The 288358-nt window shown below is 31.9% G+C and overlaps 14 protein-coding genes, 2 long non-coding RNA genes, 4 other non-coding genes and 3 pseudogenes across 34 annotated transcripts; 11 read left to right on the forward strand and 12 right to left on the reverse strand.

Moving 5' to 3' along the window:
• The first annotated feature begins 13816 nt into the window (after nucleotides 1–13816).
• Nucleotides 13817–15796, forward strand: LOC149497471 (peroxidase 3-like). The gene is made up of 4 exons (XM_089719760.1): nucleotides 13817–14177; nucleotides 14322–14513; nucleotides 14614–14776; nucleotides 15126–15796. Exons 1-4 carry the CDS (start codon nucleotides 13977–13979, stop codon nucleotides 15539–15541), a joined length of 972 nt encoding a protein of 323 aa, XP_089575886.1. The 5' UTR covers nucleotides 13817–13976; the 3' UTR covers nucleotides 15542–15796.
• A 3759-nt stretch (nucleotides 15797–19555) lies between these two features.
• On the reverse strand, nucleotides 19556–22713 carry LOC105645386 (uncharacterized). The gene is made up of 4 exons (XM_012230978.4): nucleotides 22262–22713; nucleotides 22105–22165; nucleotides 21750–21894; nucleotides 19556–20017 (listed from the first exon to the last, which is right to left on the reverse strand). The coding sequence occupies exons 1-4, from the start codon at nucleotides 22683–22685 to the stop codon at nucleotides 19766–19768; spliced, it is 882 nt and encodes a 293-aa protein (XP_012086368.1). The 5' UTR covers nucleotides 22686–22713; the 3' UTR covers nucleotides 19556–19765.
• Nucleotides 22714–38103: 15390 nt separating this feature from the next.
• On the reverse strand, nucleotides 38104–39645 carry LOC149497472 (uncharacterized; annotated as a pseudogene).
• A 2830-nt stretch (nucleotides 39646–42475) lies between these two features.
• Nucleotides 42476–50363, forward strand: LOC149497473 (UDP-Glycosyltransferase superfamily protein). Of its 5 annotated transcripts, none has more exons than XM_089719483.1 (18): nucleotides 42476–42795; nucleotides 42914–43034; nucleotides 43183–43216; nucleotides 45132–45187; nucleotides 45288–45428; nucleotides 46539–46687; nucleotides 46780–46869; nucleotides 46977–47043; nucleotides 47115–47178; nucleotides 47268–47373; nucleotides 47936–48102; nucleotides 48211–48321; nucleotides 48404–48465; nucleotides 48561–48613; nucleotides 48718–48793; nucleotides 49288–49413; nucleotides 49735–49799; nucleotides 50043–50363. In XM_089719483.1, exons 2-17 carry the CDS (start codon nucleotides 42948–42950, stop codon nucleotides 49756–49758), a joined length of 1413 nt encoding a protein of 470 aa, XP_089575609.1. In that variant the 5' UTR covers nucleotides 42476–42795; nucleotides 42914–42947; the 3' UTR covers nucleotides 49759–49799; nucleotides 50043–50363. The 5 variants fall into 5 exon arrangements, with proteins under 5 accessions (XP_089575609.1, XP_089575608.1, XP_089575611.1 ...); XM_089719482.1 differs by having other exon boundaries at nucleotides 42477–42795; nucleotides 50017–50363; XM_089719484.1 differs by lacking the exon at nucleotides 42476–42795 and having other exon boundaries at nucleotides 43017–43034; nucleotides 43183–43232; nucleotides 50017–50363.
• A 2880-nt stretch (nucleotides 50364–53243) lies between these two features.
• Nucleotides 53244–55663, forward strand: LOC105645388 (peroxidase 3). Its single transcript, XM_012230983.4, has 4 exons — nucleotides 53244–53593; nucleotides 54009–54206; nucleotides 54288–54450; nucleotides 55079–55663. The coding sequence occupies exons 1-4, from the start codon at nucleotides 53378–53380 to the stop codon at nucleotides 55492–55494; spliced, it is 993 nt and encodes a 330-aa protein (XP_012086373.1). The 5' UTR covers nucleotides 53244–53377; the 3' UTR covers nucleotides 55495–55663.
• A 10418-nt stretch (nucleotides 55664–66081) lies between these two features.
• Nucleotides 66082–82718, reverse strand: LOC105645389 (DNA polymerase delta subunit 1). Of its 3 annotated transcripts, none has more exons than XM_012230984.4 (31): nucleotides 82320–82718; nucleotides 82111–82221; nucleotides 81618–81724; nucleotides 81342–81501; nucleotides 81010–81205; nucleotides 80778–80913; nucleotides 80539–80676; nucleotides 79404–79481; nucleotides 79133–79224; nucleotides 77425–77491; nucleotides 77259–77330; nucleotides 76687–76773; nucleotides 76370–76489; nucleotides 76182–76280; nucleotides 74656–74763; nucleotides 74429–74524; nucleotides 74271–74336; nucleotides 74055–74111; nucleotides 73856–73943; nucleotides 73671–73750; nucleotides 70974–71087; nucleotides 70250–70364; nucleotides 70002–70174; nucleotides 69806–69877; nucleotides 68725–68799; nucleotides 68533–68622; nucleotides 68277–68437; nucleotides 66906–66979; nucleotides 66730–66817; nucleotides 66400–66499; nucleotides 66082–66322 (listed from the first exon to the last, which is right to left on the reverse strand). In XM_012230984.4, the coding sequence occupies exons 1-30, from the start codon at nucleotides 82588–82590 to the stop codon at nucleotides 66412–66414; spliced, it is 3279 nt and encodes a 1092-aa protein (XP_012086374.1). In that variant the 5' UTR covers nucleotides 82591–82718; the 3' UTR covers nucleotides 66082–66322; nucleotides 66400–66411. The 3 variants fall into 3 exon arrangements, with proteins under 3 accessions (XP_012086374.1, XP_012086375.1, XP_089575310.1); XM_012230985.4 differs by having other exon boundaries at nucleotides 66082–66300; nucleotides 82320–82717; XM_089719184.1 differs by lacking the exon at nucleotides 66082–66322 and having other exon boundaries at nucleotides 66396–66499.
• A 15525-nt stretch (nucleotides 82719–98243) lies between these two features.
• On the forward strand, nucleotides 98244–100112 carry LOC110010685 (uncharacterized). The gene is made up of 2 exons (XR_002285673.3): nucleotides 98244–98382; nucleotides 99393–100112. It is a non-coding gene; the product is annotated as an uncharacterized LOC110010685 (long non-coding RNA).
• Nucleotides 98431–98534, forward strand: LOC119370151 (small nucleolar RNA Z157/R69/R10). The gene has a single exon (XR_005177727.1). It is a non-coding gene; the product is annotated as a small nucleolar RNA Z157/R69/R10 (small nucleolar RNA).
• Nucleotides 98598–98688, forward strand: LOC119370152 (small nucleolar RNA R11/Z151). Its single transcript, XR_005177728.1, has one exon. It is a non-coding gene; the product is annotated as a small nucleolar RNA R11/Z151 (small nucleolar RNA).
• Nucleotides 98753–98863, forward strand: LOC119370154 (small nucleolar RNA Z152/R70/R12). The gene has a single exon (XR_005177731.1). It is a non-coding gene; the product is annotated as a small nucleolar RNA Z152/R70/R12 (small nucleolar RNA).
• LOC119370156 (small nucleolar RNA snoR80) lies at nucleotides 98897–99022 on the forward strand. Its single transcript, XR_005177732.1, has one exon. It is a non-coding gene; the product is annotated as a small nucleolar RNA snoR80 (small nucleolar RNA).
• A 6821-nt stretch (nucleotides 100113–106933) lies between the features above and the next one.
• LOC149497474 (uncharacterized) lies at nucleotides 106934–110474 on the forward strand. Its single transcript, XM_089719188.1, has 8 exons — nucleotides 106934–107249; nucleotides 107305–107463; nucleotides 107621–107854; nucleotides 107942–108773; nucleotides 108869–109257; nucleotides 109384–110078; nucleotides 110166–110318; nucleotides 110385–110474. Exons 1-8 carry the CDS (start codon nucleotides 106934–106936, stop codon nucleotides 110472–110474), a joined length of 2868 nt encoding a protein of 955 aa, XP_089575314.1.
• A 20244-nt stretch (nucleotides 110475–130718) lies between these two features.
• Nucleotides 130719–139260, reverse strand: LOC105645390 (TraB family protein). Its single transcript, XM_012230987.3, has 9 exons — nucleotides 138690–139260; nucleotides 138070–138117; nucleotides 137872–137931; nucleotides 137217–137300; nucleotides 136962–137066; nucleotides 135985–136098; nucleotides 135748–135848; nucleotides 131205–131316; nucleotides 130719–131055 (listed from the first exon to the last, which is right to left on the reverse strand). The coding sequence occupies exons 1-9, from the start codon at nucleotides 139185–139187 to the stop codon at nucleotides 130927–130929; spliced, it is 1251 nt and encodes a 416-aa protein (XP_012086377.1). The 5' UTR covers nucleotides 139188–139260; the 3' UTR covers nucleotides 130719–130926.
• On the reverse strand, nucleotides 133197–133789 carry LOC149497475 (putative protein phosphatase 2C 23; annotated as a pseudogene).
• Nucleotides 133788–135354, reverse strand: LOC149497476 (uncharacterized; annotated as a pseudogene).
• A 13287-nt stretch (nucleotides 139261–152547) lies between the features above and the next one.
• LOC105645391 (Zinc finger C-x8-C-x5-C-x3-H type family protein) lies at nucleotides 152548–162804 on the forward strand. The gene is made up of 12 exons (XM_012230988.4): nucleotides 152548–152773; nucleotides 152908–153147; nucleotides 154532–154642; nucleotides 154894–154927; nucleotides 155922–156063; nucleotides 156143–156199; nucleotides 157404–157501; nucleotides 157625–157696; nucleotides 157849–158063; nucleotides 160071–160273; nucleotides 160854–161072; nucleotides 162467–162804. The coding sequence occupies exons 2-12, from the start codon at nucleotides 153021–153023 to the stop codon at nucleotides 162536–162538; spliced, it is 1350 nt and encodes a 449-aa protein (XP_012086378.1). The 5' UTR covers nucleotides 152548–152773; nucleotides 152908–153020; the 3' UTR covers nucleotides 162539–162804.
• Nucleotides 162805–165022: 2218 nt separating this feature from the next.
• ATXR2 (histone-lysine N-methyltransferase ATXR2) lies at nucleotides 165023–172717 on the reverse strand. 3 transcript variants are annotated; one of them, XM_089719639.1, is made up of 16 exons: nucleotides 172512–172530; nucleotides 172328–172403; nucleotides 171838–172133; nucleotides 171444–171529; nucleotides 170961–171319; nucleotides 170125–170237; nucleotides 169972–170003; nucleotides 168434–168585; nucleotides 168093–168180; nucleotides 167156–167204; nucleotides 166999–167053; nucleotides 166697–166766; nucleotides 166531–166600; nucleotides 165916–165992; nucleotides 165529–165585; nucleotides 165023–165451 (listed from the first exon to the last, which is right to left on the reverse strand). In XM_089719639.1, exons 4-16 carry the CDS (start codon nucleotides 171474–171476, stop codon nucleotides 165329–165331), a joined length of 1278 nt encoding a protein of 425 aa, XP_089575765.1. In that variant the 5' UTR covers nucleotides 171477–171529; nucleotides 171838–172133; nucleotides 172328–172403; nucleotides 172512–172530; the 3' UTR covers nucleotides 165023–165328. The 3 variants fall into 3 exon arrangements, with proteins under 3 accessions (XP_089575765.1, XP_012086379.1, XP_012086380.1); XM_012230989.3 differs by lacking the exon at nucleotides 171838–172133 and having other exon boundaries at nucleotides 172512–172715; XM_012230990.4 differs by lacking the exons at nucleotides 165529–165585; nucleotides 171838–172133 and having other exon boundaries at nucleotides 172512–172717.
• Nucleotides 172718–173716: 999 nt separating this feature from the next.
• PEX22 (peroxin 22) lies at nucleotides 173717–181698 on the reverse strand. Its single transcript, XM_012230991.4, has 8 exons — nucleotides 181342–181698; nucleotides 178518–178754; nucleotides 178380–178427; nucleotides 177363–177419; nucleotides 177181–177282; nucleotides 176023–176088; nucleotides 174283–174384; nucleotides 173717–174168 (listed from the first exon to the last, which is right to left on the reverse strand). Exons 1-8 carry the CDS (start codon nucleotides 181444–181446, stop codon nucleotides 174064–174066), a joined length of 822 nt encoding a protein of 273 aa, XP_012086381.1. The 5' UTR covers nucleotides 181447–181698; the 3' UTR covers nucleotides 173717–174063.
• Nucleotides 181699–189923: 8225 nt separating this feature from the next.
• CYCP2;1 (cyclin p2;1) lies at nucleotides 189924–191430 on the reverse strand. 2 transcript variants are annotated; one of them, XM_012230993.4, is made up of 3 exons: nucleotides 191151–191430; nucleotides 190998–191045; nucleotides 189924–190370 (listed from the first exon to the last, which is right to left on the reverse strand). In XM_012230993.4, exons 1-3 carry the CDS (start codon nucleotides 191381–191383, stop codon nucleotides 190097–190099), a joined length of 555 nt encoding a protein of 184 aa, XP_012086383.1. In that variant the 5' UTR covers nucleotides 191384–191430; the 3' UTR covers nucleotides 189924–190096. The 2 variants fall into 2 exon arrangements, with proteins under 2 accessions (XP_012086383.1, XP_012086382.1); XM_012230992.4 differs by having other exon boundaries at nucleotides 190998–191428.
• A 1155-nt stretch (nucleotides 191431–192585) lies between these two features.
• Nucleotides 192586–200949, reverse strand: LOC105645395 (uncharacterized). Of its 5 annotated transcripts, XM_020683795.3 has the most exons (15): nucleotides 200649–200949; nucleotides 200239–200368; nucleotides 199971–200101; nucleotides 199450–199488; nucleotides 199212–199304; nucleotides 198990–199106; nucleotides 197970–198065; nucleotides 196921–197034; nucleotides 196195–196248; nucleotides 195352–195399; nucleotides 194947–194963; nucleotides 194813–194871; nucleotides 193591–193756; nucleotides 193300–193369; nucleotides 192586–192976 (listed from the first exon to the last, which is right to left on the reverse strand). In XM_020683795.3, the coding sequence occupies exons 2-15, from the start codon at nucleotides 200318–200320 to the stop codon at nucleotides 192731–192733; spliced, it is 1332 nt and encodes a 443-aa protein (XP_020539454.1). In that variant the 5' UTR covers nucleotides 200321–200368; nucleotides 200649–200949; the 3' UTR covers nucleotides 192586–192730. The 5 variants fall into 5 exon arrangements, with proteins under 5 accessions (XP_020539454.1, XP_020539453.1, XP_012086384.1 ...); XM_020683794.3 differs by having other exon boundaries at nucleotides 194813–194963; nucleotides 200266–200368; nucleotides 200649–200948; XM_012230994.4 differs by having other exon boundaries at nucleotides 194813–194963; nucleotides 200649–200947.
• Nucleotides 200950–201694: 745 nt separating this feature from the next.
• On the reverse strand, nucleotides 201695–202348 carry LOC110010681 (uncharacterized). The gene is made up of 2 exons (XR_002285672.3): nucleotides 202081–202348; nucleotides 201695–201974 (listed from the first exon to the last, which is right to left on the reverse strand). It is a non-coding gene; the product is annotated as an uncharacterized LOC110010681 (long non-coding RNA).
• A 9575-nt stretch (nucleotides 202349–211923) lies between these two features.
• LOC105645410 (endochitinase) lies at nucleotides 211924–216556 on the reverse strand. The gene is made up of 3 exons (XM_012231011.4): nucleotides 215914–216556; nucleotides 215584–215737; nucleotides 211924–213347 (listed from the first exon to the last, which is right to left on the reverse strand). Exons 1-3 carry the CDS (start codon nucleotides 216341–216343, stop codon nucleotides 212915–212917), a joined length of 1017 nt encoding a protein of 338 aa, XP_012086401.1. The 5' UTR covers nucleotides 216344–216556; the 3' UTR covers nucleotides 211924–212914.
• An 18826-nt stretch (nucleotides 216557–235382) lies between these two features.
• LOC105645396 (zinc finger protein CONSTANS-LIKE 12) lies at nucleotides 235383–238536 on the forward strand. Of its 2 annotated transcripts, XM_012230995.4 has the most exons (6): nucleotides 235383–235569; nucleotides 235695–236401; nucleotides 236564–236779; nucleotides 236905–237248; nucleotides 237561–237744; nucleotides 238214–238536. In XM_012230995.4, exons 2-5 carry the CDS (start codon nucleotides 235811–235813, stop codon nucleotides 237685–237687), a joined length of 1278 nt encoding a protein of 425 aa, XP_012086385.1. In that variant the 5' UTR covers nucleotides 235383–235569; nucleotides 235695–235810; the 3' UTR covers nucleotides 237688–237744; nucleotides 238214–238536. The 2 variants fall into 2 exon arrangements, with proteins under 2 accessions (XP_012086385.1, XP_037492465.1); XM_037636537.2 differs by having other exon boundaries at nucleotides 235383–236401.
• The last annotated feature ends 49822 nt before the right edge of the window (nucleotides 238537–288358 follow it).

The raw sequence follows: 288358 nt of genomic DNA on the forward strand, positions 1-288358 counted from the left end.
GTGCGAGTCACAAATTTCTGGGTAAAAGTCGATTTTCCGGCCACCGTGGACGGCGGATACGGCGGCGGTCCGGCGACCGGCCGGCGAGCCTCCGGTGAGGCACCAAGGGACAGAATGTTCCTCTCTTCGCGAGGATCGTGGAATTGTCGCCCAAATTTCAATCGGTACGCCCTAAAACTCAATTCTCAATTTTCGTATAAATTCTGAATTAGTTAATTACTAAATTTAATTGAGTAATTAAGTAAATTAAATTGAATAATAAGAAATTAGGTTATTGGAATAGCCTAAATATATATAGAACATTTTTAGTCCTTTGTCATTAAATTAAATTGATTAGTATGCGGATTTTGCGATAGCGGAATATATTTAGTTAATTGGTTTAGGATTTTAGAATAATGTAATTGCAAATGAGTTTAGAACTTTGTCAAATAAATTACATGAACTATAATTATATTTAGGAGGTTTGATATTGAAAAAAAAAAAAAAAAAAAAAAAAAAAAAAATTTTAATTCTTAGCTAATATTTATGTAAGCTAATTTAGGAACTTTAATGAATATCGTCTGGAGGTTAATAGTTAATATAAATTGTTAATTAATTGATTTGGAATTCTTAGTTATTAATATGTGAATTGATTATTTGTTGATACAAGAGCTTAACAGATGTTGAGTTACGAATGTGGCGGATGTGAAATGTTGTTGTGAGTTGCCCGACGGATGGGCTGTGTGTATTGATTGATATATATATGATATTATTGTGATATTTAAACAGGTAGATAGTCCTACTTTTAGGGGAGGTGCTGCCGAAATTTCAATAGAAATTAGATTAGTTGTAAGTAATAACATAATTAATAAATTTATTTAGATTAATTCTATAACTCAATACATAATAAATATAGTGCTCTAATCATTTTATGATTATCATTATTATTTATTTAATTATTCAATTATTTATTTATTTTGATTATCATTGTTTATTATTATTATTATTATTATTATTATTTATTTTATCTTTGTTGTTGTTAATATCATTTATTTAATTATTTAATTGTATTTAAGAATGAATGCCTAATTGTGCATTGCATTATGATGCTCAACTGATCAATATGTCTGCATTTGATTGCATTGTTTGATTACCTGTGCTGTGAATATGTTATGCCTTGTTTGTGTGGAATTGGGATGAAGTGGACCACCATGGGTTTGTGAGGACGGTCTGTGATATGGATCCGATTATGATTTGACATTTGACCGTCGGCCGGGAAAATGGGAGATCGGCGCCCCCTTGTGCACCTGATGATATAGATTATATGGGAATTCACAGGATGGCTTCTTGTTGTTGCGCACCTGACAATCTAGATTTGATTGTAGCCCGCAGGGTGGCCTCCTGTTGTGAGCACTTGATGATCTAGATTGGATGGAGACCACCGGGTTGCCTCCTGTTGGTATGGAAAAGAAACGAGAGAATGGAAAAATAATGAGAGGACTGGTCAGTGAGGATTAGACCAGTTGGCCGTATGGGGGATCGGCTCCCTGGTGCACATGTATGAGAGGGCGAGCCATGTGTGAGGACGGCTCGTTGGGGTTTCAGGTGGCGCCACTGACTAATTTCCACGTGATGTGATTACATGAAGATGTTTATGATTGTGAGTGCTGATGATATGCCATTTGTGTGACTGGCTGCGTGAGCATATAACTAGTCGGATGACTAGATTGATATATTTATTCATTTGTGTGAATGAGTGTGTTGTGCTATAGGTATTACTTCTTAGAAGGCTCACATATCTTGTTTAACTTTTTAGGAAGTAAATTTCTCTTTAATTCGGTTAAGTTATGTTCCTTTGCCGCAGGACTAGAAGAAAATTTTCCCAGTTTTATAATTATTTTACAATGTAATTATATGTATAAAAAGAAAAGCTATGTATACTAAATAGTTAGTGACTCCGCAGTTGTAGAATTTACATACGATTAGTCGTGTATTAATATAGACGAAATAATTTTGTGAATCCATATTAGAAATGTGATGTATTGTTAATTGGGCCCGAACTATGAAATGTTGTAGATGATGAATTTGGGCCGAGATTTAATAAAATCTTGAGGTTTATTTTTCTAGTAGTATGGGCTAAATGTTTGAAATTTATATTGAGAAAGGAGAATTTTATTGATTCAGGCTTACTACGGGCCTCGGGGGCCTTAAGCTTACCTGGGCCCTAGTGCCGGTCCGGCCCATGGTTTCGGGTCGTGACAAAGTTGGTATCAGAGCTTAGGTTAGAATTCTAGGACACAACTGCGGAATATAGGGAATTTCTTTATGTTGGGATCGGCCGTAACCAACATAAAGAAAGAAACTTTGTGATTTTCCTCCCTAGGGATGGTGGACGCACTAGACCCTATGAGGTGGGAAAATCCACACCTATGGCGTAGATCAAGGATTATAGAGAAAGTAGTTAGAGATTTGAAGTGAAAGTAGTAAACAATAAGATAAGTCTATTACAATACTTATAGGGGCCAGAGCTAGTATCAATTTTTAGGCTAGGGAATAGAGTAATACCTGGATGGTAGTGGATTGGCCTGATCACCCAGTACACTACTTTTCATGTGAGCTCTGTTCCTATCAGTGAATAGGATAGTGTAGAGAATAAATAGGTTTTTCATTTGTATGGCGGATTGATGAACTTTTGGTGATTAGGAATCGGTATTTTAGTATTCAGCTCGGCTACTGAATTTCTTTAGAATTTATTCAAAAGATAATCTTTTTATTGTTTTATTTACTTGATATTTGATATTTAAATTTAAGACCCCATTTTAATTTTGAATTTAAATTGTGTTATGATAAATAATTTGAAATTGATTATTTATATAGAAAATTATTTTTGAAAGTTGTCTATTTATATCACGGGGCCAATTGGATTAGATCATAAAATGAAACGATTACAAGGATAGTAAAATTTGAAAGAAGATTGGAAAAAGAAGAATAAGACTGGGGGTGATAATAATAAGTAAGTAGACAATTAGTAGTCAAGTTGAGAACATGAACGCTGGAAATGTCGGGTAGCCGATTTTGGTATAGAAGTTAAGTGACGATTAGATTTAGAGTATAGGATTGTTTAACGTAATAAATGGAAGAAATAACATTAAGAATGAAGTTGGATAGTTTAAGGTATAAGGAATAATCTATGACGAGTTGTAATAAATATAAGAGGATTAACTAGTAGATAAAATATTAGAAGAATTCATGAATATCTTACTAGACTTAGATAAGGAAATTTTATTGGAAAACTTTTGTGTTGATAGGTGTTAGATAAAGGTGAATATTTAAGGTAGGTAACGATGATTAGGAGACGAAATAATTAATGAGAGTATTTAATATCTTTAGGATGAACTAATAAGCAACATTGGTGCAATGAAAGGTTATTAAAAAGATAAGAACTAAGAGAGTGTGCTCGAATTGCCTTGTGATACTATAGACAACTAAAGTTATGAGAATGATTTTCTTGAAAATCTTGGATTAAAGTAATAGTTTTCAAAATTTTGATTGAGAAGAGTTTTAGTAAAAGTATTACTGAAAGTATATGTGAATTGATGAGTTAATTCTTATCATTATAAATAAATTAAATTTTGATTGTTTTATTCTTTTGGTGAGTTATATGTTGGTTTTTATGGAGAAATGCCTAATAAAAAATTTGGATTTTCAAGTGGAACTATATAATCTTGAGAAAAATATATACACGTTATGCATTTTATTATTAAACCCGATTTTCTTGTAAGATTTTATTCAAAGAAAGATTTTCTAAAGATTTCAGTAGCTTTCTGCAGATAGTAATTCGAGATTTAGGTAATGATTTTAAGTTCCTTGTAAGCTTTAGCTAGGTGGTACTAAATAGTTAAACGGAATTTTGTTTTTTAAAATATGATGGTTGGTGATAGAAGTACAATTAGAATACCCGATCCTCTTTCCTTCCTCGATTTATATTAGCTACTCTTGAGCTGTCTCCTTCATATTGGAAGTAACTTCGTATGACTTTGAAATTCCCTATGTATCCATTCTTATACTTTCCACTAGATTTCAATTCGAGGACGAATTGTCTTAAGGGGGGGAGATTGAAACACCCCGTAATTTTATTTTCAAAAATTTAGAATTTTTATTAAATCAAAAATCCGAATGTTGACGGTATGGGCTGTAAATACCAAACAATTTTAATTTGAGCCCAAATTTGCCAATTGGGCCCAAGCCCAAACATATTCTATTGGAAATTCCGATTCGAGAACCTTTAAATTTCCCGAGAAATAATATAAAACTCTATCAATATGATTAATATTAATTAAATGGAGGAAATGTTATGGAACCTAACTAAAATAATCAAAATAAATCGAACCGGACCCGAAAATCAAATTGATTTTTCGAAAACCACGCGAATAACTTGAAAACCAGTGGAAAAACTCGAGAATCAAGCAAAATCGAGCCAAATTGTTGAATCAGATCAAACCAGTTCGAATCGAACCGGAATGATCTAGAAACCGACTTGGTTTCTTCTTTTCTTCCTCTCTCCTTCTTCTTCTGGGCGTGCGACAGCAGCCTCCTCCTCCCTTTCCTTCTCGTTTCCGGCCACCGCTCAACGAAAGCGAGGTGGCGGTCGGCTCGTCTGGTACTGGTGGTCGTGTTTCCAGCCTCCTCTCGCGCGGAAAGAGCTTCAATGGGAGCGAGACGGAGCTGTTCTCCTGGACAGTTCGTGTTCAGCGAGACGGAGCTGTTCTCCTGGACAGTTCGTGTTCACCAATTTCCGGCGATCCACGCCGATTCCGGCAGCTTGAGGTCGACGGACACGCTTCGGTCGACTCCCCTCTTCTCGGAGATCTTTTTTCCCCCAACAATTCCGGCGATGAAGCTCGGATGACGGAGCTGCCATTAATGGCAGTGGCGAAGCCACTGTCGGGGCCATTTCCGGCTAAAGCAGGCACACCCAGTTCAAATGGAACATGCGATTGGAGTCCCCATAAGATTTCGAGCATTTTGGTGTGCGAGTCACAAATTTCTGGGTAAAAGTCGATTTTCCGGCCACCGTGGACGGCGGATACGGCGGCGGTCCGGCGACCGGCCGGCGAGCCTCCGGTGAGGCACCAAGGGACAGAATGTTCCTCTCTTCGCGAGGATCGTGGAATTGTCGCCCAAATTTCAATCGGTACGCCCTAAAACTCAATTCTCAATTTTCGTATAAATTCTGAATTAGTTAATTACTAAATTTAATTGAGTAATTAAGTAAATTAAATTGAATAATAAGAAATTAGGTTATTGGAATAGCCTAAATATATATAGAACATTTTTAGTCCTTTGTCATTAAATTAAATTGATTAGTATGCGGATTTTGCGATAGCGGAATATATTTAGTTAATTGGTTTAGGATTTTAGAATAATGTAATTGCAAATGAGTTTAGAACTTTGTCAAATAAATTACATGAACTATAATTATATTTAGGAGGTTTGATATTGAAAAAAAAAAAAAAAAAAAAAAAAAAAAAAAATTTTAATTCTTAGCTAATATTTATGTAAGCTAATTTAGGAACTTTAATGAATATCGTCTGGAGGTTAATAGTTAATATAAATTGTTAATTAATTGATTTGGAATTCTTAGTTATTAATATGTGAATTGATTATTTGTTGATACAAGAGCTTAACAGATGTTGAGTTACGAATGTGGCGGATGTGAAATGTTGTTGTGAGTTGCCCGACGGATGGGCTGTGTGTATTGATTGATATATATATGATATTATTGTGATATTTAAACAGGTAGATAGTCCTACTTTTAGGGGAGGTGCTGCCGAAATTTCAATAGAAATTAGATTAGTTGTAAGTAATAACATAATTAATAAATTTATTTAGATTAATTCTATAACTCAATACATAATAAATATAGTGCTCTAATCATTTTATGATTATCATTATTATTTATTTAATTATTCAATTATTTATTTATTTTGATTATCATTGTTTATTATTATTATTATTATTATTATTATTTATTTTATCTTTGTTGTTGTTAATATCATTTATTTAATTATTTAATTGTATTTAAGAATGAATGCCTAATTGTGCATTGCATTATGATGCTCAACTGATCAATATGTCTGCATTTGATTGCATTGTTTGATTACCTGTGCTGTGAATATGTTATGCCTTGTTTGTGTGGAATTGGGATGAAGTGGACCACCATGGGTTTGTGAGGACGGTCTGTGATATGGATCCGATTATGATTTGACATTTGACCGTCGGCCGGGAAAATGGGAGATCGGCGCCCCCTTGTGCACCTGATGATATAGATTATATGGGAATTCACAGGATGGCTTCTTGTTGTTGCGCACCTGACAATCTAGATTTGATTGTAGCCCGCAGGGTGGCCTCCTGTTGTGAGCACTTGATGATCTAGATTGGATGGAGACCACCGGGTTGCCTCCTGTTGGTATGGAAAAGAAACGAGAGAATGGAAAAATAATGAGAGGACTGGTCAGTGAGGATTAGACCAGTTGGCCGTATGGGGGATCGGCTCCCTGGTGCACATGTATGAGAGGGCGAGCCATGTGTGAGGACGGCTCGTTGGGGTTTCAGGTGGCGCCACTGACTAATTTCCACGTGATGTGATTACATGAAGATGTTTATGATTGTGAGTGCTGATGATATGCCATTTGTGTGACTGGCTGCGTGAGCATATAACTAGTCGGATGACTAGATTGATATATTTATTCATTTGTGTGAATGAGTGTGTTGTGCTATAGGTATTACTTCTTAGAAGGCTCACATATCTTGTTTAACTTTTTAGGAAGTAAATTTCTCTTTAATTCGGTTAAGTTATGTTCCTTTGCCGCAGGACTAGAAGAAAATTTTCCCAGTTTTATAATTATTTTACAATGTAATTATATGTATAAAAAGAAAAGCTATGTATACTAAATAGTTAGTGACTCCGCAGTTGTAGAATTTACATACGATTAGTCGTGTATTAATATAGACGAAATAATTTTGTGAATCCATATTAGAAATGTGATGTATTGTTAATTGGGCCCGAACTATGAAATGTTGTAGATGATGAATTTGGGCCGAGATTTAATAAAATCTTGAGGTTTATTTTTCTAGTAGTATGGGCTAAATGTTTGAAATTTATATTGAGAAAGGAGAATTTTATTGATTCAGGCTTACTACGGGCCTCGGGGGCCTTAAGCTTACCTGGGCCCTAGTGCCGGTCCGGCCCATGGTTTCGGGTCGTGACAGTTAGTTAGTATTCTAAATTGCGCCACATAAGCGAATACACTTGAATTTTGATATATTTATTAGTGGTCTATCCGTGAGTTGCATTATAAAATATTTTTCAAACTAATAAATATTATTAACTGTTTGTAATAAAAGCATATACTCTTAAAATGAGATAATTTAATAGTTGAAATTATAATAATTTATTTTATGATTAAAAATGATACAAATATTAAACTTTAAAATTTTATTATAATATTTTTTTTGAGTACTATAGTTATTATAATATCTTATTTGGTTGTTTGAAATTTATAAATATATTTGGTTGTTTGAATTTAAAACAGCAAGTAAAACAAAATTGAATGGATCCAACCAATAAACAAGAAAGTCATACTTAATTAGTATTCTTAAGTAGGAATACCTTACTTGGATTACAGATTTGCTATGCCTAATTAGGTGTGCATGGTTCCGAAAGAATCGAATTGAAATGTAGAACTTAACTGACCCGAACAAAAACCGAAAAAAGAACCGTGTTATAAGAATCGAAATCAAAATCAGAAAGATTTAGAACTGCACTGGAACTGTACTGGATTTGTACCGAATTACCAGAACCAAACCGAATAATCAATTAATAATACATATTTTTCATTTTTAGGTATATTATTTAATTTAAAATTTTAAAGCAATTATATATTTTATTATTTAAAAATTGAACATTATGGTCCAATTTACTTACAAAAATTAAAATGAATTGAGATTATTTAATTTAAAACCTTAAAACAATTGAAATTACAATATAATTATCATAAATCATGATTAAGAATTATCAGTAATACTTTCTTTTGTTGAAATTTTAGTCGTAGTAGTAATACTTTTCAATTATTAATCATGACTTAGTATTACTTTTCAACTAACTTTTTCTTTTAAAAATTATCCCACAAAATTTTAAAATTTTTTGTTTTTACTTTTTAAAATTGAAATTTTTTTCAATTTCATCCCTCTTAATTCTTGAAATTCCTTTAGCTCCATCAGTGAACTCAGGTTAGTGCCAAGTCCCTTCAGGTCTTTTTAAACTTCACGTGGAAATTGCTGTCAAAGAAGGAAGGAAGGGCATGTAAATTTGGATTTGTTGTCAGATACTGTTCTTATCTTTATTGAATGGAAGCTTCATGTGAAAGAATATGTCCTAAATCAAGTACATAAAGATTAAAGAGAGTCACCTAATTGCATATTAAATATAATTTTTATAAATTAATAGCTTTTGGACCATATAAATAAGTTAATAGTTTATTAATTTTATGAAGTGTATTACAATTCAATCAACATAGATTTTGAAGTGACAATAGTCATATTGCACTAAATTATTATTGACAACTATGGCGTGATACATGAGACCACGGAATTATGCAAGGGTTTCAAAACATGTTATATTATTTATTGACAAAAATTATTCATTTAGCCTATGATTTCAAGTCGGGAGAATAAAAAATCAGAACATAATAGAAGTTATTAATTTACTGAATGTCAATTTATAGAGTTATTATATATAAAGTAGTCACGTAACTAAGTGATGCGCGATTCATGTAAATTTATATATTTGTATTGTCTTATAAGAAAATTTATTTCAAAAAATTCTTGAGAAGTGTTTACGTAGTCACTTCTTATAAATAACAAATCCAAAAACATGTAATATATATAAATTATGAATGTGTTAGAATAATAAAATATTTATAATATTAAAATTCTTCTATTGAGAATCACATAGTGAATAAATCAATATTCAAATATGAGCTGCGTTATAAAAGAAGTGAAAAATATGCATAAATAGTCAGAGGATCGTTCGAAATTGTGAACGCTCATATTATAATAATTAAATATTAAAAATGATCAAAATGTTCAACAAACTATCTACAAAACGACGAAACAAGTGAGGGAAAATCAAATATCGTATTATTAATTTATAGTAAATTTACTTTAAGTGTAACAATGATGGTATATCGTAAAAGAGCCTTTTCATCAACATTATCATCTTTTTGAATTTTTTTTTTTTTTTGAAAGTATCAACATCAAATACCTTTTAAATTGATATCAACTTTAAAGTTCGAAACCTTTTATATTCTTAAATTATAAACCGAAAATTTTATTATCCTAATTACATGTGACATTCATAGCTTTAATGGTAAAGTTTAGTACCTTCGAAATTCTAAAATTATAAAATATCATAATAAATTATCATAATTAATGGAGTATTGAAATATTTAATTATAAAGTCTCCACTTACCTATTAACATAACATTTATAAAATTCAATTTACGTGAACTCAGCATATTAAAATTCTAAGAGAATGCCAAATCAGATTTCAGAATTCTATTTTTATATATTTATATAGATAGATAGATTGTGGTGTTTTATATTTTGTTAATAAAAAGATGAGGATAAATTACACCAAAAGTGACTTAACTTTACATTTAATTTCATAAGATCGCATAACTTTAATTTATCATTTTTCAATCATTAAATTTTGATGATTGTTTCAGTGAGAGGTCACTCATCGGAATACCATCATCAAAAATACAAACATGGTAATAAAACAAAAAAAATTTTATTTTAAAAAATTCGTATTTTTCCTAATGCATTAATTTGGAATCTACCTATTAATTTATTTAACAAATAATGGCATTTACATGAGACACTATCATTTACATTGTGTAGTATTATTTTCTTTTTTTTTTTTCAGTATTCCTTTGTAATCATGATTTTATTTTTGTGATATATGTAATTTTTAATCTCATATTACTGGTCCAATTACTGGATTTCGATAAGTGACCTCCCTTTGAAATAAAAACTAAAGTTAAGTAACTAAAGAATGACAAATTAAAAATTATGTGACCTAAATAAAACTAAGTGATTGGATGATTTACCCAATAGAATTAGTAGTTTATGAGTAAGAATTAGTTTAATTGGCAAAGATAAAAAAAAATATATATTTTTTCCTATCAATCATTAAGGTTGGATTTATTAAAGATCACTCTAAAAATATTAAAAATGATATATTTTATACTTAGAGGACCCCGCCCTTAAAATCTTCAAGGAACTTAATTTCAATATAAATATATATTTACACATCAGAATCTCTTAATCCTTTGATTAAATCGACTAAACTCATCCAAATAATTTTTGTTTTAGTTCAATTTAATTTTTAACATATCCAACTAGGTCTCAATTTTGATAGAAAATTTAAAATTTTTTCGATTTGATTCGGTATTCATGAAATCTTAAAAACACGACTAACATCATCAGAATATATTTAAAAATTAATCGAATCTAATCAATTTAATTCGATTTAATTTTCTTTCAAATTTCTATATATTAGTCAAATCAGTTTGATTTTTTTTTCAAATCTTAATTTATTTAATTTGAATCTAATTGACCACTCATCTTTAATCATATGTTAAGAAAGAGACGTTCTTCCTCAAATGGTAGATTCATTCTATAAAAAGAGAAATCAATTGACCTCTCTATTATTTGAATTTATTTTTAATATATAATCCATTAAATTAAATTATTTATATTTTTATCATTCATTTTTCAAAAAATAATATAATGATTTAAAAAAATATATATTTCAAAATTCGCTATTTTCTATATTGTGGATGGAGGAGAATATAAATATGATATATTATGTTTGTGTGATATCCACTTTTAAGATTTTTTTTTTTTTTTTTTTTTTTGAAAACAATCCACTTTTAAGATTAAAATAAATGATTGAGATTATTTAATATCAGCGCATAACTACTCACTTTTAATTTTGCTTTTAAAAGACCGAGTCATATGTTTACTTTTAAATTTTTTAATCGAATAAATTACTGTGGTACCATATTTTATTACCACGCGGTAAAACTAAAAGCAGGAGAACAAATTAAATAATTGCAAGAATCTTTTCCATTTCTTAGCCAACCAGCAACCAAATGGGAGAAATCAATGCCCAATTACTTGGCAATCAAGGGTTTCTCCTCTAAAATAAATTATTCCTTTATTCAATAAAAAATCAATATGGCTTAAAATAACTTCTATATACCTTAACATAGCGTTTATAATAATTTTTAAAAATTAAGATAGTATTTTATAAAAAGTTAATCCATGTAACGTTTAACGTTTAACTTTTCATGAAAATTTATTCAAATAACTAACAGCTATTAAAATAATTAATTTTGTCAAACATACATCAAATATTACGCTGATTAATTCACGGAGATTGCATCTACAAATGGGTGTTCATGGTTTGAAACAGTCTTTATAAATATGATATTATTGGAATATCTTATTTTAAATGGCTAGATCTTAACTTCTGTTTAATTTATCTTCTTATGTACAAAAAAATTAATATTTTTTTGACCTTTTTGATAGTATAATTAAATTAGACTAAGCAGTCAAGCTATATGCGAATAAAAATTAAGACGACCGACAGTTTAAACACAAAGACCGACAGGTTAATGATTGTAATAGCTGTCTGCTAAAACAATATCCTATTACTATTAGTACTTGCTTTCGGCCTATTATTCCTAACATGTTCCTCAAAGAAACACGTTCTACTAAAGAAAAGTAAAAAATAAAAAATAAAAAAGGCGAATATATAATTTAATCTTTAAATTTTGATAAAAAAAATCACGTGGCAGTTAAATTTCACTTTTTATAATAATTTCATACTTTTTATATTAAAAGCAATAATTTTAAATTTTTTTTTACTTTTGTATGAAAATATTAATTTAATATATGGTTAATATAATTTTTTAGAATGATAACTGTTACATTTCAACTATTCAAGTTTAATCGATCTAATTTTAAAAATTGAAATATTCAATGGAACAAATAAAATATTTAATATATCTTATTTTATAAGTTAAAATATTTAAACGGTCAAAAAAAGTTTTTCTATTTTTTTGAAAAAAAAAGAAACATATCTATCATTTAACCCTTGTCCTTAGACGAAAATAATATTGTGACATCTTCGACTTCACTTTTTCTGACAATTTCACACTTATTTACACTAAAAACAGTAAATTTTAAAGTTTTTTAAATATTTTTTTTATATGCAAAATATTGGTTCAATATACGGTTAATATAATTTTTAAAACAATAATTTTTATATTTTTAATTTTTTAAGAAATATTTAATAAATCAAATTTTATAGACTGAAATATTTAATGTATAAAATAAAATTTTTAATAAATAAAATTTTTATAAATTAAAATATTCGATGAATTAAAATTTATCAGTGAATTTCCGCAATGAACCAAAATGGAATTGCCTGCATTTGACGACAAGCTCTCCATGGCATGTACCATATCTGCCTCCGATGTCTACATAATAGATTAGTGGCAGAGCAGGTACATGGCAATGTAGCCAATTGTTTGATAACAGAAATGAGGTGTATAGTATTGGATCAGCTAATGGCAGAGCAGGTGAACCAAATTGCTTTCACTCTTTAATTTTAATACCTGCTTTCTTCTATCTGCTTGCTCTTATTAGTTGAAGGATTTGCTACCGTAAGAAAAATTAAAATTCACCAAATCCATCAACTTAACATGTCTCTTAAATCGCCACCTCTATATGTAGTCGTCACTAATTTAGTTTTATTTCCATCACTCAACAACTACAGTTCACATGAAATTTTTTTTTAATTTCTTATTTATTATAAGTTTTTTAAAATTAGTTTACTTGGTAAGATGATTTTACTTTAATTTTAAACTTAAATGATATAATTATTTGAAGGTGATCTCGTTAATTTAATCTGATTAATTATTAAATTTCCATGTCAATCAGGCTGGTCTGGTTAATGCTCTATGACTGAGAAGTCTCGAGTTCGAGTGTTTTCAATCATTGTGCATCTTGCAATGTTATTTCAACCTATCGGACCTCTATAAATCAAAAAAAATTATAAAATTATGACATCCATGTGTATTCTTCACAGCTAAACTACTATTTTTCAGAAAAATAAAATTGAAAAAGTCATATCATTGAATGGATTTTCTCCGTATATATTGATTAATATCTGAATCCTAAAATAAGATAGAAAAAGTTATTTCTAATTTTCTTTTAATTTAGACATCCATTATTTATTTTTTATACGAGCAAAGAGAGAAGTAATTATGTATGAGGTCTTTTATTTCTTATTTCATTTAAGAGGTCTTATCAAGTTTTTTACCTAATATATTCTGATTAGATTTGAGTTTAAGAAGTGACTTATCCGCGAGGATTAGTGTTTTGATATATTAAGATTTTCCTAGACAATATATATAAATAAAATAACATTATATTTGCTGATAAAAAAAAAAAAAAGAAAGTATTGACTCGATATACAAGACGAGTATAGGGTAGGACCCCCTACAGATGTTTACCCGTTAACAAATAAAAGTACTATACTGCATTCTAAAACAGTGGCTGTACAAGGCACGAAGGAACAACTTTAACTAATTAATATTTTATTAACCTAATATGTGTTAAATTATATAAATATAATAAAAAAAACCATTATTCATTTAGCATATGCTTGTTAGCTAAGTGGGCAATTTTTATTTCTTTGGTCCCTTTCTTGTTGCTCAAATTAATTTGTATAAAGGTGTATAAATCTTATCTTATGTTGGCTATCCCAACAACATTACTTAGCAGCTTCCTCAAAAAGAAAGCTAATACTTAGTTTTTGGATATCATCTTCCAAACTTGAAGCTCCATCAATCCAACAAAACATGGGTGGGTTTGGGTTAATTGTGTTTGCTTTATTGGTATATATGAGTTCATCTCAAGCTCAGCTTCAACTAGGTTTTTATTCTCAAAGCTGCCCAAATGCTGAGCAAATTGTGCAAAATTTTGTTAACCAGCACATCCATAATGCTCCATCACTTGCAGCTCCCTTGCTTAGAATGCACTTCCATGATTGTTTTGTCCGGGTAACCATCATCTTCTTCCCTGTTCTCATTTATTTTTTCGAGTACTGAAAATTCTAAAACTTTCTCATTTTTCTTTTTTGTTTTCCCTTTGATAATTTTTGGAGATGATAGCAAATTGAATTAATTATATTTTGCGGTGTTCAGGGCTGTGATGGTTCTGTACTTATAAACTCAACATCAAACAATCAATCAGAAAAGGCTGCAACTCCAAATTTAACATTGAGAGGGTTTGGTTTTATTGAGAGTGTTAAGAGCTTACTTGAAGCAGCATGCCCTGGTGTTGTCTCTTGTGCAGATATTATTGCTTTGGTAGCAAGAGACGCGATTGTAGCAACTGTACGTAATAACCCAAACTAGCTCCAATTTTTCAGTTGATAAAAAGATTCTTAAGATTTGAATTCCTGACCTTCTTGTTATTTGTTTGTGGCTTGAACAGGGTGGTCCATCTTGGAGTGTTCCGACCGGTCGGCGAGATGGAACAATCTCAAATGTCACAGAGGCTCAAAACGACATCCCTCCTCCAACTAGCAACTTCACCAATCTCCAAAGACTTTTTGCTAATGTGGGACTAGACCTAAAAGACTTGGTCTTGCTATCTGGTAATATTAAACTCACGAGATATAAGAAACAAAAATCTTTCTTTGTTTTTTCAATTTGTTATTTCTTTTTTAAGAGAGCACACGAGACAAGACAGGACATGTTTTTTTATCGCATGTTGTCAAAACCAGCTTATGGAGTTTTCCTGTGCAGGCGTGACATGAGGGTTGATATGCTTTGTCAAAATTACTATAATAATAAATATTATTGTCCATAAACATTATAACCCCTTAGGTGAATTATCTAAAAAAATTGCATAGTGAACTGTTGTGCGTAGTGTTATTCTTCACTGTTGTAATATGCTGCACAAAAGAGTAGCTCTCCGCTTAACTCACTAAATATACTGTTTAGGTGCACATACAATCGGAGTAGCTCATTGCCCATCATTTTCAAATCGGCTGTACAATTTCACCGGAGTAGGCGATCAAGACCCGGCTCTCGACAGCGAATATGCAGCAAATCTAAAATCAAGAAAATGCACAACTCCTAATGACAACACCACCATTGTTGAAATGGACCCTGGAAGTAGAAAAACATTCGACCTTAGCTACTATTCTAATCTTCTCAAAAGAAGAGGCCTTTTCCAATCTGATTCTGCCTTGACTACAAATTCTGCTACTTTGGCTACAATTAATCAGTTGCTTAGCGGTTCCCTTCAAAACTTCTACGCTGAATTTGCTACTTCTATGGAGAAAATGGGACGAATCAATGTTAAAACTGGATCGACCGGCGAGATTAGGAAGATTTGTGCAGTGGTTAATAGTTGATTGAAGAACGGTTTATAATTATTTGGTGTGGATTTATTTATGTTGGTTTTGAATATTGTTTATTTGAGCTTTTGTTATTGTGAGCTAGTTTCTAACAATAAAACTATCATGTTTGTTTGAATTTTTTTAATGTAATTGCTGTAATTTAGTTTCTGTATAAGTATATTGAATCATTGGATGTCATACTCGCAATTAATACTCCTGTTGAGCAAACTGCTTGTTAAATGGAACTGTTGATTTTGGCTTTTAGAATAATTTCAGTTTTCTTAATAAAGTGTTACATTGTCTTTTTTTTTTTTTTTTTTTTTTTCTCTAAACCACTTGTATCTGGACTTTTATTACAAACTCGTCTTTGCACGTTGACTATGTTCGTTTTATACTCATTGTTTATCTATATAATATTAAAACATAAGTTTTATTTAAATTAAAATAAATAAATGTGATTAATTTGTATTACACTTTGTTGTACAGACAACTTGCAATGCTACTTTTTATGTATTTAATTCTATTTTTATATAATCAAATAGTCTCAGAATAAAGTTCAACCAAATCCGTAGACTTAATCCTTTAGTCTCTAATTTATAAATGCAAATTTTTTAAAATCTTAATAGATGTCCAAAAAGAAAATCAATTTCACCACTTAATCTCTACTCTCTGTCCTTAACTCCAAATTAATATCTATATGCAAATATAATGAAAAATAATAATAAATTATTTTTTACTGCTAGGTAAAAGAAAAAAATAAGAGGATGATTTAAATTAATAATAGAAATTACTTTGGCTACGGTAACAATATTATTTACCCAATATATCAGAGAAAAAAATATATGTACATACACACAAATATATTATTCCCTCTTATACCCACTTTTATATACAGTATAGAAGAATATAAATTTTGCTTAATTAGGAGGAGTCTTACCACTGTTGGTAGTAGTCCAATTTATGTTTTTATTATAAACATATATAATATATTATATTAAGATTTTATTAAAAACTTCAAATCAATATAAATAATATAAGTAGAATATGCACATCAAGACATAATCTAGTGGTAAATACATATATGGTCTAATAATATAGTTAGGTTCGAATCCTCCTCTCAATTGTGTGCTGAATAGAGGAAAAGTAAGGAAATTTTAATGAAGAAAGGGCACTTTCCACTTATTATAAATATATTTAGATATTTATTTATTTATTTATTTTTCATATTTTTACATTCGCATTCTATAATAATAATCTACATCACGTGGAAATGAAAAATATAAATACGTTGAAAATGCAGAAATAATACAGAAAAATGACATTTTAAATATAATTTCAAATGAAAAAATAACATACGGAAGCATTTCGAAAATGCAGAAGACTTTTGTGCCTTAGATATTATATTCAGTAGTATAAAAAAATTCGGTGGAGAGCATAATATTGTTGAATTGGAATATTTTTTTTTTTAACAAAGTGGTCCACAATTCTAATCTTAGCCATTAAGGTTAAGAGGTTTTAGTTCTCCATCAAGTAAAAGCAACGTAGAAAAGGAAGCCTAAACTGCCAGTTGTAAAAGAAAAGACGTGAAAGACAAAAAAGCTCCCAAAACCATAGCGTAAAAGGTTCAAATGGACGTGATAAATTTTCTAAGGTCGGGGCCCATTAGTGTTGAAATGAATATTTTTAAAAATGTGGGTCCTACTTATAGGTTTGAAGTTTGACCCTTTCTCAAAATCGAATCATTTGGGCAACAATTCGTTAGCAAGACTGGGTGATCGATATTAGGAGCCATTCCCCGAAAGCCACTTTTATCACTTGTATTTTCTCGGAATTAAATTCACAGAGCCCACTTAAAATATATAATTTACAAACAAAAATAACATAATCGAACGTACCAAAAAAGTTATTCAATCTAAGATTGGATCTGGGCTCGTTGGTCTGCATTTATCAGAACGTCTTTTGACATGTATCGGATAGGTTAGCTTAACGGGCTGTGCGTAGGAGGGGGAAAATTAGGTGAGAGGAAGAAGAAATTAGAGGATAGAAAAAGAAAGAGGAGAGAGAAGAGAGAGAAAGGAGGAAAGAGATAGAGTAAATGCTAGTACAATATCCTGTTTTTATATTTTCAATTTCATGCTATTTACAAAAATGTCACCCAATATTTACCGGAGTTTACGGGTGCACTAAAAAAAAAAGTGAATATTTTAATATATTTACCGTTAAAAAGTGAATATTTTAGTATATTTACCGTTATATATCAGCTATACAATTTCTGTAGTATTTACAATTTGTACAATATTTACATGCGTGGCTTTTAGGTCCAAGTGGCCTTTTTGGCATGGCATTCCTTATCTTCGCCGTCTGACATTATTTGTTTAATTTTTCAAAAGGGCCGGCATCAACACCTATATAACAAATTTATAATTTTATATTTGCAAAATTTTTAAATTTATGTATTTAAATAATTATTTTTTCCATAATAATCTTTATAATTATTTGTTAAATGAAAATATTTTATTAATATCTTAATAAATTAAGAGTAAAAAATGACAATAATTTTTATTTACTAAATTCTTAATATGCGTATTTTGTCAAACCATATAAATAAAATAAAAACAAAACAGAACAAGATTATATTGTTTTATCCTATTGAAAGGTTGCTAGTAGGGATATGAGTTCATGATTCTACTTTGCACGATCTATTTATTCAAACTCTTGACTAGCGTTGTTAATACCGATAGAGTTTTATTTTTTAACTATTAAATGACCAAAAAAAAAAATACTGATATTTTCAACGCTGGACAAAAATCTTTTATTTCAAAAATTATTTATTTTCCCTATATAAGGCTGTCTATCAGTAAATTTACTGGCAGACAGTAAAATAGTTGCTAATTCACCGACGGAACATTTTAATTTTAACTATTAAAAATTATAATTATATTACAACTATTAATTAAAATAATAAACAATAACTATTAAATATTATTATAAAAAAATTTAAATAATCTTTTTTAATTATATAACAAACTAAAATGAAAATTAGTATACACATTAAAAATAAAAGTAAATATATACATATATAATGCATGATAAAATACAATAATAAATAATTGTCAGCAGGTATCAGCTATCGAAACAACTAAACTAAACAGATCCTAAATTTCAATCTCTCTTTCTCTTGCAATGGTTCTACTTTCAATCTTAAAATAAAAATCAATCTCAAAAATCTTATTTATTTACTAAGCTTTATGATTTGTTTCATTAATACATTCAATTGTTAAATGTCTATATGATTATTGGTTAGGGATAGTAAATGTGATAAGTTCATAATTCTCCAATCTTTAATAGTTCGTATCCTAAAATATGATTATTTTTTGTTTAACATATGAATGATCTTAGTTGGGAAATTTCTCTTTGTCAAAAGGTTTAGATGTATACGAGTTTAAGGAAGAATGCATTTAAAAAGGTTTAGATGCATACGAGTTTAAGGAAGAATGCATTTAAAAAGGTTTAGATGAGTTTAAGGAAGAATGCATTTAAGACATCTTTGTTTCACCGTTACGGTGAAAGAAGCAGAACAATTTTCATAGGGCTAATCTAAACAAATAAAGATTGATACATAAATTTACTGATGAACTTTGATTAAAGAACTTTGTTTAAAGAACTTTGTTGCTTTAACTTTGTGACACCCTCAGCTTTTACTTTAGTCCATTAAACACTTCAACTTATAAAATTACACATATTAAACACTTTAAGTTATATAATTATTTTATTAAACACTTCAACTTGAAAAATTAGATCAATTAAATACCTAATAAATAATTGAAAAATGTGAAAAATATTATTCTAAAAGTGTTGCTAACTACGTATCAAATCTATATTTTGCATATAACAACCAAAAAATCTTTCTATGGCTATTAATGCGAAAAGGTATACAATGTTATCAAAATTTGCAAGTTCAAATGCACGATATTTCATTTTCAAAGTTCAGAATGCCACAAGGTTAAAGTTTCAAAGTTCGGAGGTGAATTTATGTTCGCCAACCAACAAATGAAGGAAAATAGATTAATATGCAAGTTTTGCCCATAAGTTTAACATCAGAATCACGAGTATCAAATTGAAGGAAGACCAGTCCTCTACATTCACCTTTGTCCCTTTTTGAAAACAATAACAAAAAAAAACAAAAAAGGCATAGGATAGCAGTAACAAGTTATTGCAAGAAATTCTAAAACTAGTATATTATTCACTGCCCATAGCCATCAAAAACTCACCCTCACAAACTACATCACCTCCAACATAAGCCTTTCCTTCCATCTTTGCTATTCCAAAGCGTTTCTGTAGCTTTATAAGTGTCATCCTCATAACCAAGGTATCTCCAGCAATTACTGGTTTCCTAAATCTCACCTTATCAATTCCAGCAAAGAAGAAATTGTCACGAGAGCCTCCAACTTCTGGTTGCAGCATGACCAAGCCACCAACTTGTGCCATTGCCTGGATTTATCAAAGACCGATAAATATCAATGGAAATAAATCATGAATGATTTGTATGCAAATGGTGTTTAACTTCACTATATGGTGCCAGGTAATATTGCATGTTTTCCAACCCAATAATACTGAACAAAAACCATGAGTTTAAAAAGAGATTAAAACCCATTTTCCATATGCTGATACCATGATAACACATGAGTAGAAATGCAAAATAGAAAATGAGTTCAATAAAAATAGCATTCAAGATAGTGTATGGTTAAACACTAGGAAGCTTAAAGAAAGAACATGAAGATGTTACATATCCCAACCACCTTTTACTAAGAGTAACATGATCCAAAAACCATGAGTTTACAAAGAGATTAAAACCCATTTTCCATATGCTGATACCATAATAACACATGAGTAGAAATGCAAAATAGAAAATGAGTTCAATAAAAATAGCATTCAAGATAGTGTATGGTTAAACACTAGGAAGCTTAAAGAAAGAACACGAAGATGGTACATATCCCAACCAGAAGCTACTTTTTACTAAGAGCAACATGATCCTTTTATAAGACATGATTTAACTGCTTTGGTACTTCATGATTAGGAAAATCAAATTGCATGCACATGCACTTATTGCACAAGAATTTGTACAAAGATTAAATATGAAGAAAATGAATGCATCAAGGAGCATTATAGTTTCTTTCGTCCGAGTACAGAGCAGTTTTCATGGTAAATAAAATATATAAAATGAAAAAAAAAAAACATGAAATAATTAAAAATGAAGGTATCATGCAGTAGGCCAGTTTCTATTGTCTATACAGCAGTTGCATGCTAAATAAAACATAAACTAATACCAAAATGAAACAAAAACAAGAAATAATTAAAAAACATTAGCTTTTCCACAAGAATTATCTACCTGACATTTCACTGCCTGCTTTTCTATGATTTTAAAAGTAGATTCATTCCACAAACAAACTATCAACATTGGAACAGACTGTAGAACTTCAACTATATGTAACTTTAGCAAAAGTGTCATTCAAAATATGATAGAATTAGACAACTGGCCGACATTGATAAAACTCAATATGTTATACCAATAGGACTATTTTTGGCCACAGAAACTACAGAAAAGATGACTTGACCATGAATGCAATTAAGCTAAAGCAAGTTAACTTATGTCAGCTTGTTGATATCAAGTCAGTTCAAGTTTAACTCATCTCTTAGTCACTGAAATCTAGATCCAAACAAAGAACTAACTTAGTAGGAAGAGAAGTTAGAATCTCATCATAGATAGGGGTCTGCAAACTGTCTGACCAAACCAGTCAAAAAAAAAGGAGGTAGCATTTCTCTAGCAAGCTGTATAAGATATTGTATGCAGTAAGCAGGCAGATTTGAAACCAAAATGCCTAGAAATTACTCAAATTCTAAAGAATGAAACAAACACTAGAATTAAACAACTTTTAAAAGTTCAAAAGACCATAATATGAAACCTATAAATTAAGCCGGGTACTCATGCTCAATGGTCATAATATACTTATACTAACCAGGAGTCAGTGATTCACAATTAGAGAAAAAACATAATCAATTCCAAAAGCAACGGGTTATCAGATACAGTAAAAGGAGTTTCTTAAATTCACAATGGAACAATCAAACAAAGAGTGCAATCAATTACATAAATCAATACTCAAATACCAAACTTTAATAATAAGAAAAGGAGTGCAGCAGGATAAAAAATGAACAATAAACATACCTCAACCATGAGAACACCAGGCATGATTGGTCTCTCGGGAAAGTGACCAGGAAAGAAATTGTCATTTATAGTGACATTCTTAATAGCAACAGCTGAAACTCCTGGAGTGTACTCAATCACTCTATCGACAAGGAGAAAGGGAAACCTAAACAACAGCAAAAAAGAAAACCCATCGGAAACCACATCACAACTGGACTGCTTATGAATTATGACCCCAAGAATTAGTAAAAGAGTAAAAGGCAGTATATAAAATCGCATCTAAAACGTAAAAAACAATCTAAAACCCCAGGTCTGGGAAGTGCTTTTCTTTCTCATATTCTTGAAAAAAAAAAAAAAACAAAAAAATTGGACTCACCGGTGAGGCAAAATCTCACGAATCTGGTTAATGTCCATGACAGTAGGATAAGCTGGATATTCTGCAAATGCAAATAGAAGGTGAAAAAAATTGGTAACACATATTCAAATGTCTGAGTACTGGGAAGGGAGCAATAGAGAAGCCAAATGCTACATACTTAGCTCAATAGGAATTTCTTCTTCTTTCGGATCTTTTGCAGCAGCAGCATCAAGAGAGGAATAGGTAGTGACATAGCTCAAATTCTTCTTGTCCTTCAACTGGGTATAAACGAAATGAGATCTAGAATTGGGAAATGAAATTCGAGATGGAGCAAAGGCATTACCAGTTGGTCGAGAACTATGAGCAGCAGCAGAAGAAGAAGAAGAAGAAGAAGAAGAAAGAATTAATGAATTAGCAAGAGTTGAGCATGCCATTGTTGAAGAAGAGACAGGGTGAAACGAGTTTTGGAAATACAAGATCAGAAGAATATAAAACCAGCATACAAAATTAGGGGCGAGAATAACGAGATACAAAGAGGTAAGAAGCAGAGACCAAGCGGAGAGTTCGAAGTAGTGCGTTGTGTTGTTGGTTGGGCTCTTCATTACCAAAACAAACAAATTTCTTAATCCTCAGTAAAATGTTAAAACCCTAAGCTACCTTTGTCAACTCAATTTTAAGTCTAAAAAGAAAGAAACTTGAATTATATTTATCAAATTACATATAAATTTTAGGCATGTATATCATGAAATACTTTTTATAAATTGTTATTAGTTACTATTTATGTTAAATTGTTTTTGCTAGATTTAAAAAAGCTTTGTTTTTTCGGCTATCAAATATTTTTTTAAAAAAAATTTAATTACTTTAAATGTTTGAATAATTTTTGAAATTCAAAATAAATTTTTTTAAAAACCATTTAATTTAAATTTCTCTTCATATAAAATATAATAATATTAATTTTATAATTTTATCTGTCATATTTTATAATTTTATCTGTGTATGACTTGTTTCATGCTTTTAAAATTTATCGATTATGGTTTAAAAATAATTTAAAATATAATTTTTATGAGCAAATGATTTGTAAATTTTTAATATTTTTAGCTATTTTAATTTGTAAATCTCTAACTACTTAAATTGTAATTGATAATCACCGATCACGTGGGTTTTAGTTTGATTCATTTTTTTATATTCTATAAGAGATATAAGAAGTGAAAATTCTCGAATTGAAGTTATTTCCACCACAAGAGCTATTACAAACTTTGTAATGTCATTTAACATATTAATGTATTAGGTTTTCTATGTATTAAAAAAATTATAGTCAATAATTTAGAATTTGTAAATATTATTTTTGCTAATTTTTATTTATAAATTGTAGTAAATTTAATAGAGTTGTGCACACTAGTCCGGTTTAGTCCTAAGAAAAATTTGCTGAAATTATATTGAAATTTTGAAAATCAAAACTAAATTATTTTAAAAATTCAATCCAATTCGATTCACTTTTTGTTCAATCCAATTTAATTTGATTCATTTTAAAAAGGGTAATTAATATGCAGTCTCTAGATTTTGCTCAAATACACCGGTAAGAATTTCAGTTCAAGGTTATACTATTTAGCCTTTGCATTATAATTTTGTTACACTATATGGTTCAACATTTAGTTTTTCCACTAAATGCTCGTGAAATGTAAAAAGTAACTCTAAAGATAATTACTATGTAATCCTTATGGTTAGTGAAATATATTAATAAGGATTTCAATTTTCATAATGTTACACTGTAGCCCTTATACAGTAATTATCCTTAAGGGTGTTTTTAATATTTCACAACCACTAACTAAAAATAGATTTGACAGTAAAAAATTGAAAATTTCAAAACGACTAAATTTTGCTTCAAAACTAATATGAAGTGCAAATGAAAATATCGCGCAATTTTTATACATTTGGAGCCAAATTTTTTATTTTTAGAAGAATAAAACTATTCAAATTTCACAAACTAGCCTCATGTAAATGGATAATAGCTCACAACTAAAATGAATTCATCCAAAAATTCAATATGAACCTATCAAATCAACTTCATCTTGACTTAGTCCCAGCAAACTTGCTTGCAATTGAAGAAATTCAGAAATTTGTCCATGGATCTTAACTCTATTTCCACCAAGGAAAAACATGATTTTGCAAACAATCCAATTGTATAACCATTGAAAAATGTTCTACAAACGACAAGAAGAGGAAATAGACGAAAAAACATTTCTTACGAAGTAAAAATTGCGTCTATAAAACATTACTTATTGACATGAAAACGGGTGTGAAAATGCACGCAGTATTCAATAAGTTGCTGACACATTTCTATTTCTATGAAATTAATCTATAGAATTTGGCGCAACACTAAGAATGAGTTAGAAGATACTATTGGAGTGAAACGTCCTTGAAACTGAGGCAAGAAACAAGTTGAAATCTCTCTTGAAAGGATAAAATAAATCCCTTTGAGAAGAAGAATCACCAGTTGTTCTCAATCTCATGAACTAGGCCATTCACTATTATATATGCACATATACAAAAAAAGATAATATCAAAGCACATTCTAGTACAATCAAGCCTAAACTTCATTGTCTATTTGCATATAGTGTTTTATCCTAATATCAAAATATCTTTTTCTAAGTCAAAGTCAATACTTTTAAGTTCAATAAGTTCAATCTTATACTCAATCAATATTTTCTCATGCATTATAACTTAATCACAATAATCTTTCTTAGTTGGGTATCAAAAATCACCTCCTTCGATGTAATGCTCATTGCTCTCCTTATTCTCCGTTTCAGACATAAAGTGTGTTTCATCATCTTTTCTTGATTTGACTTCTTCAATAATTTATTTTCACTTCTTATGTGGTGGATTTTTTGGAGGCGACACAGATTTGTGTTTGTACCCAATTTTCTTCTTCATAATAGTCTCCGGTGTTTCTTGTGGGTCGATTTTAGCATGTAACGATTCTCCTTCATACTCAACGCGTTGTTTCTTCAATTGTGGGTTTTTTTTATGGGGTTTGAATTTCACAATGTCTTTCCCAATTTCTTCTTCCTAGTGTTGGTTCTTTTTTTAGAAAAGAGCAACAATCTATTGACTGACAGCTTGATTTGTGAATTAATTATTAGATTATTTTAATAATCTATGTGGCCCATGTAATTAAAGAGCTGGTTCTAATTAAAGTGGCCCAAAATGATGGTTATTGAGCTTAATGGAATGAGGACCAGTTATGATTTTAATACCCTTCCTCTGCCTTATAAAATAGATCAAGAAAATCAACAGCATAGGTTAAGAGAGTGTGACGGCTACCTCAAACACATAGCGGTGATAGGTTGTTTGAGAGAACGTGAAAAGAAAACTCCCATTGCTATTGATAATTCTCTGACCATTAAGAGAGAACTTACGGATAAAAAACCAAAGTGAAGAAACATAGATCTACTGTTACAGTGAGAATCAAATAGCCGCAATGATGTAATCAATATTCGCTTGTTGCGTATTCTTATTAAACAAATTCTACGAACAATAAGATCTACCCTATATTAAAGTTTATTTAACATTGTGGTATCAGAGCCTGTTCCTGTTCTAGATTTGTTTGACAGTCTTTTATTTGGCTTAATTAATGAAAATTAATTTTGAATTGTGAAGTTGATTAATCTGGTATGAACGAAGTCAAAACTATATAAATTGAAAACTGGTTGTTTTCTTTATGCTTTATAAATTATTCTGCTGTGTTATTTATAAAGAAAGGTTATGACATCTTATTGTATAATGTCATTAAAGTTTTGAGATCTTAATTCAATCTCATAAAATTTTGCATAAATCAATGTTTAATAAATGGAAAATTTGTTAGTCACCAAAGTGACCTTGTTTGGATTAGTCTAGACACTTACTTATAATCAATGGCATTAAAGAGACTTATCATTGTACGTAGTAAATATGAATGTATAGCCAAAGATAACATGCATATTGTATGGAGCATTATTGAATAATTAAGGAGTAAAAAAAAAAGATGTAACTAGATTCCAAAAAGGAGCACGGGCGCGCTGTGGTCTCCAGAGAGCAGCATGGGTCGTATTGTAATGAACATAGGCATTTCTTGAGCTTCAGAGAGTAGCACGGGCGTGCCCTGAGTTCCAGAGAGAAGCACGAGTGTGCTGTAGTGAAGCATGGGCATATCACTGCTATTGACTTGCATAAAGATTCGCAAGTTGTTCCGCATCAATGAAAGTCTATTAAAGCATTTTCTTCTTGGCATCATTATTAGTTAAAGCTATGTATTTAAGTATTACCCAAAGGTGAATTTAATTGCATAATTTAAGATTGTTATTTGTTTGAATCCATATATGTTTTCTCAAAGTATTAACGTATGAGTATATGTATAATGTTGCAGTTTCTTCTAACATGTTTGCTATAGGCACTGGGCTGATTAAGTTCAATGGATTGAACTATGCTGATTGGTCCGAACAAATCCATTATCAGTTATGAGTTTTGGACTTGGATTTGGCATTAATCTCTGAAAAGCCAGCAACCATTACAGAGACCAGTACTGTAGCTGACAAGTCCCGTTATGAGGCTTGGAGTAGTCTAATAGGTTAAGCTTGAACTTAATGAGGATGACAATGGCTGAAAATGTTAAGCCATCAATGCCCAAAATAGACAATGCTAGAGAGTACATGTTGAAAATTAAGGAATACTCCCAATCGGACATAGCCGACAAGTCCATCATAGGATCCTTAATGAGTGAGCTAACGACCAAGAAGTTTGATTGGTCACAATACATATATGATGATGTGACTGGCATGCAGAATTTGGCAACCAAATTGAAGTTGATGGGAATGGATGTGAATGAATCCTTTTTAGTTCAATTTATTATTAACTCACTCCTCTTGAGTTTGGTCAGTTCCAGGTGAATTACAACACCTTTAAGGAAAAATGGAACATTCAGGAAATCAAGGCCATGTTGATTCAAGAGGAAGGGAGATTAAAGAAATTGGAGGAACACTTTGTCAATCTCACATTTCATAATGGAGCTAGTAGCAGCAACAACAAATCAGGGAAGAAGGACAAGAAAAGGGACAAAGCCCCATTGAAGGTCAATAAGGGCCAACTCTGTAAAGAGTTGAAGTGCTACTTCTGTAGAAAGAATGGTCACTTGAAAAAGGATTGTCCTAAAAGAAAGATTTGGTTCGAAAAGAAATGTATACCTTATGTTTCAATATGTTTTGAATCAAATCTTATTGAAGTGCCTAATAATACGTGGTGGTTAGATTCTGGTGCAACTACTCATGTGTCTCATGTTATACAGGGATTCCTTTCGATCCAACCCATAAGCGAAACTGAAAAGTTCCTATATATGGGAAATAGAATGAAGGCACGAATAGAGGGAATTGGGACTTATAGATTGATTCTTGACACTGATTATTATCTGGATCTTAAAAAGTGTCTCTATGTTCCTGAATGTGCCAAATATTTGGTTTCTGTAGGGAGGTTGGACAATATTGGTTTCAATTTCAAGATTTGTAATGGTGCTTTTTCATTGTACAAACACAAGTATTATTATGGTTCTGGTACTTTGATTGATAGTTTGTATCGTTTTAATCTTGATGTTGAATTTGTTGAATCCCTGTTTAAAGTTTAACACAATATAGGTAATAAACATAGTGCACATAATGAATGTTCTAATTTCTTGTGGCATCAAAGGCCAGGTCACATATCCAAAGAAAGGATTTTGAGGTTAGTGAAAAGTGAAATCTTACCTAAATTGGATTTTACTAACTGGGACGCGTGTATAGATTGCATGCATCCATAAAAAGTGTGTTAAGTAACAATACTGTACCTTTTTTTATTATGGATGCATGCATTAAAGACTTCTTCATATTTACTTAATAGGGTTCCTAGTGAGGCAATTCCTAAGACCCCTTATGAACTATGGACAGGAAGGAAACATAGTTTAAGGCATCTTCATGTTTGGGATTGCCCAGCAGAAGTTAGAATATATAATCCATATGAAATGAAGCTTGAAGCCAGAACGGTTAGTGGATTTTTCATACGATATCCTAAAAAATCAAAAGGGTACAAATTTTATCGTCCTAACCATAGTACGAGAATTATTGAGTCTGGTGATGCTCGATTTATTGAAAATGGCCAATTTGGTGGGAATGTTGAATCATGTAAAGTGGATGTGCAAGAGATTCAGATTAGAGATCCAACTCAGGTGGATTCTCTTAATGTCTCTTCTTTAGTTACTATTTCTCTTGCTGTATCACGGTTTATCAACATAGTCGAACAATAAAACAACATTCCAAACCCACAAAATGACCATATAAATGATGAACTAGTAAATAATGAACAAGTCAAGAATGAGCAAGTGGTTTCATAAGAAATAGCATTACAGAGGTCACAAAGGCAAAGAAGGCCTGCTATTTCTAGTGATTATGTGGTTTACTCACTTGAGCATGAATGTGAATTGAGCATTGATAAGGATCCAGTCTCTTTCCAGAAAGCCATGGAATGTGATAATTCTGAAAAGTCATTTAATGCCATGAAAGAGGAGATGCAATCAATAAGTGATAATCAAGTCTGGGACTTAGTCGAGTTACCTAAGGATTCAAAACAAGTTGGTTATAAATGGGTTTTCAAGACCAGACAGGACTCTAAGGGCAATTTTGAAAGATATAAGGCCAGACTTGTTACTAAAGGTTACACTCAGAAGGATGGCATTGATTATAAAGAGACATTTTCTCTAGTTTTCAAAAAGGACTCTGTAAGAATTATTTTGATTTTGGTGGCTCATAATGATCTAGAGCTTCACTAAATGGATGTAAAGACAGCCTTTCTTAATGGTGACTTATAGGAGGAAGTATATATGGACCAACCAGAGGGATTTATGGTCACAGGAAAGGAAAATTTGGTGTGTAAGTTAAAGAAGTCAAATTATGGACTGAAGTAAGCTTCCCTTCAATGGTATCTTAAGTTCAACAATACCATCACTTCATATGGATTTATAGAAAACACTGTTGAGTATAAAGGTCAGTGGGATTAAGTTCATCATTTTAGTCCTATATGTTGATGACATTCTTCTTGCTGCAAATAATGTTGGGTTGTTACATGGTATAAAGGATTTTCTCTCTAAGAACTTTGAAATGAAAGATATGTATGAGGCATCCTATATGATAGGAATAGAAATATTCCGTAATAGATCATAAGGATTGTTAGGATTATCTCAAAGAGCTTACGTTAACAAGGTATTAGAGAGATTTAGAATGGAAAAATGCTCCGCAGGAATAGTTCCAATTCAGAAAGGAGATAGGTTTAGCGAAATGCAATGTCCTAAGAATGATTTGGAATGTAAAGAGATGGAGTCTATTCCTTATGCGTCAATAGTTGGGAGCTTAATGTACGTTCAAATATGTACTCGACTGGATATTAGTTTCGCCGTAGGAATGTTAGGGCGATATCAAAGTAATCCCGGGATAGACTATTGGAAAGCTACAAAGAAAGTACTTAGGTATTTATAAGGCACTAAGGATCATATACTCATCTATAGAAAGTCCAGCCATCTAGAAGTGGTGAGATACTTAGATTCAGACTATGCCGGTTGTGTAGATTCGAGAAAATCTACATTAGGCTACTTATTTCTTATAGCTGGAGGAGTAGTTTCATGGAAAAGTGGAAAGCAGTCTGTCATTGCTACTTCCACAATGGAGGCCGAATTTGTGGTATGCTTTGAGGCCACTGTTCATGCATTGTGGTTGTGGAACTTTGTCTCAAGTCTAGGTATTGTTGACAGTATGGCTAGACCGTTGAGTTTACTGTGATAATACTGCAGTCGTTTTCTTCTCTAAGAACGATAGGTATTCTAAGGGTGCAAAGCACTTGGATTTAAAGTACCTATTTGTGAAAGAAGAAGTGCAAAATCACAAGGTGTTAATTGAGCATATCGATACTGATCTGATGATAGCGGATCCATTAATTAAAGGCTTACCGACCAGAATCTTCACTGGCCATGTTGATAGGATGGGCATTATAGATAAGTCCTTGTTAGCATGATGTTCAAACTTGTATATATATACACATATAGTTATTTGGCTCATGTTATTGTGACACTTGGAAATTCAATTAAAGATGTGTTTTTGCTTATTTATGTGTTATCCGCATTATAGATGTATACAGTAATAGTTTGAATGAGATAATAATAATGTTGATTGCAACAATGTATTATTTGTTGAATCATTTCTCGATTAAAGTTCTTATGAATTGAAATGATCTATGATATATGGAAGGAATCATGTCAATTAATAACTTATGACTGCCATAATCTGATCACTGTAATTCTAATTAAATTAACATGATAGATTCAAGAAACGCACATAGGCCAAGTGGGAGAATGTTAGATTATTTTAATAATCTATATGGCCCATGTAATTAAAGGGTTGGTTCTAATTAAGGTAGCCCAAAATGATGGTTATTGGGCTTAATGGAATGAGGACCAGTTAGGGTTTTAATACCCTTCCTTTGTCTTATAAAATAGATCAAGAAAATCAATAGAGTAGGTTAAGAGAGTGTGATGGCTACCTCAAACACATAGCAGTGAAAGGTTATTTGAGAGAACATGAAAAGAAAACTCTCATTGCTGTTGATAATTCTCTGACCATTAAGAGAGAACTTACGGACAAAAGGCCAGAGTGAAGAAACATAGATCTACTGTTACGGTGAGAATCGAATTGCCGCAACGAGGTAATCAATAGCTATGGATCAAGGTATGCTTCCGCTTATTGTGTATTCTTATTAAACAAATTATATGAACAATGAGATCTAGGCTATATTCAAGTTTATTTAACATTAATTTCAGGCGTGTCAGGTGTGTGAAGTACACTAACTGAGGAATTAAAGTGCACTCGATCTGACTTCTAGGGTGTGGGTTTGGTTTCACAGTAAACGCTTCACTAGTTGTGCGATTAAAATAAAATTGGCAGAGAAAATTATAAAAGAGAGTTTGATTTCTTGAAAAGTAAATTGAATTTGATTGCTTGTATTGAAAAAAAAAAAGCTTATAATTACAATAAACGTAAATAGACAGTGCTTAGGAAAATAAAAACAAGGCTTTGAAGATAAAATTGCTTGACTCATTGGAGAGTTGATTTGATTTGTTGAATTCATCGGAGAATTTGGTTGTCCTTTTTTGTTAGGTTCCCTTGCTCCTTTTATAAGCTTCACAGGTGGTTACCGAAAGGATCCATTGACACTCATTCTCATTAGTTCCTTTGGTGTTCCACCTTCCTGTACGTTAACAACTGCTTGAGGAGTGCTTGCTCAACTGCAGATCACGTCTTTTTTATCTTTTTCTTTTAATTAATTAATTAATTAATTAATAGAAATTAATTAATCAATCGATTATATAAAATAATATCAATTGGGTCTCAATTAACTAAACATTTAAGCCCCAACCCAAAATACAAAGTTCAAATTTAAAACTCACAAAACGTTTTCAACAATTGCTCCCATATTAAGTTGGCCTGATAGGCCATGCTTAATATGTTAGCCATTTTGTAAATCCAAATCATTTAGAAATTAAAAAATTCAAAAATAACAAATAAACAAGAAAACCTAACGCCGTTGGATTCACCTTTTTTTTTCTTTTTCGTTTGCACGACTGCTTTCTTTTCTTTCTTTCTTATGTTGCTGCCGCGGATATACCATCTTGAAAACTATTTTCATAGCCATTTTCTAACTTTCTTAGATAGCCAAATATATTAAAGCTTTGGCCTTAGAATTGATGAAAGTCATGGCCATTTATTGCTTTCAATGCAATTTTTGATTTGCTTTTGTTTGGCTGCTACAAAATTATTTTCGAATCCTTCTCTTTTTTTTTTTGAAAAAAAAAATTATAATAACTAATATATATATATATATATATATATATATATAATAAAAAAGTGGAACTTTTTAAGGGCAATGAATTTGTGCAATGGGACTTGATGGTCTGATTCATGTGTTTTGCCTCTAATGAATTTTTGAAGAATCATAGGCATGGAATCAATAAAAAAAAAAAACAACTATTTCAGAGGCACCAAATTTTTTATACTAATTCCAGTGGCAACCATTTTTCCAGATTATGGCACCAGTGGAAATATATTTCTACTATGACCAAGGGAAAAACTAATTCCTCTGACATAAATATAAATTGTGTTGCGAATTATGTACCTTTTATTTTCTGCTAATAGGTTCCACTGCATCATTTGCTAACTCCTTGGCCGGTACCCTTGCTAATGCACTAGCTCCTCAAGTAAGTTCCTTTGCATCACAATCTAAAACCATTGGCCGAACTGGCACTAGGGTCCAAGTAAGCATAAGGCCCCCGAGCCGTAGTAAGCCTGAACCACTAAAATTTAACCATATCAATATGAATTTCAAACAATCAGTCATATTGCCATACATGATATCTCACAGTTATATTATTCATTGGCCTAAATCTAGCATCTTAAACATTTTATAGCTCGAGCCTAATGATAATACGAAACATTCATAATATGGGTTAACTGGTTCATGCTTTCACAAAAATAAATAACTAAACATCCACTTAAGTTTATCGGATACAATCCTACAACTGTAGAGTTCATTGTTAGTTAAATATAAATAAATTCTCGTACATATAGCTAAATAGCAAAATAACTATTGAAATTTGGAAATTTCTTTTCTAACTCTGTAACGAAGAAAACAACTTTAGCCGTGACAAAAAGGAATCTACTTCTTGAAAAAGTTAAACAAAGGAAATGTGAGTTTAATAATGAATAGTAGTTATTGCATAACACAAGTATTCGCACGAAATGCTTCGTAAAGTACTAAAATGAAGACACACCTTATCGAGAATATGGGACAACATCAGCATCCACAAGTAATTACACCTTCAGATAATCAAATAAGTGGAAATTGGTCAATGGCATCACTGAAACCCTCGATGAGCCATCCTCACACATGGCCATCCTCTCATGATGTGTGCACCAGGGAGCCGATCCCCATACATGGTCGACAGCTCTAATCCTCACTTGACCAGCCTTCTCATTTTTTTTCACTCTCTTTTCTTTCCATACCAATAGGAGGCCACCCTGTGGTTTTCCATATAATCCATATCATTAGATGCACACGGGGGTGCCGATCTCCCAATACATGGCCGAACAGTATCGAAAACCGCCCTCACAAACCCATGGTGACCCACATCATCCCAATTCCATGTGAACAAGGCAAATAAGTGTCACAACACAAACAATCAAACAACGCAATTAATGCAAGCATATTAAATAATTAAACATTATCATGCAAGATCGCAAATAGACATTCATATACCAAATTCAAAGAAATATAATAATATTATATAATAATTGGTACTTGAAAATAAATAAATAATATAAATAAACAAATAAATGAATAATAATAAATAATTAAAGACAAAGCTCTGTATAAAAATGATTTTATGTATGATGCAAATGGTAAATACTATTTATTATTACTCACATTGCTAAACAGGAAAAACACTTTAATTTCGGGTCCTAACTTATTGAAGCAGTGAACAATTGGAGTGATTTAAGCAAAATGGCATTCGAAGGAGAGGAGAGAATTGAATCGAATACAAGACTCTATTTTAAATATATCGAGTTAAAGAATTATTCTAAATAAGTTTATTAACTTAATCATTAATATAACTAACCGTAGATTCTATCGAAATTTCGGTAGAATCTCCCCTAAAAATAAGACTTTCTACCTGCTAAGATAATGTCAAATACTCTCTCTATATATTCATTCAATCCACACAGCCCATCCATTGGGCAATCAATCAAATCAAATACCCATCCTCCTTTACACGACAATACCAATAATTAACAATTATTAATTATTACTCTTATTCAACAAATCCATTTTCAAACCTTAAACTCAATATTAAAAGCCATAGTTCAAGAGATTAATAAAGTGCATTTAGCTATTACAAAATAATTCTCACTTTATTCCATCTTAATCATTAAAACTTCTAATATTAACAACAATTATGAAAAACTTATTCCTACCTCCGATATAGACTTAGTTCATATCATCTTAAAGAAAAGTAAAACACACTCACACTTAGTCTTTATTAGTCCAAATTTATAAGAATCAATCTCGTAGTAGCTGCCATGTCTTAGAAATCCTAAATTCTAGCTTAAACTTATAGCCCACAGTCTAGCAAATTCATTAATCAATAAAGAATTCAGAAAATATATTGAGATTGGTTGGAAATTAATTACCTAGCTACATGACGCGTCGAAAATTAAATAATTTGTTCGTAATAATTATTCTAAATGACTTGTATTCTAAATTTTCAGAATTAAGTGTATTTATCTATTGATGTTTCCTAACAAGAATCATATTTGATTAACTATTTAATCACAGTTGACTTATAGTTTTAAATTTGGAGTTTATACCAAAAAATAAGGAACTAGATCTTAGAGCATACCAATCAAAAATCGTATGACGATTCCATAATCTATGCGAGAAGAAGATGATTCTGCCTCTTAGGGCCTCGCCGTCCGGTTGCCGGACCACCACCGTTGCTGCCGTCTATGGTGACCGAAAAATCATGGCTGCTTGAAATCGAGCGCTCTTCACACCATCTAACTCGAATTTCACTCCAGGCTCGACTTGCCTGTTGCACCAACTGAAATGAACAAAGCGAGAAGGAGGCTACGCCATCGATAAGGGAGATGCTAAAGCCGTTCGGCTGTGTTGAGGTCGCCGAAGACGGTGGAGGCACTGCTGCGTCGATCGCCAGAGCGAGATCATAGCAGCTTACCGATTTGCTGCGCTCGCCGAAAATGAAAACAGAGAGAGAAAGAAGCTACAGGGCGATGGTGGCATGATGTTGCCGAGAAGATGGGATCGATCAGCTCAGATGACCGAAAATAAGAGAGAGGGAGAGAGAGGTAAGCGGCGCTGGAGGAGAAAGAAAGAAGAAGAAGAGAAAAGAAAAAAAAATCTAGGGTTTCTAAACTATTTCTGTTCCATTCGACCTGGTTTGGTCCAACTTAATGGTCTAGTTTGGTTCTTGCTTGATTTACGAATTTTTTACTTAGTTTCAGAAAACTCAAACTGGTTTACAAGTCTGGTTTAGCAATAATAAAATTTTTTTTGCTAAATTTCATAGGTTAAAATTTTCAATTAAATTTTTTTGAAAAAAATTTTCCGGGTTGTTTCACTTTGCTAAACTTCGCACCATTTTTTTTTGTCTGTCAGGTTCTCTCCAGGGACATTCGTGACTAGTTCATCATCTTTTCTATTAGCTATTTCTAGATATATTTTCTGAATTGAGACGACTCCCCTGACTCATATGTCTTCTTCTCGATAGTCTCCTTTTCTCACTGTTTAAGATTCAGATGTTCCAGTTATCTCTTCTCCATAGGCATGCTCTCTATCACACCTACTCTTTGTCACACTTGTAGATGGCTCCTCTTCTAATTTTATTTGTTGTTATTATTGAGATTAAGGATCCATTACCTGAGATTTACTATTTTTTTCCTGAGTGATCTACATTCTTCTTCCTAGGTAAAAGTGTAACACCCTCCGCCCAGTCCCATGAGACTCGATGACGGATGCCACATTCGGTGCCGGAGACACTATCTTAACTTAACATACAAATCACAAAATAAGATTATGAATTAGAAGTAATTGAGTATTCACAAGTTTAGTGAGTAATATGTTTTTTTTTATTAGATAATCATTTGATTTTGTTTTCATCTCTTTTTTTTTAAAAAAAAAATAAATTGAAAAAAATCCTACAGAAATACTGTAAGAATGTCCCTTTAAAAACTGAGCTCGCTAAACATATGAATACAAAACACTCCCAATTAAACTCCAAACTCCCAACATCTCCAAATAATCATCATAACACAACAACACTTCTATATTTTCATAACTTTATAAATCCTCAATAGCATTTTAATATTCAGCAATATACTTAGGTGCCATCACAATATTCGAAAAACATTCTCTTTTCAAGGAATATATAGTCATTCTACACCAAAACTATAATAAGATGTTATTTCCTGAAATAATAATGACTCTTAATAAATTATACACTTAGTATATACAACCTCCATAACACAATATTTTATATACATGCCAAAAATCACCATTTACAAAATATCCTACCCAAAATGGTATATCTACTCTGATGCTACTCCTCTGGTCTTGACAACATCCTCTGTTCCTAACCTGCGCGTGATAAAAATCAATGCGCTGAGTAGAAGACTCAGTGGTGCTAAATAACCAACAATTAAAATAACAAGAATAGCCAAGGCAAGTCTCGCAAGTGCTTTAAATTACTCAATTATATAAATATCAAAATCACATTAATTTAATTCAAACACTTTGAAAGCAATAAGAAGATTATAAATACACATATGTCTTCATTCTTTTATAGCAAAAATAATATTTCATTCTTTGTTAAGGCTCGTACTAATACAGAATGAACAAAAGCAGATTTGATCGTGGCCTATGTTAGCGCCACCCCCATCACACAAATAAGCGCGTCCGCCTATTTATAAAGGCTGATAACCCTAGCATATGATCATAGCTTCATATAACCAAATCAATCTCATCATACCACATTTCAATCATGCATAGTAGAGCCCAAATCAAAATCATTCTTAATTCATAATACTTCTCAGAAAACTTGTCTTATTCTTTAGTCTTCTTAAATTCATAATGTAAGCTTACTTTAGAACATAAGTAACTCATAAAAATTTCTTACTTAAACATAAGTACTTAACATAGAAAATTTCTTATCATATGAAATCATACATGTAAGCTTACTTTTGAACTTAAGTGACTCATGAAAACTTCATACTTAAACATAGTTACTTAATATAGGAAATTTCTCATAAATTCCTTTTCTTTTAAAACTTTCTTAAAGTCATAATGAAATTTATCATAAGAAACTTCTTATCATATAACCCTCTCTGTAGCACCATTTATGACCCGATAAAATAATATCATTTTAAGATTCGAAAATTTTGAGGCGTTACAAAAAGCTTGGATAGAAAGCTATGAGACACTCCTTTACTATTTCATAGCACCAGTGGACCTGGCACCAGTTCAAATATATGAACCTTGATTGACCTTTTTTTTTTATTAATTTGTATGAATATATTTAAAGCCATGAATCGGCCTTTACACATTTATGAAAGAAATGGCTGGTAGGCCTATTTACTTTATTCATGATTGTCATGGGATCAGCTATGTCACCCGCTTATAATTGTTGTGTTGTATGCTACATGGGACCTTTCTTAATGGGGTCGTGGGATCAGCCCCACTACCATTACTAATGACCCCTCATTTTCCACCTGGTGGGATGGTACTCCTTGAGGTAACGACTATTGACATTTCTCTTGTGCAGCTCTCCTATATTACTTGATAGCCAATAAGTGTTTCCTCTAGGCCCTTATGACCATAAAAATATATGATCTTCTGTTTCAGCTCAAGTTTCAACAGGTTGCTAATATATGAAATTCTTGAATTCCTAGGGGTACTGAGGTTGACTTCCTCCAAAGGATCTTGGACTCTTGTAAGAATGTCATCCAGCTTTGGTGGTGCAAGTCTAAGCTCATGCGATTGGACTTCTTCCCTAAAATCATCTAACAGTTCTTCCTTAAATATCATCTCAACCCCATCAACTTCCTGCGACTCTTCCATAGTTAACATGTCAAACAGTTGCTGCAAATAAGCTCTAGAGATGGTAGCTGCAACTGCTACCATCTCCTCATTAGTGTATGACTTAATAGTCATGGAGCTCTAAGACATTAGTCTCCTACCTCGGCCTTTTTAAGGCACAATGGCTAATGATGGTGTTGAACCAACTCTAGAGGTCTTTACAGCTAATGAGCTATCAGAAGATGTGCTAAGATCCTCTGAATCTTCACAAATTAAATACTCTAGTTGTTTTGTGTGTCCAGCTCCCTCTAAAAATTTCTGCTGCCAATATTGTTACGACTCTTTAGGTGTCTTCAAGGTCTTCAAATGAACCTGTAGCTTCTTCAATTGATCAATGAAACTCCTCAAATCTGCTTTAACAACGTTGATAGATGCCATAGGTGGGAAAGGATCCTCATCAATAAACATTTTACTCTTTGTAAGGGAACCTCAACCCTCCTCTATTAATGTGATCTTGCAGAGCATTCCTGAAAGTCCAACAGTTATAAGTATTATGATTCCAAGAATCATGCTACTTATAGTATTGCTTACCCTTTATCTCTTCTTTTGTCAGCAGCTTATGACTAGATGGAAGAGATATAAATGTTTCCTTCGGTAAGAAATCAAATATCTCCTATGTCTTAGAAACATCAAATGTGAATTAAGTCTCTAAACTGAATTTCTTCTTCCAAGGAGCTGTCTTTATTAGAGCTCCAGGGTTTGGACACACAAAGGAACCTGAATTCACTAAGTCAGCCACAATTATTTCCTGATGAAGCTCCTGATAGTAAGTTCCTGGTGAGCTTCTTTTCATCTGTGATTCTTCTTTCAGCAGCTCTTCATATTCTGCTACCTTAGCCGCCAGCTCATAGAAATCTCTAAACTCCATCCCTTGAAATTTCTTCCTCAGCTTGAAGTCTAAGCCTCTTTGAGCCATCTCGACAAACTCGTGTCAAGTAAGAATGCCTTACACATGTTCCTTAGCTTCTTAAACCTTGTAATAAATGGGTTAGTCATCTCTCCACTTCTTTATGTCAGCCTGGATAAGTGGGCCACACAAACCTCTGGCTCAACTCTAAAGAACTGGGTATGGAAGAGATGCTCCATCTCATACCATGAGTTAATTGAGTTCCTCGGAAGTGTCGAATACCAGGTGAAAGTTGTACCTATCCAGGAGGTAGGAAACAATCGCAACTTATAATTAGTAAAATTCTCTAGATTGGCAAGTTTACCACATTGGATAGTGAATCTGGCTATATGCTCCATTGTCCATCTTCTCCAGAGAATAATGTGAAGTCTGGAATTTTGTACCCCTGGAATAAGGGTTCTCTCTGTCGATTGTTTCTGAATACGACTTCATAAACTATGGGTGGTCAACCTGTCTAAGGCCAAGCCCATATAGCTCCTGCACATCGTCCCTCAGAACATCCATGGTGACTTGGGGAATTTGAGGAACAAGATTACCTGCAGTTTGAGGAACTGTAGTTATCCCTGTGTATGTATTATGAGGAGCTGCGTTGAAGGAAACCCCTCTAGTTTCTTAGCTTTCTCTTGTGCCTGTCAACGATTGAGGAGCATGAGAAGTCTCAGCCTCATAGACAGCTGGGTTAGTTATAGGACTAGTGGTCCCAAAAATAATGGTAAGCGTCACTGTAAGCATATCAGTGGGGCGGCCAGTTTAGAGTGGTGCCTTTAATGGGTGGTGCACTAGCTCCTCTCTCCGATGTGGTGGTTGATACCTTTATTCAACAAGAGCACGACTAGTGTCAGTGCCTCCCTAGGGACTTCGAGGTCGTTGGCCCCCGAGTTCTTTGGCACACTTGGATGAAGATTCATTCCCCTCCTTAGCAGAAGACTTACTAATAGGAGTTTGATTGATGGGTGAGTTCACAGCATCAATCTTCTTTCTAGTGACTTCTCCATGAAGACATTCATGGTTTGCAGCAATTGAGCTATCATCTGACTATTGTTCCTCTGTTCTTCCAGCATCGCCTTCACTTTAGAAGAACTAAAGTAATGACATCATCAGAAACAGAAGTCATTTTCCTGAGTGTTTATTAAGGTTGTCAGAGGTAAGCGCAACTTCTAGGGATTTTGAGAAGGAGAGTTGATTTCTCCTTCCTCATGAGGAGATGCTCCTCTTTCAGGGCTTCCAAGGCCTACTCCCATAGGTCCTCCATTCGAATCCAGAGACTAGGCAGCAGTTTCTTTTTCAACAACAAAATGAGTTTTTTGAGTCATTTTGTTCTCTCAAAACTCAAGTAAAAGATGAAATGCACAAAGATGGTCCCACCAAGTGTGCCAGAGAAGATTGTTGGTTCTTTTTTTAGAAAAGAGTAACGATCCGCTGGCTGATGGCTTCATTTGTGAATTAATTGCGGGCGTGCCAGGTGTGTGAAGTACACCAATTGAGGAATTAAAGTGCACTCGATCTGACTTCTAAGCTGTAGGTTTGGTTCCATGGTAAACGCTTCAACAGTTGTATGATCGATTGCGTTATTCACTCTAGGTGGCTTTTTAAAGACACAAATCAGTATGACAAAAGAAAATAGTGAGGAACATCGCAACAGTTATTAAGAGGCGAGGATGCGTGATTGTGCTTGTTTTGGTTAACTGCTCTTACTGAGTGACAATACTACTGAGTGATAAAAGGGTTACTCTAGCAAATTCACAGGTTATATGTTGTCATTTCGAGGGAAAATATTGAAATGGGCTAATACCTATGCACATATTAGACTCAACTATATTCAAATATACATCATACTGAATTCAAAATTTCAATACAAATTATAAACACAACTGGGGTAAACTTTCTTACAATCTATATGGTGGAGCATATAAAGTGTATACGAGTTACAAAATATGTTATCGTATAAAAAACCTTATCCCTCTTAAATTAGTTCACATCTTAAAAGGTTGTGCACGTTTTAATAATGTGGCAGATTTTGTATTTCAAATAGGTTTTCTTTGATACTTTAAATGCATTAAAGGAGTTTATAATTTTTTGTCTGCCACTATTTAAAAATTCTCCCATACTTATACTTTGAATGTAAACAACACAATGGTAATTTGGACCATTTACTTTAGCTAGCTTTCCACAGTTATTAAATTAGGTAAAATTCTCTATCTAAATAGACCACACACCAAAAAAAAAAAAAAAAGAAAAAAAAATTCTTTATATAAATAGAATGGAGGGAATATATAATTTAATTTCTGATTTTATCTAATAGAATTTAAATTTAAATAGAAAATTAATATCACCAACCAAAACTAAATTACCTTTATTTTTTGAACCAATCAAATTAAAATCTTTAATGATATTTTTGTCAATACATGAACTTAGTTATGATGTTTCGGAAATTAAAATATTATCGTCCATTCTCACTTATATACATTATAGATAGATAAATAAAAATTAATACAAAATTATATATGAATTAAAATAAATTTAGTTGCAACGTATAAAAATCCAAAAAATAGTACACATAAATGAGTAACAGGAGAAAATAAGATCATCTAAATCCTAAAAACACAACTTATTATTATCTCAAAAGTCTATTATATTTTTAGCGGCCATCAAATTTTTACATTCTATGTAAATATGAGAATACGAGCAATAATGAGATTTTCAATAGCGTTTTAATGAAATTTAAATATCATAAAATACCTTTAGTAATGATCAATTAAAAAATTATATTTTATTAATTGATTGGATATAAGTCATTAGATTTAAATAAATAGATATAGATAATTAAACATTTTTAAAATTTTAAGTTTCATATTTTTAGAATTTATTTTTTAATTAATATATATAATAATATGACATTTGAAAATTTTTATATTTTATTTTCAAATTCTTTTGCAAATATTTTATTATGTTTTTATTATAATTTAAAATATTTTATTTAGGAGAGAGATAAGAAAAGAAAAAAAGTATAATTTGATTGAATAGATATATATTTTTTCAAAAAAATTTTATATAGAATATACATAATTTAGCTTTTTATAATTTTTAAAATTTTCTTTTTATAATTTATTTTAAATAAAATAAAAATATGTGTGTGTTAAGATGACAAGCTATTGAAAATTTTAATTTAAAAATATATATAATATTTTATTATTATATATCTATATATATTGAAACATATTTATTAGGTGATATTATATAATTTATACATTTACTGTTATTAGGTGATATTGTAGAATTTTAGATGAATGACGATATAAATTGAATCAGTATATAAATTAAACTGAAGTGGTATTTTATTCATTAATTGTTATATTTACATTAATCTCATATGCAATTTTATTTTAACATTATAAAATCTAAATAATATAAATCAAAATTATAATTCATTTTAATATTAAAAAATAAAATAACAACTACAGTGAGCAATAACATAAAAAATTTGAAAATTGAAATAGTACGAATGACGAGTGTATTAACGTGCAATGTACGTCATAAAAAAAACTAGTAATAATTAAATAATTTATAATATTATAAGCTTAAAATTTTAATTTTAATTAGAATTATAATTAAAAAATCTTTATAATTTAATTAAAAATTATATTTCTTAATTAATTTACTAATTTTGATTTTCGATATTGTAATCGGACAATAAATGAAAATATTTTCCAGAGTAATTTCCGGATTCCACGTTTATAACCGATAGAAGTCCTCTTCTCATCTCCGCTTCTGCCCCTATTCAGCTCTTCTTCTGTTTTCACTCTCTACTCAACACTTTTTCCTTGTGTTTTCCTAAACCCAAATCCCCAATTTTTGTTCCATTTCATCATTGTCGATGAAATAAAAATCCCCTCTCTGTCAACTGGGTAATTCAAGATAACATTAAAAATTGTTAGTTTTAGAAGAGAAAAACATGAAATTGGGAATATTTAGAATGAAAAGAGCTGAAAAGAGTTAGCAGGTAACGAAAGTCTTTAGAGGAGAGAAGGAAGCAATTACTTTTGATTGGACGAATTCAGGTTCATTATTGTACCCCTTCCTGTTTAATGTTTTGTTTTGCTTATCTTTTCGTTCATTCTTTTGTTTTACATTGAACAATTCTTCGTGTTTAGTTAATGATCATAATATGATTTTCAGTTAAAGGCAAAAGGAAGAAGAGAAGAAGCATAAGATGAGAAGAAGGGCATGCGTCGTCGTTTTGGGTGATATAGGACGCAGCCCTCGAATGCAATATCATGCCCTTTCCCTTGCCCGACAGGTACTTACCTCTCTCCCGTAAGTTTCTGATTTTTCCATTTCTTACCCAGCAATTTTTTTGACCCATATATGTTATTTAAATATCAAAGTCTCTTTTTTTTTCTCCTGTTTCATTAGTTGTATGAGGTTTTTGCTGGTCTTGTTTGTAGGTATCTCTAGAAGTAGACATTGTTGCATATGGAGGTATGTTTTCGCATTGGTGGGTTTTTTGTTCCATTAAATATATGTTCTTGAATAATTTTGAGGTGAAGAGAAAAGCTATATGAGCTTTAGGATGAACTTTTCCCAATTTTCTACTACTTTGCTATATGAGAAACATGAGTCTCAATTGAATGTTTGTTCACCTCCCAGTTCGAAATTGTTAAGAGGAAGAGAAGGACAGAGAACAAAATCAAGAGTGTGAAAGGAATAGCTGTTCAGATTATGGAACGACTGTGTTGCATTGCATCACTCTTCTCTTAGCTTATACATTCATTAAATGTTACTATACAAGTGCTAGCTAAGCTATTTCTGTTACAAGTGGTTAACCTATATCTCATCTTTATAAGTGTTGTGTGTGTGTGTGTGTGTGTGTCTGTGGCATTTTCAAATCTATGATTTATCTCATAGATTAGTTTTTGAGCTAAGTTAGTGTGTTCATTATGAACAATTCTTTTAATTTAACTTTTGCATTGGTTTTAAACTGAGGGTGGGTCTCAAGTTTAAATCAAGTTTTAGAATTGTTTTTCATAACTCACTAGTTGCTTGCAAACTATGACATTTGGAAGTGGAAAATTCATATATATATTTTTTACTTCGGTATGGAAATAGAAAAAGATAGAGAATAAAAAGATGGAAGAAGAAAAACTGGCAATCAAGTTTAATATTAGTCTTTCGCAGCAAATAACTTGCTAAACATTGACCTTATAAAACCTAAAAAAATTCATATATTTTTTGAGGTGTCCTTGACTAGGGGTACAAATGAGCTAAATTGGCTTATGAGCTCAGCTCGGAAAAATTTCAAAAAGGCTTGGGTTGAGTGGAGCACGAGTTCGGGCTTATATATATATTGAGCCTTATTGGCTTGAAATAAGTAGGTTTGGGTTAAACTAAACTCAAGCCGAGCTTTTAGCCTAGCAAGCTTGAGCTTTGTCGGCTCATTTACACCCCTATCCTTGACATCTCTATGGCCATTTTCCTGACAAACTTTCTTCTTGAATAACATTTCTCTGACTTAAGCTTGGTTGATGAATAGTGTGGATCCAATCTCCTAGCCTTTTTTTTTTTTGTTTTCTCCTGATGCATCAATATTTTTGGTCCTATATGATCTGCAGCTTAATATCTTTGCCAATGCTTGAATACTCTGCATATGTTTTTTGTTACCTGCATGCCATAAAAGGGATAGAGGATAATGTCCCATGTTTAACAATGATTTCAATTTGAAAATTGAGGGCTCATAGTAACTTACAGTTGATGCTAGTGAATTAACTATTTTCATAGAATCATTTACATTTTAGTTCTTGATATAATTAGAATATGTTGTAGCAAGAGGGCTGGCCAAACTGCCGAAGTCTAGATCTTCTCATATTTTCCCTCTGATATACCATATTGCTGGTTTACATGCTTCCTTTCATGTGAATACTTTTTCTGGATTTTATCCTGTTCTGCTCATTCATGTAACATTTCTAAACATAAAAACTACAGAACTTTATTCCATTTTTGTTTCCAATTTTCTTATATAAACACATGCATATAGACTACAACCGTATCATATACAAATCTAGATCTACCAATGGAAGCTTTCTTGTTTCTATCAATTTATAAATTATATATTTATTACTTGCTTTTTTGTTCCCAGTTTTATGCACAAATGTCTCTTTTGGATTCTGTGTGCTTGCATGCTTGCATGCATTAGTAGGGCATGTACAAGTACAAGTCTTTAGCAATCACATTTTAGGTGCATGCAATACATTCTTTCGGGCTTCTACTTTTGTTAGTTAAAATTAATCAATTTGCTTGTGTGATAAATTAATAACCTTGTCTTGAATTTCATGACTATCAAAATCACTGGATGTATCGTCTAACAAAATTTTTTTATTATTTATTTTTTCTTTGAAAGGATCTGATCCCCATATTGCAGTACTGGAGAATAAGTCTATTCATATCCATAAAATGGTATATATATCATTTAGAATGCTTATCTCATACCATCAGAAGGGGCTTGATGTTTATCATTTGTTACGTTTTTTTTTTTTTTTAATTCCTAAAATTACAGAAACAGTGGCCAATACCTCCTCAGAGCCTTCCCAAGATGTTCAAACCCTTTATTCTCTTGCTTAAGCCATTGTTTCAGTTTTGTATGCTGCTTTGGTATCTCTGCATCAAAGTTACAGCTCCTGATGTTTTCATTGTGCAGGTGAGAATGAATTTCACATTGGAGAAGCCAAAATTTCTTTTTTGAACTTTTAACTCTTTCTTTTAAAATATGATTTCTTTTTTTAATTAATTCATGTAACTGTATGATTGAAGTTAGTTTAGTGATTTACTACTTCTGTAGATAGACTGGTGTAAAATTGGTAAATCTCTTTTACCATTTGAGAATTTTTGGTATAGCTTGAACTCGTTGCGCGTTCAACCATTGAGACTAGGATGCGCGTTCAACCATTGAGACTAGGATGATGTGAATAATTGTAGCAACTCTTCATAAATGTTTCTTTTGCCATAAAAATAACATATATTGCATAGTTAAATGTTTTGACAGATTTTTTTGTTTATTTTTTAAAGCACTTTACATATGAAAGTCTTTGAAATAATGTACTCTATTGTGTTATTGGCATATATTTGTTACTGTATGTACATGTTTGGTGTGCGAGTTATTTGACTTGTTCGTAAGCTAAACACAATCAATTTGCTAGTCTTTTGATGGGTGGAGAGGAGGCTACAAGCTAGAATTTATTAGTACTTAGTACAAGCTTTTGGTTCTCAGATTTTAGATCCTTTGATGTTTTTTTCTTAAGGATTTCGAAGCTTGTATCCAATGCGACTAGGGATCCTCTGCTTTAGCTCTTTTTTCCCCCCTATTTTGGATGCCTCATCCTCCTCCTTGCTGTCAGTTTAGAGATGTCTTATGCACTAGGCATCTTGGTAGGGTGACAAGATTGCTCCATTACTACTTGGAGTGATAGGCTTAAATGATATAAAAAGTCTCCTTACAGGGGAAGACTTAAATACATTGAATTCTCTGAAAAAATAGTGCCCTTCCAAAATTTTCTTTTGTATAATTGGCTATTTAGACATCGGTTACTATTCTGTTCATGGGTTTATATGGACCATAGATTTTCCTGGACTACTTTAGAGTTTAGACCTAAAACTTGTTGATTATTATCGAAAACTTAAAAGTTAAAAAATAGAAATATTTTGGTGCTGGTTATATGAACATATGCACACGTGTTGCTCATACATCTCTTTGTATATATGAGTCATTGTAATTTGACAAGGCCCTTTTTCTTTTAACTTGCTTCCATAGAATCCACCATCTGTTCCAACTTTGATGGTTGTAAAATGGGCAAGCTGGCTGAGGAACTCCGCTTTTATTGTTGACTGGCATAACTTTGGATATACTTTACTGGCATTGTCCCTTGGAAGAAACAGTCGTTTTGTAGCAGTATATCGTTGGTATTATTTGAATGCTCCAAACACTTGCTCTTTTTATCACTAGAAACTATAGTGGTTTTTCTCCAGGGGCCTAAGTTTGTCTATGTCCTTAGGTTTGAGAGGCATTATGGAAGGATGGCTGATGGCTCTCTGTGTGTAACAAGTGTGATGCAACATGAATTGGCTCAAAACTGGGGAATTAAGTAAGTTTGTCTGTTTAATATTGATAATTTTCATCTTGGTGGAAAGGAACTTTGTTTCGATTTTAATATTGATCAATTGATCATCGTTTGCGCGTTAAACTTGTTAGAGCTGCAGTCCTATATGATCAACCTCCTGAGTTTTTTCATCCTGCTTTGCTTGAGGAAAAGCATGAGGTGAGAAGTTGTTTTCTTTTTGTACCAAACTTATTTGAAAAATCAGAAATTTAGCAACAGATCATTTTCAGTTGTTCTGCAGATTAGATAAATATATAACTCAGCCTCACGGTATTCGCGATTGCGCCAGCCATGGTAATATAACTTTGTGGTTTTTGTCTATGTTGAGACTCTGTTAAATGAGGATATTTTTGTAAATTATTCCTTTCTTGCTGAATCCATAGGAATGGGGAACCACAATTTAAATGAGACTCTGTTTACAACCTTGGTTGATGGTACTATTTCCTTAAAGCCAAACAGGCCAGCACTTATTGTTAGCAGTACAAGCTGGTGAGTTCTCTCTGTCCCTCTTAAAGAAAAAGAGGTTGGATGGGAGTAGATTTTCAAGTTAATGATGAAAAGCTATATTATGCTCTTACTGTTGATGTTACGATAGAATCTGGGTTTGGAATTTGGGGTTGATGTGCTAAATGGTGCTTCTGGTTGTATGATTGTTCCAATTTTACATTGTTTCTTTTATCTCCCATAATTTCATTAGTTAGATTGTGGAGACTTTGATGAGATACTCTCTTGTTAGTTTGAATTTCGGAGAAAAATTTACTTTGATGAATAATTTCCTAACCGGTTTGATGTCCTTGGGAATGTTCATAGTCCCTTTGAAGTTTCAGTTTACAGAACCTGCATTTGTTGTATGCTGTCTTTACAAGTATTTCACCCTACCATTTCTCTACATCATTACATAACCTCAATTCTTCTGTTGATTGTTAAATGGCAACTTGCTGTGATAAATTTCAAGCCTCTATTATATATAATAATATCCTGTAATAGAAGATTTCCATTTGAAACTATTGACTTATCAAAGGAGTTTTATTTGAGAGAATGATGTTTTCAGGACACCGGATGAAGATTTTAGCATTCTACTGGAAGCTGCAGTTATGTATGATAGACGTGTTGCTGCAATCTTAAATGAAAATGACTCTGATCTTGAGGAGGGCGTTTGGAAAGAAATAACTGATGAAAGAAAATGCTTGTATCCTAGGTTATTATTTGTCATTACAGGTATTGTCCATTTTATTTGAAGAGAGAAAACATTATTCCTTCCAAATGAATAGATTTAAGTGCTCAGTATGCTATAACCTTTTAACCAGTCTTAGACCATTTTCAAAGGCAAAGGGCCTGAAAAAGAAAAATATGAAGAAAAAATAAGGCGGCTACACCTCAAGCGTGTTGCATTTCGTACCATGTGGTTGTCAGCTGAGGATTACCCATTGCTTCTAGGTAGAAAAACTGTTTCAAATTCATCTTTTACTTTTCTCCCCTTGTACATATGCAGTTTCTATTTATTGTTTTATATTTACAGGGTCAGCAGATCTTGGTGTGTGCTTGCATACTTCGTCATCTGGGTTGGACCTTCCAATGAAGGTATAAACTAAATCTGATATTTTGAATCAAAAAAATCTTTACAAGTACATAAATATAAATTGTCTGTTTATGCTCTGTAATATTTCTTGCATTAGGTTGTTGACATGTTTGGTTGTGGGCTGCCTGTTTGTGCTGTTGCCTACTCTTGGTACAGTGTTATTGGCCATTTATTTTGACATCTAATTATGCTTGAGTTATGTTCTTTTTCCGAATATCATTTATTGTCAATATTAATGTCTTCTTCGTTTGAAGCATCAAGGAGCTAGTGAAAGTTGAAGAAAACGGACTCCTCTTTTCATCATCTTCAGAGCTAGCAGATGAACTTTTGGTAAATAAATTCTCTTGTTTAATTTCATAACAAACTGAATATGATAACATTTTAAGTTTATATATGCTCAGTAACATCATAGAGCTAGCTGAAGTAGCAAGGATGAGGTACAAATTAAGTACCACATTCTAATCTTAACAATTAATTGAATGAAAAGGGAAGCATCATAATTTGACGAGGATATTCAGTAACAATGCCATCACATTCCCCAAAATACACGTGTGAACCCTTACATTATGGTAAAACATAATTGTATGTTCTTCGTCTCTTGAAGCCAGAAAATCATCAGACTCGTCTATCTTTTTTTTTTTTTCCCCCCAATGTATTTTGGATGGATCTTCTTTATCTATTTGATTCAGAAGGGAAGAACATTATCGTCCATTTCAATTCATGCATGGGTGGATTCACGACGCTCTATGTTTTTACAAATATTTACCTGCCAAAAAGGAGTTACTTCATAAAATGACAGAAGTGACACTATTGAACCTGCACAGATGCTGTTTAAGGGTTTTCCAGACGAATGTAATGTGTTGAAGTCACTAAGAAATGGTGCACTACAAATGGGTTCTTCAAGGTGGGCTACAGAATGGGAAGAGCACGCAAAGCCATTAATATCAGAGGTAAGATTATTTCTCTTGATACGGATCTCTGTCTGTAACAGTTATAGTTATATATATATATATATATATATATATATATATATATATATATATATATATATGTATTGTTCTATTTGTTTTCCTCAAATTTTACCATCTCTGGTAATTGTAGCATTTTGCAGTCACTTCCAAATTCTACTGGCCTAATCACATAGACATTGCTGCTTAATTGTACACTAGGAATACATTGGTGTACTTTTATCCACTGCCTCCTAGTGCAGCACACATTTTCTTTTTATGCATTTTTATCAAGATGGAATTAATGCATTTCTAAATTTTCAGGTTATTTCCCACAGCTTAAAGTAATTGGCAACTGAAGTGGAAAAATTTTCAAGTAATTTAAATGGGTAAGTCAGAAGTTTTCTTATTCATTTCCTTTGCAGTTGATTTAAATTGGAAAATCTGCAATTTTTTTACTGCCAATTACAAGTGATGGTATCAGCTTTAACAAAAGTATCCTGAGCCTTGTTATGAAAACATGCTGGAAATTGTCCAAATTCAACTGGTTTGTATTATTGAAAAGCAACACGTCTTGAAATTCATTTTGCATTTCATGGTCATCAGGATTAGCTCTTGTCAGTTTATTGCAGTCATGGAAGGCTGCACAAAGCATAAACCTGAATGCCATGCACTTCAGCAGCGGAGCTTAGGTGCCACATTCTATGCATTGCTCCTGCTATGTGACTTTAGGGCTGGCTGTTAAATGTTTGGGGAAATGTTGCTTGCAGACAGAATTTTGATAACACCATGAATTCATTTTATAAGTTTTGGGAAGGAAAAGAATGGGAAGGTCCTCAAGGAAGACCTTATTTTATTTTATTTTTATTTTTTGAGATGAGGAAAATTTATTATTATTGAGTTGTGTATTTGGATGGAAAGAAGTTCAATACTGTCATATACAGATTCATATAGGAGCGCTATTATCTAATTTTTGCACGAGGCGACATTTTACTCGCAGCGAGGTCTCCATGCTAAATAATAGGAACCAATGTTTTGAAAACTGGATGAGGATCAGTCAGGTTGAACTGGTAAACTTGTAAACAGGTAACTGGTCGGGTTTGAATTAACTTTAAAACCCAGCAATTAAAAAATCGAGTTGGACAGTGTTGTCTTTGACGGTGTCGTTTGAGATCCAACAAACACTAATAATTTCAAAAAAAAGTAGAAAGGGATGAACTCAGGAAAGAGATTTAGAAGTAGAAACAAGAAAGTGTCCATAGAAATTGGTTTGTTTTTCATTTCTCAAAAGCGTTTATTAATTTTTGATTTTTTGTTTTTCAAAACTTATTTTTTTACGTCTATTTTGTAAATTCAGAATCAAACACAAATAAATTAAATACATCTTTTTTTTTTAAATAAAAATAAACAAAAAACCCGAAACTGAAAAGCAATAACCAACGGCATCTTATATGATCTCATTATTTGCAATTGTTAATTGATTTGATTAATTTTAAAGAATATTTAATCAAAATTAAATTTCAGAACGTCAAATGTTATCGTGGTGGACCCAAATTAGTAGTCCCAAAATTTTAAATAGATTTGTATTAGAAATAAAAAATTTTGTCGAACCAAGTTTGTTAAGTCTAATCAAGGCCCAATTATCAATTTTTATTTTCCTTTTTAGATATCAAGTCAGTTCGACCTCTACCGTGGTTTTTAAAACATTGGGAGTAATTCCGATTAAGATTCTAGCACAAGATTTTATTTGTTTTCGGAAGATAATTTTAATTTTATAAAATATTTTTTAAGAAAAATATTTGTAAAACATTGATTTTTTTCTATAATTTTTTTAAATTTTAACTTATTGAAATATATGGTTAAATATGGGAAAAAAAATACATGAAAATAGTAAATAATAATGATAATCGGTGATAGATAGTATAGTATCATTATGGATGGACAGTGTGTTTATCTATCATTATGGTAAATTTATTGGAATTTTACCCGCTTGAAAAGAGGAAAATGTTTTTCTTAAGAATAGTATTGTTTTTCCTTCAAGGAAAATACAAAAATTTACTTTCTAGTTTCACTTTTTTTACCGAAAAGGATTTCTATTTTTTTTTAGACGTTTGAGCTATGTTTAGTGTGCCACAAATACTTCTATCAAATGTATTAATTCTATTAATGATTAATGATTTTACATAAGATATCAATAAAAAATTAAAAAATGTATTTTTAATGATAATTTTTTATATATGTACAATAATTTTTCAAAATATTTTTATTTTAATAAATTAATGAAAATATTATTTTTAACTGAATAATGAGCGCTGTAGTATTGTGGAATTTCAAACTGGTAAAAAAAACATCAAAATTTAACTAATATCTTATATGGTGTTATTTAATAATATTTTAGTTGTTTCATTTTATTCAACAAATATATATATATATATATATAGAGAGAGAGAGAGCACATGTATTATACTTGTGTCATATTTTTTTTACATATAATTGATATTATTCTTATTGAAATACTATATTTAATTGATATTAAATTGTTAGTCTATTGATTAGACGTTCGCTTCTAATATATATATATATATATATATATATATATATATAAGAACGAGCAACATGAGCAGCCACCCTCTCTTATACATGCCAATTTGATATTTAAAAAAAAAAATAGTTAAAAGGAAATTCAAGAATTATTATTTAAGAGTGTTGCCAGCTACATTAGAAATAGAAAACAAATAGTGAGACAATATCATAACATGGAGGCTTTAGAGCAGCTCAACTAATATTCGATTTATTAATTATTAATTATTAATTATACTTCTCTTGTTGTTTACACTGTCTGATTTTTGTTTATGCCAACGTAAAAGCAATATTCCTCACCATATCATTCACGTATCCATTATGCCTCATCAACTTCTTGTTTACTTAGCAGACCAGCGATTAATTAATTACTAATTAAGCTACTAGTTTAATGACTAAATGAAAATATTGGGTTTGACCAATTCACAATTAGATCAATGGCGCATTGAACTACATCCTCAAATAAAATTTACATGCAATATCATGATTCGAAATTTGGAGTCATTGTCAAGAGGACACTTATATGCATAAAATAAAGCTAGCCAGCAAAATGCACCGTCCCTCTAAAATTTCAATATTTTACTTATAGATTCTTACATTTGGTTTTCCAAAATATGTACTGGATCTGGATCCATGACTTGGCTATGAATCAAATCAATACAAATATTTGATTTTTTTAAGAATTATTCCTATTTCATTATTTTTTTCTTAGTGTACGGTCAAAAATACTATTATTTCAATAAAAATTTATATTTTCATTCATTTGATCCATGGGTAGGGTCATGGAGCCGATCTAACCAAGTTAATCTCCTCTTCCACACATACATATATAGGAAATTTCTTGCTTACACTCTACACATATACCAAGCCAATTAAAAAGATGTTTTGTCATTTCTTTCCCAATATATAATCATAAATATCATCATTTGAACTAAAATATTGTTTGTAATTGGTCTGGTGTATAGATGGGTTCATACATCGGGTGTAGATAAGTCTTTCTTTTATATATATATATAGATATATAAACAACTCAATTATTACTAAAAATAATCAATATCTAAAATGAAATGCCCCTGTGTTTGTATAGATCTAGTTACTTCATTTATTGAGGGAGAGACAAGACTAACTAACTACATAATAAATTGCTTAACTTTAGATTAAAATATGTGAAATTCCTACAAGAGGGCACATGTTCCTTAGCTAGATTGTACTGTTTTTTATCATCTTGCTTCTTATCTTTTCGCTCAAATCTACGACTATAAGTTCCCCCTCATTTTTCAGTCCCTGCAAGTGCAAACTACTAGCTAGGCAGCTTCCACTGGCTAATTAATAGCAATCCTTCCTGTACATAATCAAGGGAAGAGAAATCTCTTCTAACCAATCAAAAATGGGAGGAATTAGCTATTTTGGTTTAATAATATTAATGTTTGGTTTTTCAGCACTTATGGGCTCAACTGATGCTCAATTACAGTGGGGTTTCTATGATAAGAGCTGCCCTAAAGCTGAGAAGATTGTGCGTGACTTTGTCAACAGCCACATTCACAATGCTCCATCTTTAGCAGCTTCTTTCATTAGAATGCACTTCCATGATTGTTTTGTCAGGGTTTGTCTGCTCATTCTTACATTTTATTTATTTATTTTTATCTTCATGCTTTGGAGATTTTGAAAAGAAATACTATCAGAATCTGAATTCTTAACTTTATTTTCGTTTCCTTCGATTCTGGAAAATTCTTCACATTAGTGTTTGAAAGAAAAAATTTGAAATGCAAGATTTTAATTCGAACTGTGAAAATAAACCTTTTGAGTATTAAATTTCAAATGTTGATACTATAAAAATATCTCATTTAAAAGAATTCCCAACAATATTCATAAACCTAATAATTAGTGGTACTTTAATTTTAACTAAATAAAATTTTAATATGAAGGAAATGTCTGTTATAGGATTTAAAATATTCTTGACATTCTATTTTACTGGATAGAAACTTAACCATTGAACTATTTACGATCTTGTATATCAGGGTTGTGATGCATCTCTGCTTTTGAACACATCATCGACTTCCGGCGAACAACCGGAAAAAGCTGCTACTCCAAATCTATCACTGAGAGGTTTTGACTTCATTGATAGAGTGAAGAGTCTACTTGAAGCTGAATGTCCAGGCATAGTGTCATGCGCAGATGTTCTTGCTTTAGTTACAAGGGACTCCATAGTAGCCACAGTATGTCGGAATTCATTAATTATTATCATTAATTATAATTATCTCTTAACTTTAACAAAAATTATGATTATTATTATATAGGGAGGTCCATTCTGGAGAGTTCCCACCGGCAGAAGAGATGGAGTGATATCAAGGCAATCAGAGGCTGCCGCAAACATTCCATCTCCCCTAGCCAACTTCACTAGTCTTCAAACACTTTTTGCCAACCAAGGACTTGATCTGAAAGATCTCGTTTTGCTCTCTGGTAAGCTACCTAATACACGTATTTTATATCTTTCATGCAGTTTAAAAATGGTTACTTAAATTAGGTTAATTATAAATTTTTTTCTTACTTTTCCAGATAATATCCTGATCTTAAATATGGTATATTAATAATTTCTTAAAATTTTTAAAATAAGATAAATAGTTAGTAGATAAGAGTTGAAAATTAATTATCTTAATATTTTTTTTCTACAATTCACTGCAATAGTAAATTTTTTCAATTTTGTTTCTTTTAACTCTTGAATTTTTTTTTCCTCTAACTTTAATTTCTGGCTTTATACTGCCCATGCACCGAGCCAATTAAAAAAGTGTTTTTTGAAAAATTATTACTATTTTATCTTTTTTTTCCCTTAGTCAAAATCATTTGAACCAAAACACATTTATAATTGATTTAGTATACGAGTGAGTCTATATATCGAGTGTAGGTAAGTCTTTTCCATTCAACTAATATATAAAATTATTTACATGATATTACGAGAAAGTTAAAAAAATAAAATCTCAAAATGTCCAGAATTATTATTTTGATACACTCAAAAAGAAAGTCGAGACTATAATTTTGGAACAGAAGGAGTATTTGTTTTCACTGTCTAACAATAGCTCAATTATTTCAGGTGCACATACAATTGGTATTGCTCATTGTACAGCATTTACAAACCGATTATACAATTTTAATGGAACTGGTAAGCCAGACCCAAGTCTAGACGAAGAATATGCCGCAAATCTAAGAGCAAACAAGTGCAAAAGCCCTAATGATAATACTACTAAAGTAGAAATGGATCCTGGCAGTCGCAAAACATTTGATCTTAGTTACTACTCTCTCTTGCTTAAAAGAAGAGGTCTCTTTAATTCAGATGCTGCCCTAACCACAAACTCTGTTACCTTGTCTAAAATCAATCAGCTGTTGAAGGGATCTCTTGAAGATTTTTTTGCTGAATTTGCTTCTTCCATAGAGAAAATGGGAAGAATCAATGTTAAAACTGGGTCTGATGGTGAAATTAGGAAGCGCTGTGCTGTGGTGAATAGCTAAATTTTATTTTATTTTTTGAGGGAATTCTTTTTTATTTATTTGTTTTTATTTCTATTTGGGTACGTAGAAAATAAGATATTTGAAGGGTTAATTTGTGATAATTGTTAATTTGGGAATTGCATGGTGTGATTTTGTGATATAAATTAAGATGTATTTTTGAGAATTTGAATCTTATTTGTTATTTTTCTTAATTTTTGAGGTGATTATTTTCTTTAGCACCATAACGTAATCCAGCACAATATTTCTTGATTTATGTAAGAATGATAATAAAAAAATTACAAAACAAATTTATTAATATTGAAATAATTAATGAGTTTTGGCTTAATAGTATTGTAGTGATTTTTAAATTAAAAGTTGCGAATTAAATATAATAGAAGCATTAATCAAAATGAAGTTTAAATTATTGCCATATGAAAATTTTCAACTAGGTTTCTGGGGACATGAATCGAATGAATAAAACATAACGAGCTGAATTAAAATTTAAATTTTGATTTCTAATACTATTTCAAAAAAAAAATAATAATAATAATCAAAATTTCGGTTCCGATTTTTGATTACTCTTAGGAAACCGGCACAAGCATTGACGGAGGGAAACAGGTCAACTAATTTCAAATGGTAAAAACAAAACATGATGTTGCTTGGTCTAACGGCAATAATGCTATGGCAAGCCAACTAAATTAGCCTTTGTTTGATTCTCGAAACTGTATAGTGTGAATTTTTTATTTAGTTTTTATTAATTTAGTTTTCTTTCTTCTGCTTTTTTTTTTCCTTTTTAATTTTATAGTTTTTCTTTATCCTTTTTATTTATATAAATTATTTTAATAGTTTTTCCTTTTGACAGATTAAAAAATCATTCTATGCAGCATTAGTTTTTAAAGTTTTCGTTTTCTTAACCATTTTTATAGTTTTTTTCTTTATTTTTATAATTTTTTTTTATTTTAACAGTCTTTCTTTTTCTTTTTCTTTTTCATAGATTAAACAACCACTCTACACGCAATTAATTTTTATAATATTTCTTTTTTCTTCTTGAGTAGATTAAGCGAAATCCTACTCTAAAGTTAAAATCTAATTGATTTAATAGCATGTATACATTATATTATAGACTGTACATTATTATAACATTAAAAATGATTCTTTCATATTTTCATGAAGAATATTTTTTATTGATAAAAAATATTACTCATATTTCATGAACTTGATAAATTATTTAATATTATTTTTATAATATATTTTTAATGCATGCTTTTACTTAATAATTTCTTTGTAAAATTGTTTTTATATTATTTACTTTCTTTTCTATTGTTAATTAAATATTTAAATATATTTTTATGAAATATTAACTAAAAAAATAGTAAGGATTAATAATTTTAAATACATTTAATTTGCTAAAGAGGGATAAAAGTGAAATAAATATCTATTACTTAAATATATGGCTTACTTGAATATTACGCAAGATGGTCTGGAGTGAGTTATAGATGCTCTCGGATTGGAAAGGGTGTAGCTCCATATGGGAAGGGCTTTTGCTTTTTTTCTTTAACTTTCTTGCTGCTGATTCCAATAAAAGAGGAAAAAAAAGAAAAAAAAAAAAAAAGAAAACAATAATAAGAGGAATAGCAAAAAAGGAAGAATTCAGTAGTATTAAAAAAAAAGAATAATTCAGTGAAATTTTTTATTGAGATAGTGAAAAAGGTTAAAAATACGTTATTTTATTCAATAATGAGTCAGAAATTGTCTTTAGAGGAACAAAATAAAATATTGAAATTTGTCGTTTATGAAATGTTATGTTAAAATACATAGTAGATAATTTGTCATTTAACAAAATTACCAAATTATTAAACTGTGCAACAAAATTGTTCCTCCCTCTCTGAATTTAGCTTATTAATTCCTGATTGTGAGGTCTTAATTAATATTTCTCTATTTTGGTTACGAAGGCAAACTAACATGGCAGTCCATAGTCTAGCTAGAGCTTCATGTTCCTTTTTTTTTTTTGGCTTTTTGTTTCGCTTTGTTATTGAGATTCTATTCCTATATGTGTAGAAGCTCCTTTGTTGATTGATTTCATTAATGGGATAATGTTAATTTTAGTCCCTGTACTTGTTATTTTTTTCTATTTTGGTGTCTAAACGGAAAATTGTAATAATTAAGTATCTAAAACTTGCAATTTTTGTTTCATTTTGGTGTCTCCTGATGACATGGACCACCAAAAAATCTAATGGAACTGATTGGAATCTACAAATGCCTACGTGTCTACTGATTTGGACTGACTAATTTGACACATAGGACGCAACATGACAAAAGGGATAAAGTATCCCTTTTACCCCTCTTTAATATCGCCCCAAACACGATTTTTCCCAAAATTTAACTTAAATTAGGATTGAATGAAAGAAAGAGCAACGCCTCCGCCCCTTTCAGAGACTTCTTCTCTTCTCAAATTCTTCTCAAATCTTTAGCATGATCTGAGAAAAAACTCGATCAAATTGCTGAGAAAGGAAAAATAATATCGCGTCTTTAGATTTAACACTGAGATTGCACGGGATTGGAGTGCTTCTCATCATCATTCCCGACAATGGGGACAAGGTATTTCCCTAAATCTTTAACTTGCAGCTTCTATGTGTGTTTTAAACTTATATTCGATCACATTCTCTTGCATTATTTGTGTTATTTGAAAAGGAAAACATCCTTTACATGCTTTTTATGTCAAAGGAACAATCAATAACTTTTGACTTGAAATTTCTATGAATAAATGATGTATTGCTTTTCCTTTTGTTTTATTTTCAATGTGTAGTGAATATGCTTGAGGTAAATTATGGTGGCATTTTTCCTTAATAATGTGGCTAAGATAGTGGTAAGGTATATGTGGTTGGTGATGTAATGGACATTGGGGTAGATATATATAACTTTTCAGTGGAAGGCTTTAGAGATTGATTACAAGAGGATAAAAGAAGAGAAGGGAATAAGCTTGAACCCTCATTCATGACAGAAAAGGAACCATATTTTCACAAGATGGAAAATCATTACATTACAAGAGAATATTTACATGTATATATTTTTATTACTCAGACTTAATGTTCAACCTATTAGTTGAAATGTTATGTGAGTTTGAGGATAAGTTGTGTCACACCTTAACCCATTGTAAGATGTGGCATGCACTTGTAATATATTTATCAAGCACTTAGTTTATATAAGAACTCAATAAATGATAAATGATAATTCACCATTAGATATTTAAGGTATTTAAGTGTGAAAACAATTTTCAACATTACCTCTTTCAAGATCAATATTTATCATTTGCTTACTAAAAACAAATCAGTTAGATAAAAATAACAAGTAGTCATATCAACTAAATCATATCCATTTGCCTACCAAAGATAATCAATTTAATGGAGATATTATAACATATTAATAAATCATTAATCAGTAGTTTTGTCTCTACAACTTATGCAAACCCAATCCGAAGGGTCATCAGTGTCTTATGAGCTCATTAAGACAAAGCTATCTCAACCTCAATCCATGATATAAATGTCAATAAAAGAGGGACAATCTCAACCTCATTTAAGAGGGAACAATATCATTTGCAATATCATTCATTGCATATCCATATCAATCCCAATATCAATTTCAACAAATGAAGTGATATCAGCAGGGTAATAACCATATCATAATATCAACTTCAACAAATGAAGTGATATCAGGTAATAACCATGTCATACATTTAGCTATGAGACTTTTAAAATATCTCCATTAAAAATCAACCATTAGCCATAATGAGCAGTATTTCATTTTGCTCAAACATTTCTATATCCCTTCTTTTAAGATCATCCTCCATTTTCCATTCAAATGAGTAATTTGAAATTCATTTCCAACTATCATAAAACATTTAACATTAGCTCTTTATTATTTTATATAAAACACATTTAACTATAACTTTAGCATTTGCTTTCTTTACAATCAATTCACAAATGCAATAATGATCACATTTAAATTCAATTTCATTTGATATAAACATTTGATAAATAAATCAACTTTTTCTCTTGTAAAAGCTCATAAAATAGTAAGCTTAGCATATTGCTTTTACCTTGTATCTTTTCATAAAATATTTCTTTAAAACTATTTTACTTATCACTTAAACAACATAAGTTATAGATATAGTGCACTAACCTGAATTGGAAGGCTCTCCTAACCTTATTCCTCTACTTATTGACTTATCATCTAATCCTTTTCTCTCAGATATTGTAGCATAAAATTAATATTTATATTAACTCCATACTACTCAATAAACACACACATACTATCATAGGAATGTAAATTAAGTATTGAAATGTAGTATTCATGTTTTTTCTTCAATTTCACTATGCTTAACCAACTACCATATGACCTTAATTTAGGCATGCATTACTTCATTTCCCACACTTAATCACATTCTAGAAATATTAAAATAACAACTAAAATAATGGGACTTAATAACATATGAAAAGTATGCTAAACTCTTTACAAAGTAGTGGAATACAAGGTTTCCATCATATGAGTAGTCTGCCTTCCATTGGCTATATCTCTAGTTCTTTAAATTCATTTGTCCTAAAATTTTAACATCATCTTCCTCACATCTCAAGATACTCCCATATAAAATTCCATGAATTTTGGAGCTCATTTTCATAGTTAAATAACCTAAATACAATACCTAATTTTCAGTCAGCCTTTCCACTGAGCAGCCTGCATTCATTTAACTATAACTCCATTTTCCTTCACCCATTGCACTATCCCTTTTACACAACCTTTCCAAATTCCTAAAATAGTTCGCTATAAAATTTCATAATTTTTGGAGCTCATTTACCTATTTAACCAAGTCCATCTTAGTGACTGAATTTCAGGATGCTTAATTGTGATAGACTTAAGTAATACTTTACCTCCTTAAGCAACCTTAACTTAATTCCACCACTAATTCATACATAATAACTCTTCTAATACTTAAATAACATAATTACCTTTCATATATCAGAATACCTAATCCATAGATTATCAATCATATTACTAAAATTATCCAAGTTGGTCAATTATGAAAACTTGACATCAAATTCATGCTTAACCATCCTTAATCACCTTAAATCACCTTAAAAGCACTTATAATCACATCATCTCCACAAGTCAGTAACAATAAGTAATTACCTCATATCATAGTTCATGAAAATCAAAAATAAAACCATGCAAAAGAAAGAGGAAGAGAAGATAACCAATCTTTCCTTAAGCATCACTTGAAAATTTCTAAGTTTTCATGTACTTTTAACTTGCCTTAAGAGTTTTTTCTCTCTTTTCATAGAGCTTTGACCATTCTTAGCAAAAAAAATGAGTAAGAAGTTCCTTATGACTCATCATAAATAGGTAGCAATCAAAGCCTTTCATGGTAATTCTCTCCATGTCCTTTAATTGTTTTTTTTGCACCTTAATCCTTCCTTTGATTCTCTTTTCTTGCAATTGCACCTAAATCTTTTTGATTACTTTAATTTAGTCCCAATTAGATCTAAACCAAGTTTATTTAACAATTCCAGCCATGTTTAAGCAACATCATACTAAAATTATCAATTTTTGGGACTTCCGGGTAAAATTATGCTTTACCAGGAAATCATTCTTCTTTAACTCATTTTCAATTCCCTTTAATCTTTCAAATTAATTCATAAATACTTTAATTTTTATTTAATTAATATTAATACCCTCTAACTATAGTGTTTCTCATCATTCCCAATTTCTAGATTACTCAGATAATCGAAATTACTGAACAAGCTAGAATACCAAGAACTACCAAATTGAGGATATATACATACACAATTAAACCTTAATCAAATATCTTTGGCGATTTAACATTAATCCATTAAATGCTAAATCATGGTGCTAGTTTAAGGAGCTTCTCGTGCTAGTTTATCATCATCAAAGCTTAAACTCATTTAACATTCTTCTAATTTGATTTCATAACAAAATTAGTTTCCATTAAACATCATATCTTATAAGTAATAGTTCCTCATTAACAAATTAAATAATTTCAATTATTCTATCCTTCCGAATAGCAATTACCATAGTAATCAGAATATTCGAGACTGTCAAATTGAGGGTATTACAAGTTGTGCATATTTGACATTTATAGGCTACAAGAAATGAGAAGGAAAAAAAATATAAAGTAGAACTGCAAGAAGTGCAGGCTCACTAAGAACAACACTACCAATAGAGAGAAGCTCGATGATGTAATGCAGACCCAAGAATCAGTGAAAAGAAATTAGATTGTAATAGGATGTTTTCTTTCTATTTGTATTGGCTTGAGCAATATTAATAGCCACAAGTCTACATTTTAGTAATTTTGTCATTCAAGATTTTAGACATTACATTTGATGTTAATAGTCATTCAATTTGAGAATGTTGTTTGTTCAATTGAAATTCAAGTTTTTACTGTTAGTTTGAATGCTTTTAAAGGTTTTGAGGCTTATATTTGACATGTTCAAGTTCCTTTACTGTTAGTTTCAAAACAAAAAATGTAGGAAGAACCGGAGGTGTTGTATACTAGTGAATATTGTAGGTCCATTTTTTGTGTGCATAATGTATATTCTGCAGAATTTTCTTGCATTTTTTGGGTGCACATTTCCATGATTTTATAGAAGAGTTTGCTTCTTTGGTTCATGTCCATTTCACATCCATTCTCCATGATTTTACCAATACCCAAACTGTACACCAGTAATACTAATTCACAAATTTAAACAAACAGATTAGAGGAAACATTTATGCAACACAAAATTGATTTTATTTGGTAAAAGATTCATTATTATAAACAGGTATAGTTGCATTCAATCTTAGACTAGGATATTGCATTTTAGCTTCATCCTAACTAAACTAAAATTCATCCTAATACTAACTAGTCTGAATTTGAAATAAAAAAATAAACTACACAGCAGATTACTTCAATCACCATTTCAATACAATTATAATGATGGACAAAACAACCCAAACCCATAAAAACTTCTCTTGTTTTCAGCTTCTTCGCAACTCAACTTTCATCTCATTCTTATTCTTAAACAATTCAGGAATAATCATCTTTGCTCTGTTGCACATAACAGGATCAAGCCATTCAAAGAAATTGCAACCATTATTCTGCTCAATCTTTAAATTACAAAAAGTAATTTCGAGAAATAACGAAAAGAAGTAAAAACCCTAAAATCAAATAAAAGGGGAAAGTAGAAATACACACTCACCAATTGAATCTCACAAGCAACAAATCTCCTTCCAAGACTCAACTCCGTCCATGATGTTCGAACTGGGCACGTGATTCCGCACTTGCAAAATGAAAAACACCATCTTTGAGAAGGACGAAGGAAGAGTGAGGGAGAAAGGAAGAAGGGGAGGTGCTAAGAGATGGAATCTTGATTTAGGTCAGTCAAAGGGGGTGTCAGATTGTTGTTTGGGGCGATTCTAAAGAGGGACAAAAGGGACATTTTATCCCTTTTGCCACACTGGCGTCCTATGTGTCAAATCAGTTAGTCCAAGCCAATGGACACGAAAGCGTTTGTGGGTCACAATCAATCTCATTATATTTTTCAGTGGTCCATGTCATTATGAAACACCAAAATGAAAAAAAATTATAAGTTCGAATACTCAATTGTCACAATTTTTTGTTCATGCACCAAAATAAAACCAAATACAGGCATTAAAATTAACATTATCCCTTGATTAATTAATAAATCTTTTCTTTCTTCTTATGAAAAACTAAAATTACAAAATTATCCTTACACATGCCTTTTATCAATTTTTACTTTTGAGGTTTGTAAATGAAAAGGCAATAAAATTTTTACATAAGTACCAATCATTTTGTTTTTATAATTAAAAGTCGAGTAATTGAAACTTTTGTCAATTTTGACTTTTGAGTTTTGTAAATGAAAAAAGCAATATAATTTTTACATTTAATAAACACAAATCATTTTATTTTTATAATTAAAAGTCGAGTAATTGAATTAAGTGAAATTGTTGTCTCAAATTCTAAATTACAAATTAATGACGAATGAAAAGTTGGTTTAATATATAATTCGTATGAACAGAAAAAAAAAAACTAAGATAACTCAAAATTAATAAGAATTTTAGACTATTTGTTTATAATGTTCGAATTTACATTTTGTTAATTTATAGAGATTTAGACTATTTATTTATAATGTTTGAACTTATATTTTATTTATTATTAATTTTAAATATTAAATAAATAAAAATAAGTGATAATAAGCCAATTTATATTCTTCGAATAAAAACAAATTTTAAGTATTAATTTTATTAACTTAATACTTCAAAATCTAGTCTTAATATTTGCATAAACAATTATATATGTTATTTTTTAAAAAAAACAAAATTATGTATATTATTTGATTCGACATTATTATATATTATTTCTATGTTATTTAATTAAGTTTAATTATTTATTAATTGTTATAATATTTTTAAAATTAAAATATAACTAGCTCGAAGTCCACGCATTGCATGACTTGCTTTATTACTTCGTTATTGTACATTGTCAGAGGTTACTTTTTTGTTATATATAAGGAAGCAATTTAAGTCAAAGCTTCAACTAGTTTTTATTCTTAAACTATATTTATTTTATTTCAATTTATTATCATGTTATTTGGAACTTACAAGTTTTCTTGAGTTTAATTCTTTTATGATGATGATCTAAATTTTTATACTGGGAATTTGATGTAGCTTAATTCGATTTTAATTAATAAAGTTAGATTTGATTTTTTTTTTGTTCATGATAAAATTTATTATTGTGTTTAATGCTTCTAGGTAGAGTTTATCCCTTAAAAGCTTCTGACAAGCTTCTAAGATGTCGAGGCTAGCCAGGGTAGTGGAATGCAAGACAAAGGAATAAATCGAATCATATATTGAAACAGAGAAACTAATCATTAAAGGCGCATTTTGGTGGAATGACCTAGAGAGTTGGAAGAACTTCAGAGTTAAACATTTTAACTTAAGAAAAATTTTAAAATGGGTGACGAAAGTGCGTGATAAATTTTAGTTATTTTACTTGTTTTGTTTAATTTTTCGAATAAACTCTTTAATCATTGTTTAGATAATAATAGGTTAAAACAACTTTGATACTTAATAAACAATTCTCATAGAAACGATACTCTATTCACTACTTTATTAATTGTTGCATTTTCATGGATTTTCGAAATTCATCATGTTTTATTATGACAAAAAGGGGACAACAAAATAGTTACATTGCCTATTGTTTCTTTTGTTTAGGCTAATATAATATGTCATCATGTGTTCTGACTTGTCTTATATTTTGTTCTACGTTGCTTAGATCATATTGCTCTGATTATTCTAATCATTTTATATCTGAAGTTGCTTGTATTGAAAAGTAGATTAGGTAGTATTGCTTTTAGCTTCGATTCTTTATTATAATATTGTTTCTGCTGAATACTGTTTATTTTACATACGCTCTTTTCATTACTTTTATTGTCCCTATATTCTTTAATGCATATATTCAGGGAGATCTCTGTCTTAATTTATTTTTGCTCTAAACCTTCAGCATCAGAAAATCTTTTATAGCTTTCTAAGTTTATAACTGCAAGTGTATTTTCTTTATCTGCTCAATTTATTAATTTTTTCATCATCAGAAAGGAAGAGATTGTTATCTCAATATTATTATCCTTAAGGTTTTGATGTGTAACAAAACAACTAAATTGAAATTTATTATTATGTTAAAGTTCACATTGCAGATTATTCATGCACAAAGATATGAGAATTAAATCCTATCTATCCATGATTGAAGATTTGTTGAAGGTATCTTAAAGATTGTTGGTTAGAATCTTAGTTGGTAGAGAGATTAAAATGTAGTTATAAGCACAAAGGAAAATATTTTTTTTAAGAAAATTTTTCTTTATTCAGTAAATATTTTTAAGTTTAACTTAAATATAATAATATTTGCCCTATGAAATATTAGAGGGAAAAGTAGTTTACTAAAAGTGAGTTGTGATTTTCGAAACGTCAAATTTTTAGTGCAAAAGTCAAAACTCAAAACTGATTTGAGCCAATTTTTAACTTAACCTAATTTTCCATTTTTAGTAAAACAGTCCATTAGCCCGTTTCTTTTTTTTTTCCTCCTCTTTGCTCCTTTCGTGCCGCCAATATCACCCTCTCTTATCCGGTGAAACTTCAATTTCTCCTGCTTCTTTGTATGGGAAAAATCATATGTGAAGTAGGAATGCTGCTATATATTTCATTCACATATGTGACTTAAATAAACTATCAGGCATACAGCGTATGTCTAAACCAAAGAAAGTTTGAACTTGAAAATTCTGTTAATAATAACTCTCTCAATGTATTGCTTTCACTACTGATCACCCTAGCAAAGACTTGCTCTCTTGATTAACTTTGAAAAAGATAATTACAAGACCTCACAGACCCTACCATTTCTACACATCAAAACTATCATGAGGGCATAAAAATCAGAACAAAGAAGAAGCGAATAAACAGCACCAGGACGGGTTGCAATCATCATACGCTTATCCGCAAGTTGGATTTCCCAACTATCAAAAGCAAACGCAGAAATCTCATCAGACATTTTCCTCCCTTATCTAGCCAATTTGAAATTTACGCTGCAAAATCCTGCTTCTTGGTGGCGAAAAGGAAGGCCAATCATATGAAATTGTCTTTTTATGCTTCATGTCTCAATAGAATTTCTGCCTTAAACATCTCGTGATAGCAAACCAATCTGTCAGTTCATTTGGACCATGAACCATTGAAAGTTGCTTTGACGTGCGGATGTTGATTTTTTTTAACCTGGTGAGAAGAGAAACATCACCTGTTTGCATATTACAAATATGCCAACATTTCAATTTCTCAGGTGAATAAAAAGGGGTGCTGAATATAGGTCCTAACCTTGTTATTGCATTAAAAATTCCACCTATCCAACTGCCTCTTGGCTTCTGCCATGTCTTTCTGTGCCTTTTTTCTTCGATAAAATATTGGGCAATCCCGACTATGAACAAAAAGCAAGTACTACTTAAAACCAAAACAATATGGAATAAAAAAATTAGTGATTAGAAACTATGAGAAGTAATGCTCTTCAATGGAACATTTGATCTTTGATTCTTATCATTATTATTTACTTAATGAAATAGGAGCCATCTGATGAGCGAGTAGAAAATTCTTGCAAAAGATTAAAATACTCTTGTTTAATGGTTTTAAAAGAACGAGAAGAGTATAAACCTTGTGCAAAGAACATCCTGATGAAGTGAGCCTTGGCACTCTTGGCACTGAGTCCACAGCCTCCCAAAAAGCAACTCTAGCTCAGACACTGCAATCAATTTATATATTCCCTCAGACGAAATTGTAATGTACAGAATTTATCAATTGAGAAACAAATTCAGAAGAGATGTGCTTACCTTGAGAAACTGTTTTGCAGTATAGCTCTGCTTCTCTTCCTTTGCAGTGCGAGCAGAGAGTTCGATCCGAATTGCTGTCCAAACAAAATTACTAGTGTTAGTCTCCTCATACAAGCACGGTGCCTGTATTTTTTGTTGCAGGTGAAGAGATAAATTCAATATCCAAGAGAAAGAATTATTAGCAAGGAAATTTAAGGAACATTACTTACTAAATGCATAAAGATAACTGGAATTATGATTTGTTAAAGCACATTACATCTAAAGATAAGGTGCAGTTCAAAAGAAAAGTGAATGCATTATTTTACTCTGAAAAAGTGATTTGTATTACAAAGTGAGAATTCAGATTGTCATCTTTGCATTCTTTGTCTCAGATAACGAATAGAAATAGTCGTTCCTGAGCAGAACAAGAGAAAGGAGACAAATGCCATTGAACTTCCAAAATCATATAGAATGCTGACAAATATGCATTCTCCACCGAAAGCTTAAAAAAGGAGAAAAATTACTTGAACAATAACAATTACAGAATGGAAGGTTTAAAAGAAATCTTTCCAGTGCCTGACCCATACTTGACATGAAAGTTGATTCCACAAGTGCATCTTAACATTTAAAGGTACAAGAAGTGGGAACCTGGCATTCAACCATTCATATAAAACTCAGAACATAGAAAAAGGATACACAACTGACCATGAAACTCTATTATACACAGGTAAGGATTCTTTAAGGTCTCGGACAAGATTGCCAACACCATTGTACTTAGGCATTGGTGATTCTAGGAAATGGATATTCATTGACCTTGCCTAAGCAACTCAACATAACACGACCCCCCCCCCCCCCCAACCCAACCTCAAGATACTAGCAGATTCTCTAATCTATAATAGAACCTGAAAACTTCTATTCAAGTTTATATGAGATCATAATTCATATATACTCTAGACGGGAGAATTTTTTTGTGATGAAGCTATAACATCAAATATCTTTTTATTATGATGGTCTCCACTTCCTTCCACTTAACATAGAAAAAGGATTCCTGCATTGAGGAGCAGTTTGGCGGAATACTTTCTGGCCCAACAGTTCACCATTATACATTAGGTAAAAAAAATTAAAAAAATCAACAGAAAAGAAAACTAAAGCAATACATGTAAGCACTTCTTAAGCAATGGGAAAAAAGAAAGTTGGTAAGATTAGAATAATGTGATCGTTCAAATTAACAGAATCCATCCAAACAAAAAATCTTAAGCATCTTGTTGACAAAGAGAATTGGAGATAACTAACAACCAAAAGTAATCGGGTATCAGTGGAGGAAAGAAATTTGTCTTTTATGGGTGGAAAGAGCTGTAACTGAAAAATAAGCAGAATACAAATATAAGATACCTTATTAGGGCTTTGCAGCCAATGCAACTGAGTTGTTTCTTAGCAAACTTCATAATGCCACCAGTTGAAGGAGTGGAGATGGAAATAGATCTTGTATGACTGCCATGAAGTAGTTCCTTGCTGGCATTCTTCAAAATAGGCTCGAAAATTCTTAAAAGAGGCTGCAATATCAATATCTCTCATTAGAAGTATTAGAGGGAGGGGCGGGGAGGGAATTTTCATTATTTCACTGCATCTAGCTATATACCACACTGACCTTGCTAATTTGGTTTTCAAGATAATATTGAGGATCTATTGGTATGTTATTTTCCAGAACATAGATCGGATCCTCTGATCTCTCGTAAGCCTGATTATCAGCAGCAAATCAAATTTAATAAACCAGAATACAACACAATCTAATCCATGAGATAAGAAAATGAAAACAAATCAAATTCCCTAGAACAATTACCTTAGCACCTTTTGCAGCTTTTATAATGACATAGGGTACTCGATCCCCAACATTTGGAGCAGTGGCAGCATCTCTCTGTCCATCACAAAAGTAACAAGATTTTCTTATGCCTGAAATTACATCAGGCAACTTGCAAATGAAAATATTCTTTAGGAGTTGTGCCTGCTTTCTGCATTCCAGTTATGGAATATTCTTTGGGAGAGAACCACCAGTGTTTTTAAGAGACAGGTACTTAAAGTGCTTCTAGAAAAGTGTTGTTGAATATTAATCAACATGATTGGACGACATCAATTGCTTTGTTCTTCTCTTTGTTTCATTTTTTTTTTTTTTTTTCACCTCAGAATACCATCATGTCCTAACTAATCCCTAGCTAGGAGGATACATCATCCCACACTTGTAATCTCATTTTGTTCTTCCAAAACAAGACATTTTCAAATTCCAAAAAGCAAGGGAAAAAGAAAATCTAAAAATCTAGCTTCTTTGTAATCTATAATTTTAGTATATGTATATATATACATATAAAAGATTACACTACGCACAAATATCAACTCAGAATTTTGAATACAACAATAAGCCAGTAATAATTCTCAACATTATTACAGCCCTTTGAAACACAGAAAGAGAGCTAATCTTACCTTTTATTTCAAAGGACTGGAAAAAATGACCAAATAGCAGTAGTAGAAGAAAATAAGGGGAAAAAAGGAAAAACAAATTACTATGGTACACAGGTTTTGGTGAAGACAAACAATTTATCAGAAAAGAGAATTTGTTAAAACTTTTTAGATAAAGAAAAGCACACACTTATATTTGTGCTTTATTTCCAATTTTCTTCTCTATCATCCACAGAATTAAGACTTTCGACTTTCATACAAGAATATGAATATCTTAGCCTGTCTGATTTTAGAAATTTTATGGAATTCTAAGAGTCATATTACTTATCTAAAGAACAAAAGTAGTTTTTTAAAGGTCTGCAGATTTCAATTCCACTTTTAAACTCCTAGTAAGACAACAATACTTGGAAAAAAGGCAAAACATGCATTAAAAAAATCTATGGAGTGGATAATGAAATTCAATAATGAACCTTGCGCATTCGTTCAGCAAGTTCTACATGAGCTGCCTTAACTTCGTAATCATCTCCAGTCTTTGTTAGACCCTGTTAATCCAATTAAATAGAGCAGGAAAACAATTCTCATTGATGACACAAGAATTTAGGAACTCTTTAAGGACCATAAGTAAAGATCCATAACTGGCAACATTTCATCAATTCATTTTCTCACCTTAGTAATAACCAGAAGTGACAAATCCATACGGTTCATGAGAAGATCAGAAATAGTGTTCTTGACATATTGAACTGCACCAGGGACATCTCTGTCAATTAATATCTTGTGAAGGCACTCATTCACGAGGTTCTTGACCAATAAACAGTTATCTCTTCTAACTGTTTCAATGCCTGTAGATATGATTAAATCAGTAGACAACTCGTATAATAAATAAGAAGCTCAAATGGATGAGAAGCTCTATTCACCTTTGGTGTCCATTTTGTCAAATTTGTTTGGATTTGTCCAGTATAGACCAGCATATCTCTTCTTGCTAATCAACAGATATGGAAAATAAACCTTTTCAAATTCTAGCTTGATGGGCTTCAAAATCAAACACCCCATGAATAAAAATAAAATGGATTAGTTACAAAGATAACAATTCATTGAAGAAGTTTAACAAAGAAAAGAAGAGATGAAGAGTTGATTCAGAAAGCTAAATCAACAAACGAACACTCAAAAACTTAACATCAAAGTTGTCAGATGAACAATAAAAAAATTAAAAACCATCCACTTGCATGCATGCATGCATGCAAGCGAAGATAGAGGGATTATTGTAAGAAAGAAATATGTTTGACAAGTTTGTGTTCCTGAAATAATATAAATCTATCTGTGAAATTAAGCTAATTACAGGTGAACAGTCTTTGAGTGAATTGCTAATTCACTTAATTGGCAGTTCAATATGACAAACTATTTTAACCATTCAATGTTATCAACTACTAGCAGTTCAGCAATTAGCATAATCTATTCTCACCACCTGAGAGGCTGGTGAATTGTAAGAAAAATGAGATTTTTATTATCAATTTTATCAATTATTTGATATTTATTAATCCTAGTCTTAGAATTCCTTGCTTGAACTAAAAAAGAATTTCAAGGAATTTCTCAAACAATTAATTCTAAAACTGAAGATTATGAAAATATTAAAAAACTTACTTTTATGAAAGTTCCACTTATGTATTCAGCAGCTTCTCTTCCCAACTTCATTGCTTCTTCGACAGTAGGCACCCCAAATTGTACCATAACCGAATCTGTGTCCCCATATATAACCTGAAATTATCAAACCTACAGGCTTAACATATTGCACCAGCAAAAGCAAGGTTTTTTATCCATATTAACCACAAAAATGACAAAATTTAGTGAAGAAAAAAAAAGATATTAGAATGGTAAAATGGAGAGGATTAATCCATTTATTCAGTGAAAATTCATAACATCAAATTCATATTCCAACTTCACATTTCCAAAAGGAGAGAAAATGCAAACTATACACATGATTTAAATTAACTATAGATAAAAAAAACCAGACTAATGTTCACATAATGAATTTTAACACAGGTAAAACTTTCAGAAAGAGGTTACTACAATGAAACACCAACAGATACACAGATGGAGCACAGAGAAGTGCCCAAATGTAAAAGAAAGGGATGAATTCAAACTCCTAAACCTAAAACATAAATCATACCCATTAAATTTCCTAAGGCAAATAGGACTTGGCAAGTAAGGACGGCAGTGATCCGAAAACGAATGTGCCAGGACAGGTACAGTAATAAGGTATATGCTTCAAGCATTTGTAACCAGCTTACTGGCCCTATTTGGAGATAATTAAAGGTCATTTTCATTCCTGGATCAAGAAATTGCTAAATTATCTTTTCCTAAAAGATTTTGATGAACCAAATGGAGCTTCCTTTTCTCTTTTGGGGTAACACCACTCATACACAGTGGTAATGGAAGGGGGTTATCGTGGCAGTATCAGATGAGATCCATGCGATTGTGGTGGTAAAAATGGTGGTTAGAGGAGTACATGGATTGGGTTGGCAGGCTGGTTAAAAGTGAACCTGCTGGACCCAAACTGGTAATATTGTTGTGGTACTTGCTCACATTGAATCAGTCGATGCAGTGTAAAAACTAGTAGTACAATTTTTTTCCAGAATGACAATTTTGCGCTGTTCAATTCACCAGTATATTTCAGATCATATAAATATCACAAACCATCACAGAGATTCTGGAAAAGAAAGAGGAAACACCATGCTCAAAAAATATTTAAAATACAAATGCCAAGAAATTATAAACCATTATAAACAAAATAAAACAAAAGACTCAGAAATAGGTGAGAAATGAAAGCTCTATTGTGATTGTCATCATTTTGTCGACTAGTTTTGCTCGTGGTGTTCATGGTTGCTGAAAATAGCCTTTAGACAATGTGTGCAACAAACGAGCGAACCCTTCATTTTTGGTATTCTAAAGTACATAAGAAATACTATACCAGAGAAACTGCAAATGGAGAAAACATTTTTCATAATGCATCAGCATTTGAAACTAAAGATCGAAAGGGGACAAAATGCACCTTGGTGCATGAAAAAGAAAATCCCTTAGGAAACAGGAATTTGAAATAAATAATCCTAATTTTTTTCTATGTTGTAGAGAGAACAGAAACCTCCAATGCACAAAAAAGAAATCCCAAAAGTCACAGATCACTTACGATTTTTAGCTCCCACATATCCACAAAGAGAACTACAAGCAATTAGCAATAGAATGATGAATGCCTCTTTATCATGCTCACGTAATGGAAAACAAATTCGAGTATGCATCCTCAGGTGGCTACTTGCAGCTCTACTATAATTATGCCCATGTCTAGGAGTTTCCATGCATCATAGATGAACACAAATATTATTGTTACCCCAACATGCAAACATTCCATATCTATCCGCCAAGGAAGTTGCTTCCTCTATAAAAGTCTCCGCAACCACCTTGTAGCATTCTTCAGGTTTGCAAGGGATGATGTATCATTTATTTACCAATCAAGCCAGCGTCTCCAATTACATGGCCTAATGCATAAAATTACTCCTGAACTTTAGGGTTTTATCCTCGTGGCACACAAAGTTTTCGAGAGACAAATCAAATGCCCTGAAGTTGTAATTTTTAGTAACAACCTTGCACCTTGGCATTGATGGTGCAATTTTTAGTAATAAATTTAAAGACCCATCATGCCTCTGAAAATGCTTAGTTATAGCAAAAATTGCAACTTCAGAGCACATGATAGCTCGCTCGAAAAGTTTAGGATGTCACAAGGATAAAATCATTAAGTTCAAGGGCAATTTTATGCATTAGGCCCCAATTACATTAATAATGATCATAGAAAATAAAGGAATTGCTTACTAATGTAAAATTCAGCTGCTGCTACATTGATTTTTAGGAAGCACGACTATGGTCCCCTCACTCCTCACACTACTAGAAAGAGAGATAACCTTAGGAGTTCAGATGAATCCACTATATTTTCAGCATTTCCTGTTATTAGACTCATTACCATCTTAGGAATATTTCAACTAGTCTCTCAGAGCTTCAAAGACTTCCACTGATTCCCAGAATATATTCATTATTATGCCAGATAATTAGACTGCCAACAAAGATCTAAATCATGGTTCTGTTTATACATCCAGGTTTGAACAGGTACTATGGTTACTTCTTTTTTTTTTTTTTTTTCAATTTCCTATTCTTGTCTAGCACTAAAGCAACAGAAATTTTAAAGACCACTGAGATAACTATTATTATGAAACAAAAATTTCAAACCATCACATATCAGATATGAGCCTAAAATACTGCATAAATTTACTCAGTTAAGTCCTGATGGCATACCTCAGCATTGTGTTCGTAGCCCCCTATTATGGTAAATTTGTCTTCCACGAGTTTTTTGGTGTGTTCAATCATTTGTCGACCTTTACAATGCAATACCATGTATCAAACAGGAATAGAAAATATATATATATATTGTTTAAGAAAACAAAATTTTTAGAATTTTTGAGTATGTAGTATGAGAATACCATAGCTTGTAACACTCGAGGATATCTCTAAACATGGTAATTGGCCAATTGTAGCTCCTGTAAATCCATATACTGAATTTGCACTTACCTGCAGTGACTCAAGACATCAAAGATCTCAAACCAATTGGAAATTGTGAGTATCCCAAACAATGTGAAACCACAGATGAGTATCCTGCAACCTATGAGATAATAGTTTTACCTTCAGGGCCAGTTGTCGACCGTCTAGAACAGCCTTCTCAAGTGGATCCTTGGCTTCCTAAAAGATAAAACCATAATAAGGCATAAAGGCCTAGCAGCCTAGTTGTAAAACATAGATAACATAGAGTGAACACTTGGCAATTGCAGCAAGGCAGAATAAAGATAAAGATTTAATAAAAAGTAGCCAAGCAAAAACTCTGCTCAAAGTAAAAAATACCTTCAAATCTGCTTTTGCTCTTCTTCGAGCAGCTAATAGTTCTTCAAGAATTTCAGGAAGAATTCCCTGAAAGCATAATTTTATTTAATTTAATGACGGTCAAGATGATGATGATAATAATGACAACAAATGAACTTATGTCAAGAAAATGATTTCACCTTTTGCAAATTTGATTTGACAAATGTCTCACCAGATGGAGTTTTGTTGACACATTCAGGTGGGAGGTTGAGTTTGCGGAAGTCATCAGGAGTAACCTTCACAAATAACACTTAGGATAAAAAATTTTGTACAAAAGTTTCTCATTTCGAATATATATGCCATGCCTAAATTACATCATATATTTTTATGACGCCAACAAAAATATAATCAGTGTCAAAATGATTACCAGAGTGCAATAACATAGATTATATGCCATCATTATTGAAGGATACAGAGAGGCAAAATCTAGTGTAGCAATTGGCTTTTCATAGAATCCAGCTCTTGCCTCCAAAACCTGAAATTAGGAAGATTCAAAATGTTGGCAAAGATGATTCAACTCTAAATGGGTAGAAGCACGATTTCCAAGTCACAATTTTAACGAGACAATTTTCATTTTATAAAATTCTTTATATCTTTCAAAATGTACTAATATTTTCACAAATATTGATTTTAGCCTCCATATATTTATTCACAAAATTAGATCCATCACTATACATGATAACTTCTATCACCCACTGCATTGGCAAGTTGATGTACACCAATTGCAGAGAGGTCACCAAGATTACATCAAATTATGAAAATATTAGAAAAGGAAGAAAGGTAAGGAACCAATAAAGAAAATTTTTAAAAAAGGAGAAGTAATTGTGAATCTGCACTCACAAAGATGCATACTAAATTCCCTTATGAACTGGAGAGTTTCAAGAAAGAGCTAGCCTTTTTTACTTCAGGTTGGTACTGTCAGCAAGTATAGTACTACCTAAACAACACATTCAACTAGTCTTTTAACTCCCCTCAACAAAAAGAAGAGAGAAAAAAGGGGGAGGAATCATGCTGGTGCAATCTACATGCCCGCACAAACACACAGACACACACACACACGAACACACACAAAAAGAAGAAGAAAAAGAAGAATATAACTAAATCGATTGACTCATGGCCACCATAAGTAGACTCAGAATTGGTCTATGTACAAGAATCCAGCGTCCATGCACTGAAAAGTTGCAAGAAATGCCATCTCCATCGCAAGCAAGTGTGGGATTTGACTGGACCACCACTCCTTGAGTTGCCCACTGCTGTAATTCCATTTCCGGCATCCATACACCTTGGGTCCCTATCCTCCTGCCTTGATTTCGGTTTTCTTTATGCCTGTCTCTGGTTGCTCTAATTCTTATTTGTTTCTTCTTCTTTTTTCCCCACTATACCTGCTTTTATTTAAACAATAATATTCAGCTACATTTTTTATCTTTTTATTTCTCTTTCTTTTTGTCCCTGCTCTCACCATAAACAACCTTTTTTAATTGTATTAACTTTATCACTTTGTTGTTTTTATGGATATCAAATACCACATTTTTATGCAGAAACAAATTATCAATCATAAATATCTCTTTTTTAACCTTAAAGTACATATTTCTTGCCTCTTGTTTCTCAGGCGCATGCCTGTGCCTACCTTGCACCTAGCATCCAAGAGCTTTTGTCCCTTAGTGCGCCCTGCACCTTTATAACTATTGCTATGTGCAAATCCTTAATGAAAATCAATCACCAATGACTGATTTATATGGTTGAGAGTACATTATGTTAAATTCTAGAATGATAAGCTTATGGAAGTGAAAAAAAACCCTAGATAAATATATGAACAAAATCAGCTCAAAATTACCTTAGTGCTTAAAACAGTAAACAAATGAGAAGCATCGACAAGTGGATGTATTCACTCACAGTGGCGCCTTCATATGTTCCCTGTTCAGATCCTGCCTGTTTGACATTTGGAATAACAAGGTTTTTTTGTTTGGCCTTCCTCAAGAGTTGAGAGAGTACCTGAAAAACAGAGGTCACATCCTAAACTTGATTAGGCTGATCATCTAATAATATCAATCAACAGTTCATGAGCAATGAAATCTTGTAACCTTAATACTTTGTCCCCTTGAAAGAAGGAAAGATATTGGGACGCCTGTAACACGAGCCATTTCCACATAGTTATAAATGTACATCAGCTTGTCTAAGAGCCGTTGTGGGAGATAAGCATCCTGCAAACCCCAAAGGAGAATGTATTATACACGATTTGCAATTAATAGTAATTAGGACTAAACATCAATGAATAAGCGGCAGGGATTCTCAGTTTCATTATATCAAGTTTGAAAATATCTAATATTAAGGTAGAAGCCTAGTCAGGGCGAATAGAGGAAGAAGGCAATGGAAGGTGTACTCAAACTAAACCACGCACCTTCAAACAATATACTGCAAGCCGCCTCCTAGTTTCTGCATTCCCATTCTGAAGATCAGATATTATCGAATGGTGGACATCCTCTTTCTGCACGACATGAATGGTGCATCATCACCAACTATAGAAGTTCCATAATAAGAAAGAAGAAAAACTCTGAATAAAAAATAGAAGGAGGGAAACAACCATATGCAAGTTCAGACCCAAAATGACCCAAAAATAGTTTAGGTGCAATTGGAAACTCAGAGCCAATAACGTTTTTGTTGTTTACAATTGCAATTGATGCCTTCATTGCCAATCTTATTATCTTATAGGATAGGCAACAAATGCAAATTTACAGAGGCGACAGAATAGTAATCAACAATAGCAAATGGAAAAGGTTGTACTTTGCTCGTAGGAAGGAAAAGTTATAAATATTTTACTCTGCCAAAATTAATCCCACATGGTTTAGTATTAACAAATTTAGACATAACAAACAGAGCGGGCCCACTTATAGGTGTTGAACCTAAAAGGAAAAATTCACTTGAGTTATCTCAAAAAAAAAAAAAAAAAAAAAAAAAAAACCCAAATTTTACCTGCTCAGAAAGAAAGTGTGCTGAGACAGAATTTAAGGAGTAAGAACTTAATTTATAATCCCGTTGCATTGCCTGCAACCAAAGGAAAACAATATAACTAACTGAATTTTTATTTCATCAAAACCAAGTATGTAACCAAGGAAAGCAAACACAATTTGCACAAGACCTGAAGCAAATCAAACTGAACTCTCCCTTCCAATGTAACTTCTTTACTTTCCCTTGTTCCATACTGTCTGCAACAGCAAAAAAATTACTAATGTACAATCTTTCAACTATAAAACCACTAAGACCCAGAAAGTGAGCCTAAAGGAAAGTCATGGATCAAATTATACTCAATTGATATTAATAATATCATCTATCATGCATCAAACAGTATGATAGAAGCACAGGTTTTAGTATTTTATGAGATATAAAATGTTAAACACTAAATCTAAGGGGGAAAAAAAATCCTATTAAGCAAACTTCCAAGTTGAGGGTGACCCAGTTAGTTGAATCCAAGTCATAATCTAATGTTCCCATTAATACCACAGTTTCACAATAAAAGGGTTTTTCAACAAATTAAGTAAAAGAAAACGGAAATAATAGCTTATTGGGTTTACATAAGAAAGAAAAAATTAAGCCAAGATAGGAATCACAACTATAATATGCACCTAAATATGTGAAACACAAATAACAGCTTCAACATAACAATGAACGGTTGCAGGTAATGAGGTTAGTAAACAAGAGTATGACATGTTTAGGAACATAGAATATGAGAAAGTTACCAGGATATTTGATCGAAACAGCAGGCAAGATGGTGAGAATATAAACTGAGGAGCTAAAAAACGGATGAAAGGGAACAGCAGTGACATGGGGAACACATGCTATAAACTTCAATAGACAGGAATGATACGGACAAAAATAAAGTGGAGAATATCATTGACAAGAGTTTGAGAGATGAAGTAATTTGGTTGAAGAGAAGGGAAGACAAGATATCATGATCTAGCTGTTTTTCAGAGAATAAACCATTAAAGTCTCCAACACTTGGCAAAACAATCAAGAAAACAAACGTGCACTCATTCAAGAGGTAACTAAAAGCCTACATTAAAATGAGAAGCAAATCAACATATTTCACATCTGAAATGAAAAAGGAAGGATAGTGTTCTTAAAATTCTAGGACTATGAATAAGAAAGGAAAACTATTTCCAAATTTTCTTTGAGCCTTTGACTTGTGATCAAGTCACAACAAACATCTACTTTATCAAGAAGAGATCTCATTTGCTTACTTTAGTTGTGCAAAATAGTTGTCCAATAAAGCATTCTAGCATGATGCCAAAACTTGTTCTAAACCCCAATCTCTGCTTGCATATTGCTTCAGCATGTGCACTTGGGCCCCTTGCCACATTTTCACCAAATGTTTGCTTCTCTTATGATATGCTCGGAGCAACACGTTAGTGGCACCTAATGCTAATACAATTATGTAAAGCGCTAGTAGGCTAGCACACATCATGGGAGTGCTAGAGTTGAAGATCCCACAAAGAATAAACATAAGAGTCGTTAACTTAATATTTTTAGCATTATTGCTTAATATCTTATACTTTTGGGTTAGGATAGATAGTTCTAATTAAAGTCTAAATAAGAATTGCTAGATTTCTACTGGAGGAAATGCTCATCCCCAACATAGGTCAGCGCTTCCTAAGTCCTAAGACAATCATTGAGAGATGGAAAGAAATAATGAGACTAGAGCAAGAACCCTCAAACAAATTTATTAAAATCTTAACAGAAAACAGTGGAATAGGGATTTTATAAATTGCAATAAACAAGGCAAAGGTGAAACCTTGAAGTTTAGTTCTGAGTGTGTCTGTGCGTGTTTTTTCCTGTAAAAATAAAAGTACCTTGATGAAAAAGTTGTATCCTTGACCCGAACTCTGCTATTCCTTATACGACCCAGTATAGGAAATTCTGATATTCCCAAAGTTTCAGCTCTCTATAAACCAAGCAAAAAAATAACATGTCAGATTTATTCAACTGTAACTGGAAAAAAATGAAAACTTAAGAAAATTTTGCCCATAAAAACAAAATACACCTCAAGAAAAAGCTAGAAAACAAAATTGAAGACTTTCCACTATGAAAATGCACGTGGAGAATAAAGGAAACTTCTAATACCTCAATGAGATATGGCAAGTCAAACTTGCAGATATTATATCCAATTATGATATCTGGGTCCACTTCGCGGATAAGATCCTGCAAATAAAACCAGCTAATTATACCATAAAATGTACCAAGTATCCTCTAGTTAGATAAACCAGCAGGCCTGATTGTAAAATTAGTACAGGGATTAATCAACTGATATTAAAGTTAAGATATTATTAGGCCAGAAATCTATATTATAATTTTTTGTCATTCAGTTTAAATTGCATGTACCCAGAAGGAGTATTTTAAGGCACTCATATTGAAGTGTTTGATAAGTGAAGCCACCATTGTAGAATTTAAAATAAAATAAAATAAAATAAAATAAAGTTATTTTACCAAAACCATTGTGCATGTCCAACCAAACTACCAGTTTGGTTAGTTTGATTTCTGTAGTCAAAGATGGTCAAAATTTTGTTTGAGAAATTCATAAATAGTTTTTATTTCTGCTATAGAGCTTGCCCAAAATCCTCTCAAACTGAAAGACCAGATTGTACACCTATTGGTTTTTTTTTTATTTTTTTTAGCATGACATCAATCAGCAAAACAGATTGTGAACTTCAACTTAGTATCTGTTAAAGGAGAAAGGAAGAGGGAAAGACAGGGGAGCAATTTCAGATGGTTGTCTGATGCACTTAAGGTTCCAATCACACTATGAATGAAGCAATTTGTTACCAACAGCCTTTATAGCTATCATAAAAAGTAAATAACAGTGGAAATCATCAATATCAGAAACAAGCAAATAACACTAATATTTCAAAAAATAATTCCTTCCCAATGATCAAATGCAAATAGCTCCAAGTTTCACTAAGAATGAGAACTGAGTTATGTTCACATAAAACACACACATAGTCCCGTATTATAAAAATTTTTCCAATATTTTTGCTATAGAACAAGTTAATGTTTAAAATTTCTCATATTTTTGTTACCTTATGGGTATTTTATTGAAAAAGTAATCCTCCAAATCTACCATTCTACAACAATTGTAGGTAAGGAATATTAAACATATAGAACATCAACCGTACTCATATTGAAAATTTAGTCAAATGATAAACATGCTTCAAAGTCTACCAGCCTTTTAGAGAGCAAAGAGAAATTTAATCAAAAATACCCTCCAAGCCAGCAGAACATCTCTCTCCGTATCAAATGACATCACATCCGCACCAACTATTGGAGAGCATGAGTTTAAGGTCATTACATTACGAATAAACGGTTGGTCCTCACCCTGCAAAGTGACTAGATTGGCAACCTAGAATGAAATGAACAATTTGAATTCAGCGGCAGTGAAGATATATAGCCAACCAACTAGATTGCTTGATTGAAGAAAGACAATTGAAACCAAGAACATACTTGAATAACAGGATCATGGGTAGGCTCAGGAAAATGACCTTTACGGCCAGCACACTCAATATCAAAACTCAAAATCCGAAAAGGAGCCATTTTTGAGAATTCCCCTTCAGGGGCATGGCTGATTAATTCTGAATACCTGTGAGCATTAATTAAGGAATGAATTTATCTAATTGGCAAGAGGAATTGAAACATTCTCTTGAAGGAAATCATAATATTCCATTCACAAGGATACAAGCAATCAAACTCTAATTGGCAATAGGACAGGTTCTTTGACGTCTTCTTATATTTTCCAGCAGGTACTTCAATCCAATTTCCACCAACAACGTTGGAATCAATCATGAAGCGGAGAGCAAAAAGAACATTGCTTTCATATGTAATGAAGCTCTTCATACCAAGGCCATCAATGTGTATGCCTTTGTCAAGAATGCCTGCAAATGATTGGGACATGTCCAAAGATAGAATTTACCACAATTATCAAAATGCAAGCAACTTTATGTATCATACTACACAAATTACTGTAAATTAGAAAGCGTAAATGTCTATTCAAAAAAATAAGATGTTTACCGCGACAACTCGTCACCATTGTTGGTAATGCGACTACAATCTTCAGAAATGGATATGAAGGCTGTTGCTGGTAATACATAATGCTCCTCTTTTGCACCATTTCTATTCGGCTGACAAATTTGGGAACTCTACTGTTCCGGTTTGCCTCTCTCATCCTCCCCTTAAAAATCAAGAGCAAAGATGCTAAATTGAGACGATGAATGTGGTTCGGTATATATATTAAAAAAAAAAGACATTAAACATGTATTAGGACGAGCAAGTGGTACAACTAATTACCTCAAGAACTTGTTGAAAGCGGGAGATGTCATCAGGACCCATTCCAGGAGGGCAAGTAATGTAAAAATATGGCTCAAACCCATGTACATTGCAGCAAACACTATGTCCTAAAAAAAGAAAAAGGAATATATCCATTTAACATATTCATGTTGGGTAACTTATGCAACATTCTAACAATCCGTCTATCATTGCTTCACAGAAAGATTCCCAGGCACCAAGTGAGAAGCTGTACCTAACGCCATAAGTTTAAATTGGTGCACTTGGTTACCAATAAATTCAGGGAGTAGTTGTAGTTAAAGTTTGCCAAATAAAATTTCAAAACCTACATTATTATATAGTTAGTAACAGTTTGAAAATGCTTTCACGCACATACAAACACCCCAAATTTAGTAAATTGAGGAAAAAAGAATCAGAAACTCACTTGAGATTGTTATTTTTTAGAAAAAGTTAATTTATAAAGAAAGACCGACATAATTTATGAACTTAACCTAACCTTCCCTTGTGACACCAAAAATTCTGATAATAGCTGCTAACCCTGACCTATCAGGCAGCAGTTCCTTGTGACTGTCTCCAATTACATAATCAATCTCCAATTGCTGAAATACTGAACAGTGAAATCAATCCATCAAATTTCACGGAAAAAAGAAAAAGCAATAATGGAGAAAATTAGCCTCATTATTGGGAAGCGCTGAAGTTACTCACTGATGCTCTGAGATTGCGCCAAGTAGCCGTGAGACAGGGCCGGGCGGGCCCACTTGGAGAGACGAGAAGTCAGGGCCTGGCGCTGCTTGAGGTCCTGGAGGATGAGGTTCTCCTCGTCTTCGGCAATGAGGGCTTCATCAAGGAAGACATCCTCGTCCACGAAGTCTTCATCCACGGTAGGTGTAGTTACTTGCTGCTTCGCTGCTGGCGGCTGTTGGGGCGGTTGTGATGTCGGCGGTGGCCGCTTTCTGGTGTTGGCGTTTCTGTTCATGGCTGTCGTTTTGGCAGGTTGCAGAGAAAGCGAGGGAAAATAGAAACAGGAAAAGCGAGGGAAGTGGAGCGTATTTTCAACTCAGGGAAGTCTTGGGGGAGAACCAAGAGGAGTTATGGATTTGAGTTTGAGGCCAAAATGGATTGGGTTTAGTAGTAGGGTTAAAAGTCTTTCTGGCCCATCTGTTCGCCAATAAATAGCTTTGGCTGTTTTCTTTCCCATAGTCAGGGGTGATCATTCAATTGGACCAATTTGATATACAAATTCGCAATTTGATTCGGTGAATAAATATTCGGCTAAAAATTCAGTAAAAAAAAATTAAATTTTCTGTAATATATTAAAAGCTAATTTAACTGAATTAATCAAATTAATATATTCTCAGAACTACGTCGTTTTGATTAAGTGGATGATAAAATTAAAAATTAAAAATACTTCAGTTTTTATTTTGATTTTTTTGAAGTATTCAGTTTTATTTTAATTACGTAGTGATTATAACTTTGATTAATTTTTATTTCAATTAAAGCCGGTTAATTATAAATTTTAGTTCATTAAATTTTCATTTTCTTTAACATTGGTTCGATTGATGATCAAAATTAATTTGGCTAAGTAGATTCAGTTAAAAAACTAAGTTTTCATTTTCTTTAACATTGGTTCGATTGATGATCAAAATTAATTTAACTAAGTAGATTTGATTAAAAAACTAATTTGATTAAATTCATTTAAATAAAAAAATACAGTTAAAATATTACTCAAACGAACAAATACTTACCTCTACCCACAACACAAACAATCTCACAACCACTGAGAAGAATTTTTTTTTATTTTCTTTTTATTAATAGGATATGCATTTTTACTCAAAAAAAAAAAAAGATTAATGCATTTTTTCTCGAGTGAATTATATTAATGGTGTATCAACCATTTTCGATTTTGATTATCATGTTTAAAAATAATTTACAGTGAGTTAATTATTTGTATTGATGGAAGCTGGGTGGTATCTTTATGATATTTAATTTGTTTCAATCTATTTAAAGCAAATTTAAATATTAATCAGACAGAGTTAGAATGAGTATAAATATTAAATTTGATATCTAATACGTAATTCTAAGTAGATTTAAGATTTTGGATACTTGCTATTCAAAATCTACCAATGGTGTCATGATGAATTTTTAATTCATATATTAATTTTGTTGAGATGGATTTTTTTTTTTTAGTGCTTCTCAATTTTCCAAGGATTTTATTATTAAGAATTTGAAATTTACTCCTAATTTGCAATAAATGAATTCCACAAAATTTTATGGAATTTATTTATAAATTCAATTTTTGTGTTTAGCATAAAAAAAATGAAGAATTCAATTATATGAATTCAATTATATGAATTCAATTCTATGAATTTGAATATAATTAAGAGAAAATAATTATTTAATCCTTCAATTTTTATAAATTAATTATCTCGTTCTCTTATTTTTGTATATTAGTTATTTAAATCTAAGCCTTTTGTTTTGTTTCAATAACAGGTCCTTCCATCCAAAATCAATCCATTTTTTCATTAAAAGAGGATAAAAAATAGGGGAAAAATGTTTTAAAGCGACAATATCTACCCTCCATTTATGGAGGCACAGTACCCTTCATATCACAGCCTCTTGCAATGCCTGTTTGGCACTTTCAAGCCCAGCCATGTCATTCCATTTCATATTTGGCTTTTTACCTAATGATATTGTCAAACTCTGGATCTTCGTCTTTTCCTTCTCCATCTTTTGGCTTTGCCTTAGGCTTTGTGGCAACTCCATTTGAAGTGGGAACACTCTCCCCATTATCAAGAATTGCCCCAATTTCCTCTACTCTCCTTAAGTATCCCCTATATTTTTCCTTAATTGTTTTCACAATTTGTGGATTCTTCTCATACTTAAGGTGGGTATGGAAGTACTCTAATGCATTTTTGTAAAAGCTTAAATACTTTAGCATAGTCTTCAACATCATTCTCAGAGCCATAGATATATGTACTCCGACACTTCTTTCTCTATTCATGCTACTATCATTCATCATTGACTAAAGATTTATACATTTTGACTCTGAGGGATTGAGAGAATTAACATATTAGCAATGAGTTAACTCGCTCAAGTACCTTCTTTTGGAGCAATGGCACTTACCAATGGTGGATCCGGATAATTTTCCGAAAAGATCGTCGAATAATTGTATGGACTCGATGATATAAATGGGATCCTGCTAGAGACAATCGACGCCAAGAAGACGAGGATCCTTGCTTCCAATTTGAAACACTTCCTTCTCAAGTTATAACTGAAGACATAAACGACGAGCTCAAGCTAAAGCTCTCTTTTGTTGAACTCTAGCTTAATGTTTTTACTGTTCAAGCTAAATAAGTCAGGTTTTGTGAAATCAAGAGTCAAACTGTATGGTTGTGACTGAAGTCATTGAACAAAGCTCGTTGGAGCCGCGATTGGAGCCTAAGGAGTAGTCACGGGTTGGGAGACAGGTGTATGCATAGTAGCCGGAGCTGCTACGAGAGTGGGAGATATGGTTCAAGTTTGGGAGCAAGAGGCAAAACCAAATGGCAGTGTTAACAAGCAAGGGGAGGGAGGAGGAACTTGAGTGTATTTTCGACTTTTTACCCTTTCTTAATGAAAAAATGGGTTGATTTTGGACGAAAGTATCTATTATTGAGTGGGAATCAAATATTGAGGACTAAATAACTAATATATAAAGATATGAGGACAAGATAATTAATTTTGTAAAACTTTGGGACTAAATAATTATTTTCCCTATAATTAAACCAAATTCTATATATATATAAAAAAAAAAGTGGAATTTCGAAATCAATTCCACAAACTTAAACTACTTAAAGCTAATATATTCTATTACGATGCTAAACGACTAATATTTGTATTTTATTAAGAATTATATAGATAAAATAAAAATATATATATAAAAAATTCAATTATAAGTATATATAACGAGTACGAACAATGTGCAACGCACCTTACGAAAAAAGTAATTAATTCAAACAAATAATTGAACTATTCAAATAAATTTCTTTAATAAATATAATTATTGATTATGCTTATAAAAATCACATATTATATAAAGTAGTCAAAGCCTATAATTTTCTATTATGCTTTCTTTAAGAATCAAAGTATATATAATATAACTACTGATTATGCTTTCTTTAACAAGTAGCATAGGTAATATAGTTTAATTCAATGAAGGCCCGCGCTTTGTGCGGGTTACTTTGCCAGTTTATAATTTATAATTTATAAATAATATGTATTTCTAATATGAATCATATTTAGTATATATTATAAGATTCATTTCCCCTTTATTAAATTTTCATGTTATATAGAAATTATAATGTCGTTAATTTATTTAAAATAATTATAAATTTCAATTAGTCTAGCAAAGTTTTAGTTAGAGCTTATTATTCAAACACTATTTTTTTTATCCTAGATAATTCTATATAAAACATAAAGCTCTATAATTCAAATAATTCAATATGGATAATATACAACAAAATAATAGATAGATAGGAAAAAATTTTAAATAATTTAATGTGGATAATTATACGTGAAATTAAAAATATTAAAAGCATAAATAAATAATACAAAATCCCGAAAGATAAAGTTACTAACAAATACAAATAATACATAAACAAAATTAACTATTCACTAAATCAAGGAGGATAAAAAATCAGTTAAACTAAATCTAAACTCACGATGATTTTTTGTTCTATTGTTCATATGTCTATCCTTCGTGCGTAGCCTTGCCATATTTTGAAGCATTTTTCCTCAAATTGCAATTAGATAGGTTGAAAAAATCTGAGATTTCTTGTTGAGGCTGTCCTAGTAAAAGCTACGAATGGAGAGTAATCACTATTTTGTATCCCAATAACTCGATCCTAATAAAAATTTTGTAGAAACCAATCAATAAACAGAGTGTGTTAGAGTAATTGTGATACATCAGCAAAAGAAGAAATTGATTTAAGAGGATGAATATCTTTATAGTCCATATAAAATTAAAAAAAAATGAACAATAAAAATATGAAAATAATATAAAAGAGCAATACAAAAACGATACTTGATCAGATTTAAACTTCGTGTTTTTTCTAGTATTTTTTCAACCGTTCTTCATTTAACAATGCTATCAATGAAAAATCGCAGAAAAAAAATGAACCTATAAAATTAGAAAGAGAGAATTATAAAAGAAGAAATGGAAAAGAAAGAAAAGAATTATATAGTAAAAAAAAAGAGAGAAAATGTTACTTTTGACGAAGAAAAAAATTGTTCTATAGTTCATAATCTGAAAAACAAAAATAGCAAAATTTAAAATGAATATAAAGAAATATAAATATATCAAGATAAAAAGATAAACAAAGAAACTAAAAACTAGAAAACAGTCATGGAATTAAACTGATTGGTTTGAGATTTGAAAAATAGAGAACAGTAGAGTCATATAAATAGTTAGCTACAGCTAATAAATTTGTAAAAAATAGACAGTATTTTAGATTTTGTAGATGATTTTTAGAAGATATGGATTGGATTAATCAAATAGATTGTTAAAGAGATTTAGAATTTGATTTTTTTTCAAAATTATTAATGATAATAATGTAACTTATATTATTTTTAATTGACAAATAATTATAGTTTTTTTTGTTAAAAATGAATTTAAAGTATAGAAAATTTGTAGAAAAAGAAAAAGAGGAATTCTGAACCAAGAGATGCCAAGTTAGCATTTAAAAAAATTTTTACTTCAAGATTATATATATATAATAGTTGTAGAGTGAACATATTATTATATATTTTACTTTATAGTTTATAATTGACATATAAATCATAAGATGACAAAATTATTAATCTCCTTAATTTGAAAAAGGAATTTGAGCTCATAATTTAGGTTATAATGTCCACAATAATTTTTTTTTAATTATTGCAATAGATATTTTTTTTAAGCTATCTTTTCTTGTCCATTTCTCAAAAATTTTTTTAAAAAATAATGAATGCAAATTTGTATTTCATAAATCTTGATAATATTATTATGAATAATAAATTATTATGCATTTAAAATCCAACTAAAACTCATTCTAAAGCATAATGCGTTTTTATATTTAATTTAAAACCCATTGAACCATTAGAAAAATAAAAACTAAATTAAGCATAATAATTTCAGTCCATAAGAGATATGCCAATAGTATAACAACAATAACATTCTTCTTCTGGAAATAAAAATAATAATAACATTTTATTTTCATAAAATACACCAAAAGCGAAAAACATAAATTAAATGAAAATTACATATAAAAAAAAACTAAAAAATTGGCAACTGGAAAATATTAAAAGCGCGTCAACATAGAAAAAGATGTTCTTTTCCACATTAGTGTATTTGACATGATAGTGAAACTCTGATGCCTCAACTCCAAATGATGCTATAATCTTAAAGTTGGTTTGATCTCCCTCTACAAACACCCAGTCAACCCAAGCATAATAGATTGAGGTATAATAAATACATAGAATGTATTAAAGAAACAAATGGATAAGCAATGTATTGGATGTCATATACCTTGAAATAGTGGGCCAATTTTAAATTTTCTTCAAGAATACTTTTTATGCCAATCAATTCATTCACAGCAACATAACAGCTTCATTTTTCTTCTCATCAATTTTTGTCACCAAAATAATATCATTTCATGATCTAAGCTAGTTTAGAATGTACATATATACGAGGATAATAAAAAAAAAATTCTTTGCTTCAAAAAAAAAAAAAGAAAAAAAAAATCCATAATATAAAAACTACTTCTCTTAAATGGAGAAAAGAAAGAACATGAGTTTTAGCATTTTAAGAAAGAGATAAGAAAATCTCTTAAATTTAAAATTTAACATGGTTTTGTAAAATCTCTTAAATCTTAATTTAAAATTTAATATAATTATTGTTATGGATAACATATATGGATAAAAAATTATACAAGAAAAAAGAAATGCTAAGAAAGGAGATTAAAAAAATCAAAAAATTTGTAAAACAGAAAAATAGAAATACTTAAATAGGAGAATGCTAAGTCAGAAGCTTACACTTGGCTTCCATATAATGCAAACTGCGTTGCTTATATATAAGCAACGCAGTTTGCATTATATGGAAGCCAAGTGTAAGCTTCTGAAATTGCCAAGTATGAGGAGGACATAATTATTTAGCACGGTTGTAAGAAGATAAGTTGTTTTATATTTTTAAATAACATTTTTATCATGATAATATCTATTAGTTACATCCCATTAAGATAATGCATTAAATTAAATTAAAATTTAACTAAAATACAAATAACTCAAGCCATAAAATAAGAAATACTTAATTTATATCAGGAGCTAGGTTGCACGGACATAGAAATTTGACTTTGAAAAAGAAGGTGCTTGTTGCCGCTTTATTAGTAAGTAAGTTTGGACACGAAATACGGAACGTACGAGATATATTTCAAATAAATAAATAAAAAATAAAAAATAAAAAATTACTTATTTCAAACACAAAAGCAAATTAAAAAAAAAAACACTTTATTTTTATCGGTAATAAAAAAATCTTAGTTGATTAGCTTGGTGTATGAAGTAGTCTCATGTACCAGAAGCTAAGTTGCACAAACACAGGACACGAGATACAAGAATGTACGAGATACGAGAATGTACGAGATACGATAAATTTTAAAAAGGTAGGAGATTCACACGCTTAAGACACGGTACACTAAATAAGTAATATATTAATATTTCAAATAAATAAACAATCATTTATAATAAATTATAAACACAAAATAAAAAAAAATTTCTTATTTTAATGACACAAAAATAAATTAAAAAAACACTTTATTTTTTATTAGAATTAAAAAAATATTGGTTGATTATCTTGGTGTATAAAGTAGTCTCATATACCAGGAGCTATGTTGCATCGAGATATGAAAATTTTTAAAGAAGGTAGGTGGAATGACCTGAAAATTCAATTTCGTAGAATTTTCATTTAAAAACTAAATTTTTAGTCCAACCAATGAAATTCAACGAGAAATATTTTATTATTACTAAACCAGATATGTAAACCAGTTTGGATTTCCCGAAAAGCAAGCAAAAATCGAGTCAAATCACTAAATTGGACCAAATAGATTCGAATCGAATTGAAATAGTCTAGAAACCATCCTTTTCTTTTTTTTTTTTCCTTTCTCTTCTTCTTTCCTCGGATCCAGCGCACGCCATTCCTCCCTTCCCACTTCCGGCCACCGCTTGACGAGGCGAGGTGGCGATTGACTCCCCTAGAGCCGTTGGTCCCTTTTCCAGCTTTCTTCCATGCAAGCAAAGCCTCTAGTGGTGCAAATCGAGACTGTCTCCATCGATAGTTCTCGTTCTTCGATCTCTAGCGATACCAGGCGACTCCGGCAACGTGAAGCTTCAAAGCGAGTCTCGATCGACTCAGCTCCTCCATGCGAACATTTTCTATCTAAGAATCGACAGATTCGGTGGAGGGAACGGAAACTACCATGAGCGGCGGCGTGGAGATGGCTGTGGTGGTTGATCCGGCCAAACGAGCCACTACCTCCTCAAAACGACACCATATTGGGCTTCTACAAATGATTTTGAGCATTTTGTCGTGCGAGTTGCTTGATTCTAGGTCGTTTGGGATTTTTCAACCACCGTAGACGGCGACACCAGCGATGCTTTGGTGACCGGCCGGTGAGGCCCCAATGGACAGAATCCTCAGCTCTTCATATAGATTGCGATCTTATATGCCAATCATCATTCAGTAACCAATGGAACCCTTATTCGAAGTTAATTGCAATTTTATAGTTTTTTTCTCTTTAGGATTTGAACTTGATATTTGACTATTGAAATTTTAATAATGTAGCTAGTAAGTCGATCTTAAATTTAATTTGGCAATATAAATTCAGGTTTGAATTAGTAGATAATGTGAGTAAGTTTCTAATTGTTATTCGAGGTTTAAGTCTCTTACAATATATAGCAAATTGTAAATTGTTAACTTATCATTGAGCTTAGTTGATTTGTTATTATGGTTGAAAAGATTATTGAGCCTTATAATTAAGGAATGTAAAGCTACGGCTAGATATAAACCCTACAAATGATTTAGCAAAAAGGCCTACGGACAATTTAGTCATTGTATAATTTTGATATTTGAGAATTACAAATGCACTTAATCTTTAGATTATACGTGTGGAAAATTAGAAATGTGAGCTTAATGGTTTAGTTGGAATGAGTTAAGAAAATTCGATTTGGGCGATGGATTTTACTGTCAATGGTGTGATTAAAAATGGATTTAATGTTTTTTAAGCAAGGGAATTGGCATAAATTGGAATATGTGAAGAAGTACATTTAATTCTTGCTAGGAAATAGTTAGTTGATATTATTTTTAACAGGTGGATAGTACAAATTTTAAATAAGGTGTTGCCGAAATTTCGGTAGAATTTAGATTAACTATGGCTAATATACCGATAAGATTATTAGGAAATAAAATCTTTTAATTCTCTATTTAAATAAAGTCTTCTGTCTAATCCAAACTAGAGCTTTCTTTTCTCTCTATTATTGTGGTAATAATAAATAGTGCATACTATCATTTGCATGCATATATTATTTACTTTATAAAGGAATAATTAAATGATAACTTAGCATTTATTTTATTATATTACTATGTTATTATTAATATATGATTATGTTTATATACATTTTCTTACATCTTAATTATATTCTTTTATATTGCATATTAATTATTGATTTGGTGCATTGCATTGAATGAATTGCTTGACTACTTGTGCAGTGAATTTCCTATGCTTTGTTTGTGTGGAATTGGGATGAAGTGGGCCACCACGGATTTGTGAGGAGGGTCTTGGATACCGTCGGCCGTGTATGGGGAGTTTAGCGCCCCCGTATGCACCTAATGTTATGTGATATGGAAAAAACACGAGGTAGCTGCCTGTTGATATGAAAAAGAAAAGAAAGTACGTAAAAAATAAATATAGGAGAGGGCTGGTGTCACGACCCATTTCCATGGGCCGGACCGGCACTAGGGTCCAGGTAAGCTTAAAGCCCCCGAGGCCCGTAGTAAGCCTGAAACACTACAAATTTGCTATCTCAATATAATTTTAAACATTTACAAATTTCACTGCTTACAATACACTATATTTAATAAAATAGGCTCATAGAATTATTCCATCTATAATCATACACAACTTAAAAGTATACAAATTCTATAACTGCGGAGTTCATTGACGGATGTATACATATAAGTCTTCGGACATTTATCTATTTAATTGATCAATACGAAAATTAGCGAATTTCTTTTTTTATAGTGAAGAGCAGAGTTATAGCTGGGATTTAGAAAATGCTACTTCCTGAAAGATTTAAACAAAAGAGATGTGAGTTTATTAATGAATAATAATTATTGCACAACACAAGCATTCACACCATTGTATAAATATATCAACCTAGTCATCCGACTAGGTATATGCTCACACAGCCAGTCACACAAATGGCATATCACCAGCACTCACAATTATTAACATCTTCATGTAATCACATCACGTGGAAATTAGTCAGTGGAGTCACCGAACCCCCGATGAGCCGTCCTTCCACATGGCTCATCCTCTCACATGTGCACCAGGGAGCCGATCCCCCATACTGGCCGACCGGTCTAATCCTCACTTGACCAGCCCTCTCATTTTTCTTTCCATTCTCTCTTCTCTTTTCCATACCAACAGGAGGCAACCCGGTCGTCTCCATCAAATCTAGATCATCAAGCGCTCACAACAGGAGGCCACCCTGCGGGCTGCGATCAAATCTAGATTATCCGGTGCGCCCAATAAAGAAGCCAACCTGTGGTTAACAGTAACGGTAACAGTAGGTGCACACGGGGGCGCCGATCTCCCATTTACCCGGCTAACAGAAACAGAATCAGGATCCATATAACAGAAATCAGAATCAGGATCCGTATAACAGAAACAGTCTCACAAACCCATGGTGACCCACTTCATCCCAACTCCACACAAACAAAGCATAGCATAAACACAACACAATTAATCAAACATTGCAATTAAGTGCAGACATATTGATCAGTTGGACAACGTAATGCAATGCACAACTAGACAACCATTCTCAAGTGCAATTAAATAAATAAATAAATAAATAATATTAAGAATAAACAAACAATTAAATAAATTATAATAATGGAAATAAATAAATAATTGAATAATTCGATGAATAATAATGAAAACAATTAAATAAATAATGATGATAGTAAAATAATTAGAGCACGCTATTTATTCTGTGTTAAGTTATAGAATTATTCTAAATAAACTTATTATGTTATTAATTAAAACTAGACTAAGTTTTAGCGAAATTTCGGCAGAACCTCCCCTAAAAATATGACTATCTACCTGTTAAGATAATATCAATATATTCATTCAATCCACAAGCCCATCCATCGGGCAATCAATCAAATCAAATGCCCATCCTCCTTTACATAGCAATACCAATAATTAATGATTATCATTTGTTACTCTTTGCTCAACAAACTCACTTTCAAAAAACTTAAACTCATTATTTGCCAAATCTATACCTTAGAAAAGTTTAAGCTCATAATTTAATATATTATTAAAAATCTTTAGCTAGACATCATATCTTTGTTCCCATCAAATTAAACATCAACTTACAATCTTAAACAGTCTCTAATCATATTACAATTTACAGAGCTGAATAATTCGGTAACCATTTAGACGATTCTAGAATTCTACTATTTATTACAGAAAAGTTAGCTAACTATTAATTGAGACAAACTATCTAATCTTGGCCTACTTAAACTCAAATAGTAACAATTTTGCCACACAGCTGCTGCCACCATGAGAACTCTTCAAGTTTTCCACTTACACTTATGATTTATACACTACTTAACTCCATTCCTTATTATAGAATTAATATACAACTTTATTTTCATCAAATCGTTACAAAAATTTATAGGAACACTCAATATTGGGCTATCCTAAACAAAATCAGGTTCTTACTCAACCCTTCAATTTCTATAAACTAATTCCTTCATTTATATATTCGTCAAGAAACTTGCGTATTAACCAATATCCAACTTTATTGCTGCAAGAAATAACATTCAATTAAATTTATTGTCATCCCAAATTATAGTTCACATTTCTTTGTCAATCACATCCTTAACCTTAGCAACAACAATGTCGAATACGAATCATAAATAGATATAGCATTAATATAAACTCATTTAGCAAAAGTCATAAAATTTTACCAACTAGCCACTGCCAAGCTAAAGAAATCAGATTTCTGAATATAGCCTGTACATTACGGCCAACGAACTCCTTTCTCAACAAGAGTTTAATTGATAATATCCTATATCTGATATTAAGGCAATAACTTAAACAAATGGTTAGATTAGCTACTGTCATATCAAATTTGTTTTAACACCTCAATGAAAAATTGTAATAACCAAACATACTTACCAATTTCATATCAATTTCAGCTTGTACTTAAGATTTACAATTAAATCTGAGGTTTCCTCAAATTTCATATATATATATATATATATATATATATATATATATATATATATAAAATACCTTGGATTGAAGCTTACTGCTGTCATTCTCATGCCATACCGAATTCCAAATTATAAATCACCTTATTCATGCTAATATATTCAGTAGATTGTTCTATAACTTAAATTAGATTGAAGAATTAAATTCTCCTTAGTAAAATTGCATGAACAGTAGTAACTAGGGATTTAGTTCCAAGGCTAACTTAATTCATAAATCAAATCCTTCATCATTCAGCAAGAACTCATAAATTCTACTGAAGAAGGTCAAAAATTGGCTTACCTTGTCAGCAATAGTCGCCGGAATCGCTCGGAGAGAAGGATGAAGACGCTATCTCGATCGGGTTGAAGTCCCAGCCTCGCCGTGATTCTTGCGCTCACCAGAAGCGGAAACGGAGAGAAGGGAAAGGAAGGCCGGGTTGCTGCGGCAAGGAGTCGACGGCGAGGAGTCGACGGCGAGGAGGCGCTGGTCTTAGGCAGTCGGAAAAACGAGAGGAGGAGAGGAGAGGGGTGAGGTCGACCCTGCTGGAAGAAGAAGAAAAGAAAAGAAGAAAAGAAAAAAAAAAAGAAAAGAAAAGAAAGGAAAATTATAAAGCTTCTAGACCATTCCGGTTCGATTCGAACCGGTTTGGTCTAATTCTATGATTTGGCTCAATTTGCAGATTTTCTAGTCCGATTTGATTTATTTTGACTCTTTTAGTTAGGTTCTAGAATAATTCCTCAATTTACTAAATAGTCATAATAATAATAATAATAATATTAGATGTTTAGAATAATTAATTTATATAGTAATCACACACATATACATATACATTTTTAATAATTTAATAATTAGCGCTCCATATTTACTCTTAAAAATTTCTAAAGATTCTCCACTCGGCAAATATTTAACAATATGTTTTGGGCTTGAGCCCAACTCCGTAAACTTGGGCTCATATTAGAATTAAACAGTATTTACAGTCCGGACAGTCGAAAATTCAGATTTTTGATTTAATAATAATTCAAAAGTTTCGAAAATAAAAATTAAGGGTGTTTCAGCTGGTCAAGTGAGGATTAGATCGGTCAGCCAGGTATGGGGAATCAGCTCCCAAGTAAACACGTTTGAGGGCGGGCCATGTGAGAGGATGGCTCGTTGGGGTTTTCAGTGGCGCCACTAACTAATTTCCACTTGTTTGATTACTTAAAAGTGTAATCATTTGTGGATGCTGATGTTGTGCCATATGCCTGACCGGTTGAGTATTCATTTTAGTACTTTAGGAAGCCTTTCGTGTGAATGCTTGTATTATACAATAATTATTATTTGTTTTTAAACTCATATTTCTTTTGTGTAACATTTTCAGGAAGTAGATTCCTCTTTGTCCCGGCTGATGCTCTATTTTCTTCACCGCAGAGCGAGAAAAGAAATTTCCTAAAATTTCAATAATCAATTTATTATATAGTTATATGTATGAGAACTTGTTTATATTTATCTATTAGTGAACTTCGCAGTTGTAGGATAGTATCCGATAAACATAGATAGATGTCTAGTTATTTATTTATGAGAATACATAAACCAGTTAGCCATATTATGAATGATTCGTATTATAATTGGGCTCGAGCTATAAAATGTTTAAGTTGCTAGATTTGGACCAAAGTATAATAAAATTATGAGATTTATCATGTATAGCAATATGGGCTGATAATTTGAAATTCATCAATTGAATTTTGTAGTTTAGGCTTACTACAGGCCTTGGTGGCCTTAAGCTTAATTGGACCCTAGTGCCGGTCCGGCTCATGAAAACGGGTCATGACAGTAGGACATCCACACGCCTAAACATAGTACACTAAATAAGTAATCTATTAATATTTCAAATAAATAAACAATCATTTATAATAAATTATAAAACATAAAATAAAAAATACTTAATTTCTTATTTCAACGACACAAAAGCAAATTAAAAAAATAATTTATTTTTATTGGTAATAAAAAAAATCTTGGTTGATTAACTTGGTGTAAGGAGTAATCTCATATATCGGGAGTTAAGTTGCACGGACACGGGACACAAGATACAAGAATGTACAGATACGACAATTTTTAAAGATGGTAGGACATCCACACGCTTAGGACATAGTACACTAAATAAGTTACATATTAATATTTCAAATAAATAAACAATCATTTATAATAAATTATAAACATAAAATAAAAAAATACTTAATTTCTTATTTTAATGACACAAAAGCAAATTAAAAAAAAACACTTTATTTTTATTAGTAATAAAAAAAACCTTGATTGATTAGCTTGGTGTAAGGAGTAGTCTCACATACCAAAAGCTAGGTTGCACGGACACGGGACACGAGATACGGGAACGTACGGACACAATAATATTTAAAAAGTAGGATATCCATATGCTTAAGACACACTATATTAAATAAGTAATACATTAATATTTCAAATAAATAAACAATCATTTATAATAAATCATAAATATAAAATTAAAAATACTTGAATTTCTTTTTTCAATAGTAAAATTCTCAAAATTATTATCACTATTGAAAAATGTATTAATAGTGTGTATGCATTTTTTTTATGTAGGTTATACCATACATGACTTTTGCTATTGCATATCTTATGAAAAGCTTCGCGTGATACTTAAGAAGACATATCTTAGCATCGTAACTTTTAAGCATATCTCAATAAGATACAAGTTATCATTTTATTATATAATTTTACTATTTTTGAATGATGTTATAAAATACTATTTCATATTTTAATATTACCTTGTGCATCGTACGGATTATAAGGAAAAAAAAAAACAATTTTATTTCAGATAATATCATATAGGAGGAAAAAAAAAAACTAAACTAATATTAATAAGCAAAAACTATTTTATTTGGAAATAAGAAAGAAATATAAGGGAAAAGAATTGTGATAATTTTCTCTTCAAATTAGAAGGAAAATAAAAAACTATAAAAATAAACTTGTAGAGAAAAATTAATTTTGTTTTTCTTTTATGTCCAAAAAAAAAAGTAACAAAAGTTTTTTCGAAAAAAAATTTAGTCCTTTCTTATTTTTTGATTATTCATTAATAAAAAAGATATAAAAATAAATTAAAAAAACACCTCATTACGCGATACAGGAACATACATGATTCGACAATTTTTAAAAAAGTAGGAAATCCACATGCTTAGAACACACTACACTAAATAAGTATAATATATTAATATTTTAAATAAATAAACAATCATTTATAATAAATCACAAACATAAAATAAAAAAATACTTAATTTCTTATTTCAATATAATTAGTTAAATTCTCAAAATTATTATCACTATTGAAAATACATTAATAGTGTGTGTGCATTTTTTGATGCAGGGTGCCAAAATGGGTCACAATATGTGAATACGATTCGCCTAACATGCAAAATAAATGGATTAGAGTTGATGTTAAACGAGTTCGTATCATAAACAAATCACTCATTTATGACATGAATATAAATACGTTGTGTTGTGGGTTGACACGTGGATTAGGCGAGTGACCCGTTTATTTAAGAATAAAGAGATAATTTTAGTGTTAGATATAAATACTCCAACTAAATCTATTTAAATTTTATTACTATATTACTTTTTTATTTTAATTATAAATCTTGAAGAATTTATGCATTTTACATGTGGAAATTTATTTTTAAATATGATTAGAGTTAAATAGGTTAAAAGTTAAAATACTATAAGCAGGTTAAGTGAGTCGTACATAGATCAACACATCCACTTAACATATTTATAATATTAAGTGGGTTACATGAATTATATATAGGTTAACACAATCCAACTAATCTGTTTATGATATTAAACAGGTTAAACGTGTCGTATTTGTGTCAACTATTTAATTTTTATGTTGCGTTTATGTCAAATTTATAAAAAATTATTTCATTCTTAAATATTATTTTGTGCGTCACGTGGGTTGTAATAGTAGTTCTATTTGAACAAACGGGTAGCATAGTGTCACTAATATGGCCAAATTACAGGCCTTTGTAATGGGCTTTCATTAATGGGCTCAAGCCATAAACCCCGAAATCCAAATCCAACGGCAGAAACTCAACTCAACTCAAATTCTTCTCTTTAAAGCGAAACCCTAATTTCTAACGCGGCCTCTCACTTTTCTGTATATATATGCAGACCAAAGCCTCTGTTACTCTCGTCCTGATCTCTCTGCCTGCGTCGATCAGGTAACTCACTTTTCTCTCTCGATAGCTCTTAAAATTAAATTTAACGAAGCAATTGCAGTGATGAATCCATTGTGGTGGACTAGAGTTTCTGATTGGGACTCTTCTTTCCCATTAGTTTGAAGACTAACCCTTGGCTGTCTGAGCAAGCTTGCTTCTTCTTCTTTTCGTCAATATCGTTTTCAAAACTTAAATCTTGTCTTCAATCTTGATTAGATAGGCTTATGATGATAACATAAATTATCTTAGCGGATTTCAGTGAGATAAATTTATTTATCAATGATCTGATTGTTACACACACTGAAGCCTTCAATTTTTATTTATTTATTTATTTTTTAAGAATTAGGGATTTGGATGCCAAATTAGGGATTTGGATGCTGTGATGAGGTTAAGCACTAAATGTGTTTAAAGAGCAGTGGACGGGTTCCGTTTGGGACTCGCCGTGAGCTTTGTTAATTAACGACTTCTCCTTCCACTGAGCTCTAATCCCAAATCTTAATTCACAATTGCACCCATTACCAATTCTGGGGGATAATTAATTCCTCTTGGTATAATGGCTAGGGTGCGATAACCTAATTTTGTGGCTTATCCTGATTAATGGCTTCTTCTGTGTCATCTAATCCTGGAAACACCACATACATTTTTCATTCTGTGATCCATTGTTTTGAATTTGTTTTAAAAATTGTTGATTTTTCATCGAATGAAATTTGTAATAATACCAAGCAAATGAAATTCAAAGCTCAAATTAGATTTTCCATCCATTATTATTTGATAGTTTATACTTGAGCTAAATGTAACTGGATAAATATTAATTGATGCTAATTATCTAATCAAATTATATTTCTAATTTATTTGCTTTTTAATTAAAAGTTGAATTTACTCAAAAATGAAATTCGAGTTTTATTTATCTATTTAAATAAAAAATTTTCATTAGAAATTTATTCAAATTTTAATTTTTATCAAAATTCAAATTAATTTATGATACCTTTCAACTGATATTTTTGATTTTATAGGGAAATTGAAAGAAAAGCTTTTGAAGAGAGATTGGATGATGTTAGACACCGTTTGAATGACCAAACATAGATCTCTGGAAAATGAATGACGAAGAATGCACTAATAAAGGGTCTAAACAAATTGTATGCTAATAGTACCAAGTACGACTGGAATGGCAATGTCAAGCGATCTAAAACTAGATTTGTTATCAAAAATTAAATTGGAAAAGGGGTATTGATCATAAAGAAAAACCTCTACTTGTCTCATGGAATTCTTACGATTTGGAGATACACCAAAAGAATGTGATAACAACCTTTCTTAATAAGTAACTGAAGCTATCATAATTGAAAAGAAAAGTTAAATGAGCTTCTGTTAAGGACATAGCGAGTTCAATGATTTCATAATTGATGTAAAGCAAACAATGTCGATTTGCTACAAAATGATTTGAGTATTCTGCATGACATGAAAGGTTTTCACAGAATTTCGAAAGAAGGCATGGGAGAGGCATCTGATGTGATGTGAATTGTCGCGAAAGTTTTTAATATTCTCTTGTAAAAGCTTTATCAAAAGAGTTTTACGGTTCTTAATATGCATAAACATTCAGCAGTAGATGTTCCTATACAGAAATGAGACGAATTCAGCAGGAAAACGAGTTTGAAACTTATAAAAGTATGCAATTGTTGCTTTCTAGGCAATGGCTGAAATTTATAAAAAGTCAATAAAAATCGGCCCAATTTTAATTTGTTGTTTCGCCGTTCACTTGCAGGGGTACACTAATCTCATATTTTGAATACAAAGTTTTTCTTTTTGAATATAGTATCTAACAAAACTATATGAAACCACATATTTAGTTTTTACCAAAATGCTGAGTAATAAAATTAAATAAATGATTTAATGGGCTACAAGGCAAAAAGTCCAACAATTTCTCGCAAAGATGCCTGTTATAAAAATTGGGTTCAGTAAGTGCATAATTATTTTTCCAGTTTGCATGTCAACACCTAAATTGCATTATTTTATAAGTTTTAGATACTCAATTGTGCTTAGACACCAAAATAGAAAAAAAGAGTGAAAGTTTAGACACTAATATATAATTATGCCCTTCTTTTTTTAACATTTTGATGTTTGTCCAATGTCCAAACCTGCACAAGGTTCAACATTAGCTTCACGGTTGGGATGCTAGGTAGGTATCTAAATGCTCCTAAAATTTATCCCTAAAAGGCTTTAAAGAAAATTTTATAGGAGATCCAATAATTTTTGAAGTGATTGGATACTAACATTTAGAATTTGTTATTACTAAAGTATTTTGAATTAAGGTTGAGGACAATTCATCTCTCAAAAGACCGATTTGATAGAATTTTTTTCTGTTTATATCGATAGAGAATATCTCTCAATAAATGCAAAGATTTAACTTAGAAAAATAAGGTTCAAATTTTGTTATTACCGGAGCCATACCACACTAGATCTAATGATAATTATAAACAAAAGAAAATAATATGTTGGATGGTAGATGGTCGAAGGACATAGTAGCGGCAGACCCGTTGTAATACTCTCTATGGCCCTGGGGCCGGTACGTAGGACCAATCCTTAAGTGAGTTAGGTTGAGGAGTTGGTGTCTCCATAGGAAAAGAGCTCTATGGACACCATAGGGCCAAATGCCTTTAGTGCGCATCTCTCCATATGTGAAGGTTTCGGTAGAGACAGTATGAGCATCTAAAACAAATATTTAAGTATATTCTAAATTAAGGTCGAGGATAACCTATCTCTCAAAAAGCCGACTTGATAGGATTTCCTTCATATTGACAAAGAATATCTTATACGCAAAAATTTGACTTAGAACAAATATTTATGATTCAGAATTTATTATTACTAGTCTAAAACAAATATCTAAGTATATTTTGAATTGAGGTTGAGGACAACCCATCTCTCAAAAGGCCGACTTGATAGTTTTTTCTTTTGTTTACATCGATAGAGAATATCTCTCAGTAAATGCAAAGATTTGACTTAGAACAAATATTTAAGATTCAGAATTTGCTATTATTGTGGAGCCATACCATGATAGGCCTAAGGAGTATTCTAAGGCCATAGGAGATGAGAATAGTATGCTGGATGGTAGATGGTCGAAGGACATGCTAAGGAAGACTCGGTGTAATACTCTCCACCTCCCCGACGCTAGTATGCAGGACTGAGCCTTATGTGAGCTAGGTTGCGAGCAACAGACTCCAATAAGAAAAGTTGATGTCTCTATAAGGACAGAACTCTATGGACACTATAGGGCCGAAGCTAATAGTGCGCATCTCTCTGTAGGTGAAGGTTTCAGTATATGTAGTTCGGATATCTAAAATATGTATCTAAGTATATTCTGAATTAAGATTGAGGACAACCCATCTCTTAAAAGACCAACTTGATAGGATTTCATTTTGTGTATATCGATAGAGAATATCTTAAATGCAAAGATTTGACTTAGAACAAATATCTTAAGTCTAGAATTTATTATTCCTAGAGTCTAAAACAAATATCTAAGTATATTCTAAATTAAAATTGAGGACAACCCATCTCTCAAAAGGCCGACTTGATAGGATTTCCTTCTGTTTCTATTGATAAAGAACAGCACTTAGTAAATGCAAAGATTTTTACTTAAAAGACTTCAATTTCCTTGATTTGACAAAAAAGTTTAAATGCTTAACTTACCTCTTCAAGAAAAGTCAGGCTTTATCAAACAAATTTTGACAACAATAATAGTAATAGATAGAAAAGTAAATATTTTTTTCCATATCACAACTCTAATAAACTGCATTCCGACAAGATACTTCTAACTTTGAATACTATAATTAATGACAATCAATTCTTTTAACACCACTCCTACTACCAAATAAAGGTACATTACTTTATATAACTCATTTTTGTTTGTTAAATGACCCATAGAAGCCCTACATACATACATACATATGAAAACCCAAAAATAGAAACGTATTTGGGTTTTGAATTATGGATTGTAAGAAAACCTTAAAATTAGAAATATGCATATCGGTATTGTGAAATCCATAATTCAATAAATATATACGCATAGCCGATTTTTAAGGTAGGAAGTAAATTTACTATTAAATGTTAACTGCATGTATATACACATACATAGAGAGACACACACACACACATAATACAATGCATATATACATATACATATATTGAAACATATTTGTTATGTGATATTGTAGAATTATGCATATGTGGCTACAATGAATTTTAGATAAATGGCAATATAAATGGAAGTTTTGCATGGTTTGAAATCAATCTTTTCGATGATTTTGCTCCGAGTGACCACTATTCGGATGAATATACTTGTAAAGTTGGTTGCAAATATATACACATAGCCCGTTTTTAAGGTAGGAAGTAAATTTACTATTGAATGTTAATTGCATGTATATACATACATACATAAACACACACACACACACATACATACATACAATACAATACATACATACATTGCAACGTATTTGTTAAGTGATGTAGAATTGTGCATATGTAGCTACAATAAATTTTAGATAGATGGCAATATAAATGAAAGTTTTGCATGGTTTGAAACTAATCTTTTTGATGATTTTGCTCTGAGTGACCACTATCAGGATGAATATACTTGTAAAGTTGGTTGCAAATGACATGATGAATATGAGAATTCTTATGGCTTGTCGATGGATTTTATCCACAACTATAATGATTCCCGTGGCTCTCATTTTTGAAAGGAATAGGCCACTGACTGGTTGGTATTCTGCCAAACTTTTTTTTTATGGACTATTTATATATATATATAGGGAAACAACATCCCTAAATTTTTATGGAGAAAGCTTGTCATTGATATCTTCTATTTTTGTTACAAACATGTTTAATATTGCTCCAGCCATTGCACTAATATTGTTAATCGTTTTTAGGTAAAAATTTTACTTATGTATAAAATTAATTTATTACAATTATTTCTAATGGTTTAAAATTGTTTTTCAAAATTATTTCTAATGGTTTAAAATTTTATTTTAGTTTGGAAAGATTAGGAATAACAATAACAACAAGAAATGCTAAGTTGTTAGTAGTTTTAGTAGGAATAGGAGGAGCGATGCTGTTGTTCTCTATAAAATTTGAAAGTGAAACTATGATATACAAATATCCAGATTTTAAAACATAATCATGTTGATCATAATAGTCAGAAATATATTTTTGGATTTTTTTTGTTATTGGGTGATCGTGTATGTTCTTTTGTTTGGTTGATTATTCAGGTGATGACTACCTTTTGTTCCATAAATAAACCATCTCATTGTTATTAAATGTAACTAATTTTTTATTTTTGACTTGTTTTTTATAGACTAGAATGAGCTAGGGATTTCCATATCCTTACTCAAGCACAATAATGATGTCCTTGATGGTAGCACTTCGGTGTCTTATTTTTTTCCTTAAGCATGGACAAAACTGGAGCAATTGGAAGCTAAAATGGAACGTGAGGCTCATTGTTAGTGCTTAAATTGTAGACATTTCTTTTTTTTTTTCCTTTAAAATTATAGATTATTTTAATGATAATAGGTTTATTGTTTGGATTTCGAATTAAATTTTTGGGCTTGCTTATTTTCTTCAGGATGTTCTACTAAAATTTAATGGCGGCTGAAACTGACAATTTATAAAAATAAGTTTCAAAACTTACATTTCGTACAACATCCCAAAGAAAATAAGCAAGCCCATAAATTTTCTTATTCTGTGTTTTTTTGATTCACAAGGTTTGTTGATTTTATTTTTTGATCATGTTTTTCAACTGTCGTTTCTTGTTGCAAATAATTATTTTCATTTTTTTATTCTGTCGTTTCTTTTCTGTGATTTCATTTTTGTATAAGTGTATTAGCGGTTTAATGCTCATCGAAAAACTGTCACAACCATGGATGTTGTTTATACTTTAAAAAGAAAGTAGGACTCTCACCATGGATATTATTTATACTCAACCGGAGGATTCAACCGAGTTTAGTACGGTTTAACCGGATTTTTTATATATAATATTTATAAATATATTATTTAATACAATAAATATATAGGCTTTATAAATACTAATAATGTTTTACAAAAAGAATAAAAAAAGAATAAATTTAATATTTAAAAAGTTAATTCATTACCATAAAAAATAGTACTGTTCACCGCTAATTCACAATTCAAATTCATTTTAGCGGAATTACTTATTTGGTTAATATGAAAAAAGATGTATTAATTGTAAATAGCATGTAATGGAAAAAATAAAATTATTTTATTTAGAAAAGAATAATATATGAAGAGAGGGAATAGTAAAATAACCTACAAAAATTTTGTCATTTGATGAAAAATTTGAGGCCCAATAATACACCATAATTGTTAAAATAAAATAAAAGAAAAATCTACAAGCAATAATAATATCTTTAACCACATTAAGTCTCCATCCAATCTAATCCAACTTCCATATTCAAAACCAAAGTACCAAGTTCTCCTCTCTCCTTCGTTTCTTTTTACCATTCAAACAAAGATACCGATTTGCAAACCCAGTTTCTCAACAAAAAAAATCCATTTGCAGTACCGTTTTGCTCTAGTGGAATTCAAGCCTGTGCTTTCTATTCTAGATCTATTTTTGAAGGGGTTCAGTGAAATATTTCAGCTGATTATGATGGGGCAGTAGAGAAGAAGGAAGTTCAATAACGTTTTTGTGCAGGTTTGAAGTCGAACCGTATTCAATGGCCGGTCCGGTTTGTCGATTTTGTCTGATTTTAACGGTTCTCACCGGTTCATATCCCATGTTTTATCTTTTGCTTTAGACAATCAACTTGGACTAGACCAACCGATTTTTGATTAAACCAGTTAGACCGACCGTCCGGCCCGGTCCGGTTTGGTTCGGTTCAATTATCAGAACCATGGTATTTAACGATTTAATTGTGCTTTTGTACAACATACTAGGAAGAATGACTATAGTGTGGATTGTACATCTTGCTTTGGGCTCAAAACAAAAAGAGAAATGAGAGAGAAGTTCAGTCTCAGCCACCACAAACAAATAATCCACCCACTACGAAAATAATTGAGGTCTCTTCTAATAGATATGAGATAATGAAGAGCACATAACATTTTAAGCAGTAGCATAATGTGTTTACATTATGCTATAGGTTTAAGCTTAGGAAACTAAAAAAAGGGAGAAAAACTTGAAAGTTATGAACTTATAATTTTTGTAATTTATTCTAAGTCTTTTTGCAGTTTCCAATTATATTATTTGCTTTCTTTTGCTTCAATTTATCCTTAAAACTTGAAAATTTTATTACCAATCGTACCCATGATTATAATGACAAATATTTTAATGTTAATTGAAAATGTTACATTGGCCTTTTAGTTTTATAATTTACTTTGTTAATTTAGTCTTTGGATTTAATTAGAGTTATTAGACTATATTACTTTACAAATTTAGTAAATTTTTGCTAATCAAATTAATAACTCAATTAATTTTTTAAAATGAAAAACTATAATTTATAGTAGTTGAATTCCAAGAATTAAGATGCTTAATATGTGAAGATTCCAATTTGATTTTTGACCTTTTAATTAAAAAAAGGAAAAGGAAAAGAAAGGAAAAAGATCCCTCCTAGTGAATCTTGTACTTACAGATGAGACCGATAAAGCTTCCTACATATGAGTGTCCTGCATTTGAAGATGAAGAAGAAGATAAAATCATAAAAGAGAAGCCAAAATTTATCAGAGAAGGTATAAACCAAACCAAAAAAAAAAAAAAAATAGTAAACACAAAGAAATAAGGGATAATTTCCCTAGAAGGTCCGAACTATGTGGTTACACACTTTATAAAGTATGTACTTCAATTTGTAAATTAAAAATATCAAAACAATTTGTATACCATTAAAATATCTTTGGCGTATGCCATATAAAGATTTGAAGACTTTTTTTCCCTTCGTGGTCCCTTGTGGTTTCCTCTGTCCTTTTTCACTTCTTATCACTATCTTCCTCTTTTCTTATCTTTGTCTTCTTCCTTTCTTTGATCTCGATGCTCACTAGTCTCTGATTATTGGCTGGATGTTATGGAACAACAAATCGCACATCTGCCTTTAGATGATGAGGAAGATATCCCCACTATTCTCCCTACTGATGTGGCTAGGGCCACTCCTTGATCGCCTTTTGAATATTGTATGGTTGGAATTTTTCTTACCTATAACCCCATAAATATACAACTGATGAGATCTCTCTTGGCAGATCTGTGGCACCCACTTGGTGGTGTCTCTATTGAACAATTGGAAGCAAAAAGATTTTTATTTCGTTTCTTCAATCAGGTTGACTTTGATCGGGTTAGATCTGGAGGTCCTTGGTTGTTTAATAGATTTTATTGGTTTGGAAGGAGATACAGTAAGATGAAGACCCTCTTCATATTCCTTTGTTGAAGGTTGATTTTTGGGTGCAAGTTAAAGATCTCCCTCCTGGACATTTTCCAGAAGATTTGGCAAAGTTGTTAGGCAACTTTATTGGTAGTTTTGTTGAATATGATGCGAAGAGTATTTCTCCTTTGTCCTAAAACCCTATGCGGATTAGAGTTACCTTGGATCTTCATCAACCTTTACGTAGACGGAAAAAGCTTGTTAATGCAGAAGGCACTGTGTTTACGGTAAGTTTCCAATATGAAAAGCTTGCCATTTTTTGTTATCTTTGTGGTAAGCTTGGCCATGTGGACGCTTTTTGTGAACAAAGACTGTACTTGAAGTTGGAAGATATTAAGTTCGGTTGGGAGGCTAGTCTTCAAGCACCGGCTTGCCGGAATACCAGAGCACCGAGCATGTGGTTACGTGAGGTTGAAAGCATGGTTGTTCCTTTGTTTGGGGCTAATTCAGGGGGATTAGGTGGGAGTTTAGGAGACAATTTGGTTGTACAAAATTTCAAATCTTCCCTGTTTAGAGCTAGTCCAAGTAATAAAGACAGATGCTCATTCAGATGGGGGTCATATGGAAATGGATGAGGGCCAGGGAAGTGCTGATGGGCTGGAGGAGGATGAAGTTATACTTACTATGGAGGATGGTAAAAAAAGACCTAGAAAAACAACACAAACTGTTAGAGGTGGGTTTCCTTGAACCAAAAGGATGCTGCTAACAACACACCTGCGTTTCATACTACGTCAGGAAATTTTGAAGCAGCTCATCCCGGTAAGCGGGATAACTGAGAGCAATGATACTTCTTAGTTTGAACTGCCGGGGTCTCGGTAATCCCTGAGCAGTAAATGCGCTAAATGAGATGGTTTTGAATTACAAACCAGATGTGATGTTGTTAATGAAGACTAGAGTGCATGGTAGTAGAATGGAGGACATTAGAAGATGGATCCAATTTGCTGGTTGCTTTTCGATTGACAGAATTGGCTTAGGGGGAGGGTTGTCGTTGTTATGGAAGAATTCTGGTATGGTTACAATAAAGGGTTATTTTAATAATTTCATTGACTATCTTGTTGTAGAAGGTAGGGTCCAATGGCGATATTCTGATTTCTATGGTTTTCCGGAGTAATGTCATCACAGAAGCTCTTGGAACTTGTTGAGGGCTTTAGCTAGAAGAGATAATAGACCTTGGCTTTGTTCGGGGGATTTCAATGACATTGTTTCTTCGGAAGAAAAAAAAGGGAGGGATGCCACAACCGAGTATTTGATTGATGGTTTTAGGGAAGCCTTGCCAGAGTGCAGCTTAAGTCAGATTCCTACTGTGTGTCCGTTTTTTACCTGGGATAATGGTCGTGATGGAGACGATAGAATCAGGGTGAGGCTTAACAGAGCCGTTTCAACGTGGGAGTGGGTACAAAATTTTAGTTCAGCAGTCTGTAATGTGGTTTCTGCTCCAGTCTCGGATCACTGTCCATTGATAATTAATACTGCGCCAAAGGATGATAATGATTGGTTATGCGCAGATTTCACTAATGAGGAGTTTAGAGAGGCCTTATTCCAGATGCACCTGGATAAGGCTCCTGGACCGGATGGTCTAAACCCAACATTTTACCAAAAATTTTGGCACTTGATCAGTGATGATATTTCTGATGACTGTCGGAGGTGGTTACAGGCAGGTACTTTTCCAACTAAGCTTACTGAAACTTTAATTGTTCTTATTCCAAAAATTGAGAACCCTGAACTTATCAAAGATTATCGGCCCATAGCATTATGCAATGTATTATATAAAATTGTGTCTAAGGCGATAACGAACAAATTCAAAAAAATTTTGCCTGCTATTATTTTTGAGAACCAATCTGCATTTGTTCCTAGGCGACTTATTACTGATAATGTGATGGTTGCATTTGAGTTGGTTCATAATTTGAGGAAAAATAAAGGGAGACGTAATGGTTCTTGTGCTTTGAAAATTGATATTAGTAAGGCTTATGATAGGGTGCATGGGTTTTTCTGAAGGCTTTATTGCCTAGATTTGGTTTTGCAGATAAGTGGGTTAACTGGTTGTCTATGTGCTTCATGGGGGTGTCCTATTTTATTAGCTTAAATAGGGAAGCTATTGGTCCTGTTAATCCTTGGCGTGGATTGAGACAAAGGGACCCTCTTTCCCCGTACTTGTATTTGGTGTGTGCGGAAGGTCTCTCGTTGCTTCCTAGAGAGGCAGAAGTACGTGGGAGCATTCATGGTTGTAAAGCGGGGGTGAGATGCCCTAGAGTGTCTCATCTTTTATTTGCAGATGACTCGTTCTTGTTCTTTAAGGCTAGTGTGGAGGAGGCAGTGATGGTGAAGAATATTTTAGCTACTTACGAAGCTGCTTCGGGTCAGGCAGTTAACTTTAAGAAGTCAGGTATCATGTTTACTCCCAATGTGCAGAATAGTGTTGAGTCTTCTATTTGTAATATACTTGATGTGCATTTACCCTTGGGGCATGGTTCTTATTTAGGGTTACCTTCTCTTATTGATAAAAACAAGAGGCAGATTTTCAATTTTTTTAAAAGAAAGGATGTGGAAACGCATTAATGGGTGGAATAACAAATTTTTGTCTTGAGCTGGTAAGGAGATGTTAATAAGTCAGTGTGCCAGGCTATTCCATCATATTGTATGAGTGTGTTTTTGTTACTTGTGACTTTGCTAAATGAGCTTCATAAGATAATGAATAGATATTGGTTGGGAGGTAAGCAAGAGGAGAGGAAGGGTATTAATTGGCTAGCGTGGAAAAGGATGTGTGGGAGTAAAAAAGAGGGAGGAATGGGTTTTTGTGATTTTAGAAGTTTTAATATGGCATTATTGGGGAAACAGGCATGGAGATTTTTGTCCAATACCGACACTCTTTGTTATAGAGTTTTCAAAGCCAAATATTTCCCGGAGGGGGATTTTTTGAATGCCGCTGAGGGTCATTACCCAAGCTTGATTTGGAAGAGTGTGGTTTCCTCTACTGCTATTCTTAAGAAGGGTGTGCATTGGAGGGTTGGTGATGGGAAGAAGATTAGGGCAGCTAGTGACCGATGGATTCTGAAAGATAATTCTTTCCTTGTCGATGATGGGGTGGAGTTCATTGATCCGGATGTTAGAGTTTGTGACCTTTTTAATGGGAGCCGAAAGAAGTGGGATATTGCAAAGCTCTTAGATTTATTTTCAATGAGAGATATTAGAGCAATTGTGGGTATCCCGATTAGTCGTTTTGATCGAGAGGATGTGCTTATATGGAACTTTGATAAGAAGGGAGTATATATGGTCAAGTCGGGTTACTATGTGAGTTTGGGAGTTTTAGGGAGAGAGCCATCTAAATAAAATGGTGAAATTTGGCAAAAATTATGGAAGTTGAATGTACCCCCAAAGGTGAAGGATTTTTGTTGGAGAGCAAGTAGGAACTTATTGCCTACTCGTGATAATCTTAGCCGTAGGGGGGTTGAGGTTGAGGCTAGATGCTTATGGTGTAGTGGTGATGAGAGTAGGGACCATGTGCTTCTTCATTGTCCTAAGGCGAAGGAGGTATGGAGGAATGTGGGGTTGGATGGCCTGCAGTCTAACATTATTTTTTCTGAATTTTTACTGCAGGTTTTGTCCTTAAAAGGAGTTGGAAAAGCATCGGAATGTGCAATTGTTGCATGGAAAATATGGGCTGCTCGTAATAATGAGCTATGGTAGCACCTTAGTTTATGTCCGCCTCAAATACATGTTAAAGCAGTTAAGTGGTGTGAAGATTGGAAATGTGCTCATGTTGAAGAGATCCCAACTGCTAGTTCGATATGCTCTCGTCAACATCCATGTGGTATGATTTCAGGTCTGTAGGGACGTCGTCTACAACTTGTGGCTAATGTTATGGGTTCGTTCGATTGGTTGTGCCAAGTGGATGGTGCGATTTTCTCTGCCCAAGACTATGTGGGATTTGGTTTTGTTATTGAAAATGCTGAAGGTATATTTCAAAGAGCGGTATCTGGATTCTCGAAAGGTAATGGTTCGCCGGCGATTATTGAGGCCCTTGCCTTGCGTCAATGTCATTTGTTTGTAGCTGAGTTTCTACCTCCTAACGTATGCGTTATTTTAGACTGTTAACAAGTTGTCCAGGCTCTACTTAAACAACTCTTGATAATTCTGAGTTAGGAGTTTTGCTTTCTGATTGTAGACATATTTTGGATTCTTGTGTTGATATTTCTGTGCATTGGGTTCGTAGGCAAGCAACTTTGGCCGCTCATACTCTAGCTAGAGCTTCCATTGCTCATTCTTGCTTTCAAGTTTGGGATGATATTCCCGTATATTTGTTGGACTATTATTAAGTTAATGAAGCTTTTGGTTTCTTCAAAAAAAAAAAAAAAATCTTTGGCCAATTTAATTTATTTTTCTATCACCGAATAACCATGTAGATACTATACGTATATATTTTTTTCATATATATATTTTTCATTTAAATCAATTTCACACAATAAATATTCCACTTTCTCTCTCCAGCGTGATCAAGTCTCTCCTACCTTTTTCTTCCTCTTTCTCTTTCCTTTCTCTTATTTTTTTGTCTTCATTATCTGTCTCATATCATATTCATGATTTCATGATTCAAAAACAAAGCACACATTCTATGGATCATCTACTTCTTTGGGATATTTGGTCTTGAGTCTCTGCTATGATCAGGAGGAACTCGAAGCTTTTTAAAGGAAAGGAGCTGAAATATTTAAGGATCTATCTGCAATCAGATGATTTGCTTTCATTATTTTGGATCTGATGATTCATCAGTTTTTTTTAGCAAAGTGTTAAGGCATGCGATTAGTGATGGAATTGAGCATATTTGAAACTGGAAATTGAGATTTTTCTTTGTACTTTAGATAATCAGAAATGTTATAAGAAAATCAGTTTTATCAAGCTAAGAAAGCTTCGAATGATTTATCTCTTTCAATGCTTGATGAGAGAGAATTTATTGACGCCTTGGCTCATCGAAAGTGTTCTTTTGGCCGATAAGATTTGGCATCATCTAAAGATTACCATCACAGGAATGTTGGGTCTTTCAGATCATTATCACGAGTGTTTTAGCCATTCTTTATGGATTATGGAGATTTAGAATTTGAAATTCAGAATTGGGTGAGGTTTAATTTGTTTGGAATTGTGTTTTATGTTTGTTGTTTGTTTTTGGTTCAGATTAATATTTTTTTTGTTATTTATGAATTAGGTAGAGTTCATTTTGGTTTAGATTTTGATTTTTAAGAGATAGATCATGAGAGAATGTAGATGAGCTTGTTTTTTGCAAAAAAAATAAAGAGAGATCATTTTCATTTTTTACAAAAAAAGATCATTTTTGTTTTTTAAATAATAAATAGGCTTTAACTTAAATTCATATAATTTTTATTTTTTAAAAATATAAAGCTCAATCTATCTATAATTTTTTGGCAGATTTAAACACTAAAACTATTTTTGGAATTGAAGATTTTAATTTCTGAGATTATATTGGGATATGAAAAAGTAACAGAGGAAGAAATAACAACTAATTAAGAAAACTCTAAAAGATAAATGTTACTAAATGGTCTTCCCCTAATGCATGAGATAGAGTCTTGCCGAGGTATTTTTTTCTATTATGGAGTCTAATGAGCGACGATGCGGGAGATGGATGTTCCTATAAAGTCTTTATCCCTTTTCAATGACGAGATGGACGAGATGCAGCTGCAAACTTGAGTGGAGACTGAACAGGCTTCGAAGCCAGATCACAACATGTGTCTTGTGGGTAAATTTCTGATGGATAAAAAGGTTATTATGAAGCCATGAAGGGATCCTTTGCAAACCTTTGGCAACCAAGGAGGGGGATGTGCATCAGTGAAGTGGAGCCAAAACTCTTTCTTTTCCAATTTTTTCATATAGTGGATCTGAATAGGGTATGGAATGGAGGTCCTTGGTCATTTAATTAACAACCATCTTTTGGTTATGGCTAAGATCAAACTGAATGAAGACCCTAGAAAGTTCCCTCTTACTCATGCTGCATTTTGGATACAAATATATGATCTGCCACTAGGAGGAATATTTGAACCTGTTGCTCGTCAATTTTCAGTAATTTCATTGGCACTTTTCTGGACTATGATGCAAAGAACAACACAGGGTTATGGCGCTCATTTACGTATGAGGGTGGATGTGGACATCCGGAAGTCATTGAAGCACTGGAGGAAAGTGAGAGGGCCCCGATGGAAATGCTAAGTTTTTCGATATGAAAGGCTTCCTGTCTTTTGTTTTATCTGTGGCTGCCTCGGGCACAATGAACTCTTCTATGAAAAGCTTTTTGGACTACCAAAGGGGGAGGTGGAGAAGGGGTGGGCACAGTGGCTACGGGTGATAACATGGCAGAATCTGGCGAGTAGAGACGACCACAGATGGTTTCATGACTCACAAGGAAACCATCCCCACAAGGAAATTGGACCGCGGGCAGATAGGAGAGTTGATTTTGGGCCTAAGACATCGGGATTTAGTGTACCAAATTCTCGCTTTTCAAATTTGGTCAACCAGCAAAAAAAGGTAAGGGATAGTTCTACTGCACCTAGGCCTCAAATGGGCTTTGCTCCTACTACTAATACTTCTAGTAATACTAATTGTGGGCCTGATGCATTTGAGGAGGAGGATATCGCTATTAACTTGGATGAGGGTAAGAAGTGAGCTAGGAAGGAAATAAGTGACAGGCTTATTGGAAATATAAAAAATAATCTTCTCGACATGGGATCAAAATTGTTTGAAGAGCATATGGGAGGCTTTTAAATTCTAAATAGACAGGCACTCTCAGTAGGCCAACCAAGAGCTATGAATTGCATAGGTTGGAACTACCATGGACTTGGCAACCCATGCGCAGTTTTGGCTTTTAAAGAGGTTGTTCGTTCTTGTAACCCGAGTTTTATTTTTTTTGTCTAAAATGCTTGTTAGTTTAAATAAGTGGGAAGAAATAAGAATTTCTACTAGTTATGATTCTTGTTATGTGGTTGATGCTTCTAGTCATTTGGGTGGCTAGCTTTGTTATGGAAAAATCATATTGATGTTCATATTGTAGGGTATTCATAAATGCTCATGTTTATGTTGATGGTACTGCTAGTGGGAGGTTTACAGTTTTTACAGCTACTCTCAACGTTCTAGAAGTGGATACTCTTGGCAATTATTAAGGTCCCTTGCTACTAAGTTTGACTTACCGTGGCTGTGCGCAAATGACTTTAATGACCTACTGCTTGCGTCTGACAAACGTGGTGGGTTACCACATCCGAATTCATTGTTAAGGGGTTTCTAGAACACTATTGAAGCGTGTAATCTCTATGATCTTCCTCTTTTTGGTTACAATTTTACATGGGCTCATGGTCAAGGCAGTGATCGTATAGAAAAAAGGCTTGTTTATGCCTTCATCTCGAATTCTTTTTAGAGTTTGTTTTCAAGCTGTTGGTTATAAAATGGCATTTCTTCTCATTTGAACTATAGTCCGATTATTCTTTGACTTTCAGAAGGTCTTTAGCAGCATCATTCCTATTCATTCCACTTCGAGAATGCATGGCCCAAAGAAGCGGATGTTTGTTAAGTTGTTCTTGCAGGATGGCATACTGAGGGCGATTGTACGGTGTTGGAGAAAATTTTCTCTTATGGGAATCAGTTGGCAACGGGGAATAAAATCTAAGCTTGCAGTTCCTTCGAGATATCAATAGGTTAAAGCTTGAGGTTGAAAACTGTAGGCGTCGAACGGATGAGTTTTCAGTCTCCAGGTGTGCTCAGTTGAAGCAGGAATTGAATTAGAGTTTGGAGCGGGAGGAAATCTTTTGGAAGCAACGTTCCAAGCTTTACTAGTTGCAGCAGGGAGATGCCAATACTAGGTATTTCCGTGCTTTTGCTACTCAGTGTTTGCAATCTAATTCTGTTGCAGGTTTGTTTAATAATAGTGGGGTTAGTGTGATGATCCGGTGGCTATAGAAAATATTGTGATGAGTTATTTGATGACTTATTTACAAATGTTCATACTGATTATGGTCCAGTAGTTTGGTTTATTACTTCTTCTATTTTGGATACGGATAATGAGTTGTTCCTAACTCCATTTGAGGTCGATGAGATTTGGAAAGCTTTGTTCCAAATGCATCCAGATAAATCTCCGGGGCCTAATGGAATGAACCCGTATTTTTTTCCAGAAGTTATAGACTATTGTGGGAAGTGATGTCATGAGTTGTTGCCTTAGTTGGTTGAATAGAGTACTTTTCCAACTTCTCTTAATGTTACAAATATTATTTTGATCCCGAAAATTGAGAAGCCCTAGTATGTGAAGGATTTTCGGCCTATCTCCCTTTGCAATGTTATTTACAGAGTTATGACAAAGGTTTTGGCTAATAGGTTCAAAATTGTTTTGGATAAGATAATTTCACCCTCTCAGTCTATATTTGTTCCTAGGTGGCTAATCACAAATAATATATCAGTCATGTTTGAACTCATTCATTTTATAAAGAGGAAAACCACGGGTAAGAAGGGTATTGCAGCTTTAGAAGTTGATATCGGTAAATTATATGACCATGTTGATTGGGGTTTTTCGACAGCAATATGAAGAAAATGGGTTCGTTGATCAGTGGATAGAGCTTATTATGGTGTGTATTTCCTCGGTCCGGTATAACGTTTGTCTGAATTGTAGGATAGTAGGACAGATGACACCAGCACAGGGTTTAAGACGGGGAAATCCACTGTCGCATATTTATTTTTGATTTGTGTAGAGGGGCTTTCTACTTTATTTATACGAGCAAAACTAAATGGTGATATATATGGGTGTAAACTTAATAGTGGAGATAGTGTTTCACATTTACTATTTGCGGATGACAGTTATTTTTTCTTCAAAGTCCCAAAACGCGAAGGCAGTGTTGTTAAGCGGATTTTAAAAATCTATGAGTTAGCGTCAGGCCATGTAGTAAATTTCTAGAAGTCAAGTATATTCTTTAAACCCAATGTGCTTGATTCTTTGAAATTTTCTATTTCTAATATTTTAGAAGTTCATGCTCCTTTGGATCACGGTCGCTATCTTGGTCTACCTTCTTTAATTGGAAGAAGTAAGAAAAGAGTTTTTGCTTTTCTTCGGGATCGGTTATGGTAGAAGTTGCAGGGATGGAAGCATTATTTTTTTTTTATCAAAAGTGGGTAAAGAAGTTTTGCTTAAGTCAGTGGTGCAAACTATTCCATCATACTGTATGACTGTTTTTCTTGTACTAGTTTCTTTATGTGTGGAGTTAGAAAGAATGATGAATAGTTTCTGGTTAGGGGGAGGGGTTAAAAAGGATGACAAGAGATCTATCGACGGGCTTTCATGGGAACGGATGTGTTCAAGCAAGCAAAATGGAGGTCTGGATTTCTGATATCTTGATAGTTTCAGTTTACCATTATTGGGTAATTAGGTTGGCGGTTATCTACCAACCACAGTACTCTTTTGTCTGATTCTCGAAGCTAGATATTATCCGAAGGGGGATTTTTGGGATGCCAGTTTAGGGAATAACCCAAGTTTTACATAGAAGAGTCTTCTGCAATCTCAACAGGTGTTAAGTGATAGGGTGAGATGGCGAGTAGGGAATGGGGCTTCTATTAAAGTTTTTTATGATCCATGGCTCTATCGGGATGACGACTTCTATGTGTAATCTACTGTTGTAGCAGGATTTGAAGAGTTGCAAGTCTTTGATCTCATTGATCATGAGCGCCGAAAATGGAATGAGGAACTATAAATGGTTTGTTTGATCTGGAGGAGGCTGCTATCATCTTAAATATTCCATTAAGCTTGCGACCTGTTTCGGATCAATTAATGTGGCATTGGACAAGAAATGGATTGTATTCGATCAAAACTGCATATTTCTTACCTTTTAAAAGGTTTTCGAATCATGTTTTATCTCTAAAATCGATTTGGAAAACTTTGTGGCATTTGCAGGTTCCACCGAAAGTTAAGCAGTTTGCTTGCAGAGCCGGTAGGGACACTCTTCTGACTTGCTAACTCGATAAAAAAATATGTGCCTCTAGTTAATGCATGCTTTTGTTGTGGGGAGGAGGACACTTTGCATCAATGACGGAGCCAGAAATTTTTCTTGGAGGCGCAAAAATATATTTATCATTTCATATGAGCAAATAAATAAGCAAATATATATTATATATGATCAAAATTTTTTAATGAAAATAGTATAAATAATCACAAAATAATAAAAATATTTGATATAAATAATAAATTTCTATAGGAAAAAAAATATTTTTAAAATTTTAAATATGTTATTGTAATTATAAAGTTTGATTTTCATTAAATTAAGTTTTTTTCTGAGAAGAGGTAGAGCTATTTAATGTCTTTTATTTTTATTGCATTTCATGTATTTATAATTTGTATTTATAAATAAATAGTTCAATATTGAAAACAAGTATCTGATTTGATATTAATGTATTATTATAGAAAATATATAGTTTGTTAGAAAACTACAAAAGTGATAATTTAATATAGATTTTTTAAAATAATTTTAATTATATAGCAGAATTTGTTTGATAATTTTATTTAAATTATAATTAAAGGAACTAGTCAATTAGTTTTTAAAATCTAAAAAGGCTTTTTCTAAATATTTTATAAAATAAATGAAATTATGAAAGTATATCGTAGACTATCATTTACAGTAAAACTTAAAAAAAAAAAAACCAACTTTGAATAGATTTAAAATTTAATCAATTTAATTTCATACTATTTTTTAAAAATATTAAATTAGAATAATGAGTTATAATATTAAATCTATATCTTTGATTAATGGCTTGTTGGTCTCTTTTACAGGTATCTGCTGATGGTTTAGAGGCTACGGATTGGTTGGATTGGTGTGGTGCTATTTTACACTGGAATGGTAAGGAGAAGCTAGATATATGTGTCGTCGTTGCATGGTTCCTTTAGTTTCATAGAAACCTTGCAATTTGGAAATCGGAAAGCTATGATCCTACACTATGCATAATTTCATTGGCATTGGTGTGGGGTCCCTCCAACACGTGGAACCCACATATATTTAAAAAGAAAAAAAAATGAGTGGTGTTTTGGGTCCTTCCGATATGTGGGACCCACACAAAGTTTGAACAAAGAAAAAAAAAAGGGCACGTTTTTGTTGTTCAAATGAGGCAGCAAAAATAAAAATGAGTACGCATTCTTTTTTTTCAACAAAAGTTGGTGGATGCATTGATTAAAACGCATCCCCTTCTCCTATTTACAGGAGAAGGTTTCTTCAATGAAAATGTACAAAAACATAAAACGAAAGGATCTAGTTAAGTGTAGAAAATTTTAGGAAATGGTTCCTAAAATTGGGAAAGAGAGAAAATAGTGGGATTGAAATTTTGGGATGTTTTTTTTAAACACTTAGAGTACCACTATTTTTGTAATCTCTTTTTGTACCTACTATTTTTAGTAAAAAAATTATTCGGAGTTTTTGTCCCGTGGACGTAGCCCATACAATTGAAGGGTGAACCACGTAAATCTCGGTGTTCTTATTTTTCATTTGGCATTTACGGTAATTATTTAATTTTTACTGTGGTTGTTATTTCTGGTGGATTCGATCGTCAATATCCAATACGAAATTATTGGAGGTATATGTGATAATAGTAATTTTATTTTACTTTTACCACGAGTATTTTTTCGCGGGCCCCACTCGGGATCAGTTATAATCCCAACAACTGGTATCAGAGCCTTTGGTTGGTAAATTCTGTCAAAGTTACTATTCACGTGATAGTGAATTTTGTGAATAGTGAATTTCGTGAATAGTGAATTTTTGTCAGATTCAGAATTCGACATGGCTAACGAGGGGGCAATGATCAAATTGACGGATTCGAATTATTCAATGTGGAAATCCAGCATGGAGGACTACCTCAATTGTAAAGATCTGTACGATCCAATTGAAGGTGATAGTGCAAAGCCAGAAGAAATAAAAGAAAGGCACTGGGAGAAATTAAAAAAGCAGACATTGGGTACAATACGCCAATGGATAGATGCTAGCCTCTACAATCACGTGAGAAATGAAAAAGATCCCCAAGTTCACTGGAAGAAATTAGAGAATATGTACGAGGCTACAAATGCTCAAGGAAAAGTCTTCATGATGCGTAAAGTCATGAACTTGAAGCTGTCAGAGGGACAAATAATTACTCAACACCTGAACAATTTTGAAGGACTCGTAATTGAGTTAGCAGCTAGCAGTATGTCCTTAGAAGACGAGATGCAAGCATGCCTACTGTTGGGATCTCTACCGGATAGCTGGGATACTCTTGTAGTATCATTGAGTAACTCAGCTCCAAATGGTGTGGTAACGATGTCTATGGTGAAGAATAGACTACTTAATGAAGAACTACGAAGAAGAGATGTTGCAAGTACCAGTTCACAAGCCCTTGTCACAAAGAATAGGGGCCGGAGCAAGAGTGGAGGTCGAGGGCATGTAAAGTCAGGTGGTAGATCTAAGTCCAGAGAGATGAGAAAATGTTACCATTGCGGTAAGGAGGGTCATCTCAAAAGAAATTGTTGTTTACTCAAATAGGATAATACAGACCGAAGACAGGAGAATGACAGAAATACATTTGCTACAGTCTCAGGAAAAGATGGTGAGGTGACTTTTGTCACTCATGATGCAAATTGTTGTTATGTTGGAGATGCAGATACCGAGTGGATAGTAGACTCTGGTGCTTCATACCACTGTGTTCTAAAAAGGGAATACTTTTCCACTTATAAAGCAAGAGACTTTGGCACTATTAAAATGGGAAATAATAGTGTCTCGCAAGTGGTGGGAATCAGTGATATCTGCATAAAAACAAGTGTTGGGTGCACATTAACACTTAAAAATGTGAGACATATTCTCGATCTTCGGTTGAACCTATTGTCTGTGAGTGTACTGGACAAGGAAGGCTATCACCATCATACAAGTGACGGCAAATTGGAAACTCACCAAAGGGTCTTTGGTGGTGGCAAGAGGAAAATTGTGTTGCTCGCTATACAAGACGCACGCAATAATATGTGCGGGTCAACTGAATACAGTTGCAGATGATGCTTCACCAAATTTGTGGCATAGACGGCTGGCGCACGTTAGTGAGAAAGGGTTGAATATGTTGGCTAAGAAGTCCCTCATACCATTAGCCAAAGGTAAAATAAACCCTTGTGATTATTGTTTATTTGGGAAGCAACATCGTTTCTCATTTTTGAAAAGCTCTAGATGGAGAGACAACAAGTTGGAGTTGGTACACTCTGACGTATGTGGTCCCATGGAGGTAGAATCACTGGTAGGAAGTAGGTATTTTCTTACCTTCATTGATGATTTCTCACGGAAAACATGGATATATTGTTGCGCACAAAAGACCAAGTATTCAAGCACTTTCAGCAATTCCATGCTATGGTGGAAAGGGAGACTGGAGTGGCATTGAAGTGTTTGCGCACGGATAATGGTGATGAGTATATCTATAAGGAGTTTAGAGATTACTGTAGTCAGCACGGTATCAGGCATGAAAAGACAGTTCCTGGTACGCCTCAACACAACGGCGTTGCTGAACGGCTGAATCGCACCATTGTTGAAAGAGTAAGATCCATGCTCAAAATGGCCAACTTACCTAAGCCATTTTGGGGAGAAGCTGTCAATACTGCTGTCTACCTAATCAACCGACTACCTTTAGCACCATTGGATTTTGATAGCCCAGAGAAGGTCTGGACAGGTAGAAATATTTCATACTCTCACCTGAGAGTATTTGGCTGCAAGGCATTTATGCATGTTCCAAAGGAGCAGAGATCAAAGCTTGATGACAAGTCAGTTCCTTGCACTTTTGTTGGTTATGGAGACGAAGAGTTTGGCTATAGGTTGTGGGACCCAGTGAAAAAGAAAGTTGTTAGGAGCCGAGACGTAGTATTCCACGAGAATGAGATCATGGCAGATACAACTTATGAAGAATCCACAAGTGATGGTGTTATTGATATTACACTAGAAAGCATTCCTACAGATGATGCCACAGGAGAAGGAATTCCAGAATCAGAACGAGAAGAAGAAGAGCCAGTCGCAGGGGATCAAGAGATGATTGTAGATGATAACAGTGATGCAGAGGGTGTTAAGAAGGGGGGGCCAGAGAACCCCATTCCACCAGAAGGAGTTGAACCTCAGTTAAGAAGGTCAACTAGAGAACGCCAACCATCTACAAGGTACCCTAGTTCTGATTACATTTTGATTACTGATGAGGGGGAGCCAGAGAGCTTCCAAGATGTGAAATCTTGCAAAGACAGAGATTGCTGGACAAAGGCCATGCAAGAGGAGATGAATTCTTTAAAAAAGAATGACACGTATGAGCTGGTGAAACTTCCAAAAGGGAAGAGAACACTCAAGAACAAATGGGTGTACAAACTGAAGAAAGATGATGGTAACCTAGTGAGATACAAAGCTCGATTGGTCATTAAAGGCTTTACTCAAAAGAAAGGTATTGACTTTGATGAGATTTTTTCACCAGTTGTGAAAATGAGTTCTATTTGAGTTGTGCTAGGTCTAGTAGCCAGTTTGAATCTTGAGTTGGAGCAACTTGATGTAAAGACCGCATTCTTGCATGGGGATCTAGAGGAAGAAACTATATGGAACAACCAGAAGGATTCAAGGTAAAGGGAAAAGAGGACATGGTTTGTCGCTTGAAGAAGAGCTTGTACGGGTTGAAACAAGCACCGCGACAATGGTATAAAAAGTTTGATTCTTTCATGGTGAATCAAGGCTACAAAAGGACAGATGCAGATCCTTGTGTATATGTCCAAAAATTCTCTGATGGTAAATTTATCATCCTTCTCTTATATGTTGATAATATGCTAATCGTTGGACTAGATGCACACATGATTAGCAGGTTAAAGAGTGATTTGTCAAAAGCATTTGACATGAAGGATTTGAGATCGGCAAGGCGAATTCTCGGAATGGAGATTATCTGAGACAGAAAGTCCTGCAGGTTATGGTTTTCGCAGGAAAAATATATTGAACGAGTTCTAGAGAGGTTCAATATGAAGAAGGCCAAACCAGTTAGCACTCCACTTGCCGCTCACTTCAAGTTGAGTAAGAAATCCTACCCATCAACAGAGAAAGAAAAAGGAGATATGTCAAATGTTTCATATTCCTCAGCGGTTGGAAGTTTGATGTACGCAATGGTGTGTACGAGACTAGACATCGCTCATGCAATTGGCGTTATGAGCCGATTTCTATCAAATCCCCAGAAGACATATTAGGAAGCAGTGAAGTGGATCTTCAGATACCTGAGAGGAACTTCAAAGTTATGTTTAACTTTTGGAGGTGAAAAGACTGCACTTGTTGGCTACACAGATGCAGATATGGCCGATGATCTTAATGAAAGAAAATCTACATCAGGATACTTATTTACATTCTCAGGGGGAGCTATTTCATGGCAGTCAAGATTACAAAAATGTGTTTCGTTATCAACGACTGAAGCAGAGTACGTTGCAGCAACGAAAGCAGGAAAGGAAATGCTTTGGTTAAAACGATTCTTTCAAGAATTGGGTGTGCGGCAGGAAGAATATATAGTTTATTGTGATAGTCAAAGTGCGTTAGACTTAAGCAAAAATACTATGTATCATGCATGACTGAAACACATTGATGTAAGATATCATTGGCTTAGACTTGTCATTGAAGAGAAGCAGTTCCAGTTACGAAAAATCCACACAGACAGAAATGCTGCAGATATATTGACAAAGGTCGTTCCGAAGGAGAAGTTCGAACTATGTGTCAAAGCGGCAGGAATGGAGAGTCCCACCATGTAGTCGGGAGGGGGAGAATTGTTGTGGGGTCCCTCCAACATGTGGGACCCACATACATTTGAAAAGAAAGAAAAAAAAGGAGAAAATGAGTGGCGTTGTGGGTCCCTCCGACATGTGGGACCCACACAAAGTTTGAACAAAGAAAAAAAAAAGGGGTACGTTTTTGTTGTTCAAAGGAGGCAGCAAAAATAAAAATGAGCATGCATTCTTTCTTTTCAACAAATGTTGGTGGATGCATTGATTAAAACGCATCCCCTTCTCCTATAAATAGGAGAAGGTTTCTTCAATGAAAATGTACAAAAACATAAAACAAAAGGATCCAGTTAAGTGTAGAAAATTTTAGGAAAGGGTTCCTAAAATTGGGAAAGAGAGAAAATAGTGAGGATTGAAATTTTGGGGTGTTTTTCTTAAACACTTAGAGTACCACTATTTTTATAATTTCTTTTTGTACCTACTATTTTTAGTAGAAGAATTATTCGGAGTTTTTTTCTTGTGGACGTGGCCCATACAGTTGAAGGGTGAACCACGTAAATCTCGGTGTTCTTATTTTTCATCTGGCATTTACGGTAATTATTTAATTTTTATCGTGGTTATTATTTCTAGTGGATTCAATCGTCAATATTCAATACGAAATTATTGGAGGTATATGTGATAATAGTAATTTTATTTTACTTTTACCACCGATATTTTTCTGCGGGCTCCACTCGGGATTAGTTATAATCCCAACAGTTGGCTCATCTTCACGAATGGCGAGCAGCTTAGGTCTGTAATGAATCTCAGGCTGAGGATAATACAACTGCTAACAGGGTATTGGCGTTTTGGAGGGCTCTGCCTGAGTTGCATCAAGTGCAACGTGAATGCAGCTATTTTTCGATAATGGAAGGACGAGTTATAGTGTGGTTTTTCCAGATAGTAATGGCCACTTTATTCATGGCTTGTCTAGTTTCTTTACTGGTGTTCATTCAGGTTGTCAAGTTGAAGCTTTAAGTCTTCATGAGGTCTTGTCGTGGTTGAAGGGGAAGAACATGTCTAATGTTATTGTTGAAATCGACACCCATGAGTGCTGGAAAGAGTTGCTTCATCCTTCTCTAGGTAATTTGTAATGAGACCTTATTCTTGTAGATTGTCGTCATTTAATTGCAAACAACAACAATGTCTTGTTTTGCTAGGTTCGGAGATAAGCCAATTCAGTTGCTCATGCTTTGGCAAGGGCATCTTATTTTTATGCTAACATCCAACTTTGGTTTGAGCTTCCTCTAGTAATAGAAGCTCTTAATGTAAAAGATAGTTTATCTTGCTAATAAAGTATTCTCTTCTTCCAAAAAAAAAAAAAGAAGAAGAAAATGAAAAGGTGAGAGAAAAAACTATGAGAGAGAGAAGAGAGAGAGAGAGATATTTGAGTAAAAAATTAATAGAAAAACTCCATGTGTTGCTTATGTGTCATTTCGGCATATGAAAATAGATAAAATCATTCATAGCTATTTTAATGATACAAAAATTGAAGTTTTATTATTTTTAAGTTACAAATTAAAGTTTATACCCCATAAAGTGCATACACATATAGTTCAAGTCCTTCTAGTGAAATTAACCTAAAAATAAAGTGGGTACCCATATAGTTCATGCTCTTCTAATGAAATTAATCCAGAAAGGAGAAAAATAGAGTCTATAAAGTAGTTATGTGTCAATATGTATAGTTACGTGTCAAGGAAAGAAAATAAAAAATTAGAAAACCAATCAAACTCAAACATGCACCATTTCATTGAAAACAAAACATGCTCACCACTGTGATAAGGCATATAACATGGCAAATTTCTTCAAGCAGTAATATATGAAGTACTCTACAAGACGAGGCGTTGTTGATTCCTCTCTCAGCTTCTTTAGATAATTGAAGTAGACTTCTTTGATTTTCTTCAACCACCTCAGGATGGTTGCTTTACTCATGACCAAGGGAGTGAAGTTCTCTCTCATCATTGAACTGCCGCCAATCACTGGCGCCTGTGGAGCTCGCTGCTTTTCATTTTGTTAGGAGTAGGTGCTTGCCCTTGCGGCGCCCTTCGTTTCACCAATAAAGTAGTTATCCTTGACGATTTCCCATTCCTTCCCTGCCGAGCCGCCTCTTTTCGCCATTCGAAGTACTACCTTTGTAACATCCCTTCCCGGTCCACCCGTTAACCCGAATGAACTAGCCGAGACGCTACAATCTGGTTGACTCTATGTCCTGTCATGCTGATATCATAATGTATAATGACTATTATATCATGCTGATGTTGTTTACATTAATACTGTACTTAATATTTACAACACATGATATTAGTTTTCAAAATGAAATGGGCCCAACTGTGTGCCCTGTACATGCCATGATAAGGATAGACAAAATCAAAATATCAAAATGAGTAGCTACCCTAAAGACTGGGTCTTCCAACGATGAACTGCAACAGTTGTAAGCTGACTCTCTACGGTCCAGTCCCAAAACCTACGAGTTAAACAGGTAACTCGCTGAGCAAATAAAGCTCAGTGAATATCTCAACTTATAAAGAAACATAGAAGCACATACATATGTAGAAATAAACATGTAAACATATATGGATAAGTAACCATGTAAGCACACATATCATGATACTTTCATTATACCTTGATTATCGTTCTTACTGTTTGTTATTCTGTATGACTTATGCAATGTTTAGTCAATATAACTGTATGGCTCCATAAGGTTATAGTGAAACCAAAGTGATAAGAAGAACTGTATGAAACTGGATGAATACTTTATGACTGGGGTGCTATGGCCATTATATAATCATATTCACTCAACGGCCTGTAGCCGGAGTACCAAACTGTATGGGGCGCAGATCTGCTATCCTATGTCGCGACATAGCCTTATCTACGTGGTTTCTACCTAACCTCAATGGAGCATAATATCGGTATGTCAAGAGTATAAAACAAAAGCATATTAACGTCTTCATAACTTTATAAACCATATTGTTTACCTTGTTTCACATTAATTGCATGCTTGCATGTTGTTTTGATACATGTTCTCATGTTGACTTTTTGTTTTAAAATGATTGTAGGCATACAAGTTGAGCAAAGGAATACAATTGCATAGAAAAAGAGGTCCAAAAGAGCATCAAAACACAAGTCGCAAGTGCGCCATGAAAAGTCGCGAGAGCGAGAAGCACACATGAGGGTCAATGAGTTTACAGGCAAGATTCGCGAGCGCGCAATGAAATTTGCGAGTGCGAGAAGCGCAAAATGAGAGTCAGAGAGTTTTCAGGCACAATTCACGAGCTCGACATGAAATTCGCGAGCGCGCGTCGCATTTTTCAGCCTGCGTAGTCTATACTCTTTTGATCATATCTCTCAATCTATAACTCCGATTTGGGTGATTCAAAAACCCATGGAAAGCTAACACATAGAGGAACAAATAACTCTTCTAGACCACTTCCTAATTCTATCGTTAATTAGGATCAAAATCAAGGTGAAGTTACTGGTAAATTTTCCAGCAAAACCTGTTTCAGTAAAAACTCAATATTTACTTCATTTATTCATTTCATCCCATGCTTTCTCATCATTTCCAGTCCTCTCACTCAACATTAAGCTACATATTTTCTCATTATTAACACACCACAAAAGTTCTCATGCAAGGAAAGTGGTAAATTAAAAGAGATATCAAACCTTCACTCCAAAAAGCTTGAGCTCTTCTTAGCTTCCTTTTTCTGCTACCTTTGAGCTCACTTCTCCTATACATAAGAATTCTTATGAATCATCTACAATATAACTAAATTAAAGGTTGAATAACATAGAGCTTCAAGAAATTCTACTTACTTGGAGAAAATAGAGGTTGACTTAATGCTTAACTACCATTAAAATAAATGGAGAAAGGAAGGGAAAGTAAGGTAAAGGAAGGAGATGAAGAAGATGAAGATAAACATGAAAATGGGAAAGTGATATGGAAATCACGGGTAGGCTCCCAAAATATCATTGCTTGTGTGAAAAATTACCAAATGGTACCTCAATTGTCACTAGGTTACAACTTAATACCCAAGCTTTATATTTTAGTGCAAGCAAGTCCTAATCCTTATACTTTGATCTTTTTGTTTCATGCAAATAAATCCACTTCTTATCATGATTATAGTAAATCTCATACTACCCCACTCTGGACTCTAATGGCTCGAACCGGGATTTGATTCAGCCCGACTCAACTTGACTCTATGCAATGACTCGACTCAGTAGGATGTCACAACCTCTGCCTTCCCTTTCTATAACATACCCAGGCGCCCTCCTTTCCAATCACTAAGAAAAAATCAATGCCAATCAAATCAAAGCCCTATCTAAGTAAAGCTTCGTCTGTTATTTTTCCGGCCCCAGGGGAGTTTACTCGACCCATTCCCCAGTCTCCCACACTGCTCAAGTAAGTGTGCGACTCCGTATGAGGACCTCCTTCCCTTCTGCCCACTCTCCGTTCACACGGTTCTCAAAGCAGAGGAGGAAGGGTGGGCAGAAGGTACCACGAGCCCTCTGTCCTACACATCTATCCAGAAGCAAGTGTAGTTCACCGGTTCCACCGAATGCTCCTATCTCTCGGCAAAGATCGTGTGAGTGTGCAGTTATGCTTCGGATGCTTCGCCATAGAATAGATCGACCCAGTTCCCGTTCTTTTCCGGTGCACTCGCTTTATATCTCCGACACACAAGGAATAGTTCTCACACGAGGAATAGTTCTAGAATAGGGAGTTCTCAAGGAATAGTTCGGCCTAGATTGACTCGGCCCATTCACTCTAATGGGAGATCTTTTCCTATATCTATCAGCTTGCCTCCTAATTTTCATATCCTTAGACTGTGCTTATTGAGCTTTTCAGACTTCATCTAGTCTCGTAAAGTTATTGGCTCGAACAATCAATTCTACAAAAATATAAGATCGATTAATATTCAGCGAGTCAAAGAGTTTATTATACTTATAGTTCTTATCATAACACTTATGGTCACTTCTATATTAAGATCTTCCATTTACATAGCTAGCTTTTGGACTTTTGTAATGTAATCTCAGAGTGACTCATCTTCTATCCTCTTCAAGTCTATCAAATTAGATGATATCTTCTTGCTTGGTATATATGTAATAAACCGAGCCTAGAAGAAGGCTACTAGTTATGCTAAACGATTGATAGATTCGGTCTTTAGCATCTAGAACAATTCTTGTATGGGTCCTTTTAGGTTAATGGGGAACGCTAGGCACAATAGTGCGTCCACTATAGTTTGAATAAGCATACCTATTCAAAAATTGGCTAGATGACTCCGAGGATCAATTGTTCTGTCATAAGCCTCGAATACCGACATTTTGAATTTATGAGGGAAGTTAACCATTACGATTTCAAGCATAGAGGGGAATCATTCCTCAATCCAAAATCGATGTTATTCCCTACTTCTCAGACTTCTTTCAGTACTTGAAGGGACTTTGTTGGGAAATCCTCCTCAGCATTGTTGCAGAAATTCCCCAAAAGAGGGGTGGAATGCATGTGAGTGTTTATTTGGTCTTGGGTGTCTATGCGCCAAGACATTTCAGTTAATGATAAAAGAAAAAGGTTCAAAACAACCTAAAAATAATTCAACTACGGCCATATACAATTGGAATGTTAAGTACAATACGATGTTAATAAAAAAAAAAAAAAAAAAAGATTCATTCAAACATTATATAATCCAGTTCGTAATGTTATTCTTATTCTATTACATGTCGATTACATCTCTCTAAGTATAGTCTAAACATAAGGAAATTATCTATTGATCAGCCGGTAATAACAAAGCAAGAGTGAGTTAATTTCCTTATATATGCAATATAATTAAATTATCAAATACATTTTATATCATGATATTTTGTAACTTTCTTGCTAATTTTGACTGACTTCCCCTGTCCTTTCCTCTTCCGTTGGACAGAATGGTGGTAATGTTATTTGTTAGGATTTGGCAATTCTTTTAATTATTGTTAAAATATAGGGATCAGAATGTAATATGTTATTAGCAAATTATTTTAATGACCGATTTTGAAGTCAAAAAACCTATGGTACTAGAACTTGGACAACTTATATGGAGGTGTCTGATTGGTTAGTCAAGTCATAGGTCATTTTTTTTGTCCGTCATATCCATGTCCTCTTCTTGTTTAATTGGCTTTCTCAGTAAAGTACTAATGTTTACCTTTTAGATTCTCAATTTAAAAAAAAAAAAAAAAAAAAAAAAAAAAAAAAAAACATTTTTTTTTTTTTTTTTTTATAAAACTGAGTGTAAGGTTGGTTAATCACTTAGGTGATAGTTATTTCTAATAATCATTTGGGTTTATGGAATATAAAATCCATGGACTGTGAAATTCATAAAATCTCACATTCCGAAAATAAAATCTATACATTTTTTAAATGAAATTAAATAAATAAAAAATGATAGAATTGGAAATTCTCACTTTTGATGTGAGATTTCTCTTTTAAAATTATGGAATTGAGTATATGATAAAAGTTATTACTTACGTGATTTGTTACCTATTTTTTTCAACCACATAAAAGAAATTTGACAAATTCATAAAATATTTAAAATCCATCAAAAGCAAGTAATGACTGTGGGTATAATTATTAGTTGAAATTCTTGCATTTGAACTTTTGAATCATTTTGAGAGAGGAGAGGGGTTCTGAATATATATAGGCTTAACATATATTAGGAAAAATGATAATTTTGGTGTCTCAATTTTATGTTTTTTTTTTTTTTTTTTTTTAGTGTTGCGTGGAAAACATTTGTAATTGGATGTATTTATTTTTGAAAATATTCAATTAAATGGTTGTGGTCAGTTTTAAACACCGGAAAGATGATTTAGCAATAGCCGGGCCACTTTTAATAGGTGGCAAGCCATGTGAAATGAAGTTAGCATAAGCATATGCAAGGCATGTGAATGAAATGATAAATCCTCTCCATTTTGCCTTCCGTTTATTAGATCGGGAAGCAATTCCCTATAGTTCCTTCAATTAATAGTTGAAGCATATTTTTAAAATAAGTTATTTATTTATTTTGTTAAATAGACATATCCAATGTACATACATATATATAACTTGGTCCTTTTAAAATATATATATATATATATATATATATAAAACTTGGTCCTTTTATATGTACATAATATATATTAGGTTCTTCAAACAAATAACACATATCCAATGTAGATCAAAATAGTAAATACTCCCTCTGTAATATAAGTCGTTTAAGATTTTTACACAAGGATTAAGGAAGCAAATAACTCTCCTAAATTATAACAAAATCAAGGGTACTTTAATATAATTATCTTTTATCTCAAAATCAATAGTTATTTGTGAAAGTTTTTATTGTATCTAATGTAAATAACGGTAATATTGAAAAGATATCCTTTATTATTCTTTAAAATATTCAAAAAACGATTTATATTTTGAGACAAAATAATCACCCAAAAAAGATTTATATTTTGAGACAGAGAGAGTAATCAATTAAAAGCATTATGCTTGCTACTAATATAAAAATAAATAAATAAAGTTCAACCTTCTAAAAGTTTCCAAATTTTATAGAAGAAAAAAAAAAATTCAATTGAAAGCGTATGACATTTTAAACTAATATTGTAAAATAATTTAAAATAAAGTGAGAATCTACTTTTTAATTGAAAAATTGAATTATATTTCTTCTCTACTTTTTAATTGAACATTTTCAAAAATAAATACATCCAATTTCAAATGTTTCTCAGCGAAACACAAATAAAATAAAAAAAAATTGTAAAAGTTGAGACACCAAATATAGTACTGTTTATATATTACTAAGGACAAATTTATTATAACGAAGCTTATTACTTCATTCAGAATTTGTTTAACGTGTTTGGTTTGACCTCATCTTCGAAAAGCTAAAATTTTATGCAAAATTAAATTTAACAAAATGCTATTATGTCAAGACTCATGCAAATGACAATTTATAAATTATATCCTAATCTCCTAAGATTATAATATTTATCAATTGTTTTTAAATAAATAGAAATAATTAAATCCGTTATTAATTTATTCAATTCAATTCTTTTAATTGAACAGAATAAAATTGAACCCTCACCTGAATTTTTCCTAACAGAACCCAAGGGCATTCAGAAGAACCGCACCACAATTTCAAAACAGCCAAAAAGAATGATAATGGTTCTCATGAATATAAACTTTGGCTTTTACTCCAATGAAGACTTTCAAATATACAGGGACCCAATAAGGAAATTTTCTTATTCGTTCTATGGTTAACAACCAAATTTTGAAAGTCATAAATGTTGCAAAACCGCAACAGGTGAGAAACAACCATTTTGGTGCTGCTGTATGTTACTGTGAATCGTAAATCTAGAAACACTTGTAGACTATTTTTTCCATGCAAGATAAAGGCCTGAAATAATAGCCACACCAGCAACTGCAACACCAAGGGATGTAAGAACCTTGACAGCAGAAACCGCTGGTTTCTGCGAAGGCATTTCCATAAGTTCCTCCATCTGCGGTACAGGAAGAAAGCACTTGTGAAACAAAAATCGAGTTTGCCGGGCTTCCTTTTGAATGAAAGTTACAGCTTGAATTGAATTGTTCATCAATGGAATATAAAGTTTAAAATCGATTACTTAACAAAGAGAAACTATTCACCGACCTGAACCGGCTGCTTCCAATGCTTCTTAATTCCCTGCAAATGTCCCTTTCCAACAACTGCAACTACTGAAGTATGTTCACTAGCGACTCTCAGTAATTTGGAAGACATGTACCTACAAGTTCAATAAAGACACTGCAAATTGTCAACATCCTACAAGTATGATGAAGATAGAATATGAACAGAGTTCTCTTTGGAGTCCTTGGACTCCAAAACTATTACAATTTAGACAGAAAAATACCAAGATCAATCAACATTTGCTTGTAGGGGGGGTATAAGATGAGCACTTTCCTTTTGAGCAAATGTATAATTTCAAATATTAAACTCATGTGGAGGCTATCCAGATGTACTGGATTTATGAATCTCTAAGAAAGATCTCAAAAGTTTTAAAAATACAAAAAGAGCCAGTACAAATTATGATCCTACTACTGAAGAAGAGTTTGGGAGGGAGGAGTTGAACATGTCCCATCATAGAACATCATTGCATAAATTAGGCTTTTACAACTCAAGCCTACAAATCTTATATTATGGGTGGCCAAAAGTTTAATAATAGGGTATAGGGGACAATGGAATGGAACTACCCTCTTCTCTTGTTTGGCACTTTGGCTTCCCATTTTTTGGGAAGTATAAAAAACGTTAATCTCCCTCCTATAAGTTGAAATTCTAAAAATCTATGCTTCAATTTTGGGGTGTACAATTTCCGCCATACTGAGAATTAAAGGATCATTTTTCGGAACCTTTTTGTTTTGTTTTGCTTTTATTACCTTTATTTTTACTAGACAATCTAAAACTAAGTTAAAGAATAAGAATGTATCTGTTCTCTTTACAATTAAAATTCCACTCCCTTCCTATCCAAACAAAAAAGCGTCCCTTCTCTTCTCATTTTATTTTAATTTCCAAACAAAACAAGATAAAGATTTTCTCCTATCCAAATAGGCATGCATAGTGCTAGGCAGTACATCTAGGATGATGCAAACTTCTACCAAGTTCACAAAACATTGAAACAGAGGGAAAAAAAATACTTCAACATCTTTGCCAAAGGAATAGTTAATATTAAAAAGAATAAATAAATGAAATAAAATGCAAAAAAGAAAGAAAGGGTGGTCAGCAAAAAAATCATATGAAAGTGTGTCAAAAAATGTGGCAAAGACAACAAATACAGGACAGGCAAATTATGAGCATACTGTCACTGAAAATAATTTTATCCAGGCAGATCATAACATTACTGAATATGAATTCAAAACAATCATACAAATGAAAATAATGGATTAGTTAACCATTCAGCATTATTTTGGACATGAAGGAACCATTAAGCATCAAACTGAAGCATTTAACATATTTTTGCACTCAGTGATCCAAATGTTGTTTCCAAAGGGGTAAAAAGAATAGAAACACCAGGAAAAGGAAAAGTTCTAGAAGAAGCATAGAATTGCAAAAGAGGAAGGGGATAGTTAGAAAGAAAATTTTCAAACATATTTAGAGGGGTAGGCGCCTTCAACTCCTAGGCACCCAAGGCGTAGCAAGGCAAGACAAGGTTGGGCAAGCGCCTCAAAATCTTTTTGCTATTTCCCTATACAGATTTCTAGATATTAAGTTAACAATTAAAAGAAGTATACATATATGGGAAAAAAGAAAAGAAAGCAGCTGGAAAACAGAAAGTTTGATAGCTATTTAATAATTAGGTCATAATTTAACAAATAAATATGGAAAAAAAGTGGCTGGAAATTGGAAACTTTGACAGCCATTATATACTTAGATCAAAACCTAATCTTACCATTAAAAACAAGTAGGGATAATAATAAATTCAGTGTCTGAATTTTTTAAAATTTTCTATTTTAGTATCTAAATGGAAAACCTTATCAATTGAGTTTCTAAACTTTTTAAAAAAATCAATTAAGTGTCTAACGCCAATGTGTCTCTTTGGAATTATAATTATTACATATATGGGACTAGTTTACGCTGATGTAGTAGTCCATGGATTAAAATAGCTCCAGATCAGCTAGCCACATGTGGATGTAGCTGACATCCCATCTTGGAATCCACATGGCTACGCATACTTTCTTCACTGATTATCTCCAAATCTTGATCTTCTTTTCCCATGCCAAGATCAGTTTCACCTTTCTAGCCAAAACAACTCATTATCAACATTCATTAAATAAACATCTTCCCCTTTCATCAACATAACTACAACACCAAAACCCATTAGAGCCTATCAGTAATTTGAAAAAAGTCTCCTCTGTTTTTCTCAATGTTTGTAAAAGTGCTTTAATACATCAAACTGATTAACCGCATTAGAATTAGAGACACTCTTTCAATTTCCTATCAAGTTCCATTCTTTCTCTATCCCATTACCATCTCCATCTTCTATACCTTAAAGAATTTGTTCCTTGTTTTCTTTTCAAATCAGAATTTGAATTGCAATCAAATGAATTTGAACTTGAAGAATTCTCCTCTATTTCTTCTGTTTCCTCTATTTTTGAATTGGATTCAGATTTGTCATTCCATATAAGTCCTTTAAGCTCTTCATTAACATTATTGTAAAGATTAGAAAGCAAATAATCAGGAGCATCAGCTTTCCATTTTCCTCTTCATTCACATCCTTTCTCTAATCAGGAGCATTATCAATTCCAACAAATACCCATCCATTTTCCTCCAATTTTGACTTTCCAAAGAAAATAAACTATCTTCAACGACATCATTGCTTGTACTCGATTACGTAAATTAGCACTGCTGCCACTCACAACCTCACCATTTATAACTGAAATCAATTATTTAACACTTTTAATTGGTATCATTATCGTTTTTCCCCCAAAAGATAGTTTTAGATATTACTCCCATTAAATTCTTAACTAAACTTAGTTTCTTGACTTTACCTTCTTTAACTTTTTCAATCCCAAAGCCTTTATGAGAGAAACTTCTCTGCAACTTAATACTTTCCTTCTCTTTCTATTTCTCCACTAAACTGGAATATAACTCGTGCTTGATTGGTGCCAAAACAAAAGCACAACCTATGGGTCCCGAAAGAAATCTACACTGGATAGGACCTGATAAAAACCCACACTAAATCAAGCTAGAACCAGGTAAAGGCATACCAGAACCATGCCAGAGCTAGCTGACCATGAAAGAAACAGTTTCAAAAGTGGAGGAAACATCTAAACTAGAGTAGAGAAAAGCATTGGTTGGGATTTCAGCTACAAGTCCATAAGGGGTCCACGTGGCTAGCTGATGTGGAGCTGTTTTAATCCAAGTCGACTGCCACATCAGCATAAACGGGCCTCACATATGCTCAATCATTATTCTGGTGAGATATATCAGCATCGACCACTTATTTGATTTTTTTTTTTTTTAGTTTAGACACTCAATTGATAAGATTTTCTATTTAGGCACCAAAATAGAAATTTTTGAAAAGTCCAAGCACTAAATTTATCATTATCCCAAACAAGGACAACAAATGTGGGAAGAAAAGAATTAGGGTAGGGTAAATTAAATATAATAATTAAAAAGCAGTACGTATGTGAAAAGGCACAGCAGGTAACAACAAGCAATATCAAGCGCAAATACAAAAGCATTAAGGTCAAGACTATTAAAAAATATTGAAGAGACCGATTCAAAGAAAAATGAAGAGATTGAGTACTATAATAAATCTGATGAAGAGAAAGAAGCGATGATGATGATGATAATGATTTAATAGATGTGGAAGAAGACAACAACTGGAGATGAAAAACCTTAGAATCAAGATTTTTAAGTTTACATGACAGTTTGATTAGTTCATCTAGAATTCTAAATTATCTAATATGCTTTTTGGAGCTAACCTTTGGATGCATAATTATAAATGGATGACATAGTTTTGATTATATCTAGATTTCTAAATTATCTAATGCTTTTTGAAACCAATATAGAATTCTAAATTTGAGGTATCTAGAGTTCCTCAATCCTCACTTCACTCGGGCGAGCGAGGGCCTTGTTGCCTCAAGGCCACCCAGCGCTTTTGACAACACTGACAATGATTAATAATTAGTAATTGGGCTATCTAAAATATTGCTCAAAAAGCTACAGACAGCAAAAATCTAGCTCTTAAATTAGAGCCTGGATAGCCCTTCAGACTAATCATGAGATAAATCCCCAAGTTTCCTCTTCCATCAACGAGTGCCATGTATAAAGAAGCATCTAATCTCTTTTATATTTAATTCACACTGCATGTACATTCAAAATTAAAAAACCAATAAACGACAATCAAAACTTAAAAGTACTTCATAAGCATCCTGTAGAACATGTAAGCATAACAAATAAAATACCAAACATAAAGTACTGATCATGCAAGTCATCAGAGGTTTGCAAATAAAAATTCTGTGCACAAAAAAAAAAGGTTTGATATTTCTAGCGACTGTAGTTGATCAGGCTTCTATACAAGCAATGCAGTTAGAATAGAATGAAACAGAAAAAGCAAGCCCAGTACGAAAGTAAGTTTGCAAAAAATATAGTAAGGAATATATTTGAAACACTAAACAGAAATTGCAAAGGAGAGTGTTGGCAAAGGAATACTCACTGGTCTCTCTCATGCACAAGGGTTTCCATTAGAGTTGGGAACTCCTTACTCATCTCTTGGATCACAAGAGTCAGCATGTCCACATCATCCATTTCCTTCAGCTGAAAATTAGCAAAATGAAATTACTATCAACTAAAACTTAGCAACACAGAATTTCTACCTTACCATGAATTTCATGTCCACTCACTGCAAGCAAACATAAATGGAATTCTTAGCATTAATAAGAGAGAGCCTTACCATTTTGTTAAGGTCGTCTGGGCTTGGTAAAAAGAATGCTTGAAACAGTAGGGAATATAGTAGCTTTGTCTTATGCCAAAGAGGCATTTTTCCCCATGTCCTTCTTAATGTAATCTGTTTCATATAGTACCATCAAATCTGTAATTAACTTCATAACTGTGACAATAAGACTTAAATATGCAAAACACATTCAACCCACTAGAGTTTTTGTGATCCAAAAAGCTGGTGTAACAATGGATGGATGAGAAGAGTACATGCTTTGATACAGGATTGAGGGCCCTAGATTGTGACTGGGAAATGCTAAGCAAATTCAATAGGCAGCCAGTGCTAAGCAAAGGTACAGAATGGTATGCAATGATGCTTCCTATGGAATTAAATCTCACAATCAGCTATCATGGTAGTTTACCACTCAATTTCTTGCATACAAGGGAATTGAAAATGATTTCAATAAACCTCAAAATGCTTTTGAATCCATATGGGACTAGGAAATCCTAACCAAACATGAATAGCAACCAGTAAAAGCAACCATCCATCCACCATGTGTTCCACGGAATTAAATCTCATGATCAACATTCAAAGACAACATCATATACATAACCCCATTTCCTAATGCCATCTCATTATCACCATTCAAGAGGATTGCCACACTCAATTACTCTCTTACTGTGTAAATGAGACATGGGTGGCAATCTAATGGACATTTTGCTTAGGAGTGTAGCAAACCTAGTCCAAGTCAGATATTAAGATGTTTAGACTTGGTTTCCTTAGTTTTAAGCATATTCAAGCTTAAACACATCTCAAGGAGCTTAGAGTTATGTGGGCAAAAGTTACTCAGCTAGGAGCCAAGCTTGATACTCAAGTTGAGCCTCAACCTAAACAAATTTAATGCATTGATCCATGGGATTGCTAGTCTATCTGATGCATTGATCTAAAAAGAAGCAAAGCAGTTCTGGCAAAAAATCAGCAAAGGCTCTTACTTGTACAGGCCGATCACCAAGTATCACCTTGCCACCATATTTTCTGGCTTCTTCAAAAGCCACACGAAATTCAGAACCAGGAAAAACCTCTAGCTTATTGGCAACCTACAAAAATCAATTAATTGGTCTGATGCATCAAACTTTAAAATTATACCAAATGTATTATATTCTGATTTTGGTCAGAAGTATAAGCACTGAAGATAGAAAGAGAGAAAAAAAAAAAAAAAGAACAGAAACAACGATTGTCATACATGCCTTGGCAAGAAACCAGCTATAAAGTATCCCAAACAGATTATTGTTTTTCTTCCACATCTCTATCATTTCTCTCATGGTTGGTATCTGGTCAAAGAAAATTGAATAATTAGAAAATGGAAAACTGAAAGCGTAAAATGTTTAAAAAAAGGGGTTATTTTTTATTATTCAAGCAGACCTAACAGGCAAGTTGATGCAGATCCACTATCACCAACCACCTATGGAGCTCAAGGGAACAAGGAGAACAACATGAAATAAAATCAGTAAAATGTATTATTGGTGTTCTTGCTTCTTTAAGCTTTGGGTGCCATAGAGGGAAGTTTATTTAGATCTTTTATCTCTTCCAAAACTTGTCATAGAGTTCATGGAATAAATTTCCATAGGGTTCCGCGTCACAAGTCACTGGCACCGCCTAATGATTTAATCCATCCAAACTATTATGCCATCAAGGCAAGATAATCAAACATGAAGCCAGCATCACCTTCTAAGTATGACATAGCAGTACCTAAATTAACAGCTTTGAAGTCAACTAATTGCAGAGTGGAGTGAGGGCCCTAGTTTCAGAAAGAGATAGAGAGAGGGAAGGGCAAAGGTTCTTCGAAATCTATGCATATACAAAAGCAGGGGGAGAAAAAAGCAAGAAACATTTGGGACAAACCTTTAAATTCTGAGGGGTTAGCACGGCCACTCGACTAGCACACAACTCCAAAAAGACAACCTGCAGTCAAAAAACAGTAGCTTTATTGAAATCCATGAGATAAGAAAAGAAGCAAAACAACTAAGAAGCAGGCAGCTAACCTGCTGCTAAATGATCCATCCAGTAATCAAAATTAGTGATTTTCAAAAGGGAAAGAACCTGCGGTTTCAAGCAACTTATTACAGCTTGAACTTCTTTGCATGATTCCTGAAATACACAACAAAAATAAAAGCAAGTTTAGCATAGCAATTGAATATTATGAAAAGCATTCAAATCAAAATTCCGTAAGATTCATAATTTACATTCTTCAATTGATATCCAAATTCTATTCTCACTAATAAATTGATGTAGAAAAACAACAAGTTGCAGCAATCAATTATTTTACATAATAGTTGTCCCCACATTAAGGTAATGTTACATTTTGAAATCACCCTTGCACAGCCCTTCTCGGCTAGCCTAATGAGTTTGAAGCTCAACTCTAGGTAATTCCTTTTCACGACGGAACAATTGAAATCTCCAACAGAAAAGGACTAGAATTCAACTTCAAATGGTCCATTCATTTTCTGAATCCTTTGATTGAATGATTTGATTTTGCAAATATGAAAACAAAACACAAGATAATTAAAGATATTACTTTAATTGAAGCAAAGAATTTTCATTTCCTCCACTGTCGATAAACGTATGAAGCGTCAAATCTAATATATATCATCATCCCTCAGATATTCTCAACAACCAAACAGAAAATTAAACTAATATTTGATAAAAATAAATAAATTCACCTGCGAAACATGAGCCGTACCAACCAAGTATACATGGCACGACCCACCCTCAGCCGTCGACTCACAGGTAAGAACCACCACGTTTCTGGAAAGCTCCTCCGGAACCTCTCTCCTTTCCGGCTCATCACAACCAAACCCTGAATCGGCGCCAGTTTCTTCTCTCAACTCATCAGCAACATCAACAATGCTCTCGCTCAACGCCTCGATATTCGGATTAGGGTTTTCAATGTGAACAAAGTCCTCGGCTGCAGTAGGTGGGTCCAATGATTCCGGCGAGTAGGGGTCCATTACGGGAGTTTTGGGCTCGGGTATAAGCGGATTACCTGTTTTGGTTGCAAATGAAGTAATTTTTGGAAATTTTTGGGGTGAGAGGAAAATGCGAGGAGTAAATTTTACGTTGTTTTGAAGATTTAGGGGACGAAATCTGTAGGTGCCGGTGAAGAAGCGCTGTAACTCGGGCGAGTTCAGTCGAGTGATAAGGCGAGTCGAGCGATTCATAAATCGGGCATCACTTCAGGCTTGTACATGCAAACTGAATAAGAGGGAGCTGAGATTGAGAAACCCCTGTCTGTTTATTGTGAAATGACGTGGTATTATGTATTAAATACCCATTGCGTGGTTCCAGCGGGCCCTGTTGCCACGTGGCGTGCAGTGCTCGGATGCAGATTACAGCGAAAGCAAGCATGTGTACGTGGGAAAAAGAATGAATTCATCCCTAAGTTATGTTATACTCTAATTAACCATTGGATATATCAATTCACTCCGCAAGATTATTACTTTGAGTTTGTCGCGCCTTTAATTTTTATTTTTATCTATTAAACACTTTAATTTATAAAATTATATTTTTTAAATATTTTAATTTTTAAAATTATTTTATTAAATACTTTAATTTGTAAAATTTGATTAATTAAACACTTATGACATAATTGAAAAATATAAAAATTATTATTCAAAAAATTATGCCACTAACTACACATCAAATTAATATTTTACATTTAAAAGCTAAAAATTTTAAAAATTATTGTTAATGGTATAGGAATCTGTGCAACATTATTAAAATTTGTAAATTCAAGTATATGATAAATCATTCACAAAGTTCAGGATGTTACGATGTTAAAATTATAAAGTTGAGGAGTAAATTGTGTATTTGGTCTCTAATTAACATATGAGCATTCTTTTTTACTTTCATAAACTTAGTAATTCTTTTTTATTTTATAAACTTAGTCCCAACTTTTGATTCCATCAATAGTTTCTTTCTTCCGTCCGACAAAACATCGTACTATTGACAAACTCAAAAAATTTAGATCTTATTAATAGGTTTTGGAAATAGAGATTCTCGTGTACTAATTAGGATATAATTTGGGATAATATTATATTTAGTGTTTTAATTATTGATTTTTCTATTTTGGTATATAAATGAAAAATACTATCAATCAGGTGTTTTAAAGTTTTAAAGTTTGTAATCAAGTGTCTTTATCTAACCTAAATTGCCAAAATCACAACTAAGCATTTGTGAGTCCCATTTTTAATGAGTTGGCACTGACATGGTCTATTTTTTTCACATTATCAATACACATGGATTCCTGTGTACTCTCACGTGAGTTTTTCCTTCTAACACTTATTTAATACATTAAAAATTTCTCTCTTCACCTTTCCTTCTTTGGACTCTAAATCTTCTCTCTCGATTTAACTTTTTTTGTCCCTTTCTACGTTTCTCTCCAACACAAATTAATAATGAACTACACAGCCTTAGATCTGCTACTTATCATAATTAAGTGGACTACATACTTATTAACATAATCAATAATCTCATGTCCTTGTCCACCAAAATCTTCGCAGGCATAGTATATTATGTGCATGCAGAATTAAATTGATATTGGGCGACTTTGATAGAGCTAATGACGTAAGATTTTTGGCTAAGATGATGTAAAGGCCTAATTATTGCTAGAGTTAGAGAAACATTAAGTAACAGTGTGATTAGTTTACATGAGCACTAAAAAATCCTAAGAAAATTTTAGAACTATGAAAAATAGAGTTTAATTATATATCTGTGTGTGGATTCATTGTAAATAATGGAAAATATATTGTTTAGGGGCTAGTATGTGCATGTGCAAAATTAAATTAATATTGAGCGACGTCAATGGAGCGAGTTAATGGAAGATTTTTGGCTAAATGATGTAAAAGCTTAATTATTACTAAAGTTAGAGAAACATTAAGTAATAATGATTTAAGCAACGAATGTGAAATTGAAGCTAAATAAAGGTTTTTGGTGCAATGTAATTGGGGGTTTGTATATTAAAGTGAGAACAACTAATTTATGCTTTAAGTATTTGATCATGTTGTTACATTAATGATAAATAGTTGAAAGGCTCTACCTTATATGATTAAGTTGATCGATAAACGAAATTATAATAATCGATTAAGGATACGCGAGGTTATAAATTTCATATCTAAATATATGAAGGTACTTATGGCTGATTTTTGAATATGATACACTCTAGAATGTCTAGTTTATAATAAAAATTATCGAAGGCCTTAACGTACATGAATTATTGGACACATATGGTGGTTTTGCAAAATATCCTGCTATAGGACCTATGCAGGCATAACAACATTGTGTAAGCGATTTTGGGGACCAAATGAATTTACTTGGACTTTACCTTTAATTAACATTTAATGATATATGTTATATATCATATAGAATTTTAGTAATTAATTTATTCTACATTATGGAGAATTTTCGTTAATAGGAGTTTTTCCTAGGTTGTTAATGTTCGAGCACTGTTAGGACAACTCTGTTGTGAATTATATTTTGGATAGACAAAAGGTAATGAAATTTAGTGATCCATGATATGTTAAAATCGTGGAGAAATCTAGTTTGTTATGGTAAATTATGAGAAAGATGTATTATATGGATTAATCAAGAGATTAAAAATGGTAAGGGCTATCAGTTTTAATTAAGTAAAGGAGAGAGAAGAGTTAAATTTTAAGTCAAGAATTATTTTGTCTTTGCATAATCCACATTTATAATTAATGTTATTAGAAGTAAAAACTTATAATTGATTGAGATTATACATGTTAAAGTGTGTGAGGTCCCGACTCGAGCGCCTTATCCAATCCACTAAAAATAGAATCGAAACACTCATTTTGAGTTGGGTTCATGATGTGAAAGCCTATTTAATCTAATTTCTTTCTTTGAAAAGGAGTTTGATGATAAAGAAAAAGAAAGTTAATCTATGAAAGTTAGGACAGAATCAAAAGAAAGGCTGACTAAAAGAAGTTGGAATAAGAGTACGGGATGGTAGATAAAAAGGAATTTAGCCCAGGACTTGCAAGTTATATTTTCTATTTTGAGAGAAAAATCTAAGAAAAATCCTAATTTGACTTCGAACATTACTCCAAATTCATTAACATGCACTAATCATCAAAACCGAGAAGGTTAATGATAGAACCGAAGTTATCACTTATCAAAAGTTAATCAAGATTAAAATGAATAAAAATATCATTATTATTTCAGTTGTTCTTCAACTACAAAGAGAAAATAGAAGATTATTTTCTAACTGATAAAAATTGGCCTTAAACTAATTACAAAGTAATCGCCCTTATTATGCCAATGGGCTGCCAACTGGGCTAATAACTAGGACCACCAAAAAACTAAAACAATAATATAAAATAATGTGACTTCACACCCCCTAAGATGGAGTTGGTGAGAAATCAACCAAACCCAACTTGGATAGTAAGTGTTGAAATTGAGGATACTTAAATTCTTGGTGAAAATATCTGCAAGCTGCTGTTTTGATTATAGATGATTAATAGAGAGAAAATCTTATTGGAGGAGATTTCAGACAACATGACAATCAATATCTATGTGTTTAGTACGTTCATGAAAGATCGGATTAGCAGCAATGTGTAAAGCTGCCTGATTATCACAAAACAAATGAATAAGTAGCAGTAAAGGCAATTGTAAATCTCTTAAAATGTAAGAAAGCCATTTTAATTCACAAATAGTGACTGCCATGGCCCTATATTCAGCTTCAGTAGTGCTTCTGCTCACAATATTCTGCTTTTTAGATTTCTATGATATAAGGGACTGCCCAAGAAAAATGCAATAAACTGTGAGAGATTTTCTTGTGGTAGAACAAGAAGCCCAATCAGCATCACAAAAAGCCTTTAATTGAAAGGTGTTGGTAGCAAGAAAGAAAAGACTAGTTGAAGGATAAGTCTTGAGATGGGTGAGAACATGTATGGCAGCCTTAAGATGCAAAGTAGTTGGAGACTGTATAAATTGACGTAATTATTGACAGAAGATGTTACATCCGGTCTAGTAAGACTAAGATACAACAATCTGCGTACCAAACTTATGTACTATTCTAGTTCTGAAAGAAGAGAACCTGTTTCAGATGTGAGCTTGAGACCTTGAATCATAGGAGTATGAGCAGATTTAGCATTTGAAATGTCAACTTCTTGTACTAAATTAAGAATATATTTCTTCTGTGTAAGACACATACCAAAATCTGACCTCGCATTTTTTCAGCCTAGGAAATATTTAGTATATCCTAGATCTTTAATGGTGAAAGCAAAATCAAGGTAAGATTTGACATCAAGTATCAATTGCTCATCAGAACCAGTAAGTAAAATGTCATCCACATAAACTAATAAGGCTAGAAACTGAGAACCTGAACCTTTTGTGAACATGCAATGATCATGAGATGATTGAAGAAAATCATAAGCCTCCAAATATTTTGTGAATTTCCTATTCCACTGTCTACCAACCTGTTTTAAAGCATAGGGGGATTTGATCAAATTACAAACTTGTCCAGGTTAACTTTTTTAATACCCTTGTGGAGGTAACATGTTAATGTCCTCATCAAGATTTCCATGCAAGTAGGCATTGTTGATATCAAGCTGATGCAAAGCCATTGTTTGGTTACTGTTGTTGCTAATAAAAGTCTAACAGTAACAAGTTTGGCAATAGGAGAAATTATTTAAGTATAGTCTAAGCCCCATAACTATGTATAGCCTTTTACAACCAACCTAGCTTTATATCTATCAACACTACCGTCTTTGTTGTCTTTCACTCTATAAATCCATTTTGAATAAATGGGTTTCTTATCAGGAGGCAAATCTGTGATGGCCCAAGTTTTGTTAAGTTCAAGTGCTTCTAGTTCCTTTTCCATTGCTTTTACCCAATGCAAATCATATTTAGCATGATGATAAGACATTGGTTCAGGAATTTTAGATACATTGGAAATGAAATTGACATATGCAGAGTGGAAGGTTAAAGATGTAGTGTTAGTGAGAGAAGAAAGAGAAATACTTGTTTCTATTTGTAAAGCATCCTCAGATATACCATTGGTTTGTACCGAACATACAAAATCATCAAACCACAAAGGTTTCTATTTAACTCTAGTGCTTTTGCTAATGGGTGGATTAACAGGGAGAGGAACATGTGGAGGTACGGGTATAAATATATTTGGTACATTAGGCACAAAACCTAGTGTCTCTCTAGAAGAAGAAGAAGAAGAAGAAGAAGATGAATGTAGGGTGGAGGAGGGAATGTGTGATGGGAATGTGTGAGAAGAATCAGTGGGAGAAGAGATGTTTGTATTAAAATCAAAAGTTTGAGGTAAAATAGGTAAATTAGCAGATTGTCTGATGTCATAATGAAAAGGAAAAATATATTCATAAAACAACACATCTCTGGAGTGAAAAATAGTTTTAGTTTGTAAGTCAAGTAACCTATAAGCCTTTTGGTTAAGTGCATAACCAAGGAGAGCAGATGGATATGCTCGAGGAGCAAGTTTTTCCTTATGTGGAAGATTATTTGTGGCGTATGTCAAATAACCAATAGTTCTAAAATATGATATGTCAGGTTTCTTGGTTGTTAACAACTCACAAGGTGATTTCCATTCCAAAACTACTGTAGAAAGTCTGTTTACAACATGTGTAGCAGTTAAAAGACATTCTAACTAATAAGATTTGGGAAAATATCCTTGAAACATGAATGAACGAGCTATTTGAAGTAAACTTCTATGCTCCTATTGTATAACACCGTTTTATTGTGGTGTATAAGTACATGATTTTTGGTGGATAATTCCCTCATTTTGGAATAAGGTTAGACATTGAGAGTTTAAAAATTCTATCTTATTGTCAGTTTGAATGGTTTTAACAATTATTCCATATTCATTTTTGACTAATTGGACAAAGTTATGTGCAACTGAATAAACCTGATATTTATTATTTATCATGTAAGTCCTTGTATATCTAGATTTATTCTTTGCAATTGTAATCATATAACGAGCCCCAGTAATAGATTTGACATTATATGGTCCCCAAAGATCAATATGCACAAGCTGAAAAAGAAAAGAAGATTTGCTTGTACAAAGAGGAAAAGATAACCTGGTCTATTTTGAAAGAGGACAAATATGACATACAAAATCTGCTTTTATTTCAACATTATTTAAGACATTAGAATACTTCATTCTTTGATTAGAGACATGTCCTAATCAAGAATGCCATAATCTAAACAATTTCAAACCAGGATCAACACAAGTACTAGAAACATTGCAACTACTACTACTGACATCAAAAGAGTGTTTATTCAGTACATACAATCCATTCTGCACTTGACCAATGGCTATCTATTGATTCCTTTACAAATCATGTAAAATAGAACAATTTGGCAAAGACACAACAACTATGTTACGTGTCTTGGTTAAAGAAGTACCAGATCTGAGGTTGCATTTGAAAGAAGGTATGTACAAAGTATTGTAAAGCTTCATTCTATTGGTAAGTTTTACTATTCCTGTGTAATGTACAAGCTTGGTAGATCCATTTAGTAATTTAACAAGTTTATGTTTAGGTAATCTAAGTAAAGATTCAAAGAAAGGGAGTTGGTAAGTCATATGATCAGTACATCTAGAATCTATAATCCAATCACCAATATTCTTAACATCATCAGTAATCATATTTGCAGAAAGTAAAATACCTGAGAAGAAGCAATTATTTGCAAGAGCAGTGTCATCCACTGAGCTTTCTAAATTCTTGCCTTTTATAGCTTTCATCTATTCCATCTGAACAATTCGAATGATGTTGCTATTCAAATCAGCAAATGACACTTAATAGAATCAGAAGTAGAATTAAAAGGTGCATTTGCCACCTCGTTGACTATATTGAGCTTGCCCTAGAGGTCGTCTTTGCTTCATATCATACCACCACTCTAGATAGCCATTTAACTTGAAACAAGAATTTCGAGTGTGGCCTTTAGATTTGCAGTGATTACAATATTGATTCTCCTTATCTGTAGAATCTCTTCTTCTATAAGTACTGTTAGAATCCGAAGGTTTGGCTTCCAAAACTTAAAACCTCCTTGTGCAAGCATTACAACAGTAGATTCAGTAGATTCAAAAGATACATGATTCACTTCTCTCAGTTTCTCAACATGAAGTGCCATAGAATAGGCCTTGTTAACTGAAGGAAAAGGATCCATCAAGAGGATTTGATTTCATACATTATCATATCCATCATTTAATCCCATTAAGAACTGAATCAATTTCATTTCATTATCAAGATCGTTATAAGTCGTAGTCACACTGCAATTACACACAGGTAATTTTTGCATGTAGCCATTTCATCCCGTTTCATCTTCAATTTAGTGAAATATACGGGGATAGGGTTATTACCCTATGAATAAGAAGATATATCTCATGCGATTTGATAAATCAAAGGTCTGTTACTGTCACCATACCTTTGCCGAAAATCATCATATAAATCTTTCGCAGTATCGACAAAGAGAAAAACCTATACCAGATCCTTCGAGATTGAGTTTAACAACCACGAAAAAACCATACTATCTGTTTGTCTCCACCATTCATAGTTGGGAGAATTTGGATCTAGTTTTTCAGAATGGTCATTGATGAAATCCAGTTTTTTTTTGCTCTCAAAGCAATGGTCACAGATCGACGCTAAGAGTGATAGTTCTATCCAATAAGAGTCATGTTAACCAGATTGAGACTAGGATGGTCTGAAAGTAAGAGGATCACGATTCATTCTTTCGATTAGAGTAACTGGAGTGTCATTAATAATATCATCACCGTCAACTATGGAAGGACCAATACCAGAAGGAAGAAAACAAGGAAAAGAGAGAGAGAGAGAGGATCGATTATGGTTTGATACCATAATGATGGAACCGACGTTATCAGTTATCAAAAGTTAATCAGGATCAAAATAAATAAAAATATCATTATTATTTCAAATGTTCTTCAACTACAGAGAGAAAATAGAAGATTATTTTCTAACTGATGAGAATTGGCCTTAAACTAATATATACCAATCCTTTCTAATTAAAAAGTAAACACCCTTATTATGCCAGTGGGCTACCAACTAGTCTAATAACTAGGACCACCAAAAAACTAAAAAAATAATATAAAATAATGTGACTTCAAAGGATTTGGGGACTAGTTTTTGTTTTTGAAAGAATCAAGGAATTACCTAAAGTTTTATGCTTTGTCGAGTAAAAATAATTTTAAAATGAATAAATGCATGGCAATTATAGGAAAACAATAAAGAAAGCAATTCAAGAACAAAAGGGAGTGTCATTTTAGGCTCGTTTCGAGGATTCTAGAATGACCACACATCGCCCAGTTAAGCAATAAAATATTGAATAAAGCATTTAAATGGATGGAACCAATAAAGAAATGAATGTCATCTCTAGCCCCTTAAAAGGATTCTAGGATGATCACATGTTTTCACAAATTTAAAGCCAAGAAAACATTCACAAAAAGCAATAAGGAAAGCATGAAAAAACCATAAAGAATTCAAAAAAGGGAGTATCATTTCTCGTCCCTTATGAGATTCTAAGACAATCACACGTCTCCCATCCATGCACATAAAGCAAAAAAGCAAGTTAAGAAGAAAAGGAGAAAGAGGAAAATGAGGGGTTTGTGGATTTGGTTCATAACTTGAGTTAAGTAGTCAAGTATGCCTGCTTATCCCATTAAATAGGAATAAGAATCAAGTAGTTCTTCCCATTGTTAAATTAGGGTTAATTGTGAAAAATGTGTTTTTATCAAATGTTGGCTTTAGTCACTATTTTGCCAGAAACAATATCATTTTGATTGAAAAAGTAGCTTTGATCACCAATTTGATTGAAAAGTTGATTTAATCCCCAATTTGATTGAAAAAGTGGCTTTAGTCAGCAATTTGATTGAACAATTGGCTTTAGTCACCATGTTTTTAGAAAAGCAGCTTTGGTTGTCATGTTTGTGGAAAATGTGGCTTTAATTGCCAAGTTTAAATGGAAAATCATTTGGTTTTAGTCATCAAAATGAGACGAAAAGTGTTTTTGACTTTAATCGCCATGTTTTAAAAAGCATTTGGTTTTACTTGGTAAAAGTTTAAAAAATAGGCTTCAGTTGTCATTGATTGAAAGTAGGTCATTTAACTTTAGTCGCTAAAGGTTTGAAAAGAAAAAAAAGAAGAAGAGAGACGAAGTAATGTGTAAATAAGGCAAAGCAACATGCAATTCTCCACAACACACAAGGCCAACAAGCAATCCTCAACATTCAATTATTTCAAGCATAGAAGTTATGTTTATGTCATTAAAAAGTTCAGAGTCTCATACTGAAGCCAATTGTAGTAAAGATGAAGAAATGCAAAATTATGAACTTGTAGGATCATGCTCTAAATAATAAGGCACAAGAGTTGTACCTAAGGCATTTTCTAAGTGTAGAAAAGAGACATATAGGATCTAAGAATATGATTCAAAGTCTCTAACCTAAGGTAAGTGATTCAAAGACTAAGTATTCATTCTAAGTATTTAAGCATTTACTTAGAACTAAGATATGCATACAATCTAGTTTCATTTAATTCTAAGAAGTCTAATTAGTCATGTTATTATTTATTTCTAAGTTAAATAAGTATTTAACTAATCCTAATCTGATTGAATATGCAACTTAATTAAATTTAAGTTAATTTTGCAATTGATTAAATCTTAAATTAATTGTGCTTTAATTTATTCCTAATCATGCATCTAATTAATCGTATGTAATTAGTTGAACCTAAATGATCATGCATTCAACTAAATAATTCTAGGCCAATGACTAATTACTTCTAATTGATCATGCAATTATTTAATTAATTCTAATACTAGCAAATGAAGCAAGTAGAAAAACTCAAAGAGAAACACCCCCTAAAAGAAGCAATCAATCAAGAATTCAAGTTTGGGGAATTAAATCAAGGAAAAAATTCTAAAAGTACTATGAAAAAGCCTTGCCAAAGTATCTCTAAATTTTGAGCTAGTGAAGAAACTTCAAGATTAATCTCCCTTTACAAATAAAAAAAATTTTTGATATAAATGAAAATCTTGATATTATGCATTCTCTATGCTTTTTGTCTATTTTTTTATCCTTTTTCTTTGTTTAGCTAAAAATATACCTCTAAAACGCCATTACAACCTGAATAAAAGACCTTCTGATCTTTTTAATTGTATACATTTCAATTGTGGAGAAGGGATGACTAATTTTTCCTATAGGAATGTTGAATTTATATTGTTAAACATCTTATTTAAAGGTTAAATAATTTTTGTGAAAATTCATATTCTATTTTGTCATAAGTTGAATGATTATTGGTGTTAAAAATCTTATTAACTTATGTTTAAATTAAGGAATGTGTTTTAGTGAAAAGTGAATTTTTACTGAAATATAATTAGCATAAGCAACACTTAATTTATTTTCATGTTAATGATTTTGATACTTTTGAAATTGTAAATAATTATCCCCAACTATATTAAAACTAGCTTTGTTAGTTTGTTTAGCTTGTATTTTAGTTTTTAGTTTTGTTTTGTTACTTGAGGACAAGCAACGGTTTAAGTTTGGGGAATTTTGATAAGTGTTATTTTTATAGTATTTTTAATATAATTTTATTTGTATTTTTAGTAATTTTAATTATTTTAGTTAGTTTTATTTAGTTTTATTTATATTTTTCATCAAAGCTTCCTTGAAAAATAATTTGCTTGATCTTATGGAAATTTGTAGGACTTTGGCACAGAAAAAAGTAAAATAAAGCAGAACACTCAGGTTCTAATATGCCCAGACCATGCAACTCAGCGCACCCGTGCTGGAATTAAGGAAAATCAGCATGGAGACTCAGGTCTTAGCACACCCAAGCCATGCTATATGGCACACCCGTGTCGCAAGAGGACATCAATCCAAAGGCGTGCTCACCTGAGCACGTTCCGTACTGCATCCCATCATGAAGACTCAGAGCCTAGCATGCCCTAGCCATGCTATGTGGCACGCCCATTCTACAGATTCTTCTCTAGACGTGCCCCTAAGCACGACCCGTGTTGAACATCCTTAGAACCCAGGCTTCTGCAAGCCCTGATTGTGCCAAATAGCACACCCGTGCTAAAGACCATATTTCGTATTTGGCCGAGAATGTCAGTTCCAGCCCATATAGCTTGTATGGACCCACATGAGATGCTTTTCTAATGTGCCAATCAAGTTTAAATCCTATTTAGACACTAGGAGAGTCCTAATTGGGAAGAAATACAAAGCCTAATAGTTTCCTATTTCCAAAAGATTTCTTACTCAATAAAGATTCACTTTCCTAAACGAACACGAAGATATTCTAGAAAGTCTATATAAATAAAGAGACTAGCCATAGTTGGTGGAATCCATTCATTGTATATTCCATTCATTGTATATTCCATCTGTAGTTCTATAATTTTTTGTTCTATTATTTTTTTTTTCTCTTTAAGACTTCAAGTGATCAAGCCTTGTGTCAAGATTCAAGGAAGCCGTCCACATTATTTGACTAGTTTTTATATCTAAACACTAAATCTTGTTTCTACTTTTCATTATTCACATTGATTATAGAATTATTATCAAGTTTAATTGAGTTTTATTTAATTATTATGTCGAACTAAACTCTCATATTAGGGATTTATGTAGCTTAATTTCTTTTCCAATTTATAGTATTAGATTTGTTTTACTTTGTTCAAAGTATAATTTATTATTGAACTTAATGCTTTCAGGCAGAGTTTCTCCCCTGGATTGATTTATTTCATTAATCACTATCGGGAGAAGGGTTTTTGATATGAAAAAGGTAATAAATTACAAAATAATAACTTGATGCAGAAGCTATATGGTTTGACTCATGGGGGTTTTCATAAGTTAACAACCTTAAGCTATCAATTCATAAACAAACCATAAAATTAATGATTTAATTCATGTTTGATTGCACTATTGGAATATAGGTAATTAGACCGAGTTAAAATAGCTAAAAATACATCGGGAGAGCTTGTTAGTGATTTTAGAGTTGTTTCCCCTACTTGAACAATTAAAATTGATTAACAAACTAATAAGATAAATTAGATAGAATTATGTGAAGTCAAAATCCCTAATAGTTTTTAATCCCTGATTTCTTTTAATCAAAAATTGCTTGCTTGATTTCTTTTTATTATCTTTATTTGTCGAATTTAGTTTCTTAAAATAATTTCTCTAAATCGCCGTTTAAATAATAGCAGGTTAACACAATTTTGGTACTTGGTATACAATCCCTGTGGAAATGATACTCTTCTTATTCTATATTACTTGTTGTGATTTCGCACACTTGCGAAAATCACTATCAAATATCTTCATACTTTATCAATATTTGCTTATCCAAGACACAAATGAAACATATATATGCAATACTACCATTAAGCCAAAGACTTTGCATTTCGTGTCACATAAAACCGCACGAAAAAAAAAAATCAAGAATACAATTTATAATGGGTTTCAGAACATTCCTCTTTCATTTCCCCCTTAATTACAATTCAAAACAACTGCATTACCAATTGCATTTTACTGTAACTTCCATACATTCATCACATTACATGTTATAGTTGTAAAAGCCAAAGGGATTTGAGTTTCATACCTTCAAATGTTTTGCAGCAGCTTCTCTTTCTCCTTTTGGCTTTAATCTCCCAAATTATCTAACTCAAACTTTCTACCCATTCAGGCCATTAATATGCAATTCGAACATCATTGCCCCTCAATAATCATAGAAAACTATCCATTAATTTATCATTGTCAGTCGATGCCTTCTCGGCCTTTAATTCCGCATTTCTTCTTCACTGCACTTTTATCCTAAATGATTTTCTTTGTTCTTAACTTTGCAACACCATCATCTCTTCAATTATGCTATGAAATTCCATCTTTACCCTTTCATTAATGAGTTTAATTTTCTAATACAACCCTCTAAAATGATTCAATCTTACTTAATACGCATTTGACTTTTATAGCCCACCATCCTCTTAATTTATTATCTGCATATCACCCTGAGTCGGGCTATATATATTTACCGTATATTAAATGATTTGAATGCACAGGCGTAGAGGTGGCCACGATTTTGGTTCTAAATAATGTGAAATTGGAATCGAACTAGAAACTGACTGTTTCGATTCCGATTTGAAACCGGCTGGTTATGGTTCTTCCTCAAGGGTTCTAAAACTAACGATTTCAGATAGTTATCGATCGATTTTTCGATTGTTTACATAATTTTTAAAATAAATATCCTTCAAACTAGACGTAACTTGCACAAATATCCTTAAAACTAGATATTATATAATCGTTTATAGTCGTTAAGACTTGGGAAGTAAGTGAAGATCTTAACAAAAACTTTTGAAAAAAAAAAAAATGTGTTAGAACCGACTGAAACCGTTGGTTCGAATCGGTTGTCAAAATGTTCAGTTTTGGCCGGTTCTCAAAACTACTGGTTTACGGTTCAAAAAAATTTAGAATTATAACTGAACCTCGACCCCAGGTTACGGTTATGGTTCTAGCGGGCTCTGGTTCTGCATGGTTTCGGTTCCAGTTCGGCGATTTCGATTCCAAAAACCTGATTTTGGCGACCCCTGCACCAGCGAGCCGAACTGTCTATATGCGCTCTTTAGATTATAGCAAATCCACCCATCTCGCATTGCCCGCGCTGTATCGACCTCAGTCTCAGTTTCAGTTTCAACGATCCAGAATTGAAGACTCTGTCTTTTCAGTGCTAGGGTTAACAGTATCTCCAGGGATTTCTTTCTTTCCTTTCTCTAGGTGCCGCTTGTCGTTAATTGTTCTATTCACATCTCCATTATTCTAATTAGATACGTTCACTTGCTCGGTTCTGAAAATTTCTGCCTTTTTCACTTTCTGTTAACTAAAAATCCATAATTACCTTTAACGTGCAGGAATATTTCCTATTTGTGCTTGAATCGGAATGGGAATTGGTTTCTTCTCATATTATTTATATTCAGACCCTCTTTGAAGATTTATTTTATTTTATATATTCGGTTTGAGAAAAATGGTGGAAAGGAAGCCCTTCAAGACTAAGTTATGTGTATTGTATCAGAAGGGTCACTGTCCGCGTCAGAATTGCTCCTTTGCGCATGGAAATGCTGAGCTTCGGCAATTTTCTGGTTCTTATAATGGTAAATTAGCTCCTTCTCGTGTCCCTCGGTTTCTGCCAATTGTAGTTTTATGCGTAAAGTCTCAGCATTTTTTGTTGTTATTTAGTTTTGTTTCGATTATTAAATCTTTATGCCTCAGTTGTATTTTTGTTTGATATATTTTCCAGTGATAGTTTTGAATGTGAGAATTGATTGCCGCTATCAACGTGGTTTTGATTCTTTTGAACATGTATTAGTCTTTCTGATTTTTCCTGGCTTTCAATGTTATTTTTTTAAAGACACTTCATCATTTTGTAGGTTTGGATGGAGGTTAGTTCTTTTTTAATTTTTGCTCCAGACTTGTCCACTGGATCTTGCTGCTTCCTTTCTTGGTTTATTCATGTTCTTCATTGCCAGAGCATTATGAAACAAGCTTTTTATGTCGCTCTCTCTCAATTTTTTTTAATTAATTTATTAATTTTTCTTTTGGTTTTTTAACTAAGCCATATTATGTTAATTTTCTTTATCTAAAATTTGTGTTGGGATGAAGGATTTGCATTTTTCAAATTATTTTGCCTGAGTCAGTGAAATGTCCAGATACATTGACCTATGAAATGCGTACAAGGAGATCATGGATTTATTGTTGTAGTGATTGGAGATGCAATCAAAACGCCTTCTGGAGATATGGGTTGCATCATATCAGCAGTGTGGCTTCCTAACTTATGAATGGAGATATCTGTTGACAGGGTTGATACTTTTGATAATGATGGTTTTGGCATTTATCCTGGTTATCTTTATCATCGTTTATCTAACTGTATCTGCCAACTGCAACTATTTGATGAAGGATTGGTATTAGGTTTCTTGAAGTTCATGTTCTAATGGTGATATGAGATCACAGGCAAATGTTATATCTGATTCAACAAATATATACAGGTGGAGGTCATGTGTCCACTCTATTTATCACTTCTCCTTGAATGACATTGTGGAGGGATATCTTAAACGAAGAAATTATGCAGTTTATGCAAGTTATTTCCTGAAGAAACCAATTCTTTTTTGTATATTATTTCTCAGTATGGCATAGTGGAGAACTCTTTATTGTTCGATTGTATTGCCTGTCTTATTGGTCAAGGAGAAGATGGAATATATCAACTATTCCTTATGCCATCCTACTTTGATATTCAAAAAGTTCTCCTATTATATGGTGAAGTTTCTGTTTCTATTCTTTACATGAGGTGCTAGTTTCATGGCCTCTTTTGGAATTGGGAAGCAGGCACTATTACTGTTCATTATTATGTTACTCTTTTTGTTCCATGTGATGGTAAGCTTAGTCTCATTACAATTTGGGGGTTCTCTGCTTGCTGTTATGGGATGATATAAGTATGATGACATATGTACTGTAATGAAAATTCTTTTTATTCCAATGCAGGTAAGCGGGACCAACGAGGGGGTGACTTGAGGGATAAGCTTGACAAGAGGTTTTCTCCACTGCATAGGTATTCTCCAGGAAGAGATACAAGAGATCGGCGCACATTTCGTGGTCAGAAATTGTGTCCTTATAGCATGGCTGCATTTTAAATCAATATAATATTTTTCTCATTTTCATTTCTTGGCTATAGATTAACTGAGTTGTTCACTTGAACTTCTTGATTATATGTACTTCTTCTCTCTTTAGATTTTGGATGCAACCGGTAATGTTTGTGGAAATAAAATATAAGTTTCTGCTTGTTTTATTGTGAAATTTTAATCATTCCTTACTTGTACCCCTCTTGTCTTCTATGTGTATTTCAGGATCTAGCCCTTCCAGGTCACTTGAGGAGAACGGGTAAGTTAAAAGGAATTCATCTTTTACTTCTACCAATTTATGTGAGGTTCTTTGAGTACTTCCTTTACTGAGGCATCTGTATTGTGGCTATATTAGCTTTCATTGCTTTGGTTTTATCCTTTTTATTTTTCATTCCTCACAATGTATAATACTATCCTTTAATCATTTTGAACCATTAGAGAGGGTTTGCTGGATCTCCAGTCAAGTCTTTATGAGAGTAGTTGCATCCTATGCAACAGAATTTCAAATTATTCAATGAAATTTTATTACTTTGCCTATCTAATAGTTGAGAAGGCACAAGGGGCAATCCTAGTGCTTCAATCATTCAGAATTGGACAACTTTAAATCTCAGGCATTGCATGAGGGCTGTGTTATGCACGTCTTGCCAATGTTTCACAGGATTTTGAAGAGGAATGAGTACTTTTTCTTCTTTCTCACACCCTTTGAGCCTTAAAAGCACGCTTGCCTCTAGGCTCCAAGACCCCTTTGATCCTTATGGGCATTTCACCTTAATAACTATGGGCATCTTTCCAATTTTATGAGAAGCTAACAAGTTCAATCCATTCAAAAGATATCTTTAACATTTCAAAAATCCAAAGAGCCCTTGGTAAGTTTGGGGAAAAGGCCAAATTCCTTATGAACAATCTTACGGGGTACATGGCCTGGCTGGTGGACATTCTCCATCACAAAGGCTTGTATTTGTCAATTAATGCTTCTGCTTGATCATATTGGATCATTAGGTAGTTGAATTTTTCCTCAATTTGAGTTCTCCATTTCAAAAAATGCTAGAATTGTGAGGTCATTGGTAAGCACGGCAAGTTGACTGTGTTTTTTGATTAGGTCTGAAAATAAAAAATTTGAGGTATCTTTTGAAGAAAATCTGGATGATTTAAATAAGCATTCTCTGCATGTTATATCATAGACTTTTGATTTTTTTGTTTTTTTTTGGGTTTCTATGTACATATATTTGGGTTCTGTAATGACTTCTTTATAGTGAGAGAAAACGCAGGAAAAAACAGCATGTCGATGGCCACAATGATTTTTCTGGAAGTCCAAAAAGCTCAGATGTGGCAGAAGATTGGGCTAAAAGAAGAAAAAGCAAACCAACTGATTCTAGAATTGTTCTTAAGGAGCAGGTTAGAAGACTTCAGTGAGTTTGTTTGTGCATCTCTAATAGTTTCGTTCTTATTTTTTTTCCTTTTTGGAAACCTTCAGCTAATAGAGTTGCATTCAGAGATCGACATGCTTGATCAACGAAAATCCCAATTAAGGGTCAGTTGAGTTGGTATTATTTTTTTTTTTACAACTCTTATATGTTGTGCTTTTGCCCGAGATTCCTTTTGTTGTTTTATGTGTTGTAACTCCCTATTTGGAAAAATTGAATTCATTTTGGATTCCGTATTTTCATGTTTGGAATATTAAGAAAGAATTTCATTACAGTACTAAAAGTTCAAGTCTTTGGAATTGAATATACCTAAATCAAATTTTATTAAAATAGTTGAATTTCCAAATGAATTTCACAAAACTAACAAAACAACTTTTAAGGACATAAATGTCCATATTATCTCATTATTTTTCTCTCTTTAACTTCTATTCTTTCTCTGTCATCTTCCTCCTCTTTCTTCATCTCTCTCTCTCTCTCTCTCTCTCTCTCTCTCTCTCGAATGTTTCTATCTTCTTTATGTTTCTCTTTCCTCTATTAATTAAAATTTTTTTATATATTCTAAAAATTAAAGATTGATTATAAATATAAGCTATATTTGTTTTTCCACCTGTGTTACTTTTACCATCAAATTGTAATATTAAGGACATTTTAAGTTGTGTCATTTTGAACATGGGAATTCATTAACTATATTTCTAATTCATTATTCCAAATGAGTCCTAAGACTAACCTGCCAATTTGTTGTTTATAGAAAATACTAGGTTATAAGATTCTATATTTTCTTTCATTTTTTTTTTTCATGCCATCACATCAAATGGTTTCGAGGTGTATCTTTAATGATTTTATATTTCTCTTTTTTAATTGGTATTAGGCAATGTTGGATTAAGGGTTTGAAACCCATGGAATTTGTAAAAATTCATGAAATAAAAACATGGGTTTTTAATTACATGGATTTATACAATTTCTCTTGTGTGGCATATATATTAATAATTAATTTAAGGGTATTTTCATAAGTAGAAAACACTTTTTAAAATAATTATTTGTTAAAGTGATGAATTTGACAAAACCCCAATTTACATGTGAGTTTGCAAAAACTCTCAAAAGTAATGATTGCAATGAATGAGGATTTTGAATAATTCATGGAATTTACCCCATTTTTTTTTTTAATTTTTTTGTGCCAAAGGAGGGATTTGTGCCAAATCTATAGATTGTTCAAAATTCCTCATACCAAAGATAGCCAATAATGCCTATATTTCAATATGTTATGAAACTGAGGCATTGATTTTGTTTGTTTGTTGAATATACTTTATGAAGACAATAGTGGATGAGAGAGTTGAAGAAGCAGATATTCTTACTTCCAGAATTCAGGAGCTTGATTCTCAATTGGCCAAAGAGAAAGAGGAATATAAGAGGTGGTTATGAATTGGATTGCATAAATTATCCTTTTTGTCTGTCAATGAGAAATGTGTTATCTGCTGATGGAGTCTTCTTTTTTCTTCTTTAATCACTTCACTCTTTGTGATTGACTTTTCCAGAACCATTTCAAAAATTAAGAAGTTTGTCAAAGCACACAAGCGCTATGTGCGGGTTCAGGAGGAACTAAAAAGGTAAGTTTTTGTTTGACATTTCACAGGTCCCTCTTGTACATTTCGTGTTTGAATTTATTTGACACATCTGGTCTTTTTGAAGTTCTCTAGTTTAAGGATATGTTTTTGGAATTGGCTATTGTTCAATTAAGTTTATCCATGGAAATGCATAGGTCACAAGTTCGACTTCAGAAGTTGGGGGATCAGCTTGGCTCTGGCTCTGCGACAGCTGGTGGTAATGAAGATGATTCAAGCATCAATATTGTTAGTGATGGAGAGGCTCCTGGTTATCATGCTACCAGCCTGCAGAACGAGGTGCAGAATAATTCTTCTCCTGGCAAGAAAGGCCTGCGTGTTAAACATGATACTGCAGAGGAAGTGGCAAAAGGTGATGATTTCTCGGCCATGCTTTCTGAAAGTTGTAGGATGGTCAGCATTTCTTCAGTCCCTAGATTATGTTTTTTCTTTAATACAGTAAATGGAGGCTGAAATGCTTACAGTATGTTAAACAGTCATGTCAAGAAATCATAGGAAAACCTGCGTCACATCTGCATCTTTGTCAATATATTGGTGCTCCTTTATAGTATAGAGCTGAAAGCTATCTATGTGCCACGCTAGAAGAATAGGTTGTAAAACAGCTCTTTTCAATCTATGAGGCAATGCCTTCCATACCATGCTAAACATTTGCATCGTTGACTAACTACTGACCAGTTTGGAAGTTTGAATGCGCTAAAGTTGTGGAAGACAAGGAAGCAAGAGGAATTACTAGGATGATGGTGGATAAGCGAGAAAGGATTTAATTTAATGACCAAGCACTCTGAAGACGTAGCCCTAAACTGAAAGGAATGGAGGAAACAAATCTAGGTAGCTGAACCCAATTAGTTTGGGAGTATGGCCCAGTTGAGTTGAGTGAGCAATTTGTGGATATACAAGCTTTTGTTGGACTTATTTGACTTTTGTCTTGTAAGCAATTTTGCTATTGCATGGATGTTGGCATTGCCTTGTGCCCATTAATGTCATATCTCTTTGATTCATCAAAAAATTGTTTATTATGACGGCCTAGAACTGATATGAGGTGTATTTGGTCATAGTTGGTCTAGATTATTAATCATTGTCTGGGCATATGTGTAGAGTTTGATTAGTTAGTGGCGTTTTGTCTGTTATTGCTTTACTTTTATTCTTGCTTTCAAGGTCCTATAAGTAGGGGGGCAGTATTGGATATAACAAGATAACACAACATGAACCCAACATGAAATTAACAGGTTTGGGCTTATCATTATTCTGTAGACTCAAATTTGTGACATGAAAGGAATTGTGCTGTGTCTTGGGAAAATTGGCTAATCTATTAATGAAACGAATAAAGCTGAAGTGAGTCAAATCTAAGATTAGTTTTGACTGAAGGAGAGGGATGTTATCTCCTCTATAACAAGAGAAGACTATCCTCTCTTTTTGATTAATGAACATAAAAAGAAAAAAATGAAAAAGATGTCGTGAAAGGATATAATTTTCCTTAAAACATGATTTTTGGACTTATCTGTTAATAGGTCTCAATTAATCTTATAATTTTTTTCACATGATGTGAATATTTTTTTTTTGAAAATGTGAAATTATTAACGTTGTGTTTTATTACTCATTTAATAATTGGGTCATGTTCTTGTTTTAATTTTTGACCTGATAAGCTAATCTATCTTGTGTTCAGTTTGGCCCAAGTTATATTGGTGTCTTGATACGACACAAACATGACCCATGAACATGAATTCTCTCCCTTTACATAGTAGTTGCAAAATCAAAGACGGACTAAGAATTTTCAACTCTGCCTTTTCCTGAATCAAGAAATAATGAGCTTTCTATCTTTCCTGACACCACTCAGTTGTGAACAAATTTCCTTGTTTCAATGCATAAAACTATCATTAGATCCTGGGTATTTGTAGAAAAATTTATCTTTGCAAAGCATCTTTATGTACTCAGTTGTCCAAATTCAAATACCTCTCCCATTGTGAGAAATACCTCTCTCATTGCTTGTCAACTGGCTCTCTAACACTCCTTATCTCAGTTAGGCTTTGGATTCCCAGTAGTAGCTTAAAACCGTTTGTTGTTTTGACATAGAAATGCCAAAGACACTCCCATTAAGGGGTTATAAAGAGCATGAATTGAAAAAGACCGGCTGGTAACAACCATTAATAGCATTGAGACTAATAATGCATGTTACCTGATGTGAGACTCATGAATTACTAGCAAAGACTTTAATGGATCTTGCTTAAAGATAATTTGTCTTAAATTATCCCATGATTTGCGGTTCGGTCATTACAAAGTCACTTCAATTGGTCATCACCAGTAATTTCTGCTTAAAACTAGACAATATCATTCAATGGCTGATACCTTTCTTGAATTTTAGCAAATTTGAATGGTGGAGGATATCACACTGCGACTAACGGAGTGGGAAAGCTTTCTCAATTGAGCGCGCACCATGGACAGTTGAATGTTAACAAAGACTTTGGAAAGGTCGACAATGGGAGTAATTCTCATCAGCCTATCGGACATGAAAGCAAACAAAAGAAAGGAAAGAGTTTTTCTGCAAGCATCTCCTCTGCAGAGAAGGTTCTCTCTCTCTCTCTTTCTCTCTGTTGCTTTTCCTGGATGCCTTTTTAGTATGTGGGAGTTTTATTTTTCTGTAGTGGTTCAGTTTTTCATCAGTTTATGATATAGATACCATTCATTAGGTTTTTTGCATAAATACTTCATTATGATGTAAGGCCCTTTTTCAGTTGAAAATTTATGAGACAACCTTGCTAATCTGAAGTATTTGTTAAAATAAGTAATAAGTGAGAAGTGTTTCCAGGAAGATGGGAAGGGAAGGGATATGTCTATGTTTGGAAATGCACTGTGGCATCAGCAGATATAGAGTTGGCTGCATTGAAACCGAGTAGAAAACTATCACAGCAACATCTAGGGGATCTATAGATCCTTACTTGTCTTCCACTGTTTTTCCTCCTAACAGATACTATATATGTTGCTTGCTCGGACCTTTTAATGAATAAAACAATTGAGGAACTTCAAAATTTTGAAATTAGGAAGAAAGTGAGAGACGGAGGGTTGCCTTCTATTATTTGTCATTTTCATGGAGTTGTCAAAATCCAATTTACGAAAATATTCAGCAGTTTGTGTCTTGATTGTTCAGCAAAAGGGTTCAGGGTTGGGGCCTCTGGCACCATCAACGAGCATGGCTGCTCATGCAATTGATGAATTAGTTGAGATTGAAGTGGAGGAGAATATTGAGGTGGTCGAAACTATTTCAACAGAAATTGATAAAGGAGCCACTACATATGGGGTCAGAAGGTTGCCAGTTCTGCTTCCTCCTCCTCCTCCTCCTCCAGTCCCTCGAAATGCTTATTTACAGGTTTGTTCAGTTTCTTGATTATAGTTTCCGATAGATTATTGCTTGGACAACCTGGTACACACTTGCACTTGAGATGATATGGTTATGTGAATTGTGGAGATGTTGAAGCTATGTATATTATGTATAGAAGAATGAATGGTTGTGGACATTTGAATGAACAGTGAAGTACATGGTTTAATGTAAATATTTACAAAAAATGACTAACCTAATCTTAAATATAGTCCTACTTATAAATGAAATCCAAATACTCTTAGCCCTAGAATATTAAGAAAAATGAAATCCAAGCATGAATTTAGAGTATAAGAATGAAGAGCTAATAGAAGATGTTTATATGAGTTAACTATTGATTGGTGATGGAAACAAGGACATGTTTGATAGTCTGATTCTGGAAAGATTAGCTATTGATGTGAGAATGCAAGTTAATTACTTGATGATATATTAAGCAAGCGATTATTATATTTTTCTTTGGCTGGTAATGAACTCGATCAATGTAGGCATGCCATTCAATAGTATCTTTTTTTTTTTATTGGAAAAACTAACATTTCATTTTGAAAGAAATGTCACTTTAATCAAGTGGTGACATCTGTAACTCTAATTCAAAAAATTGCTTTCTTTTTTAATTGAAAAACTATGCTCTAAATAAGATGTGTGTAAATATGGAGGCTTTTTAGATGCTGAGTGTGTACAAAATATTACATTTGAAATATATTGCCTGTTCACTGGTTATGAATATTGATTCTATTGAATTCGACTTGATTTCTTAAAAGTTCTTTGGATTATAGAATAATGCTCTATGCTTATGTATTGCCATTTGGTTTAGGATTAAGGCTTGGTTGTGTTCTTGCTGATCTTTTTTTCTTCTTTTGTTTTCCTGTTATTTTTCTATTAGAACTTGTGAGCAAATTTCAAATCTAAGAAAAATTATTGGACAAAAAATGAGATCATATTATAAATATTTTTAAGAGTTAAATTTAGAATTTCCTAAAGAAAAGTAAATTTAGATTCAGTATTCAATTCAATAATTATTATACCAATAATATCTATATTACTGACTGTTTGTAGGTTATGTATATATAAAATTTGAAGTAAATACAACTGTATTTTGAGTGAATATTAGTAGTAAGTTAGGGTTCACTTATTGGTTTAAGGGTTGAATTAATGGTCTTTGGATACATTAGATAGATCTATGGCGTAAAATTTTAGAAGCTTATGTAAAAAATAGAGACAACTGACGAGGCGCAAAGTCATTGTCTGGGAAATTGTATTCTTCTACTAAGGTTATCTTTACGATTTGCACCCTACTATGTATTGGTTCTTTTTCTATAGCAACTGTTGTTGAGCTTTTTTTTTTTTTTTTTTTTTTTTTTTTTTTTCTTTTTTATCTTGATTATCAGTACAAGGGCAAAGACAAGGATGTGGATGTGGGAGGGCTGGAGGAGGAGATGGTGGATGTTGACATTGTTTAATATCACAAAATGGTAAATGATTATAGTGTTTTTATATATCTTTTGGTACACTGGAATCAGGGATTGTTAAGCTTCATGTGCATAGTTCTGGGTTATGATGAGGGACAAGAATTCTGTGATGGTCTGTGTGTGTGTTCTCTTTTTTCCCTACAAGGACTGGATTCTTTATATGCACATTACTAACTTAGGACGTCTCTAATTAGTTTGTCTAAACTATTTTTGTATTTTAATTATAAGTAAACAAGTCAATCTTATTTTCTTAATAATGCTTTTGAAGTAATTAACATTGATTATTGTGCTTTTTTTTTTTTTTTTTTTTTTTTTTTTTTTTTTTATAAAAGATAAATTGGCGAGTAAATAAAAATCAATATTCAAAAAATTTTTTCTTATCCACAGAAGGGTTAACGGAAAAATTGAATCGAATAGATTTACTTTAGTTTTTCAATTCTGTCGGTTTGATTTGAATTTATAATTTTGGGAACTTTGGTTATGGGACCTATTAAAATAAAACTGAATTTATTTAACTTATCCAAATTGAATTTATTTGACTTGTTCCTGAATATATTTCGATGTATAAAAAAGGTTATTTCAATTTTAATTGTATATTGTGGGAGCGATTTGTGTCAGAAAATATATAAATATTGTACTCCCTCTGTCCCAAAAAAAATAGTCTATCTTTTCTTTTTGGTTTGTCTTAAAATATAGTTCACTTTTTTTTTTTTGCATTATAGTTAATCTTTAAATTGTCTATTATATTTTTGTTAAATTTTATCTTATCTTCAATAATCCTCATTAATTCTTACTTATTATTTCAATATAATAATTGCTCATGTGTTGTTTAAGATGAACATAATAGGAAAGTTATATGAATAAAATTGTCTTTTAACCATAATAATTACTACTTTCTTCATGTATGTGAAAATAGAAAGTGGATTTTCTTTTTGGGACGGATGAAGTATTTGGTTAAAATTAGATTTTTATTAAAATATAATCTTATTTGTTTTATAGTGTAAATATACCATATTAGAAGTGAATTCTAAACTGTTTTTTTTTTTTTTTTTTTTTATCAGTCTAACTTTTAGTTTTTGGCGATTGGCAGTTAACTGTCAATAATTGCTAAATAGTTATAAAGGATGGTAGTGAAAAAAAATTTTATATATACTTTTCTATTGTCAATAATTAGAGTTTCGACCTAAAAATTGTAGCTTAGTTGGCAATGCAGGTTAAGCACGTGGGAAGAGCTTTCGAGTTCGATCCCATTAAATGTACCTATAAAAAGAGGTCAAGAGCCTTAACTGTAACTAAAGTCCGAGCCTTAACTGTTAGGCTCTGTATGTTTCTCACTAAATTTGTTCATTTCAAATCTATTTTATCTTAAAAGCAGACTTGAATGGCATCTGAAATTTTCAATAAAATATTTTTTCCGAAACAAAATGCACCTTTACTTTCTCCTTCTATGATGATTGCTTAGATCTTTCTCAAAAATCAACGCTCAGCTTTCATAATTTCCATCTCAAAAAATAAATTCAATCGATTACTCCTATTTAGAATGTTTAATTTTGGAAGAAAATTCAATTTTAATAATTTTATCGTAATAATTATGAAAAATAAGATAATTTTTTAAGAAAAAATTTTGAAGTATTAAAAATTGTTGTAACATTATAATTCAAATTAGCTTAGCTCCATGGTCAAGTTATACAAATATTATTATAATTTATGTGCTAGTTGTAACATTATTAATTATTACCTTAAAAATATTATTAATTGTTTTTTAATGAAAAAATAATTTAAAAAAATAAAATACATTGAGTTCAGTCTTTATTTGTTGGTGTTTGAAATAATTTTTTTGAGTTTTTCAAATTTAAGATATAATGATATAAAAATTTGGAACCCAAAATTATATGTTCAACAATGTACCTTCCACTTTCGAGAATAAAGATATTAGAATTTCAATATTGCAAATTCAAACAAATACAAATACAATCTACCTTCCACTTCTATTGTTTTTATTTCATGGGTAAGTATGATATATTAAAATCATTAGCATATATTTAGTGATTAAATACACTGTAATCTCCCCTCAAAACATACATATATATATATAAAGACCAAAAGTGATAAAAGGGAATTCCAAAAGGGTAGTCTTCCTAAAAAATAATCTTTTCTTTTCTTTTTATTGTTAATTTTCTCCAAAAAGGCATTAATATTAAAAACATTCATGAAATAAATGTTGAAAAATGTCAAAATTTTTATTAAATACTCCCTCCGTCCTATTTTATTTGGTTGTTATTCCTTTTTGGATGTCCCAAAATATTTACAAGGTTTCTAAATTTAAATATATAAACAATTATTTTTCTCATAATAACCTTTATGATTGTTCATTAAATGGACTTCAATTAATATCTTAATGAATTACGGGTAAAATAGAGACAAAATAACTATAAATTCTTAATATGCATATTTTGTCGAACTACGCAAACAAAATGAGACGGAAGAAATATTTAATATTAAAAACTATAACTAAATGGGAACTTACACTGATTATAAACTTTGGGGTAACCATCTAATGGGATGCTAAAGTAGCGAGACACAGACATATCCTGCTTTCCGAATTCCACAATTTGATATAAGGATCTAAAATAAACAGGATCTGTATGAATTGGTGAAGGTTAAACAAAACTGTGATTTCTGTTCCTTTTTCATTTTTCACCTTCTTCCCTTCTTCTCTATTATATGTATTCTTTCACTTCAAAGTCAGAGCCTCTTTAATGGCTTCCTTTTTGTATACTCTCAATTAGAGATAAGTTTCTCTTCTTCTAAGCACTTGGCACACCTGCATCTGAAGCCGTAATCTGCGAGTAATGCCTGCCTCTCCTCAACCGGAAGGTCCTCTTCTATATATGAAATGGTAATCTGAAAATGACACAAAAATTTTCAATCAACATCGATTATTAGGTCAAGTAAAGTTCCTCAACCAGAATGAGGACCACCTCTTCTCCCTTGCAAATGGGTCTGAGGGCAATGATTGTTGCTTGGCCATCCCTGTCCTACAGTTGATGAATAATACAAATAAGAAGACAAATAAAAACAAAAGAACCCAAATGACCTATTTCGATGTGCAGTGTTAATGCTCAACATTAACCCATGCATTTCGAGAGAGAATTTAGTGCACCCTTCCTCACATTTACTTAAGATTTATTTCCATAATTCCAGGTGAACTCCACATAAATGTGAGTGCATGGTGTACTATACTCCATAGTTGTTATCCATTTCCACTGAATGAGGAATGCGAGAATGGTGTCTTCAAACGAAAAAATTATAGAAGACAGAATAGGAGAACTGCCTTAAAAACAACCAAAACAAAATAGAACACGTACTTCCTCTCTTTTGAATGCTCTTGCGTTCGGGCAACAGGAGTGGTTCATACAGCTCTGTAAAGGATAGAACGCAGTACCTAATGCAAAAGTTGAAAAATCAACTAAATAACCAGATCATCATCATGGGTAGGAGTAATAAGTAAATTGACCAGTGTACCTTTCAGCTGCACTCTACATGTACTAACAAAAATGTGGAATCATTAAGATACGATAGAAAAGGCAGCGAGAAGAAAATATAGAACAATTGTAATTCAAAAACTGTGAAAATATAAATATATTCCATGTAGTAATAGCTTCAATCCAGTCATCCATCCATCTTTGCTAATGCGTACATTTCATTTTACCGCCAGAATAAAGCATCAAGTGATGTGGGTATCATGTTTTCAAACTATCCAATAGATTTGAGCCCTCCGTGTAAATATTAAAATAATAAAAAAAACACTATTACCTGATATTTAACATGAGAAATTAATACTCGAAAAATAAAAAGGAAAAAAAAAAGCCCTTAGCTTGCAAACTTCCCTTAAAACAATGTTATAGAAAGAAAAGAAGAAGAACCCAAAGACATCTGTCAGAACTCTCTGGCAAAGCAGTTGTAGTCAATCTATACCATACCTTGACAGCAAACCGAATAGCCATCACCAAGAGCATCTAGGAATGGCTGCGTAATTTCCTCGGCTTTACTCTGTGATAAATGAAATTAGGAATAGCACAAGTACTCATTCTATTCAATTTTTTTTTAAAAAAATAATCTAGAATTTTTGAAGGAAAGCACACTAACCTTTTCAGGATATGGAAGATCATCAATGTACAAAAAATAATCCTCCACTGGAGACGCTACAACCAAATCACTGTCAGAAACAGGACTTGAAATTATTATCTAAAAACTCAAGCAAATCATGCATATGATATATGGGCAAATCCTGATCAAACAAAAAAATATATAAACACAATCCGCTTTGAGAAGCATTTGTTTCTTGCTTCAATGCTAAACTAGGTCCATGGTTATTATCATTATTCATGTGCAAAATATTAACAATGTCGTGTAGTAACAATGGAGCCTTAAAGAAATGGGATGCTTACAGATTATTCAGCTCAAACATGCCAATAATATTTCCATAGATTTCAAGGGAGAATACTTTGTTGTGTCAAGGACTCCAACATTAAAAGACAATGATAGCAACCAAAACAAATTTTTTTAAACTAGGAAAAATTTGAATCAGCACTTGGAATAGGATACAGGGTTCACATTCCAGGTCAAAGATAGCAGCCTTAAGGAGCTGCAATGACTGCAAAAATTCAAACAGAACCATTAAGACCAGCCATATGAAAAGGCAGAAAAAATAATAGCAATATAAAATGGGTTCATAAAACAGCTAGTTTCATGTAAAACCAAAGTGGTTTCATGGAGACAAAGATATCAATTTTGAGAAGTGTTGTTAGTCACTTAGTTAAGTTTCACAAACCATTCTAAAATCAGATCAAGCTAAGAATATTGCCTCCATAAAGAGCAGAAGTAGCTGCAACTTAGTGCACTGTGCATGGAAGAGGTTCAAGTAAAGAATGAAGACAAATAAAAAATACATTGATATTTAGTTGGAACATTTACATGCTCCACAAACTTTGCAGCAGGATGATAATTCCAAAACTTAGGGCAGTTGTTAAACACTTGAAAATTCAAAGAAGCTAGCATTATTTCTTTAATAATGTCTCTATAAGAAAAGGTATAATGTTTTGTACCCATGTTCAGGTGACTGGGGGAGAACAAAAGAGAAGTTCAAGGGCGAAAGAAAAGTAAGGTCACAGATTAAAGCTATGCAAAAGTCATAGCATATCCCATAAACAATTTTTTTCCTCTATATTTCATATTTAAGCAGTAGATAAACAGTTGCATGTCTTTGTTGTAAGTCCACTAACAGTTAAATATATAAGCGTATCTTGCTAGACTCACTCTGTGAAATTATAATGCTAAGGAGTATATGGGAGTAACTGAAAGAAGATGTTTAATAGAAACATGAATCATTGCATAGAACTATTGGTTCTGCATGGCATAATCCATAGATGAACAAACAAGAGCAATTGTTGTTGGAGCATATTTTTTAACATGCATCAGGACTACGAGTGGCTGAAAGACTGCATAATCTGGCTTTAGCATATATTATCTACTGAAATCTTACCGTGTATGCAAGGTCCCTGATTTCCATCCTAAATGTAGTTTCATCAGAATGATCAACATCATCTGGCAATGAAATACATTCCCACCACCTAACAAAGAAAATGGCAAATGAAGTTTGAGCCTTTATTTGCTTGAAACACTAACTCCTTATTTGACCATATATTATGAACCATCATATCAAAATATAGTTGCCAAAATCTCTCTTTTAAGGGTAATAAAATTTCATACTATGTTATCTAAAACCTTCTTCACAGACACATCTACATGAGAAAACACCCATAAAATTGGCTAACGTTTTTTAAAAGATGTAAAAAGGAAAGGTAGCATAAAATAATTATCTACCTTCTCTTGTATCCAATTGATACAGGTTTCCATGCCTCCAAAAGTAAAGTAAGCGCAGGGCATTCTGAATCAACAGGATGAATGCACTTGTATTGTCCTTTTAGGCGAGCAGCTTTTAGCTCTCTATACCTTAAAATGGTGAAAGAAATTGTCTGTAAAGAGAATACAAAAAATTTAGTTACTCACAAGTAGTATCATGTTTGCTTTTTCCTTCTGCGTATACTAATTGAGTGGTTGCAATCCACTTTAAGATACAGCATTTTTCAATCAAAATCTTGCCAAAATAATAGCATAAATACTTAGGTTAAGTGAGGTTGGATAGGCTGAAAGCATTAATCAGCCTGCACTAGATATATTATATATCGCAGTTGTTTTGGCACAGAAATTCTATCAAATACTCAGTTTTACTCTTCATTGCTAAAAATAATACATTGCAATAAAAGAGGAATTTGAAGGCTATTTACCTCATTAATTTTGAAATGTTTGCAAAATTTCAATTTTTTTTATCAATTTTATGCCGCATTTTAGAATTGGTGGTAGCAATTGTGACTTGGTGTAGGTATCATGCAATGAGACGTGTTGATATTGCTCCAAATTGGCAAGTTAACATAGCTATGCAAGCTACACGGTATTTCATGTACTAAGTAGGTTCTCAATTTGAAACTCTTTAACCACTTTGGTTTCCTTCTTCCTCTCACTCGAGACTTGCAGAAATACATATCAGGTGTAGATAACTTCAGGTGCACTCTACTCAAATAGTTTATATCCTGCTCATCCTTCTCAACAGCATGCCAATTAAATGCAAGTCAGTGTAAAAGCATGCATAATAGCATATCTCTTATAAAGTTTTACCATTTATTAAGGTAAAATGGAAACATAAAATCTAGAAAATGCATAAAATTGAAAATTCAGATCATAAGGCTATTATCCTAGCTAATGTAATTAAAAAACAAGGTTTGACATTCCACTTGCATAATGCTCTATGCAACCCAGTCTCCATCACTGCAGAAGTGAAGGGAAAAAGCACCAATAAAACATGAACATTTTCACTTGATAGCATGAAGAAAATGGACAAAATTGAAAATTCACATAAAATTCAGATCATAAGACTATAATCCTAGCTAATGTGATTAAAAAAAAGTTTGATAACCAACTTGCATATTCTTTATGCAACCCACTCTCCATCACTGCAGAATTGCAGGGAAAGAGCACCAATTAGAGCACGGACAGTATTCACTTGATAGCATGAAGAAAAATATATAAGGTGCCGCTTTTCCATTAGGTAGGCCAACAATGCACTAATTTCCTTTTGATTATCCAAGTACGTTAATCACTTTTAAGAAATCTCATAGTGCTAGTCAGGGAAGTGAAATCTCAGGCGAACCCAGTTCAACATGAATGAAACCATAGACACAAACACTTGCAGGACCCAAATGTGGATCCACCTCATCTCTACACTTCATGATGAACCAATCCCACCCAAAAGTTTTTCCTTTAATTGAGGAAATACAAAACCATAAATTCAAAATAGCAGATACCTTTGCTGCAAGGAGAAAGATGTCATTTGTTTCTGTGAAAATCAAAGAACATAAATAGAATGAGAAGGCTGGTAATAAAATGAAAAGGGAAGAAAACAGATACTTGGAACAAATAGTCAAAAAAGTAAAAAAAGCCTCTGTGTTAAAACTTACCATCTGCATGTTGCATAAATTTCAGAAGTGCATCTCTAGATAGTGATTCTGATCTCTCCCCAGTGCAAAGTAATGAATGAGAGGATTCCCAATCTGCTTCTGCACATGTTTTGCTACAACAATATGGGCAACACAGTCAAAAAGAGAATATTTCGTGCTAGATACCTAACAAAGAAAATTGGAAAGAACAGATTTTTCAAGAAATTTCAGTGGCAAAGAAAAACCACAATTAAAAGTTTTCCAAAAATCAGATCAGTAGGCTCTGTTGGCCTTTATTCCAGCTGCAAAATAACAGAACTCTCATTTAAACCCTTGAAATTTTGCCATTGCCTGAAGCCTGGTTCAGCATCCCCTCTTAAGGGAATGACCATTAAGGTTACTTCTCTTTTTTCACATAGAAGTAACTAAGCCACCAAAAAGGAGTGAGATCAACATTAAAACAAGAGCTTTGGGTTATTTAGAGTCAGTTATATTTGTTCTCTGGTGCCATGGTTCAGGTATACAGAACCATTTGGAAGGATAGTCATCAATTTACATGATTGCATCATAGAAGTAGGAAATACAGAAATATTTTATTTTACTTATATTTTAGTTTGTTTAGTTTATCTATTTATTTTACAGGTGGAAAACAGCAAAATAGCGGTCAAGTTAAAGAGGAACATCTTTTGGAAACTCCTAAAGTGTTCTTCCAGAGCACGTATATTTCCATTTGCTGCTGTTTACAAGGCAACATGATTCACAGCATAGAAAGACATAAATATGGAGGAGAAGAGATTCAAATGAAAAATCAGATTAACAAGATATTCACCATTTAACAATATTATACAATGACTTACCTACAGTAGTAAGCTTCCGTGCATCCCCCGGGACAAGAAATTGCTGAAGGCAAAGGAAATTTGTTGGAGTGAGGCAATACCAGTTCACCATTCATTAATGATTCCACAACAGCTTCAGGCAAAGTAACTTTGCCATTGGAACTGCTGGAAGCACCTTCTCCCAATGTCTTATAATCCTTCATGCAACAATCATCTTCTTCATCAGATAAATTGATGCCACAAGAATCTTTTGAAATCTCGTCATGATCACATGCATTACTTGCTGATAAACCAAGATTTTGCAAATATAGCTTCCTTCCAATCTGTTGTTCTATTGAGCCAATAAATTGGAAACAAAAGCTGCAGACCAGACAGTCAATCTGCAAAATTAAAAAGTTAATGGAAAATAGAAATTTGTAATCCTTTAGATAAGATATTTACAAGAAAATAGCTATGTTAAAAAAAAAAAAAAGAAAAAAAAATCAATATTCATATCTCCAAGACCTTGTTTGAAGGATGCTGAATACCCACGAGCATAGGGTCCTTCAAAATGAGTTCCTGTTCTTTAAAGTGTGAGTCAGCATAGACACCTGAAATATGCATCATAAATTTTAAAAGCTATATAAAAATGAAAGAACAGTTGTGGAGCTATCAGAGTTAGCGTTATTATCGGTTATCAGCAATACATATATAAATAGATAAACAAGACAAACATTCTCATTTTTTCCAAAAGAATTTGTAGTTAACAGTTAAAACTGTTCTCGAAACTCAATATTACTCAAGTTAAACCCACTCCCAAAATAGGTAATCAGCTAGACCAATACTTTTCCTCAATCTTTACATGAAATTATGATAAATTTAAATATAATAGAAACAAAAAAATATCATGAAAAACTACCTTTCACATATTTTGAGCCACTGTAAAGGCTGCTTAATCAGAAGAAACTTGTTTGTTCATTTGGAATTGGAAGGGGCAAACCAGGAAAACTTTTGGGGAACATTCTTCATTGATTACCATAACAAAGAGAATATTTTTAACATACATCTTTCCAACTTGGGCTTAAAAATTTTTTTCCCCCTCTCTCCTCCAACCCGCCACCTCTTTTCTTAAATTTCGTCATAAATTAGGAGCTGGCTGTTTCTCGCCCGATGTACACATCCTCCAAAATCTCAACTATCATAAGTTATCAATTACTGAAATAAATAAATAAATACTTCATCACCATCAACTATAAATCCACGATCAACAATATTTTGTCAATTACAAGAAAATTTCCACTTTGAGAAAATTCAATAGGATATATCTAAGTCTGCTATTACCAATGAATAAGCAAGTAAAATGGGTACGAGAAAAACAAAAATTTTATACAACTCAGCAATATATGCACCTTTTCCAAACTTTCCATTCTGCTTCACTTTGATGCCATGGCATTGCCTGCTCAATATAAGCTCCTCAAAATACTCCTAAAACATTAGAGAATTGTAATCTTAATCCAACTAGACCAAGAAAATTACAGAAAAATCAGCTTAACTTGACATTTGCATGTGTAGAAAAAGAGAGAGGGAGAGTGCCTGGACTTGGAGAGGAGGAGGACGACGGAGAAGAGCAGAGATTTGAGAAGCACACTTGGTATCGAGTGGGCAAACTGTGTCCATTACAACGCGGAAAAATGCTAAGCCTTTTTGTGTCGACTGTTAAGTATTTGATACAAAAGACGAGCTTCAAGCAAAAATGAGTAAGACGGCGCTATAAAATCAGGTGATCACTGTGCTACACTATGGTCTCTCGTCCAATGTCTAAATTGCAAACTTGTAATTTGGTGTAATTATTGTGAATTGTTTTTAATTTTTTTTCGAATTATATATTTGAATATTTTTATAATTTATATTTTAAAAAAAACTTTCAAAAAGTAAATTATGTTAAATTAATTTTTTATTCAGATTTTACTATAATTATTCTAAATTTGAAATATTATTCAAAACATAAACATAAATTTGAAATTTGAAACTTTCTTTTTTTTTTTTTGTTTTCTAGAAAGTCTAATTTGAAACTTTTAGGTAATGATATATTAAAAAGCTCATGTTATGGCTCTTTAATCGTAGAATCTTATTATTTCATGGGCTAATTTTCGGATTTTAGTTTGAGTTTGTACAACTCAAAACATAAGTAATATATAGAAATGATACTCAAAACCCCTTTGATTTAGCTGTTTATATCAATAGATAGCTGCTATTAGGTAATGCTGATAGCTAGAAACTAGCATATATATGTTTTATTTTTAAAGTGAGTATATTATTTTTTATTCTAATTTATTATATAAATAAAAAATATTATTTGAATTTTTGAAATAATATTTAATACAAAATTATTATTTTTAAAATAATAATACATACAAGGACGATAACAATATTAATTTGAAGATTTTATTAGTAATATTTTTCTGAGGTTAATAAAGTCCAAATAAAATAATATTCACATCAACGTATCTCGTAGAATGAGCAAGCAATTGTTGAAAACAGCCACTGTTTAAAACTTTTATCTATTGATTAAAAAGCTTATTAAACACCTACAAACTTCTTAATTGCATTAAATTTGTAATTTCCACAGATTTTTTTACCCTACCTAATGCCCCAATCTCAAGTTCAATCTGCCATCCATTTTCATTAGATTTGTAATTTTCACAGGCTTCTTTGCCCTAGCTAATGGCAAAAAATAATAAAAAGGAAAAACACATCAACACAATATGTAATGGTGTCAGTAGACATTGGTCTCAAAAGCAAGGAAAAGCCCACAAGTCATGGGACACAATAGTATTTCACTTGAAAATTGGAACACCAAAATTATTGTCATTGCTTACATATCCTGTAACTGATACAGATTACATACAACCAATCCATTTAATGAAATCTCCAGTCCAAAAAAAAAAAAAAAAGGGTTCAGATGTGACCAATCTAATGCACAAATTTCAAACAAAATTAGAAGGAATTTGTGGTCACTTCTCACCGAAAATTAACAACTGGCGAAGAGTTTCTAAAGAACATTGCGCTGTAATCAGTTTTTCTTTTTTAACACAAAGAACAATCTATTTTAGGTTTATACTCCAGATGTTTTAGTGGTGAAGCATCAAACACATCCAAAGAACTGTTCCAAGGATGGAGCACTAAACACATTTGCAGCAGTTCGTTCGGGTCTAATAGGAGAAATGTGAAGCTGATATTTGATAAACCTCTGTAACAGAGAAAAGTGAAATGCAGAGTAATTAGTAGACAAATTAAAATCAGTATACAGTGAAAGTGAATGTAGAGAAGTTACAAAAAAATGGCAAGTTATATTGATATATACAGCTAACTGAGAAACAATTTCGGGATTTGTGTCAATATGCCAATCTGGTTCTAGCTGCCGGACAAAAGATGATCGTCCATTTTCCATGCTACAAAAGAGAACCTGCAGGTGCATTTTCCATAAATTAGAGAGATCAATCGAATTTGAAATCCTAATCTTTTAAAGGAGAAAAAGATAGAAAAAACAAAAAAAAGGATATCCATTGCCACAATTTATAGTTAAAGCACAGTGGTACTCTTTAAGCTTCTATCATCCAAGGAACAGCTTGCATTAGAATTTACGTCATATCTTAAAATAACAACAGCAGAGGTACCATGAAATCAACAACTCAATCCATCAGACTACCTCTAATTTCAATGGCTGCATTATTAAATTATGAAAACCAATGTTTCTCCTTTAATTCTTTATTTTTTTAACCTTTCCAAATGCCAACAACACTCCATAGTCCATACGCATTAGGATTTCATTCCAACAACATTAGAGTGCATGACAATTTATTATTTTGTACATTGCAATAATACTGAAATTTGTTCAGGAAATGATAACATTGTAAATTGATATCATTTTTTGCTGGAAACTCTCCGTAATTGCTATGTTTGCCCCCTTTCAGACATAACATTTAGCATCACAATTTCTCATTGCCTTGTATTCTTTAGTGCCAGTTGCTTCAATAAGGATTCCAACGCATCAATTACCAGCACTACATTCCACTTAGTCTTTGATATTTTGCGAACAAATTCCTTCTACCCATATATGTCCACATCCTTACACAATTGCCTTTGTGAACAATATGGTAGCCAAAAATCAAAATATTAATATAATTCAGCAAAAATATGTACTAAAGATTCTCATGCCATGCACATCAAGCACTAGTGACCCGTGCCATATACCTTGATTCATATTTCATAACATATCAAGAGATAAACCTAAGACATATCCACAAGGAACAATGGACTGAAACAGAATAGAAAACATAATGAAGCAAACCATGAAAGGAAGTATAATGAACATGAACAATTGTATCATCTGGTAGCAAGACAAAAATGTTTATGATTTACTAAATTGACATTTCACTTCCCATTGCAAGAATAATTGTGAGAAATGCGATCACGAAATTCTGCGAAACTGTTTTTTCACTCGGTTGTTTATAACTTGGTCATTACAATATTGTAGGCATTATGTTTGGAATCATCCACTGTATTTTTTTTTACATATTGAATAAATAATACACCGTATTATAATTATCTCAAAAAAAGATTGCATTATCTTTATATCTAAAGAATACCAACAAACACATCTAAGAATATGCAAAAACATTAAAATCAACTGTTACATAATGCTTTGATATTGAATAAATATCTTTAACCTTCTTTCTTAGGACATAAAAAGGGTCGAGGCCATTAGTATCTCAATATTTTTCAAGGTTCACAAAACTGAATACTCTCTACTGGAGCTCAGATAAATTATCTTCATAATTTTGCTGTTGTTGATTCCATAAAAAGAAAATTAACTCAATTTTCAACCAGAGTTATCAATGAGCACAAAATGAACCACAAAAGGATGCCATGCAACTCACACTATGACACTATAGAATACCATCATGAATCATTTCTATGAAGAAGTATCAACTCAGGAAAAATAACTTACGGTAGATTGATTCATATATAGAAGTTCCAAGATGAGGAATTTTAATTGTTATATAATAAGGAAACAATATATTCAAAAAGCACTTCTACTTACCTTGTCTTTGACTAAACCACCAGATGTGAAAACCCCTGCATTTTCTAATGCTGCAAGAACCTTTTGCTGCAGAAAAATTATTCATGGCATGAGAAATGTAGCAAAAGTGATTGGCTGGTATGAAAGGAAAACTAGAAAGACAGCTCCAAAAGAAATTTAAACAAGGGACAGTTACTACAGGATCCACAAAATACTTTTAACTCAAGTACAAACAGTAAAAGCAAACACTTGATTGGTCAACTATCAGTTAAATAGTAAGAGAATATCCACAAAATTTCCTTTATGCAAAAATCCTCAACTTCACAACAGTATATGCAGATGAGAAGATTTCATTAAGTGAATCAAATAGAACCATTAACATGTCCAGTAAGAGCAGAAGAAGACAATCCTAGCAATATAGATCAAGCATGAAGCACCTCTTGAAATTGAGAAAAATTCTAATACGTTAGTCATATCGTCAATGAATACCTCAATGAATAGCAGATCGTTCTTTTAGCTAATAGCTCTCACCTCAAACATGCACATACACTTAATGTACACCAGCAATTTCAAGTATTGGTATATTATAGATCGAATAATAAACACTCTTAAAACATTCTCAGAAAACAAATCCTCGAAAGAGAAAAAATAGATACCAAGTTAACACCACCTATAACCTCAGGTTTCCAAAATTAGCAAGATGGTATCTTAAATATGTCGGTGGGAAACATAGAAATCCTTATAACATATAGACCAAAATCCTACAACTATGAAGATCTCCAAGCATAGTAAGCTCGGAATAGGCACTAGAGCGCTTTTCTTCTCTTTCCAGCTCTGTAGCGCACTTAGCAGCTTGAATGCCTAATGCCACCTTGTCAGTTTATGTTTGAAAATTCCCGCTCATAGGTTGGACAGTACAGAATTTGAACATCTAGCTTATTTTAGAATATACAACTATCCATCCAAAAATATTAAATTTGAAAGGTCAGTTTATGCATGGGTAGACTTTAGAAAGAACAAAATAACAATGATGACATGGAAACATAGGAGACAAGTACAACATCTTATGCACATAAAAAAAAATGGATACTAAAATCATGAACTCTAATCATATAAAATGCAACACTGGGCAAAATTGATAACATCCAGTTATTTGATAAAACAATGTTGTAGACGTACTTCACTCTCATCATCAAGTACTCTTTCCATAAGATAAAGATCACAAAATTTTGCTATCTCCAACAGCACTTCCAGAACAGAAGACCTCACAGTAGCTTGTTTCTGCCATAAGAAAACAACTCAAGTTATCTTCTAGGCTGCTGTTGAAAGCATAAATTTTACTGCAAAAAAAATTTCGCTACCTGAAGCTCCTCTGGAGTAGTTTCCTCAAGGATAACTCCAAGCAAACGACACGTGACCTGCACATTGTAAGTGGTCAGTTCTGAAATTACCTAAGGAGAATGGCTTTCTAAATACTGGAAGAACCCCAACAGTTAATAAATCTGATGAGAACAAAATAATTAAGATCCAAACTCAATTAATTGTGATATCACATACTATTGCAATATTTTAATGCCAGATAACAAGCTCTGAAAATTTAGCCAAATGACCTGCCAATGACTAGAAACTACAATATCTACTACAAAATAAAAGTTGGTAAAATCATAGCAGGCTAAATTCAAAGACCCATAAAAAAAGTTGGTTACCCAAGATGCACACGTTTGGACCCTAGTTGATGTAGGAAGAAAGAAACCACCGGTAGTCATCTGACAAATGAGAATTAAAATTTTGCAACTGCATGCAAGACTAAGTTTTACATATATTCCAAAGAGCAGTCTGATACTAACACAACTAAATCTATTGTTATGCAGATTCCATGCATATACAAATAGGCACACCATTTCAAGTAATTATTTCATTTTGCCAATAACACAATTCCAGCTCCTGCTCCTGTTTCTAATATATGATTTCAAGAATAAGGCTCTCCTGCACAGGAAATTTACATGGCAGCAACTCCTCTCACTCTTGAATAAGCATAAGCATGCACTTTGAAAAGGAATTACAACATTTCCCCATAGATTATTTCTGGATTTCATAATTATCTCTGTTCTTAATCAGCAATCACTTCAAATTTGATCAGAGAGACACTTCGTGTGCCTATTCAACTAACAAAAGTATGCAAATAGCAACATTTTCATCACAGATACAAAGAATTGGCAAATAAACTAAAGATTCCCAAGAAATCTAACTTCGAACCATATATGGTCTTGTCAAATAAAAAAAGGATGACACATAGCCCACTTCATATAAATAGCAAACACAAATTAAGCAAATGAAGCATCATACTCGGCACATTTGAGAGGCAAGAATGCATTTACCTTTCTTCCTTCACTCAATTTCTGTCTAACTATCTGCCCCAAAGTTGGCTGAAAAATAGGGAGAATGTCCACTAAGAATAAGCAAACATGCACAAATGAAATACAGTTCAACGTTGGGAAAAAGGTTGATGCTTATACCTTTACTGGCTGGAAGAATTCGTCAACGACATTTTGTGCTCTCAGATCATCAGAAGATGAACAAACTCCAGGAGGAGTCAATGTTGAATTCGATTGAGCACTAACAACTGAACTACTAGTTGGAGGAGCTTGGCGTTTTGGCTGTCTTTGTTGACTTCCACTGGGTGACCTAAACAGCCTCCAAGTAAAAACTATAGCAACAGCGAGCCCTGCAATAGCCCCCACAGATCGAGTATCCTGATACCAATTTTAAGGTAATGAGAACTCCCAAATATTCTAAATAAAAAAACAAATTTCACTTTTTTGATAAGCCATAAGCAGACATGCAGTCAAGGAAAACTAGATTTAGGGATTATTTTGATTCAAATTTAAATTAATGTAATTTATAATTTTTCTTGTAAATTTATATTTAGAAACGTTAGCTTCTCAAACTATTTAGGGATATTTAACAAAAATTGTTTGTTTCATATCCAATTCAGTATCAGTTCAGATTTTTACTGGTTTGAGATCATAATCATAGTAGCCTACAATTAGAATCTTCTTAGTTTGGGTTTCAAATAATAGAACTAGGATTAATTTTCAAGCTCTATAAATACAAGTAACAGGCTGTTTTTCTTAGGTTTATTAGTAATGGAATATTGTGAGTACTTGGTTTGAAATGCTTGGTGCTTATTCTCCTCTTCCCTTTATCTCTCCTTTTCCTATGCTGCTGTTCTTGCTGCCTTTTTTTTGCTACAGGACCTTGACTACTTTTCACAGCTCTGATCTCTTATTCTTCTCTCCCCTAATTCTTCTCTTGTCGAACTTCTTGCAACAATCTCCTATTTTTCTGCTCTAATTTCCTATAATTCAACCCTTTCTCCTCCTTTTGTTTGATGTGCCAACTCTATCCCACATCACACCACTTTGAAACCTAAGACCAAAAATTTTCAGAAAGATGAATAGGGTGTCTTTGCAGCTTAAACTATGAATCTGTAATTTTAATCAAGAAAAAATTAACACATTCCTCCAGAAGGAAAGTAAAAAGATTGATCAAGAAATCCTTTAAGCTGGAAAGTTAAAGACTCCAGGAATACTGGGGGAATTGTTGCTAGTTGTGATGGCAAAGATCCCATTGATTTCCATAAAAGGGAGTTAAAGTGCATGGGAAGAAATAAAGGCAACACATTATGCTCCGACATAGGTTCTATACCCTCCTAAGTCCAAGATGATGATATTTCTTGGGAGCTGGAAGGGTACAACTCCATCTTATTAAGTTTCCTTTCTATTGTTATTCTATTTTTTAGTCTTACATTAAAAGAGAAAAGGTGTCAGCTTTCAGCCATGACAAGATTATTGACTCTTCTTCCTTCATTTTCTTTTTCTTTATTTTCAAGAGATCAGTTATAGCCTTGATCACAGGTTCATCAATATAGAAGTCGACACATAAAGACATTCATATATTGTCCAAAACATTCAAACACAAGATATCTCCATTATCAAAACTTGCTTATTAATTTCCCCCTGGACTGCATATCCCTTTGCTTTGTCTCCAGTTTGTAGGCAAAGAAAATGCTACTTCTATTGAGCAAAGACAGGTGTTTTGTAGGCCTGGGTATTTTGTATCCATTGAGCGAAGATGGGTTGTATATCTTGATGTGTCCCAAAAGTGCTCATAGTATTATTATGAACACATAAAGCCTAGAAAATACATAACCAATTAAGATGTTATATGATTGCATCAGTACCCCTAAGAACACAATCTAATATATCGTTGTATCGAGTAGTTGGATCATAGTCTCTTACCATAAAAATGGCTGCACGTGCAGCAGCACCAACTATAAGAAACCCATCAATCCACATGTGATGTGTGAAATGATAGATGTATGCCACAATCATTAGCTAGATATTGATAAGGGGGCATGGGCATACATGTGGCGATACTATAAGCTACAGTTAAACAGTCTACTCTTTTCTATTCTTAAGGCTGCAGTCGGCAGAGCCACAAATGAATAAGAAGTTTTAGCTTTTAGCTAAGAACGACTAACCATAGTTATTTACATTGAAATTTTTAAAATATTAGTACATTTCAAAAATTGGTTCATTAAAAACTAAGAGAATTTATTATTACTCATCAAATCTATATCAACTTAACAAGTAACCATAAGAATTTCTAATACTGGTTGATAAATGGATGGATCTTATATGATCAAGTTCAATAATGTAGAGGAAATAATATAAATCACAAATATTTTCTCCTAAATTGTCCAATTCCTGCGAGCCACCCTAAAATTACTAGTATAGCTATACCAATGCAAAAAACCATAGTCAAATGAAGGTCAGCCACTTCTGCCAGAGCCTTGAGGCTAGTAAATGGATTTGACCGTGACAAGCAATCATGTATCTGGTAGCTCAACCTCACCCATGAATATTCATTTGAAAGGTAATTCAATAAAGGAAAGGGAACTTTTTCCCAAGTTGACTCTCCAGGGCGCTTAATACATGGCAGTCCAAACTCATCCAAATGAATATCTCACTCTCGTTGTTTCTTACGCATAAAACGTCAAACCCCACAAACCACTGATGGTTACATACTTCTTCACGAATTTCTTAGTCTATAGATATAAAATATATCGAATTGGGCTATTATTCCCAATAACAGCCGCTTAAACGAAATGCTTTCTACAACATCTCTAAATACACAAAATTCCAAAGACAAAAATGCAGAAAATCAAAATTAGACGCATTTATAGCCCAGTCAACTAAAAAACGGAAATTAGATTTCAGATCGAAACAGAAAATTGAAATTAAATGACGAAATTGAGAAGGGAAGAGAGATAGAAACCAGATTATGGAAAGAGATCGGGAAGAGATTGGACATCTTGAAGGTTATGTAAGCGCCAAACCGCTTGATCAGCTGAACCAGCTCTTCCTTCGATGACTCTGCCATATGCCCTAAGACAGCAATCCCCCTATCTTTTCTCTCTGTTATACTATCAAAAACGCCACGTCGTTTGTGGTCAAGCAAGAATGAAAAAGCGCTTTTGCTTCAAGGAGAAATGCTTAGATTCTCAGGTCTTCCATTGATTTGACAAGGCTCTTCTCTTTTACGTTAATAAATTCTTGAGATAGAAGCAGAGACCAGTTCGGCTTTGCTTTTGCGATTCCCAACGGAGACAGAGTGTGCGTTTCTTATGCTTTTTTGTTTTTACTTGTTTTGTTTTGTTTAATTTATTAGTATTATTATTTTAACAGAAAATTATTGTACGGTTTATGTATTTTAACTACTCCGCCTCGCTCTTTTAGAAAAAAAGACTAAAAATTTATAATTTATTTACAGTTAGAATATAACGTGTTTGTCCATTTTTTTACATCTTTTTAGTTAAGGAATTTATTACATCTTTTCAGTTAAGTAATTTATGAAATAAAAAAAATACCTCTTTTATTTTTAAGAATGTAAGAACGAACTAATTGTATTTTTTAAATAATATAGACTGCACTGTAATTCTAGAATAATATTTTTGTGTCTCTCTTTTCACCTCTGTATTTTCTTATTGACTTGATAGAAAAGATATAAAAATTAGACAAAATGATATAATAATATAACAAAAGCAAAATATATAAATAAATTAGTTTATTTTTAAAAAGACAGGGACATATTAGTTGTATTTTGCAAATCACATTATGGTCTTCTCAAAAAAATTTTGACATCTGGCTTTTAGTTATAGATATGATTCGGTGTGTCCAATCTCATTATTATAGTTAGACCATCTAACGACTGTGATTGTTCGAAAATTAAAATTAGAAATGATATCATGTAAGGTTTGTTTGAACAGGGACCTACCTTAGTGAAGATCCCGTTTGATTCACTTGATTTATACAGTTGATACATTATATACTTTATAATATATTCACTTTGAAATTAAGAAATATATACATTATACATAATAACATATAAAAATAATTATATTTTTAATTGCATTTTAAGAGTAACCATTATCAAAATTTTAGCAGCCAAAAGCATAAATTTACTTCTTATAGTTTACGCGATTTTCCTTGTGGCACGTTATAGTTTGCGTAGAACCCATGTCCCTGAAATTGTCACTTCCATTAACAACCATGCACCTAATTAAAGCACAAGAAGTGCATGCAAATCAAATACAATGACGTGGAAAGCTCTCTTAAAGTTGTTGCTTAGTCACCAAACCGTGGCTTTCTTTTTATACTAGGTTTTGCCACATAGGCTAATTGAGGTAATTTTCCTCCAAATAAAAAATAGGCTCCAAATCATATAACTTTTCACCACCCAAAGTTCTTATTTCTCTCACCAAACAAAAGCCAATGCACAATAGGGTTAAACAACTCCATTCAATTTAAAGAAGCACATTCAAAAATCTTCTTGGCAAAGGCACCAAGAAGAGTATAGAGCGAGAGTTGTTGAAAGGATTTCAGTTTGCAGTGAATCATGCATGTGGAGAATAGTGCATTGAGTGACTTCTTCGTAGAACCAAAGGAACTGGAGTTAGTTTATTCCTTTATTTTGCCCTTGTTTTTTTTGGTTTGGAAATGCGCTACGTTTGTGATATTTTTATGAAATATTGAGTAAAGGTTTTATTTTTTTAGGGTGTCTCACATGCTTCACTTTCTCAGATTCCTTTTATGCATTTCTCTGTGCTTATAGTGTGTATATATAATTTTTTTTATTATTGATAGAATTTGCTTATAGTATTAATATTTTGATGTCTTTTGTGGCTTTGCATTGTTGGAAACTATAATAATATATATATTTAAATAGAGGAATTACCTTGTGATTTCAGATGGTTGATAAAATTGTTAGTCTGAGATGGTTCCACGTACGGTGCGAGAAATGGATGGATCTATGTAAGCTATCTCTTGTAGATTTAAAGCAAATAGCTGGGGATTTAGGTTATAGCAATGTGCATGCTATTTATAAGAGATGGTTCATTGGGAGAGATTATGAGACCTTTAATAAGATTAAAGATGCTGTTGATATGTTGTATAAGTATAGTTTGTTACAAGATGGTCAAACTCTTGACTTTTTTTATGGAGCATTATATTATGAGCCAAATATTATTGATATACCTCTATTAGGAGGTCTTGTGCAGGAGGGGGCAATAAATGTGAATCAAAATATAGATGGAGTACTTAATGAGAGCGGGAAATAAGTGTTAAGGATAATTTAGACTTTGGGATTAGAGTTCAAATGTAAATGTCACTGAGGTGAGTTCAATTGAGGATATAAATATGGTCCAAACCATAGCCCTTTACCTCATAGTGGTTAGTACATTGTCAATGCAAACATCGCAACTGTTAATAATAATAGTGATAGCTTTGAAGAGGAAAGTGGAGATGACTCAAGTGGCAGTGATAAGGATGAGGAATCTGAAGGTAATAAATTTGAAGATGATGAAGAAGATTTTGATGGGGGAGGTGATGAAAGTAATATAGATGAGGAATTAAGAAAGAATAGAGAGAGAGAGAGTAAAAAGCTTCAACAGAAGAGCCAGGGCACTAAGAATAGAAGACACCACTAAAGATGTTTCTTTAAGAGAAGTAGGTACTGATTTTGAGTTTAAGGAAGAGGATTTTATAAATGATAAGTATAAAGGTTTGATAGGGGGTGAGCCTTATGAAAATAGCTCAGATCTAGACATCCATGTTTTAGTCAGTAATGATAATTCAGGTGGGGATAATGCAAGTAGCTACTTATCTAATTTGAGATGTCTTCACCATATATTCTTAGTTGATTCACAATTTGAAGAATCTTTATACTATAATCTTTAATATTCTCATTAACTTTCATTTTTAATGCTTCAAATTTTCTTTGTGAAGTGTGTAACTTTACTTGTTTTGCTCTTTTAAAGCTTTGATTTTCTTCCTTTAACAAATCTCACACTATCTTATTTGTCTCAGTACCCATAATCTTAGGAAAGATAGTCTAACTGACTGCTAAGTGAATGAAAGACAAAGATTTGAATGTCTTTAAAGCATCCTCTATTTGTTGCTTCATTTGGGTAAGAGTTGGGTTTGCTCTTAGTGGAGGTGGCTCATAATCCTTCTCCATCACCTCTTACAAATAATTTGAATATAAAGGTAATTTGAAATCAACTTTACATGATATGTTAGTACAATGAAATAAATTTGCTACATAAACACAATGACACTTGTTGGCAATTGACCTGGAGTTCTAAAGCAAAGGTTTAACCCCAAAAAATGCCTATATCTTAAAAATAAGTTCCTTCCAAATATCATCCAACACTAAAAGGATTCTTTTAGAATCCATTATTCTCCCATGTGGTTGTCCTCATCTTTCAAATATGCTCTCCACATTAAATTTTAAACCTAGCATATCAGCAAGTTTACACTAAATTAGAAAGCAAGTTGAAAATTTAAGCTCAATTTACCTTTTCTTTTTGTAATCAACATTTCCCCTTTATTTTCTTTCTTTTGTAAGAAAATATATCCTTATTGTTTTATATATGCAAGCGAAGATGTAAAATCAACCTAATAGCAACAAAAAAAAATGAATTAATTATAGAGAAAGAAAATAAGAAATTGATTAATTAAATATAAAAAAGAAAGAAAAAAGAAAAATTATTATACATACTTTTTCCACTAAATAGATAACGGGACCGTGAAATGAATATATTTGAAACGAATATCTACTATAAGCTTGCATAAATTCAAAGCAAGAAGTTCATAAATTAGCAACACATAAAGATTACATATGATCAATGTAAGCTTTAAAATGCTAATTCCAAGCTTAAAACTATATGATAAAATATAAAGCTCTTCAATTTAATCATTCAATTCAAAGGTAGTCTCTTCCAGCATAATGCATATATAGTTTAAGTGCAAATTATTATATGAGCAAAATGCAACATTATACATAGAAGCTCAAACTATAAACTAGCAAATTATATGAATAATGATTTTTGAAAATATCACATTAAAGTCAAACTAAAGAAAAAATATTTACAAAAAAATGTAATAAAAATCGAACCAAAATTAGAAATTCTGAAAATTAAAAATGCAATTTATTAAAATAATTTTACAATTAGAAATAAAAAAAGATTGAGGGAGGACAAAAGAGAAAATCTTATTTCACTAAATTACAAAATAATTAATTTAAGATTATAATAATATTTTACTATGATTATAAAAATTTCTACCTTATTCATATAATCCTTAATTAAATGCATATATTTCCATTAGTATTCTATGAATAAGATTAATTAAATAAATCTAGGACAATATATAATGAAGTGTCATCAACTATTTTTTACTAATTTATTCTATTCCTTTTTAGGTCACATTTTTTTGGGAGAATTTAGATGAAAACTAACAAGTCAGTCATTTTATTTTATGTCAAGTTACGGAGTCAAGAATTTTTTTTAAAAAGGCTAAAATAAATTTATTATTTAATATTAATAAATACGTTTACATATTCAATTCCTTACATAAACCTATAGTAATAATAGCAATATAATTTTATTATTTATTATTCAATCTTCACATTTTTTATAATTAATCAAAATTAATAAAATAATTATATAATACTTATAACTTAACTAAAATAATTTGGATACATATATATATATATATATATATATAATGTAGAGCTTGTCTTATTAAGCTGGTTCTAACTAACATGGTCACAATTCACAATCATTTTATCAGAAATAAGCGCAAAAATTTTGAGATTTCTATACTCATTATCTCCTCAGTGGGTATTAAAATAGAGCCTATGATAAAAGTTTTCTCTTGACACCAATATGGATATATTACAACCTCATGGTTTCTAGGTATCTAAGAGAGAATATTTGTTTGTCTAAAATTTTTTTTTTCTCTCTCATTTCACTATTTTTTTTTTTTTCCGTAAATTCAGTTGAAGAAGCTTATGTTGAAGGATAAATCTTATGAAACCATCATGGTTTGGGATGATATAGTTTTTGGGTTAAACGATGATATGAACAAGTCTTTCAAGGTACTAGTTATGGGATCCTACATCTCAGTTGAGACAGTATTCTACTATTATAAAGACAATCGTCCTTATTAAAGAATAGATAGTAAGTATATTTGGTCACTCTTTCTCTGGAGTTGTTCTAACCTGGTACCACAAGATTGATAAGAAGGCCGAATTGGAGGGAATTGACTTCCTCTTCAATAAGACACTAGTCTTACGACAATTATTTAGAGATTTCGGAGGATCTGGAGCTTACCGAATAGAAGAATGGAAAAACCTTCTTCGAATTTATGGTTAGATGGAGAGTTAAAACTGCTCAGATGAAAGTTAGGTTGGAAATCAGACATCAAACTAAGATCTTCATTAAAGGCACTTAGCCAACTATCAGGGATAAGTTGATATTACCCTTTGAAACCCTTTAGAGATGCATATGATGTGGGCATTCAAACGAAAGAAGTTTTAGGATGGAAAAACTATAACTTTAAGTGGGAATCAATAGTAGAAAAGCTTCGACCGGACGATACTTCTAACCACCAACACATCGCCATTCGACAACCACAAAGGGTGGTTGAAGTAGCGTTCAATCATGGCCCTCTCGATGGTGCACAAGTACAATGGAGAAAGTACAATGGAGAATCCATCGAATTGTTGGCATCTGAACTAACTTAATTTTGACTCGATTGGTTTAACTTGCTTGACTCAAAATTTGGCTTTTCAATAAAGCTTCCACTCACCTTCTCTCTTCCTCAATTTAAATGGGCTAATCAAAATTATCACTAATGTCTCTAGTCCCCTCTCTAACATATACATATACACAAACACATGCTTTTGTATAATAAAATATTATAATAATACTAATGACAATACCATCAATTATTGTAAAAATAATGCCCATAAACTACTAATGAAGCATAATAATACTATTTAATGAAAATAATATTTCTAATAATAGCAATGATTAAATAAATGATCCTTAATTTAATATAACCCGTTAATATTTCTGCGAGAATTAACCATATCCATATTTGCACAAAAATTTCTAACATAATAATTAGTATTTTGAAATTCAATTTTTTAAAAATGAAAAATCAGGGTTTTACGTAAATCATAACCACTTTTCAAATAATACATAGACTTATTCCCTGCCTTTACACTTTGTTTGGAAAAGAGAGGAAAGAAAATAAGGGAGGAAAGAAGAAAAATTAGAGAGAAAAATAATGAATGATTGTATTATTTATTTTCTTTTTTATTTTTCACTTTATGTTTGGATTAGAGGAAAATGAAGGGAGGAAAAAAAAATAATATTATTATAAAATTTACAACTTTACCCTTGACTATATAAACCAATGGTCTAAGAATTATTGAATCTAAATATAATTAAGTACTATTTTAACAAATAAAAATAATTTAACCATCTTAAAAAATTTAACTAGTAAATTATACATACCTCCTATTTTTTAAAACTAACACATGCCTCCCTAAATTAACGGTCCATTACATAATTACCTCGCTCCCTCCCTCCTATGTTTTAATGACAAATGATGACCCTTGTAACCTTTGATATATTAATTACTTCTACTCCTTCATCTCTCCTTTCAGAATGAAATCATATTTCTTGCTTTCTATTTCTCATGGCAGAGAGTCCACCGCTGGCAGAGAGGGGTCACCACTCCACAGTGTTGCCTGAAACCATTTATCAATTTACAGCGATTATTATTTTGATCATCAAATGGTATTCAATTATAAAAATAATTGCATATTCATATCTCACGAGTCGAACATGAAATTGTGGCTCTATTGAGATATTTTTTCAGCCACCGAAGCCACCACCGGCCCACGGCAGACCCACCATCTATAGTGGCTGAAATTGTTACTACCCACTAAACAATGAAAAATTATAGACAAACTTCAGAGTGGAATTCAACTATGCTATCAATTTAATCAAACAATAACTAATTCTAATCCAATTGATAAAAAAAAAAAATCCCATTTCAAACCTAACTTAACAATAATTAAGAAATCCGCAATATTCATAAATTAGCCAAAGATATGTAAAGGCGACAAGGTATCAATTTATACCTATCTGGAAGGAGGACGTCATCGACGATGGTGGAAGGTGACCGGAATAGCGTCTGATCGATGTCTCTCTCCCTCCTCCTCTCTTGTCGAACGAAAAGCGGGACATAGGTCCAAGAGGTGAGCCGACGGGATGGAGAAGAGATCAATTCTACTGATAACGTGACTCTCAAGCCAAGCTTTATTGGGTGCTCGCCGAAAACTGAGCGGTAGAGGAGACGCTGGACCAAAGCTCGTGATCTCCGATAGCGTTATTGAGGAGAAAAGGAAAATTTTTTTTATAGTTTTGGTTCAATTAGCTAATTCTAGAAGGGTTCTGGTGATCGGTTCAGTAATTTTTTGTGGTTTCTGTTTGAACCGGTTCAATTAGCTAATTCTATAAGGATAGAATTGTCTTTTTTTTTTTTTCTCTTTCCTCTGATCTTAATTTATGAGGTAGACTAATAGAAAATTAGGCTGATGTCGAATGGAGGGAGTAGTTGTGCGATGGACTGTTAATTTAAGGAGGTATGTGTAAATTTTACTTTAATCTAGGAATGTGTTTTTTTCTCTATTAATTTATTTGAGTACTATTTAAATAAATTAATCACCATCTAGATAAAAATAATACTATTTGATTACTCTAGAAAAAAAAAAAAAAATTGAGACCAAAATCCTTTTCGTATCTTATTCCTACTCAACTAAAAAGCCTTTTGTAATTTTCTCATATTGTCTAGATAAATCTCTTCTTCTACACCGGTCTTATCTAATTCTTTCAATTCTATGAATTTGTTTCCCTTCTCAACCTGTTTGTAATTTTTCTATAGGCTTTTGCTTTTTATTTGATGGTTTCATTTTAATTTAATTTCTCATTTTTCCATTTAGAAAAAGGTCCAGATCTATGGCTGTATCCTGCAATTTGGAGAAGTTAAGTTAAAATGGAGATATGTATGTATGGGTTGCTTTGTAATTTCAGAGCCAAACAGTGAAATTTTCCCAGCAATCAGATACTTCCTCTCCAATTTGGAGAGATTGCAAGTTTGCAGACCCGGAAGGAAAATATTGATTCAGCTATTTTCTCTCCACCTCCCAAACATTCCATCAAAATTTTCTTTCCTGTGATAAAATCCACTCTTCCAAACAGAGTGTTAAGTTAACTTTAACCTTAACCATAACTTGGTAAAAACTTCTAGAATTGATTACAATCATCCCCTTTTTTCTGCTAATCAATAAATTTTACATATTATAGACTGATCTTTAGCAAAATATCAAAATTACATTATCTAAGATTACAGCAAAAGTGTCACAAAAATCTCCAGCAAGATGAAGTTGGAGCCACATAAACCAAAAAAAAAAAAAAAAAAAAATTCAATTCCAAAACAAACTGAACATGAAATAAACTATAAACTCTGGCAATTCAGTGAAACCAATTTCTACTTTTTTTTCTTTTTCCTTCAGTTTTGCTTATATGAGTATATAAATATGAAGCAGAGAGAAGAAAAGTCTAGATTGCAAGAACTAATTAGCCAAGAAAGAAAAAAAAAAAACAAAAAGAAAATCAATCCTCTAAATGAGATGGTGAAGAATTTGATTTATCTTCTACAGAAATTTCTGTCAAATCATCCAAGGAATTAGAAGGTATTGCCCTTTCAATTTTATGGATTGAACCATTCAACAACATCTCTTTTTCCAGGTGCAAGCAATAGCTCTCAAATGCTCTAGAACTGACCATAACTCCAAAATCTAATAGGAAAAGGAGTTCAATTTCCAGTTTGTTCAATTCTGCATTGCTCACTCCCCCAACTCTTGCATAGAATGCATTGTCACAGTGCCTGCAGAATTGAAAAATCCAGGAATTATATATATGTATGTTTCTTACACTATTTTAATTCTATTTCTTTTTTTTTTTTTTTTTTGAATATTAGGGGAAGGGATTTGAATCTAGATCTATTGTCAGATCGTATATCTACTTATTGCTAGTCTATGTCTTGGTGTGTATTTTAATTCTACATTTTGGTTTGTATCATCCCAAATAGCCTAAACAAATTCCCCAGACAAAGAAATTACTAATTCAACTCTAAATTTTCTTTAAATCAAGATATTATCAATTCAACAGGATCATTAACAAAATAGATGATTAATTCAATATTACTTTGTAAATACTTTCCTCTTTAAATCAGGATTTTGTCAATTCAAGAAGAAAACCATTAACAGAAGAAATTATTAATTCAATTACTAATTTTGCTTTAGTACCAGATGAAATTCGAATTCCCAATTAACATCACCTGTATCATTAGGCTAAAGCAGTTTAATTCAGTTACTATTATTGGTAAATATTATAAACAGAAGCATTTAAAAATACAAAATCAAGAAAAGTATAAGACAATTAAAGAAACATATGTGACAGTAACTATATCAAATCCAAAAAAAAAGTGTAAGGAGAGAGAGAGAGCACTTACTCATCATCTAGCATCTTAGAAGCAACCATAACACATGTAACCAGAAGCCTGTGCACATTCAATGATATAATAAGAGAGTCAGGATGTTTATGAAGCAGCCTGTCTAAATACACATATCCAACCACAAAACAAGAAGGGCTGCAATTTGTGTACTTATAAAGCCTTTCCAAATATTTTGGAATGCTAATGCTTGGTGCTCTTATCCCATGAAATGCATTTAACCTTTTTCCAACCCTAGAGCTCATTATGCAACGCACAAGCTTATCATTTCTAGCCACCAGCTTCTCTATCACAGTAGATAATATGGTCAACACTCTTGGTGTGCTTTGCTCCGAGTGACTCGGCTCTGGCTGCCGGTCGACGGAGAGCTCGCCGGCGGCTAACATTTAGCACCCATCAAATGGGGAGTGAGTGAAGGGAAAGATTTGGAGACATTTTGATGGCTTTTATGTTATCTACTTAGTGGGGCTATCATGAAATGGGTTTTTGACACGTGTAAATTTCATGACCTGTCAGTAGCTTTTTTTAAGGTGATGAGATTTTTTATGTTAGTGTATGGAGAAAATGAAGGGTGTGGATTGAATGATATAAATTTGACAATGAAATGAAGATGGAATATTCTTGGACAATAACGATTCATAGAATGGGTGGTTCATCTTTGTCTGGAGTACAAAGTGTAGACAAACCAGAAAGTAGATGGTTTGATAGTACTCCACAATCAAAGTAAAATTTCATTAAGTGGAATTTGTTTATTTCTATATTTTTGTATATAAAGTCTAATAATAATTCACTCGTACGAAGAATAAAAAAAATACAATTTTGATTTAAAATATTTAATTAAATTGATAAAGCATAATATTTGTGTCACAGGCAATTGCTTGCTCTACTTGGTGCCTATTCATGGCCACTGTTCGACTTTACAGTGTTTCTATAAGTCCGATCTAATTATTTTAAAATTTTTTTTTATTAGAGATGAGATCTGCACTTCTTAAAATTTAAAATTGCATGTTAATTTTGCTACAAAACACCTAATAATTAATGAGCACTTAATATACTCTTAAAATTCTAAATGAGCACTTAAAATGAAATAAGGTAAAATGCATTTACGGATAGAGGAACATAGCCATTAAATCATCAACCGATTTGTAATAAGCACATGATCAGAGATAGTAATAAATAGTTGTTTGACATCATGGTTAATGAATTAAAAGATTGTTTTTTTGAATAATGCTTAATTTACTTCTTGAAACTCAGCATGATATAAAGTTTACCTACAAATCAATTTTTTCCCAATTGTAATTTTGCACCAAACGAGCAAAACGCGTAATTTTTGATAAAAATTGCAATAATAATTTTTAACCTTTTAACTGATGTAATTTTTTATCAATTTTAAATAGAATACTAATTATATAAAAAGTTAATTTTTGAGTAAATTGTATATCCACTCAAGTTCAAGGAGCAAAATAAGGCTTCTTTTTTTTTTTTTTTATGTTTCTGCAATCAAATGATTTTTTTTCCTTTTAATTTTGTAATAATTCAATATATATATATTCCTTGGAGAAATCGTTCTCAAAGTCAAAACAATAAGTTTGTTAAAGAAAATAAGATTTTTTTTAATTAATCAAGCAAAATTGAAAATTAAAAATAGAATGAATAGAACTTTTCAGCAAAACTATGGAGGGCATTGTCCAAAATCTCCATGATGCTGGTGGTTGTCTGTCTATACATTGTGATTACTGGAAAACTAGTAACTTGGCTTCCTCGTTTGAGATATCATTAACAGAGAACTGAACATTTGCTTTGGAACTCATTTTATTCCACTCATTTTCAACGCGAAAGAAAATCCACTGGAAACGCCGGACCATCTCCAACAGATTAATCGTGAAAACCGTAAGGTAATTATGTCGGAGATGGGCAGATAGCTTGTATGTCCATGTGCATCGCAGAATCAAATTGCTTCCTATAACCCAAAAATATACCTGCAATTCACAAATGTATATACTTGTAATATAGAAATAGATCCAAAAAAAAGTATATTATTCTGATCAGTAGGAAAGTACAGAAGTAAATATTCTTCTGGAAATTAATATATATTTTTTGAGCTAAATCAAAATGAACATCACTTGAGCAAAACCATCGTTCAATGATTGGATCAAATGGAAATTGTCTGGTTGGTTTCTCGAAACCAGGATTCAGGTGTCAAAACAACCAGGCGAAGAAAGGCTCTGGTTTAACTATTAGCTGCAGTCCTAGAAACTCAAATGCTCATCCAATGCATACTACAGTGGATATATATTCTTACCCATTTTCGTCCATATAGCAAGTACGAGCAGAGGTTCGGTTTGTTGAATTTGAAAATTCGAGTGAAGCAGCTGACAAAAGAAGAAAGGAGATCAATTAATGAACATTTTTGAAGATTTAAATCATTTAGTGACTTTCTGCAATGGGCTCAGTTAAATATTGATATTGAGGTGATTATGAACCTCTCTTAAGTAGAACCAATTAGGCAATGGCATTCCTAGGTTGGAGACCAAGGAATCAAACATGACAATTAGCTAAAGTTGTGTAACTGTAAAAGTGCAAACAAACATACCTCAAGTCCCAATCCCGAGTCACATCCCAATAGAACGAATACAATGAGTTCAGAACACTTGATAAAAGCCATAGCGGCCTATAAAAATTTGTCCACCTCTCAGGGATGACATGATATTTAAGGGCTGAAAGAAAAATCACTGGCACCGCAGTCGAATATTTTAAAGCTGAAACCATAAGCAAATAAGTTACTGCAGTTTTCAGAAACAAAAAACATCTCTATGTATAGCCCCAATATGAAAAAGGAAAAAGTGGTCATAGCTGTAATTTTTGCAGAGGATTACAAGCTTGCAAAGAATAAGTGAAACAACGGTGGGAAGGAAAGAAGAATAAGAAGAAGTTGTATGTCAGAAAGTCGCAAAATTTAATTTCAGTTTTGCTTCTTTCCAATTGACTAAGTGGTAAAAAATACTTCAGAATTAATCAAGATGGGAAGAAAATAAATATAAGTCCAACTGATGACAACTTTAATAAAAGCAATGATGAATGCAACATGCTGAAAACAAGTCAGAAAACCACTATCAACGGGCCAAAGCTTTCAAGAGAATAGTACAACTTTCAATGTGAAATTTAGATTCCTTATAACAAATAATTTGTCATTAAATTTCACTTTTCTGATTGAGGGCTTTGAATTTATGTAATTTCACAAAATTCATATAAGACTTTTTTTTTTTTTCCAATTACACGGGTTCGTAAAATCTCTCTTGCATACTGTAAAGATTAATATATGAATTTGAAGGGTGTTTCTATAAATTTAAAAAAAAAAAAAAATCAGAATCCTCATCATTGAAATGTGGGATTTGGCAAAATCACACCTCCAATGTGTGATTTTAAACTCCCTCAATCTGGGACATTATGGTGAATTATTAGGGATTTCGAACAATCCATGGATCTTACTCTTTTGCTGTGTAAAACAAGAGATTTAAGCAACGGACTATTCAAGATCTCTCGTTCAAGTCCCTCAAACCAAACACTAGCCTAATGAAACTGGAGCTAGTATAATCAGTATCGCAGCTGAATTCAACAAGTCATTCTAAGTTTAAAAGCTAGCAATGAAATTACACTACAGGTTATTTTACAAAGCATAAATGACAATATAGAACAACCAATTTTGCAAAGCCTTCAGAAAATATTTGAAAATAATCAAAGGAAAGAAAGATGGTTGATAATTATATAAATCAAAACGGACAAAGGACCAGAGGAGAATTTCCAAGTGAATTTACCATTAAATAGAGATGTTTTCTCCCTGGTATCCTTGTATTGTCGAAGACATTGGAACAACCTGAAAATGTAAGGTGAAACAAGGACTAAAGGAATGACAATAGAGTGACTGCCACAGACAGAATCAGCCTCAAACCATGCAATGGTGGCGACCTGCATGCATTCAAACAAAAACTTTTGCCTTAAGACAGAAACATAGGTCACTACTTGTAGCAAACTACATTCACCGAGATAGGAAATTTTGTTTAATAGTATTATATATGAGACAGAAATCAATTCAGGTATGATTAAACAAATTTAGTAGTAAAATGCTAATGATTGGAGCGCCATGCAACTACAGGTAGATCATTTATGGCTTTTTAGAAAACCCTTTGTCCCGCTGTTTCCACCTCAAGAATTCTTTGCAAATGAGAAGACGTCAAAAGACAGCTTAACTTTTCAAATAGAACCTCCTACATCAATATGTAAATGCCTGGTTTATCACGAATATGCAATAAATCACTCTGAATGGTTTAACTTTGCACAGCGGCAAAACGCTTACCTGTCGATGAACCATTCGACATGCTGAACGCTCCAAATCTGAAAAAACCTGCACATAATTGATATTTATGAGAACATCGTGAAAGAGCAGCAACAATAACAATAACCAAGCCTTAGTCCCAAACTAGTTGCGGTCGGCTATATAAATCCTTTGCTTAAAATTCTGCTCTGATCAGGTCAATACCCATTCAAAGCAAAAACACTGTGAATGAGCAGTGGTAGAAATTCTAAGTAAAAACTGTATCCTGATACCTCAATTTGAATATAATGTTAATGCTTAACAGTAGTAAAATTGTAAATAATAGCTAAACCTATTTTATAAATTCTCCAATAAGCCTTTAAATTAATACAAGAAAGGAAAGTTGAACCGTGAGCGAGAAAAATAAGAAGATGCATTGGAAAGAGCATATTTTTCACACCAAGCAGGAAAAGGGGAAAAGCAATTTGTGTTCATGACCTTTTTTGCTTATATTTATTAGCCAGTTCGAAGACTGATTTTCCAGCAATAAGTCATGAATCTAGCCAAGTTTTCAAACCTATGAAAATGGCTCAACACTAGAAACATCAAACCAGTTGAAAAATGCAGTCCTCAAACTAAACTGATTTTGGAACCAACCACATTATGCAACAACTAGAATCATCTACAAGTTAATAAAAGGAACCAAAAATCATAACTTAATGAATACAGCACGGATTCCCTAAAGTATTTGTCAAACAAGGTTTAGGAAATTGGAAAATAAAAGGTGCAAGGACAGGGGGATGATACACCACCATATTTCCAATGTCACACACATAAGCAAGCCTTAAACACAAAATGGCTAAACCTAAATGATAGGATACATACCTTTGACATGGAGGTCAAAATATCGGCCAAGAAAAAATCAGAAAATGTAATTGCCTGTAATAATAATATAACCATAAAATCAAACACAATGCAGCCAAACTGGTATGAATGACAAAAATTAAAATAATAATAATAATAATAATAATAATAATAATAATCATAGGTGAGGTGACTGATAAAATTCTCTTGCAGACAAGAAGAAAAGTTCTATTGGTCCACTGCTGCACATACTGGGTAACTATGCCTTGTAGGGAAGTTAGAGTGGAAGTCAGCTGTCCCATCTCTAGCATGGATAACCTAGTGATCTTAATAGTGTCTACTCCATGGACCATCAATATATGACAGCATAATCAAGTAATGTGTCATAAGCTGCAAAGCCAGTTGATATTGCAACATGCCTGGCAGCGTTTTTGTTTTCAATGTGCTTGTGTGCATCAATATAGGCAGAAATATATTTTTTAAATTATGCTTAAAACAAGTTATACATTTTTTTTACACACTTCCAATTAGCAGCATTGGTAGATGTCCAAACAAACTAGAATCAACACATAAGGACAAATCTTGCAAGACATCACTTTTTAAGAAATATGATAGATGAAACCTGAATTTCATACTTGTCATTCATTTAGCTTTTCAGGTCTTTATCAGGCTTTTCAGAAGTCCACTCAACAGCCGAAAATTGACAAAATGAATGAGTTAACCATGACAGGAAATAACCAAACCTACCTGCAGTGGGAAAACTATCCGCCAAAGGGTCCTTAACAAGTAGTAGCGGGATGATAAATAAAATATATCAAACGGGAATATCAAAACCATCATGACCGCTAAGTATAAGAGGACCTGCAATAGAAAGAAAGTTAACTGAATACATTTCCAACATCATAACAGTGGTCATAACAGATGGATTTTACTTTTGTCCACATGATATATGGTTGTGTAATGGTGAAATCTAGATAAAACATCATAATTTTCATTACAAAGGAATACATACACATTCTTAATGTTATTCCTCCACAATTTTCATTATCTTTCCAAATTCTAATTCTAGTTAAAATTGTTATCAGATTCAAAATTAAGAACTCAAATGTTGTCCAAACTAACAATTTTTAGTGGCCATCTAATCTTTAAATGAAAATGCTTATTCCATTCAGAAAAGGGTAGAACATTATGCTTCACATGACAATATTCAATTAATTTTCTGAAGTTAAAAATAAAGAAATGTAAATTTTGCTGGACCATTTTTTCAATATAATCAACTCATCTAATTTTCTATCCATAACAACTTCTAAAAAATATAGCTTGTCAAACCTTGACTTTCTTTGAAATTCCAAATTCAGCAGGTCAGTGTTTTCTGATAAAAATAAAGTGATAATAGTAATATAGATTATAGTAGCAGCACTGACTCAGGAAACCAGCTGTGACATCAGCAAATCTATGGAAGTAATCTTTTTTTTCCTTCTTCTTCTATTTATAACAATAAAACAGAATGCTGCGTACTATAGACCCAAAGTGGTCCGACCTTCCCCAGACCCCATGCAATGTGAGAGCTTCATGCACCGGACTGCCTTTCTTTTTTTTTTTTTTTTTTTTTTTAATAACAAACAGCATCAATTAAAACCTAACTTATGCAGGAGAAAACAAAAGGACCCCAAGAAAACTGAAAAAGTTGTTGCATTAAGATTTTTATTTATGGTGGAAACTGATGCAGAGTCAATGGCATAATATACCAACAGAACATAGGAATTGTCAGCGAGTAAAAAGAGCATCTATTACACTGGTTGTGATGCAGCCAACGATACTTCTCCATGGGAATAAAGGTAAAGATATGCAGTCATGCTAGTTGGGACAACAATGGTCATCCATGTAGCAACCTGCACAAAGAAAACAAACGGTTAGCTTATGCAAGTATATAAAAACAACAATGCATAAATTTTTAAAAAAAATTAAAGCTATTTCCAAACTTCAAATTAATTTTTACAGCAGGAAAAGAAATGAAAATCATTATACAATAAAAACTGGATTAGAATCTTCAAAAGTCAGCATTTTGCTACATCATATCTTGTTAACAATTCTGAAAAAAGCATTCAATACTAGTTTTATTTCATCCATATAGCTAAGCATTCACATCCTTCATCAAAACAGTAAACCTGTATGAAAACTAATTAAAAAAGCAGATTAATGAGCAGAGAAACAACCTTACATGCTCTTCCTATATAGTGTGAATTTCCCTCTCTCACTCATTATCATAATTAATTTGGCATGACTAAAATTATTATTCAAAGAACATGAGATTGCTAAACTCATCCTTAGTTTCGGATGACTTCCATTTCAATTCTCAGAAAAATAGTAATAAACGCTTTGAACAACTCTATCAGATAGACAATATGAACTGGAATTCATTACGACATTCCCCAAATTCATGAGCAACGAACATTAGACATGTTTAAACTGGATATCTTTTCAACTGACATTCATGGAGCAATGATGAAATTACTAGGAGTTGGATCAAACAGATCATGTACAAAATGGTTCCAAATTTCCAATCATAAAAATCCAACAGACGTACATAGAAAAAAGCTTATTACAAACCAACAGAAAGAGAGAAAAACTGCAAACAAGGATATTAACAATAATGATAAAAGTGAAAAAGGCAAGGATGCAACATAGGGACAAGTAAACTGCAATAAAACTAGTGTATAAGTTCTAAAATACTGGTTAAACTGTTAATAAGGGAGCAACATAAAGAACACAAGTAAACATCAATGAAACTATTATATTAATCTTAAACTGCAAACCTTCCATATTTCTCTGTGGGAAAGATGATTTTGGTCAAGATCAAAAACTTTTGCATAACTGACAGTAGACTGGGCAAAAACCCATAAGTTAACTCCCCAAAGCCAAACCATCATAGTCTACAACGTGAAAACCAAAACATTTTCATTAGACAATAAAAAGAATATTAGAATTAGATTAAAATGGTCTCATCCAGATACCAACAATAAAAATTCATTACTAACCACAAGAAGGAGCGGATTGTAATACAAAAATGCCTCGTATAGAAAGAGGTCCCGCAAATCCACACTCATTCTCATGACAGAATCCCATCCAATCTGCAATTTTGACATGTACTGATTAAGGATACATGATGAAATTGAATGGTCTTTCTGATGTTCTGCGTGCTGCCATCAAATTTTAAATATCCAATTGCACAGATAATAATAACCATGGACAACAAATGAGTAGATATACACTCACCTTACAACAAATGAAACCCCAAAGACAGAACAATAATACCTGGACACCAAACCACATTAGAATCATCAAAGATGTAATAGAAAGAGAAAAAGACCAATAATAGGCATAAATTAGAGTAAAATCAGAATATAACCCTCTATAGTCAGAGGATCATATTCCTGGTAGCAACAGAATGATGGGTAGCATTTGATTAACATATATATCCACTCCACTCACACACTCTGTTTTTTTCATCCAGATGGAAGGAAAGAAAACAGATGTTACGAATAAATATTATGCTCCAAGCCTCCAACATTAATTCCTTCAACTAGTAGAACCAATCCATACAGATAGAAACAAACAGAAAAAATGGAATCAAATGCACGAAAGGTCAGTAATGTGGCGACCTCAAAGCCGATGGACCTCAGTCCTTGGTCAGATAACCAGGATATATGCAAATATTTAATAGATAAACCATAATCAAATTGAAAAAGTAAAATTCCTGAAAAATGTAGATATCAGTACATCATTAACAACAAAACCTTGAATCTCCACAACAATACTGGAGATGGCATTATTGCAGCAGTGCTAATTGGAGTAATCATACTCTTCAAATCATTCAACTCCATTGAATGGAAGAAACCTTCTTCTGCACCATTTCCATGCTCATCCACTGACAAATATTCCACAAGTATCAATCGGTAATTAGGCATAAACCAACATAAAATAAATAAATAAATAAACAGTAGAAGAAAGGAGAATAAAAGACGCTTAATACATCTAAAAAGACTTATAATGATTTTGTTCTACCAAGATCAGAGACAACAGGTCGGCTACCAGACTTCCTCAAATGCGGACTATTTCCAGGCGCTATCGCTTGACCTCCAAACATAGATGTAATGGCTGATAGTATTATTGCTGCCTACTCCACAAAAAGAACCTGCGAAAATTTGAAATCACAGACCACGATCAACCAATAACCAGAAAAAAGAATCATCAAGATGAAAATTGGTATAATTAGACCATCATGTACAATTCAGAAAATACAAATTCCACAAAGTTAGGAGATCTATAACTCAAATTTCACCAATTAGACATAGAGATGGAAAAGCAAATTAGGTGAAGAAAATCTGAAGGGGAACGCTAAAAATCAGGTCAAAATGGAGACAAGATAAAATGGAAAACGAGGAATGCGATTAGATAAAGATAAAGAGACTTACAAAGAGAGCTATTGTAGGCTGTTGAATTGGAGCTACGCTTGATAGATTCAATGTATGTTTATAGAGGTTCGAACAGTTTTCGAGGTTCACCAGATCCCTCAGTCTCTCTCAGCGACCTGAGATCTCACTGGCGCCAAAAATTGTAGCAGAAATTTGAGTGAGCACTAAGGAAGGGCCAAGTGAAAGAGGGAAGATGCAAATATTATTTTTTTGAAGGACTGATTCATAATTTTCTTGGATTTTTAAGGGTGCCTTTGGCCTCGGCTTCCTAAAACGTAAAAGGGAAAAGTGGCAGGCCTTTATCGGTTGAAATGTTTTTAGAAAGTGCTCCCCCCGTTCAATCTTAACATAACTCGTCAAAAACAAATGATCGAAATTTATTGATTTTTTATAAAAAAATATAAAAATTATTTAAATTATTTTTTTAAAATATAAATATTAAAATAAATTATACCTAATAAATATTGGTAAAATAAAAAAAATTAATATAATATTAAAGTTCTAAATAATCATTTAAAGTAGAATAAATAAAATATCTATTTATTATTATTAAAGTAGAACAGATGGAGAATGTTATCATATCTGTTAGGGCTTAATTACAAATTGAATGTCTAAACTTTCAAAAAAATTTTTATTTCAGTATCTAAAGTAAAAAATATTTACAATTACGTGCCGAAATTGTTCAATTTTTTTTAACGAAGTGTGTCCGTCTTAGGTGGCATGCCGTAATCACTAATTATTAAAAATAATGTTGACTAGGATGCCAAAAAGCTTGGCACGTCGGAATAACACTGACTACAACGCCATCATTTGTATATTTTGTCCATATGAATTGCAATTAATTAAAAAATTTTCATGACAATAATGTTTAATTGATCCAAAATCATTCCTGTAAAGCTTAAGATTAGACATGTTCAAACAGCTTGCTGTTTTGTCCAACACAAACATCTTGTTGTTTAAACATATTCAAACAAATTAACCATTTAATTAATCAATCGTTGCTGCAAAGCTTAGCAATGTTACCCAAAAAATAAAAGTAAGCCCTATTGAAAAACAAGTCCAACCTCCAGTTCAAATTCATTGAAGCATTTCGTCAAACATAACATACGCATAGCTACAACTACTACTGTCACTCTCACTTCAAGAAGATTACAACAACAAAAATAACAAGACTACACCATAACCATTTCTCTCTTCTCTGTCGCCTCCTTAATTGATCTTCCAATAAGTTTTTTTTCTAAGCAAACTAGAAATTATCTGCTTCGATCTATTGCAAATGGCGGGATAAACCCATTCGACGAAATTGCACCCAGTAGTCTGCCTCACCTGTAAATTTTAATTTCAAACCAATCACCTTCAACCCAAACGCAGTAAACATGGTGCAAACGAATCACCTTCAACCCAAACGCAGTAAATATAGAGGAAAACTTACACTTCTCAACTCATCACATAAACCTTCTACTTAGGTTCCAATCTGTCCAAGAAGTGCGAATGATGCACTACTTCCTGCATCTGAAACTTCATTTTCCATCTCCAAGGAAGAAATAATTCTATTCTCTCTAATCTCCTCTTTCAATTTTCTTATTTTAGAACCCTATTTTTTCCAAGCCCCTAGATGTAATAGAAAGGGACTTGATTTTGAAGGTGGAAAAATCAAAGTGGTATTTTGAGTAGGGTTAAGGGCAATTTTGTCAATTGCTTTTTACACTTCACTTTGACGTTTCAATGGCATCTTAGTCAGCGTTATTTTTAGCAATTACTAAATCCGACACGTCCTATTCATGTTTTAGGAGAGCCACGCAGGATGAATACATGATAAAAAAATTATCGATTCCGACATTTGATTGTAAATATTTTTCATTGAGTCACTGAAATAGAAATTTTTCAAAAGTTTTAAACACTAAATTTATAATTCAGCCTTTCTATTAGCATCGAAAGAATTTTAGGAGGAGACTTTTATTAGATTATAAAGTGGAAAAACAAAGACATTTACATCATCTTTTATTGCATTATGAATTGAATGAAATTAAAATAAATATCATATTTTAAAATTCTGATTTTAAAAAATGATAGTTTGACTTTAAATATTAAAATGATGTCATTTTCATTATTCCTTTACTATTTTACCATTTTGTTATCACCTTTGTTGTCGTCGATGTTGTTACTGTCATCGTCGCCGTTGTTACTGTCATCGTCGCCGTAGCCATTGCTGTCATTGATAAAGGTGAGCAACGCACTGGTCAGGTTAAAATTCGACTCGATCCAAAATACCCGAGATCCGAAATAAGGGGGAATGGCTCCACTAACTTGACCCCTTTACAAGTTCGGGCCCACTCGAATAACTTCTATAAAAATCGAGTCAGGTTATTGGGGCCTGTTTACCCCAAAATTCAATTAAATTTTTTTTCGGGTTGAATAGTTTTTTATATGGCTCTTGCACAATCAAATTTTTTTATTTGGATCCATAATTAAACCATAATGAAAAAATTGCCTAGAAAAATAATTGTTGTTCAAACAACCATAATAAAAAAAATCATAAAATAATAATCAAACCATAATAATCACAATCACACAAACCATAATTTTCTATGTTCAAATCATAACCAAACCATGCAAATTAAAAAGTCCTAATTAAGTACTTAACATACATAATAGAAATAAAAAAATATGAAAACTTAAACTAGTGAATCATAATTTTAGTTGCTCAAGAGAATACATACCATCTTCAAGAAAAATATTGATTTTGATTTGAGATTTTTAATTTTACAAGCAAAAGAAGAAAGAAAGGAGAGTGAGTGATATGAGAAAATAAAAAAAAAAAAAATTGATTTTTTCATTTTTTTTGGGTCGGGTCGGGTCGGGTCAGGTTAAACAGGGTATTTAACCGATTCTTCTGAACTGAATAAGAGATATACATCCCTCAATTTGATTGAGCTGACTCGACCTGAAAAAGAGTAAAATATTTTTACGTCCCTAAATTATAGTAAAATTAATACTTACGTCCGTTTAGTATTAATAAATAACTGTAGAGTCCCTAGCTTACTATTTCAGCCAATAAGCAAGTCCTTTCGTCTATTTTGAGTTAAAATCACCGCTAAAAAAAGAAAATTTCGAGGCTACCCTCGTAGTCTGAGAAATCAAACAGTTTCTCTACCATCTTCCTCTCTTCGATACCCACAAAACTAGTTCATTTGCTAAAGCAGTGATACGCTTCTCCACCCACTCCCCCAAATCGAACCAAAGTAACTCTCCCACTCGAAATAATGAATATAAGAGCATGAATACTTCGGTAGCAAAGAACTGGGTTAGGTCGTGGTTTTGATTTTGGAGAGTCGCGAGTAGGATGGAGAGGGAGGAGCATAAGGAGGGTTGATTCTTTTCTCTATTTGATAATTTGTAGAAAAAGAATTTATTTCAAAGGAATGCACTTGTTAGTAGGTGTTGAATAAACTTTAATATAGCCCAGATCTATTGTTCATAGAATTTGTTTGACAATAATATACAATAATCGGAAGCGTACCTTGATCCATAACGGCAGATCTATGTTATGGGTTACCTCGTTGGGACAATTCGATTCTCACCGTAACAGCAGATCTACGTTTCTTCACTCTGGCCTTTTGTCCGTAAGTGCTCTCTTAATGGTCAGAGAATAATCAACAGCTGCGGGAGTTTCTTTTATGAGCTCTCTTAAACAAACTATCTCCGTATGTGTTTGAGGGAGCCGTCATACTCTCTTGTTTCTGTGTTAACCCTAATCTGTTGATTCCTTTTTCTTTTATAAGGCAAAGGAAGGGTATTAAAACCCTAACTGGCTCTTATCCATTAAGCCCAATAACCATCATCTTGGGCCACCTTAATTAGAACCAGCCCTTTAATCACATGGGCCACATACAGATTATTAAAATAATCTAACAATCTCCCACTTGGCCCATGTGCATTTCTTGAGTCTATCATGTTTACCTTAATTTGAATTAAGATGATCGGATTATGGCGGTCACAAGTCATTGAACAACATATTCCTTCCATATATCACAGACCACTTCAATTCATAAAACTTTAATGGAGAAACTATTCAACAATCAATACATTGTTACAATCAACTGTTATTGTTATCTCACTCAAACCATTATTGTATACATCTATAATGTGGATAACACATAAATAAGCAAAACACATCTTTAATTGAATTCCCAAGTGTCACAATAATATGAGCAAAACAACCATATGTATATATATATACAAGTTTAAACATCATGCTAACAAGGACTTATCTATAATGCCCATCCTATCAACATGGCCAGTGAAGATTTTGGGCGATAAGGCTTTAGTTAGCGGATCCACTATCATCAGATCAGTACCGATATGCTTAATTGGCACTTTGTGTTTTTGCACTTCTTCTTTCACAGATAGGTACTTTAAATCCATGTGCTTTGCACCCTTAGAGTACCTATCATTCTTAGAGAAGAAGACAGCTGTGGAATTATCACAGTAAATTCTCAACGGTCTAGCTATACTGTCGACAATGCCTATACCTGAGATAAAGTTCCGCAACCACAATGCATGAACAGTGGCCTCAAAGCATGCCATAAATTCAGCCTCCATAGTGGAAGTAGCAATGACAGACTGCTTTCCACTTTTCCATGATACTGCTCCTCCGGCTAGAAGAAACAAGTAGCCAAATGTAGACTTTCTCGAATCTACACAACTGGCATAGTCTGAATCCGAGTATCCCACCAGTTCTAGATGGCTGGACTTTCTATAAGTGAGTATATGATCCTTAGTGCCTTGTAAATATCTAAGTACTTTCTTTGCAGCTTTCCAATGGTCCATTCCGGGATTACTTTGATATCGCCCTAACATTCCTACGGCGAAACTAATATCCGGTCGAGTACATGTCTGAACATACATTAAGCTCCCAACTACTGACGCATATGGAATAGACTCCATCTCTTTACGTTCCAAATCATTTTTAGGACATTGCATTTTGCTGAACCTATCTCCTTTCTGAATTGGAACTATTCTTACGGAGCATCTTTCCATTCTGAATCTCTCTAATACCTTATCAATGTAAGCTCTTTGAGACAATCCTAACAGTCCTTGTGATCTATCACGGAATATTTCTATTCCAATCACAAAGGATGCCTCTCCCATATCTTTCATTTCAAAGTTCTTAGAGAGAAAACCCTTTACATCATGTAACAGCCCAATATCATTCGCAGCAAGAAGAATGTCATCAACATATAGGACTAACATAATGAGCTTGCTCCCACTGACCTTCATATAAATACACCGATCAACAGTGTTTTCTATAAAACCATATGAAGTGATGGTATTATTGAACTTAAGATACCATTGACGGGAAGCTTACTTCAGTCCATATATTGACTTCTTTAACTTACACACCAAATTTTCCTTTCCTGTGGCCACAAATCCCTCTGGTTGGTCCATATATACTTCCTCCTCTAAGTCACCATTAAGAAAGGCTGTCTTTACATCCATTTGGTGAAGCTCTAGATCATAATGAGCCATCAAAGCCAAAATAATTCTTAAAGAGTCCTTTCTGGAAACTGGAGAAAAGGTCTCTTTATAATCAATGCCATCCTTCTGAGTGTAACCTTTAGCAACAAGTTTGGCCTTATATCTTTCAATGTTGCCCTTATAGTCCGTTTGGTCTTAAAAACCCATTTACAACCAACTTGTTTGACCCCTCAGGCAACTCGACTAAATCCCAGACTTGATTATCACTCATTGATTGCATTTCTTCCTTCATGGCATTAAACCACTTTTTAGAATTATCACATTCCATGGCTTTCTGGAAAGAGACTGGATCCTTATCAATGCTCAATTCACATTCATGTTCAAGTGAGTAAACCACATAATCACTAAAAATAGTTGGCCTTCTTTGCCTTTGTGACCTCCGTAATGCTATTTCTTGTGAAACCACTTGATCATTTGTGAATTGTTCATCATTTACTGGTTCATCATTTATATGGTCATTTTGTGGGTTTGGAATGTTGTTTTGTTGTTCAATCATGTTGTTAAACCGTGATACAACAAGTGGAACAACAACCGAAGAAGAGACATTAGGAAAATCCATCTGAGTTGGATTTTCAATCTGAATCTCTTGCACATTCACCTTACGTGGTTCACTGCTCCCACTAATTTGGCCATTTTCAATAAACCGAGCATTACTAGACTCAACAATTCTCGTACTATGGTTAGGACAATAAAATCTGTACCCTTTTGACTTTTCAGGATATCCTATGAAAAATCCACTAACCGTTCTAGCATCAAGCTTCTTTTCATGTGGATTATATATCCTTACTTCCGCTGGGCAACCCCAAACATGAAGATGCTTCAGACTAGGTTTCCTTCCCGTCCACAGTTCATAAGGGGTCTTAGAAACTGCCTTACTAAGAACCCTATTAAGTAAATATGCAGCAGTCTTTAATGCATGCATCCATAATGATAAAGGTACAGTACAATTATTCAGCATACTCCTAACCATTTCCATAAGAGTATGATTACGCCTTTCAGCTATACCATTCTGTTGAGGTGTACCTGGCATTGTGTATTGTGCACAAATACCACGACTTTCAAGGAACTTTGCAAATGGACCTGGACATTGTCCATTCTCATTAAATTTACCATAATATTCACCACCTCTATCAGATTTCACCACTTTAACCTTTCTATTTAACTGCCTTTCTACCTCATTAATGAATATCTCAAGGATATCCACTGATTGAGTCTTTTCATGCAGTAAATATACATAACCGTACTGTGAGAAATCATCGATAAAGGTAATAAAATATTTTTCACCACCCCAAGAGGGAACATCAAAAGGGCCACATATATCAGTGTGTATAAGTTCATGCAATTCACTGCTTCTTGTGGCTGGAGTCTTTAATGTGTGCTTAGTTTGCTTACCTTTAATGCAATCTATACACACATCCCAGTCAGTGAAATCCAATTGAGGTAAGATTCCACCTTTCACTAACCTCAAAATCCTTTCTTTGGATATGTGACCTAACCTTTGATGCCACAAGAAAGCAGAAGATTCATTATGTGCACTACGTTTAATACCTATATTGTGTTCAACATTAAATAGAGATTCAATAAATTCAGCATCAAGATTAAAACGATACAAACTATCAATCAAAGTACCAGAACCATAATAGTACTTAAGTTTGTATAATGAAAAAACACCATTACAAATCTTAAAACTGAAACCAACATTATCCAACCTCCCTACAGAAACTAGATTTCTAGCACATTCAGGAACATAGAGACACTTTTCAAGATCCAGATAACGACCAGTGTCCAGGATCAATCTATAAGTACCAATTCCTTCTATTCGTGCCTTCATTTTGTTTCCCATGAATACGAACTTTTCAGTTTCGTTTATGGGTTGGATCGAAAGAAATCCCTGTACAATATGAGACACATGAGTAGTTGCACCAGAATCTAACCACCAGGTATTATTAGGCACTTCAATAAGATTTGATTCAAAACATACTGAAACATAAAGTATACCTTTCTTTTCAAACCAAATCTTCCTTTTAGGACAGTCCTTCTTGAAGTGACCATTCTTCCTACAGAAGTAGCACTTCAATTCCTTACAGATTTGGCCCTCATTAACCTTCATTAGGGCACTGTCCCTTTTCTTGCCTTTCTTCCCTGATTTGTTGTTGCTGCTACTAGCTCCATTATGAAATGTGAGATTGATGGAGTGTTCCTTCAATTTCTTTAATCTCCCTTCCTCTGGTATTAACATGGCCTTGATTTCCTGAATGTTCCATTTTTCCTTAAGGGTGTTGTAATTCACCTGGAACTGACCAAACTCAAGAGGAAGTAAGTTAATAATAAATTGAACTAAAAAGGATTCACTCACATCCATTCCCATTGATTTCAGTTTGGCTGCCAAATTCTGCATGCCAGTTACATGATCATGAATGGATTGTGACCAATCAAACTTCTTGGTCGTCAGCTCACTCATCAAGGATCCTATGATGGACTTGTCAGCTATGTCCGATTGGGAGTATTCTTTAATTTTCAGCATGTACTCTCTAGCATTGTCTGTTCTGGGCATTGATGGCTTAACATTTTCAGCCATTGTCATCCTCATTAAGTTCAAGCTTAGCCTGTTAGACTGCTCCCAAGCCTCATAATGAGACTTGTCAGCTTCAGTGCTGGTCTCTGTAATGGCTGCTGGCTTTTCAGAGACTAATGCCAGATCCAGGTCTAGAACTCCTAACTGATGATGGATTTGTTCGGACCAATTAGCATAGTTCAATCCATTGAACTTAATCAACCTAGTGCCCATAGCAAACAGGTTAAAGGAAGCTACAACATTACACATATACTCATACGTTAATGCTTTGAGTAAACATAAATGGATTCAAACAAATAACAACTTTAATTATGCATTTAGATTCACCTTTTGGTAATATTTAAATGCATAGCTTTAATCAATAATGATGCCAAGAATAAAAATACTTTAATAGACTTTCATTGTGGAGTAACTTGCGAGCCTTTATGCAAGTCAGAGAGAAGCACGCCCGTGCTCATTGCAGCACGCCCGTGCTCCTTTCTGCAATCCAGTTACTTTTTTTTTTATTCCATTCAACTATTCAATAATGCTCCATACAATATGCATGTTATCTTTGGATATACATTCATATTAATTCGTACAATGATAAGTCTCTTTAATGCCATTGATTATAATTAATGGTCTACCTTTGGGTAACCTAACAAATTATAATCAACGAGCTCAATTGTTCAATTTTCACTTTCATGTCATATAACGTCATCACACAAATATGAACAATTGAAAACTGCATAATCAATGTATAAAACAATCTAAACAAGGCCACTTTGGTGACTAACAAGTTTTCCATTCATTAAACATTGATTTATGCAAAACTTTTATGAGATTAAATTAATATCTCAAAACTTTAACGACATAACTCAATAATATGTCATAACCATTCTCTATAAATAATAACAAAATAATTTGTAAAGCATAAAGAAAACAAACAGTTTTCAAATTTCTATAATTTTGGCTTCGCTTATACCATATAAATCAATTTCACCATACGAAATTAATTTTTGTTAATTAAGCCAAACAAAACGCTATCATACAAATCTAGAACAGAACCAGGCTCTGATACCACATGTTGAATAAACTTTAATATAGCCCAGATCTATTGTTCATAGAATTTGTTTGACAAGAATATACAATAATCGGAAGCGTACCTTAATCCATAACGGCAGATCTATGTTATGGGTTACCTCGTTGGGACAATTCGATTCTCACCGTAACAGCAGATCTACGTTTCTTCACTCTGGCCTTTTGTCCGTAAGTGCTCTCTTAATGGTCAGAGAATAATCAACAGCTGCGGGAGTTTCTTTTATGAGCTCTCTCAAACAAACTATCTCCGTATGTGTTTGAGGGAGCCGTCACACTCTCTTGTTTCTGTGTTAACCCTAATCTGTTGATTCCTCTTTCTTTTATAAGGCAAAGGAAGGGTATTAAAACCCTAACTGGCTCTTATCCATTAAGCCCAATAACCATCATCTTGGGCCATCTTAATTAGAACCAGCCTTTTAATCACATGGGCCACATACAGATTATTAAAATAATCTAACAGTAGGTACAATAAAAATGAACTTTATTTAGATGCAATTAACATGTTTATGAAAATGATAATAGATATAGAGTTTAAATCTTAAAATTTTACTTTCCCTTGTGTGATGAAGGCTTGTGCTAGGGTTTTAGATGTTAGGTTAGCTAAAGTGATTGTGGCATGGTAACAAAGATGCACTTGATTTTTGATTTTTTTGTGGGTAACGCTTTGATTTGCAATTTTATGGAAAATGTGGGTTAGTTGATGATGCAATGCACGTGTTTGATTGTATGCCAATGAGAAATTTGGTTTATATTAGATTTAATTATTTGTGGGTTTTCTAAAAATGAGTTTTCTTGAGAGAGTCTTAATATGTTGGTGAAGATGTCAGTTGGAGAGGAAGAGTCTCAAAAGCCATTAACTATCTCTATGGTTGCAGCTCTTGGTTCTACTGCCAGGACTGCCAAGGTCATTTGTTGAATATTTTGCTTGTTTGCTTGGAAAATTCACAATTGTACAGTCAAAGAAATTTCATGGCTATTCAATTAGACATGGGTTTTAGTACCATGAATTGGTGGCCAATGCTTTTGTTGATGTCAATGCCAAGTGTGGGTTGATGTGTTCTACTAAATGTGTATTTAACAGTACGGATATGAAGATTGAGTTCTTGGAATGCACAGAATGGTAATCCTAAATAAGCTTTAAGTTCATACTTTTTTTTTTTGCTTAAATTTATGAAAAATTGGGGATTTTGAAAAAAAATGGGTATTTTGCCTCTCTACAGTAGTTGAGTGTCATTAAGGGTAACTTGGAGATTTATTTATATTCTCTCTCCTCATTTCTACTTTTTGTTTATTTTTAACGGTGATTTTAACTTAAAATAGACTGAAGGACTTACTTATTGGATGAAATAATAAGTTAGAGATTCCAAAGTTATTTGTTAATACTAGAAGGACGTAAGTGTTAATTTGATTATAATTTAAAAACGTAAAAGTATTTTACTCCCCAAAAAATTTATTTGGACCTTATATTTTCGGTCAGGTTGTTTCGGTTTTTGCACAGCCCTAATCGTTGCTGGTTTGTTGTCGTTGTTGCTGTTGTCATCGTCCCCTTTGTCATCGTCGTCGTTGCTATCTTCGCCTTTGTCACCATCGCTAGTCATCGTAGTTGAATCACAGAAGCCGTTTCTTTTTAAGGTTGCTTGTTACTTAATTTTTTTTTACCAAAATTGATATATGTTAATTTCTAAACCTTTCTAACATTTTTATTTAATTTGAAACCTTATTTTTGACATTTATTAAGTTGCCCTTTTACTAGTTAACTATCTCTTTTTTTTTTTGTGTAAACTACTGATATTCAGATCCTATTACCAAGGACCACCTAATTCGACTTGAGACTTAATCACAGTTAAAATTGTTCGCCGCTTTATTAATTAATTAGTCTTTTATTGGAGGCCCATATCTAATTAATTAACTTTTAACTTAATATTACGAGGAAAGTAGTTACTTGAGCAGTTAAGATGTCGCATGCATGGATTTAAGAAACCGCATGGAACTTTATAAAAGTAAAGCTCAAACACAAAAAAAAAAAAAAAAAAAAAAAAAAAAGCCCAAACGAGGGAACAAAAAATTAAACTCAAAATTCAATTCTACTCAATAAATCAAGCAATTTTTATTTCAACTTCAATTTCATTTTAGTTCATTGTATTTTCTTTTCCCAATATTGTTAATTTTTCTTGCTCAATCTATTTTTCTACAAAGTGTTGATGCAAAACGTTTTACCATAGAGCCAAATGCATTCAATCCTCTAATTAGGAGTGGAGTTCGGATAATACATTTACTTCTATAATTAGTAGACTTCAATACTTAGGACGCGCAAGCTGTTTGTCAGCCTTTGATTGTTTTTATAGTGCAAACAATTGGTGGCACGGTTGATGGAGAGTTATCAATCGAATTCCTAGGTGAATTACTCACCGCAACTTCATCCGCCAAGTTCGATGGTTGATGACGTGGTTTTAGTTGCACAATTACTATTTGATATTTTCACAAAATTCAAATAGTTTTACCGAGCATGCTAAATAGATTTTTTGCCCCAAAATTTATTGGGTACTTGGACTAGTTTCTATAAAATAGTGAAGGACCTATAAGGAGAGAAAAAGCAGTCGGCAAAGATGAAGAAGAGAGAGAGAGACAGATGAATAAATACTATGAAATTCAGCAGAATTTTAGCATATTCAATGTATCCTGCTTTTACAATGAATGTTTTGTCCTATTTATACTAAATTTTTTCTTGCTAGGCAAGTAAAAGTCACTTTTAGAATATTTTGAAAAACAAGTCACGAAGTATCTAAATATTTAAAGTCCTAAATCATTCTGGGCTTCTAGAGAGTTCTTCGGCTAAATTCTTAAGTGGGTTGGACAATAAAAAAGGCCTTTAAGTGATTGGCATAAATTCTTAGTTGGGCCTCCTCTATAGCTCGATACATTAGGCCCTTAATGGGCCTATTCAACATCTTGGAACAACTCTAACCCTTGCCCTAACAACCTCTGTCAACATGATTTACTTCCTATTGATATGGCATGATTAGTAACAGACACGTATAATACGCTCCTTCTCTAAAATGCACGTTTCATTAATTCAAATGATGAAACACATCGTTTTGATTAAACGCGGCACCGTTTTATTTGTGCTACTTATTTCACCAAAAGGCCTTTGCTTACTGCAATCCAAGTTATCGCCATAATCACCCACTTTGAAAATGTCACAATATCTCTTATAGAATCCGATCCGATTTTCCACTTTCGGGTTGGATCCTTTACCGCATTCCGTAGAACCACTGATTATATTGGAGATGACTCCATATCCTGGAAGTCGACCCGCTTGTACATCTGAGGCAGATGGTTTCCATTGGCCAGTAATGACAGCATGGCACGATGGTTTTGGTGACTGTGGGGTCATCCAGAACCAGAGAGCAGTCTTGAAAGATATAATCGGGTCGGCTGCTACAGCATCCGGGTTGTTCAATAAGTCAATGCCGATTGCCTTTCCTGCTGCACCGTAGTTAAAATTGCTACAAAAGTCAAGGTCAATAGTCATTCATATGTTATATATTCAATAAATGTAATTAAATACTCCTCTGCCTAAAAATATAAGTCATTTTTGAATGATTATTTTGTTTTAAAATATAAATTATTTTGAATATTTAAAAGCGTAATAAATAATATTTTTCTAATGTTATCTTTATTTACATTAAATAAAATAAATATTTTCACAAATAATTATTAGTTTTGAGATAAATAGTCAAATTACTGTTAGTTTTGTTATAATTTAGGAGAGTTAATTGCTTCCTTAATCCTTGTGCAAAAACCTTAAACGATTTATATTTTGGGATAGAGGGAGTATTATATTTTTAATGTACATATTGCTATATTATTACTTACTCCCTCTGTCCCAAAATATAAGTCGTTTAAGGTTGTTGTACAAAGATTAAGAAAACTATTAATTCTCATCGATTATAAAAAACTCAAGAGTAATTTGACCATTTATCTTAAAACCAATAGTTATTTGTGAAAGTATTTATTGCAACTAATCTAAACAAGGGTAATATTGGAAAAACATCATTTATTACTCCTTAAAATATTTAAAACGACTTATATTTAGGGAGAAAATAATCACCCAAAAACGATTTATATTTTGAGACACATGGAGTATTAAATATTACTTTTTCTGTTTATAAATATTTGTCACATTTGAGTATTTTACGTTCATTAAGAAAATCATTTTCTTGTCTAATTCACAATAAATTATTAAGTGAATTAATTATATTACCTTTAATTTGTCTAACTTACAATAAATTATTAAAAAATTGAAGCAATCACTATTGGTCATATATAAAGGGTAAAAATGAAAAAAATAATTTATTATTTGTGAGTCCACAAACATGACAAATATTTGGAATATAGTATTCTATCAAATGTGGCAAGTACTATAGCTATTCAATAATATACATTTGAAATTTCATATCTCTTAAGAAAATCGTTAAATTTGTCTAAAATAAATTATTGAGTGAATTGACTATATTACCATTATTTTAATACTAATTCTCTAAAAAACCCATTAAATTGAAATAATAATTATTAATCATATATAAAGGGTAAACATAGAAAAAAATTTATAATTTCTTGAAATCATAAATGTGACAAGAATTTTAAAACAAATTATTTTTTCAAATATGACAAGTATTATGTAACCGAGCTAGTATTTAAAAATGTAAGGAGTATATATTAGTGGATAGTGTATGGATTTATTGTTACTTTCAACTTGTTTGACTGAACCTAGTTGAAGATAAATTAAAAAAAAAATGTTAGTTTTAATTTAATAGCCGATTTACAAGCTGGTTGAATTCAATTTTCAAAATATTACTTGGAGCTCATTTACTTTTTTTTTTTTTTTATGTTCAACTGGAAAATTATTTGAAGCGCTATTCATGTCTTCAGTTTTTTGTAAGTTACTCTATCTTATTTCTTTTTTTTTTTTTCAACTAATTTTAAAAACACTCGTGTTACAGTTTTATTTTTACATCGTCTTTTTCTCTTTAAAAAAATATTACAGACAATCCAACATCATTTGACCTAATCTAATTCAAAACTCGTAAATTTAAATCAAAATTAATCTAAAATCATTTTGCAATTTGGTATTATTTTGAACGATTGCCAGGCAATGTTTAACCTTTTGGCCAAATGTGGTTCTTGGATAGATAAGAAGACAAGCCAAAAAAAAAAAGCTCTTGTCCCTGCTCCAGCTTTCTATTTATATGGTCGTTTTCAGTTGTGGGAATCTGTCCCTCAATGTCTATTACCTTTTTACACTGTTTAATGAAATTTGTATTTCTTTCGAAAAGAAAAATTTGCAATTTGTTCTGATAAGGAGTAATTGACCTAGACTCCAATTAAAACGAATAATAACTGAATTCATTTTAAAAAAAATACAATCTAAAGTAATTCAAACTCAAAACAACTTGAAGAGATTTAATTTCAACCCAGTTGATTTAACCGGTTTTCCACCTCTAATTTTATTTATTAAAAAGTTATACTATATTTCGCATTAAACTATCTAAGAGATACAAATTTCTAATTTTAAAAGAAATTTTGCTGTTTGCATTGAAAACTTAACTTGTTTGGATTTATTTAACATCATAACCAAATAATAAATAATTTAGTTCACAAACTCTAGTAAATGTATAGTATTCCTAGAACCTATAATAACAGCTATCAAAAGCATTTGCGTAGTAAGGAAGTGGAACTTACTATGAAATTAGGATGGGACCTCGGCCATAATACTTCTTACCAGGAGCACATGCCCATTCTTTAGTTGGAACACAATAATTCACTTCCTTGTCTTGTTCCTGGTTATAACAATAACCCCAAGCAAAAGGACCATCCGGGGCACTAGGCCACCCACCTTCAAAAGTCCAAAAAAACCTATTTTAGCTCAGTATTTTCGGTCAAGACACCCACCTTGTTCCTGGCTGTTATTTTTCATAGGCAGGAAGCATTTCTTACCGGAATATCAGCATTTTGGTATACATGGAAAAATATTTACAGGGAATTGAGATTGCTAGGAAGAATGCACAAAACCTGTAGTTTCATGTGAAGTTTGACCCAAAAAAGCAGCAATCTCTCTTTTACGAGTGTCAATATCACCAATTGTACCAAAACCATCAAATGACTGGGCAGCAGAAATGAAAGCATCGTAAGTGTAAAATCCATTAGCAGGACAATTACTATCATTACGATGCTTTAACATTTCATTAAACATGTCTTGGCTAATAAGTGAACTGATGTTGCCACTACCATCGCTGGGGGTAGGGTTCGAGCCACCATCAAAATTGCATTGGCTCTGGCAGCCATTGGAGCAGTACTCAAGAGTCATACCGCAGTAACCGAATTCGCTGCAACATAGTCCATCAGAACACAGTGCCCCTCCTGCTTGGTTTCCACACCGCTGAGCCAAGGCCCTTGACGTAGAGACTAAAACTAACAAAATCACTAATACCCAGAACCTCATTTTCTATTTTACTATTTCTATTGATGAATACCTCTTTTGGTTTGTCAATGAAACTGCAAATTAAATGTTTCATAGTATTTATAATTAAACTTTTTGTCCAAAATATTGCAAAGTCAACATCTATGCATTTTCTAGGACTTTTCACGATATGTTTGGGGCTTGATTTTCAGAGCATCTTCAATGCTAATGCGGATTGTGGCTGATGTGTCATATGAAATAGAAGATGTGAATGGTAATGTTAGTGAATGTCTATTTATATGTTGAATTTTAAAAATGCACTACTTTCAGGTTTATCTTGCATCTTATTTCTTCTTTTCTTTTTTGTGTACACAATTTAATATGCAGTCAATTACTATAGAGCAATAAATGTCACATTGTCAAAGAAACCCTTTAGAAATAGAAGGTGTGGTTAATAATGTTCGTTTATTTTTTCGACACATCAGCTTGATTTATTAAATAGACATTAGCATCGGAGAGCATTTTTGAAAAAATCTTTCTATTTTTCTAATGTAACAATTAAATAAGAGCAATCTACTTTAACATTGGAGATACTTTCAGCCGATATATAATATGATTAGAGTGTCTTGTATGAGAGGCTAGTTTTTATTTCTATATCTTTCTGACCAATAAGAAGTCAAGATCTAGCTCTCTTGCTTAGACAGCGCAATTACTATCCAATCAGTCTTTCTAAAAGGGATTTTCCATGGTTGACAAGTAAAGAAATGGGTTCTCCAACATAGAAATTTCTAAGAGATGCAAAATTCAAAAGCGTGTTTAATACTTTTAATTAAAAAGTTGACGTATAAACTGGGGGCTTTTGAAAATTTTTGTACTCATTTGATGATATTTTTAACTTCAGTCACGTACGACCTTGCTCTTAATTTAGGTTCAGGTCTTAGGTTCTTGTTTCCTTTTTTTTTTTTTTTTTTTTTTCTTCTAAAGGTCCAAATCGGGTTGCTCCAAATCGACTGCAACATAAACATCTCAACTTCAACCAACTTGATGGATAATCAAAATAAATAAAAGTAACCAAACTTTTGAGCAAGTTCAAGGAAAGTGTATTGGACTAAAACTCTATTAGATTTTAAAAGATTTTAGAATTTCAATAGTATTCAACCTAGATTTTTTGGAGTTTATTAAAATCTTGTGCCATTTAATTTAAACTCTTATAAAATTGATAAAAATGTGATGATATTCAATTATGTCTTTTTAAGAGTCCATACAAATTTGATAGTATTCAAAAATTACTGATTTGGAAAGATTTTATAAAATTATTGATTTCATTGGATTTTAAAGTGCTAGGTATGAATAAAAGAGTCATTCACAAATCCATCCTCCAACTCAAAGATTTAAAATTTTTTTTAAAATCTAACAGAGTCTTAATCCAATGTACTTCTTAATAAGGATGGAAGCAGAGTAAGTACACACGAATTTTAAACGTATCCGTTCTAAATCCATTTAAATACTCTTTTAAGTACTTGTATTCGAACCCGTTTAAATTTTACTATCCGTATCTATCCAAAATTCATTTAAAGTACTTCTTAAATGGATAGAGTGCTCATGAATCTTAAACTATTTAAATTTGAATTTATTTAAAATACATTTTTACTAATAATGGATAGGGCATTTGCGGGTACCTATTACCGAACCCGTTTAATTTAAGGGTTAACGAGTAGTTGGTTTCCAAATATCTATACACGTACCCTATTTGTATCCATTACGGGTAGTACGTGTACTTTATCTGTAGTAATTTCACTACTCATATCCATTATGAGTAGTAATTTCACTATCTATATTCATTCCAAACCCTTATATAACTACCCATATCCTTTTTAAGCAGATCGAGGTAGAGCACATATCCTAAAATACCTATACTACTTCCATCCTTATCCCTTAAGATGTAAAACAATATATTAATTATTAGATTAGTTTCAAATTAATGCATGTGTTGAGAATTTGATATTTTGACAAAAATTAATTTTAATGGTGCAGATTAATTTGAATATTTTTTGAAATTTTTATGCATTGATTTCAATTAAATAATAATTTAATCAAATAAAAATTGAAAAGGCATTGAAATAGTCAAAGAACTAAAGAATACAATATGTCATTATTGTGGCCGGATCACTAGGCTCCGTGAGCTGTAAGCGACGGGTTGTACACCGATTTTAAATTAATATAAAACCTCCTCATTGCGTGAGCTCTCGCAATTGTTGCAGGTCCTGGCTAATTGTGGTTGTTGGTTTTCGGTTTTATATATATATATATATATATATATATATATATATATATATATATATATATATATATATATATATATATATATATATATATATATTTTCATTTATTTATTTATTTAAATCTATGTTTTTTGGATGAGGTGGTCGCCGTTCAGTCAAGGGACGAGAAGTCTGTGGTCTTCTGACCACATTGTGACTATTCTGGGACCACAAGATGGCTGCCGGCGATGGTGGCCATTGCTGGCCTTTCATTGTCGGTGCCAGTAAGGTTTTAATGAAGGAAAAAAACGATTTTGGAGAAGATGATGCATTTACTTTTTGGTCCCTCATTGTTTTTCAGTTTTTCAATTGGGCTCTAAAATCTTTTAATTTGTTCAATTAGGTCCTAGAATTAATTTTGATTAGATATATAAAAATCACTGTAATTCCATCAAAGTCAATCAAAATCTATAAAAAAAGTCTCACCAATTCCATAAAACTCTATGTAGAATTCTAGTGAAATCTATGAAAATTTTAGGAAATCTTTCAATTCCATCAAACTCAACAATTCTCTTAAAATCTTACACAATTCTAATTCAATACACACTCATAAAATAATATATTTGAATTCTATAACATATTGAAAGATAAATATAATTTAATATATTATATTATTCATTATTTTTATTAATTTGAAGGTTTAATTTCATTCTAACTGTGACATCAATTTATTATTTTTATTATATTAATATTACAAAGGTAGTCACATTCTAAATTAGGAAATTGTCTTATTATAACTGTTTAGTTTTAATTGCTTTTGAATATCAAGAATTTTATTAACTACCTTTTTGCTTCAACTTTCATATATAGATTGTGATTATTCTTTTCTTTAATTTTATTAAAAATTCAATCTCTCATGATTATATCTTATTTAAAATTAAAATTATAAAATTTTTGAATATATCATTATTTTATTAGTACTACGATAATTATACTATTCTAGTTGATAATGTATAACTTTAATTTTATTAATGATAATAGTGACATAAGTGGTGTTTATTTTTTTTAATAAAATAATTGCTATTAAATTTTTTAAGGCGAATTCATCATAAACAAAATATAATTCCAAAATTAAAATAAATAATAAAATTTTTTGTCATGAAATATACTTTAATTTGATATGTTTAAATTCAAAAAATAATTGTCAAAATTTGTAAGTAATAATTTTATTATAAACACTCATTTTCTAAAATTAAATTAAATCAACGGGTTTTGAAAATAAAAACTCAATATATTATATTATATTTTTATTTTTTATATACACAAGTCAATATTTTATTTTTTTATACTTAAAATTTTAATACTTAAATAAAATTAACTCTATTATATAAAAATGAATTTCAAATATTGAAAGTTCGATACTTTTTTTTTATCATGTATTATCAGTTATTATGAAATTGCTGTGTGCAATATAATAAAATTATGAATGGACATAAATTAAATAAAATTATTAATTGTGTCTGCTTTTATTTTTTAAAAATGTATTTAAGTATAGTTATGAAAATTATAAAAGTAAACAAATAAAAAAAAGAGGTGAATAATTTCTATTAAAATTATAATTTATTGGAAAAAAATTTAATGAAATTATAATTATAAAAAATAAATTCATAACTACAAGATGTGAATAATTTATCAACTTTTAAAGAATATTCATTGAAAGTATGCAAATATCAAATCGTTGAAATAATAAATCCATTCCCGAATTTCTAATTTCATCATGATTTTTTATTATTTTCTTAATAAAGTAATTACCTAGATTTAAAAGAAAAATCATCAGATATAAAATATAAGTTCAAAAATTATAAATAAATATTTAAAATTTTATCGTACAATATACTTTACGTTTTCAGAAAATAAAAATTCAGTAATTTACAAGTAATTATTTTATTATTCACTAATTTAATTAAATATTAGAAATATATTCTAAATTTAGAATAGAAAATAAATAATGATATATAAGTATTCATATTTTGACTATTTTCATTAAATTAAATCAAAAGTTGTGAAAATTAAAAATATTACTATATTTTTTATATTAATATGAATAAAAAATCTAATATTTTGTAATTTAAAATTTATGAAACTCTAGTTAAATCAATTGTATCTTTTAAAAAAGAATTTAAAGTATAAAAAAATTGATCATTTCATTTTCAGTACTTAATATGAATTATTTTAAAAAAGTTTTGTATTCTTTTTAAATATTATGGAAAACTATTTATTGTTGGTTACCTTCAGTTCAATAAAGAGTAGAGTAAGGATCAATATTTATTTTTTCATGCATATAATTAAACAGATTATATGCGAAAGGTGAAGGCTAATAACAAAAATGAAAATGTACCTAATTATATAAAATTTTTAACTATTTTTATATATAATTTTTCATGTTGTGGGTTGAAAATGTTTAAGGTGATGATATTATCTAGATAGACCTTAGTTGTTTTGTATTTAACAATTTTATTTTAATTAGTATGAGACATATAATTGTTGTTTTGATATTTTAAATATACTTATAATTATGTTCATTTTATCTTTAATTATATTTGATTGTTAATTAATTTTATTATAAAGTATATAAATTATAAAATTTGAAAACAGAATAGAAATGGAAATATGAAATTTTTTAGCAACATATTTAGAAACGGATTAAAGATTAAATTTCATGATCATTACAAACTTAGAAACCGATGTAGCTACGGATGATTATTGGCACAGGACTTAAAAGCGAATTTAGCAACAGCAAAATTGTAAATTATTCTGTTCTTAGCTGTTAGAAACATAAATTGGCAACAAAATTAGAACTGTAGAGAAAGAATGGAAACAGATGGGAGCGAAATCCATTCTCGATAAATCAATATTTAGAAACAGATCTATGGAATATTAGCAACGAAATACCATTGCCATTTAGAAACAGATATAAAATCCATTGCTAACTTGCCTTAGAAATGCTCCAATCTATCACAGATTGGCCTTTGGTCTTTTAACCAAAATTGAACCTCCCTTATACCAACCAACTCAACCATCCTAAGAGAACAAAGGCCATAGCAGGAACCACAAAGCTTCCATTGCTATCCTGCAAAACTGCCCCAAAACCAGTAGCCTCGGATCAACAAAAATAGAGTAATCCACGTTGCATTTCAAGCTAGCAGCTCTAGGAGGCTGCCATCTACCAGCTGCAGAAACAGCAGGGTCTATAGGCACAATAGGCCCTCTCGCTGCCTGTTGCGTCTCTTTTGAGTTCCCGCAAGTATACGGATCGCAACGTAGTAATAAAAGATCGATCCCACGAGGAACGGGTTGAGTTCACTTGCTACTTTACTCTTAATGATGTGTTTACAGGAATACGAATACAGGAGTGATTAAATTCTATTTATGCTAAGGCTAATGTTTAATTAAATTTAAAGACAAGTGTGTAGTAAAATACTTAGAATAATTAATCATACACAGGATTTTCCCTTTATATGCAAAAGCTTGTAACATACAATAAAGAATTCTTTAATCACATATGGTAAGATATAATTCAACTTCTCAGTATAGAATTATACTATCTATTATATGTATTTCTACATATAATAAAAACCTTATCTTGTTAAATATTAAACCTAATTCTTATTCTTTGATTATTTCAATAAGACAGATTTAATTTCAACAGAAATAAGTGAAATGTGCATATGTAAATTCAATTCAATGAATTAAATCTCTTTGATCTTTACTAAACTATTTCCTTCTGAGAATATAATCTAGTAACTTTGATTAAACAAAGACCAAAAGATAACTTAAGGAATTTTTATTGAATACTACCAATTAAAATTATTGCTTTGCATGGAAGAATTATGAAGAACAACATACAACAAGTCTATAAAACAAGAGAAAGAAGTAATCTAACTCAAGCCTCCGGAGGGCGTCACACCTCGAGGAACTTTTTGATGTTGTTGGCACAATCAATAACAAGTGACTCTCGTCAACTTGCTCTAAGTACTACTAACACACTTCTCCTAATACAATCTAAGTGTTTCTGTTCTGAATCTAACTTTCACTACTAATTTCTATGTATATGTCTCCTTTGCTGCACTTTGATTGCTATTTATAGAGGAGGAGAGTGATGGTGGTTTTGGCAGTGATTGGTTGGCCAAGAGGTGCTTGAAGTGACTTCTCTTGGGAAGAGTCCCGACCCTTGCATGGAAAGATATGATCTTCTGATGAAAAGGCATCAATTACGTCTTCTGGAAATCTCGACTCGCGCTCGCGAACTTCGCTGGCAAACCTTCTGCCTCTCAAAAGTGCTTTCTCGCGCCTGTGCAGATGGAAGGTGCGCTCGCGACTTCTGCTCTAAATGCTTCTGACTCTCAGGCCTGCTTTTCGCGCCCGCATATGTGAATGTAGCGCTCGCGACTTGCCTTTTCTGGGTGTAGGTTGCGCGCGCGACCTCTGGTACCGCTCGCGACTTGGGCGTTTTTCTTTGTTGCGACTTGCTTCGCGGCGCGAGGGCTGGATCAAGGATTTCTTCCATTTTTTCAACTTGTTTTGGCCCTATTTTTGTATAGAACAAATCTTTGCTCCAACTGTGTTCCTGAAAATTACTTTGAAACAAAACAACACGAACAAACGTAAAATATATAAAAACAATCATGCATTCATGCAATTTATATTAAAATAACATAACAAGATTTGCCCGCTTTGCGAGGCTATCACTGCCCTCCAATCATCTAAGAAATGCTGGGATTTAGAACAAATAATTTTTGGAGATAAATTAATGCCCTTAAATAAAACCTCATTTCACTGGAACCAAATAAACCATAGAAGGACACAAATTTCAGCAACTTTTTCAAAATCCACAAACAGATTGTAACCAGGAAATAAAATCAGTATTTGCTATCAAGTGTAGTGCAAGCCGCATAATTCCAAACATCTTGCTTATTTAAAGCATAACACAAGCGAATGGAAGGAAGACTCACTAGCACCACAGAAATCACAAGCATTGAAAACAACCACTCCTCTTTGGTTCAACCTCTCTCTTTAGAGGGGAGAATATCTCAAGAGCACGCCAAATAGAATTAGTGACCTTTGGAGGCAACCTGAGTTTCCAAAGCTTATTCTAGAAACGTTGATTGTTAACAAAATGATTATGCAGTGACTCGTCAGTAATAACACGATAACCGAATTTAACTTTATAAAACTCTTTCTATTCCAATACCAAACTAGTATGTCCACTAAAATCCTTGAAGAGAGTGGAAAAGCTAAAATAGAGCTGGACTCAACTGGATCAAATAAGCCATAAATCAAATGAGCATTCCAACACCTACGATCCTCACAAATCAAATTAGAAACTCTAAGATCCTCAAAACCATTAACCATTGGAGACGAAACAACAAAACTAGAATCAAACAACAGCCAAAGATCTGACCAAACCCGGATAAGCTCACTCCCACCAACACGCCATCTTATACCCTTCCTCAACACTCTTTCAGCCTCAACCAAACCTCTCCAAACAAACTAGGATTCGACCCAAGATCAGCCTCCATGTAATTCCCCTCTGGAAAATATTTTGCTTTGAAAACTTGAGCTAAAAGAGATGTTTGTGGAGTAAGCAGTCTCCAACCCTACTTTCCAAGGAGCCAAATTAAAGCTATACACATCATGAGTCTTGGGTTCACACAACCGCTCCCAACTAAGCCAACGAAAACTTCAGTTACCATCTCTACCCATTCCCCACTAAAAAGAGTTCATTAACTTTTGAAGATCATCACACAAAGTCAAGGGCAGCAGAAAAATGCTCATATAATAGGAGGGAATAGATTGACAAATGGCCTTAATAACAACCTCCTTTCTCGCTCGGGAAAGCATTTTTTCCTTGCAACCATGGATAGTCTTCCATAGCTAATCGCAAACAAAGGACAACACCCCTCTCGTATCTCTGCCAATCACGGACGAAAGCCCCAAATACCGACTACTCCCTAACAAAGAATGAACTCCAAGAATATAACAAATACCCAATCTTAACTCCTCTTTCACATTAATGCTAAAAAAGATAGCAAATTTTTGAAAATTGATCGCTTATCTCGACGCAGTTTCATAGACATGGAGGATATTCTTCACTATGATAGTCTCTTCGAGTGTGGCATTAAAAAACAACAAGTTGTCATCTACGAAAAGAAGATGCGAGACACTAGGGGCTGTTGAAGTGACTCGGTAGCCATGTAAAAGACCACTTGTCTCTGCCCTCTACAGCAACATAGACAAGCCTTCAGAGCATAAAATAAAAAGATAAGGTGAAAGAGGGTCACCTTACCTTAACCCTCAGGGATAATTGGTCCCACCTCACTACCATTCAAGGCAACGCGATATTTAACTAAAGTGATACAAAGCATGATAAGATCGACCCACTTAGGATGGAAACCTAGCTTCAACATAATACCCTTAAGATAACCCCAGTCAACCCAATCGTATGCTTTGCTAATATCAATCTTTAGCACAACATTACCCCTCCGCCTCTGACTTTGTGTTTCATCGAATGAATAAGTTTGAATGCTACCAACACATTATTTGTAATTAACTGTCCCGGAATAAACGCCGATTGGGACTCAAAAACAACCTTATTCAACACAACCTTCAGCTGATTGGCCAGAACTTTTGCCATAATGTTATAAAGAACGTTACACAATGAGATAGAGTGAAGGTCTTTAACAGTCTCAGGCGAGCTCACCTTAAGAATAAGAAAAACGGTAGTGTCATTTAAGCCAATCGAAAACTCACCCTGATGAAGCTAGTTGATACTAGTTTGCACAATGTCTTGACCCACCAAACCCCATATTTTTTGGAAGAAACACGGGTTCATTCTGTCAGGTCTCGGGGCCTTCTTAGGATGCATCTCAAATAAGGCTCTTTTGAACTCCTCTGCTTGAAATGGAGCAAGAAGAGAATTATTATCCTCCACGAAATAATGACTCCACGAACTCCAAAACTTGAGAATGGTCGGTTGTAGAGCCTGAGAATAGCGAATGGAAATATTCAGAGACTAACTCAAAAAGGTCAGTCTCATTTTCACACCATTGCCTAGTCGGACCTTTGAGCCGAGAAACACGATTTGCACGCTTTCGTGCTGATGCAGCATTATGAAAATAGCAGCTATTAGAATCACCATCCTTCAACCAGTTAACCTTCATTCATTGTTTCCGAAACAACTTTTCTTGAGCAAGAAGTTGATTCAACTCTTCTCTTTCTGCTTTGAGCCTTTCTACAGTAACCTCATCTTGCCCCCCCACGTAGAATTTCCAAACTTTCCTTTAATCTGTCAATATTCCATTGAAAACAGAACCGAATAGTATGACTCCAACATGTAAGGTTCTGCCCTACCTGATCGACTCTTTTAACAAGAATGAGATGCGAATTAAATTCCCAACCTTCAGTAATGACATTCAGAAAATCTGGTTCACAGGTCCAACTATTCTCAAAGCGAAAATGGAAAACCCTCTTACTTGAATTTGCTTAAGAAAATTTAAGAAGAATAGGGGAATGGTCCAATGTAGAGGCGAATAAATTCACAAGAGTAACATCTGGAAACAAATTAAACCACTCTTGGTTTACTAGGACCTGATCCAGCCATTGCTCAATTCAATCCTCCCCTCTGCCATTCATCCATGTGAAGGGATAACCTTGTAAAGGCACATCATGAAGATTGCAATCATTGACAACCTCTTGAAAAGCATTAAGAAGCAAAAGAAGGTGAGGTAGTCTACCTTGCTTATCATCTTAACTGAGCAACTCATTGAAATCCCCAATACAAGCCAAAGGAAGGGATGAGCTGATCGCCAAACTTCCTAATATATCCCAGGATAAACTCCTTTGATTACCCTCGAGAACACCATAAAACCTGTCAGCCTACACCAGCCGCCATTCTGTAGTGAAACTCATATGTCAATGAAATGAGACGATAAAATTGCTATGCAGATAGATTGTTCCATAATGCAGCTAACCTCCCACTATGCCCAATTGCATCAACTGAAAAACAATAATCAAAGCCCATTCTAACTTTTATTTCCTCTATTTTTTATTTACTTTGCCAAGACCCTGGCAGTTCCAGCTTAAGCAACTCATTGCTCTCGGTGGGCTTGTCCACCAGAACCTGTCGTTTTAAAATGGGCTATAGTAGATCGTACATGAGAAGAAGGCCCATCATTCTTCACAATTTGCATAGCATCTGAGTAAGAATATACCATTGTGACAAGTCTTGGCCTTTCTTACCCTTGCTCATATCCATCAACACATCCTCATCTCCCTCTTGGCCCAAGCCCATCGACCCATATGCAAGCGGACCCAATAAATCCATTCCCTAGCCACTGTTAGCTTCCTCTATGTTCCTCATTGAATTTTGAAAAAGCATATTAGAGTGAAAGATATTCCCTCCTATTTGCTCCTCATTTGGTGCTAGTTTTCGAGGCATAGACATAGACTCCTTTCCAAAAACCATCTTCAACCAAACCACCACTAGCATTTCAAAACTACTGCCGGTCCTCACCTTTTGTCGGATTCTATCCTGAAGGGGCACTCAACCATAACGCCCACCCCCTTTCAGCTGCCATATCCTCTATATGAAAAAGTTGACCATAGTATTGCTCATTGTGGCCCAAACAGCCACAAATAAAATAGAAGGTCAGAAGTTTCTCATATAAAAAATTAACAGTATGCAACTCACCATTTGCCTTTTTGATTTTCTTCCATCTTGTCAGCCGCTTCCAAACATCAATCTTCAATCTTATATGCATATACCATCTCCATCCACCATTATTATTCTTCGTATCATAGGCAACATATTCTCCAATAAAATCCTCAAACTGCTTAGCTACAGTCTCTGACATTAGGCCTGCTAGTAAATTGAAATGACCCAAAATTTTATTTTCAAAACCGATCAAATTAAATTTAATTTTAAAAGCCACATAAATAATGTCCCTTGAATCAAACCATTTTAACTGGGTTGATTCAAGCAAATCAAGTGAAGCCCAAATAACCCAAACCCCTTTCTAGAAGAACCAAATCAACTTCCTAATGAAGTTCACAAAAACCAAGAAAAATTATTTAAATAATCTTAATAAAGAAAAGAAGGACCTAGACTACCCAAGACCTACGTGACCCTCCCCATTTCACCGATTCTTCCTTTCTTTATTATTCCCTTCTTTCTTTTCTTTTATTTTCTTTATTTCCTTTTCATCTCCTTTCTCTTTCACGACAACAACATATACTCTCTTTATTTCACCAGAAAACTACTCTTGCGAGTCAAAAAAGGGATTACCGGTAACAAGAAAGGAGCTCAACTCTCTCTCTCTCTCTCTCTCTCATTCTCTCTTAGTTAGCTCAAGCTATCGCTTTGAGCGGTTGAGTTTTATATTTCGGCGAGCTCATCGATTTACAGCGACTCCTTTCACTTAGGTTAGTTGGAAATTAATCCCTATTACTTTTAGTTAGTTCTTCTTTAATTAATTTGATTCTTCAATTAAGTTTTGAAGGATTTAGAACTCAAAGATTAAAATGATCAAATTTGGGAGTTTAGGTGAAATTGATTTAATTAGTAGAAATTAATATGAAATTAAGACTATGTGAATTCTGGATCATTTTGGTGTTGAGATTGCTTGATTCCGAGCCTGTCACCACTCCGGCCACCATGTACGGCGGTCGACGGTAGTTCTAGAGACCGGAACTCCAAAGAGGCAGAATATTCCCCTTCTCGTGTAGATTATAGATATATAGTTAGTTTTGCAATTTGAGCTTGTTTGACCTTCGAACAATTATTCGATGCAAATTTTGAAATTTGGCTTTTAAGCCGAAAAATCGCTGAAATGTGACTTATAGGTAGATTTTGTGATCTTAGCAAACTTATATTGATAAATTATCACAATAGGTACAATAAAATAATAAGATTTAAATTATTTAGATAGGTTTATATATAAGTAGAATATTTTATCCCTTTTTAAAATAAAATTAAGCTTTATAGTATATAATATATATGTTAACAAGTTTTACTTAATTATTAGTTTAGAATCCATAGTCATTGAAGTATTTGATATATATGTATTTGAAGTTGGAAATGTAAATTTTATTGGATATTGACGTTGTTTAAATCAAAATGTATAGTTGGATATTAAAAATGAGATTTTGACGAATATTGTTAATGGCTGACGGGTTTCATTGATGTGAATGTTGTCCGATGGATGAACTTTATATATTCGTGAGATATGTGGATATTTTATTAGGGGAAAAGTCGAGCTTTTAGGGGAAATCCTATCAAATTTTCGGTATAATTTTTAGAATATTATTCTAAGTATATAAATTCTATAAATAAATAGAAATAGTTATTGATTTAAGTTTATTTATTTCTTTAGCTGGTGATAGAGCGGGACCTTCTTCCTCTTCCGCTCCTGGTGCTCAACAAGGGTAGATTTTTTAGATGTTTCTGTGAGTAATAATATATAATGCCTTACCAAATTCATGAATGCATAATTTATTTTAAATTTTGCATCTGTTTATTTTCAAGTACCTATATATATAAAAATAGATGGATGTGATTGTTGTGTGGAAGTTGGGACGATGTGGATCATCTGGGTTGAGAGCACGGGCATGGTGAGAATGCCTTCAGTGAGTTGTAAGCGTTGGAGTGGCGCCACCCCTTGTGTATCCCGGATATGATATTTATCATGGGGAAATTCTTATGATAAATAAAAATGCTTTATGAAAAATATTTATACCTGACTCTATTTTGCCCGAACAGGGGTGGGCTCCTTAGATACACAAGTCACAGGACCATGAGATTATATCATTAACGTTAAAGCTTGCTTGGGGGTGAACATGGTCCTGTTAAGGTGATTCCACTGACTAACGACCACTTGGTGTGCATTATGATTGCTATTATTTGTAGGTGTTATGATTGACATTGAATGACCGATGAATACTCAATTAGAAAAGTTTAGGGACATATCGCTTGATTGTTTCGGTTTGGTGTTATGTATTACTATTCACTGAGTTTTATGCTCATTCTCGCTGTATCTTAATTTTTAAGGAAGAAACTCTTTTTCCTCTTTTGACGAATAGCTCTATTCCCCTTCATCAACAGCGCCTTAATGTAAATTTTAACTACTTTTGAACTTAGTTTTTGTATCTAAACTCTATTTGTAAATTATGTATAAGTAATCCAACTTCTGCAGTTACTTAGGACTAATTGGGTATGAATAGGGGAGTTAGCTACTCAAATATTTTTGTAATAAATTTAAAATCTTTGTTGACAATATGGTTTGATGGTGCCGTGGATAAGCCCAATTATGATTATTGATTATATTTACATGATACGGGCCGGATATAATATTTGTATTTATTTTACTGTTACTCTTGGAATTTATATGGATCATGGGGCTTGTATACTTTATTAGGAAATATGGATTTGGGCTTCATAAGATGTATGATTATAAAATATATGGCTCTTTAAAATGCTATTGATATACGAACATGTGAATTCTTAATTGGGCTTGGTATTTAGGCTTAGTGATTCTTAGGTTTATTACGGGTCTCGGTGGCCTTATACTTATCTAGAGTATAATGCCGATCTGACTCGTGAAAACGGGTCGAGATATAAATTATGTACTTGAAACCAAAATTCAGCAAAAAACAAGGCAACTTGGAAAGGCTCTACCCCCGGTGGTATCTTTTGGAGAATCAAAAGGTTATTATTGAAAGTGTATAGGGCACCAGACCAGACCCTACGAAAATCAATTTCGTGAAAGAAGTGGATCAAAAATACTTTGGGTTCAATCTCGGAAAAATGAATCCCCCGACGAGGCCTCCATAAGCTAGCAAATGTGCTTTTCATGGCACTAAAATTCACACGTTGATCGGTAAGCAAACCTCCCAATAGAGATAAGGAGTAATCAACAGGTTCAGGGTCCTCTTGATTTCCAGTTGCAAAATCAAAAGGTGACTCCTCATCGTCAGCCAAATCTAAGTTTCCAAGGAGAATCTCATCATGAGCATCCATCATGTTCAACAGAACCAACAGTGAAAACCTACACAAAAAAGGGTCAAACTAAAATCTCATGCATAAAGCAAGACGCTTTCTCTCATGCATACGCAAGATAAAAAAAGATTATTTCCTGTATTTTCTTGTCGTGTAAATTTTTAAGATTATTTTTATTAATTGTACTGTATTGAATTTTATATTTAATTTTCAAAAATAATTTTTTATGTTGTATGAAACTTAAATATTATTTTTAAAAAAAATTAGAAATATTTTCTATGAAATTAAAAATATTTAATTTATTAATTTAATAATTTTTCATACCTATTTTAGATATATATTTACCCGCAGTATGATGCGAGTAATTTATATAAGAACTTATATAATATATGCTTCTTTGACTAATTGTTATTATTAACAAATAAAATTTATTATCTGACCTCGATGAAAATATATTAATATTATAAATAAAAATTAACTAGAACAACTAGAACAATGCGTTAACATTTCTAAATAATTATGAATTTCTAAATTAATATTTCTATTGTTAAAAATGACAAATATTCAACCAATGAAAGTTGATATGAAAATTTTTAATATATATGTGGTGTTTTAAGTTATTATTTTTAATATTTAAAGTATTTAGTTAATAAAAATTAATATGATAAAATTTTGCCTTAAATTTTTGGTAAAAGATATAATATATATTAATTTTTTATTTCATCTAAACGTAAATTTTTTAGATCTCCACCAAACAGGAAACTATATATATTACAAAAATTAGTTTTAATTATTAAATTGACAAATATTTGTAAAATGAAATGAAGAAGAGAAGTCTTCTTCTATATGTGTCAGTGTTATTTAACTTAACAAGGCATATGAATCACATTGACCTACCTAGAAAATGAGGGAATCCACTTAGAATATATAGTTTACAAAAATAATATATAAAATAAATATAAATAATGAGAATTACTTATAAAATGTAAATAAAGTTTTATAATTAAATTTCGGTTTAATGTCTAAAAAAATCCTATAGTTTAAGTGAATTTACAATTTTAACCAATTCATTTAATTTTTGGAATTGTACATTGTATTTATTTTATTATTCTAGCTTCTGTCAGACTTTTTTAAATATTTACTTAGCTGTTCGTTTGTGGACCCCTTTTCACGCCACATAGGCGTCATGTGTCCCTCACACGTCAACATCCTAAACCACAAAAAAACATTAACGTTGCGGCAGGTTAATTGAAGAACAACCACATCCAAACAAATTGACTAAACAAATTCAAAAGCTAACCCGAAAAAAGTTGCATCCTTAAAAACTCAGAACCCCCCTGATAAACCCATCATCAACTTACAATCAACAACAAGAAACCAAAGATCCATCACTCAAAGCCCTGAAACAACAAAATTCAAAGGCCACATAACAATCATAGCACACAATACAAAAGACATCCATTGATACTCTTCTTTCGAAACTCAATGAGATTGACAGAAAACAACAATTACCCATCATTCAAAAGACAGGAACAAGACAAAAACAAAGCAAAAAGAAAAGAAAATGCAAATAAACAGAGAAAGAAATACAAGAAACTAACCTTGATTAAGAAGTTTTTGGGATTAGGATCCACATTGGTCTCTTTAAGGGCCACATAGATATTAGCATCTATTAGAAGATAAAGCCAACTTTAGTGATACGGTGCGGATTGAACAAAATGGCAGTCCTCCGGCAGTAGACATGATTAAATGAACGCAGTGTTTTTGTGAAGAAGATATTTATATCAAAATTGAGTTAGTTAGTTTGATAACAGCTTAGCTGGCAATTAGTTAGATTGTTTTAGAGCAGTTTGATCAAAGCTCGATTATCAGTAAAATACAAGTTGAAATCTCCAAATATAGATTTCTGACATGGTATCAGAGCTCTCTGAAGCTTCCTTTCTTAATCCTCTTCATCTTCTTCTTCCCATTGTTAGCCGCCTTTGTTGAAAAAAAAAAAAAAAAAAGGGGAAAAATAGCGATTTTCCCAACACCCGTCTCTTCTTGAATTCATTCTCTAATGGTGGCCTGAGTTGCTGAACTTTCTTTTCACTTGACATTCTTCATTGTCGACGTAATTCCTTCCATTTTTACTTAATTCTTGTCATTATGGCTAATGATCATCTACAAAACCCCTCAAACCTTATTTCTTGCATCCAAATAAAAGTCCTGCTATTGTTCTTATATATATCACTAGTTCTCTCTGGCTCTAACTATAACTCATGGGCAAGGGCCATGGAAATGGCATTAATTTCAAAGAATAAATTGGGCTTTATAGACGGATCTCTGCCTCCTCCTCCTTCAAATGATCCTATGGCTTCTACTTAGGAGAGGTGTAATAACATGGTGCTTTCATAGATTACCAGATCCTGATCATTCATCTCCTGCTAGCATATCGATCATTCATCTCATGCTAGCATTTAGTGTGATAATCAATCCGCATTACAGATAGCAGCCAACCCCACATTCCATAAGCGCACAAAACACATTGAGCTAGACTGTCATATTGTTCGTGAGAAACTCAAGGCTGGTTTAATTCATCTCCTTCCAATTTCTTCTCGTGCACAACTCGCAAACATTTACACCAAGCCTTTTCCAATCTCAGTGTTTGGCTCCTTTCCTTGAACAATTTGTATCGTTTTCCTCACTCTCGCTGAGCGTGTATGCATTTGTGATGGTGTCCCAAATAGAAATGGCATTATTATTATTATTTTTTTTTGTTTTTGGGATGTTGACGTGTCAGGCTTACATAGCGTGTATGTGGCATAAGAATGGGTCCATAAACGGACAACTAAGCATATTTTAATGGAGTCTAAGAGAGGATAGAATTGCGATAATAAAATAAGTCCAATATATCAATTGCAAAAATTAAAAGAATTGGCTAAAATTATAAATTTGTTTAAGATACAGGTTTTTTTTGAACATTAAGCCTTAAATTTCAATAAATCTAGCCTATTTTTCATTAACTGAAATCTATTTGTACTAATTTTATCGTCAATATTTATAAATACATCTCTTTCAATGTTAGTCACTAAACAACTATTCAGCAATTACGAAGTAAATTTTTTTAATTATTTACCATTACATACAATTGAAAATTCATACTATATCTTGCAAAATTAATTAATTTCTTAAATACTACAATAGGATGAATACAAAGTTCAATATCCAAAATCAATTTGTTAAACTCCCTAAATTACAATGCAATTTTCTTAAAAAAAATGAAATGTATTAGATTGAATAATATTTAGCTTCTACAAGTCATCCAAAAGCTTTATGTATATAATTAAGTACATATTTTGTGATTTTAAATAAAATCAATGAAAAATAAAAAATTTAATATTCTTCTTTCCTTTATATTAATTAAAAAATAATGCTATATTATTATTATCTACCAAAAAACAAGTGTTTCAATAATATTAATATCAGTGAATTTAATCTCAAAATGCTAATAATAATAATAATAATATTAACAAATAGTATGATGTATTAAAAATAATTTTAAATCTAAGTTGGAGTTAAATAGCAAAAAAAAAAAAAATGTTAAATTTATGAGTAATTGTAGATAAAAGTTTTAGAGAATTGAAAATCTCATGTAAAAGAACTCATTCATTTTCATGAGAAACAATTTTTTGCAATCCATGAGGAAGGAGAAAGAATTAAAGACCATGTGCTACTGCAAACTCCAAATGCTAATAAAAGTGACTAAAACGAGGATGAAAATTAATAAATTTGAGATTTGAGTAACTGTAGTAAAAATTAAGAAAAGGACAAAGTCACAAAGGATTCATTAACTATAAAGAATGGTTTTAACCTTTTAAAAAAATATTACCAAAATATCAATTTAAAAAAAAAAAATTAGGGGGGACATTGGCCTTATAATGGCTCCGTCAAGGATGAGTTGGGAAATTACATAATTGCTTTCTGTCTATGAGATTAGATATATAATAAATCAATTGATAATTATCATTATTATTATTTTGGGTGGTCTCATTTTTTATAAATAAAAAATTATATTATATAAATAAAGAGTATTTTTATCATGAATTTTCTTCATCCATGATGATGAACCGATCTCTTGTTTATAAAATCTGAATCATTTTTTCACTTAAATTACTATCTGTAATTGATTTTAATTAATTTATTACATGGGTTATCTCATACATTAAAGTAAATCTAATCGTACGAGATATAATGGTGTCTCTTGATGGAAAAGGTGACTAGGAATAAAGTTTCTGGATTAATGGCTTAAGGGCTTATGAGATTTTTATCATTTGTGCACTCTATTCTTTAGGAAAACGTGAAAGAAATGTTTTTTTATTGCTCGAAACGGTTGCGAGGAGAACCATCTTTTGTTATTGTGCTCTTCTTCTAGTCACCTGACCTGAGGATGGTGCAGTAATTAAAAAAAATAAATAAATAAAGGCCAAAAAAGGTACTGTTTTTGGATAATTTCCAAAAACGTGCTTTGTCAAAGCAACAGAAGTTAAATAATTTTCAATTTATTCTTTACCCATTTTATAACCAAACGACCTCATTCTTCAACTTATTTACCATCTTGCCATCCCCAACAAACTCGGCTGCCGATTAATAAGCTTTGCCATGCTAATTTCATCCCTAATCAAGCCTTGTCCACCTCAGCAATATGATCAACTTGTACAAGCCCATGTCCCACTTGGCAACAACCCATTAAACCTGGGCAAAACTTAAATAAATAACCAACTTACCGAACTGGAAGCAATCCTCAATAGTGTCACAAGAAGACACCCACACATAATAATAAGATAGCTTAAGCTTCTTTTCTGAGTGCTTTCTTCTTCTATTTTGTTCGTTGTACATTAGAATTTCTCCTCCTTCATTGATTATGTTTTTCTTGATATTTGCTATCTCTAATTCAGTTATCTTATATTGCATTGGTATGTGTATCTCCATTTCTCTTTTCCTCTCTCTTTTTTCTTATTAATTATTCTTACCTTTCCGTTCTTGAAAAAGACATTAAGAAAATTTTTCTCTGTATTTGTTTTTTTGGAAAATGGTGAAGGATTAGAGGGAATTCTGGCTTTGGATCAAGGTTAAGGAAGTCGAATTCTGCCTTTGAATATATTAGTCTAGGTCTTGTTAATTTGACAGTTAATTTGGTTTAGAGAAAGGGAATTAATGGAACCATTATGTGAATTTTGTGGGGTGGTTAGAGCAGTGGTTTATTGCAAATCGGACACAGCAAGGTTATGCTTGCATTGCGATGGATTTGTTCATTCTGCAAATTCTTTATCACGCAGACATCCTCGTTCTCTGCTATGCGACAAATGCAATTCACAACCAGCAATACTTCGTTGTCTGGACGAAAAATTGTCGATTTGTGAAAACTGTGATTGGTCTGCAAATGGATGTTCAAGCTTAGGGCATAATGTCCAAGCATTAAGTTGTTACACAGGAAGACCTTCTTTGGCTGAATTTTCAAGAATTTGGTCGTCAGTTCTTGAGGTATCTCCTCCGAATAGTAGTTATGATCCTGGTTTTGGGTCGTCTTCGCTAATTGCTTCTTTGGAGGTAAATGAAAATTCTATATTCAGTAGTTGTTTGGAGCAAAAAGAAAATGAAGGGTCACTTGGATTGGTAATTAGCAAGTTTAATGTTGGATTAGAATCTTGTATGGAGCCTTCAATTGTTGTTCCACAAGATCCAAACAACATAAATTATTATGGAGATCAAACGCCTCTATTGTCCGAGGACTCAAACATGTCAAAGGTAAGAAATGTTTGATGTTAGAATACAATTAGTTATAAAATAATTGAGCATTGGGGTTTTTATTTCTATTTTCATCAATAATAGATTGATCTTTTCTGTTATTTAGTTTTCTTGGAATTTTTATAAATACTTTTGTGGTTTAATTCGTTTGTTGTGTTACAGGATTGCCCCAACTTCAAGGATCTTGGAATTCAGGAAGGTGAAAATCTCTGCGAAGGTCTTAATATGGATGATGTTTCCTTAAACTTTGAAAATGATGATGAAATATTTGAGTCTTCAGAAGATCAAACCAAATACCATCTAGAGAAGGATTACATTTTAATGGAAAAAAATTTATCCGTTACTGAATCTAATGGTCATGTCGAGAACGCTACAGAGGTTCGCTAACTGAAACTTAAAACTTAATTTGGTTTTAACAATCAGTTATTACTACACTCGTTACACATGAAAATAGAACCACATACGCTTGCATTGATGTGGAATGCATTTGAAATTTCATGCAGGTATCTTCGTCGAGGCAACAAGATTGTATCACGTTCCAATCACCTCCAGTTGCAGGGATGACTGGTTTGCTTCCTCCTATTAATGGAAGCTCAAATTGCTTGTTTATGAACCCTAATTGCAATATAAATATCAATCTTGGATTTCCGACTGGGGCTGGACAAGTTCGTTCCCTTTCATTATCTAATATTACCGGTGAGAGTAGTGCAGCTGATTATCAAGATTGCGGATTATCACCGGTGTTTTTGCCCAGCAAATCGCCATGGGAATTGAACTTGGAGACTTGTTCCCCACAAGCTAGGGACAAGGCTAAGATGAGATACAAAGAAAAGAAGAAAACACGGACGTACGTGATTTTAACTCTATTATTTCAATTGATATACTTTTATTCGGTAGAATTAAATTCCATAAAATTGAAAAAAAAATTAAATGAAAATTTTTACTTATACTAAATATAATATAAAATTTCAAATAAAATTTTAGAAATACATTACCATAAGGTTGATTAATGTAATTATAGTTGTTCTTTAGTTATTTCTCGTAAAGAATAAGAAATAATCGAGTTACATAGACCGTTAAACCGTTACGATACTAAACACTTCGTGGTCAAGAAAAAAATATGTAATTATTAATTTTTATTTTTCTTATAATGTTGCAGATTTGGCAAACAAATAAGATATGCATCTCGTAAAGCCAGAGCTGATACAAGAAAACGTGTGAAAGGTAGATTTGTTAAAGCTGGTGAAGCATATGATTATGACCCTCTTGTTACAGGGAACTATTGAGCCGCATATAGCAAAATATTTTGCCCTTGCTTAGAACACAAGGGAGACAATCATAAGGTATGCACTTTTTCACTGTTTTAATGTAATAATGGACATGCAAGGATTAATTCTAAAATTTAATAGCTTCTCTTAGTCAGAAAGAAGCAATTAATTTTATAATTAGGGTGAATATTCATAATTCAATTCAAATCGAAAAAATAAAAAATCAAATCGAACTGTTTATAGAATTAAACGGAATTTAATTGATTTTATTCAGATTAAGTTTTGGATTTTGACTTACTTTTCGAATCAAATCAGTTTAATTTTTAAGATTTTTGAAAATCTAAACTGAACAGAAAATAATTTCAGTTTTTTTCTATTAAAATTAAAACCGGATGGAATCTTTTTACAACTAAACAAAACCAATTCAGTTGGATAAAATTTTATTGCTTGCATGGCAATCTCTTCCTTTAATATCATTCTTCATTAAAATATAGAGAAAGTTGTAAAGAATTTCAATAATGTACTAATTAAATTTTAATTGCAGATGTTGAATGTTGGGATTCGTCGTGGATTGTTTTTTTGAGCTCTAAGAGCTGATCAAATCTGCAGCAACCTGGAAACTACGTCAAGACTATAAAATTAATATTGTTTAAGATGATATTAATTAGTACTTTTTCTTGGTAATATGACTTAATTGGCTTCTTTTGAAGCTAATAGCATTAATCTCACTCAAATAAAACAATTTGCTTCCAAATTTAGCAATCACTCAGTGTTCTTTTTCATTTTATCCACTTAATTAGGGCATTTGTAAAGGATAATTAATCAGCTTCGGAGACATAAATAATAGTGAAAGAATCTTCAGTTTCATGTTCCTTTGCTTTTGCTACCTTGTCATATAGTACAAGTCCTTATTGCAAGTCAATTTTGGAGTTTAGATGATACATTTATTTATTTTTGACCAAAATCAAATTTAATTCACCGATGGAATTGATTAGACTAAAAATAAGTCCAATTTTTCATGCAGTTAATATGATTATATTTAATATTTTTGTTATAAAATTTAATAATATAATAATTTTTGAAAATTTTTAATCAATCTATCTATCTATCATATCTATGATTTATAACATAAATAAATGTGGCAATAAATGGGAATAATGAAATTGCCAATAATATATCCAAAGAAGTATAAGATATCCTAAAATAAACTTAATTATGATCAATTTAAAAAAATTAATTCAAATTTCTCTACAATTTGATTTGATATATTTTATAAAAACTAATTTTTGAAGTAGATACATCTAGATATAAGCTACTCAAAATTTTTAAATTTATTATTTTTATATTTTCTTTTTTAAATTTATTGTTAAATATTTGATATATATATATATATATATATATATATATATATATATATATATATATATATATATATATATATATATATATATATATATATATATATATATATATCTAATTTTTTAGGAATTTTTAAAATTGTTTCTTTATGTTTCTATAATTTGATTGGAATTTAACTTTCATTTTCAATACCTAAACTAAAATTTTTGATTTACATTCTAGAAAAAAATATCATATGAGAATATATAATTAAGAAGATAGATTTCGCAATAATTAGGAATATAGATTTCTAGCCTATATAGTACATCCACTTATTTTATAACACTTTCTTTGGATGTCCATCCCTCAAAGAATATGCCTCGTTAAAACCTTACTAAGAAAAAACTTTGGAGAAAAAAAAAATCTTAGTGAAGGAAAAAGAGTACATATTATTTTTTCTTAAACATGCGTTGAAATACTACCTCATTAAAAACATTTACCAGAAAAATCTAATGGAAAAAAACTTTGGTTAAAAGGGAAAAAGAGTACAATGCGTATTTACTCCCCCTCATGAAAATAAGTCTTGAGATCTTTGAGTTATGTATTTCAATATTGTACATCAATCCTTCAAAAACTTGTGGTAGAAAGCTTGTAGTAAGAAAACTTGTAGTAGAAAGTATTCTGATTAGCAAATCCACAATATCATCACTTGAGTGGTTGAACTTCAATATCATCATTCTTTTTGGAGATCATGAGTAAAGAAAAATTTGGTGGAATATATTTTTTTTGTTTCCTCTAACATATTCTTCTTTCAAAAGAGATGTGCATGTGAAATATTGTCTTCTTATAATATTGTGGAAATTCTTTTCTGAACAGATAGACTGCATGTACTTTAAACATGTTGAAATACTTATCTCAATCAAATATATTCTCATCTTTTTTCATGAGTTGCAAAAATTTCAATGGCTAAAAGAAATAATAGCAATTCTTCGTTTCTTGAATGCCATAAAATAATTGTATCTCTACATGTAAATGAATGACTTATTTGTAATTTAATATTATGTAGATTAGACAAATAACATGCATTTTCACAGTCAATCAAATCTGATTTTGACACGTTAATTATAATATAATTCATATATATCGTTCCATGGAGATATAAAAAAATATTTAACTCCATTCAATTTCTTCATATTCAAGAAGAACCATATGTTGCAAATAAAATTTATAAAAATGCTTATATCAAGTCATATGACTAACAAGATACATTTGCATCTTTTATTGCACTAAGATATGGTAATTCAAGACCAATAAATTCTTCATAATTTTTCTCAAAATTGAAAAATGGTCATTTTCTCATCAAGTGACCTCACAATCATTGGCGTCCACATTAAATCATTTTAATAACTTAGTTATAGATTTGAATTTGTAGATAAAATTCTATATATAAATTGCTTAATCTTCAGGCTGAGGTAAAATTTTATATTCCCAATGTTTTTCATTAATCTATAATCTTTGGAAGCTCTTCAAGAGTTCCAACGATTATAGATTTCCGGTTACGGTTTGAGACCGAACGGTTACAGTTTTAGTTTAGGTTCCCTAACGGTTCTAAAACTGTCGGTTCCGGCCGGTTCTCCAACCGGTTTTCCGGCGAATCGCATAATTGTAAAATAAAAAATTAGTGAACATTTTTTCTTGAAAATTTAAAATTTAAAAATTTGTGAAATAATTTCTAGAAAAAACAAATACGCTTAAAAAATTAAAAAAAAATGTTTGAACTTAATTTATTTTTTCAAAAAATAGGCTTGAACTTAATTTTTTTTTTTTTTTTAAAAGTCTTAACTTTTTTTTTTTTTAAGTTGGAAATTATTGTTCTTTTTTTTAAAAAAAGGGCTTAAACTTAATTTAGAAAAAAAAAATTAAGTTGCCTATGTATCCTCTTGAGGTTTAGAGGAATCAAAGTGCACATATTTCCTACTTTTACCAATTTCACCCATTTTACCTTATTTAGTCGCTATTTCCACCTGTTGATGTTCCCGTTGAGAACTCATCGTAAAAATCATATAAACCTTCATTTTCTTTGACATTCTCTTGTGCTCTTAGTTTGGCCTTGTTCCAATCATCCACGTATGATTGTGCTTTTAGTGAATCGGGTGTCATACTAGATCGTGTTTCATCAAGTATGTTTCCTTTTTGATTAACAGCTTGTTCAACCGCAACAATCGAAACCGGAGCTGCTAAAACTTGTTTTGTAATTAGTGAAAGGGTTAAAAATGTATTGGCGTGATGACTCCACCAATCTAAAATTAGAAAATTATTATTTGCAAAACTATCACCAAACTCGAAAGCAGTGGGAAGCCCTAGGTCTTTTTTATTTTTGTAATAATATACATTCAGCAACACCAATACTTACCCTTTCAGTTGCAAATGATTGATTATTAAATTGAGAAAAATTAGAAGAAGTAGACGAACTACAATATTCAACAAACTACAATATTCAACAAATTCAGTATATAATTCTATAATATTTTTTCCAACTTCATGCAATACTACATTTATATTAACACTATTTTCTACATCAAGATTTAATATTTCATAATAAAGAGTCAAATATTTAGATAAAATTTCAAATTTACAATTAGGTTTAAATACACAAGCAACAAGAAAAAGTGATGGTATATTTGTAAAAGAAGATAACCATTTTTTTTCATTAATAAAACACAATTTTTAATAAATCATCATTTTCAAATTCTTGAAGTGCACTAAGAATGTTAATGTATAGAGGCAAAAATAAATGAGATGTGGGATAATAAACCCAGTAAATTTATATGTAGCATCATTAAAAATTTTTAAAATATCCAAAATTTTTGCACAAATCTCCCAATTTTGTGGATATAAATTAACTTCTTCAATATTGTTAGTAACAAATATGAACAATAATCCTCTATATGAAAAAAACTCATTTAATAATTCATATGTGGAATTCCAACGAGTTGGGGCATCCCTTGAAAAACAATTTGGTCTGTTTTTTATTTTTCTTATAAAATTTAGCCCAACTTTTCATCACTTGGGGATGTCTCCATAAATATGAAATAACTTTTGTAATTAGAGAAATAAAACATTTAATAACTTTTAAACCATCTTATACACATAAATTTAAAACATGGCATGCACATCTAATATGAAAAAAATTTTCCATCAACATTTAGTTCACAAATTGATTTAAGTTCAATAATTGATTTAGTGCTGGTAGAGACATTATCAAATGAAATTCAAAAAAAATTTTTTGTCAATTTATATTCATCTAAAATTGAAACAATCATTCTATAAATATTATTTACAAAATGTTTATCATCAAAAATACGAAATGCAATAACTCTTTTTTAAATTTTCCAACCATCATCAAACCACTGACATGTAATACCCATATACGAATGCATTTGATGGGAGCCAGAAAATATGCAGCGGAAACTACCTAGGATCGAAATAAGTATGAAAGCAAACCACACACAAAGAACTAACTCATTGTAACGCAGATTCGCTCATCGGTGTTCTTTCCAGATATCTTCAAAGCACTCTATAGCCTTCTGCCTTGTGAGCTTAATTGATTCTACAAATTCTATTTTTCTGAGTGAGCAGAAAAAACACAGTACATCTATTTTCTCGAGAGACTAATGCATTTTTTTTTTCTGAATACTCTATTATCTCTAACACTTATTCAAAAAACACATAACCTCTCTTATCTGCGTGGGAAGCAAACGACAAGATTAGTCATTCTGTTACCCACGCGGTTGATATTTGAAATAAAATGGATTATCCCCTTTTTAATTAAAAAATTAATAAAAAAATTTTTAATTAAAAAATTAATCTATTAATTATTTAAAATACATAATCCACGTACGGTTCAAATAATTAAGGTATAGTAGGGATCACAGGAACAAATTAATAAGGTTACAAATTATAATAAGAATCCATACTGGACCATTATATTCTTATTATAATTAATCATAAATTATTCCACTAAAATTTCACAATTGAACTCCTTATTAATTTAACTTTCTATAACATAATAATTTATATTTCCCATATAAAGATTACAGATGCTTGTCAAATAAAATAAATCACTGACAATTTATTTAAATAATAATTTTAATCTTTAGGATTGTCACTTAACTTATTTCATGTGTCGGATTAAAAATCCACTTGTAGAATTTACACAATGAAACCTTATAAGCTTACTTGAAGCAAATCATCATTCTCTAAACTGAGATATGGATTTATCATTAATTAATATTTCACAAATATAAGTTGTCTTTCCTCAATTCATCGAGAATTATTATCCCGATAAACGAAACTCACTCTTTAATGAATTAAAGCACAAAGTAATATATATTTGCTCATATTAATTAAATCAAGATTAAGAACATAAATCTTATTTCTAAAGTCCTAGAGAATATATTTTAAGAGTCAGTATAAAACGATCATTCTCTACTTGATCTAGTTAGGTACATACAAAATATACTAATACCATTATTATAAAATATGCTGAAAAATTTATTCATTTAATCAATCTCAAATTAAATAAATAGAAATAATTGTTCAACGAAATAACAAAAAAAAAATCATACTATTACATTTGCATGATTAATAGTATATCTCTACCAGCATTTGCCAATGATCACTCCAAATATCACAACAAATTGAAATACGAATTTTTATTTCAGAAAATAAAAATTCTAACTTTTTATTTCGTTTTTTATATAAAGAAATAATAGTTCATTTTACAGTATTTCTTGGCACTCTTTCAGCAGAAGAATTTAAAGCTTTTTGACAATATCGATTAAAACCCACTTTTTCACCAAAACTAAAAGATAAATGTTCCATGAAAATCATTTTAGCTAATTCTTCTTTTTGCTGTTTTTCAGAATATTGAAATAAAAAAAGGTTAAAAAATGTGTATCCGGAAATTTGTGTTTGAGATCGATCAACTCCTATTTTTGTTGGATGTTTTGCCTCCAAATACTTTCAAAATGATCCATAATCGTCCGCTTGTTTGCATTTATAAGATATTCCATAATAATTGCAAATTACATCCAATATTTTGTCGCCTTTAAATTTCTTCATGAAATGAATGGCGAATATGTCGGAACTTTATCTTGCACGTCAAACGACTTGTGTACCTTGCTCTTCCTTTGCTGTAAATTCTCTTCATTAAATTTGGATTCCTGAGTTGGAATTTCTAAATTTTCATTTGGATATCCCTCAAGATTATATCGGTCAGAAAGTGAAATCGAAAATGTCGTTTGTAGGGATAGATGAATATTGTGTTTCTCCAACCTTTCCTTTGCCCTTAGCGGACTTTGAGTTTCCTCTACTTGCCATTATAGGAAAATAATATGCAACTTGGAAAATTGAAAAAAAAAAGAGAGAATAATTAGAGATTGAAATTTGAAGAAATTAAAAGACAATAATTTGGACAAATAATTGGAGATTGGACTTTGAAGAAATTATTTTGCAATATTTTGGATAATAATTGATAAATGAAAATTGGATAGATTGTAGAGTAGAGAATAATATAGAGTAGAGAGAATAGAGATAATTTTGTGTTAGGGAATTCTATATGGAAAGGGGTATTTATAATAAATCTAAAAAATTATTTTTTCACAAATACCCTTAAAACTAGCTGTTATGTAGCCGTTTATAGTTGTTAGAAAAGGTAATTTGGGGATTTCAAAAAACTATTTGAAAAATAAAATAAAAAAAGCTACTGGAACTGCTGGTTCTAGCCGTTTGACATAAAATTCAAAATCTGCTTAGAACCACCGGTTAGAACCAACCTGCTGGAAAAATCGTCGGTTCCGAATGGTTCTTGGAACCGGCGGTTCACGGTTCCAAAAATGGTGAAACCAGAATCGAAACGTAAGCCATTGATTCCGGTTCCGGTTCCGGTTCGGATCGATTTCGATTCCCATCGTTCCAAACCGGCGGTTCCGGTTCCAAAAACCATAATGTGGTCACCCCGATTCATGAATCAAATATTTATAAATTTATATTCAAATCTCTTTATAACATGCATGAACATATAACATCATTATTATAACATTCTTTCAACAGATACTGATTAATCAAGAGATCACCTTACTCATGATAACATATAAAGTAAATATCAAAAATATGAAAGTGTATGACTTTGAATAAAAGAATATTATAAATACAACACAATCATAAAATAATATAGTATTTACTCAGCCATAAATATCATTAAAGCGATCATACCGGATGTATTGAGATTTCTTTAGTCCATATAGAAATCTCGAGTATATTCCTCTGGGTTTCGATTTGCTTACTTCAAGTATTTTTCAATATTTCAAGGATATCATTATCCCTTAATCCAATAAGAGTTTTATATAATTTGATTGAATAAATTTCTCAAGAATTTTATTTTTATGCTTCAAGTAACTTAAATCCTTCAGGGATTTTCATATAAATAGCTACATCAAGTGAGCAAGTGAGCCATGTAAATAGGCAGTTACTAATTAATTAGACGCATTTTGAGTTTTCATAAATTTACAGACTAATCAAATATCAAATTATAATTGCATCCACACACCACATGAGGTTATTTTATCCTCAAAATCATTGTTGGTCCTTTGCGAAAAAAAAAAAAAAAAACTTATGCAATAAGTTTGCTTTACATCTCATGACCCATTTCAATTTCAAATATATATTTGTATTTCACTAGCGTGACATCTCTTGATGCGCAGACCAAAATGTTTGAAACTTTACTTTTCAAGTAAAGTAAGTACCACATGCGTCGTTCTAATTTGGCTAATCAATTTCATCTCTACATTCTCTAATAGACTCGCACTCAAGATCCTCATAATCTTTCACAAAATTAAGCGTCATATCATATAAAAAAAATATTATCAACATTTCTTTTCTATGGGTTCCATCTTGTCCTGACATAACATAATTTGTAGCGATATCATAATTTTCATTCATTTTACGTACTTAAGTTTCTTTGGAAAACTTATTCATCATGTCTAGAAACTGTTCTAGATTTTACTTTTCTTGAACTTGACCATCTTGAATTGAATATTTGCTCATTTTCTTTTAATTTTCATCTTTGGCACCGATCGACCATGCTTCAGGCATGCCATAGATTCATTAACATATGCAGTTTATCCTTCAGGGACTTCAAATCTGATAGGAGCATATGCAGTTAGTATGTGAGATTTATTTATCTGCTTTTGGATCAGTAAACATATTTTGGCAACTAATTTGCAACATTTTATTATCTTTTAAACTTTTAAATTTACACTGCATTGTATGAGGATCAAGATATAAATATGATAATTCTTTTCCAATCAATTATTCTTCTAGCTGCTTATTTTCTCCCCCTAATATCGAGATCCATAACAATTAGCAAATTTGGGCATAAATAACTTTCTTATTTGAAAGTTCTAGATATTTAATCATAAATGTAAATTCATACCACACATATTTTCTAATCTCTTTTGAGGATCCTTCTTAGTGCGTTGTGGTGGAGCAATTAGAACATATACTGCACATTTAAAAATTCCTAAATGGATAATATTTGATTCCCGATCCAAAACTAAATTAGAAAGGGGAGAACTTACAATAACTTATTAGCTTGATGTGAGTAAGTGCTACTACATATAATATCATATCCTTTACAAAAATAGGAAGCTATGTTCTCATAATAATTACCTTGTAATTAATTGCAGTCATTTAATAAATGATTATACTAAATATTTTGAACATAAATAAAAACAACAATGGGTTGCCCTAAAATTATTTCAATTAATATATGCCATAATTACTAAAGGTCTGATGTGTAAATTTTCACCATTTTTCTCAAGATAAATTATCTTAATAGCATAATTTGTAAATTATGTGTTTGATCAAATTATTTACATAAATAATCTTGCAAACTTCAGGTTGCAAGTCAATAATAATATTTACAAATTTTAGGTTATAAATTAATAATCATGTAACTATCTTTTGAATGTATCCACAAAATATCTAAATAGTCCACTTGATAGATGAATTGATTCATAATTCCTTTTATATATTCCAGAAAATGCAAGCAGTTCAATTTGAACTCTACTTTGCGATTGCTCAATAATTAATTTGCTTTGAAAATAAAATAAGTATGAACAAAAATCATTAGACTTGAAAAAACTTCTGGTTTTTCAATATATATTCGAATAAGGATCAAATTATCTTTTTTCGCACCATTACTGATTGGGATGGTTCAACCGATCATGCTAAATAATAAAGCACTTGGATTTGTAAACTTCCGGTTTACAACCATATTTATTTCCATTATTATCTCTATATGATATCCATTTTAATGAATATATTTGGAATTATCCATAAAATTCATTTTTCTAAGTAGTAGTACTTGCTCTTCCGAAGCCTTTAAAAATTCTTTCACTACCGAAGCCAAATTTGTCTTTCAATATTTTGGTGTATAATAAGTACATAACCAATATTCATCTATCTCACATTATTTTTACCACTTCTGGTGGTAAGATTTATTCCTATTAACTCATGTGGCTACCATGATTGCTAAGATCATTATTTCAGCTATGATCTCATTAATATTCTCAATGACAAGTATATCTTTGTCATTATTCACATCCACACTCAATATCTATATGTTATTGCATTCACTTCAAGGAATGCATCAAATCTAGTTGGGTGAACCTCATTATTTCCATACCTAGTGTTATATGTTATTCCATTCACTTCAAGGAATGGAGCAAAATTCAATTGGGCGGTCTCATAATATTTATTAAGATATCTTTATGTTGCTCAATGATTAAAGGACATGAAATAAATTCAAAGTTTATCTTTGAAAATTTTTCTCTTGATATTACTACTTTTGGAGCATATTCGAGGTATAAATATCACTGGCAATTCTATATCAAGAGTTGATATAGACTTCAATCATAATAACAACAATATCTTAATTATATTTAAGAAATAAATCAATCAAATCTCAAAAATTTGTACCACATGGATAATATATGCCAATATAAATAATAATCAACAAATAATAAAATAATAATATTAGGTAATAAAATTTCCCATTGTACCACATGGATAATATATGCCAATATAAATAATAATCAACAAATAATAAAATAATAATATTAGGTAATAAAATTTCCCACTTACGGAATTCAACTCATCATTTATAATAAGGAAGTAGAACACTTCTTTAGTAAATTTAATAAATAAAATTACGAGACATGTTATAATATTTAAATGTGTATAAACAGTGTTCTTAATTCCACCAAGTTTGTTTGATTACCGTTAAAAGCAAATAATAGAAAAGTTCAAAATATGAATTCTTTCATAAATTAAACAACTTTTTGAACTCCAAACAATGAACTTTCTCGAATCTATATCTTTCAATTTCCTCATCCAAAATCCCTTATAGCAAACAACGTTTTTGAATAAATTGATGTTAGCTGAGTTACAACCATTCAAGCAGCAACAAATATAATATCTCCAAACCTTATGTCCAAATTATGTTATTCTAATTTTTTGTATTTTAAAGTTGCTATGCTAAATCAGGTTTGCTGAATTAGTTAATCAAACCGTGTCAAAATGAAGACAATCGCTAATTTTTCAATACCAAAAAATTTTTTATTTTATTTTATTTTTCAATCATCAGTTATTAATAAAATACTCAATGAAAATATATATAAAAAGCACGTAAAAGAAAATATCTTTGAAGGGTAAATAAATTCAACCACAAATCATATCACGGTAATATAATTTTCAAAAAGCACATTTTAAAAAGATTACCTTACAATTATGAATAAATTTAAATTCGAGAACCTTAACTTTGGTTATTGCAAATTATAAATTATCATTTCATTGAAGCAGTTTGATTAAGAGATATTTCTTCAAGCGATTTGCAATTTGATCGAGAGAGTGTTCAAGAGATCTTTCTTTAAACAATTTGCGATGTGATCAAGAGAGCAATAGAGCAAAAATCAGAGTGGTAGAACAAAATCGTACTAGTAATGTGTTATAAAATGATAAGAAAATAGAGAGAGAAGTAATAACGAGAGAATAGGGAGAGAGTACGAGAGTGTAATCATATATATATATATATATATATATATATATATATATATATATATATATATATATATATATATATATATATATATATAAGTACATAAATAGAATCCTAATAGAGTCCTACACAAATTAAGAAGATACAATTCGCAATAATTAGGAATACAGTCTTCTAGCCTATGTAGGACTTCGAATTATTTCATAACAAAATACAACTAAAATGCATAAAAAAATCTAACAAAATACAGACTTCGGTTCCGAGTTCTAAGGTTATGTCTATGGACCCCAACACTTGCACAGGTTTTCCCGCTAGGCTGACTAAAAGGGTTTGGACAGGTTTAAGCCTCGCTTGGTCTAATCTCCAAGCCTTGAATACCTCCATAGTTAACAAGTTCACTACACCACCTTCATCCACCAAGATTCTTTTTACCAGAAAGTTTTCCAAAATCCCCTCAATTACTAGGGCATCATTGTGTGGGGCATGTACAAGCTTGCCATCAACTTCAAAGAATGATATGGGCAGCCTGGTGCTCGGCTTCTGCTAGGGTAGAATGGAATAGATCTCCCTAGCTCTCCTTTTCTTGGCTGAATTGATATCACCTCCCAATGACCCACCAAATATGGTGCGGATTGTGCCTAGGGTGTAACATTCTTTCGACTGTTTGTCCTTCTGTTCATTTTCCCTTCGAGCTCTCCCCACAAATTGCTTCAGTTTGCCTCTTTGCACAAGGCATTCTATCTGTTTCTTCAATTGCCAACATGCCTCGTCTCGTGGCCTACATCCCTATGGAACTCGCAGTATTTGCTCTTATCTCGATGGCTCGAGGTATCCTCCTTTATCTTTTTAGGATAATAGAACTGAATTTGATCGCCGTATTCTCTTACCCAAGACAATATTTTCGAGTGTGGCTTGTTCAAAAGACGTAATTCTCGATCTTGTTGTGGTCTACCATCCCTTGAGTATGGGGTTTGAATAGAGTAACTAGTTTTTGGGAGTCGAATAGGTGATCTCCTTTGGGGTGATCGCCTCCTTACCAGTGATGAATGTCTCTTGTGTTTATACCTCTCTTCTCTAGGCGATCTGTGTTGTTGAGCCTCGTAGGCTTCGTCTAATTTTGTGTATTTGTGGGCTCGCACCATAAGCTCGATGAAGGTCAGAGGAGGGTCTATACTCAAACTTTCAAACAATCTGTTGTACCTATAATTTTTTGTCATAACGCTAATAGCTAACTCGTGATTCAAGTTCTCCACTTGCATCGTCATTCTTTGAAATTTGGATACATATTGCCTCAGGGTCTCTCCTTCTTCTCTTTTTAAGTCCACCAAGTCAGATGAAATTTTCCTAGATGGTACGCATGTTATGAAACGAGCTCGGAATGTCGTGACCAACTGGGAAAAGGAATGAATGAATCTTATTTTAAGTGTTTTATACCACTCTTGGATTACTCCTTTTAGGATAGTTGGGAAGACCTTACACATTAGATCCTCCGAATTGGTCTGTAGATACATTATAGTTCAGAAGGTCAGCAGATGGCTTCGGGCTTCGGTAGATCCCATCATAGGATCAGTAAGTAGGAAGCTTGAACTTTGATGGAAAAGCTATGGCCAAAAGTTCAGCAGATAAGGGCAAGTCCTGTCGAAGGCCATAATCTCATGTTTCTCCTGTCTCTCTGCACTCCCAAACCAGTTCCTAACAACATGCCGGAGATTAGCACCGTCCAATATTGGCTAGGTGTGACTTAGTTCTTGGCTGTTGGGGATAGTCATACTAAGGTCCACCTTCAATTCTGCCTCATGGTATCGATCAGATAGTGAGTGATTTCGGTGTTTAGGCAAAGGTGGGGGTAGGCTATGCTCCTGGTGAGGAGGGTTTTCCGGCTAGTGGGTAGTATTCGCTCGCCATTAGGCTGAGGGTTTTCCAAGAGGTGTTTCAGCACAGTGGTAAATTGCGAATAAGCCTGAGTTAGGGCAACTGCGACTTGGGGGTCAATGGTTGACGGGGGTCGAATGTGGGTTGTCGATTGGCCTCGCCATGAGTGTTCTCTTGGCCTTCTGCGTCGAGGTGCTTAGTGGGATCGGTAGCCATAGGGGTTGAGAAAAGCTATGGGGATTTTTTTTTTAGGGTTGAAGGTGTGTTCGACGCTCACCGCACCAATTGTTAAGGTTTTAAAATTTGAGATGTAGTAAATTGTGAATTAACCCCTTAATGAGGTAAACTTTGAGTATATATATCAAATCCTGAGTAGTTGTATTAAGATAAGGATTATAAATCCTATATTATTTATTAATTTGACTTTATTTAAGAGTCTAATATTATTATTTTAATATATTTCATTGTTATATGTTAACACTCATTATATATTTGGTACTCATTGCATCAATTTTTTTATTTAAAATAACCATATTGATCTCAATATAAAGATGACATAAAACCTTTGCAATGATCAATGTTGTTTTCGGGTATTTTGTTTAATCTAGCTGACATTTGTTTTTACTTTTATTTCTTTTTTTTATCTGTATTATCTCTGTAAACATATTTCATATTTGTAGGTTAGATATTGAAATTGGTAATTAAAAGAAAGCCAGCAAGTTAGATGACATGTTGCAAATATATTTCAAATTACTGTAAATGGCAAATTATAGTAGTAAGGATGATGAAGTTTTACACACTACTACATTTTCTACTTTTTTTTTCTTCTTTCTGCATAATATGGTTTTATGCAGTGCTTGAAACTAACTTTTTCTCTCAAATATTACTCTTTTTACGTGATATGACCATATTTGTGCTTTTAATTAATTATTTCCTTTCAAATTTTATGTGCACAGTTTTGTTATATGTATGATCAGTTATTGTGATCAAATATATTTATAGTATTCATGGATTCTATCTAATTGGTGAATTGTTTAAACATTATAAACGTTTATTTATTACAATTTATAGTTTTTATAGTTTTAATCACAATAGCTCTTGGTGTTCTCTCCTATCAAAAAATAAATATGCCTTTTTCAAAATATATATATACTTAAGAAATAGAAACCATGCCATCTTAAAAATATGCTTTTCATTAAAATTGTCTCTCTTTATTTTATACTCTTTTATAAGTTTAAATACAATGGCTTTTAGTATTCTCTCCTATTAATTTTTTATGAGTTTTATTGCTTTCATGAATTAATATGTCGCCCTCGTTAAGAATTGTTTCTCTCTAATATATATTATCTTTATTCCATAATACTTGTCACATTTGGAATTTCTAGTTCCTTAAGAAAATTATTAAATTTGTCTACATTACAAAGAATTATTGGTAGATTTATTACCCTTAATTTAATATTATTTCTCTAAGAAAATCATTAAATTGAAGTAATAATTATTGGTCATATATAAAGGTTAAACATAGAAAAAATATTTATTACTCCTTGAAACCACAAATATGACAAGTATTTTGAAACAAATTATTTTCTCAAATGTAATAATTATTATGGAACGGAGGTAGTAGTTTTTATGAGTTTTGAATACAACGGTTCTTGGTGTTATCTTTCTGTAAAACTTAAATATGCCTTTTATCATTAAACTTAAAAATAGAAAATATGCCTTCTTAAAATTGAAAATTTTCCCCTTCTAAATGATGATTTATTCATAAATTGACCTAAAATAATATTTCATAAAACAAAAAATAGACACAAATAAATATAAATATGGACAAAATAAATATTACCAAAAAATATGCTCCTTCTATCCCATTTTATTTGCATGGTTTGACAAAACATACATATTAAGAATTTAATTAATAAATATTATTTTGTTTTTTTTTACTCTTAACTCATTAAGATATTAATAAAAGTATTTCATTTAATGAACAATCATAAAGTTTATTATGGAAAAATAATTGTTTAAATATATAAATTTAGAAATCTTATAAACATTTTTTGACATCCAAAAAAAGAATAACAAGCAAACAAAATGGTTATGAATTGTGACAAATAAAATAATAGCTTTGATACCTCTTATTTATTAAAAAATAAATTTAAAAAAGATAAAACTTAAAATTTTGATTACGTATTTATTTTAAAAATACTTTTATAAATTATATCCAATCAACTAATAAAATATAATTTTCTAATTGACTATCAGTAAGGCTATTTTAATATATTTTAATATTTTAATTTGTAGTAAGGTGAAAATAGGAAATACCATTATTTTCCCTATTTCCACATTTATATATAATAGATAGATTATATTATGAATTCTAATTAGGATTATACTTATTATATTAAAATCAATTCCTAATTGAGAAACTTTGTTCAATCTTAATTCAGAATTATAACATCATAACACTATTCTGGAAGCTTTATTCTATATATATATATATACTACTTCTTTTTTAGAACAAATCAAACTATAAATTTCATTTATACAGATATGAGATACAGATCAATATGTTTCTATACTTTTATATAGGAAGTCTAATAATAAATTGCTTATACAAAGAACCAAAAAATACAATCTTAATTTTGAAATATCTAGTCAAGTTGACAGATCATAATATTTGTGTCATAGACGATCGCTCGCTTTACTTGTAGTTTATTCATGGCCACTGCTCAACTCCGTGTTTTCCTATAAGTCCGATCTAAGCCTTCAAATTTCTTCTTTCTACTGGAAAGGAGATTTGCACTTCCTTGAGCATAACTATCCAAATAATAAAAGACACTAGACAAAATCACCATAATAGTGATAACAATGATTCAGAACTAGATTTAAGAACAAAATTCTAAGATATGAGCAACAACAAGTCCAAAATATGGGCGACAATAACTCAAATTTGAATATTTACAAAAAAAAATAAATAAATAAGGGAAATGGGTGACTACCGTGAGCACTTATCAGTGATTGCCCGTGGTAGTTATTCATAATATTTGTGTCATAGACGATCACTCGCTTTACTTGGTAATTATTCATGGTCACTGCTCAACTCCTTGTCTTCCTACAAGTCCGATCTAAGCCTTCAAATTTCTTCTTTCTACTGGAGAGGAGATTTGCACTTCCTTAAGCATAACTATCCAAATAACAAAAGACACTAGATAAAATCACCATAATGGTGATAACAATGATTCAGAATTAGATTTGAGAATAAAATTCTAAGATATGGACAACAATAAGTCCAAAATATGGGCGACAATAACTCAAATTTGAACATTTGCAAAAAAACAAATAAAAAAGTGAAATGAGCGGCTACCGGTGAGCGCTTATCAGTGACTGCCCGTAGGAGAGGAAAAGAGAGCTTTTTAGGAATTTAAGTTTTGGAGAAAGAGATTTACATTGTCTACTTTTGATATCAATAATTTGATTACTTTTGCTATCAAGAGTACACTTAAGAGTTCTTATCTTATTATTGTTGATTGTTTAGGCATTAATTTTAATTTTTTTGATTTTTCTTAATATAATATTACAAAAAGCTTTTTCAATTTAGCTATAAAGTTCTCGCTATTTAAGATTCTAATTTTATTAGGAGTGAGTATTTCTTATTTTCTAACCGGAAACTAAATCAAATCGATTCATTTTGATCCTATTTCAATAATTATTTAAAAATTCGGTTATCAATCGATTTAAATACATAAAAGGACATGACCATTGATTCCATTTTTGTTTTCACTCCCGAGGTAAGACAATAAAAATAAAGGCAGTGATCAAAAATGCAACAAATGACTAGCTAACGATGAGAAAAAACTAAAGCCAAGTTGTAAAAGGATTACCTGCATTCATAGCATATAGTAATTTTTTAATTCTAGCAAATTCTTTTAGTTTTTTTTTTCAAATCAATATCATGTAGTAATTTTTCAATATCAATCATAGTCTTTGTTTGCCATTTCAAAAAAAAAAATCATAGTCTTTGTTTGCCTTCCCTCCAAATATTGATAACGTGGCTGGTATTTTTGATATACGGGCCCACAGAATGCCATATCAGCACTAAGTCACCATTCCACTAACTAAAAGCAAATTAGTCCTTATTAATCATGAAACTAAAGCTTTTACATTCAGTTAACTTTACTACAAATATCTATTAGAGGATGAAATCATCAAGCACTGAGGTATCGGATGAGGTAGGACATCATCTTTATGCTTTGTTGACACATATTCCACCCAACATCTCTAGTTTTCCATGATTTCCATCAACATGTTTATGCGGGCTGAATACATAAATATATTCCTGAACTTTACAATTATAATTTTGAAGTACTCTAAATTTTACAGATTACTTATTGTGCACGGAAATTTATAAATTTTAGTAATATTACACACCTCTCAACACTAATATCAATAATTTTTAGTATTTTTGAGTTTTGTCAGTAAACTATCAACTTGATATTTAATTAGTATGACTTTTAGAATAATAATTTTCATAAATTTTAACTTTCTAATAAGTATTTAATTGATTTAATTTTACAAATTGAATTGTTCAATAATATAATTTTAAAAATTGAAATGTCTAATAGGTTTAGTTTTATAAGTTGAAGTGTCTAATAGGTCAGAGTCAAAGTTGAGAGTGCCATAAGGTTAAAGTAACAAAGTTCAAAGGTGAATTTATGTATTCGACCTATTTATGCTGAAAGTTTAGGGAAAAAAACTTGACTGGACTAGATCCACAGTCCCACTTATAGATCAAACCAATGAAATTAAGGATTTTTTTTAAAAAATTTTCAGATTTTATCCTTTTTTCTTCTAAGTATATGGTCAGAAAATATCATCTTTCAATAAAAGTCTTTAATTTCGTTGATTTGGTCCATAAATTAAGCCATGAATCCAGTCTAAATAAGTTTTTCCCGATAAATTAGATATTGAACAACGTGAACTTTCTTGACCGTAAAGTTTCACTTAACTTTTTACTAAGTTTTTTCACTTAACATTTTCAAGTTAAGTTCAAGTATTTTGGAGGCCTATTGGCTTGGATTAAATTATTTGAATAAGTTAAATTTTTTGTTATATGCTTTATTATAATAAAACTAACTAATTTCACTAATAAAAAATAAAAAATAAAAAAAGGAGAACTTTCTTAGAAATCAAATGTTTTCAATTAGCATTTGAATTCTTCTCTCTATAGCCGTGGCAGAAAACTCCATATGATAAATGGGGCCTATCATACCCTGAATTTTGAATCCTTGCATGTATGACTTCCATGGAATGGGTTTAGCCACCTACACCATGAGAAGCACTTCCCAAAATTTTTAATGTTCTTTTGCCTTTTGATACATTAGCCGCAATGGAGATGATAATTCCAATCTCTTCTGACACGAAAGTTGTTGTCATATTTTGAACCTCATCCATGGCCAAGCGGGATAACTGGTGTTGAGAAAAAAATTATTAAAATTTCTTTTTCCCCAATTTGATAGCAATGTAAAGCAACGGATATATTCAAAGGGTTTTGAAATACATTTTGTAGAAAAAATAAATTTTGGAAAGGAGGAATTTTAAAATTATAAACGGAACAAAGTATAACATAATACCAAATAAGGAGGGTCTGTTTTATTCATAGAATATATTTTTACTAGTACGAAAATTCATAATTCTTTCGTGATAACTTTCCTCAAGACATTTGTAAATTGATATATTCTCTTTTTAGCATGTTTTACTATCAAAGTATTATATTTATAAACTTGAATATGTGAGAGCTGCACGCAGGATCGTACTATTTTATATAATAAAATAAGTTTAAAAAAAAATTTTTAGTACAAGGACAAACACCTTTTGCTCTCCTCTATTTGCACTCAACCTAATGAATTTTTATTCATTAAAAAAAATATAATATTAGTCATACAATGTTTCTTATTTTTCTTAAATATTAATACAAAGCAATCATATCTAGAAATATTCCTTTTTTTTTTTTTTTTTTTTGAATAACTTACAATTTTATTTAAAGAACTATTCTTAACCCTTTAGGGTAACTTAAGAATTCTTCTTGTTGTAGACTAGTTTGTTTATTGAACCGGAAAATTTGGGCCATAAGATTTAGAATCATTTTTCCCAATTTTGGTTGATTTCAATTTTTATTGGATTCGAAATTCAAAATATTTATATCTCATATTATACTTGCAATTGAATTGGTGACAACCAATGACATCCAAACGATAGAGAAAATACCAACGAAAATTTCACGATAAAATAATAAATAGAAAATTTTGAACTTTTTTAAATTTAATATTTTTTTTTTAATGCTGTCTCATTTATATAAATAATATTGAGACAAAAATCTTAAAAAAATAGATGAGCTCTATTATTTGAGGAGAAAGAAGAGGTTAGAATTGAGGCCCGACCACATTCGCACAAAGATATTTTATATGCTTTCGGAAGGGGCCAGAGAGAATCGTACCAGAATCTTTGCAAGTCATTAGAAATGGCAGCTCTGTTTTTGTCTGTCTAATTCTTCCGCACCACCACAACTTAAAAAAGAAAAAAAAAAGGTTCTTGCTTCTCACTTTGCAAAAGCTAAGGATCATAATTAATTAGTCTTATTGTGGTTTATATAATTTCCTTAAAAAAGAAAGCAAATTGAAAGGCTGGTTTTTCTCTGCTAAGTCACCACCACAAGTAGTGTTCCGGTGAATCAATCACATAAAGTTGATTATTACTAATTGTCAACCTAATACAATATTAATTTTTCCTATTGCCAACAACTTTATAGTACAATAATAGCAAAATAAAAATAGTTAATACATCTATAAAAATATTTCTAAAATATCATTTCAGTTCCCATCGTGTGCCTAGATGAGGGTTTTTTTTTGGTATTACATTATATTTTATAATATTGTAATTTGAGCAAACTTTAAATTTAAAATTATTAATTAATAAACTATAAGTCGGACAACCCATATAAGATATGTAATAATTGATTATTGAATGATGAGATGAGAGATAAAATTTAAATCTTTTGATCTCAGGACATTTACTCTTCGCCACTAGGCTAGACGATGATTTTGTATTTTTCATTGTCTACGAAATAAAGTGGATAAAAAATAGTTTCTATATCAACTCTAATACAAATCAAGTGAAAAATAGAGATTTAAGACAATTTCTTAAAATTCAAAGATGTTTACAGAAATATTTCAACTCTTTTCAATTTCTTCAATATGGGCACTAATTTAACTAAACCCACTAAATACAATCCCAAGAGCTAGAACTTGCACTAATAGTGACATTTTAACATTTTAATTTCAAACATTGACTCTAATGGGATCATCGGAATACAGTTTAACATTTCAATTTCCAACCGAAAAAGAAGAAGAGAAATAAAACTAATTAACAAGAAAAAAGAAGACCAAAACAGAAAAATAAATTCAAAGAAAGAGAAAAGGCATTTTAAGTGAAGGAGAAGAATGTTTTTCATCATTGTTGGAATTGGAATTACAAAGCTGTTGTCTTCTTCTTCTTTCTCTTGAACTTGAACTCACAATTGCAGGAAGCACCATCTCCATTGACGCTCCAACAAGATATCTTTGTGTAAGATTTTGACATGTATTGCAAAGAAAGCATCTAATATGCCTAAGAGCCAAAAAGTTAGCTCCATGAACCCATTTATCACATTTTCTACAAAGAAATGCATCATCTGCTTGGCAATATAAATAAGCCCTCGACCCACATATTTCACAACAAATCCTATCCTCTTCTTGGCTATGGCAGAAACCCACTTGGTTTCGATCATTTCTTTCTTCTATGCCTCTGCACATTTTTTCTTTCTGCTTTGAAGAAACTCTAGCTAGTTCCAATATGAGCAATTACAATGTATTGGAGATTGGAGATTGGAGGTTGGAGGGAGAAGAGGGTCAAGAAAGGCCTATTTATATAAAAAAAAATATAATACTAATGTTCACAATGTAAATTCCTGGAAACAGAATTCTGGACAGAAATGAACATATGAGAGGTGAGAGGTCACTAAAGGACAAATTAAGATGTCACTATTTTTCAATCTTATTTTAGATTAAATCTCGTATAGTACCCTTTATTTATTTGTTTATTATTTAGACTATTCACAAGTTTTTGTCATACTAAAATATGGAATTTGAATTTGTGGTTGAGAAAAATTTACCAGTATAAAGTTTTCTAAAAAAGAATTGAAAAAAAAAAAAAGAAAAAAGAAATGTGGGTTTTGATTAATTGTACCTAAAGAAGATTTGTGACTGAGTCCACAAAAAATATGACAAGGCAGAAGAGGATAAAAACATGATTAAGCTAGAAGCTTTTGTTAGATGCTTGGATTGAAAGAAGTATCATGACATGAACCATGATTTTTGCAGTTGAGTGGTCACAAAGTCAATTTGGGTTACTGAAGAAGCAAGAGGGAAAGAGGGTCTTGTCTTCTGGTTTCTATGGCTAAGAATTAAAGCTCTTTCTCTTGGTGGAACCCCACTATCACATAGCTTCTATTTGCATAGATGATATGCCAGCTACTAGCCTTCTTAGACCGTGTTTGTTTTGAATCAAAAAGATAGGGGAAAGAAAAGTTTGTTTAACTTGAGTGAAAATTGGAATTTTAATTTCTCATGAATAGTTTATAAATTATTATCTAAGTTTTCTTCATTCATAAGGTAAATAGTAAGAATGTGTTGGGTGATAGCTTTTTAAATAGCGTTTTGGTCAAAATACTAAATATTATTTTTTATAGTGTTCGGTGGTATAATATTTGAATTAATTTTTAGAGGTTAAAGTAGTATTTTATAAAAAGTCAACCCATATAATATTTAGCGTTTAGCGTTTTACGAAAAATTACTCAAACAGCTAACAACTAAATGCTGCTAAAACCGTTAATAACTACCACAGCTAATTTTGCTGAACATACAAATCTATCAAATTTGTCATTATTAAAAGCATTATAGCTGAATGTTATTCAAGTTCTGGTATGCATTAACCTAAATTGCATAAAAGGATAGGAAAACCATGTTATAAAAAGAAAGAAGAGAGAAAAATTTACCAATTTGAAGATTGTATAATTCATTGAATTCATTTTTGTCCTCTTTTTCTATCTACCAAACAGAGCACTAGAATTGATTTGACTCGATTTTCTTTTAGAAACATACATTTAGTGATGGGTTTTGCTAGTAAAGAAGCATAGTTCTTGGAGAGAGGAAGTACGTGGAGAGTTGGGAGTGGAATGGTTGTCCTTGTCCACATGTTTGTTGAGCGTTGATATGTTAGTCCACATGTATGGTTGAGACGTGAAAGCTTCTGAAGAAGTTGTTGTTGTTATTACTATTATATTATATCCGAAGTTTTGAGTTGGAGGCTATTAATTAAAGTTAGAAAATTTTTGAAAATAGATTCTCCTTGTGGACAAAAAAAGACTTCACTTTGTTTTGTTCAAAGGTTACGTCCGTATGGAGCAAGGAATACCGTTGGTTTGGTTTCCAATTAACATGGTGTAAATTTGAAGTTCTTTATAAAATATATTAATTATTTACTTTATATTTATTAAAAAAATTTACGAATAATCCAAATTTTCTATCGTCCTTTGTACTGAAAATAAAAAATTTGAGCTCTCTTTAGAGCCGAAGATTTTTGGCTCTTTAATTTTCAATTCCATTTCTGGATGTTGTCCTTGTATATAATGTACAAATTATCAATTAGAATTTATGACGTTGTTGCCCCTGTTAATGTATTTTCTTACGTCGCTTAACTATTCAACACGTGGATTGCCTCGTTCCACTCTTATTGCGATTTGTGTTGCTGGCGCTTTATATTTGCTTGTAGACAATAACCGAGTTTCTAGACCGACGTATTTAAGGTGTTCAAACCCAACGTCTCTCTCCGATAATAATTTATCCAGATTCGATATAAGTCCATCTATTAATAAATAAATTAATAAAAAGTATTTTTTTTCCAAAAAAAAATTACTCTTACCGTTCATTGAAAAAATGGAAAAATTTGAAAAAAATTTCCATTGTTATCATTTGATCTATGAATCAATATATAAATTAAATCTGCTAATCAGATATGGTCTGATTGGTCTTTTTATCTGTAGAAAGTGAGATGTAAAAAGTGAGAGTTACAAATTTTACCAGTCTCATTCTTTAGTGTTTGAGGTCCATCAATTTCAATTACTTGGATTAAATTCAGTGCAATATCATCATCATATACTTTGAGTTTCATATAAACTTATTATTTATTAATCTTAGAAAATGAACAAATTAAAATTAATATATTCCATCCGCCTTATAATTTTTGTCCTAATTTTCTTTTTCATTTGTTCCAAATTATTATCCTATTTTTTTAAAAAAATGAATAATATTTGAGTTATTATTTTAACTTTTTAATATCGAAAATATAATATTCCCTTCATTTCTAAATACTTGCCATTTAAATATTTCAAGTTCTTTAAGAAAATAATTCAATTTGTTTAAATTATAATAAATTATTGAGTGAATATACTATACTACTCTTAATTTATAATATCCAAACACCAAACTTAGTTTTTCATTAATTATATAAAAAGTCCATAGTGGTGGAGATATTTTGGGAACATAAAAATACAGTAATAAATAAAGAGAGCAAAATGAATTTTTGAGAAATTGAAGTAATCATTGTTGGCTATAAATAAATTGTAAAAAAAAAAAAAAAAAAAAAAAAAAAAAGAAAACTTATTAAATCCACGAATGTAACAACTATTTGAGAAGAGAGGAGTAATCAAGTTTGACTATTTTTTATTAATTAAATCTTCATATAAGCAAAATTAAGATATCAACTTTTAATTTTTCAAAAAAACTCTATTTTAATCAATATTTGATTATAATTTTATTAATTCAAAGAATATAGATAATTTATTTTTCATGCATATTAACATAAGAGCATATTATAAAAAACAAAGCAAAAATTATAGTTTAACTATATTAACTAAATTTCTTAATCTATTTGCAAGTGAATTAGGGCAAAAATTATGAAACAGGAGTACAAATTATATACTACAAAATATATTTAAAATTATTTAAAATTTTAGATGCTTAATTGATTAAACTTTCAAATTATTCACATTTATAATAATTGATTAAAATTGTCAATGATCATTATAGCCCAAATGTCTAAAGTGATCATAGGTTCAAATCCTCCCTCTTCAATTTTTGTAATTATAACGCAATTTCATATATTTTATAAAACTATAGTTTGCTTTAATTGCAACATTGTACAATATTTGTGTATTTTTGTCATGGTGCCAGAATGTTGGAGCCTTTGGCACTCGTGTGGCGTCTGGATTTAGCTCATAACCTATGTCAGCCATGCATATTCGAAGGGTCTTTGCATCCTTTCTGACTGTAGGACTCATCTTGCAATACATATATATAAGGATCTTGCACAACCGTATATAGGCTCAATGCCTTTGAGCATCCCAGGTAGCATAGTCTTGCTTATACATAAACCTTCACTTCATGAGAGATGCGCACTATAGGCCCTCGAGCCTATAGTGTCCATAGAGCTCCTTCTCTATGGAAACATCAGTCCCTCTTGATAGAACATGATGCTTGCATCCTAGCTCATCAGGGCTCGATCCCGCATACCGGCTCCAGGGCGGTGGAGAGCATTACGCTGGGTCTCCCCTCTTATATTCTCAGTCCATATACCATCCAATATGCTATTCTCATCTCCAATAGCCTTATTTCATCCATAAGGTTGCCATGGTGTGGCACCATAGGCAGGATATTGAACTCACACCCCCTACAATTCTGATGCGTTTGAGAAAAAAAAAATCGATTAAAATTGTTTTAAATAAAGGTGTTCCACATCAATGTGAATTGTTTTAAATTAATATTTTATTAATAATTTTATATATTTTTTTAAGGAAAATTCAAAGTTTCGTTATTTAAATCGTCATCTCTACTTTTATATAAGTGGTGATTTGGTGAATCCCAACCTTTCATTTAATGCCACCATTTGTGATTATAAGATTGCACAGCACAGGCACACGCGTCACAGGGACAGGTCGTTAGCTGACCGCCCTCAAACAGCAAAACCTACGTGTCTTCTGCTTAGAGCAACCCCGCCATACTTTCTTTCTAATCCAAAGCCGGCCATGGAGATAAAAAGTCAATGTTTTACTTTTACTCAAGGACTTAATTGCATCGAAATCCCTTATTTGTTATGAAATTTGAAAAAGATCCTTCAACTATTCAACCTTTTCAATTTCTTCCAAAGTGTCTTATTTATTTCCCTTCTATATTGTGTAGCATGAGGGATTCAAATTTTAACGTATGCTATTAGAAAATTTCACCTGTTCCAAGCGTACAATTTTAAAGTTTTTGTGCTGAACTTTGATTATTTTATAATCTTTAATTCATAAAGAGATAGACAAATTGGTATTCCACTTTTTGAATTAGATAGACTAGCCATATAGTACTAAATTTTAAAATTTAGTCATAGAAGAGTTGTGTTTTCTCTAAATTATTGATTTTCCTGTCAACAAAATTTGAACAATAATCATATGGAGCATTATGCTTTGATTTGGATTTATCATCTAAATTACGTTTTAGTACCTCAAGTCCAAAAGTTTTATTCAAATATATCCAAAGTTTTAGTAGATCTTTCGTTATTCCTTCAACGAATGTAAGATCGACGTCTAACAAGTGCTATGACCACCAATGTTGATAGAATTCTTTTATTGATTTTATAACCTTTCCACGTCAGATTTACAAATATAATTTATTGCCTCTTTTTTATTTTTATTAACAATAGGCATTCTCAGCTAATCCGGTTAAAATTAAATCTTTCTTATCTCATATTATTCCAAGAAGAATATTAAGAGAGAAAATACGATTAGCGCGAATACGAATATAATCCCTTTAATAATCGTACTAAATATTTAAATATGAAAATTAATTTATTTAATTAAATGGATTAATATATGAATAAAAAAATTTAGTTAAATTTAATTAAAATAGGTTGCATACGAATCAGAAACACGATACATAATTTATATAACTCCTATAACTCTTTTAATATATATATTATAAATGAATTATATTTTTATTTTTAAACAAACCCGTTAACCGGCTGAAACTTTAATATATTCATTTAAATTCACGTCAAGATAATTAATTTATAATAGGAAGTCATTTACACATAATTTTAATTTATTTAATTTTCATATCAGAGGAGCCGTGTTTCCTTCTCATCGCTTGTTTTGAACACCCCACATCACATATATGAGGAATCAGAACACGCGTAGTGACATCAAAATCTATCACTTCATTGTTGATTACTCGAAGATGTAACATGTGTCCAGAAATCCTAGAACGACGAAGTAGTGACGTCAAAATATATCACGCCTCGTATGAGATGACTCGGTAATCTCAAGTCCAACGTGATTTAACATACACATAGAGAAGGACAAAACTTATTCAATCATCTACAGACAACTACTGCATGAGAATTTATAAACACAAAATGATGTTCATTGTACCTATTCCTTTTAACAATCATCTACACGTTGCCTAACTGTCTAACACACTTTACTACGTGATTGGCATCAACTACTTTTATCAAGAGAAGCATTAGTGGACATTAAAATAGTCTTATGGGCTACCTAACAAGAATTATTATTTCGTTCAATAATACTTATCAAATTAATAAAAATTATAATAATAAACATAATTTAAATCGGAAAAATACAGAGAAAATGCATTTTATTGGGAGCACAGAAAGAAATTACGACTTCTAATTATAGAGAAAAAAAATAAAAATCCAAAGACTATCATTCCCCTTAGTCTCATAATTCTGATAAAGGTTTTTTATCCATAAAAGATTGATTAGGAGTATGTATTTTAGGAACAATGTATTTATGTAATAATTAGTCCCTACTTAAATATAGCCTAATGTATTATAATACCCAAATTTTATAAGTCTTTATTCTATTTGACATTTTTATCAATTTTTTTATTCAAGTTTTGACTTTTTATAAGGATAGCACTCTCAATTGCGATCAGGGATGTAATTACAAAACAGAAAAATAAATTTATTCTTTTTTAAATATAGTATCTTATTGTTGAATAAATAGAAAAAATAATTAATAAAAATAAAACTTCAAATGTCATTTGAATATTAATTTATATTCACATTTAGTCGGGAACGCATTTATAAATTTAAAAATATAATATTTGAAACGTGCAATTAAAATAATTAAAATAATTATTAATTTTTTGTTAAATGAAAAATAATGTAGCTATATTTATCAATCCAAAAAATAATGAGAATTAAGATTTTTTTTTTACTATTAACATATAGATAATATGAAAATAAAATACCTAATTGAAAAAATTTTTTATCAATTAAATTTTTATGCTATATTTTGAATTTTTTAGTAAGTAACAAAAATTTATTATTAAATTATTAATTAGTATATTTATTTTAAAAATTATAGATTTTATTTGTGCAACAATTAGGTAAACTAATGGAATTTTTTTTTTAAAATTATCTTTTAAAATTTATATTAATGACAATCTAAAAATGGATAGAAACATTTTTTTATTTGCAATTTCATCCTCAATTGCAATTGAAAGTACTATTACTATAGAAGGCTAAACTGGACTAAAATTGACAAAAAAAAAAAAAAAAAAAGAATGAATTTACAAAGACCTCTAAAATCTGGGATATCTTGATATATTAGATCTTTATATATCTATTTTAATGCTAAAACAAAGAAAAAGTGTTCCACATTCTCAGAAACAACTGATCTTTTTTATTTCTTTTAAAGAATTTTTAGGTTCTAAATTCCTTTCATAATAACTAATTAACTTTTTTTTAAAATATAATGTATTAGCATTTAATTAAAAACTTAAAATCAATACAAATAGTACAGGGACAACAAAACACTTTTCCTAAATATCAAACACAGAATAAAACTACTACAATTAAAATAATTAGTATTCATTGATTTAATAAGAAATTCTAATGAAAATTAAAATGTGAACTTGAAAAATTGATAGATTTTCAAAGTAGTTGGCGAAACAAACTCCTTAAATCTTTTTTACATTGCCTAATTATCTATGAACTAGTTACTTATTACGAATATAAAGAATTTGAACCATTAAATCCAATGGAGTAACATGCCACACTACCGCACTTTTGCTTATTATTATTTTCTATTTGTTTTTTACAAAATGGCATAAAGATTAATAGGTGACCAAAAAAATTATTACATAATAACAAAAACAAAAATATAAAAGCTATAAAGATGGATTTAGCTAGAGAATCATAATATTTACATAAATCAACAACATATCATGACCAATTTATTCGGTAAGCATGGTTAAAAAAACTATGTTTAAAATTATAAATTAATAATATTAGTAATAGTTCATTTAATTTTTTTTTTATTATTTATCCTTTATTTTTTTCTTTCACGTGGAAATAAATTAATATCCAACTTAATATTATAAATAAATAAATAAATATAAAAATGATCAAATAATGAGTAAGAACAGCGTGCAACACACTTTATAGAAAAACTAGTCATTTTAAAGGGACTTAAACTATAAAAATATTCTGAATTTTTGCAGAATTACTTTGTTTTGACTTTTGTATCTTGATCATCTCAATTTTGAAACTTAAATATATTAACACATTAAATTCAAAATTAACCTACGATTTTGAATAAAATATTATATTAATGGAATTCATGGGTTATCTTGGGTCAACTTACCCAGGACTAAAACGCAGCGTAACAACAGTGTTTTTGGGATGGATCTCTCTCCCTTCCTCACTATGTCATATATTTTTCCTGAACTCTTACCCCGAGAAATATTAGTTTTCTGTTTTTAGGGGTAAAAACAAGAGAAAAAAAAAAAAAAAAAACTATATCTTGATTTGATTTGCAATTTGCTTAGTAACTGTTTTCTTGACTTTGATAGAGCTCAGAAGCTTCCTTCCAAGTTTGTCATTGTAAGAAGCACTCAAGATGATGAAGCCAATGAAACTCATACAATTGGATTGTTTCAAGAAGAGAATTGGGCTGATGCTTGTTTTATTTAGTGCATTAGGGTCGTGGAAGAAGGAACCGAGGACAGTGTCGTGGTCATATCCGTAGTGGGAAGTCTCGTAACCATGACAGACTAAGGCAGGTACTTTCATGGAACGGATAATGACGTGGGCAAAGTGAGCGTAACCATGGTCAAAGCAATATTAGTAGGCAGAAATATGATGAAAATAGTGGGCATCGGTTTTGAAGCAAGTATTCCTAAATGACCAAAACTCTATGTTTAGTTCCTTGGATTAAGTTAATTCAAGGATAATCAATAGATCACATTAATATAATATTTTATTTAAAATTTTCGGTCATTTTTAAATTTAGGGTGTCAATATATTTAAATTTTAAATCTGGAGTGTTCAAAGTACAAAAGTTAAAATAGAGTAATTTTAAAACTGAGTCACAAAATTTAGAGTAATTTTATAATTTAAGCCTTTTTAAAAAACAGTAATACATCATTGTGCTTTATATAATATTGGAATACTTACAAAATTGTATATTATAAAATTTATGTTAAAGATATTGAGGGTCTGTCTGGCAAAATTAATTGTTTTGGTAGCTATGATTTGTTTTAGTAATGTTTAGTTGTTAACTATTTGAGTAACTTTTAACATTTTATGAAAAAGTTAAACGTCATGTGAGTTAACTTTTCACAAAATGTTATCTTAACCTCTAAAAATTAATTCGAACATTATGTTACCGAACACTATAAAAAATAATATTTATCAAAAGATACTTAAAAAGATAGTGCCTGGCACGGCATTAAAGTATCGCACTTGATGAAAATGTATCTATTAATTAAAAATGTGTAAAATTACATTAGTACGCCCAATTTTACAGTTATAAATACAAGAAGAAATGAAAGGAAGGAAGGTGGACCATTACGGCCATGCTAAGCCTGAAACCCCGCAAATTAAAATATTTAATAAATATAATGTTATTACTTATTGAAAAGTTTAGTCCATCAATCTAAAAATAAAGGATTCCACTGCATTTTTCTTGTAAAACCTAGGTGTTAATTTATATATTCAACCATCATTAATCATTTTCAATAATTTCCTATTCAAGATATGCAGAAAATTGATAAGTGTTGCACAACAAAGTATAGTTTAGTGGTAAGTGTATATACGGCTTGGTAATAGATCCAAGTGGAATCTCTCTTCTCCCAATACTCAAAAAAAGAAATTGATAGGTGCTTCATTTTTTTGTTAGTTTACTAGGCTATTTAATTAGTTATATAATGACTTTGCCAAGGGTCAATTAATAATCTTCCCTTGTTTTCTAATTTGTTAGTAGATGGCCCACTTATTTCAAGAGATATGGGTTTTCTTGGTGCACCATTCTATATTGATATGTAAATAATTTATCCTCAACACAGATGGTTCAGTTGTGGGACAGATAGGGACGTGTTCTGTACCCAATGCAGAACTTTGAGCGATCCTGGAAGGCTCGCACATGGCCAAGAATCTGGAGATCTCGCATTTGGAGGTAGAGTGTGACAACAAAGTGGTGGTTTACTTTATTAATGGGCTAGTTCAAGCAGAAGGAGCTACACATCAATTGGTCATTGCCATTAGAAGCTTGATTCAGTCAGATTGTAAGATTAGGTGCGCAATGTGAAGCATATCTACAGGGAAGCCAACTACAGTGTTGATTTTGTGGCGTCCCAGTCCTAGCAAGATATTATTCGCTTTGGGCGGAACTAATTCAATAGCTCAAAAAGCCTCTTGCTAGTCTGAGACTTGTCATTCTTATACACATTACTTTCACCTTGTACTTAGCCGATGTGAAATTCGCATAGAGTGTCACATATTTTCTTAGCAAAATTGCAGCTGATTAGGATCTTGGTACTCACTTCTTAAGGGACCCTCCTGCAGGTTTCTCATCATGGCCGTTACATGATTGCCACGGGGGTGATGCATCCAAGGCTCTGTTGTTAGCTCTTTGAGCTTTTGCTCTCTTTTTAGCACCAAATATATATTCAATCCTTTTTAACAAGTATCATAATGCATGAATACTTTTTGTTATACTAGTCTTTTTTTTATGTTTTATGTTGAACGTTGACTATGCTTGTTATATTATTATTTATTATACTCTTTTAAATTTTTTATCCATATAATACTAAAATATAAGTTTTTATTTAGATTAAAATAAATACAATTGATTAATTATATTAGATTTTATTGTACAAGCTACTTGTAATATTACTGTTTATGTACTTAATTCTAGATTTATATAATAAAGTGTTCTGAAAATAACATTCAACTTAATCCCTAAACCTAATCCTTCAGTCCTTAATTTATAAATGCAAATTCTTAAAACTCTGATAAGTGCCCAAAAAGAAAATCAAGTTATCGTTCAATCTCCAAATCAATATTTATATACAAATATAATAAATAATAATAATAAATTTTTTTTTGCTGATCTGAATTGATAATGGTAATCATTTTGGCTATAGTGACAATATTACTTACCCAGTATATTAAAGAAAGGAATATATGAATATACACATAAATTCTTAAAACCAAAAAGTGACGCAAGACAAAATATATAGTTTTAGTTTTTTTTTTCAGTTTCATAAACATTATTATTTAAATTTGTCTCTATTTAAATAATATTCATACTAAAGTAATAATATTATAATTAAATTAATTTTAATATGATAGGACGACATTAAAAGGCAAGCGTATTTAATTAAAAAATTATAAATGATAAAATGAAAATTTATTTTTAATTATTAGATTAAACTTCAATTAGTATCTATGATTTCTTAAAGGATTTTAACGCTCCATTCATTTTTACATATTCAAAAGAGGAATAACATAACAAATAAACACACGTAATTACGTTAAGTAACTTTCACAATTTTAAAATATTTAATTAAATAATTTTTTTAGATAATTTAAAATAAATAAATATTTATTAAAATTGAGATAAAATTTTAAAATATTCATTAGGTGAAAAACAAATATTAAAATTTCTTATCTGTGTGCATGTGTGTGCCAATTCAAAAGTTAAAAGTATAGAAAAAAATTAACAAAAAAGAAATTGGAAATTAAAAAACTTGAAAGTCATAATTATTTTTTTATAAATTACTCAAATATTATGTGTGTATAGTATTTAAAAATTTAAAATATACAATTTTTAAAAACCTAGAAAAAATCTCTAAGCAAAAAATTGAAAGTTTTATAATTATTTATTTATATATTAATTATTAAAATATTATATATGTATATATTAAATTAAAAATTTTTGATTGGGCATAAGATATTTTAGGATATCTTGAAATTTATTAAAATATTTTAAAAATATTATTTCTCCCGGAAATCCTATTATTTCTGCGATTTGGTTTGATTGAATTTTAAGATACATAGATAAATAGATATAAAAAGAAAAAATTTTAAAATTTTAAAAGTGATATATATATATATATATATATATATATATAATGTGTGAAATAATTTTTTTATATATTTTTATATTTTTTACATTTTAAAGTTGATTTTTGAATTAGGATAATAATAATAATTGAAAATTCGATGAGGATAATATGTTACAATAATAATATTAAAATAATATAATAAAAAGTTTTAAATTAATTAAAAAAATTATTAAAAAAAACTCAATAATAATTTGATATCTTAATTTATCGATTATTAAAAACTAAAGTTACTTAATAAACTCAAATTATTATTAATTATCCAAATGGATGTTTTAAGATTTCTAAAATTTCACTACGATTATTATAGATAATCTCATTATTTCCCTCTCATTTCCACTTTTATATATAGTTAGGGGTACAATTTGGACGGTATGAAATGGAATCACTCTCATTCTAATTCCGTTCCAAAATATTTTGATTATATTTCATTCCATTCCAAATATTTTTTGGTTTAAAATTTATTCCATAATATTTCATTGAAATTTGGCTTTAAATTCTATAGTTCCAAATTTTTTAACCAAATACAATTCTAACATGTTATAATATTTTTTAAGATGTAAATTTTTAAATTTAACAAGGAATAATCACCATTTTTTTATATATACATATTAAAAGACATAATTAAATTTTAAAAATAATAAATTAATATCACATATAACTAAAAAATTAAAATATTTAGTCTTATATGTTTATAGACAGTAGGTATACTTTACCCTTAATATTTAATAATGCAATTCATATAATTAACAGCTTAATAATTAATAATTATTATATTATTATAAAATCAACAAAAGATAATATCATTCATATTAGGATGTATCAATATATGTAGTCACCAAATCCATTAAAAAGTGCTAAATTCATAATATATATACATAAGCTTTTGTTCGTTTTCGGAAAATAACTTACCTTTGAAAAGCATTTTTCAAACGACTTATTTTTCCGTTGTTTGGTTGCAATATTGAAAATTAGTTAAAAATATTAAAATTTTTAACTTATAAAACCATAATAATAATAATAATAATAATAATAATAATAATAATATAAATTTTGTATTTTTAAATTTTTATTGTTAAATATGAGAATAATGCAAAAAAAATGATAAATTATGAAAGACGCTGGTGGCCAGTGTTCGTGGCTGGTGGTGAATAGTGATTGGTGGTGACTACCAATGATTAATAAATTAAAAAAAATATATGGATTTTTAGGGTTATAATAAGTTTATCAAAGTCCGAAAAATGTTTTATGCTCTTGAAAATAGGAAGTCATTTTCCTTAAAAATGACTTATGTTCTTTGACCAAAAAAATATTTTCCATTGACTTATTTTCGTGAACACCTTAAATCAATAAAAAATTGTGAAAAATATTTTCTTACAAGTTATTTTACAGAAACAAACGTAGCCTAAATATGCTAAAATATTTCAAACCATATAATCTAATAAGAAGCAAGACATTATGACTTAAAAGTGTAATTTTTAACCCAAAACAAATATGAGTGTTCGAGCACATAGAATATATTATTCATTCTGTTCTTTTTATGTAAGAACAACTAATTTTTCACCAAGATTAAGAAAGTCGTTTAACCAATTTTTTTGTCATATTTTCCTAATTTACCCCTAATATCTCATTTATTTCTCCTCTAATATCAATGCATGCTTTCAATTATGTTTCAATCTTCAATGAGGCTTTAAATGCTTTGTTGGAATGAAAATTTATGCTTTAAATTATGCTCTAAGTTGTAGAGGGAAATTCGTTTTTTGATCCTTTATTTAGGAAAGTTGTGTGGAAATATGAAAATTTATGCTCATTTAATCTTTCAACTGCCTTTGATTATTGAAGATATACTTTAAATATCGCGCAATTTTTCAAATATTCGAGCGAAATCTGTAGGGATTCTTTTCATCGTGATCAACATAAAAATTTTGTGGCATTTTTTATTCAAACTTTAGTTTAATCAGTGCTCAAATCATCCATATGAGCACATTTGTTTTTCAAAGAAAATTGATGTAAAAAATCAATTCTCCAAAATTTCTTCACATTAAATGCTCATTTATACATTTATTTGTCACTATCTTGAGAATCTCTCACAGTCAAAGCTTCACAAAGAACTAAAACAAGGGTAAAATAGACTTTTTGACATAAATAGTTTTCAAAATTATAAAATTAGGCAAAATTTTCTATATAAAAAGAACACCCAAAAAAGAAACTTTTGTTATATAAAAAAAAAAAAACGAAGGGAGTAATTACTAATTAGGGTTAAAATAATCTATTCAACTGCGTAGTTTTACAATTAAAGAGAAGTTTCTTAAAAAATATGAAGAATTAAAGATATTTTATTCTAATGTTTAATTTAATATTTTATTTTAAATATATAATTATAATTTTTTTGACTGGAATATAATTATAAAACAAAAAATAATAAAATAAAAATTTGGTATATGGATTGGAATATGAAATTTTAGTTTTAGTTTTTATTCCATATTTCATATACCAATATTTTTAAAAAATGCATTCAATTTTAAATTCCGAATTGCAAATTAACATTTGGTTTGAAATTTCGATTTGGATAGGAATGTTCCGATCCAAGTGACACCCCTATATATACTATAGAATTATAGATTATGAAGGGTCAAATGCATAAATATACCTCTCTACTTTACCAAAAAAACATTGTGGCACCCTGAACTTTGCGATTGACCTATTATATCCCTAAAGTTATGAATTTTGTTAATATTGTATCTCTCTATACTACTAATAATATTTTTTTAATGCTTTTGGTATTTATGTGTAATGTATTCACTAAATGTGTCTAGTATAATTTTTGGAACAATGAACAACTCTCTAACAAGTGTTTAATTGACATAATTTTAGAAAACTTGAGTATTTAATAAAAAATTTTTGCAAGTTGAAGTATTTAATTGATACAGTTTTATAAATTAAAGTATTTAATAGGTTAAAGTAAAAGATGATGGTGCTACAAAATTTTTTACATAAAGTACATGATGAATTTATGCATTGGGTCTCTTACCTAGGTAACAAATGTATACAAAACCATTAGCTACTGGTGTAACAAATATTCTTTGAAAACAAATTTCCCTTGCCAACCATTGAAATAAAAAGTAAAAAACAAAAAAGCAAAACCATTAGCTACTGGTGTAACAAATATTCTTTGAAAACAAATTTCCCTTGCCAACCATTGAAATAAAAAGTAAAAAACAAAAAAGAAAAAATTACAGTAAGATTCTTGTGGTTTGCGAAATATAATTCATCTATCTCTGTCTTTTAGAAAATAAACTAAAATATCTTTATAGTTTACTTCTATTGGATTATGATGTCCTTACGTCTAATTTTTGCACATTTTTCGTTAAGTACCTTATGAAATGATGGAAATAGCCTTTTGTTTTTAAAAGAGAAATTAGTTGTATTTTTCAAACCATAGAGACTGCACTGTAAATTTTTTTGTATAATATTTTAGTATCTCTCTTTTGACTTTTATGTTTTCTTATTGAGTAAATAGAAAAGATGCAAAAATTGAACAGAAGGATCTAATAGTGCAACGGAAGCATAATACAGTGACAAATTAATATATTAAAAAAAAATGAACTAATTGTATTTTACAAACCATAGGGATCGTATTATAATTTTTTCAAAAATAATAAAGTACGGCTTCAATCCATCGAGTCTACGGGCGGATTGAAGATTGAGAGTAAAAAAACAAAAAAAATTGTAAGTTGGATTATTATTTTTTAATTAAAATAACATAAAACTTATATTATAATATGATAAGACTATTATTGATACAATTATTATACTATCTATATAATTATTGATGTAATAATAAATATTAAAAAATGTAAATAATAATAATATCTATAATATATATAATTATAACAATTATTAATATATTATTTATAACTAGTTGAAAACAATTACTAACATTAATATTAACATTTTTATAAAACAATTATCGGTTAGTCCAGTGGGACTAGGCGCCAAATCTCTTAAGTAATATTTAGAGTTAAAAAAAAACTAAATCATATTCCAAGGTTAGCAAAAATCAAAATTCAAACAAAATCATTGCAGGAATAAAATCTAAAAATTAAAAAGAAACAACAAATATAACTTAAAATTGCGTGAGTTAACCTAGATTGTCTTTCAAGAAAACAAAATGCAATTTTAAAGCTAATTAAATAATAAAATTAAAAACAATCTTAAACAATCTAATCAAGTTTGTTTATGTTAGAGAATTAAAACCAAAAACTTTAAAAGAAATCACAACAAAAGCATCAGGAGATCAATTACCAATAATAAGTTTGTTAAGTATCAAATGTAAAAACATTTTAAGGGTATGTACTTCACTTACTAGTTTTCATGATTGGTTGATACATATGCCCATGCTTGAGGCTTATTAGTATATTATTCGTTAACCGCGCTTTGCGCGCGTAATATATGTATATTGTTTGAGTAATTATTGTTTTCAAAAATCTTTTAATTTACAATATTAAATTTCAGAAGATAATTAATTCTTAAACTCTCACATTATGCATAAATAAGTATAAAAATTATAATATAATCTAAAAAATTATGTACCTTAATTTTTTTTGAAAAAATAAAAAAAAAATGAATAATAGATTTTGTATAAAATACTCATTCTGTAATAAAATAAAATACATAAAAGAAAAAAGAATTCAAAATTTGAGATATAGATGTAGATAATATCGATAACTTTTTCAAATAGTTCAGTAATTTTTAAAAGAAAAGTATTAGATATAATTTTATAATATTTTAGATAATGAAATTAAATTTTAAATGATAAGATCAATATATTAAATATAAGTAATTGAGGTATCTAAAATTTTTAATATATTAAATGTTATTTTTCATTTAAATAAAAAAACAATCCTAGATTTCTTTTCATAAAAATAAATCTTTATTTATTTTAAATTTTTTTCCCGTTCTTCCAACCCTTTGATGTTGCCTTTTACATGACCGATTCTACCTATAGGAATTATTAGTTATTTGAAAGGAAAGAATTGAATATGTTTTTAAAAAGATATAAACAGCATTAATTATGGTTTACACACACATATATATGTAAATTGTGTTGCTAATTACATTTTTAGCGCCAATATCTTTCCCTCTCTCGTCTGGTTCCAACTTAGCTTGTTGGACTGATCTCCATTCCAGTACACAATCTGGAAACAAATCAGACACTCCTTGTAATGAAGTGAATCTTTTTCAAGGTGTCCTCTCTTCACTTTCATTTGTCCAGAAAAAAAATAATATTTTTATGCATTACAGAAATTCATTCTTTAATTATAGAAATATAAAGTAAATTCAAGTTCAATGGCCTAGCCTTTAGGAGTACTATAGAAAAATAGAACAGTATTTAAGTTTACTTGCATAGACTTTGGGAACTCTAGCATAAATAATTGAACTTAGCCAATTGACCAACAAAACTTTTTTTATCTCTCAAAAGAAATATTATTTCAAGCAAGACACATCAAAGGGTAAAAGGATGTCTAACCACTAAAAGATTTTCGCATGCATTCTACTTAAGGTCAAAGTTAAACCTATCATGGATAAATATAGAAAGGAGAAAATCAATTGATTGTACAGGCTAAGCACATTTAGAGAACAAAGAAACCAAACCAGCTAGATAGGGCTTAACTACATTCTCCATGGTGTTGTAACGGAAAAAGAAAAGACAAATCATGCAGGTACAAAGTAGTTTCCCTTAGAAGTTGAAACAGTAAGGTAAAATTCATGAGGTGTCTAGAAAATGAAAGGTAATATCAGTTATAATTGAAAATCTTATAATTTCACTCATTTCAAATCTTATGTCCAATTGGATAAGTATTTCAGAATCACCTAAATGGCCAGAAAAACAGCCATACACATGCAATTCCCTATTAAGCATAAAATTCCGTGGTGCCAACTTTCAAGTCCGAAGTTTATAAAGCTAGACAAAAACCATCCATCGGGCTCTTGTTGACCCTTGGCACTTATTTCACTTGCTGCAAAGTTTGCTTCACTGAATCCGATAATGACTGGACCATGGAACAGAACCATCAATACAGCGCCAGAAACACAGATGAGGGTACTTACAATCTTTGCTTGACCTTCAGTTTTAAACAAATTCATTCTTTCTCTACTGCAAGAAGTACAAGTAGGAAACTGAACACAACAACAAAATCACATACAAAATTCACAGATAAGGAGACTGTTTTGAACTTCTGTTCTGAACTTACCCCATCATCACAGCTAAAAGAAATGTAAAGACTAGAATTGAAGGCTGTATAGCAACAACATAATTTGAATTTGTATAACAAAGGCCAAGAAGAAATAGTAGCTGGTTCCCAAATATTCTATGAGACAACAAAACCAAATAGATTGAGTAATGGGAAGTTGTATCAGCATAGAGTATATTAATTTATTTTTGCAAATTAAACTATCAAATTAAAATTGAAATATACAGATAAATATAAAAATAACTTTTAATTTTAATATATGTAAAATGTAGAGGGCAACATGGAGTCTCTAATTTATAGTACCTTTACCACATCCCTGACATTGGGTCTATTATTTCCACAGGTTCCCAAAACAGCATTCCCGAATGCTTGATACTGTTCAAGGATCTATTCATCAATCAAAGAGTAAGATAATGTCAATAGCAGATAAAAAAACTCAAAGTATATTCAAGTGGAAAGCATATCAGTTATCAAACCTGACGACGGTAAGACCACTCTTTGGTTCAAAGTAAATGGCAGAATCAAAATCATAAAATATTTTTATCAATTAATTATCATCAACAGCAATAAAACAGAGGAAGGGATTTATAAAATTCAAAGAAAATGACTCAAAAGATTTTTTGCAGTTATTTTGTAGAAATAAAATCACAAACCTTCAGAAACACTACGAAAAAATTAAATAAAAAACAAAAATGATAAGAACAAAGAATAATTACCTTTGCAACTATGCTTGCTCTACTAACAATTGAATAAAGAATATCAGCCTTATTTGCAATAACAAATTTGATGGAATGAAATCTTTCAAATAGCTTTATTCTATACTTCTCAAGTTTAGAGATGAGTCTACTCTATCCTACTGAAATGACCAAAAAAATATTCAAATGGTAAAAAGTCACCTAATTCTCCTCCCGCGATGATATTAGTCATATTATAAAGAATTTGTTATATGTTTTATAGCAATCAAGATGTAGGCACCCCTTTCTCAACCTGCAACATGACCACATTATAAGTTGTCTAAATAATTTTTTTTTTAAACTTTTATAACAGAAACGCTATAAGCATGAAACAATGGTAATTACCAAAATACAAATAAAAGATTCAGGGCAAAAGATATAAAAGTTTTAATACTAAAAGAAAAGGGTAAGAATATTTCTACTTATTTTTGTATCAATAATTTATCATGTTTTTTTTTTGAAAGTCTAATTTATCAGGTTAGTTCTTAATAGTTTCTTGATGATAGAAGCAATAGTTGATATCTTTCTTTTGTGTGTGAGTGGTTGTCTGGCAACTGGCGAGGCTATGATGATATATTCTTTGAGCCTGAAAAGTTGGACTTGAGGAGAAATACTCAATTTCTCAGCGAGGCAACCTTTTGTTGTTGCAGCACTGATGTTGTGGTGTTTCTGTCCTGTCCAATTTGAAGGCATATCTGATTTGAGCCTTCTCTTTCTCTAGATTTCTCTGTTTCTATTTGGGCCTCCATCCTCTCCAATCTCTCACCCTTCATTTTCTTCGATTTTGTTCTATTATTTTTGTTCTAAAATGAAGAATTGGCAATTGCTTTTGCATGAAATATGTTTACCTTAAGATTTCTATGTGAATGGTTTAAGTACGAGGCTTTGCTCTCAGTGAGAGGCGGTTGTTTAAGAGTGGTTGACTCGGTGCTCTCTGATAGCTAGTGGAGCCGGTGACTACTGATTACGTTTCTTATGTTGGCGAACTTTGGGTGGGTGACTCGTGAGCTTCTGATTTTGAGCTATTTCATGATGTTCAATCTTCTGCTTGAAAAAGGCGAATCGGAGCCTCCTTTTATATGCTTAAATCAAGGTTGGCTTTAGATTGCTTTGGGGGGTGACTCTTGAGCTTCTGATCTTGAGCTATTTTGTGATATTCAATTTTCTGCTTGAAAAAGGAGAATTTGAGCCCCCTTTTATATGCTTAAATCAAGGCTGGTTTTGGTTTGCTTTCGGTGTGTGGCTCGTGAGCTTCTGATTTTGAGCTCTTTTTTATGTTCAATCTTCCGCTTGAAAAAGGCGAATTTGAGCCTCCTTTTATATGCATAAATAAAGGTTGGGTTTAGTTTCACATTCGATGAATGTTCATATGTGAAAGGTCGGCATTGGTGAACTTTGGTAAAAGGTCACATGTGAGCTTCTGATTTTGAGCTCTTTTCCGATGTTCAATCTTTTGCTTGAAAAAGGGTATCTGAGCCTCATTTTATATGCTTCAATCAAGTCGGCTTTAGTTTTACATTCGGTGAATGTTGTTGGTATGTGAATAAAGTTTTGCATAATTTTAATCCTTGTTTCTCATGTTGGCAATAGACCTTATACTAATATATTTGCTTTCTTTCTTGTGTGTGTGAATGGCTATCTGGCAAACTTTGGGTGGGTGACTCGTGAGCTTCTGATTGTGAGCTCTTTTCGTATCTTCAATCTTCTGCTTGAAAAAGGTGAACCTGAGCCTCCTTTTATATGCTTAAATCAAGGCATGCTTGAGTTTACTTTGGTTGGGTGACTCGTGAGATTCTGATTTTGATCTCTTTTGTCATATTCAATCTTCTACTTGAAAAAGGCAAATCTGAGCCTCCTTTTGTACGCTTAAATCAAGGTCGAATTTAGATTGCCTTGGGAAGGTGACTCGTGAGCTTCTCATTTTGAGCTCTTTTGTTATGTTCAATCTTCTGCTTTAAAAAGGTGAATTCTGAGCCTCATTTTATATGCTTAAATCAAGGTCGGCTTTAGATTGCTTTGGGGGGTGACTCGTGAGCTTCTGATTTTGAGCTATTTTGTGATATTTAATCTTCTACTTGAAAAAGGCGAATCTAGGCCTCATTTTATATGCTTAAATCAAGGTCAGCATTAGATTGATTTGGGGGTGACTCGTGAGCCTCTGATTTTGAGCTATTTGGTGATATTCAATCTTCTACTTAAAAAAGGCGAATTTGAGCCTCCTTTTATATGATTGAATCAAGTTCAGCTTAAGTTTGCTTTGGGTACGTGACTCGTGAACTTCTGATTTTGAGCTCTTTTTTTATGTTTAGTCTTTTGCTTGAAAAAGAGGAATCTGAGCCTCCTTTTATATACTTAAATAAAGGTCGGTTTTAGTTTTACATTCGGTGAATGTTGTTCGTATCTGAACAAAGATTTGGCATAATTCTGATCTTTGTTTTTCATGTTGGCAACAACCCTTATACCAATATATCTGCTTTCTTTCTTGTGTGTGTGAGTGGCTGTCTGGAGAACTTTTGGTGGGTGACTCGTGAGCTGCTGATTTTAGCTCTTCTCTGATGTTCAATCTTCTGCTTGAAAAAGGTGAATCTGAGCCTCATTTTATATGCTTAAATCAAGGTCGGCTTTAGTTTTACATTCGGTGACCGTTGTTGGTATGTGAATGAAGTTATGCATAATTTTGATCCTTATTTCTCTATGTTGGCAACAGCCCTTATACCAATATATCTGCTTTCTTTCTTGTGTGTGTGACTGGCTGTCTAGCGAAATGTGGGTGGGTGACTCGTGAGCTTCTGATGTTGAGCTCTTTTGTGACGTTCAATCTTTTGCTTGAAAAATGTGAATCTGTGACTCTCTCAATAGGCTTAAATCAAGGTCGGCTTTGGTGAACTTTGGTTGACTGACTAGTGAGTTTCTGATTTTGTGCTCTTTTGTTATCTTCGATCTTCTGCTTGATAAAGGTGAATCCAAGCCTCCTTTTATATGCTTAAATCATGGTCGGCTTTAGTTTTACATTCGTTGAATGTTGTTGGTATGAGAACAAAGTTGGGTATAATTTTGATCTTTATTTCTCATGTTGGCAACAGCCCGTATACCAATATATCTGCTTTCTTTCTAGTGTGTGTGAGTGGCTGTCTGGCGAAATTTGGGTGGGTAACCCGTGAGCTTCTGATGTTGAGCTCTTTTGTGATGTTCAATCTTTGCTTGAAAAATGTAAATCTTTGAGTCTTTCAATATGCTTAAGTCAAGGTCAGCTCTAGTGAACTTTGGTTGGGGACTTGTGAGCTTTTGATTTTGAACTCTTTTGTGATGTTCTATCTTCTGCTTGATAAAGGTGACTCTGAGACTTATTTTATATGATTAAATCAAGGTCGGCTTTAGATTGATTTGGGGGGTGACTCGTGAGCTTCTGATTTTGAGCTATTCGGTGGTATTCAATCTTCTGCTTGAAAAGGGGGAATTTGAGCCTCCTTTTATATGCTTAAATCAAGGTTGGCTTTAGTTTGCCTTGGTTGGGTGACTCATGAGCTTCTGATTTTGAGCTCTTTTTTTATGTTCAATCTTCTACTTTAAAAAGACGAATCTGAGCCCCCTTTTATATGCTTAAATAGAGGTCAGCTTTAGTTTTACATTCAATGAATGTTGTTCATATCTAAATAAAGATTGGCATAATTTTGGTCCTTGTTTCTCTTGTTGGCAATAACCTTGATACTGATATATCTGCTTTCTTTCTTGTGCTTGTGAGTGGCTGTCTGGAGAACTTTAGGTGGGTGACTGGTGAGCTGCTGATTTTCAGCTCTTTTCTGATGTTCAATCTTCTGCTTGAAAAAGGCAAATTTGAGCCTCATTTTATATGCTTAAATCGAGGTCGGTTTTAGTTTTACATTCGGTGAACGTTGTTGGTATGTGAATAAAGTTATGCATAATTTTGATCCTTGTTTCTCATCTTGGCAACAGACTTATACCAATATATCTACTTTCTTTCTTGTGTGTGTGAGTGGCTATCTAGCGAAGTTTGGGTGGGTGACCCATGAGCTTCTGATGTTGAGCTCTTTTTGATGTTCAATCTTCTGCTTGTAAAATGTGAATCTGTGACTCTTTCAATATGCTTAAATCAAGGTCGGCTATGGTGAACTTTGCTTGGGGGACTTGTGAGCTTCTGATTTTGAGCTCGTTTGTGATGTTCAATCTTCTGCTTGATAAAGGCGAATCTGAGTCTCCTTTTATTTGCTTAAATCATGGTTGGCTTTAGTTTTATATTTGTTGAATGTTTTTGGTATGAGAACAAAGTTGGGCATAATTTTGATCCTTGTTTCTCATGTTGCAACTGCCCGTATGCCAATATATCTGCTTTCTTTCTTGTGTGTGTGAGTGGCTGTCTGGCAAACTTTTGGTGGGTGACTTGTGAGCTTCTGATTTTGAGCTCTTTTGTGATGTTCAATCTTCTGCTTGAAAATTGCGAATTTGTGCCTCCTTTTATATGCTTAAATCAAGGTCGGCTTTAGTTTTACATTCAGTGAATGTTGTTGTCATATGAATAAAGTTTTGCATAATTTTGATCCTCGTTTCTCATGTTTGCCACAGCCCTTGTAACAGAATTTCTACTTTTTTTCTTATGTGTGAGTGGCTGTCTTTTGAACTTTTGTCGGCGACTTGTAAGCTTCTGATTTTGAGCTCGTTTTCGATATTCAATCTTCTGCTTGAAAAAGGCGAATCTGAGCCTTTTGTATGCTTAAATCAGGGTTGGCTTTAGTTTTGCATTCTGTGAGCGTTGTTGGGATGTGTATAAAGTTTTCATAATTTTGATCCTTGTTTCTCATATTGGCAACAACCCTTATACCAATATATCTGCTTTCTTTTTTTTGTGTGTGAGTGGTTGTCTGGTGAACTTTGGGTGGGTGACTTGTGCACTTCTGATTGTAAGCTCTTTTGTGATATTCAATCTTCTGCTTTTTATATGCTTAAATAAAGGCATGCTTGAGTTTACTTTGGTTAGGTGACTCATGAGCTTCTGATTTTTTGAGCTCTTTTGTGATTTTCAATCTTCTGCTTGAAAAAGGTGAATCTGAGCCTCCTTTATATGCTTAAATCAAGGTCGGCTTTAGGTTGCCTTGGGTGAGTGACTTGTGAGCTTCTGATTTTGAGCTCTTTGTGATGTTCAATCTTCTGCTTTAAAAAGGCGAATCTGAGCCTCCTTTTATATGCTTAAATCAGGGTCGGCTTTGGATTGCTTTAGGTGGTGACTCATGAGCTTCTGATTTATATCTATTTTGTGATATTCAATCTTCTACTTGAAAAAGGCAAATTTTTGAGGCTCCTTTTATATGCTTAAATCAAGGTTGGTTATAATTTGCTTTGGGTGGGTGACTCCGTGAGTTTCTGATTTTGAGCTCTTTTTTTATGTTCAATCTTTTGCTTGAAATGCGAATCTGAACCTCCTTTTATACTCTTAATTAAAGGTAAGGCTTTAGCTTTTCATTCAGTGAATGTTGTTGGTATGTGAATAAAGTTTGGCATAATTCTGACCCTTTTTTTCATGTTGGCAACAACCCTCGTACCAATATTTTTTGCTTTCTTTCTCGTGTGTGTGAGTGGCTGTCTAGCGAACTTTGGGTGGGTGACTTGTGAGGTTTTGATTTTGAGCTCTTTTGTGATTTCAATCTTCTGCTTGAAAAAGAGGAATCTGAGCCTCCTTTTCTATGCTTAAATTAAGGTCGGCTTTAGTTTACTTTGGTTGGGTGACTTGCAAGTTTCTGATTTTAAGCTCTTTTGTGATATTAAATCTTTTGCTTGAAAAAGGCGAATTTGAGCCTCCTTTTATAGGCTTAAATCACGGTCGGCTTTAGATTGCCTTGGGTTGGTGACTCGTGAGCTTCTGATTTTGATCTCTTTTGTGATGTTAAATCTTCTGATTGAAAAAGTGGAATCTGAGTCTCCTTTTCCTATGCTTAAATCAAGTTGGGTTTAGTCTTTGGTTAGGTTACTCGTGAGCTTCTGATTTTGAGTTTTTTTGTGATGTTCAATCTTCTATTTGAAAAATGCAAATCTGAGTCTCCTTTTATAGCAACTCCAAAAAAATCTGCCATAAGTTACTGGTGTTCCTGAGACTAACCAATGCACGAGGGTCCTTGCCCAATCACGATCACAATCCATGCTTGTGAATCTTGTTGCTTCAACAACAGTCCCCGACTGTTAATTCCAGTAGAGTAATGATACCCTACACTTGTAAATGAACACCATGAAATACCACGGCTACAACAACTACCACCACAACCATGCTCTGATACCACTTGTTGGATATCAGTGCAATGATAAACTCCAAGATTGATTAATAATTTATAACACCAAAAATAATAACGGGAAAGACAACCAAAATAATACTAACACAAAGCGCCAAATAAAAATGTATTAATAAGAAGCAAACTTCCACAAAGCTTAAGGAAAGAATTACTTACTTGCTTCTTGGACTTGGGTTTTTTGCTTGGTTCTTACAAATGAGGTGAGGGGTGGTATTTATAGGCATTTCCACCTCCTCAATGTACGACTATGATTTACTTACAAAAATGTACGGTGGAGATTACATGGAGCATTCTAGAGTAGGTGAGATATTTTATTAAAATATCTTGTGGGTGGGAGTACTCTAGAATGTCCTAGGTATTTACACACCATGTGGGCTTGGGGCATCCATCTTTGGGCTTAGGGTTTCCACCTTTGGGCTTGAAGCTTGCCAAATATTTAACTTATTGTGGTAGCCCATTTTGGTGGTTGTCTTTTCTAAATTAATCGGTGATATTTTTATAACCTCTCCACAATCCACTCATTTTCACAACTGCTGGCTTATGCCTTCTCATTAGTGTCAATCCACGATTATATATGAAATCGTTGACTAAGAAAATGACCATGGAATCTAGAAGATAAAAAATGACTAACAGAAAGAATCATCCTCATCAAACACTATGACTTCTATGAAGAAATCATGGAAAGAATCCACAAAATTCATCCTCTAATCTGATGGGTAAAAGGAAAAAATGTACAATGAAAATAGAGGAGAGCCCTCAAATAAGTCGGTCCACAAACATCAACACCACTCTAGAAAGAAAAAAAAATCCTCCATATAATAAGAGAAAAGTGATTAAGGAAGATGTTGAGCCTATAGAAGAGGACGAGGAACAATTTGAGTTTGAGACAGAAAAAGAAGAGAGTAGCAATGATGGCTATGACAAGCACTTATTTGTTTCTCACAAAGCATAAGAGTACTATAATCAAATAGTAATGCATGAAAAAATTTTAATTGAGAAAAAGGTTGAATTTGACGATTTGAAAGTGTTAGTTTAGACTTAGATAAGTATTTTGATACTGCGCGAAGTACCACATGTCCTCTGAAGATGTCATATATCCTAGGTTGGTTAGGACTTTTATGTGAACCTATATGTGGATGAGAAGAAAGATAGGAAGAAGAGTACAATTGACCTGGTTTCTGTTGTCAATGGCTTAAAAATAGAGATAAATGAGTCCATATTACATAAAGCATTTAGGTTGCGAAATTCTAGATTTGTTTATGTTTTGAAGGACTTTGCAATCACTCCAAATTCTGATGTTAGTGAATTTGAAAAGAATGAATTGCAGAGGATTATTTGAATAAGGAAGTAATAAGAACTATAATGAAGGCGATTCATAGATTGCTCCATTTGATAATTTGTTCAAATGTGTTGCCTAAGTATGGTAGCAAAGACAATGTCACAGATGATGGGACAGTTATCTTCTGGCTATTGATGCATCGTGTTCTTTTAAATTTAGCATCCATTATTGTCAAAAATATTGCAAATAATCATAGGATTATAAGTTCTGAGAAGTGCAAGGTGAGGAAAAACTGCATTCATTTGCCATTTGCCTTATGCAAGGTTAATTTTCAAATTGATTGTCCAACATGGTGTTAAAGTGACTAGAGAACATAAAGATACAATAAAGGCAACAGAAAAAAAAATTCTAGATACCTCAAATCATGCAACATTGTTAGAACTAAAAATAGAAGATGGTCACTATTGAAATATGTGACAAATGATGATGTGCTAGAATGGGAAAGCAGAGGTGAAAAGAGAATAAAGAAGTAGGTGAGTGGTTAACTAAGAAGGACAACAAGGTGTCTAGCAAGTTTGCAGACAATACTTGCACAAGTGCTGAAACAAATTGATGAAATGAGTTATGTATTACGCATATTGATTGAAAAATCTGATAATAATAATGATAAATTAAATTAAAGGAGTTAAAACATCTATTATTGAAATAGAGATAAGCTTACAGTCTACTGGAGGTTGAATTGAGATTCTTGATACAACATGGTGAAAAACAGTTAACATATTATTGAAAAACAGGGTGAAAAAATGTAGTTGGTATATCTGAGAATGAAGATGTTCATGTTCCTGAGATGAAGGTCAAGTGGATGTCCATAATGAGGATGTTGGTGATGGAAATAAAGAAGTTGATATATATGGATGAAACCCAACCAAACTCTAATTATCCATTGATTTATAAAATATTTGAAGACTCCATAAACGCTGGGATCAATGCATTGAAAAATTCAACCATGGTGGTAGTAGACAAACTATTAGATAAAATGGAGAGGCAAGCAAAGACATCAGATGGACATTAATAATTACATTTTCTTTAAGTTTATGCATTTTTGTTTTATTTTTTATTTGCATGTTTTTGTATGTTCCTTAGGTTTAATTTTTCATTTATGTATTGGACAAGTTTGTTCCTAGATCTAATTTTCTATATTGTTAATGCAAGTTGTTAAATTGTTTGCTTTTTCCATTATTCATGTGTTGGATGTCAATATTCAATATTTTATGCTCAAGCTGATCAATATTTTCATATCTTCAATTTATGTTTAAAGTATGTCAATATTCATACTGCAATTCTTCAGTTATTTAAAATATGCTTAATTTTTTCATGCAAAGTATACAAACATAATATTTCAAGTTCTTTTAACAAATATTGCACATTTCAAATTAAGGTCAGTAATGAAAGGCATAAAACTTCATAGAGAACATATAATTTATGCTCATATACTGAAAATAAAAGTACACATATTAAAAAAACATTGCTCAGGTACAAATTGAAAAGAGTTCAATTTGCGAATATGTTTGCAACCGGACGGTTAACAGCATAAGCTACTTCCTTAATAATTTCTCAGTTGATTCAATTGTTGTTAGCAAATTGCCATTCCTCATCAAGCTATCATTTATTGTGTGCATTATTTTGTAATGGTTCCCACCAGATACTTTCCTGATTTCAACCATACAAGTGTGCAAAGTAAAAAACTTTGTTCATTGAAGAAGCTGGAAGAACTTCATATGCCCTCAAAATAATATCAACAAGCTGATCAATAGTGGCTGGAGCTTCCTTATATTTAATTGAGTCAATAGCTCTAAAAAAACTAAGATCAAGAACATTCAAATCGGGACTATTTGGTGGCTGGCATAGTAAATTGATATTTAATCCAAGTTTAATTGTAGCCTCTTTAAATTGGGTAGTGCCAACATATATATGAGGCTTGGCATTGTCTTTTTGAATGAAAATAGTGGTTGGCTGACCATTTTGTGACCATTTTTCTTTTATTGCAGGTGAAATTTTTTAAATTACTACATTATGGATTATCTTTTATTATTGACAGTACATGCTTAGTTTCCACTGTACCAGCTAAATGATTCTTGCTATTTGTTTTTGTTGGTTCAATATAAATAAAGGGCCATATACCAACCTTACATCAAACACCAAATTTGAATTTTCATGAAATCTAGGGCATTCAACAACAGTTAGGAATATAATTTTGGGTATTTAACTCTTGCTTTTGCATTTCTCAATGGTTCCTCCTCATTTGTTGCTTAATTAATTTTTGATATTTCTGTACACTTATAGAACCATTTTCATAAACGTGAACTATACCATGCATGTTTAGAAAAGATGGTTGATTGTTATGTAATGTACCTAGATTGATCATGGAGAAGCAAAATTGAATTCTTGAGGTTTTGTTTTCATTTTTGAGCAATGGTTTATAGCATTAGAATGAGGTCTGATTTCCCCACCTTTAATCCTTTTGTGCACACATGAGAGAGACATGCGCCCAATTCGTGCGCTAAAGAACGAATTGTCATGCGATGTCTAAGAGGAATATCTTTTATCCTTTCATCTGAGAATTAAACTCTTTTTATAACTCTATTCCACGGATGTTTCGTGACATTGGAGTTAATCTATGGATGAAGCTTTGCATTTTGCTAAATTTTATGAACTATCTTAATAATTGAATGTGGCCGCAAATTTTTTTAACTGCAGTTATTTAGGTTACTTTTTTGCATCTCAATTAAAAATATGGTGGTTACAAAATTTTTAATATCATCAACAATGTTTTTCTTTTTTTTTTTTTCATTTTTTAACTGTTATCTGGAACAATATTTTGGGATTGACTAATGTTAACAACAACCACAACATCTTCTTGGTCATCAACAACAACAACATCTTCTTGGTCATTAAGTAAACAGGTCAAGGGAAGTCAATACTAGCCATTAGAGCTAGATAATAAGGAATTATTGAGGTGACTTGATGGTGTACTTAAAAGGAAGAATTACTTTTTTAATGTGTTATAGATGCAATAGTGGGCAGTATTAGGAATAGAACTTGAGCGATTTTAGTGAAGGTTTGTGAATTTTTAGTGAGTAATAAAAGGAGAATATTTTAGGATTCAATGTCAAAATTTTCTAAGCATGATATTAATATTTAGCTTTTATGTCGAAATGAGTGAGAATCTGTAAAGCT

The sequence above is a fragment of the Jatropha curcas genome, chromosome 3 (genome assembly GCF_041381405.1).
Source record: "Jatropha curcas cultivar XTBG-Jc1 chromosome 3, XTBG_Jcur_1.0, whole genome shotgun sequence".
NCBI classification, from domain to species: domain Eukaryota; kingdom Viridiplantae; phylum Streptophyta; class Magnoliopsida; order Malpighiales; family Euphorbiaceae; genus Jatropha; species Jatropha curcas.

What these genes read in the sequence shown, in the direction of transcription:
- LOC149497474 (XM_089719188.1), top strand. Translation starts at nt 106,934, where the DNA reads ATGCGGATTAGAGTTACCTTGGATCTTCATCAACCTTTACGTAGACGG. An exon ending in GGCTAATTCAGGGGGATTAG is followed by an intron (nt 107,250 to 107,304) that starts GTGGGAGTTTAG and finishes TTCCCTGTTTAG; the next exon opens with AGCTAGTCCAAGTAATAAAG. An exon ending in TGGTCAAGTCGGGTTACTAT is followed by an intron (nt 110,079 to 110,165) that starts GTGAGTTTGGGA and finishes GTACCCCCAAAG; the next exon opens with GTGAAGGATTTTTGTTGGAG.
- LOC105645386 (XM_012230978.4), bottom strand. Translation starts at nt 22,685, where the DNA reads ATGAAGAGCCCAACCAACAACACAACGCACTACTTCGAACTCTCCGCT. An exon ending in AGAAATTCCTATTGAGCTAA is followed by an intron (nt 22,166 to 22,261) that starts GTATGTAGCATT and finishes TTGCATTTGCAG; the next exon opens with AATATCCAGCTTATCCTACT. An exon ending in CGTGAGATTTTGCCTCACCG is followed by an intron (nt 21,895 to 22,104) that starts GTGAGTCCAATT and finishes GCTGTTGTTTAG; the next exon opens with GTTTCCCTTTCTCCTTGTCG.
- LOC105645388 (XM_012230983.4), top strand. Translation starts at nt 53,378, where the DNA reads ATGGGAGGAATTAGCTATTTTGGTTTAATAATATTAATGTTTGGTTTT. An exon ending in GGGACTCCATAGTAGCCACA is followed by an intron (nt 54,207 to 54,287) that starts GTATGTCGGAAT and finishes ATTATTATATAG; the next exon opens with GGAGGTCCATTCTGGAGAGT. An exon ending in AGATCTCGTTTTGCTCTCTG is followed by an intron (nt 54,451 to 55,078) that starts GTAAGCTACCTA and finishes CAATTATTTCAG; the next exon opens with GTGCACATACAATTGGTATT.
- LOC105645389 (XM_012230984.4), bottom strand. Translation starts at nt 82,590, where the DNA reads ATGAACAGAAACGCCAACACCAGAAAGCGGCCACCGCCGACATCACAA. An exon ending in TTTTGGTGTCACAAGGGAAG is followed by an intron (nt 81,725 to 82,110) that starts GTTAGGTTAAGT and finishes TTCTTTTTTTAG; the next exon opens with GACATAGTGTTTGCTGCAAT. An exon ending in TCAAATCAAATTTGCAAAAG is followed by an intron (nt 74,337 to 74,428) that starts GTGAAATCATTT and finishes TTATGCTTTCAG; the next exon opens with GGAATTCTTCCTGAAATTCT.
- LOC105645396 (XM_037636537.2), top strand. Translation starts at nt 235,811, where the DNA reads ATGGAACCATTATGTGAATTTTGTGGGGTGGTTAGAGCAGTGGTTTAT. An exon ending in AGGACTCAAACATGTCAAAG is followed by an intron (nt 236,402 to 236,563) that starts GTAAGAAATGTT and finishes GTTGTGTTACAG; the next exon opens with GATTGCCCCAACTTCAAGGA. An exon ending in ATGTCGAGAACGCTACAGAG is followed by an intron (nt 236,780 to 236,904) that starts GTTCGCTAACTG and finishes AATTTCATGCAG; the next exon opens with GTATCTTCGTCGAGGCAACA.
- LOC105645410 (XM_012231011.4), bottom strand. Translation starts at nt 216,343, where the DNA reads ATGAGGTTCTGGGTATTAGTGATTTTGTTAGTTTTAGTCTCTACGTCA. An exon ending in AACTTCACATGAAACTACAG is followed by an intron (nt 215,738 to 215,913) that starts GTTTTGTGCATT and finishes GGACTTTTGAAG; the next exon opens with GTGGGTGGCCTAGTGCCCCG. An exon ending in GGTCCCATCCTAATTTCATA is followed by an intron (nt 213,348 to 215,583) that starts GTAAGTTCCACT and finishes TGACTTTTGTAG; the next exon opens with CAATTTTAACTACGGTGCAG.
- LOC149497471 (XM_089719760.1), top strand. Translation starts at nt 13,977, where the DNA reads ATGGGTGGGTTTGGGTTAATTGTGTTTGCTTTATTGGTATATATGAGT. An exon ending in TCCATGATTGTTTTGTCCGG is followed by an intron (nt 14,178 to 14,321) that starts GTAACCATCATC and finishes TGCGGTGTTCAG; the next exon opens with GGCTGTGATGGTTCTGTACT. An exon ending in AGACTTGGTCTTGCTATCTG is followed by an intron (nt 14,777 to 15,125) that starts GTAATATTAAAC and finishes TATACTGTTTAG; the next exon opens with GTGCACATACAATCGGAGTA.
- LOC105645391 (XM_012230988.4), top strand. Translation starts at nt 153,021, where the DNA reads ATGGTGGAAAGGAAGCCCTTCAAGACTAAGTTATGTGTATTGTATCAG. An exon ending in AGATCGGCGCACATTTCGTG is followed by an intron (nt 154,643 to 154,893) that starts GTCAGAAATTGT and finishes TGTGTATTTCAG; the next exon opens with GATCTAGCCCTTCCAGGTCA. An exon ending in TGCAGAGGAAGTGGCAAAAG is followed by an intron (nt 158,064 to 160,070) that starts GTGATGATTTCT and finishes CTTGAATTTTAG; the next exon opens with CAAATTTGAATGGTGGAGGA.
- LOC149497473 (XM_089719483.1), top strand. Translation starts at nt 42,948, where the DNA reads ATGAGAAGAAGGGCATGCGTCGTCGTTTTGGGTGATATAGGACGCAGC. An exon ending in CTGATGTTTTCATTGTGCAG is followed by an intron (nt 45,429 to 46,538) that starts GTGAGAATGAAT and finishes TTGCTTCCATAG; the next exon opens with AATCCACCATCTGTTCCAAC. An exon ending in GGATTACCCATTGCTTCTAG is followed by an intron (nt 48,322 to 48,403) that starts GTAGAAAAACTG and finishes TTATATTTACAG; the next exon opens with GGTCAGCAGATCTTGGTGTG.
- ATXR2 (XM_012230989.3), bottom strand. Translation starts at nt 172,595, where the DNA reads ATGGACACAGTTTGCCCACTCGATACCAAGTGTGCTTCTCAAATCTCT. An exon ending in TTCAGCATCCTTCAAACAAG is followed by an intron (nt 171,320 to 171,443) that starts GTCTTGGAGATA and finishes TTAATTTTGCAG; the next exon opens with ATTGACTGTCTGGTCTGCAG. An exon ending in ATTTATGCAACATGCAGATG is followed by an intron (nt 170,004 to 170,124) that starts GTAAGTTTTAAC and finishes TGATTTTCACAG; the next exon opens with AAACAAATGACATCTTTCTC.
- PEX22 (XM_012230991.4), bottom strand. Translation starts at nt 181,446, where the DNA reads ATGGCAGAGTCATCGAAGGAAGAGCTGGTTCAGCTGATCAAGCGGTTT. An exon ending in TACTTGATGATGAGAGTGAA is followed by an intron (nt 176,089 to 177,180) that starts GTACGTCTACAA and finishes ATTTTTCTGCAG; the next exon opens with CAAAAGGTTCTTGCAGCATT. An exon ending in GTGGTTTAGTCAAAGACAAG is followed by an intron (nt 174,385 to 176,022) that starts GTAAGTAGAAGT and finishes ATGCACCTGCAG; the next exon opens with GTTCTCTTTTGTAGCATGGA.
- LOC105645390 (XM_012230987.3), bottom strand. Translation starts at nt 139,187, where the DNA reads ATGAATCGCTCGACTCGCCTTATCACTCGACTGAACTCGCCCGAGTTA. An exon ending in TAAGTTGCTTGAAACCGCAG is followed by an intron (nt 137,932 to 138,069) that starts GTTCTTTCCCTT and finishes TTTTGACTGCAG; the next exon opens with GTTGTCTTTTTGGAGTTGTG. An exon ending in CTTGTGCATGAGAGAGACCA is followed by an intron (nt 131,317 to 135,747) that starts GTGAGTATTCCT and finishes TTGAACTTGTAG; the next exon opens with GTACATGTCTTCCAAATTAC.
- LOC105645395 (XM_012230994.4), bottom strand. Translation starts at nt 200,320, where the DNA reads ATGTTTGGAGGTCAAGCGATAGCGCCTGGAAATAGTCCGCATTTGAGG. An exon ending in ACCTGTTGTCTCTGATCTTG is followed by an intron (nt 200,102 to 200,238) that starts GTAGAACAAAAT and finishes AATATTTGTCAG; the next exon opens with TGGATGAGCATGGAAATGGT. An exon ending in ACAATCCGCTCCTTCTTGTG is followed by an intron (nt 199,107 to 199,211) that starts GTTAGTAATGAA and finishes TTCACGTTGTAG; the next exon opens with ACTATGATGGTTTGGCTTTG.